A 288358-nucleotide genomic window follows, 5' to 3' on the forward strand; every position below is an offset into this window, starting at 1 on the left:
GCATAACAAAATGAAATACAATAAAGTAAAATGCAAAAAAAAAAAAATAGTTATTAAGAACTAACAATAGATTTTATCACTCGAGAAGTAACTTTGCCTTAACTGTTCGTAATAATAAAAATTGAAGAATCTGAAACTTCACCATTCTTGGGTTTTTTTGTCTTTTATACTTTTCTTCAGAAAATGCTTAATTTTAACTAGTTTTCCAGCTTTTTTTACTCGAAGACAATTTTTGCACTTTGTCCATATACTTATGCTACAATATGCTACAAGTACCCCACATTTTCCGTAAAAAAAGACAAAAGAAAACCCATATTTCTTTTAAAAAACCCAACTTTAGTTGGGTTTTATTTAAAAAAAACCCTGGGTCCATGGGCTTTTTAAAAAAAACCCCGGGTTTTTGCCAACCCTGTTTAAAACGGTTTAAAAGATTGGCTGCTTTAGCTAAAAAACTGTTAAACAGAATTAGAAAATATGCCAGTAGAACTGCAAGAAGCTAAAACAAGACTCTCCCAAATGCAAAATGAGCTTATTTTCAAATTGTTTATGACAGTTGAAGAGAAAAGTAAAAAATAGAGAAGAAGAGTAATTTGCAATCAAACAATTTCAAAAATATTCCTGCTTAGATGGTGTTACAACAAAATTCATTCTGTACTTAAACATCAGAAATATTTTCCTGTGGATGATGATAGCCTCATTCTATAAAATGGGAAAATATAACTTATATCTTGGACTAGGAAAAAGCAAAAATGAAATTTTCTGAAACAAGGTATCAGAAATTTTTGTGTGTCTAAGCGACCGACACAGTTTTAGAAGGAATTTGAAACAAGTGCATATTTTACTGTCTAATTGAAGTGAAAAAAAATAAAAACCCTTGCAGTTGTAGTAACATGATGAAGGTAATATAAAAATTTTAAAATGTCCCCTATAATTGTAGGCAAATAGCACCAATTGTATAAGCCTAGTTAAAAGAACATCAAATTATTTCAATGTTAATGTGCTATTTCTTAAAGAGGTCAATTTTTTTATCATTAAAAATTCTCTGTGAGCTAAGGGAAGTTTAATTTAAAATATTCAATTATTTCTGATGCATATTGCTTTAAAAAAAAAGCGAGATTATCTGTATGTACCCCCATGACTGACATCTGCCTTAATCCTGGCTGTACTCAGTATTTTAAATAAAATAAATGGAAATGCCATTTTTAGTAAAGGGATTATTTAAATGATTTCTCAATTTGTTATAGCTTACTCCATGCACAATTAAATCATTTTATCTTTCATAGTTTAGAAATAATTAAGATGCTTTGTTCTTTGACCCAAAATTCCCTAATCTGACCCTGTGTGAAATAATTTATACAAATATATAAATGTGCTGACCAGCAACAGGCTCTGAGACTAGTCCTAGACAGTTTATTAGGGACTAGTCCTCAATAAAGATCAATGGCTCTCTTAAAGGCTATCTACCCCCTAGCTCATTGCCGCCTCTTCCAGTAAGCTGTTCCAAGTGCCCACAACCCTACAAAAGTAGTAGTTTTTCCTTATTTCCAGTTTAGCCTGAGATTTGAAAAGCTTAAAACAACGACCCCTCGTTCTGCTTTCGGTGCAAAAATTTAATCCATTAACATCATTCATTTTGATAAATTTAATCAACTGAATCATGTCCCCTCTGATCAGGGTTGGCCGGATTGGACCCAATTGGGTTGGACCCAATGGTTTTTTTTTAAAAAACCCATTTAAAAAAACCCATTATTTAGCCCACTTTTGGGTTTTTTAAAATTTTCTGAGAACTTTTTTTAAAAAATAATTAATTTAAATACTTTTACAATTTAAACTTCTTTTTTATTTCTTCTTCACAATAGGCAATGGACATAAAAAATGAATTTTGAACTTTAATAGTATTTCTTAACTCTTAAGGGCATTAAAAAATGCTTCAGAGATTTTAAATAAATATATTTAACTTTTTCCTTCAACTGGTCAATAAGGAACTCAAATTATCTTGACTAAGTCCTGTCACGTCAGATTTTCTCGGTATTTGCAGATTGTACAAAGGATACTACTTTAGCTAAAAGGCTCTCATGTGAATTATTTTCTGCAAACCAACACGTCACAAAACTCGAATAAACAAGGTATATTTTTTAGAAATTAACAGGCTTTACAAATGATCGGACAGAAAACGGAATAGGATGTACAGTATTTTCATTATCTTACGAAAAAGTTTAATATTTCTTACTCTGTACACAGATATAGAAAAACAGGCAACATAAAATTCAAAGAAATGTCTTAATTAAGCTGGAATTCAGTAAAAAGGGATTTAAACTACTTGATGTTCTACAGTAGTTCTGCATAACAAAATGAAATACAACAAAGTAAAATACAAAAAAAAAAAAAAAAATGTCGCAATAAAAAACGAACAAATAAACAATAGATTTTATCACTCAAGAAGTAACTTCGCCTTAACTGTTGGTGATCATGGAAACTAAAAAAATCTGAAACTTCACCATTCTTGAATTTTGTCGTCTTTTATACCCTTCTTCAGAAAACGCTTAATTTTCCAGCTTTTTTTATCAAGAATTTTTGTGCTTTGTCCATATACTTATGCTACAATATGCTACGAGTACCCCACCTTTCCCCTAAAAAAAGACAAAAAACCCCACATTTCTTTTAAAAAACCCAGCTTTAGTTGGGGTTTTTTTGGGTTTTATTTAAAAAAACCCTGGGTCCATGGGCTTTTTTAAAAAAACCCGGGTTTTTGCTTTTGCCAACCCTGCCTCTGATCCTTCTTTGCTCCAGGCTATATCAATTTTAGATCTTTTGCCGAAGAAAGTTCGAACTTGGCAAAATCTTGATTGAAAGTTTTGAAAAATATGCAATTACAAATGATATTTATAAGCTAAATTCAAAAAAAAAAAAAAAAAACTTTGTGCATTTCCTATGGCAGAAGGCAAGGCCTAATACAGGCTGATTTTACTACCGTTTTTTGGTACCTGCACAAAAATCAAGTAATAAAATCAGCAGTTTCATAAAACTAACTTTGAAAACCAGCACAGTCACAAAACAATATTGAAAAATCGAAAGTTTCACAAAAACCCGCATTTTAAAAGATAACTTCTTTTTCTGTTTAAAACACAGTTTACTCACCTAAAATAATATTTAGATTATTATATAGAGATTTATAAGAGCAATTGCTTAGGTAATAAATTTTTCGTAGTTTTTTAACTTTAGTTTTAGCTGTTTTTCACCAAATTGAATTAACGTCAGTTTTGAGGTGTGTTTTTCTGGTGATTTCCTAACTATGCACAGTACAAAGCCTATTGAGCTGAGTTACAATGGTATTTTTCCTACCTCTTAGGTTTTTACCTCCCCCCTCCAAAAAAAAAAAGAAAGAAAGAAAGTGCAAATGTCATTTATTATTATTTCTAACTAATATCTAAGTTGCACTAATTTTCTTTAGCAAAAATTAGAATAGGCTTTTTAAAAGTCACAAGATCAATTTTTACATAAAAAAAAACTTTCACAAACATAGAATATTCATGCAATATAAGTCAACAAAAATAGGGAGTCACAAAAAAAAAAAAAAAAAAAATCTTGGATTGCCCCCTTGAAGGGTCTGGTGCTGCTAAAGTTGGTTCAAAGCAAATCCAGCTGTTTGACAATCAGTGGCGTAGCTAGACCCGACTTTCGGGGGGGGGGGGGTTACTTCTTATATATATATATATATATATATATATATATATATATATATGTATATATATATATAATATATATATACATATATAATATATATATACATATATAATATATATATATATAAATATATATATATATATGTATATATATATATAATATATATATACATATATAATATATATATACATATATAATATATATATATATAAATATATATATATATATATATATACATATATAATATATATATATACATATATAATATATATATATATATATATATATATATATATATATATATATATATATATATATATATATATATATATATATATATATATATATATAATCGCTTGGAATTTTTCCCTTTTCTTTTTTTTTTCTTTCTCTTCTCTCTTCTTTTTCTCTTTTTTTTTTGAGACTAACTTTTCGGGGGGGGGGTTTGTCCCCAAAATCCCCCCCTTAGCTACGCCCCTGTTGACAATGACTCATAGGGATGCCATGATCAGAAATCCCGGGAGGTCACTTGACCTCCAAAAAATTTCTTTATTTGGCCTATTTTGTCTCATGGTTAGGCTACTTTGGGGATGTAGCTGGGACAAAATGTACCTTTAATATCGTATGTTTTATTATTGGGCAAAATTTGGAGTTCCATTTGGCAAATTAGGAATTTCCACCCTCCCAAAAATTAAAGCCTCCCTGATAATTCATATATAATCCTGGGTGTGCATATGAGAGGGAAAGTGGGGGCTCAAGCCCTCCCCCTTAGAAATTAGAACTTGCTTTTAGTACTTTTTTCTTTGAAAAAATGTAACAACATTTCTTCTCTAACCATTAATGAATAAGTTACTGACAATGTCAAATTATAATAACTCTTATCTGTATTAAAATCGGTTTCCAATGGGAAAATATCTGAGCACTCCCCCCCCCCCTAAAATTTTGCATATGGGTGCCCATGTATAGAATTCTAGTTTTCTTATTAGCTTTAATGCTGACATTTTTTGAAATATTCAAGTTTGAACAAATACAGTCGGACCTCCGTATATCGAAGTAAGAAATTGCCGGGAAAAGTTCGATATATAGAAATTTCAATATATAGAAACAATCCTATTTTATCATAAAAATCTTCAAAAACATTAAAACTAAAGCTAATTTTCGTGCATGAAACCCAATTTCTAATTTATACGAGCATGGGATTAAACGAAAGTTAATAACTGAAAAATTAACAGAAATTACATTTTTGTGCCTTCATACATCTTCATTCTTCGGCAGTTTAACTTGATTCGCAACATAAAAGGATTTTACTTTTGACAACGTAATCGAGAAGAAAGTAAAAAAACCAATCTACTTAACCTGAATGATTTTTACTGAAACTAAAAAGACTAGGAATGATAATCAACAGACAAAAAGGATAACTCGAAACTGGTTTTACAGTGTTACTGGTTACAACTAAGATTTGAAATAAACCTGAGGGAATTTAAGAACTCCAGAGAGGAACAACAACCTATCTACACACCCCTCAAACCCAGATTTCTTATGAGTTTCTTAGCAACCTTTAGTAAACATAATTTTCTCCCCTAACCTTCAGTTTTCATGAGACAAACAGTCAAATTGGAAAAAAAAATCTACGAATGTCTGGAATTTTTTTTCGATATATAGAGATTTTTTCGATATATAGAAACAATTTTTCTATGTAATGAACATAGAAATTTGCTGGGATTTTGATATATAGAAAATTTCGATATGTGGAAGTTCGATATATGGAGGCTCGACTGTATTATTAAAATCAAAAAATAAAGCATGAGAGTGTCAAGTCTTGGCACAAAAGTTTGGTTCAAAAAAGACTATCCCCTCAGAAGTTATTAAGCATGATGGGATAATGTAAAAATTTTCTTTTTTCAATACATACTAAAATTGTCAGTTTGCAATGACCACTCGTCTGTGAAATAAAATTTAGAAAAACGTGCGAAAAATGGAATTTTAAAAAAACCTTTAATGCAGTTTTTATTATCCTTAAAAATGCAAGAAACAGTTACCTCAGCTGTCATCGGACAGAAAATTATGAAAAAAAGTTTTAAGACATCTTTTTTGGTTCAAAACGTTGAGTTATCAGGCTTATGCATAATGCCCAATAAAACATAGAGCAACGGAAATCTTTTATTTCATTGTCAATTGTAGAACTGCATTTCAGCTTCAGACAAGGGCGCCCATATGCAAATTTTTAAGGGAAGGGGGGGGGGGAGCTCAAAAATGTTCCCCATGTACATATAAATAATCTCTATGTTCACAAAAATATTTCTGGGAACATGAATTGTTTTGCTGATGATGTCAAAGTTATGGGGACTAGAAAATGAAGAACAAGCAAATCAGCTGCAAGAGGATCTAGATCATATTACGGAGCGAGCTGATAAATGGGGTATGGCTGTTAATGTTGGGAAATGTCAAGTGCTACATTTAGGGCATGGAAATAAGTGTACAAGTTATTATTTGCAAGGTTCAGTCATTAGTCAGGCAGACAAAGTTACTGATCTGGGGGTCTTAGTAAGTCAGGATTTAAAGTTTAGCCATCAGTGCAGCATTGCTAGTAACAAGGCCAATAAGATGCTTGGGTTTATCAATAGATCTATTTCAAACAAATCTAAAGAAGTTCTTCTGCCCTTATATAGAAGTTTGGTAAGACCCCATTTGGAGTATGCTGTTCAGTTTTGGTCTCCTCGTCTTAAGAAAGACATTAATGTATTGGAAAGGGTTCAAAGGCGGGCTACACTACAAGGCTAATGAGTGGACTTTCCCACTTAGATTATGATTCCAGGCTTAGAAGGCTAAAAATGTACAGTCTTGAGCAAAGAAGAGACCGAGGGGACATGATTCAGCTGTTTAAATTTATTAAAACGAAAGATGTTACGGGGCTGAAGTTTGGCACTGAAAACAGGACAAGGGGTCATTGTTTTAAGCTACTTAAATCTCAGGCTAACATGGATATTAGGAAAAATTAATATTTTAGCAGGGTAGTGGAACCTTGGAACAGCTTACCGGAAGAGGTGGTCATGAGCAAGGGGGTGGATAGTTTTAAGAGGGCCATTGATCTTCACTGGGGATTGTAAATGGACTAGGACCAGTCTAGCTGGGCCCAGAGCCTGTTGCTGGTCGTCATTTTTGTATTTGTATCAGATTAGAGACACACACACACTAATTTGACATTTTTAAAATAACTTATTCATGAAAGGTTGGAAAAAGAAATTTTTATAAATTTTTGTAAAGAAAAAAGCACTAAAAGAAAGGAAGTTCTCATTTCTAAGGGGTCTTGAGCCCCCACTTGCCCCCCTATATGGGCGTCCTTGGCTTCAGATGTTTCCTTTCAACGCATTGTTGTGCACATTTATGAGTGTCTTCCGTAATAGTGTGAATCAATTTGTCATTGAAAAATAGTTCAATCGTTCGTGAATATTAGTAGAAGTAAAGTAAGAAAAATAACGTTAAAAAAAAAGTACAAATTTGCCAATTACAGCAGACACGTGTTTCGGCGTTACAGGGAACGCCTTTTTGAATGCAAAAAGTAATGAGCTTATGGATGAAAAGACATCCGACAAAAGCAAACGCTTTTCATCCATAAGCTCATTACTTTTTGCATTGAAAAGGACGTTCCCCGTAATGCCGAAACACGTGTCTGGTGTACTGGAAAATTTGCTTTTTTTAACGTTGTTTTTCTTACTTTACTGTTCGGCACAAATGTATTTATCTTATTGGTAGAAGTGTTGGTTGTTGCTCTCCATTGTATTTGCTTAAATAGGAACAAGGGCACCCATATAGGGGGGCAAGGGGGGAGGCTCAAGCCCACCCCCCTTAGAGAACTTCCTTGCTTTTAGTGCATTTTTCTTTGCAAAAGTGTATAAACATTTCTTTTCCAGCCATTAATGAATTAAGTTATTAAAAATGTTAAATTTAATATATCTAATCTGTACTGAAATCAGTTTCATGAGGAAAATATTCTGCTAAACCATTTGGAAAATTTTTGAGTCCCCCTCTTAAAATTTTGTATATGGGCGCCCTTGAATGGGAAATGGAAATCTTAGTGGGGAGAAGGGTAAATAATGTATTATGCATTAGATGCTCTGAATTAAAGCTTGATGCAATTCAAACTGCGTTTTCTAATGCCCAAACTAGGGTCTAACGTTCCAAAATTTGCGCATTTGCAGCAGGGTTGGCAAAAACCCGGGTTTTTTTTAAAAAGCCCATGGACCCAGGGTTTTTTGGGTTTTTTAAAATAAAACACAAAAAAACCCAACCAAAGTTGGGTTTTTAAAAAGAAATGTGGTTTTTTTTGTCTTTTTTTAGGGAAAATGTGGGGTACTTGTAGCATATTGTAGCGTAAGTATATGGACAAAGTGCAAAGATTATCTTCGGGTAAAAATCTGGAAACCTAGTTAAAATTCAGAGTTTTATGAAGAAAAGTATAAAAGACGAAAAAACCCAAGAATGTTTAAGTTTCAGATTTTTTAATTTTCATGATTACCAACAGTTAAAGCAAAGTTACTTCTCGAGTGATAAAATCTATTGTTCGTTTTTAATTACTACATTTTTTTTTTTTTTGCATTTTACTTTATTGTATTTCATTTTGTTATGCAAAACTACTGTAGAACCTCAAGTAGTTTAAATCCCTTTTGACTGAATTCCAGCTTAATCAAGACATTTCTTTGAATTTTATGTTGCCTGTTTTTCTATTTCTGTGTACACAGTGAGAAATATTAAACTTTTTTGTAAGATAATGAAAATACTGTACATGTTCTGTTTTCTGTCAACTGTTTGAAAAATCTGTTTATTTCTAAAAAATATACCTTGTGTTTATTCGAGATTTGTGATGTGTCAGTTAGCAGAAAATAATTCACATGAAAGTCTTTTAACTGGATTAGTTTCCTCTGTACAATCTACATATATTGAGAAAATCAGACGTGACAGGACTTGGTCAAGATAATTTGAGTTATTTTTTGACCAGTTAAAGAAAAAAGTTAAATACATTTATTTAAAATCTTTGAAGTATTTTTTTAATGCCGTTAAGAGTTAAGAAATACTATTAAAGTTCAAAATTCATTTTTTATATTCATTGTCTGTGGTGAAGAACAAATAAAAAAGAAGTTTAAATTGTGAAAGTATTTAAATTAATTTTTTTAAAAACTTCTCAGAAAATTTAAAAAAACTCAAAAGTGGGCTAAATAATGGGGTTTTTTAAATGGGTTTTTTTCAAAAAAACCCATTGGGTCCAACCCAATTGGGTCCAATTCGGCCAACCCTGATTTGCAGTTCCTGCACAGAGTTTGAGTATTATAAGCAAGGATTTAACTTATGTTTTTCTTATCAATATTTTAAAGAAATATCAAATTTTCTTTCATGCTTTTCAATAGCTTTTACAATTAAAAAAAATCAAATAATAAAAAAATAGTCTTGAATTATTAGAATAAGAAAACAAGTTTACCTCTGTAACTTTGATTGTCCCTTGGCCTAAAGGACTTCATTAGGGCCGTTTCCATGGACCCTTTCGACCCCGGAAGAAACCTGCTTTTCACCGCATTCTAGTTATTAGCGAGTTTTATGTGGAATCTTTCTACTCCTGCTAGCTTCTGGAGTGAAAGCGGTGTTTTTACCCGGAATGCATTACGCGAAACAAGTTCGTCTACCAGCCGCTAAGGATGCTGGGTAAAAACCGCTTTCTGTGCCACAATGGGAAACCTCTTTTTACAAGGAAACGGGGAATTTTTCGATCGTTTTTTTGCGGAGCCAGAGCGGGGATTTACCGGGTCAAAAAGTGCATTATGAACACAGCTTTTGGGAGTGACTCGGAAGCTAGGGGCTTCTTCTTTTTTTTTTTAAACTGATGTTTTGCTTTTATACAAATTGATCAAGTCTAAAAGTAAAAAAAGAACTGTTTTTATAAATGAAAATTTTATGAAAAGTGTAATTTTAATTTAATGAAATTTTGTGAAAGGGCATCTTTTACGATATAGATTTTTGTGATGGGACAAATGCATTTGAATCAACCTCTGGAAGTTGTAACTGAATTGAATATTAAAATTCAAACTATGCAGTTTAATTTATCAGTCATGAAGGAGCAATTATCCTTGTTTGCATGGGAACTGTTTTAACAAAAACAATCTGGTACCATTTTGCAGTAAGTTACCGCCCTAAGCCAGGGCTACAGCAGAAATACATAAAACACACCTCCAGCTCAGTTATTCCATCCAAGGCAAGGACGTCATATGGGGGGGGGGTAAAGAGGGTGCTCAAGGCCCCCCCCCCCCTTTTTTGAGATTAGAACTTCCTTGTTTTACTGCAGCAATTAATGAATAAGTTATTAAATATGTCAAATTTTAATAACCCTAATCTGTACTGAAACAGGTTTCTACGGGGAAAATATCCAGCTAAACAATGGGGGGAAAATCTGAGCAGGGGCGTAGCTAGGGGGGGGGGGGTTTGGGGACAACCCCCCCCCCCCCCCCGAAAAGTTAGTCTCAAAAAAAGAGAAAAAGAAGAGAGAAGAGATAGAAAAAAAAAGAAAAGGAAAAAATTCCAAGCGATTATACATATATTATATATATATATTATATATATATATATTATATATGTATTATATATATATTATATTGTTACAAATTCTGTAAATAGTAATTATTGTAGGAACGTAACCTGTAAATAGTTTCCCGTAATAAATATACAACCCCTTTTTCATATGGCTAAAATATACGACCCCTATTCCCGTTTTGTTTATTGATAAAATTTGATAACGGTCAACGCATTTCGAGAAGCGTGTGGAATATTTGAGAAAATTCTTTTCGGTGTATTTAAGCCGTTAGCGATGGATAAACAGTCAGTTTCGATTGAGATTTTCGAACTGAGTGCATTTTTGCTCTGTTTATAGCGAGGCATTTCGCTGTGTTGTTTTCGTATTTGGAAGTAAATACGTGTGTAAACGGTGAGTTTACGGTGTTGTGTGATAATTGCTTAATTGCTGATGAATAATTTAGCAGTTGTTGAAGATCTTTCCTGTATATAGTGTAAATAAATCTCCTGTGTTTTTATCAAGAACTGTGTCTTCATTTCAAGAAAGTGGAAGTCGCACCGAATCCGTTACAATTTGGCGCCCAACGTGGGGCTACTTCAGGACTTTCTTGCAGTAAGTGTGACTTTGGACATTTTTTCATAAAGACTTTTTAAATTTGGACTTTATTTGTATGGTGATTACTCGCGCAATGGATGAACAATTAAAACAACTGCTTGATGCAATCAACTCTGTGAAGAGTGATATGGCGGCTAATCAAGAACAATTAAAAAGTGACTTGACTGCAAGTTTTACTGCAAATCAAGAACAATTAAAAAATGATATGGCGGCTAATCAAGAACAATTAAAAAGTGATCTGACTGCAAGTATGTTGGCAAATCAAGACCAGTTAAAAAGCGATTTAACGGTGCTGAAAAAGGACTTAACGGTGCTGAAAAAGGACTTAACGTCTAACCAAGAAGAAATTAAAAATGACCTTATTTCGGTAAAGACTGTGATGGAAAATAAATTTAATGACATAGAGCATCGAGTTGATGCAATTGAAGAAAAATTTGATACCGTTGAAAGCCGATTCAATGCTGTAGAAAATAAATTTGAAGATGAAGATAGAAGATTTCATCTACTTAAAGAAGAGATCTTTAAGGACGTGGAAAGGAGATTGGCGACCGCGGAAAGCAGCTCTGTACAGTTTGGCGCTCCCACATCGGTTGCTCGACCGTCCATTAAACTTGCCACATTTGATGGGAAAACTTCGTGGCAGGTTTACAAAACTCAATTCATGATAGTGGCGGAAGCGAACGGATGGGACTCTGCTACCAAGGCCTGTCATCTTGCAGCATCCCTGAGAGGTGACGCAGCGGACATTCTCCAGACCCTTCCGGACAGCCAGCGCCTGGATTTCGCCGCCCTCACATCTGCGTTGGAGCTTCGCTTCGGTGAGAAATGCCAGAAAGCGTTCAGCCGACTCCAGTTGAAGTCCCGTTTCCAGAAAACCGGGGAAACCCTGCAAGAGCTAGCGGCGGACGTCGAGAGACTGTCTCATCTTGCTTTTTGCGACTGTCCTGCGGATGTTCGGGACAACCTGGCACTCAACTACTTCATCGACGGAGTTCGGAATCCTGAGATCCAGAAGGCCCTCCGGATGGCGAATGTAAACGACTTGAAATCCGCTTTGATGTATGCGATGAGATACGAGGCCGCCCAAGAAGCAACCCGTGTGGATCGCCATCTAATCCGGACTCAGGAAGCTGATGAGTCTGATTCCAGGTCGTCCCACCTCGCTGAACTTGAGAGACAACTCGGTGACTTGACAAGACATCTGAGCAGCATAACAGCCCAAAAGAAACAAGAGCAGAAGTGCTGGAAATGCGGTAGTGAAGGACACCTGCGAAGGAGTTGTCCGGCTCGCCAAGCTACGCGAGGGAAGGAAATCACCACCACTAGAGCTCTGCAGATTTCCTCTTCTAGTAGTGGCAGTGATGGACTTTTCATTTACGCACATGTAAATGGGAACCCCTGCAGACTGATTGTCGACACTGGAGCCAATGTGACAATCATTAGGACAGATGTGGCTCGTGAATTTGGATTGAAACTGCTGTGGACCTCGCCACGCGTAAGTCTCCAGACTGTGACAGGTGACAAAATTGAGATTGACGGTAAAGTGGACTTGGAAATAGTGTTTGGGAATGCCACCTACCATCATACGGCATTCGTCGCTAATATCACGGACCCCTTCATTCTCGGATTGGACTTTTTAAAGAAATATGACTTCACTCTCGACTTCAAGACTAATGAGCTGCACTCGATGAGAGAAGACATAGCTGTTTTCCCCGCAGAAAGTGATGTAAAATCCGCTCATCAAATAATAGCCCGAACAGATTTATCGATTCCCTCAAGGTCAGAATCATTAATACCTGGCTCCCTTGAAGAAAGCAATAGTTTTCGATTTGGACTCATTGAATACCCTAACCTAAGCAATAGCCTAAAAGGAGTACTGGTAGCATCTACGCTTGTGGACCTTTCTAAGGATGTAATTCCTGTGAGAGTCGCCAACGTGAGTGAAAGGCCAAGGAATATCCGAAAAGGTGAAGTGTTGGCAACTTGTACTCCAGTAAACTGCATCATTAGAAGAATCAATTCCCCCGAGACTGTGTCTTCTGAGTCCTTGACATCGAAGTTAATTGGGAGTGCGCCATTATCGAAAGATCAAAGAACTGCTGCGGAAGAATTGGTGGACGACTTCAAGCATCTGTTTTCATCTACATCGGAGGATGTTGGCCGTACGAATTTAACGCAGCACAGGATTTACACTGGAGAACACCCCCCTATTAAACAGCATCCGAGACGACTACCGTTCGCCAAGAAGGAAGAGGTTGAGACCCTCCTGAAAGAGATGAAGGAGAATGATGTAATCGAACCCTCATCCAGTCCTTGGGCCTCTCCCATCGTCTTGGTCCGAAAGAAAGATGGCTCCACCAGATTTTGTGTAGATTACCGACGGCTGAATGAAATCACCAAGAAAGACAGTTACCCTCTTCCACGGATAGACGACACCTTGGACACTCTTTCCGGACACAAGTGGTTTTCGACCCTGGACTTGAAGAGCGGCTACTGGCAGGTTGAGATACACCCTGATGACCGGGAGAAGACAGCGTTTACAACTGGACAAGGCTTATGGCAGTTCAAAGTGATGCCCTTCGGCCTCTGCAATGCACCAGCTACGTTCGAGCGTCTTATGGAGACAGTGTTAAGAGGACTCTCTTACGAATCCTGTCTGGTCTACTTAGACGATATCATCATCGTGGGACGCAGCTTCGAAGAACATCTGGCAAATCTTAGGAAGGTGCTGCAAAAGCTTAAGGAAGCCAATCTGAAGTTGAGTCCGTCCAAATGTAATTTGTTCCGCCGGGAAGTGAACTATCTTGGTCACATCATCTCTTCTGAGGGTGTGCAAACCGATCCAGAGAAGGTATCTGCGGTCAAGAGTTGGAGTCGTCCCGAAAACATCCATCAGCTGCGAAGTTTCCTGGGGCTCTGCACGTACTATAGGAAGTTTGTGAAGGGTTTTTCCAACATTGCACGACCTTTGCATAAGCTGACGGAGAGCAAGCAAAAGTTTGAATGGTCCAAAGAATGCGAAGATGCATTTCTACGACTGAAGGAGGCTTTAACATCAACGCCTATCCTCGCCTATCCTCAGCCTGAAAAATCCTTCATCCTGGACACTGATGCGAGCAACGAGGGCATCGGAGCTGTTTTATCCCAAGAAATTGACGGAAATGAACATGTCATCGCTTACTGGAGCAAATGCTTATCAAAGTCGGAGCGAAATTACTGCGTCACCAGAAAGGAGTTACTGGCCATAGTGAAAGCTGTAGAACACTTCCATCATTACCTCTACGGCCGAAAATTTCTGCTACGGACAGATCATGCCTCGTTAACTTGGCTTTTGAACTTCAGGAATCCAGAAGGCCAGATAGCCAGGTGGATACAGCGGCTCCAGGAATATGACATGGAGATCAAGCACCGAAAAGGGTTATCTCACGGGAATGCTGACGCTTTATCAAGGAGACCCTGTCCTGAGAACTGCCACTATTGTTCCCGAATCGAGAAACAGTATGGAACGACTAGCCCTACCGCCTATCAGGTGACAGTGACTCCAACATCATCAGAACCTGATCCATGGAGTGATGACCAAGTTCGAAAAGATCAACTTGAAGACCCCGACATAAAACCAATTTTAGAGTTCATGGAAAGTGACAGTCGACGCCCTAGCTGGCAGGACGTTTCCATCTTCAGTCCTGCAACAAAAAGATACTGGGCTTTATGGAACTCACTCCATTTACGGAACGGCGTGCTACACCGGAAATGGGAATCTGACGACGGCAAGACATCTAGGTGGCAGTTACTACTTCCTCGATCCAGAATTTCAGATGTTCTGAAAGAAATACATAGTAGTGCGACTGGAGGACATTTTGGTGTCTTGAAAACTCTCAATAAAGTTCGGGAGCGCTTCTTCTGGAGCAAGGCGAAGGATGACGTGGAGAAGTGGTGCCATTCTTGTGACGCCTGTGCTGCTCGTAAAGGACCGAAGAAGAGAAGCAGAGGGAAGCTACATCTGTACAACGTTGGAGCTCCTTTCGAACGAATTGGGATCGACATCCTGGGTCCTCTACCAAGAACTGCTGATGGGAACAAATACATTCTTGTTTCCATCGACTACTTCACCAAATGGCCGGAAGCATATCCCATTCCAGATCAAGAGGCTACTACCGTAGCGGAGACTCTAGTTCAACATTGGATCTCGAGATATGGAACACCTTTGCAGATTCATTCCGATCAAGGGAGGAATTTCATCTCTGCTGTGTTTAAGGGCCTATGTCAAATTTTCGGAATTGAGAAAACTAGGACAACACCACTACACCCACAATCGGACGGCATGGTGGAGAGATTTAACCGCACAATCCTGAATAATCTCTCACTTATGGTATCCAGAAATCAACAGGATTGGGACAAGAAGCTACCTTTGTTCCTGCTGGCCTACCGCAGTGCTGTCCACGAGACTACCGGATTTGCCCCATCTCAGATGCTCTTCGGACGAGAGCTTCGGCTACCTTGTGATCTCGTCTTCGGTCGTCCTCCGGATGCGCCTTCATCGCCTGAGGAGTACATCCAGGATCTCCAGGCCCGGTTGGAAGACGTTCATAACTTCGCACGAGAGCGAATCAACATCGCGGCGGAGAAGATGAAGACCCGATACGACACAAGATCTACTGGACATGAATTCAACGAAGGCGACAAGGTTTGGTTATGGAATCCCATCCGACGGAAAGGTCTTTCACCCAAATTGCAGTCGCATTGGGATGGACCCTACAAAGTCGTTAACCGACTGAATGACGTCGTAGTGAGGATCCAAAAATCACCTAATGCAAAACCTAGGGTTGTACATTATGATCGGTTAGCCCCATACTATGGCCATAGTTCATGAGTATTACGTAAACAACCATGGTTGATAACATAAAAGTTGTAGATAATTTTTGCTTTTAATGTTTAGTAATATTTCTTGTTATTATTGTGTTTTCTGTATCTGTTAGTTATTAATTAATGTGTATATTTGTAAACTTGTGATAGAAGTTTGGCACCCTTTCTGGGGATTGTACTGCCCGGGACGTGCAGTCCTTAGGAAGGGGGCAATGTTACAAATTCTGTAAATAGTAATTATTGTAGGAACGTAACCTGTAAATAGTTTCCCGTAATGAATATACAACCCCTTTTTCATATGGCTAAAATATACGACCCCTATTCCCGTTTTGTTTATTGATAAAATTTGATAACGGTCAACGCATTTCGAGAAGCGTGTGGAATATTTGAGAAAATTCTTTTCGGTGTATTTAAGCCGTTAGCGATGGATAAACAGTCAGTTTCGATTGAGATTTTCGAACTGAGTGCATTTTTGCTCTGTTTATAGCGAGGCATTTCGCTGTGTTGTTTTCGTATTTGGAAGTAAATACGTGTGTAAACGGTGAGTTTACGGTGTTGTGTGAAAATTGCTTAATTGCTGATGAATAATTTAGCAGTTGTTGAAGATCTTTCCTGTATATAGTGTAAATAAATCTCCTGTGTTTTTATCAAGAACTGTGTCTTCATTTCAAGAAAGTGGAAGTCGCACCGAATCCGTTACAATATATATACATATATATATTGTATATATATTATATATATATATATATATATAAAAGAAGTAATCCCCCCCCCCCCCCCCGAAAGTCGGGTCTAGCTACGCCACTGAATCTGAGCCTCCCCCCCCCCATAAAAATTTTGTATATGGGCGCCCTTGATCCAAGGACTGCAGTTTCGTGCTTTTTAGCACTCTTCAGCCAGGATTTCTGCCGTCGCCCTGGCTTAGGGTGGTAACTTACTGCAAAATACTTAGCTTTGCCTACAATCTTTAAACTGCACCATTGCTACAGTTGCTCGTCTGGTGTGCCAATTCCACATTAGCTACCAGTTTGGTTCTCTAGGCTTCCTTAAGAAGTATTCCGCCTCCAGCTCAGTTACATCCTATCCCGAACTGACGAGTGCTAAAAAGCACGAAACTGTTGTCCTCGGATGGAATAACTGAGCTGGTGGTGTATTTTATGTGAATCTGGTGCTATTTTTTATTAGGAATTTATTATTTAAAAACTTTTAAATTCGGTGCAAAGATGCGAAGCATTTTCTGAAAATATTCATCAGTTTTGCCGAAGAATGCTGTTGTTATGCTTGCATTGCAGAACGGAGAATGTTTTAACTGCATAACTTGTTTACTTCTGAAATTTTCTACGATTTGCAGATAATTGCAATCTAGAGATCAGTGGTTGATAGGCATTCTACTGCATGTCCCTATCTGCCATTGACTGAGTGCTGAGAATAGTTGAGCAATCACAATTGCTTATTGTTCTCACTTAATTGTTTTGGCGTGCTATCATTTTATTTTCCCATCACCGTCGACTGGCTCCTCACGAGGCTGCTCCTCTAGCAAAAACCATCTCCAGGTTGCATCCATGTCCTACACACATGCGCATACATACACGCACGTACACACACACAAACACATACACGCACATACATACGCCTTCACAATCATGCACAAACACATACACACATACATAAGCCTACACACACATACACACATGCATACATACAGACACCTACACACACCTACCCACATACTCATGCCTGAACACAGACACAAACACATATATTCAGTAAATTACCGCCCATTAGCCAGGGCTAAAGCAGAAATACGTGAATGGCGATGTACTAGCTGCCGGTGTATTTCACAAACACATATGCCTACATGCACATACACATTCCCCTCCCCCTACCACAAACACTCATACACACAACTACCCACACACTCATACCTGCACACAAACACAAACACATATGCCTACACACATACACATTACACATACCCCCTACACATATACACACACTCATACACACAATTACTCACACACTCATTCCTGCACACAGACACAAGCACATATGCCAACACACACATACCCCCCTCCCACACACACACCTACACACATACACATCCCCCCACACACACACCTACACTCATACACACAAATACCTACACACTCATGCCTGCACACAGACACATACACATTACACATACCCCTTACACACATACCCCCCACACACAAAAACACACGCCTACATATACACACACAGTCGTGATTGCGAAAAACATAATTTGAATTGTGCATACATACACACACCTGCACACACACACACACTCATGCCTGCACACAGACGCCAACACACACAAACACATACATACACACACGCATACATACAGACACCTACACATACACACAACTACCCACACACTTATGCCAGCACATACACACAAACACACATGCTTACACACACATACACATACCCCCTGCACACAACCCCCCCCCCCCCCCCCCACACAAACACACACGCCTACACACACACAGTCGTGATTGCGAAAAACATAATTTGAATTCCAGATGTCAAAACTCAAATTAATTTTTTATGTTTTTTCCTTTCATTCAGTTCCCAGAATAAAAGCAGGCTGAAGACGACTCTCTTCCTCCATGTGCTACTCTTTGTTTTCGAGCTGGCGAAGTTGTCCCCCAAGATACTGGCCTACTTCGATGTGTCCCTCAAGCAGTACATCAACATCACCCTCCCTCAGCCAGCCCTGTGGGAGTGGGCGTGGCTAGCGAGCATCGTGTTTGCCCTACCCGCCCTGCATGCAGTCCAGAAGAACAGCATCACCTTCATGAAGGTCAGTAGAACTTATTACGTGCTAACGTTACCCGCACGGCTTTGCCCGTACAGTAGAAGACCGTTATAACGCACACCTTGGGACCAGAGCTTTTGCGTTATACAGGAGTTTGCGTTATATAGATCATTTCACAAATTTTGAAACACATATTCAGAATATATCTATCAGGAGTGATTGTGAGTTCATCAAAAAGTACCTGAAAGTTTCAAAGCGAGAACGGGGGGGGGGGGGGGGTAATCTTTGGCCCCTATTACTTAAGTGCACTTATGCCATTGTATTAAATAGTTCAATATTCAGAGTCAAAATAGTGTGTGTACATTTGATTAAAATTTTAATGGGTTACATACAAAATTATCTTGACATTTGTCCATCTTAAGGGATAGGTGTCCATCTTAAGGCTCTTGCAGGTATATTTGATGAGTATTATATAATTTTTAAAAAATTGCGGAGGTAGGGAGATAAAAGCATGACAAAAAAAACATAATTCCGGTATTTTCGGACATAAAAATACCGGAAATACGTCCGAAAATGCCGGAAATTCGGTAAAATACTGGAACACAATCACCCCTGATCTATACATTACCACTTCAGAATGAGTTTTATCTGCAATGAGTATTAAAGCACCAATACTACAATTTGTTGATCACAAATATGTTTCACAATCAAACGAAAGTGCATTCATTATCCTGCACTTCTGCTAGCTTCATGGTTTGCAAAACAGCTGCATTTTCAAGAGCCTTCTGGTATTTTCTGTTTACTATGAGTACTCATTTTCAATGTTAAAGCTTTGAAATGAGATGGAAAGATGAAAAACTTGTTTCAAAATTTAATTTGCCTTACAATTTTTATGCTTGCAAAGCAAAACAAAAGGAGATTTTTTAAACTTCAAAACCTATTGTTTACTTCTGGAAAGTTGTGCGTTTTATAGAGAATTGCGTTATATAGGTCGGCGTTATAACGGTCTCCTACTGTAGTAGAAAATCAAAAGGTCATTTGGTTTGCCTGTATATTTACAAATGACGTATGATGGAATTTCTCGCCAATTTGCTAAATTCATTTGCTCGCCCATGTTAGGGTTCCACGTTATGATAATTTGGTAATTCACTCGTCCACGTTATGATAATTTGCTCGGTAAAATGATCTTAAAGTTGGAATAGAAAAAGAACAAAATCGAATTTTCAAAAAATCGCTTCTAGGTGCACACACCCATCCTACAAACTAATTCTGTGCCAAATTTCCTGAAAATCGGTCAAACGGTTTAGGGGCTATGCACCTCACAGACATCCAGACAAACTGAGCTTTATTATTAGTCAAAATTGATCAAAAATTTGTCAATGCATTTCAATAACTATTGTAATATTAAACCAAAAGTATTTTTCATACATTTTTTTTTCTACAATTTCATTAGAACTATGCATGCCATAAAAATTCATCATACTCATCATGTATTCTCAAAAAGGAATAAAAGTCATCACAAACTCACTACGGTCGCAGTCTAATGTTCTAACAAACTGTAATAAAATATCTAAGTTTGTTTTGGGAGCACTTGAGGTGTTGCCTCCCACCTCCCTGTCATCTCATTAGTAGGCAAGAGAAATAGCATTGTGTTTGGGCAGATTATACCACAGAAACTTTTGGAGAAATTAATTAAGAAGAATTTAAGTCTCTTTTTAGTGAATGGCAATTCTTGAAGGAAAAGGGAGGCTTGGTAAAATTGAGAGGTGCCATCGCAGTCGGGGGGAATGGGCACCCCTAGTTACATCATCTGCATTAGGGTGTGTCTTTTAATGCACTTTTTAAAAAAGTTTTGAATTTCTTATGGGGCACCCCTTAAATTGCTTCCTTTTGATGAAAAAATACACACATAAAAGTTTCATAGAATTTGATCATAATTTAGGGGGTGCTACCATGACTAAAATTACAGTCATTGTGAAAAAAAGTGTAAAAATAAACTTGTCATATATCTTGTCATATTTTTAACCAACATGAAATTACGTTGGTTGGGTTTAACATAACACAAATACCTATTTCTTATATATACAAGAAAATAATAAGCATTTCATGGTTGTCATTTTATGTAATAATGTCAGAAAACATCTGAAAGTTCGGTAATGCCATTCATATCACTTTCGGTCTTTTACATTCAGCAATATTGTAATTTTTCTCTTTGTTACTTCCATGTGACAATACAAACTTTTCACTGATTGCTACTTACTATCCAGACTAAAAAAAATAAATTTAAAAAAAAAATAAAAAGAGAGAGAGTTGTCAAATTTTGCAGCAGTGGTAGCACCCTCTAAATATTATTCAATTTTTAATTTTCAGGTATGATAATTTTTTTTTCATTCAAAGGAACAAAATGAGAGGGTGCCTCATGAAAAAATAACACTTTTAAAAATAAGACGCACCCTAATCTGCATATTAAGAAATGCAACAGAGAAATGCTATTAGACATCTTGAAAAGAAAATATTAAGGGGGGGAAATATCAAGTAACCCTCCTTCCTCTTCTTATCTAGCCTTTATTCCATCTCCCACCCCAGCTGTTCTTCAATAATTACCATAGATATTGCAATACATGACGGTGGCTTACGCTTCATACCAAACGAAACGTCTTCAATTTGGACTTTCGGCGTTTCATTAAACATCCCCCTAAATTTAACGAAAGTGGGTTTTTCTGAAAATATAGGAGTTCTGGTGTTTTCGAAGATGAAGATACCAGAAATCAAGATGAAAATATCGGAAATCCGGTAAAATACCGGAACACAATCACCATTGTATTATGTACTATTTATTTAAGACTTTTTTTAAATGTTTTATAATGAAATAATTCTTGATTCATATATAAAGTTGTTAAACTAGTTTTTTGTCTGGTTAATGCTATACGACAAATTCAAGATTTTTTATTATAGTACAATAAAAACTGGGCCTAAAACAGGACAAGAAAAATCTTTAAAATTTTACATGCTCTACCTGGCATGTTTGTCTAAAAGATACATGCCCCGTCTTCCTCCAGTATATCAATAACAGCATTTGACTTTGTCGCACAACATTAATCAGACGAATTATTTTTATATAAATCATTTTAAAAAATAGTTTGAATAGTACATAATAAACAGTCGTTAAATTTAACAAAATTTAAATTATATAATGGGAAGAATCGCTTCCACGCAAACCGGAAACGGCAAATCATCTTAGCAGTAGGGCTTGAAATAAATTTTGAGCTCTAAGTAAAGATATGGTAATTTTTCAATAAAATACAAAATAATAAAAAGTTTTAGGAAAAAATATTTGATCAAAAAAAATGACATACCCGGCCGGGCATGTAAGTGTAAAAGATTCATGCCTGATCAGAATTTTTACATGCCTCGGGCATATCGGGCAGTATAATTTTCGAGCCCTGGCCTAAAAATTTTTTTCTGGACATTTTGAGACAAACATGCCGGGCAGGACATGTAAAATTTTAAAGATTTTTCTAGCCCTGCTTCTCATTAGGTTTTAATCTTTCTTTTTCAACAATACAGTCGTCCCTCGCTACTTCGCGCTTCAACTTTCGCGGTTTCACTACATCGCGTTTTTTTTTTTTCAAATATGGTAATAAGCGTAAGCCTTTTTTATGCACTTGTATAAACTTTTTCCCACAAAAGAATAACAAAGTATGTCTTTCAAGTAAGGTAAGCTCTTCTGAGGGGCTGTAGTTGTACTAGTTTGAGGGAGTGGAGGTATAAACTCGCCGAAGAAAGTGTGGCGAATCACTATTTCATTTTAACCGTTAAACACTATAATTGGAAAGTATATATCACTAGAGGATAAATAAATCTGTAAATGGTGCTCAACAGTGTACTAGCTTTTTAAGTTGTATGCACAATACCTTTAATGAGGATAAATGTAGAAGAACGGGGGCACATATGGTCACTAACTGGCAATTAATTCTTCATCGAACAAGTTAAGCTATATTCATAGATTAATAGTAGTGTAAGAAATGCATGTGTGTAAGTAGTTTTATTTCCCAGTAATATAACTATGTGCTATCTATTACGTCTAATATATCTCATTTTCTCATATTTTGTGTAATATATTAAGTAATGCAAATGTAATGGTGGCTAAGGGTGCTGTTTCATGTCCAGAGGGCTCAAACTACGTTAAAAACCTATTCAAATTGTCCTAAGTAAGTTTATGCGCTTTAGTTAGGAAAATATTCGGTTTATAAATACAGAATCCTACTTCGCGGAAATTCAGTTATCGCAGTAAAGCCTGGAACGAATTAACCGCGATAAACGAGGGTTGACAGTATTGCTTTTTGATAACACTATATTTTCCCCAAAGGTGTACCTGGGCGGTATCTTTGCCACCGCCATCTTGCCCCTGGCTTTCGCCATCGCTTACCACTCCGGAGAACTGAGCTCGTACATCAAGTCCGAGGAGTCCAAGGTCGAGAGATTCTTCGGAGTGCCCGTCGTCCTGGTGACGGCTGGATTCGTGGGCTTCGCCTTCCTGGTCCATTCCCTGTCCCTGGTCTTCGCCAAGAACTTGATGGACGCCTGGGCGCCCAAGAAGGGCAAGAAGAAGTCTTAAGGTGGACGAGTCTTTCAAGACAAAATGTACAAATCGTTCCCAATAAAAGTATATTTTTGTTAGTTTCCGGTTGCTGTCGTAAAATAACTTCACACAATTCAAATGAATTATGGGAGGTGATGAAGTCTCTGGCCAATGGCTTTCGATAGAGGTGAAGCAAAGACTAGTCCGATGACACACCTGCCTGTGCAAAACCGAAATGTTGTACCTCTTGGGCTAACTTTTTTAATTCCAAGGTGACATATCCAAGCTCTAGGACTACGAATGGACCTTGCCTCCGTTGTAGCAATAGTTTCCTTCCTTACTTGTATGTTATTAGTTGGCACATTTGCGTTAAAACCGATTGTCAAAAATGGATTTCTGTTGTATGTACCCTAAAAATACTTATAATACGCAATTTTGATGTGGAATAACACCTACAGCTTAGACTTGACTCTAATCTCAAGCATTGGATTTTATAGATGTGTCTAGATTTAAGAAAAAAGATAATCTACATCCATTGTTGTCTGTGTCTCCTTAGAAAGAATTTCCCAATTGGAAACGATTATAGTTGAGGCAAACTTAACCTGGCAGCATGATGAAGGCTACTCAGATCTTAATCACAGCATTAGGATGCTGCCAGATTAGGTTTGCCCCAACTATAGCTTAAAGCATAATCAAACCTTGTATTGTTTATGGTTAAGAGAAGATGAGACAGAGTTCATGTACTCATTCTGGAGTTCTGTTTTACATATTTTATTGTGGTTTCTGGTCAGGGGTCGAGAAAAGTTTTAGCGTACGTTATTGCAATTTGATATATTTCTCAAAGACAAAAAAACGTGTGTCTTGAAGTCTACATGAAAAATCTGTTATTCTACGAAGAGTTAGTTGGCAAGTTATGTTTTTTTCAAAACATTTTTTTGCTTCAAAAATAACAAACACAGTTTCGAAACATTCATAAATTTATTGCATAAACAAAAAAAAAAAAAAAATCACAATCATTTCTCGTGTAAAGATGTCAAAGTAATAAATATCTTAGCAAAAGATGTCAATACCAAAACGTGAATATACAAAGAACATTACAAAATGTACATTCTCGAGTTCTACTCTGAATGTAGTGGCAAGACTAAGAATACTGCTTGAAAAATGAAGGCTCCTAAGTAGTCCAAGCTGACCTGTCAGATATTTTGTCAGTCATACCGTGTTTTCCAATGGTGCGGCTAGTACAAGGTCCTTAATTTTAAACTCGATGCCGGAGGCATATTTAAGTTAGCAGTTTCCAAACAGGAAAATACGCATCCAATGGTAAGAATATAATCCTCCATTGGATTTTACCATCTAACAATTTAGATCTTGGGTTCCAGATTCCCATGTTAACTAACTCTAATGATCCCAGTTACTAGTACCAGTAGTAGTGCTTGCCTCATTGCCTGATGAATGAAAATAATCAACAATTCCCTTTAACATGAGTATTAAGAAGTTAAACAGAACAACCAAAGGAAAAAAAAAAACTTATTTGGAACAGTATATTTTTATATACTGGATCTAAAAGTTAGCTTATTAGCACACTGCTTCTGATTCAGTTTAGAGATCCTATATACGGAGAGATTGGACAATGGCGCACCGCTGTCTGCCATGTTTAGTCCAAGTGTTGTCAGTTCGAAATGCTGCACTGTGAATTTCTAGCTTTCCCACAGAATATAGGAATGAAATCTTTATAGAATAGACTGATTTTTCTTCTCCTCGTATTTTCATTAAACGGATTGAGCGCCAAGTCCGGCAATCCGGCGCCAATCGTTTTGATCGTCATAGCGCTTTGAAATAAAATCTCTTTTTCTCTAAAACTTGCTCCTAATGGTAGAAAACAAACAGATATTTGTGATCTGCAGATTTATTTCAAAAGCCATTACTAGCTTCTAATTTTTTTTGATACGATGTACAGTGAGATTTGAGGTAGAAGATGCATTACGATCTACGGGGAGTGAGCATCTTCGGACATAAGATGGCCGCCGTTCCGAAGTTGTCCGATCTCTCTGTATTTAGGATCTCTAATTCAGTTCTTTTATTTTCAACACTTTTATGTTGTAAGTTAAATCAACCTAGTTTTTTGGGCATTTGTGGTTAGACTTGATTAATACGTGCAGACAAGGTTGAAAAACCCCTATAGTGCTTATCATATTAATACTCAAAGCATAATTTACAATTTAACAGGAACATGAGGTATGTTTCAGTATTGGTTCCATTGAACCAACACTCAAGCAATACTTTCTTCGAAAGGTAAACAGCAGTATCTGCAAATTTTTCTTTTCTTTTGCAGTTTTGTCATCTAATTTACTTAAGGGGTTACAGTACCTCAAAAATGATGAAACCATCAAAAAAATTTTTATTGCTTATTTCAAAACAAAAAACTATTCTGAACACAGGGGAAAAGTTTCAATGCTTTAGTTCAAATATTTAAAAAGTTATGAGTGGTATTAGGCCATGCTCCCTATGTGTTCTTATGCAAAAGAAAAACTTAAAATTGCTTTTTCTCGATGATGGTTTTTTTGTGTTTTCATGTCATTAGAATCCCTAAGGATTTTTTTCTATTAAAGATACAGCTTTAAAGTATAATACTTTTTGCAGTTGGGATAACATATTCGACAAAACTGTGCATTGGATAAGCATTTTATAAATTACTCTTATGTTTAGAGCATGTTAAACCTTTGAAAACCAAATTTTTTTAAAAAAAACTTTGATATTTTACATAATTAATCACAGAAAATTTTCGAATGAACTCATAAGCAAATGAATGCACAGATTTTTAGAGATGATTATAGTGATTGTTTTGCAAAAAGCGTTTTTTAAATTAGTGCAAAAATAAAAAAGCCTTAGAGATTTTAAAAAGTTGAAATTTTCCTCAATTTTTTGAGTTTTCAAAAACAATAACCAAAATTTTATAATTTTGAAAATAAATTATTGATTACGAAATAAGTATGCATGTTATGGTTTCAAAGAAATATAAAATTTATATAAATGAAAAGAAATTGCTTGAAAGGTACTGTTTGTTGTACAAACTTGCGTATTTGGTTTACGCTGAAAATAAAGCATGAAAAGAACATTCAATTCCAACTTTTTAATAGTGCTTGTTGAGGAATCAAAAAATCTTTTCTTCAAACATCTCAAAAACTCATTTTTATAGATACTGTGGTTTACCTACACAGGGCAGAATATATCTTGATCTGTAGGTCACATGGGATAGCACATAAGATATTTTATTGTGTCTTGGATAATGTCTTTTTTTTCTGTTTGAATTCTTGATTGTTAAAAACATTTCCCACGTAATTCAAAATCCGATAAACCTCTCACACGATTCCAGGTTTCTGGATCCAACGACATAGTAGAAAAACAACTGCATCAAACAGAATGGCTGACAAGATCAGTTTGGTTCAAGAGGAGCTCAAGGAAATTTGATTCGCTCGCTGCAATTAACTGCGTAAGCTATGTGCAGGGAAATCCGTCATAAAATGTAGGAAATTGCACTTTGTTCTGAGAAAACAGAAACACAGGTCATGAACAGGAAGCACTTCTTACCAAGACTTGAATCAGTTTAATAGATATAAAGCCTTCGTTTTCAACCTATAATCTGAATTAAGATTTCAAAAGTAGGCTTCTGTTGCTTCAATGGATATTTCTTTCATATAAATTAAGTATTATGTTAAACCCATGAGGACCTAACAGGAACTGGCTACATGGATAAAAGATGGACTTGATGTTTGTTTAAGTAGAACTATGAATGACAGAGGATTTGAATATCTTTTAGCTTATTCATGAAAATAATTTAAATAGCAAATAACAGCCTGGATATGAGAGAGGCTAACATGCTTGATATCTTGGTTCAATAGACAAGAAGTATTTGGGATTCTGCTGTTACAGTCAATTGTTGCCACAGCATGATATTAACAGATAAAAAGTTGTTTTAAAAGCAAAATGACTGAACATTCTGACATAATACTTAGACATAAAAATTTTTGTCAAAAGAATATATTCTCCAAAATATGGATGGTAAGATCCCAGGATTTGTACTAAATTTCAGAAATAAATGAAGGAGTTTTGAAGGAGTAAAATGAAGATTTGAAGGAGTACATACTAATGGGCTGTCCTTAAATGTTGTCGCATTTTTTTTTTTCAACATCTTTGACCCCCTACCCCCTTTGTCACAAGTGTCACACTTCATCTTACTCCTCCTCTTGTCACATGTCATTTTTATAAACATATTGTAATAATAACCGTGTGATGTATCTTCTTGTCACCCTCTCTCTTCCCCTTGTCACAATTTCGTGAACCCGTCTCCCCCTCAAGGCATGACATCCCTTGTGGATGACCCATTTTACAATACTATAACTGCCATTTGCTAAACAATTATGTTTTTAACACAATCACTGAATATAGTACAACTGCTTATGTATCTTTAAGTAATAATTAGAGAAACCGACTTTTGCATCTGAGAGTGTGATGGAAGGAAATGCAATAATAATAAAACTTGGGAAATTAGTCAAGCCCCCATTTAAGCATGATTGACTTCAATTATGAAATGTCTTAGTCATCTAATAATATATTCGCCCCTTCATCACCCTTATAGCTTCGCCCTTGTGACAAAGTTAAGTTGTTGATCAAAGTATGTATTTTAAGTTACTGTCTTAGAGGAAGACTATGTAGTCTTCAACTAAAAAAGAAGGAGTTTGAAGGGCCCTTCAAAATAATTTCCTAAGTGAAGGAGTACTGGAGGAGTTTTGAAGGAGCGTACGAACCCTGGATCCAAAGCTAGAAGTGGAGATGACTAATGAGGCCATCTTTTAGTGTATAAACCAGTTAATCACTTTTTATGTTAGGGAAAACGACGAATGGTCGTCTACTCAGCGTCCCTTCACAAATGGTTATTACTTTTGTGCCAATGAAAAGTGTGCATGCCCAAAAGGCGTCCACTTTTGATAACAAAAAAAAAAAAAAAAAAAAAAAAAACATTTTCATTTATCTTTCACTCTTTATCGATCAAAATTGTTGATCATTGATCGAGCGAAAGCTTTTAAGATGATGGTTACTTGCAACCAAAATGTCAGACAAGTCGGCTCCTCTCTTATTACCTCAGGTCTTAGGCCATTTTATGGAATCACCCCTCCCCCCCCCCCCCACCCATTTAACTACAGTAGAACTTCAATGATCCAGCACCCTCTTATTCATGGCCGATTCACCTAATCGCTTTCAGAATTTCAGAAAAACAAAATTGAGATGAAAACGTTCTGAGATTCTTAAAATAATGATTCTGTGTAATGCTCCCTCTGTGTAGCTAGTCCAACAGTTTACTTTGCCCAAGTTATTTATCAAGCAATAACTTTCATGTAGAGTATATACTGTAATAACGTACAGCACTTGTAAGTAAAGTGTTGCCTTTTTATTTAAAAAAAATATTAAGAGCTCTTTTCTTTAAAAAAAAGTTTTTTTTTCTCTCATTTTCAACATACATACTATGAATGATTAAAATGTACTCTTCCACAAATATCCAAATTTTTGGTTATACAAATGGGGCCTGATCCCAACTGATTTGGAATATTGCAGTTCTACTGTATATGAAACTATTTTGATATACAAATTGCAGATTATAGGTTGAAAATTTCAGCAGCTTAAACTATTAATCTGCCGCTAAGGTACACTTCAAAAAAAAAAAAAAAAAAAAAGATGGTTGCTAAATTTTTGTTTAAATATTTTAAAAACATAACCTTTCGACAGGTCAAAGTAGCAGCAAAAACTAAAGAAATTTCTAAGGAATGATTCAAATTTCCGAAGAAACAAGTCACACGAAGAATTTGCATCAAATCTTTTCACACATCAGTTTCATAATTTATAATATATTAGATCTGTTTTTCCTCCTCAAAATTATATACACATGTATGTACATAGGAATGAGTAAAAAAGGAACATTCAACTGTAAATGGCATATGAGTTAGAAAGAAGCTTTTATATTGATGCGTCCACACATAATTACATTTTGATTTAGGCTTGAAAGATAAATAAATGCATGAGAAAACAAATTGGTTAAAATGCACCCTACATAATTTATTTATACATTTTTAAAAATGTCTCTCACTTCCTGTATCGGTAATTTGCAGGCTTGCTGTTAATTTATGTAAAAAATACATTTGCCAGACATCAATAACCATACTTGCCAACTCTACTGTTTTTAACGGGAGATTCTCGTTTTTTGCTTCCATCTCCCAATTTGCCGTTTCTGCACTTTTTTCAGTCAATCATCAAAAAGTTTCACTCTCTTCCCAATAGATGGCGCCCTTTTCTAGTCGACCAATGTCAGGGAATAAGAATTTTTCCAATTAATACCTCATTTAGTAAAAATTAATATTTTTTAAGCTTTCTACATTGCATGTTCAACAAAGCAGGTGCTTTGCCGAAAATTGCAGCAGATTTCAATCCTTTTGCATCTTGGATATATTTCAATTTTTTTGAAAGTTTGAAGTTATTTTAACATGTGCTACCCTTTACCTACTCATTTTATATTTTATTTTCATTATATATTGATTTTTTTTTTTTTGGATTTTAGTAATTAAAATTTTGTAGGTACTTTTTTGGTAGAGACTGAGGAATGTACAAAACTTAAAGCAATTTCACTCCTTACTATTTATTTTTTCATTTGCAGTATGTTTTTCTTGCTGCTACCTACTAGCTTATCAGCGAAAAATCCCCATTTCACTTTAAATTTAGTATTTATGTTATTTAACAGCATAATTTAATAATTCTGTTGTGAATATATGTCGCTGGTGAATCACCTATATACTTCTAGTGGAATCTCCTGTTTTTTTTCTTCGAAGGTTGGCAAGTATGAATAACAATGCATTAACTCAGGCATTGCCCGTGACAACGCAACCCTGATCACGCGATTCCACAAAATGTCATTAAAATAACGTAAAAATGATATTTTGTGACGCCTGTACCTTTGCATGCTCTATTTCCACTTTAAACACATTCCATACAGTTCTTTGACCTTCGACTTGTTCAGTTAAAGACACCAATATTGGAAACTTTTTTAATTGGTGAAGGAGAATTTGTTTTTTGTACTTCATTTTCAAAACGTATTTTGAATTGATCTGGAAAAAAAAAAAAAATCCATATGTGATCAACTACATGACTAGTATATTTCAGGCATAGAGCCACTGAATTGCTTCTGTGGCTCCATCTATGAAATATCTGACAGAACAGAATGGTATTCTCGTGCAACATCTTTTATCTAATGTTTTATCACGAGACTGGCTAAGTAACAAATATGGCACTAACTGATAATGCACATGGCAATATAAACACATTGATAAACATGATTATATAAACTTAATATAGTATACACCAGTGGTTCTCAACCAGAGAGAAGAATTTCCAGAGAGGCAGGAATGTATTGAACAGTAAAATAAAACAGTAAAACCAGGATAATTTACTCATTCTTTCAGTCACAGGAAATGATTCTAACATTGTTGCTCTTTTTTTAGGTTTTTGGTGTAGTTTTCACCCACATATCGCTCTGAATCTGGATTTTTTAGTACTAGCAAACATAAGGCCAAAATATCAAGCTGGACACTGAAAGTGACCTGTTTGCTTTGTCTACGTTACAACTTGTCAAAGAAAAACAGTGGCAGCCCTGTTACTAACGTTGCAAAAAGCGACTTGTATTACAGGCCGACTTTATCCAGATATCTCTAATTCATTTATGTACTTATTTTATCCTCAGATTTCATGTGTGCAAATAATAAAATGTTCAAAATAAAGTTAAGTGTACCAGATATATTAAATTTTGCAGGCAAAATTATCTATATTTTAACTCAATAACCTGTTTCAACTATCCCCATCAGTTCAGTCTTAAACTCCAATTGTACTACTACTTGTATTGACCACACATGGGGCGGGGGGGGGGGGGCATCAACTAACATCAGTGTTCAAAGGTGGAACAGAGCATGAAAGGTTCAGAGCTTCTGGCATATACAATTTATAACAGCATTTACAGATAAAAACTAAGCTCTATGCATTTTAAGTAATTTTTAAAACTTAAGTGAAACAAAATGCAAACATTTGCAACATAAGCCCACAACACAAATTAGTCATCCTTTAAAATCTCTAGATACATTTTTGCAAGTTTCATATTTTTAAAATGTATTAGAATGGCACAGAAGTGAGTATTTTTATGATTGGCAAACAGGTTTTCACTTTTTATGTCTAAATAATTACAAAAATACAGTGGACAGCAAATTCAAAAATATATAAAGGTAAAAATAGCAGTTAGGGTAATAATATTGCAGGTTATAAACTGTATAAGTTAGTTGGTTATTTTGCAAATGGCTCCAGCGAAACCAATTATCTAACAGCAGTTTAAATCTACACTAATAACAGATGAGGTCTGTAAAGTCAGCAATACATGGGGATTAAAGGCAGGTCATCAAAAAAAGTTAACTTTGCAAGAAATATGAGGCTAATGTTACTTTTAGAACTGAAGGAACAGAGGCAAAATGTCCTTCCAAAGTTAAAGAAATATCTCCTAACAGTTTATAGCTGCTTCACTTCAATAATATAGGAAATATGTATATATACTCTTATGAATTCAGATGCCATAAACTTAATAAAACACAAAGTTAACCCAAGTTGAGCTGCAATATAATAACATGATATTTACAAAGGATAACAACCAGGGTTCGAAAATATCATGATAGTTTCGAAAATATCCAATATTTTGATATATATCGGATATTTTGATATATATTCGATATTTTCAATCAGCACAAACTGAAGTCTTCAAAATAGTAAATAAATCTTTATCCCTCTTTATTTTCTTGTATTGTTTTTGCAACGTGTAGGCTCGAAAGTAATGTTTCTTCCATTATTTATGTTTAATATTTTTTTAAACATTTTTATCCATTTTAAAATGGAGTTAATTTAGTATTAGCTGTTTTACTCACTTTTCCTTACTTATACAGTTATATAATTCAGAACTAAAAAATAAAAATATGCATTAGTCGGTACATAGTCATAAGGCATTTTCTTATTTTGAACAACATTTAATGTTTAACTAGGCACTTTTAATCTGTATTAAAATTGTTGCATTACTAATAATTTTATGAATATCAAATAAAAAAGGAATATTACATTACTTTGTTATGTTAAGGTTGTATTAATACATCATAAAAATATAACTTTTTGGTTATTTTTAATAATAAATGAACACTATTACTACAATTAATACAATTTAAATATTGAAAATACCGTAGCTGAAAAAATAAATATCGAAAATATCAAAATATCATGATATTTTCAAAATAAATATCGGATATATATTGTGATATACATATCATGATATATATCGACTGATATATATCGGCGAACCCTGATAATAACAAGTCAAATAATAACATGACTGAAGTAGAAGACTATATTGTGGCAATATCGATAGAATTTCGACTGATATTGTGACATGTTTTCCGATTTTTCTATCGATATTGCCACAAAAGACGTGCAACGACAGAATAACTGAACATAAATAACAACAACAAACATCCATCCCCGTTCATGTCAAATGCAATAGCACTCGTGAACCATCAGACAGACAACCATTCAAAATGCAAAAGAAAAAAAAAGTTTAAGCCCTGAAAATTTCCCAAAAAGCTCTCATTTGTTAAATAAACTCATTTCACCTACAACGGTTAATGAGAAGCTCAAATAAGAAAATCTTCAAAACGACATGAAATGCACCATCTTACAAACTAAGAATGGAATATTGTGGCCTCATCATAACAATGATGATACAGTAGAAAACCGTTATAACGCACACCTCGGGACCAGAGCTTTTGCATTATACAGGTTTTGGCGTTATATAGGTCATTTCACAAATTTTGAAACTAATATTCAGAATACATCTATATATTAGCACTTCAGAATTAGTTCTATCTGAAATGAGTATTAAAACACTAATTATACAATTAATCATTCAAAAATAAATGCTTTACAATTAAAAGAAAGAGAGTTATCCTGCACTTTTGCCAGCTTCATAGTTTGCACAACAGCTGCATTTTCCAGAGCCATCTGATATTTTCTCTTAACTGTGAATATTAATTTTCATTTAAAAGCTTTGAATTAAGCTGGAAAGATGAAAAACTCTTTCAAAATTTAATTTTCCTAACAATTTTTATGTTAGCAAGGCAAAACAAAAGGATTTTTTAAACTTAAAAACCTATTGTTTACTTCTGGAAAGTTGTGCGTTTTATAGAGAATTGCGTTATATAGGCCGGCGTTATAAAGGTATTCTACTGTAGTAAGCTTGTAAAATATTAGCAATTATTACATCACAGACACATCTTGGAAACTTATTGGACACATCATTGAATATGTTTTGAAATTACACATCATTAAGGAAATTATTTGAAGTTAGTTATTATGTCTCTCAATCCGTACACAAATTCCAACATCAATCTGAAACTTTTTGGTCAGAAAGCAAACTTTATGTTGCATAGCATTTGTGAAAAGTGAAAATTGGTTTCAAAACAAAATCAAAAATAAGTAAATTAAAAAAAAAACTATAATTTATTTCACTGTGAATTGTACCACTGTAGAATTGTAGTTAAAATTTCTTTTCTTTAATTTTGTATTGAAGTCTGTTTTATTTTTCCTCAAAAGTTCAGTTTATATTTTTCAAGTGGGTACAAAAAAAAAAGCTATATGCAATACAATTTAATGAATATATGACATGCACTGTAATGCAATGAGTCACAGTTAATAATCTACTTAATCCTGTGTGGGTCCCTACATGTTTAAATAGAAATGATCGATTTTCTGCCCATAATATTCTTTTGAATGGATGAATACGGTTAACACATTGACTGCTAGTGACGAGATAACTCGTCCTCCAGGATTATGCTGTATGCGCTAGGGACGAGATAACTCTTCCTCCAGCCAACATGTTGCTTTATTTCTTCGGCGGGTTCCATTGGCTTTCCTGACTGTTCTGCTGTGCATAGACGAACATTTAGACAAGGCTCAAAAAGAGAACACAAGATGGCACCACTACTGCATTTGCTGTGAAAACTGATAGACATCGGTAAACAATATTTAACCGCGTTCTCATTCCTAATGTAATGTAATACAAAATTGACTTTATTCAAATTAGATTAACTTCTCAACTCTTTCGGGCACGTGTAAAGTTTCTGTTTTAGGTTGGCATCCTTTGATGCCCAATCATATGCAAACGAGGCAAGTATAAATAGTGAACGATTCCAATCGTTCTCTCTCTTTTGTGTTCATCAGCCTCTTGAGTGTTAGGTCCGGTAGGTGTAGGGGAGTTGTGAACTCCACCTCTGCTTATGGCCAGGGTTTATTTTTATGAACTTATTTTGTTAGTTTATTTATTTTAGTTTCTATGGACCAATAAATTTTTGGTATGACTTTAAACAAGTTTCCAATGTTCATTTCTTCACATTAACATTGATTCTGCATCTTCCACTGTGTGGTACTATCTCTGCTTGTATAAGCAAGTAATATTGTTGATTGACTTACGGAATTTAGCCTTTCGGCTTTTCGTTTAAACATCGTAAGTTATCAAAAACATTTTCTGATGCAAGCAGGCGTGCACGCGATCAAACGAGATAGCACGCGAGTTTTTGTGCTGTAGTCTGTGAGTAAATAAAAACCTAAAATGAGCAAACGTAAGTATATGTCGCTTTAAGTTGCAGTGAAATATGTTACTTTATCGGATGATGAACTTGACGATGATGACAGGGACAGTTGCAACTTGAGCGACAACGAAGAGACGAATTTCACCAATCCTGAGCCTGCTCTTGTAGACCTTCAACCTGCATCTACTGATAATGACCTTTCACACAGTTTCATAGGTGAAACAGAAGGAAACGCCGAAAAAAAATAATTAGCTTAGCGCAGGGGGTCCATATATAGGATGTCGACGACGCAGTCAATGTGCTAAACACAGGTATAAGATCCGTAGACATGACAAAACAAATCGACTCATCTAATGACAATTTATAGATGGACACACACAGAATTAAAAAAAAAAAAACTGACAACCTCTTTTTTCTAAAGAAGATTTTTATAAATGACTATAAAACTTTACTGAACATATCCGTAGAAAGTTGATAAAAATTTAATTTGCATACATCTTATTTTTTATTTTTGAATTTAATACATCATATTCTGAACCCTCATCGATCTCAGCTGAAACTTTTTTGAAAGTGAAAGTATGCCACTGTCACAAGCGCTGACAAAAATACGCTTCAATTTCATTAACATTTTGTCATATCTCTTAATATTTTCATGAAACAGGGGTAAGCAATTTTTTTTTAAATCTTTACATTTGATACAAAGATACTCCTGACACAATTATATTTTAATTAAACTATTTTATTATTTAAAATAAAATTTATTTACATGTGTCACGTACGGGACATCCAAAGTCAACCTCTGGTAACTGGCTTATGATTAGGCTAACATTTTCGCTCCATTAATACAGCAATGACGAAGCAAATTGTAGATTTTGAAAGCTATGGTTCCAACGTAGAGGAAACATATCTCATTGGTTTAGAAATAATTATTTTAACAATTGGTAAAAAAAAAATATGCACATGCCTATTCCATTGAAAATGGTATTTTGTCAATCACGTTACGGTTCATATATGCCATAAAAAATAAATAATTTTTGAAGACAGATTTTGCTTAAGAAGTCACACATATGTTTGTGATTTCTTAAGCAACAAAATTTTGTTCATCTTTTTAAGTTATTATTTTTTATGAAATATATGAAGCGTCACATGCAGGACAAAATTACCGTTTTCAATGGAATTTGCACATAGGACTGATGATTTCAAAAAGTAAAGGTCATTAACAGGTAACTATGTTGCAGTCTGTATTTGTAAAACCACAGATTTTATGTACTAAAGTGACTAAATGAATAGGAAACGAGTTTAAGAGGGACACCTATCAGTGCACCCGAAGGAAAGAACATTGTGCGTTTGATTTGCTCGAGTGGAAGATCTAAAGCACAAATCTAACGACATACTCGCACAAGCATTTGCAAAACACCAAGCATGACACGCATAGCTCCAACACTTATAAGCATACAATGGAAGTTCAAGTGTCGGAAAGTCTCGTGCAAAAGGCATCGAAAGAGAAACATCGTCCAAGCGTTGCGACAAGAAGCCATTTGTGTATAAATCTACGACACTTTCTGTTACGTGCTCAAGTACAACGGAACTCCTACTATCCGAATCGCTTTCTAAATTTCAGAAAACGAGCTGGATGTGTGCATCATATGACTTCCCTTTACTCCAATTTAATGTCATTTTCTCATTATTGGCAGTTTTAATATGATTCAATAGTTTACTCTCTAAATATCACCAACACTGGCTAAATTAAAACCAAATTTAGAATTTAAAAAAAAAAAAAAACATTGCCAAATTTGTCGCCAAGTTGGCGACCAAAAGACTGGCAATATATCGCCAAGTGTCCGACAAATTATAACACCACTTGAGTTTAAATCGAAATTAACAATGATTTCCCCCCCAAAAGGGGCAAAAGACCCCCATAGGAATATCTGAATGCAACCAAAACGGAAGGTGCACAACTAGGCCCCACTAGGAATCTACGTACCAAATTTCAACTTTCTAGGACATTCCGTTCTTGAGTTATGCGACATACATACACACATACGCACATACATACATACAGACGTCACGAGAAATCTCGTTGTAATTAACTCGGGGATCGTCAAAATGGATATTTCGGGTGTCTGTACGTTCCTAGGCATATATCCACGTGTGGTCTGACTGAAAAATAAACTCAACATTCATTCGGGGGTGAGAAAAATGGAAATTAAGGCCGATTTTTGAGTGAAATTTTTTTTTGCGAATACATTACTTCCTTTTTTGTAAAGGGAAGTAAAAAAGTAAGACAGAAATATTGGAATCCAAAAACTAATGATTCTGTCTAAGCGCCTCTGAGAAGCTTGTCAAACAGTTTACTTTGCCCGAGACATTCAGCGAGTAATGACTTTCGTTTAAATTACAGTACACACCTATTTTAAACATTCCTACATTTAACATGTTCAAGTGTTGCCTTTTCATTTGATTAATTAAAACAATCCTTTACTTAAAAATAGTTTTTTCTACCATTTCCAGCATACATTCAATAATTAATTGAAAAATGGACCCTTTTTACTTCTTTTTATAAAAAAGGAAGTATTGTATTCACGAAAAAATTTTCACTCAAAAATCGGCCTTAATTTCTATTTTGCTCACCCCCGAATGAATGTTGGTTTTTTTTTTCGACTCGACTACACGTGGATATATCCCTAGGAACGTACAGACACCCGAAATATCCATTTTGGCGATCTCCGAGTTAATTACAACGATTTTTCTCGCGATGTCTGTATGTACGTATGTATGTATCTCACATAACTCCAAAACGGTATGTCCAAGAAAGTTTAAACTTGGTACATGGACTCCTAGTGGGGTCTAGTTGTGCACCTTCCCTTTTGGTTGCATTCGGATGTTCCTAAGGGGGTCTTTGGCCCCTTTTTGGGGGGAAACCATTGTTTATTTCAATGCAAACTCAAGTGGTGTTATAGTTTGGCGGACACTTGGCGATACATCACCAGTCTTTTGGTCGCCAAGTTTTATCGCCAACTTGGCGACAAATGTGGTGACTTTTTTTTTTAAAATTTGGTTTCGATTTGGCCACTGTTGATGACATTTAGAAAGTAAACTATTGAATCACATTAAAACTGCCAAAAATGGGAAAATGACATTAAATTGGAGTAAAGCTCGTTTAGGAAAAAATCCAACTCTCAGAAATATTTTATCATTCGAATGGGGTCCAGTCTCAGCTAACTTGGATAATTGGAGTTCTATTGTATGTTGAATCTTTTCATGGAAGTATAAAAATCGTCTTTTTTCACGTGTTGCGACCTAGCTAGACACTTGAGAACGAATCACACGATTTGCAAGTACTAAACAGTTGCAAAGTCATCACAGTAAACTCAAAGGTACATTATGAAAGATAGTGAACAATTTAAAATATTATATTGCAAGTTTTGGCATCCTTGGAGCCAATAAACATCTTTCTTATAATGAGTTTTATTTTTGAGACTAGCTCAGACATTTCTAGTTCTGGCAACTTTTATGCTGAAAGTACAATTACAACCAGATTTGGCTCAGTCAGCATGTAACTGTGGAGTTTTCTGATAGCTATAGTCAAGTCTCGTCAACTGTGAAATAAACATTGAAATATTGCAACATCAATCTGTCAACACACTTTTTAAATATAATTTAAGTTTGATAATGCAGTTGGTGCTTGTCAGTTCCTTAATTTGAGAAGATCTCACCCTTGTTATACAAAGTCTCCTAAAGCTGGTTAAATTGAGCCACGTTCATATTTCAATTAATTAAAATTCACACATGAGATAAAATGTGAATAAAACAAGTTAGAGAAGGTGAAACACTGTGGCAATGTATGTAAAGTACAGAAAAATAGAACTGTATTAAGCATTCAAACTTTATGCACTGATAAATATCCTAATTCAGTTTGCGATTTACAGTATTGTTTCCCCCAGAACCAATGTTTGCAAAACGTTGTAGAGAAAGCTTTCAATAAATAATTTTAATGAACATTAAATATTTTTTAGGTTAAAGGCATAACAAAGCAATATATCTCTTTTATGGACTTTGAACATTTCTCACTTGGCACAAGAAGTTTTTCATTCTATTAAGAATTATTCAATTCCTTCGTGCTCTTAAGTATTTCATCAATTTTCTTACTTTAAGGGTCATTTCACAATATTTTGTCCAAATGTAGAGTTTGCACAACATGACACTTTTCTTTCCATAATAATAAAAATAAGAAAAATATAGAAATTGATGGGAAAAAAAAAAAAAAATCATTCTTGTAAAAACTAAAAAACTAATTTTGTGTTTTTGTTCAGCCTGCTTAAAATCTTCATTTACTGTCTGATTAGCACATTGTTTTATTTTGAGTTTGTGTGTTGGTAGGAGTAACTCAAAACAAAATTTTCCGATAATCAAATAGTAAATTAAATAGTTATGGCAAAAAAAAAAAAAAAAAGGTCGTATTGCAGACTCTACATTTGGACAAAATACTGTGAAATGGCCCTTTAAATAATTTTACATAGTTCACTCTTGTGCGAAAGCTCAAAAGGCAAAAGCAAGAATATTACATGATGTACATATAAACAAACTTTAAAAACAAGATCCAAACTACATTTGAGGCAGTGAGAAGCAAAGGGATGTAAGTGGCAAAATTAAAAATTTGGAGATAACCAGTACACACGGTAGGTAAACCTCTCCTCTGTCTTGGGGCAAGACATGGTACTAGGAGCCCTGGTATTTGCTGCTGTACAGCATGATTTAGAAAAAAAATTCAATGGATGCCTACCTATGACCTTATCTTTAAACGCGTTTTACTCAAAACTTGAAAATGTCCACTTACATCCCTTTGCTTCTCACTGCCTCATTTGATCAAATCCTACATTTCTTTCAACAAATGTTTCATCCAATTTTGCATGAGTTTGAATAGTTAAAGACACTTTTTAGTCAGCTCAAAATTAGTTTGTTTGAGGCAAAGGTGGTATGTACAGCACTCATACCAAAACCATTGTGTTCTCAAAAGCCAAGGTTTGGTAACATTTTGGTTATGAAAGCTTTTTTTGACATTTGGAATCTCACCACATTTTTAGTAACCACATTGTTAAATCAAAAGTTTGTAGGAAGCATGAAAGAAAAGGAAGATGGCAGTTTCTGATGGAAAGCCATCTTGTCATTTATGACACCCTCTTCATACATGTGATTGCTCAGAAACAGAAAAAGCTAAATCTGCTGATTCACGAAAAAACTTTAATTTATAATTTTTTCAACTCTAGGAAAAAAACCAATTGTTTTTTATTACCAGATTACTTATGAGAAACTGCTTCTTCTTGGTTATAATTTAGTGTTTAAAAATCGTAAGTTTTTTTTTTTTTTTTTTTTTAAAGACATTTAGTGCCCCCATATTTTCAAATCAAAAATTTAATAAAAAATAAAAAGATGTTTTATTTATTTACTTTATACAATCTTTTAAAATACAGTGAAAACAAAACAAATCCATTTCTTGTGCAGGATGCAAAAAGATTGCACTGTAAACAACATACCTATTTTTGCTTGCTTGTGGAAAAGTGAGATATTATTTTACAGCTTTTCTCTGAAATTGAGTAGCAACCTCTGTGCATCTGCTACTGGACTTCTATTCCCTTAACTGTTGACAATTTTAAGCAGGTTGAGCTTAAAAAAAAAAAAAAAAAAAACATTGCCAAATTTGTCGCCAAGTTGGCGACCAAAAGACTGGCGATATATCGCCAAGTGTCCGACAAATTATAACACCACTTGAGTTTAAATCGAAATTAACAATGATTTCCCCTCCAAAAGGGGCAAAAGACCCCCTTAGGAATATCTGAATGCAACCAAAACGGAAGGTGCACAACTAGGCCCCACTAGGAATCTACGTACCAAGTTTCAACTTTCTAGGACATACCGTTTTTGAGTTATGCGAGATACATACACACATACATACATACATTCAGACGTCACGAGAAAATTCGTTGTAATTGACTCGGGGATCGTCAAAATGGATATTTCAGGTGTCTGTACGTTCCTAGGCACATATCTACTTGTGCTCGGGTTTAAAAAAAAACTCAACATTCATTCGGGGGTGAGCAAAATGGAAATTAAGGCCGATTTTTGAGTGAAAATTTTTTTGCAAATACAATACTTCCTTTTTTGTAAAAGGAAGTAAAAAAGTAAGAAATATTAGAATCCAAAAACTAATGATTCTGTCAAAGCGCTATTTCCTCCGAGAAGCTTGTCAAACAGTTTACTTTGCCCGAGACATTCAGCGAGTAATGACTTTCGTTTAAATTACAGTACGCACCTATTTTAAACATTCCTACATTTAACATGTTCAAGCGTTGCCTTTTCATTTGATTAATTAAAACAATCCTTTACTTAAAAATAGTTTTTTCTACCATTTTCAGCATACATTCAATAATTAATCGAAAAATGGACCCTTTTTACTTCTTTTTATAAAAAAGGAAGTATTGTTTTTACGAAAAAATTTTCACTCAAAAATCGGCCTTAATTTCCATTTTGCTCACTCCCGAATGAATGTTAGTTTTTTTTTTTCGACTCGACTACATGTGGATATATGCCTAGGAACGTACAGACACCCGAAATATCCATTTTGGCGATCCCCGAGTTAATTACAACGATTTTTCTCGTGATGTCTGTATGTACGTATGTATGTATCTCACATAACTCCAAAACGGTATGTCCAAGAAAGTTTAAACTTGGTACATGGACTCCTAGTGGGGTCTAGTTGTGCACCTTCCCTTTTGGTTGCATTCGGATGTTCCTAAGGGGGTCTTTGGCCCCTTTTTGGGGGGAAATCATTGTTTATTTCAATGCAAACTCAAGTGGTGTTATAATTTGGCGGACACTTGCCGATACATCGCCAGTCTTTTGGTCGCCGAGTTTTGTCGCCAACTTGGCGACAAATGTGGTGACTTTTTTTTTTTTTGTTTTTAATTTGGTTTCGATTTAGCCACTGTTGATGACATTTAGAAAGTAAACTACTGAATCACATTAAAACTGCCAAAAATGGGAAAATGACATTAAATTGGAGTAAAGCTCGTTTAGGAAAAAATCCAACTCTCAGAAATATTTTATCATTCGAATGGGGTCCGGTCTCAGCTAACTTGGATAATTGGAGTTTGATTGTACGTTGAATCTTTTCATGGAAGTATAAAAATCGTCTTTTTTCACGTGTTGCGACCTAGCTAGACATTTGAGAACTAATCACACGATTTGCAAGTACTAAACAGTTGCAAAGTCATCACAGTAAACTCAAAGGTACATTATGAAAGATAGTGAACAATTTAAAATATTATATTGCAAGTTTTGGCATCCTTGGAGCCAATAAACATCTTTTTTATAATAAATTTTATGTTTGAGACTAGCTCAGACATTTCTAGTTCTCACAACTTTTATGCTGAAAGTACAATTACAACCAGATTTGGCTCAGTCAGCATGTAACTGTGGAGGTTTCTGATAGCTATAGTCAAGTCTCGTCAACTGTGAAATAAACATTGAAATATTGCAACATCAATCTGTCAACACACTTTTTAAATATAATTTAAGTTTGATAATGCAGTTGGTGCTTGTCAGTTCCTTAATTAGATAAGATCTCACCCTTGTAATACAAAGTCTCCTAAAGCTGGTTAAATTGAGCCACGTTCATATTTCAATTAATTAAACTTCACACATGTGATAAAATGTGAATGAAACAAGTTAGAGAAGGTGAAACACTGTGGCAATGTATGTAAAGTACAGAAAAATAGAACTGTATTAAGCATTCAAACTTTATGCACTGATAAATATCCTAACGCAGTTTGCGATTTACAGTATTGTTTCCCCCAGAACCAATGTTTGCAAAACGTTGTAGAGAAAGCTTTCAATATATAATTTTAATGAACATTAAATATTTTTTAGGTTAAAGGCATAACAAAGCAATATATCTCTTTTATGGACTTTGAACATTTTCAACTTGGCACAAGAAGTTTTTCATTCTATTAAGAATTATTCAATTCCTTCGTGCTCTTAAGTATTTCATCAATTTTCTTACTTTAAGGGTCATTTCACAATATTTTGTCCAAATGTAGAGTTTGCACAACATGACACTTTTCTTGCCATAATAATAAAAATAAGAAAAATATAGAAATTGATCAAAAAAAAAAAAAAAATCATTCTTGTAAAAACTAAAAAAACTAATTTTGTGTTTTTGTTCAGCCTGCTTAAAATCTTCATTTACTGTCTGATTAGCACATTGTTTTATTTTGAGTTTGTGTGTTGGTAGGAGTAACTCAAAACAAAATTTTCCGATAATCAAATAGTAAATTAAATAGTTATGGCAAAAAAAAAAAGTCGTATTGCAGACTCTACATTTGGACAAAATACTGTGAAATGGCCCTTTAAATAATTTTACATAGTTCACTCTTGTGCGAAAGCTCAAAAGGCAAAAGCAAGAATATTACATGATGTACATATAAACAAACTTTAAAAACAAGATCCAAACTACATTTGAGGCAGTGAGAAGCAAAGGGATGTAAGTGGCAAAATTAAAAATTTGGAGATAACCAGTACACACGGTAGGTAAACCTCTCCTCTGTCTTGGGGCAAGACATGGTACTAGGAGCCCTGGTATTTGCTGCTGTACAGCATGATTTAGAAAAAAAATTCAATGGATGCCTACCTATGACCTTATCTTTAAACGCGTTTTACTCAAAACTTGAAAATGTCCACTTACATCCCTTTGCTTCTCACTGCCTCATTTGATCAAATCCTACATTTCTTTCAACAAATGTTTCATCCAATTTTGCATGAGTTTGAATAGTTAAAGACACTTTTTAGTCAGCTCAAAATTAGTTTGTTTGAGGCAAAGGTGGTATGTACAGCACTCATACCAAAACCATTGTGTTCTCAAAAGCCAAGGTTTGGTAACATTTTGGTTATGAAAGCTTTTTTTGACATTTGGAATCTCACCACATTTTTAGTAACCACATTGTTAAATCAAAAGTTTGTAGGAAGCATGAAAGAAAAGGAAGATGGCAGTTTCTGATGGAAAGCCATCTTGTCATTTATGACACCCTCTTCATACATGTGATTGCTCAGAAACAGAAAAAGCTAAATCTGCTGATTCACGAAAAAACTTTAATTTATAATTTTTTCAACTCTAGGAAAAAAACCAATTGTTTTTTATTACCAGATTACTTATGAGAAACTGCTTCTTCTTGGTTATAATTTAGTGTTTAAAAATCGTAAGTTTTTTTTTTTTTTTTTTTTAAAGACATTTAGTGCCCCCATATTTTCAAATCAAAAATTTAATAAAAAATAAAAAGATGTTTTATTTATTTACTTTATACAATCTTTTAAAATACAGTGAAAACAAAACAAATCCATTTCTTGTGCAGGATGCAAAAAGATTGCACTGTAAACAACATACCTATTTTTGCTTGCTTGTGGAAAAGTGAGATATTATTTTACAGCTTTTCTCTGAAATTGAGTAGCAACCTCTGTGCATCTGCTACTGGACTTCTATTCCCTTAACTGTTGACAATTTTAAGCAGGTTGAGCAAAAACACAAAAATTAGTTTTTACAAAAATGATTTTTTTTAAAATCCATTTCTATATATTTCTTCTTAAAACATTTGAAAAGAAAGGGAAATAACATAAAAGGGGGATTCTGTGAATCTGAAGATTGAAATTTGGAATTCCAACAATCAGTAGAAAATCACATGTATGGTGAACAGATGGCAGGCCTCCCATGGAAATCATTCATGGCCACCTATACTAGGAGGGAGTTTTTGTGGATGTCACGAGGATCTCATTCATGATATTAGGCACCTATACTAGGAGGAGTTCTTGTTGACATAACAGGATGTCCTGAAGATCTCCTCATTCGTGACACCAGGATCCAGGAGCGAGTTCTTATCGACTTCCCAGGATTATTTCATTCATGGCCACCTACACCAGGACTGAGTTCTTCTGGACGTCCAGCGGATCCCCTCATTTATGGCACTAGACACCTGCACCTGCTAAAGGGGGAGTCCTTGTTGACACAAAAGGATGACCTGAGGATCTCCTCATTCATGACACCAGGACCCAGGAGCGAGTTCTTATAGACTTTCGAGGATCTTTTCATTCATGGCCATCTACACCATGAGTGAGTTCTTCTGGACGTCCAAAGGATCCCTCGATTCATGGCACCAGACACCTACAAAAGGCGGGAGTACTTGAGGACATCGAGGATTTCCTCATCCGTGGCACCTACACCAGGAGTGAATTCTTCTGGACGTCCAGTGGATCTCCTCATTCATGGCAACAGACACCTACAAAAGGCGGGAGTTCTTGAGGACATCGAGGATTTCCTCATCCGTGGCACCTACACCAGGAGTGAATTCTTCTGGACGTCCAGTGGATCTCCTCATTCATGGCACCAGACACCTACAAAAGGCGGGAGTACTTGAGGACATCGAGGATTTCCTCATCCGTGGCACCTACACCAGGAGCGAATTCTTCTGGACGTCCAGTGGATCTCCTCATTCATGGCACCAGACACCTACAAAAGGCGGGAGTACTTGAGGACATCGAGGATTTCCTCATCCGTGGCACCTACACCAGGAGCGAGTTCTTCTGGACGTCCAGTGGATAGCCTCTTTCATGGCACCAGACACCTACAAAAGGCGGGAGTACTTGAGGACATCGAGGATTTCCTCATCCGTGGCACCTACACCAGGAGTGAATTCTTCTGGACGTCCAGTGGATCTCCTCATTCATGGCACCAGACACCTACAAAAGGCGGGAGTACTTGAGGACATCGAGGATTTCCTCATCCGTGGCACCTACACCAGGAGCGAGTTCTTCTGGACGTCCAGTGGATAGCCTCTTTCATGGCACCAGACACCTACAAAAGGCGGGAGTACTTGAGGACATGGAGGATCTCCTCATCTGAGGCACCTACACCAGGAGTGAGTTCTTCTGGACGTCCAATGGATCTCCCCATTCGTGGCACCAGACACCTGCTAAAGGCGGGAGTTCTCGAGGATCTCCTCATCCGTGGCACCTACACCAGGAGTGAATTCTTCTGGACGTCCAGTGGATCTCCTCATTCATGGCAACAGACACCTACAAAAGGCGGGAGTTCTTGAGGACATCGAGGATTTCCTCATCCGTGGCACCTACACCAGGAGTGAATTCTTCTGGACGTCCAGTGGATCTCCTCATTCATGGCACCAGACACCTACAAAAGGCGGGAGTACTTGAGGACATCGAGGATTTCCTCATCCGTGGCACCTACACCAGGAGTGAATTCTTCTGGACGTCCAGTGGATCTCCTCATTCATGGCACCAGACACCTACAAAAGGCGGGAGTACTTGAGGACATCGAGGATTTCCTCATCCGTGGCACCTACACCAGGAGCGAGTTCTTCTGGACGTCCAGTGGATAGCCTCTTTCATGGCACCAGACACCTACAAAAGGCGGGAGTACTTGAGGACATGGAGGATCTCCTCATCTGAGGCACCTACACCAGGAGTGAGTTCTTCTGGACGTCCAATGGATCTCCCCATTCGTGGCATCAGACACCTGCTAAAGGCGGGAGTTCTCGAGGATCTCCTCATCCGTGGCACCTACACCAGGAGTGAGTTCTTCTGGACGTCCAGTGGATCGCCTCTTTCATGGCACCATACACCTACAAAAGGCGAGAGTTCTTGAGGACGTCCTCATCCGTGGCACCTACACCAGGAGTGAATTCTTGTGCACGTCCTTGGAGGTCCCCAGGATCTCCTCCAGGATCCATCCTGCCACCAGGGCCCCCATCTCCTTGCTGTTCTCCAGGACGAAGGCGTGCTCGAAGTCGTTCTTGCAGAGCCTCACGTCTCCCTGGGGGAAGATCTCCCTCAGGTCCTGGTAGTAGGAGTAGGGGCACCAGTTGTCGTTGGCCCCATAGTAGAACGTGATGCGGCCCAGGTTGTCTCGGATGGTGTCCACATCCAGGGTGGTGACATTCTCCAATTCATCCCTGGAGATAAAAATAAATGTTTTCAATGCAATTCTTATTGTTTGTTGTGCACTAAAGTACTAATTGTTCAGTGAAATATTCTTAAAATGAGTGGAGCGATTTTAATTTCTAAAAAATGATAAAATAAGAGGGAAAATGTAAAAGTTTGTGGTTTCAGGGCACAACCCTTTAAGATAGTTAAAACCACAACAATTGCTGCAGAGTTAGTATTTTGTTCTCTTTAACGATTATAGATGGCAAAATGGCTCCATTTCTTATTCAAATCACTCCAACTTTTAAACTCTAAAACGGTAATTTTTGCAAGATTTAAAGCTTCTTATTTGTGCTTCAAAAATTTTTGATTTTAGGGAAGAAAATTAATTGACTGTTGTAGTGAACTATTTTCCTTCTCCGAGGTATTCAATCATATATATTTTTTTTAATTTAAATTAATTTTTGAATGCATACAAATGCTTTTATCCTGCCCTAGGTGAGCCATGTGAACAAATGAGGACACCACCGTCATCGAAAAAAAATCATACAAAAGAATCAACTGCAAACTCTATGACGCAAACTAACATCTCTCTCTCAAGATGATCACTTAAACCCAGTGATTGTGTTTGTAGCTGTCAGGAAAACCTTCCATCGAGTTAAAACATACAGCGAAGCCTTGCTGTATTTATGTGTTGCAAGAAGAAAAGAAAAATAATAACTTTAACTTTTAATTTTGAATTCTAGAAATAATTTTTAACAAGGATAGCGGAATGAGATTGTGAGTTAAAAAGGCGCTGCATATTCTGGTGATTTACTATTGTAAATTAAATATATGTACAGTCATACCTCGATATAAGGTCAGCCCTCGGGACTTCACAATACTGACCTTATAAGCGGGGTGACTTTATAACTGATTCACATATATTTTTGATAAATACACATGCATGTAGTCCATTAATTCTTTTTAAAATTTAATATGTTCAAAAATGTCAGTAATTAGGTTATAATAGTTTAATAGATTTTAACCAATAAAAATTTTGGAATCAATAAGAAATTTTAGAATGATTTTCTAGAACTTTCATTTAGAGTAAAGCTGCATACAAATATACCTAAGCAGAGAACTGATGTGCAACTTACCAGACTTTAAAACTATCACTAATACAGGACTGATAAGCTTTTTCTTTAATTTAAGCATAATGGTTTCTATTTTTTTCTGAAAATTCTTTGGCTCCTCATGACTGGTAAAAAAGTGCGATATGTACATGCTGAGTGCCCTCGATACTGCTTTATATTTTAGTGTCAACGTGCTAATACCAGGGTTGGGTTTTTTGCCGGCAAAAATACCTTTTTGCCGGGCCAGTGGAAAAAACCATGGCAAAAATGGAAAAAACCGGCAAAAATGGAAAAAACGGCAAAAACCTAATTGCAAATAAAGTAGCATTATAGTGTTAATCAAGAAATAGCGACAGGGTTGGCTTTCTGCCGGCAGAAACTAGTTTTTGCCATGCCAGTGGCAGAAACTGGTTATAACTGGCAGAAACTGGCAAAAACTTAAAAGCGTCTTTAATAACTCCAGTAGTTACTAAATTATATTTGTTTAAATAAAATAAAAAATAAAATTCATTTCATCATTTAAAAAAATAAAATCCTATGCTAGTGCATTAATTTAGTTTGGAAAGGGAACTTTTCAATTGCAGATGCTCGTAATATTTGGATTAATCTAACAAAGGACGAAAATCATATTTGGGGCTTGGGAAAGAGGAGTGACATAGAGAATTAAACATTCATTACTGATTGTAATTTGCTCGCTTATATTATTCATCTAAATTGCTTGTGATTGAAATTATCATGTGCTTCAAGAAGAAAGTGCCAGAATTTTACTTGCCAATACTAAGCTAGATTTGGTACCTATTATCACAGCTTTGCAAAACAAATTGGCCCTATTTCTCGAAACTTATTTTTCCAGTCAAATTTTTACCATTACCCCAACTACTACATGGTGAATCAGTTATAAAATATATGAAAATTTCACGAACATTGCTTGTTCCTTGATGCATTGGCTGCTAGCTCTTCTGTTCGAAGAATATTCTAAAGTTTCTCATTTGTGCATATGGAATTGAGCAACTGGTTAGATTTTAAAAACCACCTTTTCTAAGGAGCAACTGCGGGGTTTAAGCAATGTAACATTTGATTTTGAATTGAGATAATATTGCAATTAAATTGTGGGCTTTGGTTAACAACTAATTATTTTCTCCATGCATTTTCTATTGTATGTCAATAGTTAATTTTTTGCCATTTTGTGAGTTTTTGCCAGTTTCTGCCACAAATGTGGCAGAAAGTGGTTTTTGCCATGCCAGTTTTAACCGGTTTCTACCAGTGGTTTTAACCGCCTCGGCAGAAACTTGCCAACCCTGAATAGTGACAATATAATATAAATAATGCACTTTAATATTTTAGTTATGTCTCTCCATGTTACTTCTAATTTATAAGGTGAAAAATAAATAAAAAACAAATGTTGGGATTGCAAAACTTAAAATTTTAAATGTTTGCTAAAACAATTTTTTCAGAATGAGCCAATTCCTTCAATGCTAAAACAAAGAGTGTTTACTTAAGCTTAGTAAATTAATAAAAAAATTAAATTCTAATTATATATATATACCTATATTTAATTAATCACTTTTTTTATCCCACTAATATTTTTAAGTTATTTAATTAATAACAGAATATTTACTTGAATATAGAAAAATATTAACTTTTCCTCACTAAAGAAATAATGCATTTTTTCTCACTTACTGGGAAAATGGATAGCCAAGAGAAGAATTTACAAAGAAGAAAAAAAAAAGCTGATCAATATGTGCATTCTATATTCACTCTACTTTTTAGTGATACTAGCTCACTCTACAGAAAATGGCAAAGCCTTTTATCAAAATCTTTTCATGCTTTCACTTTTATATAAAAGGAAAAAAAAAAACTGTCTGTAAGTTGTTAACACAAAATCTATTTTTGCCACTTTGGCAAAAACCTATTTTTGCCGGGCGGTAAAAACCGTGGTTTTTTCCATGGTTTCTTCCGCCTCCGGCAAAAACTTGCCAACCCTGGCTAATACTCACTTTCTACTGCATTCTCTGTGCTACACGCTACGTTAACAGGAATACGACTTTTCATTTTTTAAGGATCGTATATTGCGGAAAATTCTTGAAAGTGAATCTATTAAACACTGAAATTATTTAAAGAAATCAGACAGAAGTGACCTTATAAGCGATTGAGGTATTATGACATGAGCATATATCCGATCAGACATAACATAGAATTCCCATTCAGTGGGTGGGGACTTCAGAAAAGTGACCTTACATGCAAGCTGACCTTATAAGCGGGTGACTCTATATTGTTAGAAATCGAATTTCTACAAACATCTCTACACTTACTTTTGCCCAGGCAACTGAACTTCACGATAATCAACCGATGCTCGTTCGGACCGACGATCCGAGCGAATCGGAAGCGAGCGATCGGATCGGAAGTGGGACGTAACGGACTCCCGCCATTGGCTTAGCGGGGAGGCGTCTCTGCCACTTGGTGCATCCTCATTGGTTGCGTGGAGGTGAGGGCATTGATGTGAATAATGATGAGGACAGACTATTTAACAGCGAACGGAGTTGAGATTCGCTCTCACTTTTTTAAGACTCGTTCGGTGATGTCTGTCCTGTAAAAGGTAGCTAGGGTAGAGCTCGTATTGCTCGGCAGATTGCCGACGGTGCTCGGCTGATCGTAGTAACAGATTAGCGAGCCGTATTAGGACGAGCTTAACTAACTTGCTAGTCATATTTGATTAATCTTTTTTTACCTTTGGCTTCAGTTATGCTTATATAATTATATTCACCTTCTTTCACGCGTTAATAAATTTTAGTTATTTTTTAAAGAAGTCTCTCCATCAGTTATTCACAGAAAATAGATCAAATGTTAGTTCTTTCACTAACTCTGCAAGAAGTATTACAGTTAACAGGTGATATCATTCATCAATGGTATCATATATCAAGGTCAGACTGTATTTATGCTTTTTACTTCTGCGGTTCGATTTTATCTAAAACGACCTTCTGATAAATTGATGTTCCGTAATAATATTCCACCACACCAACAGTGTTCTTCGATGGCTCGATGACACGGCTTCCTTGTTGGCCTAGCGCCCCTTATATAATAATTAACGAATTCATCTCACCACTTATCTCACCATAATATCAGTCACTTGCCTAATCATTGAGAAATTTTCAACGATGTTTTTCTTTCTTCTAATGCGGACGCCTGATGACGTATCTCGCATGTGCAGTCGCCGATCTATGACATCACGACCTTCACGTAATCGGTGATGCATCGTAACAGATCGGCACGTGCCTGATGCTCATTGGCCAGGTGCTATGCTGGCGTGTATCAAGTGATTTGGCGTCCGCATGCAAATGAGTTCACTTACGATAAAAGGAAATGTTTCGAGTAGAAAGGAGACTTCTTCGGTGTTTTCTCTCTGGCAGGTTGACTCGAGCTCCCGTTTGCTTTTATGCAACGATGCGGGTTCTTTTTAATAAATAGATAATAGATTGATATAGCTCAGCTCTAGTTCGCGTTGTTTCAAATGTTTTTAATTTTATTTAACTAACTTTACTAAATGACCAAATAAATTTGGTTTTTATTTTTAAGTTGTCTTCAACTATTTTTTAATCATGCATTTCTAGTCATACATTTAATTAGGTTATTGCATTTAGAGATTATTAGTCTTGAGCATTCTCTTGCTCATTATTCCTCACCTGGCCATGAACATGCAGAGCTTGGCGCAGTCTGGCTGGAAGAGGTTGAGGCTGGCGTTGAGCACGCACTCGGGAACGCATCGGCCCTTGAAGTACCACTCCAGCAGGCGGCACTGCATCTGGGGGCTCAGGCAGCTCAGGGCGTAGACGCTGATCAGGGCCGGGAGCCTCAGGTAGGTCAGCATGGGCCACACCCACTGGCCCTGGGGACTGGTGGACATGCGCTCGATGGTGGGGAACAGCAGGAAGCAGCGCGTCACCTGCAGGGGCCGAGATGATAGAATTAGTGTTGCATTGTTAAAAGAATACTCACGTATTGTGAGTGTAATTGTGCCAAAAGTTGCAAGAAAGAATCGATTATGTAAGACATGATTCAGCTGTTTAAATTTATTAAAATGGAAGATGTTACGGGGCTGAAGTTTAGCACTGAAAACAGGACGAGGGGTCATTGTCTTAAGCTATTTAAATCTCAGGCTAACTTGGATATTAGGAAAAATTATTATTTTAGCAGGGTAGTGGAACCTCGGGACAGCTTACCGGAAGAGGTGGTCATGAGCAAGGGAGTAGATAGTTTTAAGAGGGCCATTGATCTTCACTGGGGATTGTAAATGGACTAGGACCAGTCTAGCTGGGCACAGAGCCTGTTGCTGGTCGTCACATTTGTATTTGTATACATACACATACAAACACATACACACACACACACATACAGATGCCTACACAAACACATAACCCCCCCCCATGCACCTACCCCCCCCCCACACAAACACATACACACAACTACCCCCACACACACATGCATACACATACCCCCCACACAAACAAACATACCCCCCCCCCCCACACACAAACACACTTGTGATTGCGAAAAACATAATTTGAATTCAAGACTCAAAATTCAAATTAATTTTACTTTTTTCTTTTTCCTTTTTTTTTTTGAATAAAATTTAAGTGGTTACCTTAGTTCAAAACTTGGAAATGAGGGATATGAATATTACACGTGACTAATCCCTAGACAATAAGGAAAAGCATACCAAGTAGATTTCTAGAAATGGTATCAATATTTCATCCTGAATTAATTAAAAGCACGTCAATCAAATGTCTCCTGTAATCTTATTCATAAAAATCTTTCGGACAAGGACTACACAATCAATTTTAGAACTATAAATCATATTTCCATGCATGAGAAACTGAGCCTTTAAAGAGAACATACCTGCAGATGGGGCAGCCTTTTCAGGAGTTCTAGAACGATGTAGCAGCCGATGGAATGGCCTATGAGGATGAGCCTCCGATCTCTGGGGACGAAGGAGTTGACGAACGCCATTTTGTGGTGAATCTGGCCTTCTAACGAGTAGAGATTTTCATTTCCTGATAGAGAAAAGTCATTGGATAAGGTCAGAAAACATCATTTTTCACTATGATGCATGATCATTTTTTAGTAGCAGGGCATCAGGGTTCGTACTCAATTTCAGAAATAAAATGAAGGAGTTTTGAAGGAATAAAGTGAGATTTTGAAGGAGTACTAATGGAGTGAAGTGTCTTTAAATGATGTCACAAGTTTTTTTCAATATATTTGACCATCAGCACTCTTTATCACAAAGTGTCACACTTCACCACAAACTTCTCCTCTTGTCACATCATATTTCTTACAAACATATTGTTGCTATAACTGTGTGATGTCACTTTTTGTCACCCTCTCTCTTCCCCTTGTCACAATTTCATGAGCCAGTCTCCTCCTCAAAAGCATGACATCACTTGTGGATGACCCTTTTTACAATATCATAACTGTAATTAACTAAACAATTGTTTTTTTATGCAATCACTTAATGTAGTACATTTACTTATGTAGTTTTAAATCTTTAAATAATAATTAGACAACTTGACTTTTGCCGCTCAGAGTGTGGTGGAGGAAAAAACAATTATCACAAAACTTGAAAAAATAGCCAAGCACCATTTCAGCATGTTTTATATCACTTATGAAATGTCTTAGTCTTCTAATAAAATTTTCACCTTCAACTTTTATGAATTTATAAATCACATCTTTATGAAAAGAAAAAGTAAATAAACATACGAAATTGCTGCATTAAAATCGCCCTTGTGACAAAGTCAGTTGTTGATTGAATTATTTTAAGTTACTGCCATAGAGGAAGATTATGTAGACTAGAACTAAAAAAGAAGGAGTTTTGAAGGAGTTAAAACCAAAATGAAGGAGTTTGAAGGGCCCTTCAAAACAATTTCATAAATGAAGAGTATTGGAGGAGTTTTGAAGGAGCGTACGAACCCTGGGCATATTTTAAGGAAATTTGACTGTGTGGGCAACTCCAAATTCCTCGGAAGGGTGGGGGGGGGGGAGGATTGTAAATGTGCAGTTAGTTGAATAATCCTCAAAAAAGAGTTGGGGTGTGAAAATTGGAATTAGGGAAATTATTGCTAATGGTCGTTTTGTTCGATAGGAAAAGAGCGTAAAGAACACAAACGCTGTGACTCAGCGTTCAAAATAGTTCAAACAATCACCGAGTTTTTCAAAGTTTAGAACCAGTTGAATCTAGTTTCTTTTTCTTAGGTTCACCAAAAAACGCATCTTTAATAGAAATTTGCTGCTGTGATTTTCTTTTATCACTCATACTTGCATACTCGATCGAATGCAATTGCAACACACAATATAATAGAGAGTGTACAAGCTTTGTAGAGGACACATGGGGCCGGGTTCACCAAAAAAAATGGCTACCAAAGATTACGTGTTACGTGCTGCCATCTATGAGTTTTGGAGTGTGAGACATTGTTGTTTAATAGTTTTATTTATTTAAAAAACTTTTGCTTGTGGGAACGGTTAGGGGTCACGCTTCCATTTTTTTACAGAAAAATAAAAAATATATAGAAACGCATAAATGATGGAAAAATTTAGGAAAATGTAGGTGGCAAATTTTATTTGACTGTGTGGACAATTGCCCCCAAAACAACCCCATTAAAATATGCCCTGTTTAGTAGTATCATAAATAATGCATTTGCTTCAATGTTATACACTACGCACCAAGCAGATTGATGTAATCAAATGAAAACACATTTATTCTAAAAAATCCATTTGATATTTTATGCAATATATACTCAATATGCTATGATTATGCTCAATACGCTATGTATTGTGTACTATTGAAAAATAATGAGAAAGATCACAAATCAAAAGCAGATGTTAAAAGACAATTGAACGATTAAAGCAAAATGCTAAAATTAACGATGAGATGTGGTATCAAAGAGGCACAAAATACCCAAAAAATTATGAAGAATTCAGCAATAAAGGACCAAATGTGATTAATTTTGAACTTTTAAATTGAAAACAAATTATTAATACAGTTTTTTCCACAATGGTGATACAGTCGAGCCTTCACATATCGAAGTTTTCTATATATTGAAATCCCAAAAAATTTCCATGTCCATTACACAGAAAAATTGTTTCCATATATCGAAAAACTCTCTATATATCGAAAAAATTTTACAGACATTCGTAGATTTTTTCCCCCCGCTTTAGACTGTGTCTCATGAAAAATGAAGGTTAAGGGAGAAAATTATGTTCACAAAAGGTTTTTATGAAACTCACTTGGAATCTGTGGTTGAGAGAAGAGTAGATAGATCGTTGTTTCGTTCTGGAGTTCCTAAATTCCCTCCAGTATATTTCAAATCTTAGTTGCAACCAGTAAAACAGTAAAATCAGTTTCAAGTTATTTCTATTATCTGTTGATTATCATTGCTAATCTTTTTAGCTGCAGTGAAAATCATTCAAGTTAAGTACTAGATTGATTTCTTACTTTTCTCTCGATTACATTGTCAGAAAAAAAAATCCCCTAATATTTGGTAAATTTAGTATTTCCGCAAGCAGGGTTCCTGCTATTGTGAGAAATCGGAAAGTCGTAATAAAAGTACAGAAACTTGCAGAAAACCCACTCAAAAACATGAAACGGCATTACAGTTGGCAAAAATTAGTATCATTTTAATATCTTAAGGAGATTTTTATGATAAACTAAGATTGTTTCTACATATCGAAATTTCTATATATCGAATTTTATTCCCGAAATTTGCCACTTCGATATATGGAGGTCCGACTGTATTTATTACTTTTGTTTCTTTATGGCAATGGTTACTTCCGAAGAATAATTATTACTTTTTGATTGAAATAACTTAAGAAAAAAAGTTTTAATCATAAATTTATAAAAATAATTTTTAAAAGTCAATTTTTTTTAAAAAAGTTGATTGCTTAGTGAAATAGTGCATGAACATTTTGCTATTTTTATTCTTCCACGGTGGCCATACAGTCTACAGTTTATTTTTATTTTTTTTGGTGTGTAATTATATCTGCAATGTCCTAAAACAAGGACAGCCGCTTGTCCAAAGTGGTGCAGATTTTTAACTTTCCAATACTTTTTTTTTTTTGCGTTCTCTTTCTTAGAAGAATAAAAAAATTATATGCCATAACCACTAGCTTGTCTACATTTTTCCAGGAAACCAATAATAAAAACAAGCAAATTTGCTCAACTGTTCCAATTTCGAGTATGAATTGTGAGGGAAGAAACATTCAGAACAATTCAAAATGCCTCGACACTTTTGGATTGCAAATCCCAAAGAACCCCAAAATCTGGACTTTCTTTGGAGCATGATCACCCTCCATCATAGAGGCATGAGGATACGAAAACCCACTACATTGAGACGTATTAGTTCCAAAAATCTATATATATATATAAATGAATGTTGGTAAATTTGTAACCTAAGATCTCAGAAACTACCCGGCAGATTTGGCTGAAACTTTCACCGTTTGTTCTTTTTGGCACTGGGGAGCTTTGTAGACCAGTTCGAAAAAAATCCGATTGATAGTTCCTTTTTTATTTTAATTTGTCCAAATTTTCGCATAAATGCCCCAATATGACGGTGAAAAAATACGTGCACATATTAAAATTATGTGTCCATCGAAAGCGCTTATTTTTCTGCTGAAGATGGCATCTGTTAGAAAGTTCTAAGTTGCATGAAAAACGAGTTATGAGCTTTTTTTGTTTCATGTTCGAAGGCTTTCCTCAACCGAATTCATTATCTTAATATAAAAAAATCTTCTGTGCGGACGTTTGTCACCATAAGGCTTTTAAACGGCTGGACCGATTTCGATCAAATTTTTTGTGTGTAATTAAGTTGTGGCAAGCATGGTTTCGAAGCGCGATGGATCGAATCGGAAACGTTTCTGTTAATTAATTAATTAATTTAAATGCTGGATGGTTATATCTCCCAAATGATTAATATTTATTTTAACCTATTGGTGAGCGAGAATTGAAATAAATATTTAATCCATTGCCAAAGGACAAAAAGAAATTTAGATGCGATTTCTGTTGTGATTTAATTTATTTAAACATTGGATGATCATATCTCCCAAATGATAATATTTATTTTAGCCTTTTGTTAAGCGAGAACTGAAATAATCATTTAACCTGTTGCCAATGGACAATAAGAAAGCCAGCTCTGCTTTTTGTAATGAAAATTTCCTGCTATGATTGTGATATGCTTTTCTGCAGAAATATTTTGGCTCCCTTAAAAGGGACATGTATTGAGCAGGTTGGCAACATAGAGAACTAACCAGGACAAAACAAATCACACAACATGATATGAGATAGTATGATTCAAAATAGCATTAATTTAAGTTGTAGCGAGAGAGCGGGATTTAAAAGTTTTCGTTCATAAGATCGACCACTAATCGGTTGGAGTACGCTTGGCTCACTGATCGGCTGGATCACAGTAACATCGACTTAGCGACTTAGGCCATATTTTAAAGCTACTGTTAATATAATGTATTGTATTTTTGTCTATTTGGCGAAATATTTTAAATTGCAAAGAACTGTTTTTGGTTTTCAAAGAGTGTTTAGACATTTTAGTTGAAGAATATGCTTATTTTTCATCGGAAGGGGGGGGGGGATGAGTTATTTTTGCTTATTCAGCGAACTGTTTTTACCTTTATCATTTATTTAAATGATAGCATTTGATAGTTTTATTCTTTTTCATATTGGGGATGTTACAGCGGGATTTCCCGTTTGTTCTAGGTGGGTAGTTAGTTTTTTACACTTAATATCTGAAACACTTTTTATCCTTTGAGTATGGCTGAAGGAACAAACCATCAAGTACGTGAGAAAAAATAGTTAATAAAACAACTGCTCAGTGGGCATTAGATAAATCAAGTTGTAATAAATACTATACGCATCTGACACCATAGCAGCTTAAAACATTTTTTTTTTACTTATTTTTTTCAACAGAAGGGTTCAATCACTTGATAGTTTATTGAAATTTTTTATTTTTTCAATTTACAAAGCTTGAACAGAACAACGTCTGTCGGGTCCTCTAGTTTAGTATATCATCTCAACTCCCAGTTCATTGCTAGAATTTTTGAATGTTTTTGTGTTTCGTCTGGCTGTTTGAGGCTTTTCTCAAGTCAAATCTTAAAGTAATGTTTTCCCACAAGATTGGCTAAAAATAAATGGATTTGGCCGATCATTTTCCATTTAAACGGAACTTAAATGTAATTAATGGTTTTTTTTTACTATTATTTATGCGGATTGGACACTTACTCACTATCCAATCAATCAGCAGAAATATCGCCAAAATTTTTGCAGAAAGATTCAGTAGCTGATGCATTTGGTAGTTTTTTCAACTGTCGCTGTTTTTGAAGCCAAAGGCTACGTAATAATGTTTCTCAGCTTACACCATGTAAACAAAATATCACGTAATAAAATGTAGTGAGAGTGAAGCCTTCATTTCTTAAAAGCAACGATTTCAGGTCTCGAGATATATTTTAAAGTGAAGTACTGGAAGGTTCACGCAAAACGTGTGTTCTGTCATCGTAGTTGAACCATGTGACCGGATCGGTGCTTTAGGTCTTCCTAACCAAATGATCAGAAAGTACCGTACCTAGCAATAGCAACATTTGTTTCTCGGCTGATATCCATCTAAGTTTTGGCACCAATGTCAATAACAATTTAAGGATTATCTAACTAATCAGTAAATCATTAAAGGAAAGGATGATGGAATTTCAAGACTAAAAAAATTTTATTTTTATCCAGATAAATTACAACAGGGTAGTTCTGTACACACAAGATCAGTGCAGTGGAAGATTTTTTATCTTTGGTGGAAAGAAAAAAATTAGGCAAATATATGAAGTTTTCGTTCCAAAGATGGGAGCGCTAATCGGTCGGACTTAACTTCGCTCACTGATCGGCTGGATTACAGGAACTTGGTGGCTTGGCGACTTTGGTTGCGTGATTATTTGTTTACTACTGTTAATGCAATTTAGTGTATCTTTTGTTCATTTGGTGAAATATTATAAATTGCAAAGAATCATTTTTGGTTTTTAAAGAGTGTTTAGTCTATTTAATTGAAGAAAGCGTTTATTTTACATCGGGAGGGGGGAGGGGAGTGATTTTCACTTATTCAGGGAACTGTTTTTACACTTATCATTTTTTAAATGATATCCGTTCGATTGTCTTTTTTTTTCATATTGGGGACGTTGCAGCAGGATTTCCCGTTTTTACTAGATGGGAAAGTTTTTTTTTTTATACTTAATATCTGAGGATGATTTTTATCCTTTGAGAATGGCTGAAGGAACAAACCATACAACCTATGAAGATCTTTCAAGTACGCAAGAAAAAATAGTTGATAAAACAACTGTTCAGTGGGCACTAGATAAATCAAGTAGTAATAAATACTACACACATTCTGACACCAAGCAGCTTAAAATATTTTCTATTTACTTATTTTTTTCAACAAAACGGTTGAAATACTTGATAGTTTATTGAAATTTTTCAACTTTTCAATTGACAAAATTTGAACAGAACAACGTCTGTCGGGTCCTGTAGTACACAATATAATTTTTGTTTCTGTATATGTTGTGAACTTGTTGTGAGTGAAATGGTGCAATGAGGTAGGTTGGTAATTATCAGGGTTCGTAATGTTTTTAATTTTTTTTTAAATAAAAAAAGTCGGATTTTTTTGATTTAAATTGGATTTTTAAATTTAAATCAGATTTTTAAAAAAATTAAATTTATAATTATTTATTACTTTACATTTATAAACATAATATATTTCAATCATACAGTAGATGAATCTATTCAGCTTACTTTTCAAACTAAGATAAGTTCTCTAACTATACAATACATTTTTAAGATTTATAAATATGTTATAATACTTCGATAAAAAAGTGATTTTGTTTTATGTTTTGCTTAAAAATATGGTTTCCATCATCATGTACCTTTTAGTGTATCCAACTGTATTAACAAGGATTTTGTTTCAGTTGAATAAGCTTTTTTTGTAGTTACTCAAACTCTTTCACAATACAGGGGCGATTGTGAGTTCATCAAAAAATACCTGAAAGTTTCAAAGCGAGAACGGGGGGGGGGGGGTAATCTTTGGCTCCTATTACTTAAGGGCACCTTTGCCATAATATTAAATAGTTATGAGTCAAAATATTGTGTGTAAATTTGATTAAATTTTTAATGGGTTACAAAGTTACTTTTGAGCTGGTGTTATACAAATTATCTTGACATTTGTCCATCTTAAAGGATAGGTGTCCATCTTAAGGCTCTTGCAGGTATATTTGATGAGTATTGTATAATTTAAAAAGATTGCGGAGGTAGGGAGATAAAAGCATAACAAAAAAAAAAAAAAAAAACATAATTCCGGTATTTTCGGACATAAAATACCGGAAATACGTCCGAAAATACTGGAAATTTGGTAAAATACCGAAACACAATCACCCCTGACAATAGGAAGTCACAGATACATACAACAATATAATGTCATTCTTTACATACACATACACAAATTATTTTTTGCTTCTGTATATGTTGTGAACTTCTTGTGAGTAAAATGACGCAATGAGGTAGGTTAGTGCTGGGAAATAGTAATTTATGGCATGAAATGGACACCAGTTATAAAAGTGACAAGAGGTCCATATTAAAAATATGGAAATATATGGGAAAAATATGTCCAATAGAAAAATAGTTTGACCATGAAGTCATGCTTATAAGCATTCTTTTAACAACATTAATCAAATATGAAAGCAAAATACCATTAAAAATGATAACGGTAATAAGTTAAAAGGATTAAAAATGAGTCATCGTCATAAATCACACCAAATGTACCCGAAGGCTTTTATTTAACTTTACAAAATGTTTGTCTAAAAATAGAATCTAATGAGGTTCAAAATGTCAAAAATGTTAAGTTAAGAGAAACAAGTATGATCAAAAAAAAAAAAAAGGATCTAATTTTTCATAGCAAAAATCAGACAGAATATTAATAGGAAAAAAAGAAACATTCTCCACGCTTACGAAATAATCCAAATGAACTGATGTTGGCGAAATAAAACCAAATATAGGATAAGTGATAAGTGTTTTAAAAAAAAGTTCAAATATACTGGGTACCAAATGCAGCATTAAACTAATATTAATGAAGCCAATTAAAAAATAGTTGCCAAGCAGGTGTATTTTAAAGGAAGATTAAGTACTTTTTAACTGGTAATATTTTTTATACAAAAGCTTTAAATTAAGGCGGAAATATAAGAAAGTTTTGTTGGGAGTTTAATTTACGCGAGAATGCTGTTTTATTTGCAATGCAGAATATAGAATTTTTTTTTATCTACACAACTTATTGTTTTCTTACGAAAAAGTTGAGCTGTTAACACAGAATTGTGTATTTTAGATTGACGGTTTGAAGGCATTTTACTATAAGGAGATGTGTGTTGTGTGTGTATCTACAAGTAATGTCCCACATTTTTTTTATTAACTGGTCGTTCCATGTCAAGTAATCCTAAGTTTGCTTATCACATTTTTGTATTTTTTTGAAATTTGGCTCATCGATTGTACCCTTCAAGGTAATCAAAAGTCCAAATTTTTAGATTTTTATCTCTTTTTATTTTTTGATTTATGAGACTTTGATTTTCAGAAAAACCCTCTTTTTTTTCATGGATGCTTGAACATAAAATGGACAATAACTCAGTACCAAATAGAGATAGAAAGATTTGGTAAAAAGCATTTTAAAGTACGTTAGCTGCTGTTTAATATGATATGCAACATAATTAATTTTGTAAAAATTTTCATTTTCAAAAATTTAAATTTTTCAGAAAACATATGAATTTTTTTTTTAAAATTTCCGAAAATGTTTGTGTATTTTATCTTTATTTGAGCAAAATTTCAAGTTGGGATCTCAATGAGATCACATTTTTATGAATTTTTGAATAAAATTCGACTTAAGAAATAATTTAGACACATGGCAGTGTGTCAGCCAAGTTCAGAAATCTTACTTTACATTTATAAACATAATATACTTCATACAATAGATGAATCCATTTAACTTACTTTTAAAATAAAGATAAGTTCTCTAACTATTCAATAATATTTTAAGATTTATAAATATGTTATAATGCTTAGATAAGTTTTTTTTTTTAATTCTTTGCTTAAAGATAAGGTTTGGATCATGATGTATGATCTTTCTTAACTATATTAATCATGGTGCATAAGAAAAACTCCAAATTTTTATTTTGTTCTAAACTGTAATTTTGAAGTAAAAGCAATATAGAGTGAAAATCTGTTACACGCACAGAAAGAGGAGCCTATGTAGTTTTGCCAGTTGAAGTTAAGATAGTATAATGCAGTATACTAAAATTTAGAGCAATACATTCTAAAAATGCAAAATTAATTTATAAAAGTAAAATCAACTGATTTTAATTAATGACTAGCTGCGTCGCCCAGCTTTGCACGGTCCACCTCGAATATAAAAGTTATGTTAAGTGACGCGAGTTCAACACTCAGGCATGAACCAAAAAAAAAAGTCAGTGAAATTTTGCGGCAGATTGCGGAAAACCCCCAAAAAGTAAACATTTTAAATCCCCTGATTACGGGAAAAGCCTCAAAACAAAAACAAGAGTTTTACCTGTGCATATTCGAGAAAAAAATGGCAACAGATCTTTTATCTCAATGATTTTCTTCACGCTCACATACATTTTAATAAAAGCATTGTTGCGGAAAGTTGAGATGAAGCACTGAATAATAATTTGAATGGAGGAAAGCCTTCGAAAAATAGGGATTTGATTTTGAAATCTAAGAGTCATAATTAATAGTTTTTAATTGATATCTCCGCTAATTATTATCGGAGGATTATGTTAAATAGCTAAACATGAAGACGGGAGGATTACAAATCCATCGATACCTGGTTCGATGGTCAGTTCACTGTCGTTCGGGAGAAGAAGCTTGGACATAGATAGATAGATAGATACTCAGATTTTATATGTATAAGATTTTGTTAAAAATATCACTGAATTCAAATCAATCGATTTAAATCAACGATTTTTTTTCCTTCAAAAATCATTTGATTTAAATCAACAAACCCTGCAGCAAAGGCCTCACCTTGTAGCTTGGGCACTTGACATCCAGGGGGGGCCCCCACGTGTCCTGCGTGAGAGATGCCCCAGATGGGAATGGTCCTCTGAAGCCCCTCATACAGGGCTTTGATGAAGTCTATGTAGTACTCCAGGGCACCGGGATTTCCTGAAAAGAGAAAAATAGCTTAATTGATAGATTACTGCGATAAATATGAAATCATCCACATGGAAAGCAAAAAAAAAAAGACAAGACTGAAGAACAGCAATATTTTTTGGGTATTGCCGCATTAATAATAATAATAATAATGTTTAATGTACCCAGGTACAAAGGTCATTGATGTCATAAAGAAAACAAATATGCAGTAATTGGAAACTTAAAAGTTAGTGTCTTAAAAACTGTACAAAGATTAATCTTTACTTTTTTTTTTAGCCATTTATTAGTTATGTAAAAAAATTTCAAAATTTTAACCCATTTAAATTGTTAACACATTTTAATTATTATTCAAGAGCGCAGCATCATTCACAGCTTATTATTATGAACCAGAGAAAGAATTATGCATTTCAGGCATGGGCACCCATATGGAGAGGGGGGGGGGCAAGGGGGGCTGGAGCCCCCCTGGAATTAAAGACCTTTTTGCTTTTAGTACTTGTTTTCTTTGCATAAATGTAAAAACATTTCTTCTCTAGCAATTAATGAATAAGTTATTAAAAATGTCAAACTTTAATAACTCTAATTTGTACTGAAATTGGTATGTATGTGGAAAATATTCTGCTAAACCATGAGAAAATATCTAAGCCCCCCCCCCCCCCCTTAAAATTTTGCATATGGGCACCCTTGATTGCAGATGAATGAAAAGTAAGAATTTTTGTGGAATGAACTCTCTAAAACAAATGACTTGAAACCAGAATAAATTTCTGAACTTCAAAATCTATGACCAATGAATGTAATGTAACTCAATATTTTGTGAAGTGTTGTTCGAGTATCAATGCCCAAGTTTTGATTGCTGCTAATGTTTGCAGGGGCCAATCCAGGATTTTTTTCTCGCTACCTATTTTTGTGAAAGTATTGCAATATTCTATTTTTGGGAATTTTTTTTTTTTTTTTTATCAGCATTGGTTTTTTTTTTTTTTTTAAATTTTAGAGGCATCCTAATTTTTGTAAAAGAGAAGTAGAACAAGTGAAATTTTAATTCGAAAAGTGTAAATGTCATCTAGTATTATTTTTAACAGATTTCGTTTTTTGGGGAGGGGGGGGGGGGGAACTAAAAACCTAAGAAGTACGAAAAATATCATCGTAATTTCAGCTTAATGGGCTATGTACTGTATACAAAGTAGGAAATTATGAGAAAAACGGTTTCCCAAAACAGATGTTGAAAGATTGCAATAATATTGCATAAATACACTTTGGCAAGAACCAGCTAAAAATGAGTTAAAATACTACAAAAAGGTTTCTATTTAAGCGATTGTTCATATAAACCTGCTTATAATTTTATTTTATGAGTACATTTTGTTTTAAATAGAGAAACACATTTTATATTTTAAAATGCGAATTTTTGTGAAACTTTCGATGTTTTTTTTGAAGTTACTGATTTTATTACTTGATTTTTGTGAAAGTACCGATTTCAAAACAAGATTTTTGTGAAGGTACCGAAAATAGGTAGCAAAATCAGCCTGTATTGGGCCCTGGTTTGGCAGCATTCAGATTTCAGAGACGAACCGACAAAAAGTTGTATTGGTTCTTACCTGGGAAAAATTATTAAATACCTAGGGTGTTTACTGTTCAACCAAAATTATAAAAACCTGGTATTGGATACCAAAAGCAAAAACTCATGGGGTCTCCAAGGAAGCTGCAATACAAACCATATCAACTTTTTTTGTTCAACGACAAAGGTTCAAAGATAAAAATCAACAAATCTCCCTACAAAGGTTACCTTCAGTACATAGGATAATTGTTACATTAATGATGAATAAATACATCATAAAAACATAGTACATAATTTTTCGGTTATGTTTAATAATAAATGAACAAAATAACTATGATTTATGTACTTTTCACATTGAAAATACCATAGTTACAAAATAAATATCGAAAATACAGTCTGACCTCGATATAAGGTCACCCCTCGGGACTTCACGAAACTGATCTTGTAAGCTGGGTGACCTTATAACCGATACATGTATATTTATGGATAAATAAACATGTATATACATTAATTATTTTTAAAATTTAATACATTCAAAAATTTCAGTAATTAGGCTATAATAGTTTAATAGATTTGAACCAATTAAAACTTTTGGAAGCAATAAGACATTTTGAAGAGATTTTTTAGATCTTTCATTTAGAGTAAAGCAGCATACAAATATGCTTAAGCAGAGAACTGATGAGCAATTTACCTAACTTAAAATTATCATAAATACAGGACTGATGGGATTTTTCTTTCGTTTAAGCACAATGGTTTCTAATTGATTTCTGAAAATTTTCTTCGGCTTCTCATGACTGGTAAAAAAGTGCGATATGTACACGCTGAGTGCCCTTGTTATTGCTTGATATTTTAGTGTCACTGTCGTAATACTCTCTTTCTACTGCATTTGGTGCACTACATGCTACGTAATAGGTATACGATTTTTCACTTTTTAAGCAGGGTTGGCAAAAACCCAGGTTTTTTTTTAAAAAAGCCCATGGACCCAGGGTTTTTTGGGTTTTTTTAAATAAAACCCAAAAAACCCAACTAAAGCTGGGTTTTTTTAAAAGAAATGTGTTTTTTTTTTGTCTTTTTTTAGGGGAAAGGTGGGGTACTCGTAGCATATTGTAGCATAAGTATATGGACAAAGCACAAAAATTGTCTTGATAAAAAAAAGCTGGAAAATTCAGCGTTTTCTGAAGAAGGGTATAAAAGACGACAAAATTCAAGAATGGTGAAGTTTCAGAATTTTTTAGTTTCCATGATTACCAACAGTTAAGGCAAATTTACTTCTTGAGTGATAAAATCTATTGTTTATTTGTTTGTTTTTTATTGCGACATTTTTTTAAAATATTTTACTTGATTGTATTTCATTTTGTTATGCAAAACTACTGTAGAACCTCAAGTAGTTTAAATCCCTTTTTACTGAATTCCAGCCTAATTAAGACATTTCTTTGAATTTTATGTTGCCTGTTTTTCTATTTCTGTGTACAGAGTAAGAAATATTAAACTTTTTCGTAAGATAATGAAAATACCGTACATCCTATTCCGTTTTCTGTCCGACCATTTGTAAAACCTGTTAATTTCTAAAAAATATACCTCGTTTATTCGAGTTTTGTGACGTGTTGGTTTGCAGAAAATAATTCACATGAGAGCCTTTTAGCTAAAGTAGTATCCTTTGTACAATCTGCAAATACCGAGAAAATCTGACGTGACAGGACTTAGTCAAGATAATTTGAGTTCCTTATTGACCAGTTAAAGGAAAAAGTTAAATATATTTATTTAAAATCTTTGAAGCATTTTTTAATGCCCTTAAGAGTTAAGAAATACTATTAAAGTTCAAAATTCATTTTCTATGTCCATTGCCTATTGTGAAGAAGAAATAAGAAGTTTAAATTGTAAAAGTATTTAAATTATTTTTAAAAAAAACTTCTCAGAAAATTTTAAAAAACCCAAAAGTGGGCTAAATAATTGGTTTTTTTAAATGGGTTTTTTCAAAAAAACCCATTGGGTCCAACCCAATTGGGTCCAATCCGGCCAACCCTGTTTTTAAGAATCGTATATCGCGAAAAATTCTTGGAAGTGAATTTATTAAGCATTGACATTATTTAAAGAAATCAGACAGAAGTGACCTTATAAGCGTTTAATGTATTATGACCATACATATATCCGATAAGACACAACATAGAATTCCTATTCAGTGAGCCGGGACTTAAGAAAAGTGACCTTATATGCGGGGTGACCTTATAAGCGAGTGACCTTATATCGAGGTCTAACTTTATCATGATATTTTCAAAATAAATATTGGATATATATCGACTGATACATGTCCGCGAACATTGTAAATCAGGGTTGGCCAGACTGGACCCAATTGGGTTGGATCCAATGGTTTTTTTTGAAAAAACCCATTTTAAAAAACCCACTATTTAGCCCACTTTTGGGTTTTTTTAAATTTTCCAAGAAGTTTAAAAAAAATTAATTTAAATACTTTTACAATTTAAACTTCTTTTTTATTTGTTCTTCACCACAGCCAATGAACATAAAAATGAATTTTGAACTTTAATAGTATTTCTTCACTTTTAACAGCATTAAAAAAAAATACTTCAAAGATTTTAAATAAATATATTTCACTTTTTTCTTTCACTGGTCTCAATAAATAACTCAAATTATCTTGACTAAGTCCTGTCCCGTCTGATTTTCTCAACATTTGTAGATTGTACAGAGGAAACTACTCTAGTCGAAAGGCTTTCGTGTGAAATATTTTCTGGAAACCAACACATCACAAATCTCGATTAAACAAGGTATATTTTTTAGAAATTTACAGGTTTTACGAAAGGTCGAACAGAATAAGATGTGCAGTATTTTCATTATCTTACAAAAAAGTTCAATATTTGTTACTCTGTACACAGAAATAGAAAAACAGGCAACATAAAATTCAAAGAAATGTCTTGATTAAGCTGGAATTCAGTAAAAAGAGATTTAAACTACTTGAGGTTCTACAGTAGTTTTGCATAACAAAATAAAATACAATAAAGTAAAATGCAAAAAAAAAAAAAATGTAGTAATTAGAAACAAACAGATTTTATCACCCGAGAAGTAACTTTGACTTAACTGTTGGTAATCAAGGAAACTAAAAAATCTGACACTTCACCATTCTTGGGTTTCGTCGTCTTTTTTACTTTTCTTCAGAAAACGCTGAATTTTCCAGCTTTGACAATTTTTTTGCTTTGTCCATATATACTTACGCTACAATATGCTACAAGTACCCCACATTTTCCCTAAGAAAAGACAAAAAAACCCACATTTCTTTTAAAAAACCCAGCTTTAGTTGGTTTTTTTTTTGGGTTTTATTTAAAAAACCCCCAAAAAACCCTGGGTCCATGGGCTTTTTTAAAAAAACCCGGGTTTCTGCCAACCCTGCTGGAAATGTGTACCACTCACCAGGAATAAAGAGTACCAGGTGACCGTTGACGTCGTTGTCTGGCAGTGGTTCGTCCAACCAACGTCCACAAGTGACTATGTGAGTGGGCACCCCATGTACCGGTACAAAATCTTGATGGAGAAACTGCAGATCATTGGCCGGAGTGTACGGGATTTCCGTCATTTTCCAGACTGGAACGAAAATGACACCAGTGAGGGAAGAAGTGTAATGTATTGTTACAAATTCTGTAAATAGTAATTATTTTTGTGATTAATTTGTCGTAATCTAGCTAAATTTGGCTTTTATTAAATTATCTTTCATCTAAAATTATTGTAGTAACGTAACCTGTAAATAGTTTCCCGTCATGAATATACGGCCCCCGTACATTCGGCTGGTTTATACGGTCCCCTCATTTCTGAATGATAAAATTTGTGAATGAAAAGAAAATACGAGAAGCATTTGGAATATCGTGGAAACTTTTCGATGTCCATAAATAGCCGTGCCGCATGATAAAAAGTCAGTCTCGAGTTAGTTTTTGCTTGTGAATCGTTGTACCATCCATACGTAGTTGTGGATGACTCTTTTTAGAATGTCAAAACTGGGATTTACAAGACAATTGCTTTTTTAATGCAATCATTTAATATAGTACATCTACTTATGTACTTTTAAATACTTAAATAATACAAATACAAAAGTGACGACCAGCAACAGGCTCTGGGCCCAGCTAGACTGGTCCTAGTCAATTTACAATCCCCAGTGAAGATCAATGGCCCTCTTAAAACTATCTACTCCCTTGCTCATCACCACCTCTTCTGGTAAGCTGTTAAAAGGTTCCACTACCCTGCTAAAATAATAATTTTTCCTAATATCCATGTTAGCCTGCAATTTAAATAGCTTAAAACAATGACCCCTTGTCCTGTTTTCAGTGCTTAACTTTAGCCAGTAAAATTGCCCGTATATCTTTGTCCTTTGGGCGAAGTTAAGTTGTCGATCGAAGTATTTTAAATTACTGTCACAGAGGAAGATTATGTAGTCTTGATGTAAAAAAGAAGGAGTTTTGAAGGAGTTTGAAATGCCCTTCAAAAAATTTCCTAAATGAAGGAGTATTGGAAGAGTTTTGAAGAAGCGTATAACCCAGAAAAATTCAAAGAGTGGTACATACATTTTAGTGGAAACTCTAAAATTAAAAAAGACGATTTTCAGAATCAAGATTGTATTATGACAGGGATTTTCCCCGAAATTCTGGTCACTGAAAAATATTTTTTTTGGGGGGAAGTTTGCTATTTTGATAAAAATTTGGGAGAAGGCATCGAAGTTCTGGATTCTGGTGCACGTATTTAATTTGCTTGAATATTTTAAAACTTTTTCAGATTGATTAATGGAAACTTTTTTTTTTATGTGGCTGATTTTTTTTTCTTTGAATGGAACTTCTATTTTTGTTACACTAAAATCTAATTAAAATTAACAAATCAACTCAAATAAGTATCGTCTAACAAGTACAGTCGAGTCTTGAAAATCCGAGTCTCAAAAGTACGAGGTTCTGCTTAATTTGAGGTGCGTTGTTGATATTTTTAAGACATACTTTTTATAGACAAAAAAAAAATGTTTTAATCTGAAAATTTAAATATTTTGCTATCTAGAAATTTTCGAATAACCTACAAAAGGTAACAAAAATATATTGAAAGGTATAAGTGGCATGAAATATTCACCGACTGGTTGAGAGATGGATTAAAAGATTTCTTGAAGAAAGTAGGAAGTAGGTTACTACAAAAAATAACATGAAATTAAAAGTTTAGCTTCAAAGAACGAACAAACAGCTATCTAGGAATATCTGATTGCAATAAAAAGGAAAAACTTTTTCAAGGATGGCTAAAGGGCATTTTTTAGTTGCTGGATGTTTACACACAAGTGCAGATATCAAGAAAAAACTAAAATTAAAAATATTTAAAATGAAGCAATTTTTTTTGTAACGCATAAACATGGCAAATTTTACCTTAAATTACATTGAAAACAAAAATAACAAACTGCTTTTGTTGGACATCTTTTGTGAAAAATTATTGTAATGAGGTCATCACTAGTTTTGAAAGAAATTCCTCTCCCCTCAGCCATTCCAAAAGTTCCACTGAAATGCATAAACTCTGCAGAATTAAAACAAGATATTGAGGAACATTAAAAGTTCTATCAAATGTAAAACTTTGAAATTTAATGTACTTCTTTATCACCAATCTCGCCAAACGACCACATTGGCGTAACCCAACCATCTTTTCAGGCATAATTTATTTTTCATCGAAAAAGGGCTCCTTTAAGCTCCGAAACACGTGTCTGCAATTTCTCATTAATAAAATAATAACTTATCGTACAACGGTGAGTGTTTTAATAGTTGAAATATGCCGATTAAAACGCTTTTTCAAGATATTTGGAATACATAAATGAATCATAACAAGAAGAGTAAATCCAGTACTGAGAAAGTATCATTTATATTACGTACAGAGAGTAAATTTAATTACAATTTACTTGTTGAGGAAGGTAGACCAAACGCTTCTATTCAAATTGTTAAAAATTTATAAAAGGAAGAAGGAAGATTTTGCTATTTATTTCAAGGAAAAAAAACCGACTACCACACGAACTGAATTTTGCCGAATACTTTTGTTTTCGCATCGGACGATTGCAGTTAAGAATTAAAAGGCGAACTCGTTAATTCTGAAAAGAGTAGAATTCATTCATCTTGGATATACTGATAAAAAGTCTGCTTCATTTTGGCAAGGAAATGACAGAAAAAGTATGAAATCTTTGAATCTGCATTTTAAAATTAAAAAAAAAAACAACTCAATTAAAACTCAACTCATAAAACCCCTTAAAACCCCTAAATGACGTCAGAAAGTCACGTGATCTTTTAACTGTGACGTCACACAAGGGATTAAAAGATCACGTGACCACTGCTATTTTTCGTTGCTGAGTGGAATAAAGTCATTTTTATATCATTTCTGATCAAAACCAATGGTTACAAAGGCTAAAAAAGTATATGTAAGTAAAAAAAAATGCATGAAACAATCGAAAAAAAGCATTTTCATGGGTAAAAGAAGAACGTTTTTACCTAATAAAACCCTGAAACTAAAACCCCTAAATTTACCCCTAAAAAAATCCCATTCTAAAATTTTCACCCTAAATTTAGGGGGAAAACACCTAAGTTGGCAACTCTGATTTTGACAGTTCGCCTACTTATTTCGGTATTTGGCGATGAATGACCTGTTTATTTCTACTTTTGTCACAACAGAGAAATGTAGAGCCGCATATCTACCATGTTTGGTCATATAACCTAAACTTTTATAAGCGCAAAAGCTGTTCAAACATTTTGACCAAACATGGCGTCTTAGGAATGTCGTACAGGATTTAGATCATTTATAGGTTGCCAGGTTGAAGTTTTATCGCCAATATGTGTCAGCATTGGCGAAAATCTGCCAAATGGTGACGTAATACGAAGACCGCGTGATTGGTGTATGAGTTTTATTTCCGAAAAACTAACGCAATGATGTTGAGTAATGTAGAATATTTGTTCTGGTTGTGCATTGTAATGGCTTCAGTTTATTATACGACTACGAGCTAAATTTCTTTTACAAAACGCAACTTAAAACATAGTATTAGTACTTTATTTATGTGACATAAAATGTCAGTTTTTATCTCCTTCTCGTCTGTGATATTGTTGTGTTTGTTCAGAACAGTTTGCCCTAGTTGCGTTTTTCAGAGTGGAAAATATGATTTGTCTGCCTTAGATTGGTAAGAATTTAAATCTTTTTTTCGGTTCGTTCTTCTCCGCATCATTAATTATTCCATGACTTTCGATAATGTTGTCACTTTGCTTTTGTTGTCGTACGTCTACCTTGTGTTGACATACCTGTTTACGCCATAGCTACCGGCATATGGTGATCATTTAGGAAGTCAAAATATACTTTTTGATGAATATTTTTGATGTAATTTAAGAGGAACAACAAAAAAAGATTGGATCGGCTGAATTTTTTTCCATATTAAGGGGTCGCAATACCTTTCAAACATTTTTTTTAAAAATTTAAGTAAATTTTATATTTCTTTGAACCCATAACATGCATACTTATTTTGTAATTAATAATTTATTTTCAAAATTTAAAAATATTACTTACCTTTTATAAAAATTCAAAAAATTGAGAAAAATTTCAATTTTTTAAAATCCCTACAAGGCTTTTTTTTTTTTTTTTTTTCACTCTAATTCAAAAAAAGATTTTTGCTAAACGATCACTATAATCATCTCTAAAAATCTGTGCACTCATTGGTTTATTAGAAAATTTTCTGTGATTAATTATGTAAAAAATCAAAGTTTTTTTTAAAAAAAAAATTTTGGTTTTTAAAGGTTTAACATGCTCTAAACATTTGAGTCATTTATAAAATGCTTATCCAATGCACAGTTTTGTCAAATATGTTATCCTAATTGCAGAAAGTATTACTTTAAAGCTGTCTCTTTAATAGAAAAAAATCCTTAGGGATTCTAATGACATGAAAACACAAAAAAACCATCATCGAGAAAAAGCAATTTAAAGTTTCTCTTTTGCATAAGAACACATAGCGAGCATGGCCTAAAACTACTCATAACTTTTTAAATATTTGAACTAAAGCAATGAAACTTTTTCCCCTGTGTTCAGAATAGTTTTTAGTTTTGAAATAAGCAATAAAAATTTGTTTGATCGTTTCATCATTTTTGAGGTACTGTAACCCCGTAAATTGCCATGGGTTTTTAATGCGGAACATATGACGTATATTGGTATTGAAGGTATATTGTTAGTTCTATATATAGAGAGAAGAAAGTTCTGTTTTCATTTCTGAGTAGAAAAAAAGTAAAAGCTTCTATGTTTGGCCACTAATAGTAGCCTCATTTTGTCGGTAGTATGACATAAATTCTTTAAATAAACCTGTTGCTAGGTTTCAAGTATTGATTTTATGTTTATCCCCGTAAAAAGTTTCTTTATTCTAGTCAGTGTCACGAAAGCGTACCTAAGAACAGGTTTTAAGAACGTTTATTTTCAAAACTTTCTATAATTTGGGAGGGAAACTGAAGTTTATGATTAAGAAAAAAAGCAGTGTTGCCAGATGGTCAAATCCAGATTTCCCCAATTTCCCTTCCAACTTTTCCCCAAAAAGGGATGTTTTCTATCAAAATTCCCCGAATTCAAAAATTATTTTTCCACTAATATTTTCATTAAATGAATCGACTTCCTCTGATATTTTTGTCTCTTGAAAAAGATTTTTTCTCCCAAATAGCCAAATTTTCTTAGAAAATTCCCCAACTTTTTTTTTTCCCATTTTTGCTTTTTTTTTGTCTTTATCTTTTTTTATCTTTACTAATAATAAAGCTGAAAGTCTATCTGTCTGGATCTCTGTGACGCGCATTGCACCTAGACTGTTTGACTGATTTTCATGAGATGTGGCAAAGAATCAGTTTGTAGCATGGGGGTGTGCACCTTTAGAAGATTTTTCGAGAATTCGATTTTGTTCTTTTTCTATTCCAATTTTAAGAACATTTTCCCGTGCAAAATTATCATAAGATGGACGACTAAATTATCAAGTTATCATAATGTGGAAACGTAACGTGGGCGAGCCAATTGGCGAGAAATTCCTCATGCATTATTTGTAAATATACAGGGGAACCAAAACACCTTTTAATTTTCTGCTACAGGCAAAGCCGTGCGGGTGCCACTAGTCATAAATACAAGCGCCTGACCGAGAGATAAGAAATAGCTAAATATATTTTTTTACTTGCATTTACTACTCTGCTCCTGTATGTACATTTAATCTGTGATTTTTGTATATATTTATCCAAGAACATTCTTCATCACACTTATTTTTGCCTGTTTCACGTATCAACTAGTAACTCGTGCAGAACTATTAATTCGAATTCCATAAAGTTGAGCAAAGCTAAACCAACGCTGTTTGATACAAACAATGTAACTACCAGATGTCAAGACGCAAATTTAATTACAAAAAAAAAAAAGAAATCCCCAGGTTTTCCCCAAGAAAAAAAAATGTTCCCCAAAGAATTCCCCTCAAAAACCATTTCCCCAGAAAGCACCAGATTTCCCCAAAATGGGGAAATTTCCCCCAATCTGGCAACACTGAACCAAAGTAATATATAATCGTCTGCTTGATTCTTTAGTGATTGATTGATTGATTGATTCTTTAGTGGGAACCCTTGTTTTTGAAATTTATAAATGGATTCGATTCTGAGAATGATTACCATGACGTGAAATGGTTGATAAACATGTTCTCCATACAAGTTGAATAAAATAGGTTTCTTCAGATGCCTTTTATTTAATTCTGTTTTGCAATCTGCTGAAGTTTGCGGTCTCAAACCATGCCCACCATTTTAGCGTACTGTATTGCATTCAATATATATTTTTAAAAAGCTGTTTGTAATGTTCCCAAACCTTAAAAGTTGACAATTGTTTACAACAAATTCTAGCAGTAAGTCAAGTCTACCCTCCTCAGCTCAGTTAAAAGCAGGGTTGGCCAGATTGGACCCAATTGTGTTGGACCCAACGGGTTTTTTTTTTTTAAACCCCATTATTTTGCCCACTTTTGGGTTTTTTTTAAAAACTTTTTGAGATTTAAAAAAAAAATTAAATAATTTAAATACTTTTATAATTTAAGCTTCTTTTTTATTTGTTCTTCACCACAGACAATGGACATAAAAATGAATTTTTAACTTTAATAGCATTTCTTAACTCTTAACGGCATTAAAAAAATACTTCAAAGATTTTAAATAAATATATGGGGCATTCTAAGGTATTTCTGACATTTATGTAGAGTCCGTAACGTGACCTTTTTTGCCATAACATTTTAATTTACTGTTTGATTAGCATATTATTTTATTTTGATCTTTTCCTACCAACACACCAGCTCAAATTAAAATAATTTGCAAATCAAACGGTAAATTAAAAAGTTATTGCAAAAAAAGGTCACGTTACAGACTCTACATAATGTCAAAAATACCGTGGAATGCCCCATATATAACTTTTTTCTTTGACTGGGTCAATAAATAACTCAAATTATCTTGACTAAGTCCTGTCACGTCTGATTTTCTCAATATTTGTAGATTGTACAAAGCAAACTACTCTAGCTAAAAGGCTTTCATGTGAATTATTTTCTACAAACTAACATGTCACAAATCTCGAATAGACAAGGTATATTTTTTAGAAATTAACAGGTTTTACAAACGGTCGGACAGAAAACAGAATAGGATGTACAGTATTTTCATTATCTTACGAAAAGGTTACAGAATAGAAAAACGGGCAACATAAAATTCAAAGAAATGTCTTGATTAAGCTGGAATTCGGTAAAAAGAGATTCAAACTATTTCTGGTTCTACAGTAGTTTTGAATAATAAAATGAAATACAATAAAATAAAATGCAAAAAAAAAAAAAAAAAAAATGTAGGAATTAAAAAGGAACAAACGAACAACATAGATTTTATCACTCGAGAAGTAACTTTGCCTTAGCTGTTGTTAATCATGGAAACTAAAAAATCTGAAACTTCCCTATTCTTGGGTTTGGTCGTCTTTTTTACTTTTCTGCAGAAAACGCTGAATTTTCCAACTTTCTTTACCCCAAGACATTTTTGTGCTTTGTCCATATACTTACGCTACAATATGCTACAAGTACCCCACATTTTCCCTAAAAAAAGACAAAAAAATCCACATTTCTTTTTAAAAACCCAACTTTAGTTTGGTTTTTTTTTTTGGGGGGGGGGGGTTATTTAAAAAAACAACCCTGGGTCCATGGGCTTTTTTTAAAAAAATCCCGGGTTTTTGCCAACCCTGGTTAAAAGCCTTCTGCACTTAAAGCCTCACCTTATTTTAATAAACAGGTTGGTAGTTTGAAAGTAAGGGGCCATTTGTTAATTACGTAAGGATGATTTTGCCAATTTTTGACCCCCCCCCCCCCCAGATCTTGAAAGGGTATGTATGATTTTTTAAACCCCTCACTCCTATTCTTACGTAAGATTCCATTTCTTTTTTCAAAATAAAAAATAGCGAATCTTACAGCACTGGAATCGTTATAAAATTTACTATTATTAAATTAAACCTTTTTGTGTAATGAAATATTAACTGTTGGAATCTAGAGTAAGGGTCATTCCACGTCAATTCAACCAAGCCATGACACCCACCGACTCAGATTTTGATGAAACTTGGCGAGTTTAATCCCATAATGTAGAAAAGTATCCACATCAATTTTTTCTTCTCAATTTGCTTTAGTTTTCATTTTGCAGCCAGTCAAAATTTTGAATTTTTCGTATTTTCCAAACTATGACGATTCTGCTCGTTGATTGAAAATAATTTCTATTTCATTTATTTTTTAGCCAATTTTTATGAAAATTTACAGTAATATTAATGAAAGTATGAGGATTCCAGAAAAAAATATAAAAAAGTTCTAAGTAATATTTTAAAAATAGAAAAAAATTATTTTCAGAATTTTTTTTTCTAAAAATATGAAACACGTTAAAGTCAATATCAACCAAAGGGAATATGATAATCAAAAAAATTCTTTTTTCCTGATGATTTTAGATGTGTGTTCTGCCATTAAAAGAAATAAAATTAATGGCTTTTTCAGTTCTTTATATTTTTAGCTTAAAAATATATCTGCTTCATTGGTTTTCTTTTTTTTTTAATTTAATTTTATTTATTTATTTTCCCACACTACTATCAAAAAATGAATGTATTTAAAAATATAAATATCTCAATAATTTGCACATGATTTATGTTTTTGCCCTTAATTTTTATTTTAATCACAAAAATGCTTTTTTTACAAATTTCATTACATAGTACACTAGTGCAGCCAGAAATACCTTCTGGGTGGGTTTTTGAATCAAAAATACCTACTGGAAGGGGTTTTTGGACCAAAAATAACTTCTGAAAGGGTTTTTGATTAACAATACCTTCTGAAGGCGATTTTTTAATCAAAAATATCTTCTGAAAGGGGATTTTTTCATCAAAACAGTCCTTTCATATGCAGAAACTACTGTATTAGAATACACATAATGCCTTTGGGAGAATCTTAAAAGTGTTCTGCCATTAAAAAAAATAAAATTAATGGCTATTCCATTTCTTTTTATGTATGTACCGTAAAATCCCGAAAGTAACCTCCCTATCGATTATAGCCCCCCCTTTTTTTGTGGAAAGTGAAATTATTTTAAAATCCTGAATATCCCCCCCCCCCCTTTTTCACCTGAAAAAAAATCTGATCATCTTCATTTTCCACTCCCTCTAAAAAAAAGGATAACATTTTCTGCTTTACTTGAAAAGCAATTACAGAGGTTTAGTTCTTCCCCCCCCCCTTCGCCCCCATGTGCAGGTTTTCTTTTCTAAAAAAAAAAGAAAGAAAGAAAACAGAATGATTTGAACAAAAAAGAAAAAAAATGGTCTCCACGGTTTATTCCTTCCAAAATGTTTAGACTCCTTTTGATGCAAGGGCGCCTGTTTTTTTTTTTTTTTTGTTGACAGTATTACAGCAGAAATTTATTTGACTGTACTGCTTTTTATTTATTTTAGAAGGAGCGTTTTTGTTCTGACTTGTGAAAATGAACAATCTTCAACACGACGCCATTTTCAAAAGGTGGCGCCATTTTGGAAATGCGTTGCTTAAAAAGTAGCGCGAAACTTAAAAATAACCTTTTTTAAAGGCAGAATAAAATAATTGAACGAGTTAATGATCATCAGAAATGTATATTTCACAAAATCAAATAAGAGATTTGTCTCTGTTTGCGTTCGCGAACTTTGCAAAGCTCAGTTTTCGAAATTACGATCTTCGTAACGATTTGGCGGCCGTGATTGCGATTTTTGCTTTTATTCTGAAACAAGAACGTTAAGATTTTGCTTCTTTTACTGTAACCTTATTACATTCAGTACATGATGAATTTTCAAGCGATAAATTATAGGGATTTCGCCAACTAAGGTACAAAATCCTTTCTTTGAAAAAGATGGCGCCCACATGCAATTTTTTACTACTTGAAAATTAGGACAGGTTTTTATTAATTAATTTCTCACTCTTCATTAATATTAACTCTTATTTACTTATTTCTTTTCTGACTCTAAAATTAATTCTACTAAAAACAATTATTTTGGCTCATTTTTCAAAAAAATCTCGATTATAACCCCCCCCCCCCTTCTGAAATTAACAAGTTTTGTTTTGAAAATAGGGGGGGGGGGTTACTTTCGGGATTTTACGGTATATATTTAAAACAAAATATTTTCTAAAAATTTTCATTACCCAATTTGTTTACATAGCTGTATTATTTGCTAGAATAAAGAGCCTACAAACACAATTTTTTATGTACTATTTTATTAAACATTCAGCATCTATCAAATCAGCTTTTTATTTCCATTATTTACAAGATATTTTTTTATTTACTTTTTCTCTGAAATATTGATTTCACTTAAATGTTTTTCCAACTTCTTTATGTAGTATGATGATTAATATTTTATTACCTTTTTCAGAAATATTTTGTGATGCAGACAAATAGTTTGAATTCTTGTTCTGATTCAGTTCGTAGCTTTAGGAAAATTTGTTCATCTTCAGACAAATCATTAACATTTTCTATAACTTGTGTGCTCCGTGACTAAATTTGACAATGAGTTAATATCAACTCTCCCACACTACACTTATGTTCCATTTTTCTTACTAAAACAGGTAAACATAAGCAGCTCTAAGCACACTGAACATCTGAATGCAACTTACTGCAATAGTTGTGGAATTAAAGTATCTCAAAGTTTGACTCGAATATCTGACAGTTTCAGTCTTACTTTATATGCAGCATTTAATTTGCATCTCTGTGTGTGGGAAAATCCTTTCGCTCCTTGAAACATTGATCAAAAGGGGATATCAAATTTTAAAAAAGAGTTTTTTTCTGAGTCAACAGTATATTTATTTGTAACATTGAATCAGATGGCAATTAAGGAATTGTTTTAGAAAATACCCTTTAGAAACTCTCAGTTTAACAATATGATCCTTTTTCTTGCAATAAAACTAGAACAGTCTTTAAATTTATAACTTCTTGTACAGGATTATGAGTCTAGCTGTTTGGTAGGAATATACGGCATATAATTATCATTTGACTGCAATTTCGAGTTTGAGTGCTTAAGAATTTTCTTTTATTTTTGAAAAACAATAGAACTGCTTTAATAATCAGATATTTAAAAAAAGGGTATTTTTTTTATCAACAAACATACTTTTATACCCACTTGTTAAGAGAAACTCCAACTGAACAAATTTCATGAACTCTTTTTTTACATACACTGCAAAGCAAGTTGCATAGTTTATTCCTTTGATTTTTTTTTTTTAACCGTGTAATTCACACAGTAGCAAGTTTCACTCCAAAAATTTTTCTTAAGAAGTAAAAATATTTTTTCCCATCCCTGCTGTATTTTTGGGTTGCCAATCATTCCTTCTCCTTTTCATCACTAAAAGCTCATAGGAAATTGTTGCTAACAAACACGGCAACTCCTTGTCCCACTTTAGTAGTGAAGCAGGCGTTCGCATATGCTCTTTGTACTGTTTCCAATAAGTTTAATCGAATTTTCCGATCAAAAGCTACTGAGAAAACAAAAGTATTTATGTGCTTTCAACTTTATATACCCTGTATCCATAAGTGTAACTTCTCCAGCACTCTATGGAACTTGGCCTTGCAAGAGACAAATGAATAAATGATGAGTAAACAGCACATGACTTATAAACTTCTGCCATTACAATACTATTTTTGGGAAACCCTTTCTACCCCTCAGCCCTCACGAAGTCCTAGGGGTTCCCAAACCACTGGTTGGGAAACGTGTAGATGACAAAGGATTTGTGTTTCACTTTTGCAGTAGGAGAACGTTTCACAGGCTGGAAGAAAGATGAGAAGAGAACACTTTTAAATAGGCTACAAGGTCAGTGGCGCAGCGAAAGGGGAGGGGGGAGGGGTTGAACCCCCACCCCCAAGGCATTGGTTTTAACATACATGCGTATTCTAATACAATAATTTATGTATACGAAAGGACTGTTTTGATGAAAAAATTCCTATTCAGAAGATATTTTTGATCAAGAAATCCCCTTCAGAAGGTATTGTTAATCAAAAAATCCCTCCAGAAGGTATTACTGATTCAAAAAACCCTTCCAGTAGGGATTTGTGGTCCAAAACCCCCTCCAGAAGGTATTTCTGGCTGCACTAGTGTATTATGTAATGAAATTTGTAAAAAAAATAGCATTTTTGTGATTAAAATAAAAATTAAAAGTATTTCATGTGCAAATTATTGAGATATTTATATTTTTAAATATATTCATTTTTTGATAATAGTGTGGGAAAATAAATAAATAAATAAACAAAATTGAAAAAAAAAAACAATGAAGCAGATATATTTTTTAACTAAAACTATAAAGAACTGAAAAAGCCATTAATTTCATTTTTTTAATGGCAGAACAGACATCTAAGATCATCAGGAAAAAAGAATTTTTTTGATTATCATATTCCCTTTGGTTGATATTGACTTTAACGTATTTCATACTTTTAGAAAAAAAAATTATGAAAATAATTTTTTTCCACTTTTAAAATATTACTTAGAATTTTTTTATATTTTTTTCTGGAATCCTCATACTTTCATTAATTTTACTGTAAATTTTCATAAAAATTGGCTGAAAAATAAATGAAATATAAATTATTTTCAATCAACGAGCAGAATCTTCATAGTTTGGAAAATACTAAACATTCAAAATTTCGACTGGCTGTAAAATGAAAACTAAACCAGATTGAGAAGAAAAAATTGATGGGGATACTTTTCTACATTAAAGGACTAAACTCACCAAGTTTTATCAAAATCCGTGTCAGTGGGTGTCAAAATGCCATTTTTTTGGTTGAATTGACATGGAATGACCCGTAAATGTTTTTTAGACTTTTTTTTGTATATGATGCAATACTAATTAAAAATAAAACATGCCGTAAATAGTACAATTCTTTTATAGTATTTTACACTATTCATTCTTAATAAAACAAATAAAAAACATTTCCTCCTGATGTGTGTTTTCATTCCAGACACAAATGAAATAGATCGTTGCCAAACCACTTGACCACTCGAGTTTTTATATAAAATATCGTCTTGGAAAATATTATATTTGAACCCCCCCGCCCAAAAAAAAAAGGGTATGTAGAGAATTTTCCAACCCTTCCCCTCGGGACCCTTACGTAATTAATAAATGGCCCCCTAATAGTGAAGGCAGTTTAGCTGAATGATCTGCTTTAATTTAACAGCTTTAAAAGTATTTAATTAATTAGTGTTCAGAGAATGTATATTGTCAGATAAACTTCCATTGTATTCTGTACAAAAAGCTGAAGAAAAGGAAATGCTTGATAACTTTAAGAGCAGGAAAAAATTTTTTTGGTCTAATTCTTCCAGCACTGCACAGTAGAAGATATGACCTGAAACAATTTAAACTACTTGAGGGTTTAGCTTTCATCAGAGACGACGATTGGGACTGAAAAGTAGGGGGGGGGGGGGGGGGGGGGGGGGCAAAAAAAATGACAACAACAAAAACCATAGGATTTTTAGCGGCAGCAAAAATATGAGAGAAAAAAGGGTACAAAATTTTGCTAAGGCTGGTTTTGAGAGCATATGAGTGGTAATTAATGGAAATCTAACTGTTTAACTTGTGATTTTCTTAAGATTTTCATAAATTATGTACACAATAACTTTCGACCAAGAAACACTTCAGGGCATATTTTAAGGAAATTTGACTGTGTGGGCAACTCCAACTTCCTCGGAAGGGGAGGGAGATTGTAAATGTGCAGTTTATGTTAGTTGAATAATCATCAAAAAAGTGTTGGGGTGTGAAAATTGGAATTAGGGAAATTATTGCTAATGGTCGTTTTGTTTGATAGGAAAAGAGGGTAAGGAACATTCACGCTGCAACTCCACGTTTAAAATAGTTCAAACAGTCACTGAGTTTTTGAATTTTTTTAATTCCATTCATTATAATACAACCATTCATTTTCATTTTAATACAACCAAATTCAAATAACATTGTCTTTTTCAAAAAAAGATGATAATGTAAAACCTCTCTTTGTAAAGTTAAGCTTCTGGTTTTCCTTCTCTTCGGTTTTTAATTTGCAGAAATTTTATGACGGATGGTCGCAGGTTGAAACAGGCCGTCTCACAGCCATTTAGAGCAGTAACTTGCTGATCGAAAATATCGAATATATACAGTGCGACGCAAAAGTTGAGACAATGAGCAACTTCATACAGATTTCGAAATCTATTTATTCAGTTTTCCTAAGACTACTTTAGTCTAAGGTGCTATGCATACTATATAATATTTATAGCAATGAAAATTTGACTTCCGCATTTTACAAGTTTTTACATTGTAACAAAAAATTGACAGTCTCGAAAGTTTAGACACAAACGAAATAAAAATTAAATAAAACAGTTTTAAAACCTGCTTGTGCATCCATTCTTCTTTATTAGTTCATAAATATGAGTTTCCATCGAAGAAACTAAATCTTACATGGTTTGGGGCTCAGTTTCGTACCATACTTCCTCAATAGAACTCTTAAGTTCCGATACAGAAGTGTATTGTCTACCATTGGTGTAAACTTTGCGACATATGATGCCCCAAAGATTCTCTATAGGTTGAGGTCTGGGCTACACGCTGGCCAATTGAGAACTTCTATATTATTTGAATTTAACCAAGATTTTGTGTTTCCTGCAGTGTGAATCGAAGCATTATCTTGCTGAAATTCCCACTGAGGGCCCCCTATAAGCTCAGAAAATGGTAGGAGATTATCCTCTAATGTCTTAGTATAATGCTGTGATGTTTGGCGACCACTGGTAAAGGTCAAAGACGCTTGTCCATTGTAGCAAAATGCTGCCCCAGCCATCTGGACCATCCAGATTCCACTTTTTTTCGTCTCTAAATATTACTGATATCCATTTCGATCCATATGACATATGATTTCGAGCCCACAACATTCGTTGTGATTTATGATGTGGCTTTAGAGCTGGTTTTGTTTTCATTTTGCAGTGAACCATTGTCCCCGTTTCCAAAATTTGTCTATGAATCGTATCTTTTGATACCGAAAGCCCCAAGGAGCTTTGAACTTCACGAACAGTCATTTGTTGGTATATTATTATTATTATAATTTATAGGGGAGAAAGAACGTAAAATTTGCTGACCCGTGAAAGTTAGGATATTTTGTAAAAATTTTATTGTGGGGCCCTTTTGTTGTGGAGGCCCCGGGGCAGTAGCCTCGCCTGCCCTCCCTTAAATCCTGCCCTGTTAGTTGTCACGCTTCCATATTTTTACAGAAAAATAAAAAATATATAGAAACACATAATCGATGGAAAATTTTAGGAAATGTAGGTGGGCAATTTTGTTTGACTGTGGGGCCAATTTTATTTGACTGTGTGGGCAATTGCCCAAAAAACCCCCGTTAAAATATGCCTTGAAACACTTAGCCATGAATTAGACTTAAATTATTTGTATTTTGAGGCATCACAAACACTTGGAAATTAAAGTCTTCAGTTGAAGACATTCTAGAGTCGTGCGCAGTAAAATTGTTGAGAAAATCTAAGATTGTCGGTCGCTGTTCTCCAGTAGTTTTACATCATTATTGCTGCATATTTGAGGCTACTTTTATTTTGAAAAATCATTTTTCAATTTAAACTTTTTTTCAGCAGTTTTAGTGATTGAAAAATTATTGTGTATCATGTCGGATGTTTTGGGGAGAAAATAATAAATTTGTTTTCAAAAATTTTAGATTTATGTATGTCTTTGGTATCAAAATAATTAAGCTAAATGCAATTATTTCATGTGCATCACTAGTCATTTTTGCATAAATTGTTTTTTAGTTAATAATAGTAGCTGAGCTCGTTAAATTTCCCTTTAATTTGAATTTTCAAAAACATATGTCCAAAGCATAGATTAGATAGTTGATATTTAATTTTTACAGGACACATATTCTTGTGAATCATAAATGTTTTTTTTTTACTGGAAAAATTACTTCCCGTGAGTCATGGAAAGTTTAAGGCAGAAGTCATGGATTTCAAAACTCGAAATGTAGCAGATACGCTGTAAGATACCAGATATACTTTTTTTGGGTATTCATGACTAAAAATAAAATTTGTGAAATGACCTATGTAATGCCAAAACCTGTATAAAGCAAAAGCTCTGTCCCAAGGTGTGCGTCATAATGGTCTTCTACTGGTATATGTTTAGGGAGAGAAAAACAAATGATTTCTTCCTTTTTTTTCTTAATTTTATGTGTGACATTTCATTCATTTTGTGAATGACTTTTGAAGTCTTCATATTTATGACTCACGCCCTATATGTCGTGATATTTACCTTTTACCTCGTAGAAATTGTAAAGAGAATGTTATGAAAAATAGTAAAACAACCTCAAATTTGGAAAAAAAAATCAAAGATTCGAACATGCCAAGGTCCCGTCAACTACAAATTTTGAACTTAGTAGTACCCAGGGCCAGATTTGGAAGTGTGGGGGCCCCGGGGCAACGAAGGAGTGGAGGCCCCTAATCAGGATTCGAAAAGATCATCATACTTTCGAAAATATCCGATACTTTGATATATATATCCGAATATTTTGATATATATGTATATAGCCAATATTTTCAACCCGTGAAAGTTAGGATATTTTGTAAAAACTAGGGGGCTATCGCCCCCTGCTCGCTATCGCTCGCCAACCCCCGGAACTGCTTACGCAGTTCCCTGTGGATCGCTTCGCGATCCATGCTCGCTTCGCTCGCTCGCTGTATGCCAATACATTAGCCTAGCTAAAATTTTCCGTAAAAATTAAAGTTGGTAATTGCATTTAGGTCACCATCCATTTAACCAATATGAAAATTACGTTCATAATGTTAATTTGTCTGCTTCAGCCAGATTTTCGACAGTTTAACTTTGCTGTATGTAAGATGACTGCCTTGGCAATGTGCACAACTTTACCATTATAGATACAAAAGTGTCTGTCATTGCTTTGGAGAGATTGCACTTCTACCTGTTGGTCCGCGGAAGGTATTTTATTTCCCTTCTACCACCCATTGGAAAACCAATGAAGGCATTCCCCTATCCGCCACCTGGGGACGCGCCCTCTAGGGGTTACAGGCTCCCCCGAGGGATGTATTTACATTATTTACACTCTTATATATATTTACATATTTACACTCTTATATATTCTAATCTGAGAAAACTTCCTCATATACACAATTAAAAATGTCCCGTTTGGGAGCCACAACTGACACTGCTTCAAAAGATCTTGTTCTTGATAATGCCACATAGAGCTGGCCATGACTAAAAACAGGCTCAGAGAGCACCAAACATATTTTCTCAAACGTTTGTCCTTCTTGTTGTTATTCTGAATCCTTGCCACGTCACGAACAAAAAATGGTTTAACTAAAAACGCGGGCTACTTTGCTTGCACAATACTAAAACTACTATAACCCTAAACAAATTTGGCGAAACCTTTCAGCTGAGAATAAAAGGAATAAAGTAAATTCTTTCTCGGTTATTCATTTTGAACTGAACTGTCGTACTGAAGCAGAGAATAGACGACGCTCAAAGCGCCTACGCGTTCAAAACAACATTGCCGATGAACATGATTGTGGAGCAATGTGTGAAGAATGCGAATTTTGTATTGGCAGAAAGAGCGTAATACTGCAAATAAATATACTAAATGTTGCCATGACGGAAAGGTGCGGTTACCGGCATTGTGTGACGCACCTGATCTGTTGAAGGAACTGCTGACTGAAAATTCCCCAGCCGCTAAAAATTATCGGCAGCGAATCAGAGAATACAACTCTGGAAATAAATTGGATTCAAGAACGGTTTCCTGCCTTCTTTGAGCTTTTCTTTGCTGATTAAGGTTGAAATGGGCCACAGCCCGACTCAAACTCATCTCAAAAAAAAAAAAAAGTTCGTTGAGTATTCTGTGATTCAAGATTTCAAAACAACGTAGAAGTTTGTTTACATGATTTATCGGCGAAGTGTTGCCAACAGAGGTTTAGAAATTCACCCCTTCATTTGCCGGCACGTAAGAGAATTATATATATAGATTTTATTGTGGGGGCCCCTTTGTTGCGGAGGCCCCGGGGGCAGTAGCCCTGCCTGCCCTCCCCTAAATCTGGCCCTGGTAGTACCTCCTGACTGTACTATTTTGTTTGAGAAGTTCCTATAATTTTGTAAAAATTCCTGCAATTTTTTATAGAATTTCCTATATTTCTTTTGGTTAATGTCACTTCTGGGCTTGTGTCCAATTCGTAACCTCAACTTGACTACTGCAGCTTATGGGATTCTTTGAGCATAACATCTAGAAATCTTGAGTACCTTCCTAGATTTTGCCTTTTGTTTCATTTGATACTAGCTGCGTTGCCCGGCTTTGCCCGGTCTACCTTGAAAATAAAAATTGTGTCAGGTGACGTATATTCAACAATCAGGCGTAAAAAAATAAATAAAAAAAACATCATGATTTCCCTTCCAAACAATGACGAGAGATATTAAAATACTTTTAAGAAATTAAATCCAGAAAGATGGAATTAAAATGCGTAACCATGGAAACACAATATAAAATAAGTTTAAGGAATTAAATGCGAAAGAAAATGGTTCACAATTTGAATGGAATCGATATTTCTAAAACTTGATTTAAAAAGGCTTGTAACTTTTTTTCCTTTCAAGATAAAGGCATTTTTTTTCGACCATAGATCGAGTTAGATCTGGAGTAAAAAAGGTCGCTTTTTCTAATGGCGTCAAAAAGAAAGCTGTGGGACAATTCTATCACTTTTTATTGATTTATTTAATGAAGGAAGTAGTACCTAAATTTCAGCTAAGCCTAAAAAAATTCGAGCTAAGAACACAAATAACTCCCGCCGTAATAAAGTTAGAGCATTGAAACAAATTGCGTAGAATGCGGAAAATTCTACCCATTCTAACGATATATAATGATAATATATGCAAGCGATATATAAGAAGCCCATATTCGGGAATTTATGTGAAAATTGGGTCTAAATTAGAATAAAAAAAGAACTTTTCATCGAATTGTTTTCGAACTGGTCTGCAAACCTTCTCAGGACTTAAAGGAACAAACTGTGAAAATTTCAGACAAATTGGCCGGGCAGTTCTCGAGTTTTGCGAGTTCAAACACACAGACGCTTTTTGGAGACTTCATTTTATACTATGTAGAGATATCTGCATGGTTCACTTTGTTGGATTTATTAGTATTTAGTACCTTTAGTATTCATATCTTTTGAGTGTTTCTGGTGTAATAGAAGGTCTGCTCATTCATTGCCTTCGACATCAACATGTGGTTGAATTGTTTGATTCATGACTTTATGTGGTCCTTTTTGTTACTTGTTACTGAACTTGGTTACAGTGTTGCTAAGTTTTCTTTTTTATTTCTCTTTAGGCCCGAAGCTTGGCAAGCAACGGGGCCGTCCATCAACGGCACGAACTACCGATACCACATCAGCCTGTGCCATCCGGTCAACCTGACCGACGGTTGCTCCAACAGTTCCGTCTGCCAGGTTACCGGGAAAAAGTCCGTGAGCTACGGAAATGCCGTCGCGACCGAGAACGACGCCGCCTTCGCCGACAATCTAGACGGCGGCTTCTCCATCTACCTGCACACCAGAGAGACCTGCGGCAACGGCGGGGTGCATCGCGCCGTCATTAACTTCGCCTGCGGCCCCCACCTGGGTGCACCGGAATTGATCCTGAGGAGCGACTGCCAGGTGAATTTCTACTGGAGGACGTACCTGGCGTGTCCGAAGAAGCCGGCGGCCAGACAGGTGCCGTGTTACGTGATCGACGGAGCGGGAGACAAGCGAGATCTGTCTAGACTCATCTCGAAGGAGGGCGGCCATTCCGTGGACGTACCCAATGCCGGGTACGATCTCGTCATCAACGTCTGCTCCGAGATCGGAACCGAAGTGGGATGTCCGGCCAACTCCGCGGCATGCAGGATGGCCGGAAGCGAGCGTCTGTCCTTCGGAGAGTTGAAAGACCGGGTACGCATCGATCCGGAAGGCCTGGTGCTGACCTACGAGACCGGAGAGTCCGCTCGTCCACCCGCCGGGTGCCTCCTGAGACCGAAGACGCGGGTGCTGTTCAAGTGCCCCCCCAGGGGCAGGGGACGGCCCCCCAGGCTCATCTCCGACTCGAACTGCCAGTACGAGGTGGAGTGGGAGACGGAATACGCCTGCCCGGAGAACCTGCTGAAGGGGAACTTCAAGACGTGCCAGTTTTCGATGGAGGCCCACGGCATCGAGATTGACCTGAGTCCGTTGAAGAAGAAAGTCGTCCACGACATCGCCGGCAACGGCACCGATACCACTTTCTCGTTGAGCGTCTGCGGCGGCTTGGGGGACTATGCTTGTGCCGGCAAGCACTGGAAATCGACGGCCGTCTGCATGACAAACGGCACCTCGAAGATAGTCGGCACCACCGACGGGGCCGATTTGCTGTATGCCGACGGAGAAGTCATTTTGGCATATCCCAAGGGCAGTTCTTGCGAAGACGGTGTGGAAGAGACCTCTGTGATAAATTTTGTCTGTGATCCCGCTGCCATCAACGATGGAGAAGGCGAACCGCATCATATCATTTCTAGTCACTGTGCTCACGTTTTCGAGTGGCGCACCAAGCACGCCTGCCTGAAAAAACCCTTCGACACCCCGTGCTCCGTCACGTTCGGTAAGAAGAAGGTCAGCCTCCGGAAGCTGCTGCTGCCCGACGGAGAATCCTGGGAGGCCGTGGACAGGAGGGATAGCCCTCACGGAGACGGATCGGAGTTCTACTACATCAACGTCTGTGGATTCGTGTCCAACCTGAGCAATCTGTGCGGAGCCGGATCTTCGGCATGCGTGGCTCACAGCAATGGCAATTTCACCAACCTGGGAAATTTCACTTCACCACCTGTGTATGACGTATCATCCAATTCTGTCAGGCTGACGTACACGGGAGGGAGTTCGTGTGGGAACGGAAAATTCTGGCAGTCTGAGATCAATTTCGTGTGTCGACCCGGCCACATCAACTCCGAACCGGTCCTCGTGAGGGTCGACGATCGCAAATGCAAGTACGAATTCGAGTGGCACACCGCCGAAGCGTGTCCCCGGGGCACTATAGAGGGTTCGGATTGCAAAGTGTACGACGCCAACTTGGGCATCAACTACGACCTGACGCCCCTGAGGTCGAAATCCTATCGAGTGGACACGGATTCCAGCTTGTTTTATTTAGGCGTCTGTCAATCTGCCCAAAACTCGCCCTGCAACGGGACAGACTTTGGCGTCTGTCAGGTCGACAAGACGAACAACACTTCCTGGAAGTTGGGGGAACCCTCCTCGGAACTCACGTACTTGGACGGCGTCGTGAACCTGACCTACATGAACGGAGACCCGTATTACGACGCGAATCACACGGCTCGCATGAGCATCATCATATTCATCTGCAGTTACGAAGCGGGAAACGGGAATCCTCAATTTGTAGAGGAAATTAATTTTGCAAGCATTTTCCACTGGTATACCAGCCTGGTCTGCGCTCATTCGGTCGTGACGGAATGCCTGGTGCACGATCCGGCGACGCACCTGCTGTATGATCTAGGCGGCTTATCCCTTTCACAGCAACACTGGGTTACCGTTATCAACGACGATGGCAAAGAGAGACAGGTTTACTTGAACGTGTGCCGTTCCCTCGCCGTGTCGATAGGCTGCGACTCCAACGCCGCCGCTTGTATGGTGGAGCCGACCCCGGAAGGAGATAAAGTGGTCGTCCCGAACCTCGGTCAAGCCGTCAGGCCTCCCGTCCTGGCCAGTCCCGGTCACCTGTCTCTGTCGTACGTCAACGGCAGCCCCTGCCAGGCGTACGGGGCGAACGTCACCTACTCCACGATCATCCACTTCCTGTGTCCGGACGAGGATCACACTAAGAGCGGTCTCAAGTTCTTGAGCAAGCTGGGGACCTGCATCTACACCTTCGTGTGGACCACCAAGGCCGCCTGTCCGACCGGGACCCTGCGGTCGGTGGACGACTGCCGGCTGACCGACCCGGAGTCCGGTTACACCTTCGACCTGACGAGCTTGCGGCAAGAGAAGGAGCCCTACACGGTGTCGTCTGCTTCCGGGACATTCAAGCTCAACATTTGTGGCAGTGTAGTTCAAGGATGCTCGGGGTCGAAGAACGTCAGCGTGTGTAAGGTCGACGGCGACAAGACCGAGGAACTCGCGGTGTCCAATTCCTACGCATTGAGCTATTCCACCATGCAGGATTTGACCCTGACGTACAAATCCGGCGACATCCCGAACAGGGTCGCCATCAAGTTTCCCTGCTCCAACACCTCCGATGGCAGTCCGAAGTTCCTGCGCGAAGAAGATGGGCACTACACCTTCGAGATGAAAACGCCGCTCTCGTGCATTCCCGCCGAGTTCGACTGCAACATCGTGGACGACATGGGGAACGAATACGACCTGAGCCCCCTGGCCCGTTACGCAGATTCGAACTGGGAGGTCAACATTCAGCAACCTGAGTATGCACATTTGAGGTATCACATTAATTTTTGTAGACCACTGAACAGGAGGCAGGACTACCGCTGTCCCGGAGGCTCTTCCATGGCCTGTCAGACGGACCTGACCCATCCGGAGAGGGACGGGGTCGATCTCGGTTCTCAGATGAGCAGGCCGATGGTTAATAAGGAAACCGTGGTGGTCCGTTACGTCAACGGCTCGTACTGTCCCAACGGGCAGTTCAGACGTAGCACCACGATCAACCTGTTCTGTTCCGATGAAGAAAAGCCGCTGAAATTCATCGGGGAGACTGCCGAATGTGAGTATGTGTTTTCTATGGACACTCCTGTCGCATGTTCCATCCAGAGTAGTCGTGGTAAGAACTGCATGGTGAAGGATCCTTTGTTCGGTTACATGTTTGATTTGAGTCCCTTGAAGAGTAAAAATGACAATTACAAGATATCCGTCGGAGAATACAACTACACGTTCAACGTCTGTGACGGTCTGAACGGCTTCCAGAAGTTTCCCCAATGCTCCAATTCCAGCATCTGCCTGACAAAGCCGAGCGATCCCACTTTCGCCAAGAGTCTGGGAAGGCTCAGCGATGTCCTGATGTACAGGAAGGGCATCATAACGTTGAAATACGACTCGGGGTCAGGTGACTGTCACGGTCAACATAACCGTTCGACGATCATCACTTTCATCTGTCATCACGCTCACGAAGCCAAGGACGGTCCGATATTCATCGAAGAGAGCCAGGATTGCAGCTACCTGTTCGAATGGCCGACGGTCCACGCATGTCCCACGTTCGACGTCATAGACTGCTCGGTGACCGACAAGAACGGGCTGACTTACGACCTGAGCCACCTGTCCCTCCCCAATACTAACTATTACATAAAGTATGGAGGCTCGAGCGATAAAATGTTCGTGATCAACGTGTGTAGAAGCATCGTCCATTCGCCGGATTCCCTGTGTCCCTATGCTTCGGCCGCCTGCCTGTTGGACTCCTCCCTGCCGGACCAGCCCCTGGATCTGGGCAGGGTGAGCCGGGGTCCGTACGTAGAGGACGGCAAGGTCAAGCTGACGTACAGTACCGGAGATCTGTGCAAGGACGGGGATTCGAGGTCGGCGAGTTTCATGCAGACGGTGATCGAGTTCTCCTGCGACGAGACCGCCCTCGATTCGGTGCCCGAGTTCGTGGGCAAAGATGGCTGCACATACTATTTCGATTGGTCAACGGCCCGCGCCTGTCCGACGAAGACTCCCCGTGGCAGGGGAGACTGCACCGTGGAGGATCCGGCGACCGGCCACGTCTTCAACTTCACCGCCCTGAGGGATCACGGATCCTTCAAGACCAGGAAGGGGAGCCACGAGTACCACGTCTCCGTCTGCGGCGGAGGGAAGGACACGAGCCCGTGCGGCCTCGGATCGGCCATGTGCCAGGAGGAGCTGTCGGGCGGCAAGCGGCACTGGAGCGGCGGCGCTCCCAACGGCAATCTGACCCTTGACGACGGCATCCTCCTGCTCAACTATACGGGCGGCGACCCGTGCCACCAGGGACGGTTCCAGCGCAACACCCTGATCGAGTTCCGCTGCGGCTCGGGTCTGGGGGAGCCCAAGCTCCTGTACGAGTCCCAGGACTGCACCTACTTCTTCAGCTGGAAGACGGAGCTGGCATGCCGGACGGCGGTGCACTGTGCCGTGAAGAACGGGAGCAGCTACTACGACCTGGGCCAGCTGGCAGAGATGTACCACGAGGCGTCTTCCACCCTGCTGAACGACGGGGCGTCCTACTACGTCAGCCTGTGCAGCTCCTTGCCGAGACTCCCTGACGCCTCCTGTCCCCCTGGCGCATCCATTTGCAGGGTGACCAATCACGCGGCTGCTGCTCCCACGGTGGAGGTGAGTCTTCTTTTTTTTCTACATCGTTATATTCGTTCAGCCAACTTACTCGGATCCTCTAATCTGGTCTTCTAAAATACACGAAGGATCAATGATGCAAAAATGATGCTACTGGTTGAGTATTGAGTAGAAACATGTCAAGGGTGGTGACATGATATATGTTAAATGCTGGTTTCGAAAATACAGTGAAGCCTGTGTAAGTTGACCACTTGCAGTGCACTACTTTAGTGGTCAACTTAAACAGGTGGTCAACTTATAGAGGTCGAATTAAATGATACAGATCTAGTCATGTGCCTGAAAATAGTGGTCAACTTAGACAGGTGGTTAACTTACAAGGGTGGTCAACTTCACAGGTTTTACTGGTGGAACCTGTGTAAGTTGACCACTTGCGGTGCCCTACTTTAGTGGTAAACTTAAACAGGTGGTCAACTTACAGAGGTTGAATTACATGATGTAGATCTAATTATGTGCCTGAAAATAGCGGTCAACTTAGTCAGGTGGTCAACTTACAAGGGTGGTCAACTTTACAGGTTTTACTGTATCATGATATTTTCGAAAATATCCAATATTTTGATATCTATTCGATATTGTCAATCAGTACAAATTCAAAATAGTAAATACATCCTCAAATTGCCCTTTATTTTCTTAAATTATTATTATAATATGTGGGTTCAAAACTTAGGTCTCTTTCATTATTTATACCTATAATATTTCATTTTACATTTTAATCAATTTTAATGGAGTTAATTTAGCATTAGCTGTTTTTCTCGTTTTTCTTATGTTGGCTTCTTTTACACAGTTATATGATTTAAAACTAATAAAAGCTTCTTTCAGTGCAGTCATTAGACATTTTCCTTTTTTTTTTTTTTTTTTTTTTTGACCAACATTTAATATTTAATAATGCATTTTTTGTATGAAATAAAATTGTTGCAATACTCATAATTTTATGTATATAAAATAAAGAGGAATAGTATATTACTTTTTTACACTAATGATGAAAAAATCACAAAAGTATAGTACATAACTTTTTGGTTATTTTTAATAATTAATGAACAATATTACTATGATTATAATTTTTATATTGAAATTTCTGTTGTAAAAAAAAGAAATATCGAAAATATCATGATATTTTTAAAATAAATATTGGATATATATCGGCAAACCCTGGTTCAATGTTAATTTACAGGGATCCTAGCTGAATTATTATTTTTTTTCTAAATGGCCCTTTTTAGTTTCTAGTTCTTAAAAGGCCATTTTTCAAAATCTGTTTTTTTTTTCCTTTAAAATTTTAGTTCCAATTTAAAATTTCCCCAGAACCTCTCATCCATTTGCATTTTTTTTTTTACAGAAAATGGTGTTCATATCCCTACCATGAAAACATATCTTGAGTCAAAATGGGGGTAGGACAGCTGGAGTTTGAATCCTAAGGTTAGGTGTAACACAGTCTTTTTGCATAGTTAAAGCGAATTTAATTAAGGAGTAATTTTTGAGCGAATTAATGGATCGCAATTCGCCTGTTATAAATAACCAGCATTGGCCCTGATGACTGATGCGACTGCCCATAAATCAGTGCATGCCTAATTTTAACCTTTCTAAGTTAAGATGAATGTCCATTTTTGGTTCTTTCTTCAGTATTTAGCTCCCTTTTCTCCAAAAAGGACAAACTGAAACCAAAATTGAATTAAGCCAATGTCATCCCCTGATCTTGGTAAAATTTGGTGCTTCTCTCACAAGGAAATCCACATTTTTAAAGTAATAGTTTCCAAAAAAAAAAAGGTGATAAGAAATTTACCCTGATTTTGTGTCCAGGTCGCATATAAACAACCTTTACTCAGTTAGAGACCTTATAATGGTATTGGTACTCCTGATTGGCCTGTCGACGCAAATGTGTCAGCCATGTTTTTTCCCCATCCATCGTAATGACCAAATTTCGTTCCTCGGAAGTTATAAATTCACCTTTGAATGTTTTAAACTATCGCCCTTTCTTTTCGTAATGTCTAGAAGACATGTTTTGTTTCGAAATGAAACAATATTTCAGCGTGCGAAACAAGCTATACAGAAGACGGATGATGTTTTCACACGGTAGCCAATCAGCAGTCTCTAAATTTTTACATGGTCTCTAGCAGAGTAAAGGTTGTTTATATGCGTCCAGGTCCATGAATCTACAAGGCCTTAAAATTGTTCTGCAAGTACTTCAAGCATTGCATACAGACGTAACCTTTTCTACAAATTGGAGCAATAAATCAAAATTTTTTCACAAAGGAAGTTTTTATTTTTCTTTTCAGTTTTTAAAACTTCACTTTTGCTACTTATTTCTGCGGAACCTAAGTCGAATACGATTCTCCAAAAATATTTTATATGCTTTCTAAAATGCATAGAAAGAGCAAAGATACAAAATTTTATAAAAATCCGAACCTGGGTGTCAAACCATTTTTTTTTGGTTAATTTTGCATGGCATGAAGGAGCAATTAAAATGATGTTAATGAATAAATAAATTGCTAAAATAAATAAATAAAATGAGTCGAGTTAGGGTAGCATATAATAACACACTTCAAAACTTTCTAAATAAATGAAATATTTTCAGGATGCAAAAGGATTGAAATCTCAAACAAGAGATGCAATTTTCGGCGATGAACGTGTTTCAATGTTGGCATGTTTCCAAAACATACGCGTATGGAAGAAATTGTAGTAGACGAAGATTGATTGGGAAAAATAGAAAAGGGTAACCAAAAATGCAAGAAAAATCGAATCTTTTCAGATTTAAAGTATAAAATTTCTGCAGAAAATCTACAAACAAAAACTGCCGGGTACAAATATCTTCCAACTCAAGAGAGAATTTAGCACAAATTCTGCGGATCACTTTAAGTTCCAAGTAAATCAATAGTTCCTGCCGATGACTTATCGAATTCAACATTTCTTGCGAGCTTTCCGTCGAATTTCTGAGAATTTTAGATTTTTTTCTAATTTAAACAAATCTGCAGAATTTGTGCAAAATTCTATCTCAAGTTGGAAGATATTTGCCGAAAATCTGCAGTTTTTGTAGATTTTCTGCAGAAATATCACAGAAATCTATGGAATTTCTGCAGAAAATTTGTTGAATAACCCCTTTTCAAGTTAGTTCACTAAAGTTTTTCTATACATCGGAATAAATTCTTCAGCTCTTTCTTCTTGCCTATATGATGAGCAGCGTTAACTTTGTCATGAGGCGAAAAAAAATTTAATTTACTTTTTCTGAATGTTTTAATTAATTTAATTTCTTCTGTTTTTAATTTTTCCCATTTACAATGACTCTTTAACTATTGGTTATTAAGCTGAATAAAACGCAGAAAATAACAATGATAAAAGCCAATAAAAATCGGCGATTCCAGAGTTTCAGCTTTTGAAAATACAGCTGAAAATAGTTTCAGGTGCATCTTTTATGATTTTTAATTAAGTTTTTGATAACAATAATCAAGAATTTTATTTATTTACTTTGTAATAGTGACTAGTTGAAGTGAAAACAAAATCGATTGGTGCAAGGGATGCAAAAGGATTGCAAAATGTTTTCGGGATCAGTGACGTCTTAAATTGTTACCCAACAAGTGGCGACTGATAATATTCGCCTGTAGGTTAAAATGATTTTTATGGCTAATTAATAAACTAATTCGTTATAGAAAAGTGTTCAGATCTAGCATTTATGTTCAAATCTTTAAATTAAAAAATTAAGTTATTCATACGGTGTTCAATTAGCATGCTTCTGCCAAGCTGCTTTAAAATATATTTTACTTCATTCATCATCTTTCATTGGTGTGCCATTTCTGCTATGCTTAAAAAATTATTATCTACAGGTTCGTAGAATTATAGCTGGTTTGTATGAAAGTAAAAAACACATTATAATTACAGATGTATACTCTCAAATGGATATTTACTAACTCTGATTCTACAAAAAAAAAAAAAAAAAAAAAAAAAAAAAAAAAAAAAACTTATTTAAAAAATCTGATTTAAAAACTAAAAATGATTTAAAAAATTGAAATGTTTAAAAAAATCCGATTTTTGCTGGAAAAAAAATCAATTAAGAAACGAAAATAATACAGTTTGCTGTTACTAACATTTCTGTATATGCATTCAATGAAATGAATTAAATGCTATGTTATCTTCAAAGTTTGAAATCTTTTGCATTCAGATTGTATGTCTGAAATCTGATTTAAAAACTGAAGATGATTTAAAAAATTGAAATGTTTAGAAAAATCTGATTTTTGCTGGAAAAAAAAATCAATTAAGAAATGAAAATAACACAGTTTGCTGTTGCTAACATTTCTGTATGATATACATTCAATGAAATGAATTAAATGCTATGTTATCTTCAAAGTTTGAAATCTTTTGCATTCAGATTGTATGTCTGAAATCTGATTTAAAAACATAATGTGACTTTAAAATTTTTGTAATCTGATTTAAAAACTGAAGATGATTTAAAAAATTGAAATGTTTAAAAAAAATCCGATTTTTGCTGGAAAAAAAAAATTCAATTAAGAAATGAAAATAACACAGTTTGCTGTTGCTAACATTTCTGTATGATATACATTCAATTAAATGAATTCAATGCTATGTTATCTTCAAAGTTTGAAATCTTTTGCATTCAGATTGTATGTCTGAAATCTGATTTAAAAACTGAAGATGATTTAAAAAATTGAAATGTTTAAAAAAATCAGATTTTTGCTGGGAAAAAAAATCAATTAAGAAATGAAAATAATACAGTTTGCTGTTGCTAACATTTCTGTATATACATTCAATTAAATGCTATGTTATCTTCAAAGTTTGAAACCTTTTGCATTCAGATTGTATGTCGCAGTGAGACTTAATTTGTGAGTTGCAATGATTTTTTTTTCTTACTTTTTTCCAGAGCCTTGGTAAAATTGATCGCCCTCCTTTCGTGGACTTCATGGGTCATGCCACGACGATCTATACGAATGGCTCTGCCTGTTCTAAGAACCCCTCACGCACCAACAGTGCCCGGATCATATTCCTCTGTGATCCCCTAGCGGGAGCGGTGAGTTTTTTAATTATATTTTTGCCTGTTTTACTTTAATCTGTGTCTAATATGTAGAAGAAAGTATTGGATTTTTGCTAGAGACGTACCGAGTAGCACTTTGGCCGAGTAGCCGAGTACCGAGTACTCGGCCTTTCACTACTCGGCCGAGTTAACGAGTACCAATTATGTTTTAAGAAGTACCACCGACACACATGTGAATTTTGAACTTATTGGAATAGTTGTATAGACCTCCTTGTCCATATAATAGTTTTTAAAACTAAATTCCTGCTGAAATTTAACTACGCATTATATGAACAATTTTGTTTGAGTCAAAAGTTTTACAAAAAAATTATTTTTAAAATTAAAAATAAATAAATGATTAATCAAGTTGGAATTAAAACAAATTTATACCAATCAATTTTAGTTTTAGTCTGCCAAACACAAATAATTTTAATACAACAAATGTTCAGGAATACTGCAGACACGTGTTTCTGCCCCCCCCCCCCCCGTTACAAGGAACGTCTTTTTCAGTGCATAACATGTGAGCTAAAGAATGTAAAGACATTCGACAAAAAAACCCGACTTTTGTCGGATGCCTTTAAATCTACGAGCTTCCATTTTGTGCATTGAAAAAGGAATTCCCTGTAACGCCAAAACACGTGTCTGCAGAGTAACTGCACTGTGCTTTTAGCGTTGTTTTATTTCCTTTAATTTTTTAAGCAAAGGTATTTTTATGTTTTTTATAACTAATTTTTGTTTGTAGCAAAAATCCATTTTTAATAAAAAAATTCCATATTTTCTATACTTACCTTTTTTGCATAATTTTTAATAAATAAGTTTTATTAACTTTGGGGACCTTAAAATAAAGATTTATTCCATTAAAGCATTACAAGCTTCATTATTCTCAAAATTTAAATTTGACTTATAAATTTTAATTGTAAATGATTGCAGAATATAATGCTTGCTCTTTTTTTTAAAATAAATTTTAGTACTGCCTTGGACAATATTCAGTTTTTTGCAACTACTCGGTATTGGCCGAGTACTGAGTACTCGGCAAATTGGCCGAGTACCGAGTAGTTACCGAGTACTCGGTACGTCTCTACTTGTCACAGTGTGGTTGTCTTGAATAACTTTTTGGATTATATTTTGCTATAATTTTAATGAAAGAGAAATGTGTTTCATACTTCGCCGGTTTCTAATTTGGCATTCTGTACAGTACCAAAATAAATTCTAAATAAACTTGCAATCAAATCATTTGCTCTTTAATTAATTTTTATAAATCCATATTTTACCCCCTACTGTCTAGTACTCCCTCTCCCCAATCTCAAAATTGCAAAAAAAAAATTACGCTGTTTCTGTAGAAATGAGTTTTCGAGAAAATTGAAGAAACAAGTTTTGGGTTCCAGGGCCCAATACAGGCTGATTTTTGCTACCGTTTTTCGGTACCTTTACAAAAATCTTGTTTTGAAATCGGTACTTTCACAAAAATGAAGTAATAAAATCAGTAGCTTCATAAAAACATCAAAAATTCGCATTTTAAAATATAAAATTTATTTCTCTGTTTAAAACAAAATTTACTCATAAAATAAAATTCTAAGCAGGTTTGTATGAACAATCGCTTAAATAGAAACCTTTTTGTAGTATTTTAACTAATTTTTACCTGTTTCTTGCCAAAGTGTATTTATGCAATATTATCGCAATCTTTCAACATCTGTTTTGGGAGACCGTTTTTCTTATAATTTCCTATATTGTACACAGTGCATAGCCCATTAAGCTGAAATTACGATGGTATTTTTTGTTTTTCTTAGGTTTTTAGCCCCCCCCCCCAAAAAAAAAAACGAAACCTGTTAAAAATAATACTAGTTGACATTTACACTTTTTGGAACTAAAATTTCTGTTATTCTACTTCTCTTCTACAAAAATGAGGATGCCTCTTTCTAAAATTTCACAAAAACTGCTAATGATTAAAAAAAAACTTTCACAAAAATAGAATGATGCAATACTTTCACAAAAATAGGTAGCGAGAAAAAAATCCTGGATTGGCCCCTGGGTTCAATGCTAACGATAGAGAAATGTTGGAATTAAACATTTTTTTTGGAAGAAACCAAATAAGACAGTTTTTGAAACATAGCTAACATAAAGCAGACAGCAAATGTGCAAAAAAGAAAAATGAAAAATTTGCAGTGATTGGCATTTACCTGCCCACCGCAGTGTACTTCTATGTTCATTTTCAGTCAAAAAAAAAAAAAAAAATGATCACTTAAAAAAGTGCTCGGGGGATTAAAAATGGCGCCTAAAATGATTCATTTTGGTGTCTAGAAACTTTTCCTACACACCATCGCGCTGCCTGGCAAGTGTTTATGAGGCGTTAAAAATATCTATGCATGCACACTCACATACAGACCAAAACTTGTCGAATCAGAAAAAGAAAAAACGAAAAGAAAATACATAAACGTACCTTGTCTAACAACATCTAGTAGCTCACCAGTTTCACGGGTTTTATCTTCGTCTTCTTTCTTGAAAAATCCTAGTAAATTGATTTGTTTTCTTTTGGACTTATAGTCAACTTTTGGAAGTTAGATGTAACCAGTATTCAAGAGAGACAATGACTGAACATTTCCCCCTGTTTCCTAGAGTGACGCTGTACAGACAGAATGACTGGCGTCATCAAAAAATCGGCGGCTCTGAATGTCTGATTGTAAAGGTTATGTTTCCCCCTTTCCCCTTTATGATTTGCACTTTAGCCCGTTAGACTTTTTCTTTCTCGGTGAAGATCTTGAGGTTTCTGTTTCATCATATTTTCAAGCCAAAATTCAGTCCCAACAAAGAAGAAAAATATGTTATAATTCTTATTCCTATAAAGGCAAGAATGTTCTTTTGCCTCTGAAGAATATTTTGTTTTGCAAATAATTTTTAGTTTTTTTTTTTGGTTAATTTCGGTAGGTGCCCGGTTATTTATCTCTTGGCTCAAGGGGAGGGGGCAATCGCCCCCCCCCCCCTGTATCCGCCCTTGCTGGCTGGACTTATAAATGTTTATTCCAGGGAGAACCTGTCCTGTTGGACGATGACTACGACGAATGCCTGTTCATCTTCCAGTGGAAGACCAGCCTGGTGTGTCCCGAAAAGCCAGAGGTGCCTCCCTCTTTCACCTCCTGCAACTACACAGACAGTGGCCGTGGCATCCATTTCGACCTTTCGCCCTTGAAGAGGTCGGGCTCTCATCCCTACTACGAGGTGAGCATGCTCCCCGAAATATTTCAAAGTTGAAAACCTATTTCAGTGCAGTAGAACATCACCAATCTATGCAATGCTGTTCTCTCTAAACACCACAATTTTTCAGAAGTAAACAATAGTTGTACAGTCAAAGCCCGTTAAACGCAAACTCGCTCATTGCGAAATTTCGCTTAGCGAGAAATAAATGAAATTCCTCGTCAGATAAAGCTACAAATTAGTGTTAAATCAATCTCTTAAGGGGAGTCAGTACCCCCTATACCATCAATGTTAATTTGCAAAGGTTCATGTACCTTTTTCTGAAAATCTATTAAAGATACAAGTATGAAATTTTTTCTGTATCTTAAGTCGACTCTTTTCTCTCTACTGAAGTAAAATTTTACAGAAAGGAAGCTTAGTTTTTATTTAAAAAATTCTAATGCGTAACTCACTGTATTTTGTTCAAAAAATGCCATTTTGCAACACGAAATCAGCTCTATAAAAAAATATTTTTGGAATATGAGAAAAATTTTACTTCAGTATATGCAACTAGATATATGGAATAGGTGATAAAAATTTCAAAGCCTAACACAATTTAGTTTATGAGAAAAAGGAACATTTAGTTTCCAAAATACCATTTCGAGACATTGCAATTTAAAGGGGAAGATCATACCTTATCAACGTATGTTTACCTTTTTTTGAAGCACTTTTTAACTTTCTTCTAATATGAGCACGATCAAGAAATTTGTATCATTAAAAAGGTATTGAAATGGAGTTTCAAAATATATAAAAATCAAACTTTTGAAAGTATTTAGGGCACTGGCTCCCCTTAACGCGAAGAAAATTTAGAAGAAATCCCGCATAAGACGAAGAAAATTTTAAGGTCTTGAAGATAAAAGGGAAAAGAAAATCCCCGTAGTTTTACATGAAATCACTTTTGAAAGTCGAAAGATCTGAACCTGAACGCAAACGACATGGATTGCAGCGAGAAAATTCCTCTCCATGTGTGGGAAAATGGGGGGAAACCATGTTGTTTCAAGGAAGTACGAACTTTAGCTGTAGACTGCTTACAGCAAAAAAGCTTGGCTGAACAGTGAAATCTTCAAGTGGCTGACAAACCTAGATTTCCTTTTGAGATAAAAGCTGGTTTTTTCGACCATAGGTCTAGTTAAGATCTGGAGTAAAAAAGGTCGATTTGTCCAATGGCGTCAGAAAGAAAGCTGTGGGACAATTCCTTCACTTTTTATTGATTTATTTAATGAAGAAAGTAGTGCCTAAATTTCAGCTAAGCTTAAAAAAATTCGAGCTAAAAACGCTAATAACTCCCATCGTAATAAAGTTAGAGCATTGAAAAAAACTGCGTAGAACGCGGAAAATTCTACCCTTTCTAACGATATGTAATATTAATATGTGCAAGTAATTTTTTACCCCATATGTGACAATTTATGTGAAAATTGGGCCTAAATTGGAATAAAAAAGAATCATTCATCGAATTTTATTCGAACTGGTCTGCAAACCTTTTCAGGACTGAAAAGAACAAACTGTGAAAATTTCAGCACAATCGGCCGGGCAGTTCTCGAGCTTTGCGAGTTCAAACACACAGACGCTTTTTGGGGACTTCATTTTATACAGTAGAAGACCGTTATAACGCACACCTTGGGACCAGAGCTTTTGCGTTATACAGGTCACTTCATAAATTTTGAAACTAATATTCAGAGTATATCCTATATAATAGCACTTGAGAATGAGTTTTATCTGCAATGAGTATTAAAGCACCAACATTGCAATTAGTTATTCACAAATAAATATGTTCCACAATCAAAAGAAAGTGCATTATCCTGCACTTCTGCTGCTTCATGGTTTGCATAACAGCTGCATTTTAAAGAGCCATCTGGTATTTTCTGTTTACTATGAGTACTCATTTGGCAATTTAAAAGCTTTGAATTAAGATGGAAATACGAAAAACTGTTTCAAAATTTAATTTTCTTAACACTTTTTATATTTGCAAGACGAAACAGAGGGAGTTTAACTTCAAAACCTTTTGTTTACTTCTGAAAAGTTGTGCAGTTTATAGAGAATTGCGTTATATAGGTCGGTGTTATAACGGTCTTCTACTGTATAGAACATAGTCCCGGCCATCAAACCCGGCTAGTAGTCAAATTGTCCGAGTAGGCCGAGTACCGAGTAGTTACCGAGTACTCGGTACGTCTCTACTTTTGATTATTCAAAAACTTGCTTCATCTTCGGGAATTTGATCGAGCTTCTCTCTCCCAGGTCCCGGACGCGGACAAGAGGAACGCCTCCTTCCTGGTGAACGTGTGCTCTACGCTGGAAGATTCCGGCGTCCCCCACTGCGCCACTTCCGGCGTCTGCGCCAGGGAGGGCGCCGCCTCCCTGGGCTACGGTGTGGCGTCATCGCAGAAGTTCTCCTACGACGGGAGGAGACTCCGACTCACCTTCTACGACGGAGACGACTGCCCCTCCGGACGTGAGTCCTTCGAATTTTTTGTCGAATGAAACTTTCCGGTTTTAACCGAGTCGTTCTCCCGAGCACTCATTTTTACAGTATACTCCCGATTATCCGTGCTGATCACCGTCTCCCGAGCACTCATTTTTACAGTATAGTCCCGATTATCCGTGCTGATCACCGTCTCCCGAGCACTCATTTTTACAGTATACTCCCGATTATCCGTGCTGATCACCGTCTCCCGAGCACTCATTTTTACAGTATACTCCCGATTATCCGTGCTGATCACCGTCTCCCGAGCACTCATTTTTACAGTATACTCCCGATTATCCGTGCTGATCACCGTCTCCCGAGCACTCATTTTTACAGTATACTCCCGATTATCCGTGCTAATCACCGGCCGGCGTAGCACGGATAATCCGAAAAATTATTTAAGGAATATGCAGGGTAACTATTTAAGGGGAAATTGGAAAAAAACTAAATTATATATATATATATGTGAGGCCCCTAGTTTCAAAACCGGATGCTTGTAGGGGCGGACAAACGCTCAACTTGTAAAAAGTCCGGTTTTGAAACTGAGGCAGACCTTCCCGCCCCATTTCAAGGGGGAAAGAAGCGGTTTTTGAACCTTATATTGAGCAGGCAAATAGGCCTTATGATTCTCTACAAGATTAACAAAAAAAAAAGAAAATCGAATTTTTTGCAAGTATCCGGTTTTGAAACTAGGGGCCTCATATATATATTTATACTCACACAAACCCAGAACTTTTCTTCGAAATTTATTGGTTTAAAAAAATCTGTGATACATTTTTGTTTTCTTTGTTTGTTTAAATTGTTGCGTATGTCCGTACGAATTTTTCTCACTGCAATTATTTCTCCGTAATCGTAACTTCTTTCACTCATGTAATCCAATAAATGTTCCACAGATTGTGGAGCAGTAGAATGTGAAATTGTATTCTCTTCATGTTCGTTTTCGGTATCGTCACTTGCGTTTGATTCAGTAACAGGTTCAATGACATTTTCGTCAGTTAGACATTTTCGTCAGTTAGACATTGAAGTCCTGATTCACGTTCGTCGCTTTTGAACCACTCTTCGACATTTTCGGCGTCGACCGATTCGAAACCTTCGATTTCTTTAACTTCCTCCATGATGTCATCGATATTATCGACGACATCATCGAAGCTTTAGAAAAGTGTGATTCCGAAATGATGCACGGATAATCGCAGACCGGATAATCCGCACACCGACAATCGGGAGTATACTGTACTTACTTTTACAAACGAGCTGACGCGTGCATCACATGACTTCCTTTTACTCCAATTTAATTTTCTCATTATTGGCAGTTTTAATGTGATTTGATAGTTTACTCTCTAAATATCACCAATAGTGGCCAAATTGAAACCAGATTAGAAAAAAAAAATGGCAAAATTTGTTGCCAAGTTGGCGACAAACTTGGCGACCAAAAGACTGGCGATATATCGCCAAGTGTCCGCCAAATTATAACACCACTTGAGTTTACATCGAAATTAACAATGATTTCCCTCCAAAAAGGGGTTCAAAAGACCCCCTTTGGAGCATCCGAATGTAACCAAAAAGGGAGGTGCACAACTAGGCCCCACTAGGAGTCTTCGTACCAAATTTCAACTTTCTAGGACATACCGGTCTTGAGTTATGCGACATACATACACAGACGTACGTACATACAGACGTCACGAGAAAACTCGTTGTAATTAATTCGGAGATCGTCAAAATGGATATTTCGGGTATCTGTACGTTCCTAAGCATATATATCCACGTGTGGTCGGGTTGAAAAAATAAACTCAACATTCATTCGGGGGTGAGCAAAATAGAAATTAAGGCCGATTTTGAGTGAAAATTTTTTTTCGCGAATACAATACTTCCTTTTTTGTAAAAGGAAGTAAAAAGGAAACATATTCGCGAAAAAAATTTCACTCGAAAATTGACCTTAATTTCCATTTTACTCACACTCAAATGAATATCGAGTTTTCTTTTCCACTCGACAACACGTGGATAAGTGCCTGAGAACGTATAGACACGCGAAATATCCATAATGACGATTCTCGAGTAAATTACAACGAGTTTTCTCGTGACGTCTGTATGTACGTACGTATGTGTGTGTGTATGTATGTCGCATAACTCAAGAACGGTATGTCCTAGAAAGTTGAAATTTGGTACTTAGACTCCTAGTGGGGCCTAGTTGTGCACCTCCTCTTTTGGTGGCATTCTGGTGTTTCTAAAGGGGCCCCTTTTTTTGGGGGGGGGGGATCATTGTTAATTTCAATGTAAACTCAAGTGGTGTTATGATTTGGCGGACACTTGGCGATAAATCGCCAGTCTTTTGGTCGCCAAGTTTTGTCGCCAACTTGGCGACAAATTTGGCAATTTTAACAAAAAAATATCTGTTTCAATTTGGGCTACTATTGGTGATATTTAGAGAGTAAACTATTGAATTACATTAAAATTGCCAGCGATGGGGGAAATGACATTAAATTGGAGTAAAAGGAAGTCATGTGATGCACACATCAGCTCGTTTATATGGGGGAACATGGGGCAAAGTGAAGTGGTGAAATACTTTCTCTGCTTTTAGCTTCTTCTGCTCTGCTTCGATTTTTTGAAAAAAGAAAAAAACCTCACTGACCCGGAATTTTTTAAACAAAATGTTTTGTCTGTCTGTGGATTGATAAAGGTTGAGAAGAGCTGACCTATAGGTCATTTAACTATATTTATTGAGTATTTAGCTTCCTCTAAACTTGAATGTCCACTCTGGGTTTAAGCTGAGTTGAAAAGATTTTTTGCAAAAGAGTTAAAATGGAAAAAAATAAAGCCTTACTAATTGTTAAAATGTCGAAGGTTAATGTTCACAGCCTTAATGTGTGGCAACAGCCTCCGTGTAGTTCAGCTCACTTGAAAATGAAATTCCAAGTTCAGCCATGACATCTTTAAAGAAATAAATATGCCGTAGCTATTTTCACTTGAAACTAGCTGTACCCAACCTGCGTTGCTACGCCAACAAAGAAATACATCACTATACTGATTTTCATGACAATCGGTTGAACGGGGCAGAAGTTGCTACTCTGCAGTGCCACCTGGTGGCTTCAATGAGCATATTATGCACCTTCTCCGTGGGAAAATACATATATATAGCCATTTTCATAATAATCGGTCCAGGTATCCAGTGAAGCCGAGACTCTACTCAAATTTTGTACTCACGCAGTTTGCAAGATCAATCCATCGCTAAAAATATCAAATAGAAAAAGTTTTAATCCCCCCCGTTGCATGAAAAGCCATAAAACAATAAAGAAAGAATTTATTTGTTCAAACTCAAGAAAAATCGCAACTTCTTACCAATGAGATCTTTCATTTCTGCAGCTGATCATTTTATTCGTATTTATCCAATGGATTGTGACTTAAATTGGAATAAAAAAGGAACGATCGATCGGATTTTTCCCGAACCGGTCTATAAACATTCCCGGTACCAAAAATAACAAACGGTGAAAGTTTCAGCCAAATCTGCCGGGTAGTTTTTGAGTTCATGGATGACATACAGACAAACATTCATTTTTATATATATAGATTTATATTAAAAAAAGAACAAAATAGATTTATAATTTTCTACTGAGAAAACACAAGTTTTGTTTTAAAAAGTGAGCTAGTCCACTCCTCCCAATACATGCAGTACTGAGGGGACATAGTGTTCATTAAGACTAATAGTTGTTGAACTAAAAAGCAATGTTAACATCTTAACTAAGATTTCTTATAAGGTTAAGTTGAATATCACTATACTCTGGGATCGTGTATCGTTTATTTATTTAGTTTTTTTCTAAAGGGGGGCAAAATATTGAAAATGCCTTGCATCTTTTTCGTATTTTAGATAGTTTTTTCGCACTTTGCAAAAAGTGCGATCGTAGCGGAAACCTTGTATCCACAATTTGTTGTCTCGAATGAGAGCCATTATATTTTTTGTTAGTTTGTTGGGAAATTAGGTTAAATACTTAAAATTCAAAATTATTTTGGCTACCAAAGATATTTGGTTTAGCTCTCATTTGGCATGATAAATAGGCAGTGGCAGCTCGTGCCTTGAAAAAGTGAGGGGGCCAGATCATGGGTACACTTGCCCCCGCCCCCTTGGTTTTTGAAAAAAAAAAATTTGAAAAAAATATTTTTTAAATATATATAACTTTCTTGATTATTTTATGTTAAATTAATAAAATTAAATTCATTTTAGGCAACTAAATTAAAATCGTGAAGAAATAATAACTTTTAAGGCACATTCAAAAAACAAATATAAAAATAATCTAAAAGATAATGAATGCTTCACTAAATTGTCGTTGTAGTACGCTAATTACTTGAAGACAAAGAGTCAAGAAATGAGCAAGCAGTACAATCTTGTGCAAATGAAGGCTTCTTCCTCTACTGTATGTTGTTTATTTTACATATCCGGAATCACGTAAGAACATTCAAGCTATGTGAAATTAAGAGCATACAGGTAGGGTAAAGGTCTCTGCGAATCCTGCTGGAAAAAAGAAAAATTCTTATGATATGAGGTTCAATACGTTGGTGTTGTGGTGGGGGGGGGGGCGGGGGGGGGGGGGGGGGGACACACACATATGCACAGATAATCCGCACCTCATTAATTTTATACTTTTTAACAGATAATCTGGATTATATGCAGGAAAATACGGTACAATACGGTTTTTTTTTGTTTTCAGAAACATACGCACAAAAAAATGGGAAAATAAATAAAAGGTTTCAAATTATTGTTTTCTGAAAAAAATGAGGGGCCCCTCCCATGAGCCGCCACTGTAAATAGGCTTTGTAAGAGACAACTGTTACGTGTTTCTGATTTTCATTTTTTTCACTCCACCCCTAGTGTGCATGCAAGCTTTTTATGGATGATATCATGTTCCGGTGTTTATTGATTTGTTTTTAATTGTTCATATCTCTTTCAAAGTGAACGGGAAGCGAACATCTGAGATCTTTTTCACCTGCGATCCCACTGCAGGCAACGGAGAGCCTGTTCTCCACAAGGTACGTTTCATGACTTTTTGCCAGTTTATTTAATAGTTTAAGTTTACTTTCATGTGAAACCATAGACTAATAATAAGAGTAGACCGAGCTTTCACAGACTTGGTGATGAAAGAATTGGCTCATGGATACATCATGTGACTGGTGGGAGGCTTGGCGAAAACTTTGGCAGCATGGTTGCTAGATGGCAACATTATCTATAGTTTGGCACTCGACATGCATTTTAAGGCGTAATGTGTTTTCGTTATAATTTTTTTCCAGGTGCAGAGATTGAACTGTTTTTCTTTTAGTTATGCATTATTTTGACATTAGTAATTAGTTTTGATCACAGTTTTCAGTCACTTTTATTTCATTCGGAACTGCTACGTCAGCGTCGGTGTGAATGTAATGACGTAAACGTTTTGCCTTAACTCTAAAATGTACTAAACGGTATCTTAAATTGAAATTGTAGGTAAGCATCTTACCGTTTGCCGATTCTTTTTGGGCACTTGCTTAGAGAGTTATTGAAATTGAATAAAGAAATTGCACAGTACTATCTAAACGAAAAACTCACTATATTAACAAAATGTTTATGACTTAGAATAACAAATCGGGCTCCATAAAAGATCATTCTTCCGTGTTCCATCAATTGTATTTATTTTATTTCTCTTGGGCGTTGATCGTCTGCTACGATCAACGCCCGCTGTTGCTAAGATATCCACTAGTCACATGGTTTGGTTTATGAGCAGCAAAAGGGTTGCCATAGCTCGATCTATTCTTATTATTAGTCTATGTTTGAAACCTTAGTAATCAAATTCAGATGCGCGAAGAGTTGGAACAAAATGGTAGCCACATCTTTTGGGATTTTTTAGTATCCATTTTTGAGTGGAAGCGATATGAAATATGGATGAAGAGACATCAAGCAAAAGACTCTCCTGTAAGCATACTTGCCAACTCTACTGTTTTTAACGGGAGACTCCCGTTTTTTGCTCCCATCACCCAATTTCCCATTTTTTACGATTTTCTCGCGTTTTTGCAGGTTTTTCATTCAATCATCAAATAGGTTTACTTTCTTCTCAATAGATGGCGCCCTTTTCAAGTCTACCAATGTCGGAGGAATAAGAATTTTTCCAATTAATAACTCATTGAGTAAAAATTAATTTTTTGGAAGCTTTTCACTTTGCATGTTCTATGAAGGACGTGCTCTTCCGAAAATTGCAGCCGATTTCAATCCTTTTGCATCTTGAAAGTATTTCAATTATTCTGAAAGTTAGAAGTTATTTTAAGATGTGCTATCCTATACCTACTTATTTTGTATTTTATTTTCATTATATATTGATTTTTTTTTTTTTTTCCGGATTTTAGTAATTAAATTTTTGTAGCTACTTTTTTGGTAGAGACTGGGGAATGTACGAAACTTTAAGCAAATTCACTCCTAATTATTTGGTTTTTCCTTTGCTGTATATTTTTCTTGCTGCTACCAATTAGCTTAAATCTGCAAAAAATCCCCATTTAACTTTAAATTTAGTATTCATGTTATTTAAAAGCATAATTTAATAGTTTTGTTGTGAAGATATGTCGCTGTTGAATCATCTATGTACCTCTAGTGAAATCTCCTGTTTTTTTCCTCCGACAGTTGACAAGTTTGTGTTAGGTGTCACAACGTCTTTTCACCTATAAGATCGCTTTTTTTTTCATGGAAAAAAAAAAGTGTGATTTGTAAGCCTGAAATTGAAATGCATGTGCAATTTTTGTTTGTTCCCGTATTGCTTGTTTTGAGATAATGTAGATAGATTATGACTCTTTTGGTTATTTTCAGTTGTGAAGCCATGTTTTTGATGTTTTTATGTATCCTTATTCATAATGAGTGGTTTTAAATTTATTCTGGGATTGCCCAGGGCCCCCCGCCCCTTAAATACGCCCTTGCCATCAATAAAGGGATAATTGTGTTTTGTTCCTCGACTACAGTTGTATTGAGGTGCTGTCCATACCAGGGTTCGCCGATATATATCAGTCGATATATATCCTATATTTATTTTGATAATATCATGACATTTTCGATATTTATTTTTTAAATACGATATTTTGTGTAAACTTTATATTAATTTTAGTAATATTGTTTATTTATTATTAAAAATAACCAAAATGTTATGTACTATTTTTATGATGCATTAATACATCATTAATATAACAAAGTAATAGAATATTCCTTTTTTATTTTATATTCATAAAATTATTAATAATTTAACAGTTTTAATTGATGTTAAAAGTGCCTGATTAAACATTGGTCAGTAAAAAAGTCTTATGACTGTGCACCGACAAATGCATATTTTTTATTTCTTAATCATCCAACTAAAAGTAGCTAAGAGATGAAAAAATGAGTAAAACAGCTAATGTTAAATTATTACTATTAAATTTGATAAAAATGTTAAATGAAATATTATATAAATAATGAAAGAAACCTTAATTTTAAGTCTACATAGCAGCGTTGGCTTTCTGCCGGCAGAAACTAGTTTTTGCCGTGCCAGTGGCAGAAACTGGTTATAACCGGTAAAAACCGGCAGGAACTGGCAAAAACTTAAGAGTGTCTTTAATAACTTTAACTTTACTTAACTTTTAAAGTAATTACTAAATGTTATTTGTTTTAAATAAACTGAGATATCAAACATCATTTCATCATTTAAAAAAAAAACAAAATCCAGTGCTAGTGTCCTTGATTTAGTTCAGAAAGGGAACTTTTCAATTGCAGATGCTCGTAATTAAGGACAAAAATCAGATGGGTTCTTAGGCAAGAGGAGGTGACATACAGAACTAAAAACAGGAAATTACTGATTGTAATTTGCTCGCTTTATGTGCTTCATCTAAAGTGCTTGTGGTTGAAATTATCACATGCTTCAAGAAGAAAGTGTCAGAATTTTACTTGCCAATATTAACGTAGATTTTGTATGTATCTATTGTCACAGCTTTGCAAAACAAATTGGCCCCATTTCTCGAAACTTATTTTTCCAGTCAAATTTTTATCGTTTCCCAGTTACTAGATGGTGGACCAGTTTTGAAAAAATATACCACAAATGAAAGTTTCACGAATATTGCTTGTTCTTTGATGCATTGCCTGCTAGCTCTTCTGTTGCAAGAATAGTCCCAAGTTCCTCAGAAAACTGTTTGGATTTTTGAAACCACCTTTTCTAAGAGGCAACTGCAGGGTCCAAATAATAACATTTGTTGCAGAGTAACAATGGATTGTGCTTTAGTTAACAAATTAATTATTTTTTCCATGTATTTTCTACTGTGTGTCAATAATTAATTTTTTGTCATTTTGTGAGTTTTTGCCAGTTTCTGCCGCAAATGTGGAAGAAACTGGTTTTTGCCGTGCCGGTTTTAACCGGTTTCTACCAGTGGTTTTTAACCGCCTTGGCAGAAACTTGCCAACCCTGCTACATAGTGTAGTAAAAATATAAGAAAATAAAGAATGATTTGAGGATGCAATTACTATTTTGAAGACTTTAGTTTGTGTTGCTTGAAAATATCGGATATTTATCAAAATATCGGATATTTTCGATATTTTTGAAAATATCATATTTTTGAACCCTGGTCCGTACATATACATTTTGTTACTGATTTCCGAGCTTGAACTTCTTCCCTTGTTTTCTCCCCTTTGACGATTATGTATTTTTCTTCCCTGATGTACGTTTTTCTTTTTGTCAACAGAAGTACACTTGTCTGGCCGTGTTCATGTGGAAGACATCTCTCGTGTGCCAGAACTTACAGCAGCAGTGTGCGTTCGATGTCGGTGGAGTGCACTACGACTTCAACCTCCTGTCCAGCCTGTCCCACAACTGGAATGCATCGGACGGCAAGAACATGTGAGATTTTTTTATTTTCCAAGTTCATATTTGGGACCAGTGTCAATACTTAAAATACACCGCCAGCTCAGTCATTCCATCCGAGGACTGCAGTTTCGTGCTTTCTGGCACTCATCGGCCCGGAATAGGGATCACATGAGCTGGAGGTGAAAAAAACCTCTTAAGGGAGCCAAGAGAGCCAAACAAACTGGTAGCTAATGCAGAATTAGCAAACCAGATGAGCGACAGCAGCAATGGTGCGGTTCAACTCAAAGATTGATGGCAAAGCTAAGGTATTTTGTAGTAAGTTACCGCCCTAAAGTCAGAGCCAGTGGCGGATCTAGCCGATCATTTTGGGAGGAGCTATCCAAAATTTTTGAACAAAACTCTGGAGAAACATTATTAAAATGAATGATTCTAAAGAGAGAGTGAGGGTGTTTGGAATCCCCCCTTCCTTAATATTTTACCTTAGACGTTCTAAAAATCTAATTTTAAGCTACTTTTGCACGTATTTAGAGAAAGCGATGGAGGATTTGTGAGCTCTCCTTCCGAAAAAAATTTCGAAATTAAAGCCATAAATATGCAAATTTAGGCTCTCTTTGGTCTCGTGAGCTCAACAGCATTTAGAGAACGTCCAAGTGTCTAAAGTTGGAATCTAGATATGATGCAAACGAAGGAGTAAAATTTTGGAAATAATAGTTCTTTTTCGAGGAGAGAGATATAATTTCTCTCCCAATTAAGGCTTAAATTTCTTTTAATGTAAACTACATGTGTTAAATATTATTATTTTCTCATAATATTTTCGATCTTTTTTTTCTTTAAAAAAATATCCTACAATCACAAGGCTTTGGGAGGGGCCATGGCCCCCATGGCCCCCCTCTAGATCCACCCCTGGTCAGAGCCAGTGTTGCCAGATTGGGGGAAATTTCCCCATTTTGGGGAAATCTGGTGCTCTCTGGGGAAATTGTGGGGAGAATGGGTTTTGAGGGGAATTCTTTGGGGAAAAAATGTTTTTCTTCGGGAAAACTTGGGGAAAAAAACCCCTTGGGGGAAAAAAAATTTGTATTTAAATTGGAGTTCTTGACATCTGGTAGTTACATTGTTTGTATCAAACAGCGTTGGTTTAGCTTTGCTCAACTTTATGGAATTGGCATTTCCCATTATGTGGAATATTATGCTACGGAATTCGCATTAATAGTCCTGCGTGAGTAACTAGTTGATACGTGAAACGGGCAAAAAAAAAAGTGTGATGAAGAATGTTCTTGGATATAAATATATACAAAAATCATAGTTTAAATGTGCATACAGAAGCAGAGTAGTAAATGCGAGTAGAAGAAAAAAAATTAGCTATTTCTTATCTCTCGGTCAGACGCTCGTATTTATGACTAGTGGCACCCGCACGGCTTTGCCCGTTGTAGAAAATTAAAAAGGTGTTTTGGTTCCCCTGTATATTTACAAATAATGCATGAGGAATTTCTCGCCAATTGGCTTGCCCACGTTACAGTTCCACGTTATGAGAACTTGGTAATTTATTTGTCCATTTTATGATAATTTTGCGCGGGAAAATGTTCTGAAAATTGGAATAGCAAAAGAACAAAATCGAATTTTCGAAAAATCGCTTTAAAGGTGCACACCCTATACTACAAACTAATTCTCTGCCAAATTTCAGAAAAATCGGTCGAACGGTCTTGGTGCTATGCCCGTCACAGAGATCCTGACAGAGAGAGAGAGATCCGGACAGAGAGACTTTCAGTCTTTATTATTAGTAAAGATAAAAAAAGATAAAGACAAAAAAAAAATGCGAAAATGGGAAGAAAAAAAGGCAATGGGCAATTTTCTACGAATAGGTATACAAAACCCCGTACCACGCTATGACAAATGCTCGGAAAATCACGGGAGCAGTGTCGAAATCGCGTAAGGGTGGTAGATTTTTTTTTGCAAGGAATGCCTTTGTTTTATCTCTTCTCGTTCTTTTTTTATTTCAAAACGGACCTTACTTCAAAAACGTCCGCTCGTATGCTGATTGGCTGTTTGTTTCAGATTCTGGATCAACATGTGTCGTGGCATCCAGCCCACCCGCCTGGCTTCTGGATGTTCTCGTGCAGCTGCAGTCTGCATGGTGGACCCCCAGGGATTCCACACCTCCCTGGGCCTGGTACAATCCATGAAGGTCAAGTCCATCAGTGAGTATTTTTAAAATTTATCCCACCAAAAACATGTGAAAAAACAACAATTAAATAAGTCTAGTATTGCTCAACATTGTTGGGATTCGAATCACTCTTTTGATTTTAACTCTTTTCAGATTATCCAAAAAATGCCCCAATTCATCAGATCTTGACTTTTGGGGATGCTTTCATATTTTGAGGAACAGTTCTAACTTAGTTAACGATCTTAGTGCAGTTCCATATTTTTCTAACATTTGGCTCCCATATCTTTAATACTGTCCTTTCCCCATTCCCCCCCCCCCCTCTTTTTTTCCCCCACTCATTTTTATCTATCTTCCTTTGTTTATTTTTTGCCTTTTTGTCTTGATTGACACCCCCCCCCCCCCCCCCCCCAATTTTCTTCTATTTATCTTTATTTTTCCTTTTTTCGAATATTTTTTGTTTCTGTTTATCTTATTTCATGGTTTTCCATTCTGCTTTTCCTTTCTTGCGGTTCACGGTTACTGACAATTTCTTTTCTTTTTGTTTAAGCTTCGGCTTAATCCTTGTCCAATTGAATTCTTTCTTTCTGGGTTCGTACCTAAGCGAAAGCTCCTGGCCTTTGCTTGCATTCCTATTGGTTCCTGATCGGTTTATAACTTTGTCATTGGGTGTTTGGCTAATCCGCTGTTTTTATCTTTTAAGCTGCTTGCTTATCTGCTCTTGGCTTTTGTCGGATGTCTTTTCATCGATAAGCTCATTATTTTTGCATTGAAAAAAGGCGTTCCCTGTAACGCCGAAACACGTGTCTGCTGTAATTTACAAATTTGTGCTTCTACTTACGTTGTTTGGTCTGACTTTACTATTCTGCACAAAGGTATTTATTTATCTTAAAGTTATGACAAGTCGAAAGTTCCTTACTGCGATTTCTTTATTGTCATACTTAATGTAGTGTGACTTCGCCGTTAAACATTCTTTATACGTCAGTGGGTACAGGTCAATTTTGTTTACACGTTTTCCAAGTGGCAATTTTCCATCGTCAATGGGTAGCGGTTCTGGCGACAGATTGGTGCAATCGTGTCATGCAGCACCTGGTTTTGTACCCTTGTGTACCCTTTAACGGCCAAGTCACACAACATTAACTATGACAATAAAGAAATCGCAGTAAGGAACCTTCGACTTGTCATAACTTTGTTTAGATTTCATTACTTTTTAGAGATAAAACAAACAGCTCCATCGAGACTTGGCTAGTTTTTTACAGAATGTTTTTGGTGGGATTTCACTTCTTTTTGTAGAAACATTTAATTTGTGTAATATTCGAGTAGACTAAAGTTAGGCTAAATTAAATTAGAAGATGTGTCCCACTACGCTGGACTTTTGCAATGACGGTCGATTTTTTTATGCACCAATAGTAGAAGGGGGCATTACCATATCTCTAATACAGCTGAGACCAGCTGAGGGTTCTTCATTAGATACTTCAGACTTTCGATTTTTGACATCAAATGAAGCGGCCTACCAAGTTGAATATTTTTTGTAAAGGCGGTATGTCGATCTCTAATAGTTTGGTCTAATAGCCAGATCTTCGATTATCCTAGTTTTTATAGTTTTCCCTTTATGTGCCCATTAAACCCTAACTCTGTACCAAATTTCACCCTCTCTGAGTTTATGGGAAGTACTAGTTCTATTTTGATGATCATGAGTGAGTGAGTGTCATAAATGCGAAACTTTGCTTTCGCTTAACTTCGGAACTAAATGACCTACAGACTTGAAATTTCGGATTTTAAGTATGTGATTATAGCTTACTGGATGACGAAAGTTTCTGCGTTCTGGTCTCATCAGAAGGTTCTCAAATAGGGGCCTGAAAATGCGGCGAATTGGGTTCCAGTAAAGATGGTACGGCAGTGTTTGCTTCGCGCTCGACTTGGCGTTTTTTTTTGTTGGCCGCAGATCTTTTATTATTCTCTACAAATTAATTGGCCAGAAAGTAAGTAATTTGCCATAGAAAAAGTCCAAATTTACCATTATATGCGATGTTTTAATGTGGCTTCCTTTCTTTACTTCGCAAATATCCTTCGATTAACAGATTTGTATCAACACGTCCATCAAATTAATTGCACTGATTGCAGTGCAGATGCTTGCCTATAGTTCAGGAATGAATGCAGGAAGTGTTGGAGTGTACATTTGATCCTTGTCATAGTAAAACAAGAAGTTCCATCTAGAACTAAACGAGCCTACTTTCCCATATACCCATACTACTTTCTAGTACCTGATCAATATTCTCAAAAATAGCTAAAATCGCTAATTGTTTCAAACAATATTTTTTTTTTATATTTTAAGCTGATTTCTAGGAATAAAATATTCCTCACTCATCTAAAAAATTAGATGAGTAAAAAAAAGAAAATAAATAAATAAACAAACAAATAAAATAGCAGCACCGTTTAATCAGAGCAGCTAATAAACTTTTTTCCATTAATAAGCTCATTAAAACAAATCCGTCATATCAAAAAAAAAATCGTTTCTTTTCCCCCTGGGTGCCAAAAATAATTTTTAAATGAATTAATGCATTTACCAAAATAAATGAAAACAATAAAATGTAAACCTGCGAGAAATGATTTTCACTGTCAAAAAAAAAAAAAAAATCTTCTGCGCATATCTTTATGTAGAAACATAAATGACTTCGAGTTTATCCGCCGAAAAACTGAATACCTACCTAAATTAATGTACTGTAAATTTTTTGCCAAAGCTACGAAGTCGGGGGGTCGGAGTCCGATTAATTGTCGGGCACAAAAGTCGGAGGTCGGAGTCAGGTGCCCCTAAATTCTCGGAGTCTGGAGTTTGGCGTCAAGAGCTATTTCCAACAAAATTTGCTTCAGATAAATCCGCCTTCAAGTACCGAACCTGCATTGACTTTCAGTTCCCCGTAGCCACTAATGTTAAGGGGATTTGAACTGTTCAAAATTGAACAGAAAATAGTTCAAATCAAAAAGATATTTTATACACAAGTTTTTCGTCAAAAGTTTTTTCCTACAAAGTTTGCTTGAAGCTATTTCATCTCACAGTTCGGAATTGCCTTGAATTTCCCCGTAGGCGCTAATGTTAAGTTTTTTTAAACTGTTCAAAATTGAACAAAAAAATAGTTCAAATCAGAAAGTCAAACATGGGAATAAGGTGTCCTCGCCGAGATCTTTCGAACAAAAAAAAGTTTGTTCGAATCGGACTATTCATTCAAAAGTTATTGGGGGGGGGGAGGGGGGGAGACAGACCGACAGACATTTTTTTCCCATCTCAATACCCTACTTTCCAATTTTTAATTTTTCGATATTTATTTAATTATTTTATTTATTTTTGACTTTTTTTTTGTTTTTCCTGATATTTTTAAGATGCATTAAGCCTTCTTTCATGCTTTTTTCTTCTTTTTCTGACTTTTACTGGGAAAGTAGGCTAAAAAATCTGTTTTGACACATTTGATCAACAGAAAGATGTTGACGGAGTAGGGTTGGTTCAAAATATTTTCAGTTACGAACGGATTAAACTTGTACCATGATCCTCCTTAAGGGGCTCGGTAATCCATCGCAAAACATCGATATAGATCTAATGTCATTAAACCGGTTTAGAATTATCCTTTAAAATCAATGCATCAATACCACAGACCAAAGCGTCAATGTAGGGGACACTGGTCCGTTGTCAACGAGCTCAAGCCCCGTTAAGAAAATGTATCTCAAGATTATTTTCCCATACCTCAAATTTTGCTTGATTATAATCAACTTGGACAGTGGAATGGATAATTTCCATTCTCGACAAATTTTAGCCAAAAGTTATCTTTGTTCTCAAACGTTTAAGGTACCTTCAGCTAAAACTGTTTTTGCTCAGATAGAAGCATTATAAGCAAACCAAGGGCTGCTTCCCGAAAATAAGCAGAAATGTAGCTTTTCTTTTTTGGCTCAAACAAAAAATATATTCAGTAAATTACCATCCATTAGCCTAGGCTAAAGCAGAATTACATGAATATACACCGCCAACTCAGTCATTTCCAGCCGAGGACTGCGGTTTTGTGCTTATTAGCACTCATCAGCCTGGCATAGGAAAGGGACTGAGCTGGAGATGGAAAACCTCTTATAAAAGCCAAGAGTGCCAAACAAACTGGTAGCTAATATAGAATTAGTGCAGACCAGACGAGTGACCAAAGCAATGGTTCAATTCGATTCGAAGATTGATGGCAAGGCATGGTATATTCAGTAAATTACCCCCATTAGCCAGGGCTAAAGCAGAATTACATGAAATACACCGCCAACTCAGTCATTTCCAGTCAAAGACTGCAGTTTCGTGCTTACCATGCCTTGCCATCAATCTTAGAGTTGAACCGAACCATTGCTTCGGTCACTTGTCTGGTCTGTGCTAATTCTATATTAGCTACCAGTTTGTTTGGCACTCTTGGCTTCCTTAAGAGGTTTTCCATCTGTAGCTCAGTCACTTTCCTATGCCGGGCTGATGAGTGCTAATAAACACGAAACCGCAGTCCTCGGCTGGAAATGACTGAGTTGGCGGTGTATTTCATGTAAAAAATAGATTGTTTTACAAAGTTTGCCACTAATCACTCTTAAAATAATTTCGTGCAATAAAGCAAATAAAGTGAAGGGGAGGGGTTTGCCATAAAAAGCACAAAAAAAAAGATAAAAGAAAAATGGATGTTGAAAGAGCAAAAGGGTATAAAATTGCATATGTATTTTGGAGTCACAGGAGACCCCTTTTCAATTCAAAAAGATGTAAGCTCATGAAAGCTGTTGCCAAATGTGTAAATTTCAACTAGGTGGCACCACTTTGCAACATTTTAGGAAGCTGATTTTGTTCTTGTAGTTAGTTGTTGTTCAAAATGTGTGTGTCCTATCGCTGTAAGATTGCACGAGTTTTCTGTTTGAATAAAAATTTGGTTCTACTAGTTAAGTAAATGTCTGGTCAATTAGAAGCACAACTTCATCGTAAAATGGATACAAAATGGGTCCAAAAAAAAAAAAAAGCAAAGTTATGCTGCCTATTCACAACCTCAAATATTTTTACACTCAAAAATGAGTCTCTTGTGACTCCAGAATATAGGTTGCCATTGGCGACTAAAAAGGCGACTTTTGCGACTATTTCTTACCTTGGTAGTAGTTCCAGTAAAAAATGTTGAATGATGTTAAAACACATGTTAGATCTGAGAAATTAAGTTTTGATTTTCTTCTTTTTTTTGCATTTACTATAAATAGCTATGTTTTAAGATTTTCTGTTGTGTGATTTTGTTACATTAAGTATTTTTTGAGTTAGTAAATAGTTAAAATATATTGGAAAAATCAACTAAATGGGTGAAAAAAGCAACTTAATCATTGTGCTGAGGAGACTATTCAGGCGACTTTTTTTTACAATTTAGGCTACTAAAGCAACTATTTTGAAGCAAAATTTGGATGGCAACCCTAAGAACACATATCTGCAATTTTTAATGATATTTTTTGTTTTTATGCTCATTTTTTTTCGGTTATTTCTTTCTAGTGTTTTTGCTACTGTACCGTGTGACTTTTCTAAGTGTCATATTGATAAATAAAAATAGTTTTATTTCTTTTATTTTTTAACAATTGATCTGAGTCACATTTGAAACTCTGCATTCATCTTCGTCTCTTTGACCTCCCCCAGATTCCACGGCCATCCTCCTGACCTTCGAGGGGGGCAGCAAGAGGGCATGCTCCCCCATTCGCTCCGAATCGGAGCTTCGGGCCACCACTCGACTCTTCATGAAGTGCGGGACCACCCTGGGGGGCCCCAGGCTCTTCTCGGGCCCCGACTCCGAATGCTTCTACGATTTCGTCTGGGAGTCCAGCCTGGCCTGCGAAGACAAGGCGTGAGTCTGCATTCATTTTGTTAGATTTTTAATTTAAATTTTCACAAAGAGTGAAAGAATCGCTTAATTTGAAAAATAAAAAGAATCATTAAAAATACGTTTTTGCATCATGCAGAATCGATCCTTTTTCGATGTAAACATTGCATCACGTTGTGACATCATTCGTGCGATCGGTCGCGATAACTCAGTCAAATGAATGAACTTTTGGGTGAACCGAGTCACCAGTTCATTGTATCTTATAACCGCGAGAGTTTTTTTTTTAGATTGAGTTACTTTTTGATTGGCAACACATCTTTAACTTTCTTGCATTGGCAACACATCTTGCGTTTTGCATATTCTTAATTCGAAAGCCATGTGAAGACTTTAAATACTTTGAGCGATCTTTTTCGCTCTCTCTCTAGCCGTTATGTGTTGCATGTTGTAATTTGTCGTAGTTTGTGATGTCTGCCAGTGCTCTTTACTCCTGGCAGGTCGTAATACAACGTGATGTCAATTTTAAATATCTAAAATGCCTTTACGCCTATTTTGTGTGTTACGGTAATGCTTTATACTCCTTGGATTCGTAAATTGAACTTTGTTTCGTTGTATCATAGCGGCCGATATATTTATTTCTCAAAATGTTTTTTAAATATTAATTTGTTGTTCTACAACTTAAGCAATCTCTAAAGATAATAAATACAGATTTTCCTTGAGGAAAAATGCTCCACGTGTTTTTTATTTTCTTCAACTTCAGGCTGTGGATATGTTTTGCAGGTTCACTTCTACTAGCGGTGTAGTCAGTCTAATTTCACTACACTTAATGCTCACACATTTTAATCGCTTAATCTTTTCTTTTCTTTCTGTTCCAATGCGTCGATATTACAGCATGGTTGCCACGCCACAGGAAAACCTGAAGAAACGGGATTCAAAAAAAAAAAATAGTATGTTGTGACCATCACGAAACTTTCTTCTATATTTTTCTTTTTTTTTCCCTTCTGATCCCTCCCCATGCTTGATGAGGAAGCAATATTCCCAACAAAAACAAAATGACACATGCCAAAACTTGACGACCATCCTAATTTCTGAATTATTGCAAAAGCAAAGCAAGGAGCGAAAATTGAAAGTTATTTTAAAAGCCTTGCTTGAATTAGTTACAAATATTTTATTTGTTAGCAAACATAAGATGGCAACAGTTAAAAATTTTAAATCATTGAAATAATATTTCTGACATTTATCCATACAATTAAAATCACGAGAAATATTCAGACGACAATCTGTTACGATTTATCTTTCTTATTGTTGCATTAATAAAGCTATTTTTATTCAAAAATTAAATATAAAAAATATAAAATTAAAATAAATAAATAAATAAATAAATAAAAATAAAATAAAAACCAACACCTTGCAGCGATTGGTGTCAAAATTGAACCAAAGCCTGTTTACATAGGGATTCATATATATATTCCAAATTTCAACCAGAACGTAGCATTACTTCTTGAGATAGGGCACTCACAATGGAAAAAAAGAACGGGCGATTGCGCTACCCCCTTTTTAGCTGTTGACACCAAAATAAAATCAGCTCTTATACCCACTAAGGGCTACTTGCCGGTAAATTTTTCTTTCATTCCATTCATTATTTCTTGAGATACAGCAGTCACAATTGACGACAAAAAACGTTCTATAGCTCAACAATCGTTTGAGTTATTGACACCAAAATTGAATCAGCACCTGTTCCTGTTAATACCAACATATGGACCAAATTTTGTTTGATTCCGCCAGTTACTTCCTGAGTAATAGCAAGCACGCGTCACTCGAAAAACGTCCCATTGCTCCACCCCCCTTGGAGGAATTCGCGCCAAAAACTAATGGGCACAAGTTCACATAGGGGCACATATGTGTACTAAATTTCGTTCAATTTCATGCGGTAGTTTTTGCTGTAGAGCGGCCACAAAAAACTGGTCACACACAGATGTGACCCACACACACAGACAGACAGACATTTTCCAAAAATAGTCAAAATGGACTTAGCACACCTCAAAACGTTGGAATCCGTCAAAATTCGAAATTCGAAAATTTGCACGAATCCAATACTTTCTTCTATATATTAGATATAGAAGAAAGTAAAAAGTAGAGAATAGTTATGAAGAAGATGGTGTTATCCATAGGAATAAATTGGCCCTTGTACTACATTTTCTGCCATCACATGGTCAAAAATGTGCTGAATCAAAACTTTAATATAAATTCACATGCTAAGTATTGATAAAGCTCTACTAAAGCAGAAGTCAAGATTTTTTTAAAAAAGTTAGCCGATTTGACAATTGAGGCATCCAATGAATACTTTGATGCACAGTGAAATTATTTTACAGCTTGAATGATCGAAATTAATGTTTTTATGTGGGAAACTGAACATAAAAAAATATTTAAAGAAGAAATTAATTTTAAATTTTAATATAAATATCAAAAGTTTCAAAATCCATTATTTTGTGCAAGAAATGTTAAAATTTTCAATTTTTTTGCGAGTGGAAATAAACACTTCCAAAGGAAAAAAGAAAAATAGTTTTTTTACCCCCAAAGTTTCCACCTTTTTTCCCCGACTATTCTTATCTCTAACTTGTATTCTTTAGTGGTTAGAGGAACCTTGAAAACAAATATTGGATTTGATTCCTTATCTTTCATTCATCAATTTTTTTAAGTTGAATTTTTGTGTTAACTGTATGTGTTTATAGATTATTTTCCATTAATGGTGAGTGTGAATCATTATTTGTTTTGTATCCAATCATTTCAATCCCTATTAATTATATCTTCAATTTCAGTGAAGAAGTAATGTTAGAAGATGATGGCATGATAATCGACAAACGGTTGGGACATGGTTTTGATATTCATGATATATTAAATCAGTTAGTATTACTTCTAATTCTTATTTCTAAATGCATTTTATGTTTTTGTGTTGTTATTTAAGTATGACTAATAGTGTCTGCGGTTTGACGCGTGGATAAGTTAAATGGATAAATAATAAATCTTTTGATAATAATAGTAATACAGAATGCTTGTTTTGTCTTCCATTTTTGATATTTTGGTTTTTATTTGACTTCTGATTATGAGATAAACTGTCTAATTTTCCAACTATAGTTAACAGTCTCTCAATTTATTTATTTTTTATTAAGTTTTTTTAAAAAATATACTAAAATAAGAAAAAATTACTATTATTCTCTACCTCTTTTTATCCTTCTTTTCGAGATGAGAAACATCAGTATGGATCTCAGGTATATAATTATTTTTAAAATAAAATCCAATTTAAAATTTAATTAAATGCCTCCTAAGGATTTTAAACTGAGACATTTATTTCTTCACTGTCGACTTTTGCTGCTTTAGGCATGTGAATGTGAAACTTTGTGTATTTATCTGCATTTAATTACTGATTGGCAATTTTTTTTTAATTTTAAGAATGTAAAAGACGGCAGTTAATCCCCCTTGCAAATAAGCCGCTTGTAGATAATCAGGAGTGTAATGTACAGTAGAGTCTCTAAAATTCGAGGTAATTGGGGCTAGTGCTACCTCGAATTATCCGAAAAACTATTTGGACTACGTCAGGGCTTATGCTGTTTACTTCCTTATGCTATGAAAATGAAATGTTGTCTCCTCGAAAAGTTTATCACTCAAATAGAAACATTAATTTGTTTTAATTAACCCTAAACTATATTTGATTTTTTTTTTCTTGATGTCTGCACGTACTTGTGTGTAAACTAGCAGGCAACCAAAAAATGGCCTTTGATCGTCCTCCAGTATAAATTTTGTACTTCCCTTTTAAATTGCAATCGGATGTTCCTAAAGAGCTGTTTGTTCGTTCTTTGAGGCAAAACAATACAGTAAACTCCCGATTATCCGCGGAATTGGGTGGCACAAGTGCCGCGGATAATAGAAATCGCGGATAACCGCAAAAAGACTAAAATGGGGGACAAATCAGGTAAAAATTGACCTATCTAAAATTTTTAACTGTATCGATGCATAACACTTTCTGCAAACAGTGAAAATATATATAGAGTACAGTACAAATGTTTTGTATTTTTGCACAACCGAACTTAACATCAATAACAAACAAGTGTATGTACGATGAAGAACGCACAATAATAATAATAATAAAATTAAATCAAATCAATCAATCAAGCAAAAACAACTGAGTGTAAATTTACAATTCTTCAAAAAAAAAAAACAGCCACTGGTATTCGCTTTTTACTGCGAAAATACATGTTCGTGATTGTTGATTGATTCGCGGATAATCCGCCCTGCGGATAAACCGCTCGTGGATAATCGGGAGTCTACTGTATTTTAATTTCATGTTTTTTTTTTTTTTTTTTTTGTATCGGCCTACTTTCTTTTTTCTCCAAGAAACCTCTTAATCCATCTCTAACAGTCAATGGATATTTCATGCCACTTTAACCTTTCAATATCTTTTTATTACCTTATTGTAGGCAGGGTTGGCAAAAACCCGGTTTTTTTTTTAAAAAGCCCATGGACCCAGGGTTTTTTTGGGTTTTTTTAAAGAAATGTGTTGTTGTTTTTTGTCTTTTTTTAGGGAAAATGTAAGGTACGTACTAGTAGCATATTGTAGCGTAAGTATATGCAGTAAGCACAAAAATTGTCTTGGGGTAAAAAAAAGCTGGAAAATTCAGCATTTTCTGAAGAAAAGTATAAAAGACGATAAAGATAAAACCCAAGAATGGTGAAGTTTCAGATTTTTTTTGTTTCCATGATTACCAACAGTTAAGGCAAAGTTACTTCTCGGGTGATAAAATCTTTTGTTCGTTTGTTCATTTTTATTTTTTTGCATTTTACTTTATTGTATTTTATTTTATTATGCAAAACTACTGTAGAACCTCAAGTAGTTTAAAAATCCCTTTTTACTGAATTCCAGCTTAAGCAAGACATTTCTTTGAATTTTATGTTGCCTGTTTTTCTATTTCTGTGTACAGAGTAAGAAATATTAAAACTTTTTCCTAAGATAATGAAAATACTGTACATCCTATTCTGTTTACTGTCCGACCGTTTGTAAAACCTTTTTATTTCTAAAAAATATACCTTGTTTATTCGGGGTTTGTGACATGCTGGTTTGTAGAAAACAATTCACATGAAAGCCTTTTAGCTAGAGTAGTTTCCTCTGTACAATCTACAAATATTGAGAAAATCAGACGTGACAGGACTTGGTCCAGATAATTTGAGTTATTTACTGACCAGTTAAAGAAAAAAGTTAAATATATTTATTAAAAATCTTTGAAGTATTTTTTTAATGCCATTAAGAGTTAAGAAATATTATTAAAGTTCAAAATCCATTTTTTATGTCCATTGTCTGTGGTGAAGAACAAATAAAAAAGAAGTTTTAATTGTGAAAGTATTTAAATTAATTAATTTTTTCAAAATCTTCTTAGAAAATTTGAAAAAACCCAAAAGTGGGCTAAATAATGGGTTTTTTTAAATGGGTTTTTTTAAAAAAAACCCATTGGGTCCAATCCAGCCAACCCTGATTGTAGGTACTCAACGAAGTTCTACATAGCAACAAATTTCTCATTTTCGGAATAAAACTTTTTTATTCTTTTAAAAGAATACCATAAAAATATCAACAAAGCTCCTTGAGGGCCTGGCTTTATAGGCCAGTGCCAATAATGTTTGAGACCAAAAAAATTTAGAACAGGATAAAACCAGTTCGAAAGGCAAGAAAATCTAATAACATTAATAGGAAAAATAAATTACGGGCGAGCTGAGTTCGGGAAGGGGGGTGTAGGGGGGTTTAAGGGGGGGAAAACGGTTTATCACGATTTCCGGAAAAACTAAGAGTCCTATCGAAAAAATCTAAATTGTAAAGTTGTTGGTAATAAAAAGATCTACAACTTTTTTATTTGCACTTTTTTTCTATAACCTCAAAATATATGCGAAAAATTCAAAAAACCGACTTTTTGGTTTTTTATTTTTATCTCCCACAAAAAAAAATTTTTTTTCACTAAATTTAATGAAAAGTTACCTTATTATGTCCCAAATACACTGTAATTTTTTGGATTTAAAATATTTATTTTTTCCCCTTATTTTGGTTCAGTAGTAAAAAAGCATCAGAATTTTCAATCAAAAATTCTCACGTCAAAATATCTGATTTTTTTTAAAAATCGGAGCAAGTTTTTTTCGTTGAAATCTCTACTTTTTGATGGTATAAAAAACAACATACAATACTATGGAAACTTTTTGCAAAAAATGAAGAAAATCAAAAAAACTCGAATTTGAAAAAAAAAAAAAAATCATCACTATGTAAAATTTTAAGCTATTTATTAAATTAACAGCAAACACAATAATTAACAGCAAACACAATTGGAAAACTGATTATTTTTCATAATATTCAAGGTTACACAGTTCGAAATTGCGGAAATTACTCATTTATCCCATCCTACAGTGTAGCTTGATATTCGTAACTCCAAAGAACTATAGGGGGCACTGCAGTCACCGTCTAATGATGGATGGGAAGGATATAAAACAAATGCATGCTGTAGATTGATTTTTAATTATTTTAATATATTTTTATTTTCAGTTTGTGACAATGTCACATGGAAAATTTCATTTTTCGAGTAATTAAAGCGTACATTTTAATAAGGAGCTTAAAATTTTTACATAGTTATGACATTTTTTTTTTTTTTTTTCAAAATCGAGTTTTTTGATTTTCTTCATTTTTTGCGAAAAATTTCTGTAGTATTGTATATTGTTTTTTATACCATCAAAAAGTAGAGATTCCAACGAAAAAAACTTGCTCCGATTTTTAAAAAAAATCAGATATTTTGACGTGAGAATTTTTGATTGAAAATTCTGATGCTTTTTTACTACTGAATCAAAATAAGGAGAAAAAATAAATATTTTAAATCCAAAAAATTACAGTGTATTTGGGACATAATAAGGTAACTTTTCATTAAATTTAGTGAAAAAAAAATTTTTTTTGTGGGAGATAAAAATAAAAAACCAAAAAGTCGGTTTTTTGAATTTTTCGCATATATTTTGAGGTTATAGAAAAAAAAGTGCAAACACAAAAGTTGTAGATCTTTTTATTACCAACAACTTTGCAATTTTGTTTTTTTTCGATAGGACTCTTAGTTTTTCCGGAAATTGTGATAAACCGTTTTCCCCCCCCTTAAACCCCCCTACACCCCCCTTCCCGAACTCAGCTCGCCCGTAATTTATTTTTCCTATTAATGTTATTAGATTTTCTTACCTTTCTAAATGGTTTTATCCTGTTCTAAATTTTTTCGACTTTTTACCATTTTCAAAGCTATTGGCACTGGTCTATTAGGGCGGTAACTTACTACAAAATACCTTAGCTTTGCCATCAATCTTTGAGTTGAACTGCACCATTGCTGTGGTCGCTCATCTGGTTTGCTAATTCTGCATTAGCTACCAGTCTGTTTGGCTCTCCTGACTCCCTTAAGAGGTTTATCGCCTCCAGCTCATGTGATTCCTATTCCGGGCCGATGAATGCTTAAAAGCACGAAACTGCAGTCCTCGGATGGAATAACTGAGCTGGCGGTGTATTTTAAGTAGAAATAAACTGATTTTTTTTATATTCCCTTAAAAAATTTTTAATTTTTTTAAAAAATTTATTTGTTTATTTATTTTATTAACATTAGCAGTTTGACAAATTTCTGCAGAGGCAAAAATTTTCTGCAAACTCCATTCACGCGTTCATCTATATTATGCAAGACTGCTCGTGCCACCCAATTTCCGCGGATATTTGGGAGTTTTCTGTATTTTAGTTTTAAGAAGGAAAATACAAGAATTTAACTTAAAATTAAAAAAAAAACACTTGTAAAAAAATAATTTTGTATATTTGTTCAGCATGATTTATACTGTCCATTATTCAGGAAATGATGAGAATTATTAAAAACCAGTAACAGATGTTTAAAGATTGCCACTGAGTTTCAGAAATGCACAAAATAACGAGAGTCTACGGGAGATTTTTTGCCTCCAGCTCATGTGGTTCCTATTCCGGGCTGATGAGTGCTAAAAAGCACAAAACTGCAGTCCTCGGATGGAATAACTGAGCTGGCGGTGTATTTTAAGTAGAAACCCAGATAGCATCAACTCATCGGATTTTGCTCGGCCGATCATCGACTCCTCCTAAACTCATCGCGTATTTCACGCTGATATCGTTGCGATCAGAATCCGAGAACGGTTTTCGATGAGCTGTTTTTTATCGGAAAATTATATCCTTACGATCAAATTTCCCGATGAAAATTTGCCGAGCTGCATTTCATCGGAAAAAGAGATCGTAACGATCAAATTTTCCGATGAAAATTTGCCTAGCTACATTTCATCGGAAAAAGAGATCGTAACGATCAAATTTTCCGATGAAAGTTTGCCTAGCTACATTTCATCGGAAAAAGAGATCGTAACGGTCAAATTTTCCGAGGAAAATTTGCCGAGCTGCATTTCATCGGAAAAAGAGATCGTAACGATCAAATTTTCCGATGAAAATTTGCCGAGCGAAATTTCATCCGAAAAAGAGATCGTAACGATCAAATTTTCCGATGAAAATTTGCCGAGCTACATTTCATCGGAAAAAGAGATCGTAACGATCAAATTTTCCGATGAAAATTTGCCGAGTTACATTTCATCTTAAAAAAAGTAGGTCGTTTAAATTTTCCGATAAAAGTTTTCCCAATCTAAAATTTTTGGAAATCTCCCAACTGTTAAAATAGGATAAGTTTTTTTATTCGAATATCCGACTATTGATCAAACGTATGGCTATACGGATCAACGTTTAGGGTTGAGAATCGGAGGAAAAATGACTGAGACTTTGACTCCGAATCCGACTCCTGGATTTTGGACGGGTTTACTCCGATTTGCTGCAAAATCAATTCAACTTTAACTCCACGATTCCAACCCCGATCACCTCACTGGAATTGCGAACAAAATGAGACTCCGACTCTTGAATGATTTCTCTCTATCTCCAAAACAATTCCATTCTGTTCAGTTTGACTCCCAAAATTACCGACTCCGACTCGGTTTGCGGGCAAAATGATCGACTCCGACTCTTCACTAGCTGGCGCCACAAGTATATTCACTGAATAAAATTCTCACTTTCCGTTCAGAAATCTGTCATGGCCTTGTCCCCCGATAGATGGCGCCACAAATGATTTTCCATTTAATACATTATTTTCCTCCTTGGAGAGAGCGTTGCTTGTCTATTGGTTAGCATATGAATCTCGTATTCCAGAGGTCTAGGGTTCGATTCCCGGCTAAAGCGACTTAGATTGAGCTCATGAATCACGTTCATCAAAAGTTGTTAAATAAGAAATTAACTAATCAAGTTATTAAAAGAAATTAAAGTATATTAAATAATTGTCCCACATGACGTCATCCGAAAATACCCCTTCTGAAAGTTCTAAAGATGGCGGAAGTGTCACGTGATCATCCAAGATGGCGGACCCATATTCCCACTGTTAATTTTTTTTCCTCCTGCTTGTCCCTATATCGCGGTTGTTATTACTTCTCATCGTATTTTCATCCTAAATTCATCGCCTCGGAACAGCACTGCTCGTATATTGCTCCAAATCTTATCGTATTTTCATCCAAAATTCATCGCCTCGGAACAGCACTGCTCGTATATTGCTCCAAATCTCATCGTATTTTCATCCAAAATTCATCGCCTCGGAAAAGCACTGCTCGTATATTGCTCCAAATCTCATCGGTATAGGGAGCAAAATTCATCGGATACCGATGATCGGATTCTACTATTGCCGATGAGACATATTGGAGCAATTTCCGATGAAAACTCATCGGAATCCGATCATCGGCCGATCATCGACCGATCAGAGTTTGATCGGATTTCGATGATCGGCCGATGATCGGCCGATGAGTTGATGCTACTCGGGAATAAACTGTGATTTATTTCATATTCCTTAAATTTTTTTTTTTTTTTTTTTTTAATTTATTTATTTATTTATTTATTTATTTTATTGACATTGGCAGTTTGACAAAAAATTTCTGCGAACTCCCTTCACTTGTTCATCTATATTATGCAAGACTGCTCGTGCCACCCAATTTCCGCGGATATTCGGGAGTTTTCTGTATTTTAGTTTTAAGAAGGAAAATACAAGAATTTAACTTTAAAATTAAAAAAAAAACACTTGTAAAAAATAATTTTGTATATTTGTTCAGCGTGATTTATACTGTCCATTATTTAGGAAATGATGAGAATTATTAAAAACCAGTAACAGATGTTTAAAGATTGCCACTGAGTTTCAGAAATGCACAAAATAACGAGAGTCTACGGGAGATTTTTCGCCTCCAGCTCATGTGATTCCAGGCTGATGAGTGCTAAAAAGCACGAAACTGCAGTCCTCGGATGGAATAACTGAGCTGGCGGTGTATTTTAAGTAGAAATAAACTGTGATTTTTTTTTTATATTCCCTTAAAAATTTTTTTATTATTATTTTTTTAAATTTATTTGTTTATTTATTTATTTATTTTATTGACATTGGCAGTTTGACAAAAAATTTCTGCGAACTACATTCACGCGTTCATCTATATTATGCAAGACTGCTTGTGCCACCCAATTTCCGCGGATATTCGGGAGTTTTCTGTATTTTAGTTTTAAGAAGGAAAATACAAGAATTTAACTTTAAAATAAAAAAAAAACACTTGTAAAAAATAATTTTGTATATTTGTTCAGCGTGATTTATACTGTCCATTATTTAGGAAATGATGAGAAATATCAAAAACCAGTAACAGATGTTTAAAGATTGCCACTGAGTTTCAGAAATGCACAAAATAACGAGAGTCTACGGGAGATTTTTTGCCTCCAGCTCATGTGGTTCCTATTCTGGACTGATGAGTGCTAAAAAGCATGAAACTGCAGTCCTCGGATGGAATAACTGAGCTGGCGGTGTATTTTAAGTAAAGCTCCTCGAATTAAGCGGAACCTCGGTCTTTTGAGACTGGGATTTTCGAGACTCTAATGTACAGTGAAATCCCGTTACAACAAACTTCAAGGGATATCAAGTTTTGTTCGTTGTAACGGAACTAAAACAATGTACAAGAATTTAAATCTGGACTGAAAATGTATTTCGTTGAAATGGAAATTTAGTTGTATTGGTATTCGTTGTAACTTAATTTCACTGTATTAACAAAATTCACATTAGGTAGTAACGTTGTACGGAGCATTCATCCCATCTCAATCTCCATTTCAGCACCTTCAGCGTTCCCGGGACTTCTTCCTCTGACCAGTACCTCTACCAGATCAACTTGAGCGGGGTGAAGGGGGGTGTCTCTGACCCCACAGACCCCTGTGCCCTGGCAGCAGTGTGTCAGACCAAGCCCAACACCACTTTCCTCAGAGACATAGGGAGCGTAGACACCAGGACTTTCGTCATCAGAGGTACGATGTTTTAGCCTCGTCACTATCACCACTCTCTGCTATTCCAATTCAACTTTAAAATAAAGCTTTACAATCTACAGGTTGAATTGCCGAAGAATGAAGACATTTGAAGGCGCAAAAAAAGTAGCTCTGTTAATTTTTTAATGATTAACTTTTATTCAATCCAAAGCTCGTATAAATTAGAAATAATTTTAATTTATACGAGTTATATTATAATATTATAATAATATTATAATATAACATATTATAATATATATTATAATAATTTAAATTGACTTTTATTCAATCTAAAGCTCGTATAAATAAGCTCGTATAACAAAGTAGCAAATTGCGGGGGGAAAAATCGATATAGACAAATTTCTATGTACAGAAACGATCTTATTTTATTATACAATTTTCCTGAAATACTAAAACTAAAGCTAATTTTCGTGTGTGATACCCAATTTCTAATTTATACGAGCATTGGATTGAATAAAAGTTAATCATTTAAAAATTAACAGAGCTACTTTTTTTTGCGCCTTCAAACATCTTCATTCTTCGGCAATTCAACTTGATCCGCAACATAGGGGGATTTTTGTTTTGACAATGTAGTTGAGAGAAAAGTAAAAAATCAATCTCTTTAACTTGAATGATTTTCACTGAAGCTAAAAAGACTAGGAGTGATAATCAATGGTTATAAGGGATAACTTGAAACTGATTTTACAGTGTTACTGGTTGCAACTAAGATTTGAAATAAACTTGAGAGAATTTAAGAACTCCAGAACGAAACAACGACCTATCTACACATCCCTCAACCCCAGATTCCTTATGAGTTTCGTAGCAACCTTTAGTGAACATAATTTTCTCCCGTAATTTTCATTTTTCATCAGACAAACAGTCTAAAGTGGAAAAAAAAAAAAATCTACGAATGTATGGAAAAAAATTTTGATATATAGAGATTTTTTCGATATATAGAAACAATTTTTCTATGTAATCAAGATAGAAATTTGCTGGGATTCCTATATATAGTAAATCTCGATATGTGGAAGCTCAATATATGGAGGTTCGACTGTGTTAACTTTTTTCTGGCATGGTGACAACGAAAAAGGACACCAATTTCTTGTAGTGTTTTGTTCTCTTAAATATTATGGATATAGCAGCAGTACAAAAATGGCTTTTTCTGCTGGATCGATTTAGTGTTCAAGTCGTCCCAATTTTTGAACTCAAAAATGGAAATTTTTGTTAAATTTTAAAATTTTTTAACCAGACTGAAGCAGTTAACCATTTTTCTTCATTTTTCCTGAGGCATTCACTCACATTAAAAAAGAAAAAAAAATCATTTTTGAATGCATTAACATGATTTTTTTTTTCTGTTCTGAGTAACCACCAACTACAAAAAAAAAAAAAAAAAAAATCTTAAACAAATTTTTTTGACTCTAAATCTAGGTCTAGATGATAGATTAAACACTCATAATGGTTTTAATCTACCATTAATTAAAATCACATGTTTCAGTTTTTAAAGACTCATGCTAGAAAAGGGGTAATAACAATAACAGATTTAAAGGCATTGGTAAACTTAATTATGCCTTATGTGACTTATTTTAGCTTATAGACATAAAATGAATTTTCCTTTATTGTTCTCATCAAATTATGATTATATTAAGGATATTTTTTTGTAATCATTACACTACTGTGCCTCAGCAATTAGGTACAATGTCAAACCAGGTATAGATGGATTCGTCATCTTCCCGTCTTTATGTTTGACTATTTAACAAAATCCTCCGATAATAATTGGCGGAGATATCAATTATAAACTGAGTTATAACACTTAGATTTTGACATAAAATCCGTTTTTCGAAGGCTTTCCTCCATTCAAATTATTATTCAGTGCTTCATCTCAACTTTCTGCAACAATGCTTTTATTAAAATTCAAAGCTTTGAATAAAATCATTGAGACGAAAGATGTGTTGCCTTTTTTTTTCTCGAATATGAACAAGTAAAATTCAAGTAAACTTTGTTTTAAAGGCTTTTCCTTTTTAATTGGGATATTTAAAATTCTCACTTTTTGGTTATTTTTCTGCAACCTGCCACAAAATTTTACTGTTTTTTCTTTTTCAAGCTTGAGTGTTGAGCACGCACCACTTGACATAACTTTCATTTCGGAGGTAGACCGTGCAAAGCCGGGAGACTCAACTAGTGGCACTTGTAAAGTTGTATTGGAATGAAAAAATAATAATAAAAGAGAAAAGGATGTATTTAGATCTGATTTTCACTATTATCAGACGTTCAATACATATTTCCGTTTTTTTTTAATTTTTGGATTAATTTATTTTGAAAATGCTTCAATATTGATTCTCAACAAAATTTTTCTGGCATGATTTTTGCATCATCATTTAACTGAGGTTTTTTTTTTTCTCTTCCCAGGCTCTGAGCTCCACATGTCATTTGTGTCCCACACCAGACCCTGCGGGAAGAATAGCTCGAAAAATGTGACCACTCTCATCAATGTCCAGTGCGTGTCTGCAGCTGGAATCGTGAGTAGACCAATGGACTTATTCCCGACATTGCAGGAGTTAATGGATTCTGGAGGTTGTCACAGCTAAGAATGGGCAATGTCATTGATCACCAAAATCACACAATCAATTCTCTTTAAAACTTCTAAACCATCTTCGCATTAGCACTCAACACCACTACCTTTTCACTTGCTTTTATTTCATGATATTTATAGACACTGGCTAGCTGTATATTGTAACGGATCCGGTGCGACTTCCAACTTTCTTGAAAGGACGACACATTTCTTGAGAAAATCACAGGAGGTTTATTTACACTATGTACAGGAGAGATCGTTAACAACTGCTAAATGAATCATCAGAAATTAAGCAAATATCAATCAATACCGTGAACTCAACGGTTACACACGTATTTTCATCCAAATACGCAAAACAACACAGCGAAATGCCTCGCAATAATCAGAGCTAATACACTCTCGGTACAAATTCTCAGTCGAGACTGACTTTTTATCATGCGTAACGGCTTTTTATACACACCAAAAGAGAACTCTCAAATATTCCACAAGATTCCCAAAAAATCGTAGACCGTTATTTTATTTCTTTTCCATTCACAAATTTTATCATTCAGAAATGAGGGGACGCATACTTCGGCCGAATGTACGGGGGCCGTATATTCATTACAAAAAACTATTTACAGGTTACGTTGCTACAATAATTTTAGATGAAAGATAATTTAGTAAACGCCTAATTTAGCTAGATAATGACAAATTAATCACAAAAATAATTACTATTTACGGAATTTGTAACAATATAAAAGTAAAGCAAAAGACAGCTTAAGGCTTTCAAGGCCAGCGTCAATATGAAGAGAGGACATTTCCGGGCTCATCGGCCGTGGTCCAAATGAAAACGACGAAACTCTAAACGTTTCGTCGAGCTCTGCGGCTTACATCATCGGTGGATGGATTCAAAGTGACTAATGGGTTGCTTGAGTCGCTCAGGTATTTGAGTCAAACCGCTGGTGGGTCCCGATTCCTTATTGGATGGCATTCCCAAACTGCTGGTGAATGCTGGTTCCTGATTGGATGGCGTCCTTCTGTTGGATGGCGGGAAAGAAAACTTCAATTTGTGTGTGTGGCAAAAAAATGGCATTCTGCCCTTAGATTTGCTCCCCACGATGACTTAAAACAGGCTGACGTCCACTCCCATTTCGAATCTGAAGCCACTCCCATTTTCCATCAGTTCACCAATTGGTGAAGACCGCCACCCAACAGAAGGATGCCATCCAATCAGGAACCAGCATCCCCCAGCAGTTTGGGAATGCCGTCCAATAAGGAACCGGGACCCACCAGCGGTTTGACTTAAATACTTGAGCAACTCATTAGTCACTTCAAATCCATCCACCAATGATGTCAGCCGCAGAGCTCAATGAAACATTTGGTGTTTCTTCGTTTTCATTTAGACCACGGCCAATAAGCCCGGAAATGTCCTCTCTTTATAAAGTAAAAGAAATTGAGCTGCTTTCTTTCCCGATGATTGGTGATTTCTTTTTTTTTTTCAATGATTGGGTTTGTTCATTAAAAAGAAAACTTTTATATTTTAAAAAAGTTCATTAAAAATTATTAAATTTAAATAAAATTGTAAATGCATTTAATTATAAATAATGAAATAACTAAAACTTAATTTCTTAACTTGACGGTGTAGGCAAGATCGCAACTAAAAACCGAAGAGTGAGTGATGCCGAATGCTTTGCTATAAAATAGAAAACAGAAACGACTGAAAACATTTTTACCTGTGAACTATATCTTAAAGATTAATAGAAGTAAAAGTATACAAATGAATGAACTGAAACTAATACTTTCCGAGCAATGTCCTAAGCATAAGCCATTGACGCTTTTTCTTTGTCGCCCAAGAAGCGCAATATAATAAGGGTTTACTTTACTGTACTTTTCCTCATTAGAAGTTAAAGTCTTCATTTGTTTTGTGAAAAGGTTTATTTTGATTGTCTTTCCAATTTTCTAATCCTCTTTAGGGCTCTCCAACATTTTTATATGAATCTGGAAATTGTGACTACATCTTTGAATGGGAAACAATAGTGATGTGCCCTGATTTTCACAGGTAATTGGTTTTATGTGTGGAGAAATTTACGATTGAGTGTTATGTTTCTTTTATCCAGTATTATGTTTTACGTTGTTATTGTGTCGCTTAAAATTTAATTCTGTATAATTCTCGACAGACTAAAACTCGAACGAGTGCAGTTGCTGAAAATGAGTTCAGAAAGTATTACTTTTGATATTGGTTTTCGAAATGGTTTTCATGGTTATTTATTATTTGTTTAAAGCTGAACAATTGTTTTCTGTAGGTTTCATTTTTATTGCATATTTTATTTTAATGTACCGACTTTGCTAATATGAGGTGGTACTGATGAAAAACAATGAAATTGCCTTGTATTGGACCTTAAATTTAAAATTGAACAAATATAGTTAACATTTAATTTAAAAAAATTAAATTTTTTTCTCCCCAATATTTATTTTCTGGTATTTTTAAAAACTGACCATGTTCCACTTTGGACCTGCATGCTATAGGTTGTATCCTTGGTTTATTCTTATACTGCACACTCTATTTTACCTTTGAAAATAAGGGATGGTTCAAAAGTTTTACTGGTTTATTTTCATACTGATTATTTTCCGCTTTGGGTTTAGTGTTATTATTATTTTTTTTTCTTCCTTTTACAGAAAAGGAAGTACAGTAAAACCTGTAAAGTTGACCACCTTTGTATGTTGACCACCCGTCTATGTTGACCGCTTTTGTCAGGAACGGAATTAGTCCTATCTTATATAATGAAAGAAAACCTCTGTAACTTGACCACCTCTCTATCTTGACCACCTGTCTATCTTGACCACTAATGAACCCCAAATTTGGTTTGGAGTATTGTAAAAAACCCTTTGTAAGTTGACCACTTGGTTTATTTTTTAAAATTTTATTCAACAAATTATTATTTTTATTATTTTTTTATAGCTTTCAAAGAATATTTTTGATGCCAGACCAGCATTTTACCAACTAATGAAACAGCAGCATAACTAAACCTCCTTTTGAGTTTAACCACATAGGAAAACTACTAAGAACCCTTTTATTCTCCAAACTTGTTTTTCTTTTGTTGTTAAACGAAAAAAATTTTTTATTTTTTGATTAACTATAAATATTTAGGAACTATTGATATAAAATGAGTAACTTTTCATAAATAATAAGACTGAAATTTTAAATTTGTATAACATACTATACATCATTCTGGGAAAATAATCTCTAAAAATATTTGAATAACATTTTATATTATTGATTCAAAGTAATGCTAAACAATGAAAGTGAGTTGAACAGAAAGAGTAAGTGTCAATTAGTCAAAAAATGAATGCATGGTGCAAGACTTTCAAAAAAAAAAAAATAATAATAATATAATCATTTCCCCCTTTATAAGTTGACCACCTGTCTAAGTTGACCACCAAAGTATTGCACCGAAAGTGGTCAACTTACACAGGTTTCACTGTATTGTATTCGCGAAAAAATTTTCACTCAAAATTCGGTTTTAATTTCCATTTTACTGACCCCCGAATGAATATTGAGTTTTTTTTCCGACTCGACCAGACTTGGATAAGTGCCTAAGAACGTATAGACCCCCGAAATATCCATTTTGACACTCCATGAGTAAATTACAACAACTTTTCTCATGACGTCTGTATGTATGTATGTGCATATGAGTGTATGTGCATATGTATGTCGCATAACTCAAGAATGGTATGTCCTAGAGAGTTGAGATTTGGTAGGTAGACTCCTAGTTATGTCTATTTGTGCACCTCCCTTTTTGGTTGCATTCGGATGTTCCAAAGGGGGTCTTTTAGACCTTTTTTGGGGGAAATCAGTGTCTATTTCAATGCAATCTCAAGTGGTGTTATAATTCATGGAAAAACTTGGCAATATATCACCAAACTTTTAGTTCCCAACTTGGCGACAATTTGGCGACTTTTTTTTTTAAAATCTGGTTTTAATTTGGCCATTATTAGTGATATTTAGAGGGTTAACTATTGAATCACGTTAAAATTGCCAATAATGGAGGAATAACTTTAAATTGCTGTAAAAGGAAGTCATGTGATCGTTCTAAAAGTTCTTATTTTATTTTTAAGCATAAAAAACATTTTCTCGATGTTCCAAAGGGGGTCTTTTAGACCTTTTTTGGGGGAAATCAGTGTCTATTTCAATGCAATCTCAAGTGGTGTTATAATTTACGCAAAAACTTGGCAATATATCACCAAGCTTTTGGTCGCCAATTTGGCGATTTTTTTTTTAAATCTGGTTTTAATTTGACCATTATTAGTGATATTTAGAGGGCTAACTATTGAATCACGTTAAAATTGCCAATAATGGAGGAATAACTTTAAATTGCTGTAAAAGGAAGTCATGTGATCGTTCTAAAAGTTCTTATTTTATTTTTAAGCATAAAAAACATTTTCTCGATGTTCCAAAGGGGGTCTTTTAGACCTTTTTTGGGGGAAATCAGTGTCTATTTCAATGCAATCTCAAGTGGTGTTATAATTTACGCAAAAACTTGGCAATATATCACCAAGCTTTTGGTCGCCAATTTGGCGATTTTTTTTTTAAATCTGGTTTTAATTTGACCATTATTAGTGATATTTAGAGGGCTAACTATTGAATCACATTAAAATTGCCAATGATGGAGGAATAACTTTAAATTGCTGTAAAAGGAAGTCATGTGATCGTTCTAAAACAGTTCTTATTTTATTTTTAAGCATAAAAAACATTTTCTCGATGTTCCAAAGGGGGTCTTTTAGACCTTTTTTGGGGGAAATCAGTGTCTATTTCAATGCAATCTCAAGTGGTGTTATAATTTATGCAAAAACTTGGCAATATATCACCAAGCTTTTGGTCGCCAACTTGGCGACAATTTGGCGACTTTTTTTTTTAAATCTGGTTTTAATTTGGCCATTGTTAGTGATATTTAGAGGGTTAACTATTGAGTCACGTTAAAATTGCCAATAATGGAGGCATAACTTTAAATTGCTGTAGAAGGAAGTCATGTGATCGTTCTAAAACAGTTCTTATTTTATTTTCAAGCATAAAAAACATTTTCTCGATGTTTTTCAGGAGGAAACCAGATCCCGTGCCTGGGCACAGGACAGATCCCATTCCTCAGGAAGCAGGGTCCAGCCACACTGCAGAGATAGTGGTGGGAGTCCTGTTTGCGATGGTTGCCGTCATGGCGATAGCTTTTGTCCTGCTCAAGGCGGAAAGGAGGTAAGTTGAAGCTTTTATGTATGTACTAGCTGTACCCCACGCGCGTTGCTACGCCAACAAAAAAATACATCACTATACTGATTTTCATGACAATCGGTTGAACGGGGCAGAAGTTGCTACTCTGCAGTGCCACCTGGTGGCGAGTGGCTTCCATGAGCATATGATGCACCTTATTCTCCGTGGAAAAATACATATACAGTCGAGCCTCCATATATCGAACTTCCACTTATCAAAATTTTCTATATATCGAAATCCCAGCAAATTTCAATGTTCATTACATAGAAAAATTGTTTCTACATATCGAAAAAATCTCTACATATCGAAATTTTTTTCGAGACATTCGTAGGTTTTTTTCCCCTACTTTAGACTGTTTGTCTCATGAAAAATGAAGGTTACGGGAGAAAATCATGGTTACCAACGGTTCCTAAGAAACTCATAAGAAATTTGGGTTTGAGGGGTGTGTAGATAAGTCATTGTTCCGTTCTGGAGTTCTTAAATTCCCTCAAGTTTATTTCAAATTTTAGTTGTAACCACTAACACTGTAAAATTAGTTTCAAGTTGTCCTTTTTGTCTGTTGATTATCATTCCTAGTCTTTTTAGCTTCAGTAAAAATAATTCAAGTTAGGTAGATTGATTTTTTACTTTTCTCTCGGATTACATCGTCAAAACGAAAATCCCCCTAATGTTGTGGATCAAGTTAAACTGCCAAGAATGAAGATGTATGAAGGTACAAAAATGTAATTTCTGTTAATTTTTCAATTATTAACTTTCGTTTAATCCGATGCTCGTATAAATTAGAAATTGGGTTTCATGCATGAAAATTAGCTTTAATTTTAATGTTTTAGGAAATTTTTATGAGAAAATTAGATCGTTTCCATGTATCGAAATTTCTATATATCGAATTTTTTCCCGGCAATTTGCTACTTCGATATATGGAGGTCCGACTGTATATAGCAATTTTCATAATGATCTTTCCAGGTATCAAGTGAAGCCGTGACTATACTCAAATTTTGTACTCACGCAGTTTGCAAGATCAATCCATCGCTGAAAATATCAAATAGAAAAAGTTTTAAATCCCCCGTTGCATGAAAAGCCATAAAACAATAAAGAAAGAATTTATCTGTTCAAACTCAAGAAAAATGGCAACAGCTAACTTCTTATCAATGAGATCGAATTAATTTCTGCAGCCGATCATTTTATTCGTATTTATCCAATGGATTGTGACTTAAATTGGAATAAACAAGGAACTAGCGATCGGATTTTTTTCGAACCGGTCCATAAACATTCCCGGTACCAAAAATAACAAACGGTGAAAGTTTCGGCCAAATCTGCTGGGTAGTTTTTGAGTTCATGGATGACATACAGACAAACATTCATTTATATATATATAGATTATGTATGTACTAACAAAAATACCCAGCGTTGCCTGGGTTGTTTCCTTCAGTCAAAAGTACTACTTTTAGTCACTGAAATTGATAGAATGAGTTAAAAAGGTAACATGGACCCAGAAAATACTTTCATTTTCCCAACAGTTAGTTTTAAATTATTTTTTAAAATGTCAATTTTGAAAACAAGGCGTGGTTTTTATGACGTCACAAATGATGCAATTTGGCGCATCTTTCTACCACGGTTCCACGTTATGATAATCGAGAAGCAAATTAAATATTGCGCTCCACGCTTGCTATCAACCCCATCTTTGCCAATATATATGTGAGTAAAGATGCGAATTAAATATTTTGTTCTGTGAAAATGGCAACATTGAAAGGCATTTCATCATTTGTGATGTCACACGACAGAAGGGTAAACAATGAAAGCGCACTGATTTAAGTAATTTTTTAAAAATATTAAACTTAAACGAATTATTTAAAATATGGTCAGATCCTATGCTATTAAGCATGCTCTTTCAGAAAAAAATACTTTTAAAATTTTGGAAACGGCACCATTGTGAGAAACAATCCTTACTTTCTTTCGTTTTCTGTTTTAACTGAAGAAACTCAAACAGGGGCCAATCCAGGATTTTTTTCTCGCTACCTATTTTTGTGAAAGTATTGCATCATTCTATTTTTGTGAAAGTTTTTTTTATCAGCATTGTTTTTTTTTTTTTTTTTGAAATTTTAGAGGCATGCTAATTTTTGTAAACGAGAAGCATAACAAGTGAAATTTTAGTTCAAAATGTGTAAATATCATCTAGTATTATTTTTAACAGGTTTCATTTTTTGGGGAGGGAGAGCTAAAAATCTAAGAAGTACGAAAAATATCATCGTAATTTCATCTTAATGGGCTATGTACTGGGTACAATATACGAAATTATGAGAAAAACGGTTTCCCAAAACAGATGTTGAAAGATTGCGATAATATTGCATAAATACACTTTGGCGAGAAACAGCTAAAAATTAGTTAAAATACTACAAAAAGGTTTTCTATTTAAGCGATTGTTCATATAAACCTGCTTAGAATTTTATTTTATGAGTAAATTTTGTTTTAAATAGAAGCAAATTTTATATTTTAAAGTGCGAATTTTTGTGAAATTTTCGATGTTTTCGTGAAGCCACTGATTTTATAACTTGATTTTTGTGAAAGTACCGATTTTAAAACAAGATTTTTGTGAAGGTACCGAAAAACGGTAGCAAAATCAGCCTGTATTGGGCCCTGTCAAAACACACCGCTTTGACGTGATTAAACATGGAGCATGTTCCTTACCCATAATAGTAGAATAGCAATAAGTATGAATAACTAAAAAGTATTCAGTTAGAAACAAAAGCACTACATTAAGGCATATAAAAATTTGAAGAATTTCCAAAATATGAACGAGCAAAATCAAAGATCGCTAAAAAAAAACCGTGAGTAATATTTATTTAATTAAATAGTACGCACACACACACATGAAAAAAAAAAAGAGCCCTCTAATATGTTTTCCTAAGTGTGCAAAAAGTAAAGTTTCCAAATATTTAAATGACTTTAAATTCATGATCACTATTAATGTTGTTGTTGTAAGGCAACAAATTTTTGTAACAATAGATTTTATATTTAATCATTTAATGGGAAAATGACTTGAAATTTACTGTGTTCTCCATCATAAACTTTTTTGAACTAAGTTTTTAGAAATAAGTTGTAGCCTAAGTTGCTCCCTGATAATGTAGCTATCTGTGGTTAAAAAATTTTTAAAATCGGTCCAGTAGTTTTGAAGTTTACCCCGGCCGTATATACAGAAGTAGCGGTTTATGTATATCAGGGGTGATTGTGTTCCGGTATTTTACCGAATTTCCGGTATTTTCGGACGTATTTCCGGTATTTTTGTGTCCGAAAATACCGGAATTATGTTTTTTTTTTTTGTTATGCTTTTATCTCCCTATCTCCGCATTTTTTTAAATTATATAATACTCATCAAATATGCCTGCAAGAGCCTCAAGATGGACACCTATCCCTTAAGATGGACAAATGTCAAGATAATTTGTATAACACCAGCTCAAAAGTAACTTTGTAACCCATTAAAAATTTAATCAAATGTACACACAATATTTTGACTCAGAACTATTTAATACTATGGCAAAGGTGCGCTTAAGTAATAGGGGCCAAAGATTACTCCCCCCCCCCCCCCCCCCCCCCGTTCTCGCTTTGAAACTTTCAGGTATTTTTTGATGAACTCACAATCACCCCTGTAGAGACGTACCAAGTAGCACTTTGGCCGAGTACCGAGTTACCGAGTACTCGGCCTTTCACTACTCATTCCGAGTTACCGAGTACCAATTATGTTTTAAGAAGAACCACCGACACACACGTGATCAATTTTGAACTTATTGGAATAGTAGTATAGACCTCTTTGTCCATATAAAAGTTTTTAGAACAAAATTCCTGCTGAAATTTAATTTCGCATTATTTTAAAAATTTTGTTTATGTCAAAAATTTTACAAAAAAATTATTTTTAAAATTAAAAATAAATAAATAAATGAAAGGTATGATTAATCAAGTTGGAATTAAAACAAACTATACCAATCTATTATAGTTCTAGTCCGCCGAACATAAATAATTTTTAAAAGCAAATAAAACAAATGTGCAGGAACACGGCACACACGTGTTTCTGCGGTACAAGGAACGTCTTTATTAGTGCATAAAATGTGAGCTGAAGAATGTAAAGACATTCGACTAAAAAATCCGACTTCTGTCGGATGCCTTTAAATCTACAAGCTCACATTTTGTGCATTGAAAAAGGAATTCCCTGTAACGCCAAAACATGTGCAGTGTTCCTACACTGCTTTTAGCGTTGTTTTATTTCCTTTTATTTTTTAAGCAAAGGTATTTTTATATTTCTTATAACTAATTTTTGTTTGTAGCAAAAATCTATTTTTAATATAAAAATCCCATATTTTCTATACTTACCTTTTTTGCCAAATTTTTAATAAATAAGTTTTATTAACTGTAGGGACATTAAAATAAAGATTTATTCCATTGAAGCATTAAAAACTTCATTATTCTCAAAATTTAAATTTGACTTGTAAGTGATTGCAGAATATTAAATATGCTTGTGCTTTTTTATAAATTTTAATATCTGTCTTGGACAATATTCAATTTTTTGCAACTACTCGGTATTGGCCGAGTATCTGATCAAAATTTGGCCGAGACCGAGTACTCGGTAAATTGGCCGAGTATGCCGAGTACCGAGTAGTTATCGAGTACTCGGTACGTCTCTACACCCCTGGTATATATGCAATGTACTATTTCCAATCGAAAACTTGAACTATATCTGCACAAACCTATATGTTGTGCACAGGAACAGATTTAAGAAGGTGTACCTGCTGTTTGAAAAGAAGTCTCCAAATTCAGGGTGTCTGCGCATATGGAAAGTCGGGGAATGTCATGGATTTCGACTAAGATCGAAAATGGTCATGGAAAGTCATGATTTTCAGCAAAAAATGATCAAAAGTCATGGAAACTGACATCTAGTCATGGATTTTGGGTTCAAGATCATGCATACTTATTGAATTCTTCAAAGTAGGGGCAAAATTTACGCATCCTAGCGGTTTCTTACGTTTTTACCCACCAGTCCCGATTTTTCACACATTTCGAAATCTGAATACATCTGCTTCTGTAATACTCACTCATTTTTCTTGACGACGTTATTCTACCGTTTGGATGTTCGTAATCTTGCATCAAGCAGTATTTTTAATCCTCCTTATATGTCTAATTGTGTAGCTGAGGACTTTTAGACTTCTAATTTTTCCGATCTCATTCAACACAAAAACTTTTAAGTAATCCTTGTGGATTCAAGAGACTTATAAAAATTATCGATAACTTTCAGCAGTGTCTTAAGTTAATGAAGATTTTAGAAAATAAATTTGCTCTGAAAAACCAATTAAGGACGTTTAGGACATCGATAAAATAAAGAAGTCAGAGAATTTTGAATTGGGATTTTTTTCAGTACTGTAGCCTATCCTAAAACTTTGGCAGTAGTATAGCTGGCAATGCACATTAACCCATTAATGCCGGTTTCGAAAAAAACGATAAACTGTGATAATTTTATTAGTATTTATTTATGTCTAGTAAGTGCATTATATACAAATTTAATTTTTCCCGTTAAATTTTCTATTTTTATTTTTATGGTAGATTTTTCTACCAACCGGCGTTTGTATGGTGTGAGCACATTTTGTTTGCAAATTTTACATTTATTGTTTGATTGCAATAATTGCATTGATTACCACTTATAATTATTTATAATTGTAGAATATTACTTACACTTACATAAAAGAGTTTTCTAATTACAATTTCATTTATTTCAAAAGAAAAAAGAAATGTGTTCATCTTGTAAAATAAAATTTTATGAAATATGAACTTGAAAAAATCGATACTAAAAATGTAGTAAAATTTCGAATTGAATATATTTTTAACCGAATATTTATGCATCACAATCTTCTCGGAATGAATAGCGAATCTTCTTTTCAAAAAGTCTGGAACATTCGCCATCCTCTCACAAATTTAATCGAATTTCCTCTTATCAGCTTTTTGCGTCCATGACGTCCATAATAAATTAACAACACTACTAAAATACTTAAAAAATCTTTTAAAAATATCACTTATTTGTACAAATTTTAGATTAAACACTTCATTTGCCCGAAGCAAGACAGTGACTACATATTCGCCGGTTGGTACAATTTTCTACCATTGAAAGTAAAACAGAATTCATAACACGAAACAAAGATAAAAACAACGTTTTAAAAGTATATCTGAATCAAGTACACTGTTACAATTATGGTACAATTTTTAAACCTTTTTGAAATTACTAAAATACATGCAAAACTTGCATTTTACTTTTTGACGGAAGACGAATGCTTTTGGAGTTATGATTTATTCAAGTTTTAAGCCTACTGTTACGACCGTTTTTAACAAAGATACAGTAAACATATTTTTTTACCTTTTTGTGATTATTTACTATGTAAAATGTACAGCTATTGGGGAGATAGCATCATGTGAGGACGAATTATAATTTTTTTCCCGGTTGGTATATTTTTGTACCAACCGGCATGAATGGGTTAACTATCAACTACTTTAATTTAATATTTTATTTTTTTCTGAGTAATTATTTATTTTATTTATTGTAAGCAAAATTTTAGTGTTTTCAAAAATTATTGCTTGCCACAAATTTTTTAAAAAACTACTAGCTTTAAAAAATTTATAAGTTTTAGATTCATTATTTGTTTATAAAATGAAATATTTATTTTAAAAAATGTGAGCAAACAAAATCAAGCTTAAATGTTTTGCTGTTCACCAGTAGTTTTAGATCATTATTGCTGCATGTTTGATGCTTCTTTTATTTTGAAAAATTGTTTTGCAACTAAAACTTTTCTTTCAGTATTTTAAGTGATTGAAAAACTAGTGTGTATCACATCAGATTTTTCTGGAAAAAAAAATGATGAATTTGTTATTATGTAAATTCTTAACCTGTGTAAAAATTTTGTATGATTTATTGGAATATAAAAAATATTTCCAGAAGTTTTAGATTTTTATAAATAAATGTATGTACTTGGTAGAGTAAAATAATCAAGTTGAAACTCTTAATTATTTCCTTTGTGTCACTAGTCATTGTTGCACTAATCATTGTTGTATTTTAGTTATAATAGTAGCTGAGCTACTTACAGTTCATTTCAATTTGAATTTTTTTAAACATATGCCCAAAGCATAGATCAGATGGTTGCATTTAATTTTCACAAAATACATATTTAGATATTCTTATGATTTTTTTTTTTTTTTTTTCTGGAAAAATTGCATCCCGTAAGTCATGGAAAGTTACGAGCAGAAGTCATGGAAAGTCAGGGAAAGTCATGGATTTCAAAACTTGAAGTGTAGCAGATACCCCGAAATTGGACAACTTGTAATTAAATTGTCCACACATTAATAATTTTCTAAATTATTTTCAGTACTTTATGATTTCCCTATCAATGTTGAGGTTATGCATTTAACTTGTTCAAAGAGCTTATTTTTCAATAAAATAGAGTGCACTAATAAATGTCTTCTATTACAATGGGGGGGGGGGAATCAGCATTTTAATTTCATTCATTATAAGCTAAAAAAAGGACTAAGCATTTTGTTTTCGCATAAAAGAATGTTAGTATGCCATATTACTTACCATATAATTATCACAACTAAAACTAATACTAATATCTGATCATGCCGATCGACAGGTCATTTTAAACTGAAATGTGTCATTACTGTGTGCATGTAGTTATACAGTTTATTGTTAACCATCACATTTTAAACTGGAAGACACCAGGCCCTCTGGCAGCTTAAAACAAAACGGCATGACTTCAGCAACCTTCGTAAAATGAATATCGAAACCGTTACTTTTCGATAAAATTGTTTGAGAACTTTTTGATAGAGGCCCTTTTGATGTTTGTGTAACCCCACTATATAAAGGACTGAATTTTTTTAGTTGCTGGAGAAAACCAAACTAAAAAAGACAAATGTGGTTAAATGTGCACAACATGTTTTTCTCTGTATTTTGATTTATACATTTATATTTTTTGAGCAATCACGATTGCTTATTGTTCTCATTTGACTGATCTTCAAACACATACACCTACACACACAAACACATGCATACATACAGACACCTACACATACATATACACACACACAAAAACATACACACATACAGACACAGCTGCTCACATATTCATGCATACATACAGACATCTACACATACATACACACACACTAAAACATACATACACACACACATACACACAACTACCCACACATTCATGCCTGCACACAGACCCAAAACATATGCCTACACACTCATACACATATGCCTACCCCCCCCCCCCACATACACACACATTCATACACACTACTCACACACTTATGCCTGCACACAGACACAAACACACATGAGCTCCTACACAACTACACACACACACGCACGCACACAAACACATACACAAATGCATACACAAACACAAACACACATACAAATACATTCACACACGCATACATACAGACACCCACCCACACATACACACACAAAAACATGCACACACATACACAAAACTACCCACACATTCATACTAGCACACAGACACAAACACATATGCCTACACACACATACACCCCCACGCACACATTCATACACACAACTACCCACACACTTAGGCCAGCACACAAACACAAACACACATGCCTACACACACATACACATTCCCTCTACACACATACCCCCCACACACAAACACACGCCTACATACACACACTCGTGATTGCGAAAAACATAATTTGAGTTCAAGATGTCAAAATTCAAATTATTATTTTTTTTTTCAGAGCTATTTTGTCCTCTCGAGTGAGAAGCATGTTTGGGAGAGTCAGTGTTCCTTATTTTAGGTACAAAAGGGTAAGTAAATGGCCTCTTTCGCTATATTCTCTTGTTTTGCATGGAACTGGTTTTTATGTTAAAAAAACATTCATTCATAATAATCTTGTCTCATCTCTCGATTCTGTGACAAATGTTTTAAAAGTAACTCTGTTCTGCGTCAAGTGTTAGTCGGAGAAATAATTTTTTAGGCCTGATATTGTGTTGAACAAAATCAAAAGCATCCCTGTATTAGTGAGATAAATTCCCTTTAATATATTTTCTCAGATAATTCAAAAATTTATAGTTTTGGTGTTCAAATACAGCCTTCCCACCTCTTCCGAAAAAGGTTACGATTGGCCACCACTCATTTTTGTTACAGCTTTATTGACATCATTCCTATTGGTTCCTTTCTGTACTTATGATTTTTTTTTTAAACCTTTGAGATCCATTTTTATTTATTTTTTTTCACCCTCCTGGTAAACACAAAGACACACTATAAAATTTAACTGGAGAGCAATATAAGTCATACGAGTATCCTAAGATCAGGTTTAGAGACGCCAAAAGTACGCAAGAATTAAATAGCAGTGTTGAACACTGCCTTCGGTAAGGCCAGAATGGCAAATTTTTAACGTGAGACCGAGTCTGACGTTTAGGGTTGGTGATGTTTTTACTAATTACATAACTTATTTTATTATACACTAGTGGTACCCGCACGGCTTTGCCCGTAATAGAAAAATTAAAAGGTCTTTTGGTTCGCCTGTATATTTACGAATAATGGTGAATTTTCTCGCCAGTTGACTTGTGCCCATGTTACGATTCCACGTTATGATAATTTCGTAATTTACTCATCCATCTTATGATAATTTTGTTCTTAAAATTAGAAAATTAGAATAGAAAAAGAACAAAATCGAATTTTCAAAAAATTCCTTCAAGGTGCACACCCATGCTACAAATTATTTTTGTGCCAAATTTCATGAAAATCGGCCGAACGGTCTAGGCGCTATGCGTGTCACAGAGATCCTGAGAGACAGAAGGACATTCAGCTTTATTATTAGTAATAATAATAAAGATAAAGATGATGTATATTTAACCACAGTCAAGGGTTTTTTAAGATGCTGTTCTTGTTAATGCTAACAATCAAATTATGAATGAACTATCAAATAATAAATGCCCAAAAGCCACTTCAAGTACAGTAAACTCCCGATTATCCGCGGAATAGGGTGGCATGGTAACCGCGGATAAGAGAAAACCGCGGATAATCCGAATAATACTTAAAAAACGATATTACTGTAGCAATAACTAAAAAAACATGAATAACACTCACACATACATTAAAATTTTTGCTAAAAACATTGCTACATTCCATCTACTAACACTGAATGTAAAAAATATACGTATGTAAAAGCTAAAAACGACCAATAACACAATCATAACGTTTAATGACCGTTAAAAAAAAAGTGAAAAGACCCGCGGATAATCCGAGCCGTGGATAAACCGACCGCAGATAATCGGGAGTTTACTGTAGTTGTTAAAATGAGTGTGTGTGTGTGTGTGTGTTTTTTTTTTTAATTTTTTTTTTCAACAAAAATATAATGCTCAAAAAAAAAAAAAAAAAAAAATAAGCATCCACTTCCTTTAAAGCATTTAACTAACTTTTTTGTGTATGATTAAACTACCTGACAAAAAAAAAAAAAAATCTTCAAATACTTTTGTTGCAATTAGTGGTTGAAACCAACAGACATGATAAAATAAAACTGATTTCTAAAAAAAGAAAAATACAACCTAATGAAAACATACTGTTTCTTGATTCAATAATTTCCTTCTGCCTCCATGGCTGTAAAATCAATGAACTGGCATTTATTTGCTGATAAGAGCAAAAGGAAGACATTTAAACAGCCAGATTATAAAAGTTGAGAATTATCCTGAAAAATGGAAGAAAGGTTGATGCTAATACTGCCTATGTTTTGTTCATCTACCATTTAAGGTCATGATTTTTTTTTTCTTTTTTAATTGTTTTTTTTTTACAGCCATGATTTTTTAAATTATTTTTTTAATGTCATCCTTTTGTCCTGCACATTTGCAGGTTGTTACATAATTCTTCAATTATCTCAATGGTATACAATCGAACCTCCATATATCGAACTTCCACATATCAAAATTTTCTATATAATCGAAATCCCAGCAAATTTCTATGTTCATTACATAGAAAAATTGTTTCTATGTATCGAAAAAAATCTCTATATATCGATTTTTTTTCGAGACATTCGTAGATTTTTTTCCTTTTTGGACTGTTGGTCTCATGAAAAACAAAGGTTAGGGGAGAAAATTATGTTCACTAAAGGTTGCTAGGAAACTCATAAGGGATCTCGGGTTGAGGGGTGTGTAGATAGGTTGTTGTTTCGTTCTGGAGTTCTTAAATTCCCTCGAGTTCATTTCAAATCTTAGTTGTAACCAGTAGCACTGTAAAATCAGTTTCAAGTTATCCTTTTCGTCTGTTGATTATCATTCCTAATCGTTTTAGCTGCAGTAAAAAGCATTCAAGTTAAGTAGATTAATTTTTTACTTTTCTCTCGATTTGTCGAAACGAAAAACCAACTAATGTTGCAGATCAAGTTGAATTGCCGAAGAATGAAGATGTGTGAAAGCGCAAAAGTGTAATTTATGTTAATTTTTGAATTCTTAACTTTCGTTTAATCTGATGCTCGTATAAATTAGAAATTGGGTTTCATGCACGAAAATTAGCTTTAATTTTAATGCTTCGATGTATGGAGGTCCGACTGTATTTTGGTTGAGTTATTCCTTTTCCTTTATTTGTTAAAATTTTTTACAACGTTGTTTGCTGCAAGGAATAAAAATACTGATATGGTTGGGGCAAACCTAAACAGGCAACTTTGTGAAGACTAACACAGATTTTAATCGCAACATTACACGACTGCCAAGTTAGTTTTGCCTGAACTGTAGTATTAATTATTTGCATTTCCAATTAGAAACGGAACTTCCTTTTTTATTTTTTTTTCTTTTCTTTTTTTCTTTGGATTTTTTTTTTTTTTTTTTTTTTTTTTTTGTTATTGCTTTAAATGCTACAAATGCTGTTTTTTTTTTTTTTTGGAAAAAGTAACATAAATGATTGAATAGCTTCGTTCACACATTGTAGTCATAATGTGTAGATTGCACTTCTCTATTATTTTTAAATATATTTTTCATAGTCTAATCTTGTTCTCTCTTGTGAACTCCCTCATCCCCCCCTTTTTCCGTGTCTTCCTTTTATTTTTGTTTTTTTTCTTCACAAGAGGAATTGTTTTTGTTCCGACTTGTTTTGGCGTATTGCTTTCTGTGTTTGACTTGCTGCTTTGATCCTTTCATAAAATTTTATTTTCAGTATGAATGAACTGTGAAAAAAAAAAGTATAAGATGTTTATTGTGTCATTTGATTCTCTTGTTACAATTTTAAATCTACTATGAGCAATTACAATAACCAATTGTGGAAGAGCACTTTTTAATTAATTTTGCATGCCTATATACTTCGGGTAAGCCGTGTACAGTGCCCACAGCCTTACTAGAGTAGTAATTTTTCCTGATTTTGTAGTTAGCCACAGATTTGAATGGATTTAAATAATGACACCTTGTGCCTGTGCAAAATTGAAAGCTATTAGCAAAAATTAGTTTCACTGTCCTAAAAATAGTGGACACCCCCCCCCCCCTTTTTTTTCTTTTTTTTTTACTTTTGCATATAGTTATTAGGTAAGACAGCAATCTTGAACATTTCAATGTATGTTTACTATCTGTTTGCATTGGTCAATGCTTCGGTTACGGATTTACATCCTCTGCAGATTTTCCGGATCAAAATACAGTCGGACCTCCATATATCGAACCTCCACATATCGAAAGTTTCTATATATCGAAATCCCAGCAGATTTCCATGTTTATTACATAGAAAATTTGTTTCTACATATCGAAAAAATCTCTATATATCGAAATTTTTCTCGAGACGTTCGTAGATTTTTTTCCCACTTTAGACTGTTTGTCTCATGAAAAATGAAGGTTAGGGGAGAAAATTATGTTCACTAAAGGTTGCTATGAAATTCACAAGGAATCTGGGGCTGAGGGGTGTGTAGCTAGGTCGTTGTTTCGTTCTGGAGGTCTTAAATTACCTCAAGTTTATTTCAAATCTTAGTTTTAATCAGTAGCACTGTAAAATCAGTTTCAAGTAATCCCTTTTGTTGATTGTCATTTTTAGTCTTTTTAGCTTCAGTAAAAATCATTCAGGTTAAGTAGATTGGTTTTTTACTTTTCTCTCGATTACATTGTCAAAACGAAAATACCCTAATGTTGCGGATCAAGTTGAATTGCCGAAAAATGAAGATTTATGAAGGCGAAAAAGTGTAATTTCTGTTAATTTTTTAATTCTTAACTTTCGTTTAATCCGATGCTCGTATAAATTAGAAATTGGATTTCATGCAAGAAAATTAGCTTTAATTTTAATGTTTTTGGAGATTTTTGTGATAAAAACAGATTGTTTCCATATATCGAAATTTCTATATATCGAATTTTTTTCCGGAAATTTGCTACTTCGATATATGGAGGTCCGACTGTATTTAACATTAGTCTTTAAAATATCAATGTGTTTGATGCTACTTTATTTTTTTGAATGCTATATTATGCGTGCGGAAATGAATCATTTGAAAGGCTACAAAAATTTATAAAGTCGTCTCCCACTACAACGCAACTCAACTTACGCAAAATGGCTATAACACGAATTTTTCACGTGTAACGAATTTCAGAGATATCGCGAATTATTCGACTACAACACGAAATTTTTCGGAAGGAAGTATCAGCTTTATATTGGGTACTAAATATTGATTTTATGAATGTTATTACATCCCTTTAAGCATCACCAACAGCGAAAGTTCCCTCAACAAACTAGTCTAGTGCATCAAATAACCACTCGTCTTTTTTTTTTTTTTTTCATTCTAAATATAAAAGTTTATAAAACATAATCTCACCCAGGGTTGGCAAGTTTTTGCCGGAGGTGGAAAAAACCATGGAAAAAACCACGGTTTTTACCGCCCGGCAAAAATAGGTTTTTGCCAGTTTTTGCCAAAGTGGCAAAAATAGATTTTGTGTCAACAACTTACGGACAGTTTTTTTTCCTTTTATATAAAAGTAAAAGCATGAAAAGATTTTGATAAAAGGCATTGCCATTTTCTGTAGAGTGAGCTAGTATCACTAAAAAGTAGAGTGAATATAGAATGCACATATTGATCAGCTTTTTTTTTCTTTGTAAATTCTTCTCTTGGCTATCCATTTTCCCAGTAAGTGAGAAAAAATGCATTATTTCTTTAGTGAGGAAAAGTTAATATTTTTCTATATTCAAGTAAATATTCTGTTATTAATTAAATAACTTAAAAATCTTACTGGGATAAAAAAAGTGATTAATTAAATATATGTGCATATATATATAATTAGAATTCAATTTTTTTATTAATTTACTAAGCTTAAGTAAACATTCTTTGTTTTAGCAAACATTTAAAATCTTAAGTTTTGCAATCCCAACATTTGTTTTTAATTTATTTTTCACCTTATAAATTAGAAGTAACATGGAGAGACATAACTAAAATATTAAAGTGCATTATTTATATTATATTGTCACTATTTCTTGATTAATCAATATAATGCTACTTTATTTGCAATTAGGTTTTTGCCGTTTTTTCCATTTTTGCGGTGTTTTCCATTTTTGACATGGTTTTTTCCACTGTCCCGGCAAAAAATCCAACCCTGATCTCACCTTCATGTAAAGTTTGTGAAGGTGGGTAGAAAAAGAAAGTTTCTGATAAAAAAAAAATTAAAAAGGCTAAGATTATAAATATGCTTGAACAACTACAAAACGTCGACGGTAGCACGACAATTAGTATGAGTTAATCTTCCATACGTACAACTAAAAGTCAAAAACAAAAAGATATCCGTAAAAGTTCATAACTTAGTTTCAATATTGAAGCTTGGAGAGCAGTTTAACAAAGTAAATATTATGAAAATGGAACTGCTCTTGTAACGTGGATTAATAACCGCAAATTGAAACGTTATAAAAGAAAAGGCGATCTTTAAGTATTTCATGTTGATAACAGTTTTTTAAATACAGTAAATGTTCAATTCTTTATGCAAGAAACTGTAGTGTATGGTTAAGGATTGCTTTAGAGCAGTTTGAGGGGTGTTTATAAGTGTCTGAAAATATTTGGTATGCTTTAAAAAATTTGTATGCATACATTTTTCCACAACGCAAAATTTCGACTTACGCGAGGAGTCTTAGAACGCACCCCTCGCATAAGACGAGACTCGACTGTATTTTTCTTTATACTACTCCCCCCCCCCCTCAATTTTGATTTTAAACGTTTATTGAAAAACATTTGTGCATATTTAGTGCCAATCTTGGAAGATTATTTCGAACGTTAGCCCCTGTGTACTTATTTTTATTCTTGTGGAGGAAGTGTAACCAGGGGTGATTGTGTTTCGGTATTTTACCGAATTTCCGGTATTTTCGGATGTATTTCCGGTATTTTTATGTCCTAAAATACCGGAATTATGTTTTTTTTGTTATGCTTTTATCTCCCTACCTCCGCATTTTTTTTTTTTTAATACTCATCAAATATGCCTGCAAGAGCCTTAAGATGGACAAATGTCAAGATAATTTGTATAACACCAGCTCAAAAGTAACTTTGTATCCCATTAAAAATTTAATCAAATGTACACACTATTTTGACTCTGACTATTGAACTATTTAATACTATGGCATAGGTGCACTTAAGTAATAGGGGACAAAGATCCCCCCCCCTCCCCCGTTCTCGCTTTGCAACTTTCAGGTATTTTTTGATGAACTCATAATCACCCCTGAGTGTAACTGAATGAGCAAATATGTATCATAGATGAATCTATTTACTTTTTTGATGATGTTAATTATGTTTGTGTATCATTAAATCTGAAGAAGCACTCTTCTTTTCATGTGAAATTGGTTCTTGTAATGTTGGAAGAAATTTAATGCTGCAGCTTTTACTGTACATTGAAGAATGTGTTGAACATGATGAATAGCTCATCAACTTTCACGTGGGGGTGTTCAAAAACCGTACGTTCTGCCATTTGCTTTTTGAGATGGTCCTTTTTCATTCTGAATGTCACCCGTGATATTCCGATGATCATCGCTTTTTGTCCCTATTTCCACAGTGAAGGAAAAGAGAATGAAAATAAATTATTGAATATTGCAAAAAAAAAAAAAAAAATCAAAGATCCCAATGTTTGGGAGGGAGGCCTTTTCGGTACTCCCGATATGCTGGTCATTTTGTGGCGGATTCCAGCTGGAAATGGACAAGAGGAAAATAAGGAATTTTTTTTTTCTATTTTATTTACGTAACACTTCTTTTACTGTCCTGTGCTAAACATGATTTAAAGCCGCTTTTCTCAACATTTTTCGTTGATCAAACCAGCGCAACCTATTAAAAAATAGTTTTCTCTCCCCCCTCCCAAAAAAAAAACTTTCACTCACATACCTTAAAAGAATTGTGAAAAATCGTTTTTGGAAAGTGTGTGGGTTTTTTTTTTTAAACAAAAATGAGTGAAAATATGTATAAATAAAATGTACTGTGGCATTCAAGAACTGTCACAAAAAAGAATGTGTGTAAAGAAAAGTAAGTAGCGCAACATTTGTACGTAAACAGGGTTGCCACGCCACATGGAAACCTGAAGAAACAGGGAAAACACAGGGAATTCAAAAATCAACAAAAAAAACAGGGAAAATCCAGGGAATTTCGAAAATTTCCTCAAAAACCTGGAAAATACAGGGAATTTTTTTCTTCTTAAATTAAAGTTACAAAAATCAATTCCCAAATATATGAACTACCAAAAAATAAATGAATTGTAATAATTATAATGAGAATATTAATAAAGTAAAATAAAAAATGGTTAATTTGCTTTAAAGTTTTTTTTGAAGTAAATATTAAAATATTTATCATAAAAATGGAATCTTGAATTTCATGATAATTTAGAGTGTATGAAATGAGTCGTCAAAAATCATTGTTCTGGGTCACTTATACACTTTTAGGTCCATGGCTAAGAAAAGTTTTTTTTTTTTTTGAATAAAAAGTTGAATATATTCAACCACCATGCTATTATTTCAGTTATTATGAATTATTATTTATTTTCCCTTATTTATTTAGAAGTTTGTGTTTCGTTTTTTTTACCCTGTGGTGAAATTATCAAGATATTAATGTTCTTTTCCAAATAATCATTGCTCGCTCGTTTGTAATGTTTAATTTTCATGCAGGGAAAACACAGGGAATTTTTTTTTCCAAAATTGAGTGGCAACCCTGGTAAATAAAAAAGTATTTTAGAAAAACATTGAAAATAATTTTAAAAATAACAAAATTCACGTAAAAAATGTTGCATACAATATTATTATGGCCTTTTTTTCACATATAGGAGCGAAAATCTCTGAGGACTGGTCAATTTTTCTGTGAACTGCTGTGGTCCGCCAGAACACCAGTTCAGAATCAAAATATCTCTATTTTTCAGAGTGAATAATTGTTATCACTCTCTTGTTACCTTTTGCACTTGTAGTTTTGCATTTCTCTTAGATGAGAGTCTCTTCATTATAACAGTGGGTCAAAGAGGTAAAAAACAAATAGATGGTGATCTTTTTTTTTTTCTAGCTACAAAATAGAGCGTATCCCAATGAAACAAATACATTGAAGATTTGAACTCCTACTTGAGACTAAAAACCAATTAAAATGCAGATTTAACTTACTTTTCCATCAATAACTTATGTAATCCCAAAAAATAATACCGTAAAATCCCGAAAGTAACCCCCCCCCCCAATTTTCAAAACAAAACTTGTTGATTTCAGAAAAAGGGGTTATAATCGAGATTTTTCTGAAAAATTAGCCAAAATAATTGTTTTTAGTAGTATTAATTTTAGAGTATAGAAAAGAAATAATAAGTAAATAAGAGTTTATATTAATGAACAGAGAGAAATTAATTAATAAAACCTGTCATAATTTTCTAGTAGTAATAAATTGCATGAGAGCGCCATTTTTTTCGAAAGAAAGGATTTTGCACCTTAAGTTGGCAAAACCCCTATAATTAAGTTTCGCGCTACTTTTTAAGAAACACGTTTCCAAAATGGCGTCACGTTTTCAAAATGGCCCCGTGTTGAAGATCGTTCAGTTTCACAAGTCAGAACAAAAATACTCCTTCCAAAATGAATAAAAAACGGTACGATCCTATAAATTTCTTTTTGTAATACATATGAGCAAAAAAAAGAGGCGCCCTTGCATCAAAAGGAGTCTAGACATTTTGGAAGGAATAAACCATAAAGACCCTTTTTTTTTTCCTTTTTTTTTTTAAATCAGTGTTTTTTTTTATTTTATTTATTTTTTTTTTAGAAAATCAAAACTGCACATGGAGGGAGAAACTAAACCTCTGTAAATGCTTTCTAAGTAAAGCAGAAAATGTTATCCTTTTTTTGAGGGGGGTGGCAAATGAAGATGATCGGAAAATTTTCAGGTGAAGGAAGGGGGGGGGGGTATATTCAGGATTTTGAAGTGTTTTCACTTTCTACAAAAAAAAAAGGGGGGGGGGCTTTCGGGATTTTACGGTAAATGAAATAATTTTATCCTGTTGTTCAATTTTTGTTGTGAAAACTACACGAGAATGACTCGAGAGGAAATCTTCATCTCAATATACTTGAAAACTACTCGTTGAGCACTGAAGTGGCAAGAAAAGACATTACTTTTTTTTTTCCAGCATGGGCAGAATATCGGTTTTTGGACACCCCCTACCCTCCACGTTTTGGGCCCCCGTAACCCTTGTGATTCTTTTTAGGGCGACATTCTCACCGAGCTGCAGTCCGATTTCTGAGGAGAGGTACTCGTTTATCTTTTTTTCGTTTGGTGGCTGGGAATTAATACCATTCGGCACTGCACGATTATTAACCCTCCTCGATGCTTTTGCCTCACTGCACGCCTTTTTGTGTTGCTCATGCATGCGTTGTGTTTATTTCGTTTTATTGTGCTTGTTGTTTATGTGTGTGATGTGTCGTTTTAAATCAGAGCCCGTTTTTAGCTGTTCCATTCTCCCTTGCCTGCGAAATGAATTTAGAACGTCACAGGTATCCCTCATGTAACAGGATTAATTCGTTTCGCGTGGCATCAAAACCGTTTTTAAACTTTTTTTAAAATGACTTTTCAACGTATTTTTGCACTAATTAATCATGTACATAGTAAAAATCATATCAATATATATCGTGTTGTATCGAAACCGTGTTATACGAGACTTTTTTAAAAATAACTTTTTAACTTATTTTTTACACTAATTAATCATGTACATAGTAAAAAACATGTCAATATGTATTTTGTGATAGCGAAACCGTTTTGTACGAGACTTTTTTAAAAATAACTTTTTAACTTAATTTTTTACACTAATTAATCATGTACATAGTAAAAATCATGTCATTATCTATCGTGTTGTATTGAAACCGTGTTATACGAGACTTTTTTGAAAATAACTTTTTAACTTAATTTTTTACACTAATTAATCATGTACATAGTAAAAATCATGCCAATATGTATTATGTTGCATCGAAACCGTATTATACGAGACTTTTTTGAAAATAACTTTTTAACTTAATTTTTTACACTAATTAATCATGTACATAGTAAAAATCATGTCAATATATATCGTGTTGTATCGAAACCGTGCTATACGAGACTTTTTTGAAAATAACTTTTTAACTTAATTTTTTACACTAATTAATCATGTACATAGTAAAAATCATGTCAATATATATCGTGTTGTATCGAAACCGTGCTATACGAGACTTTTTTGAAAATAACTTTTAAACTTATTTTTTACACTAATTGATCATGTACATAGTAAAAATCATGTCAATATGTATTTTGTTGTAGCGAAACCGTTTTGTACGAGACTTTTTCAAAAATAACTTTTTAACTTAATTTTTTACACTAATTAATCATGTACATAGTAAAAAACATGTCAATATGTATTGTGTTGTAGCGAAACCGTTTTGTAGGAGACTTTTTTAAAAATAATTTTTTAACTTAATTTTTTACACTAATTGATCATGTACATAGTAAAAATCATGTCAATATCTATCGTGTTGTATCGAAACCGTTTTGTACGGGACTTTTTTAAAAATATCTTTTTAACTTATTTTTTACACTAATTGATCATGTACATAGTAAAAATCATGCCAATATGTATTGTGTTGTAGCGAAACCGTTTTGTAGGAGACTTTTTCAAAAATAACTTTTTAACTTAATTTTTTACACTAATTGATCATGTACATAGTAAAAATCATGTCAATATCTATTGTGTTGTATCGAAACCGTGTTATACCAGACTTATAAATAATGTCAATCAAGGGATCTGCACGGTGTTATGTAACCAAGTTTCGTAAAAACTTATAAGAGTTATCAAACATTAACAGGATGTATTGAAGAAAAATAAAATTCCATCTTTTTTAAATATAACTTTCGTGTTTCTCAAAACCGTGTAGTATTTATTTCAAGTTTTGAACCGTGTATTATCGAAACCGTGTTATAATAATCGCAAATTTTCGTACCATGTAATATCGAAACAGTGTTGTACAAGTACCATGTTATATGAGGGATGCCTGTAGCACATTCACAAAAGTAATTTAAAAAAACTGTTGCTTTCTAAAAAATCCATTTTTTAATTCAAGAGTATTCTACTCAAAATAATAATAATAATAATGAGATAGAATGTTATGAACATTGAACAGTTCATTGCAAGTAATTGTGTGCAATCTTTTAGCATCTGTTTATGGTTTGCGGTTATTTCTCAAGCCTTTTACAGTACAAAAAGCTGTTTTACAAAAGTATTTTTGTAGCACCATCCCCCAAATTCATGTTTGAAACATACTACTATGACTAATATTTATTAATCTACTCTAAATTAGTGTAAAACTTAGTTTTCCTTTGAGCATTTATTTTATTTTTACATGTTTTTAGAAATTTCTCTTCAATTTACGTAACAAATTTTTCCAACTTCATTAAAGCAGTTCAAAATGTAGTTTAGCGGATGAAATTTTAATTTTTCAACTTAAATTTAGTTTGCACTATATTCTTTCACAAAAAAAATTCAATGTGAACTTTTCACTAAAATAGTGTTCATATTTCTTTTTATTGCAAAAATAAGTAGTTAGATAAATTTATGAATTAGGCTTTGTCAATATAATAACGTAACACGGGGTTACACAAAAGAATGACTAGATTTTGAAAACTTACATTTTCAAAACAGGTACACATACAATGTTCTTAAAATTGGAATAGAAAAATAACAAAATCAAATTTTCGAAACAAAGCTTTGAGGTGCACACCCCCATGCTACAAACTAACTCTGTGCCAAATTTCATGAAAATCAGCCGAACGGTCTAGGCGCTTTGTACATCAGAGTAATCCAGACATCCTCCAGACAGAGGAACTTTCAGCTTTATTATTAGTAAAGAATAGTGAATTTAATAACGACTCCAGTGATGTAAGATGCGTTATTTTATTATTTTGAAAAACGAAATGGAATCTTACGTAAGAACTAGTGGTACCCGCACGGCTTTGCCCGTAATAGAAAAATTAAAAGGTCTTTTGGTTCGCCTGTATATTTACAAATAATGTATGCTGAATTTTTTCGCCAATTGGCTTGTACCGACGTTACAGTTCCACGTTAAGATAATTTCGTATCTCGCCAATTGGTTTCTGCCCATGTTACGGTTCCACGTTATGATAATTTCGTAATTTACTCGTCCATCTTACGATATTTTTGTTCTTAAAATTGAAATAGAAAATAACCTCATCGAATTTTCGAAACATCGCTTCGAGGTGCACACCCCCATGCTACAAACTAACTTTGTGCCAAGTTTCATGAAAATCGGCCGAACGGTCTAGGCGCTATGCGTGTCACAGAGATCCTGACAGACAGAGAGACTTTCAGCTTTATTATTAGTAAAGAAAAGATAAAGATAGGGGGGAGGGGTTTAAAAAATCTTATGTACCCTTACATTTTGGGAGTGGGGTCACAAATTGCCAAAATCATCCTTACATAATTGATGAATGGCCCCATGGCCCCTAACCACTATGCCTCTTTGTCTTGAAAGTTTAAATTTTTAACTTCTGGTCATTCTATCTAGCTGCCCCTGCATTGTTTAACATGCACTTTGTTTTAAGGTGTCTATAATCAGGGCCCAATAGACAGGCTGATTTTGCTACCGTTTTTCGGTACCTTCACAAAAATCTTGTTTTGAAATCGGTACTTTCACAAAAATGAAGTAATGAAATCAGTAGCTTCAAAAAAACATCGAAAGTTTCACAAAAATTCGCGTTTTAAAATATAAAATTTGTTTCTCTATTTAAAACAAAATATACTCATAAAATAAAATTCTAAGCAGGTTTATCTGAACAATCGCTTAAATAGAAACCTTTTTGTAGTATTTTAACTAATTTTTAGCTGTTTCACACCAAAGTGTATTTATGCAATATTATCGCAATCTTTAAACATCTGTTTTGAGGGACCGTTTTTTTCTCTTAATTTCCTATATTATACACAGTACATAGATCATTAAGCTGAAATTACGATGGTATTTTTCGTACTTCTTAGGTTTTTAGCTCCCCCCCCCCCCCCCCAAAAAAAAACGAAACATGTTAAAAATAACACTAGAGATGACATTTGCACTTTTCGAACTAAAATTTCACTTGTTCCACTACTTCTTTTACAAAAATTAAGATGCCTCTAAAATTTCACAAAAACAATGCTGATAAAAAAAACTTTCACAGGGTTGCCATGCCACAGGGAAACCTGAAGAAACAGGAAAAACACAGGAAATTAGAAAATCAACAAAAAAACAGGGAAAATCCAGGGAATTTCGAAACTTTCCTCAAAAACCTGGAAAATACAGGGAATTTTTTTTCCTTCTTAAATTAAAGTTACAAAAATCAATTCCCAAATATATAAACTACCAAAAATTAAATAAATAGTAATAATTATAATGAGAATATTAATAAAGTCAGAAATAAAGTAAAATAAAAAATGGTAATTTTGCTTGAAAGTTTTTTTTTAAAGTAAATATTAAAATATTTATCATAAAAATAGAATCTTGAATTTCATGATAATTTATGGAGTGTATGAAATGAGTCGTCAATAATCATTGTTCTGGGTCACTTATACACTTTTAGGTCCATGGCTAAGAGAAGTTTTTTTTTTTTTTTTTGAATAAAAAGTTGAATATATTCAACCACCATGCTATTATTTCAGTTATTATGAATTCTTATTTATTTTCCCTTATTTATTTAGAAATTTGTGTTTCGTTTTTTTACCCTGTGGTGAAATTATCAAAATATTAATGTTCTTTTCCAAATAATCAGTGCTGGCTCGTTTGTAATGTTTTATTTTCATGCAGGGAAAACACAGGGAATTTTTTTTCCAAAATTGAGTGGCAACCCTGTTTCACAAAAATAGAATGATGCAATACTTTCACAAAAATAGGTAGCGAGAAAAAAATCCTGGATTGGCCCCCTTGATAATGATGTCCTACTGTGTTGGTGTTTGTCCTAATTGAGTTCCTTTAATTTTTCCAGTTCGAAGGAGAGCGAATGGTCCTGGTGGATGCTTCCCAGACCGTCCATTACGACGATGATGTCGAAATCTTAACTTAGCTCCTCCCCCCAGTCGCCGTGGAACAATCTATTTTCCTATACCAAATGGAAGATTTTTAAGAGACTCTAGTGTTACAGGTTGTAGCGAAATGTGATCACTTTCCTAAAAGACGTGTGTGTGCCTCAAGTAAAGTTTTTTTATTTTGTTTTCCCTCGGCGTGTCATATGTAAAGATAAGGGAAGTCTGTTGTATATTGTATTTTAAAGCTCAGACATTTTAATTTATATTATCTTTGTCTTTTTTTTTTACTGTTAAGTTATATCTGTGAAATGTATTAGTTATTCAGTCTATAAACTTATCCGAACTGACAAGATTTAATATGATTCCATCGCATGTGTTTTATGCCTGGGTTGTGTTTTGCATTTAAGGTGCATTTGTTTTTAGAGGAAAACGACCGTTCGACGATTTTGATTTGACGTAAGCATTTTTAAAATGTTTATTCTGAGAGACTTTTTTATTTCTAGATATACTTTACATTCCATTTCATGTCTTGCCGATGATTGGTTGACGTTGGATATGTACTTCGATTTAGTATTGTAAAATTTAATTTTAGGTCCATCAGTGATGAGCCTGTATATTCATTACTTTAAACTGGATTGTTGAAGAAACAACCACCCTATGGTGACTGTGAACAAAATATGTGATATGTAAAAAGAAATTTGGTATTGTTGTAAAAATAGACATGCCTCTCAACTTGATAAAATACTTAGGAAAAAGCAAATAAACAATAATGATAAGAATAAAACATAAGTAAAGGGAGGAGGGTATTGTAGTTTTCTGCTTGAATAAATGAAATTGCTTTCAAATATTCAATACAGTAGAAGACCGTTATAACGCCGACCTATATAACGCAATTCTCTATATACCGCACTACTTTTCAGAAGTAAACAAAAGGTTTTGAAGTTTCACTCCCTCTGTTTCGTCTTGCAAATATAAAAAGTGTTAGGAAAATTAAATTTTGAAACAGTTTTTCGTATTTCCATCTTAATTCAAAGTTTTAAAATTAAAATTAGTGTTTATAGTAAAAAGAAAATACCAGCAGATGGCTCTTGAAAATGCAGCTGTTATGCAAACCATGAAACTAGCAGAAGTAATTCCATTTCTTTTGATTGTGAAACATATTTATTTGTGAATAACTAATTGTAATATTGGTGCTTTAATACTCATTGCAGATAAAACTCATTCTGAAGGGCTAACATATAGATATATTCTGAATATTAGTTTCAAAATTTGTGAAATGATCTATATAACACAAAATCCTGTATAACGCAAAAACTCTGGTCCCAAGGTGTGCGTTATAACAGTCTTCTACTGTATCTCAGTCTCCCACTTCTGATTATTGTTCATACACAATGTTATGTAAATGGTCATCAATACAGTTGATGTCAAAGTTATGCTTTTATATTTTGGTCAAATGTAATTTATTCAGTTGAAAACTTACAAATCTACTGGTGTATATTTTTTTTATATGCAACAAATGTTTGAAAACAATTATGGTTGATATTAAATATTTTTAAATGTATTTCAATATAAAACTGCAGGTATTTGTTAGTGTCTTAAGTAATTCCAGGAAGAAAAAAATCTTGGTTTGAATATTCAGTATGGGATCCCAGCTCTTGAGCACTGGGAACTGTAACCTATTAGGATTTTAGATCCCCACTCAAAAAATAGCGAATTTATCCTATTGTGTGTATTTGGTACTTTTTCTCTGGATTTGCAAACGTTCGGCCCAATTTTTTTTTCCTTCAGCATTCTTAATGAAAATGTACTTTATTATTCTGAATTTAAAAAAAAGGTGGAGATAATTTGCGATGGCAATCTGCGGATCATTGCAAATGTTTATTGCATGTTTAAAAATGTGGCAGTTAATACAATAAATAAATTACATTTGTGCTTAAAATAATTTTGTATTTTTGTTCAATATGCTTTCTATTGTATGCTAACGAGAAAACAAAAAAAAATATTATTAATGAGAAGCGGATGCTAAAAGATTGCTGCACAGTTCTAGCAAAACTTTGAATTACGTATGACCAGTGGCGCTGGAGAAACATAAAAATAGGGTGCTAGTATTGTATTGTCTACAAGTAAGAGCCAAATGTTAACAATTTTGAACATTTATAGTTTACAAAAAAATCATTTTCCAAAAAAAAAATCCGTAGCATTTTTTATTTTTTTAATTTTTTAAGTTTCTGGGAAAAGAAGTTCTCCAGTTTTATGATTTTAAAATTGGGGGCCCATACTGTATTTTCGAATGCTATCAAATACCATGAAGGTTTATTTACTTTGAAAATATACAGAGAAAGGGAAAAAAACAAATAGTGAGAATGATAACTAACTATTGTTGTTTATTAATCCATACTATTTTGGATACTCTCAAAATAGGAACACTCAAAAATGAAAATAACTTTTATAAATAGTCCTTCATTGATTTCTTTGCCTAAACCTAGACATCTTGTAACATACTGCCTTGAATGTTATAATTATGTGAACAGAAAATATCATTGGCATTCAAGCAGAAGCGTTACTCTGGTTCTTAGAGTTAATTGGGGTTGGAGTAAAAAAACTGTAGAAATTACTTTACTCGTCCCTAATTTCAGTAGGCTTGTTATATAATTATACAAATGATTTAAATTGAGAAATATGTTATTGGAAGTTCCAACTGACTACGGAATCTCAAATATGTCGCAATGACACGAGTTTCAATACCGACAGCATATCGCTTGTGCCTTGCTGGGTTTTCCCCCGCATTTTTAAAATTTCCATTCCTGTATTAAATGTTTAATCTGGTTGTCAGATTTTGAGTTATTAAATGTTTTAGGGGTGCATATTTGGTTTTTTCAGATAAGCATTGATAAAAGTAAACTTGCATCGAATCAAAAAAATTATAATAATGATAAATAAAGCTAGCTTATCCAGGGGTTTCCAGACCATTCACAAAAATGGGAAAAAAATTATAATATCTATTTAAAAGATCAACTAAATAGGTAAAAGATTGCTTATGTAAAAGACTTTAAAAGTTGTGCACACCTACAAAAAATTAAGATTCAAATCAGGCCTACAAAATTCAAGAACTTTATAAACATAATATTCTAATAAGTAAGTATTGTTCTGAAAAATAAGCAGACGAGCACATGTTTACAGAAAACTTAAAATGCATGTGTTGACTTTAAAAACCTAACTTTTATTTTGGAGCGAACAATTCGGAATTTTTTTCGGAGCTGAATTGTGGTAGTTTGGACGATAGATTTTCTGATTTGGTTTGTATTTAGAAATTTAATGCAAAAGTTTTTTTTTTTTGTTTTTCATGTTGACAAGAGTTCAAACATATTTACTCTCTTATTTTGCTTCCTTTTTGGATTGTTAAAAATAGAAACTTTTTTTCATGATGAAACTAGTCTTGCATCAATCATGCAAACCACGTCAATAAACAAAGCAAGGGGGGGAAAATAGAAGACAATAATGTTCCTTAAACCAAAGGCTGCCAGTGGCATTATTGTCTACATGGTATTTAAATTATTAATATTTTTTGTGATGTGCTTTATATGCTGTTGGATGTCTAAGAATTCAATCTTTTTCACAACACTTTGAGCAAAACTTTGGAAATGTTTTTAAAGCTTGAATATGTAACTAAATTATTAGTGTATTTTTTCTCCAATTATTTTGGTTATAATTTTTAATCAATGGAATTGTTTCTTTCAGTCAAAAGTAGTACTTTTAGTCACTGAAATTGATAGAATAAGCAAAAAAAAAAAAAAAAAAAAAAAACATGGACCCAGAAAATACTTTCATTTTCCCAACAGTTATTTTTTAATTAATTCTTTTAAATGTCCTATTCTTCAAACAAGGCGTGGTCTTTATGACATCACAAATGATGCATTTTGGCGCATTTTTCTACCACATTTCCACTCTATGATAACCAGGAAGCTAATTACAATTGCGCCAGGGGCGTAGCTAAGGGGGGGGGGGTTTGGGGACAACCCCCCCCCTGAAAAGTTAGTCTCAAAAAAAAAAGAAGAGAGAAGAGAAAGAAAAAAAAAGAAAAGGAAAAAATTCCAAGCGATTATACATATATATATATGTATATATATATATATATGTATATATATATATATATATATATATATATAAATATATATATATATATATATATATATAAATATATATATATATATATATATATATATAAATATATATATATATATATATATATATATATATATATATATATATATATATATATAAAAGAAGTAACCCCCCCCCCCCCCCCGAAAGTCGGGTCTAGCTACGCCACTGAATTGCGCTCTAGGATTGCTATCAACCCTATCGTTGCCAATACACGTGAGTAAAGATGCAAATTAAATATTTTTGTCTGTGAGTGGCAACACTGAATGGCATTTCATCATTTGTGATGTCATCAGCAGAAGCGTTAAACGATGAAAGAGCACCGATTTAAGTAATTTTTAAAAAATATTAAACTTAAACGATTTATTTAAAAAATCGTCAGCTCCTATGTTTTTAAGCATGCTCTTTCAGAAAAAAATACTTTTAAAATTTTGGAAACGGCCCCATTCTGGAGCACAGTATATATTTCATCAATTTCTAGTGAGTTTTTTATGTTTATTTTTCTTGGTGCATAGATCGAACGTGTAAGAAAATCTTTTAACACTAAAAAATAATAATAAAATAAAATGCATACACAGCTTTAGGGGTCTCCTACATCAATGCACCAAGCTGTGAGCTTCAGGAAACGAATCGGTGTATTGTATACCAACTTTTCCTGAATTAATTGATTCCCGAAAGTCATGTTTTAAGAATCGATTCTTTGTTACCTAATACAGTAGAACCTCTCAATAAGGGGGACCGCACATTCTGTCCCTTAAATAAAGGTGTCCCTTCTTAGTTTATACATGCAGTGTGTTTACTCAGTATAATTTTGTTATGAACTTGCAAACCCTATTAACACTTAAGAAGAAATACTTTTCATTTTTCATACACAACTAAATCAAACTCACACTTAATGATTTTTTAAATTTTTTATTATTTTATTAATTATAATTGAGTTAAAAATTTGGTAAGTCCAAAGTTTTTCCACATAAAGCAATCATTTTGAAGTAATTCATTACATGAATTTGCTTCATGTCACGTAATTTACGATGCAAGACAGTGTGAATTACAATTAGTGTTCACATTTCAATTTTTATATAAAAAGCCAGTCAGTTTCTGTGCCCTCTCCTTTGGCCCTGAGTCTAGTTGAATAAATATCTGGATGGGCAAATCGTGCATGTAATTTTCAGATTATTAGATATAATACTTGTTTCTTCAACATATGTTAATGTTCAACTCTTCTCAATTAAGTTTTTAAAGGAAAAGTTAAACTTAAATTGCAGTAAACTCACTCTTTCTCATGCACTTGTACATCATTTTTTATCGTTTTGTTTTCTCTATGACTGTCCCTCAAATAGAGTGTCCCTTATTTGGAGGCAAATACATGGAGGTTCCTATTCAAAGGGACTGGGACCAGAAAAAAATGTCCCTTATTCGGAGATATTTTAGTTTATGCATGCAATGTGTTAAATCAATGTAATTATTTTTTTATGAACTTACTTAGACTATTAACGGTTAGGATTAAATACTATATATTTTTCAGACACAATCAATAAAATTCACACTTAATAATTTTTTAAAGTTTTTATTATTTTACCAATTATATTTGAGTCAAAAATTTGGTAAGTCAAAAATTTTGCAGTATGGAGCAATTATTTTGAAGTAATTCATTGCATGAATTTGCTTCATGTCACGTAATTTACGATGCAAGACATTGTGAATTACAATTAGTGCTCACATTTCAATTTTTATATAAAAAAGTCAGTCAGTTTCTGTGCCCTCTCCTTTGGCCCTGAGCCTACTTGAATAAATATCTGGATGGGCAAATCGTGCATTTATCTTTCAGCAAGACTTTTACAATGTATGCTTGTTTCTATAACATTATGTTAATGCTAAACTCTCCTCAATTAATTTTTACAGGAAAATTGAAACTTGAATTCCAGTAAATTCACTCTTTCTTATGCACTTGTACATAACTTTTTTTTTTTTTTCTGTGACTGTCCCTTAATTAGAGGCAAATACATGGAGGTCCCTATTCAAAGGGACTGGGACCAGAAAAAATGTCCCTTAAATAGAGGTGTCCCTTAAGGGAGGTTCTACTGTATATGTATGCAGTTTAAGTTGGAAATTTTTGTACATTTTTTTTTTCCTTCCTCATTGAATGGCTATAGGTTAAAGTTTAATACTTGCTGTAATTTAGAACTCAATGTGACTAAATATGAATGGATTAAAATGGCATTTTGTTGGTTTTCTCTATTTAATATTCTTAAAAGCAGGTATTTAACTTTTGTTATAAGTTTTTAAAAAACATTATTACAGATTAATATCAATTATAATGCTTCTCTCCCATAGAATTTAATAAGTTTAGAAATTAATGGAATTGAAACAGCATTTTGCTTGTCCTATTAACTGCTAACTTGTGTCATAACTTTTTATTTTAAACCATTGAATGAATAATTTTAGTCCAAATAAAAGTTAAGATTTAACCAAAAAGTGCAGCCATCATTTTAGTTATTTTCCCCACTCCTTTCTGAACATTATGAACATTTTAAATAGTTTTAAAAAGTAATCTTGAAATAAACGGCACAATATTTAGACCTTTTGGGAGCTCACGTTGACTTTTTGCTCAATTGCAAGTGTGAATTTTACTTTAAATAATGTAATATACACATTTGCTAGATTTATGTGACTTGCTTTTCCTGTAAATTTTTTTTCAGAAAATATGAAAGAGAACTAAAATTGTTAAAAATCAGTTTGTTATATTTCTCTACACATACATATCCGTTTATACCTACAATCTCCGAGGATTGAATTCTTAAGGCTGTTAAAAAGGAAACAATTTATATTATTTTGTTTTTGAATTGTATTTCATGATGTTGTAAAATAAAGTGTGTTACACCATTTCTCGTTTCCAGGCTCGTTTCTTCGTTAGATTAAACGATTAACTTGTTTTTCCAAATGGGTTTTCTTGCTTCAAAAATGTGATTTTGTTAAGCAAGATTTGTTATTGAACTCAGGGAAATTTTGCCCTGTAATCTATGGGTGGGTTGTAACATTAATGTGCTTGAAACCAGGGCCGGATTTGGAAGTGTGGAGGCCCCTAATCAGGGTTTGAAAAGATCATATTTTCGAAAATATCCGATACTTTGATACATTATAGGGGTTTCACCAATTTAAAGAGCTAAATCCTTTCTTTGGTTTAATAAAAAAAAGAGCCCCTCTCCGTGCAACTATCTATTGCCAATAGAAAAATGTAACAGATTTTTAATTATTAACTCAGAATTCTTTATTATTAAAAAATCTCAAAAAAGGGGGGGGGGAGCCGGAGAAAATAGGTATTTTTGTTAAAAAATTTCCATTCAAGTCATTTCGTCAAATGTTTAAATTTTTGAGCTCAAAATCGACGTGTTAAATAGGTATTTTCGTTAAATTTCCCTTCAAGTCACTTCGTCAAATAATTTTTAAATTTTTGAGCTCAAAATCGACGCGTTCAATAGGTATTTTTGTTAAAAAATTTCCATTCAAGTCATTTCGTCAAATAATTTTTAAATTTTTGAGCTCAAAATCGACGTGTTCAATAGGTATTTTTGTTAAAAAATTTCCATTCAAGTCATTTCGTCAAATAATTTTTAAATTTTTGAGCTCAAGAAGCGAGAAGTTGTAAGGATGACCCGCAAAGTTAACCATTTTTCGGATATTTTTTTACTTACTTTATTCCTCTTTAACTCATAGGTACAAATTACAAATTAAATGAATTAAAAAAAAATATATTGCCACTGAAATGCTCGATCAAATAAAAAATTGATAGTAAATGGATACTTGCAATCAGGGCTTTCTGATATATCGATAATATTATTTTTGTGCATGCATTCTTTGTAGAAATACAAAAAAAAGAAAGTCTGGGAGAAAAAACGTAAAATTTGCTTACACGTGAAAGTTAGGATATTTTGTAAAAATTTTACTGTGGGGGCCCCTTTGTTTTGGAGGCCCCGGGGCAGTAGCCCCGCCTGCCCTCCCCTAAATCCAGCCCTGCTTGAAATACACGGCCAGCTCAGTTATTCCATCCGAGGACTGCAGTTCCATGCTTTTTAGCACTTATCAGCCCGGAATAGGAATTACCTGAGCTGGAGGTGAAAAACCTCTTAAGGGCTATTCACTTATCGGCCGTCTGTCCCGTCCAACCCGTTTTTTGATGTGACACACTGCCGACAAAAGCAGAGTAGCATTCACATATGGTCGCCGTGCATCAATCACATGACTGAATTCGCCTGCCAGAGAGAAGAGCGAGCTGCTTGGCGTAAACCAATGAAATGCCGTTCTACTTTTGACGGCCGTCAGATATCAAGGTTCTTCTGGTCGAAACCGGCACGGTCCAAGATGGTTTGCTGTCATGGCAACCATCAAAGAAAACCTGTTTGGGGTGGATAAACTCGGTGTTGACATGATGGACGGCCGATATTTAAATAGGCCCTTTTAAAGGAGCCAAAAAGAAAGCCTTGGCTCCCTTAAGAGGTTTTTCACCTCCAGCTCTGTTAATTCCTATTCTGGGCTGATGGGTGCTAAAAAGCACAAAACTGCAGTCCTGGGATGGAATAACCGAGCTGGTGGTGTATTTTAACTATTTCTGCCTTAGGGCGGGAAACTTACTATAAAATTTAATTATGTGCAGTGTTGCCAGATTGGGGGAAATTTCCCCATTTTGGGGAAATCTGGTGCTCTCTGGGGAAATTTTGGGGAAATGGGTTTTGAGGGGAATTCTTTGGGAAAAAGCTGGGGGGGAAAAAAACCTCGAGGAAAATAGAATTTTTTTCGTATTTAAATTCGCGTCAAGAAGTTTTTTGTATTTAACAACTTTGGGTTAGCTTTGCTCAACTTTATGGAATTCGCATTTCACATTATGTGGAATATTATGCTACGGAATTCGCATTAATGTTCTGCGTGAGTAACTAGTTTTGATATTGGAATAAGGTAAAAATAAGTGATGAAGAACGTTCTTGGATAAATGTATACAAAAATCCTAGTTTAAATGTACATACAGAAGCAGAGTAGTAAATGCGAGTAGAAAAAAAACATTTGGCTTTTTCTTATCTCTCGGTCAGGCGCTTGTATTTATGACTAGTGGCACCTGCACGGCTTTGCCCATAGTAGAAAATTAAAAGGTCTTTTGGTTCCGCTGTATACTTACAAATAATGCATGAGGAATATCTCGCCCATTGGCTTGCCCATGTTACGGTTCCACGTTATGATAACTTGGTAATTTACTCGTCCATTTTATCATAATTTTGCTCGGAAAAATGTTCTTAAACTTGGAATAGAAAAGGAACAAAATCGAGTTTTCGAAAAATTGCTTAAAGGTGCACCCCCCCATGCTACAAACTAATTCTTTGCCAAATTTCATGAAAATCGGCCGAGCGGTCTAGGCGCTATGCGTGTCACAGAGATTTTGACAGACAGAGAGACTTTCAGTTTTATTATTAGTAAAGAAAGATAAAGACAAAGACAAAAAAAAAAAAAAAGCGAAAATGTTAAGAAAAAAAAGTTGGGGAATTTTGTAAGAAAATTTGATTATTTGGGGAAAAAAAAAATTTTCAAGAGACAAAAATATTAGAGGAAATCGATTCATTTTATGAAAATATTTGTGGAAAAATAATTTTTGAGTTTGAGGAATTTTGATAGAAAACATCGCTTTTTGGGGAAAAGTTGGAAGGGAATTGGGGAAATCTGGATTTGACCATCTGGTAACACTGATTATGTGGTTGAAAAAAAAGTTATGCGCTGTTAGCGCAAACAATGAACTTTATACGATTACTATTATTTTTCATTGTTCTTGGCAATCATTAAAAAGCAGAATTTTTGTAAAGTTTAGTTTTCTAAATGTTTATAATCTATTTTCTTTATTGAATATTTAGTTTTGTTGTGAATGTGCCTAAGTCAGATGCAGAAAGAACAAGAGCATTGCAAGAGAGAAAATGTGCGGGTGAACTGATAGCTCAACATGCAAAAAGAAAAAAAAAGAAAAAGTTTCATTTCTTTCATGCGTCTTTACGACACTTATTTCTTTTTAAGGTAAATACAGCATGAATTTTAGATATGCAGTTTTGGAAGGCATCTAATTACAGCATTAGCATACTTGCCAACCTTCAAAGAAAAAAAAAACAGGAGATTCACCAATGACATATCTTCACAACATAATTATTAATTGTGCTTTTAAATAACATAAATACTAAATTTAAAGTGAAATGGGGATTTTTCGCAGATGTAAGCTAATTGGTAGCAGCAAGAAAAAACATACTGCAAAGGAAAAACCAAACAATATGTAGTGAACTTGCTTAAAGTTCTGTACATTCCCCAGTCTCTTCCTGAAAAGTAGCTACCAAAATTTAATTCCTAAAATCCGAAAAAAAAAAAATCTATATAATGAAAATAATATATATAATAAGTAGGTATATGGTAGCACATGCTAAAATAACTTCAAACTTTCAAAATAATTGAAATATTTTCAAGAATGCAAAAAGATTGAAATCTGCTGCAATTTTCGGAAGAGCACGTGCTTCATTGCACATGCAATATGGAAAGCTTCCAAAAAATTAATTTTAACAAATTGAGTTATTAATTGGAAAAATTCTTATTCCCTGACATTGGTACACTAGAATGGGGCGCCATCTATTGAGAAGAAAGTGAAAATTTTTCATGATTGACTGAAAAAAACGAGAGAAAATCATAAAAAACGGGAGTAAAGTTGGCAAATATGCATTACGTACAATGTGGCAAGATTGTTTATAAAAATAACTTGTACAGTTTATTTTGCAAAGCTTCAAGTAATTTCAAACCATCTGATGCAATGCTGCTAGTGTGATGCAATGCAGTTAACTGTTTTGTTCAGTACGTAGTAAAAGATTATTACTAAGTATAAAAATAATTTATTCATATTTGCTAGGTTTCAAATTTAATATCATTTTAGAAACTGAAATTATTTTGTACTAAAAATATATTAAGTTTAAATAAAAGATAATAGTGATAGAAATGCATAAATAATTCAAGCATGCGTCATTCTGACTTAAAGTAATATTACTTATTAATTCCATGATTCCAGCTCTGAAATATTTAACAAAATGAGTGATACCAAGCTCGGCAATTTCTTTTTTGTTTGGCTGTATAATTTGTTTCAAATAGAAGTTTCAAACACATAGACAAGATGTTTTCAAAATAGATTTATTTTTAAAATGCTGAAACATTCAGATCTTGTAAACATACAAATTTCTTTTTCTTGTTTCAAAATTTACAGATAACCGATGAAAAATACATTTGAATTCATATGACTAGAATCCTCTGGCTTCGAGTGGTTTTGACGAATTGACGAAGCTTTGTTGCAAGACTGATTAACTTATTTTTGAGCATTTTTGGTGAAACAACTTCATTTGCGAATGTTGAAAAAGAACTGATTTAATCCTTTATTATTTTTAAAAGATTTTAGATAGGAACTAAAATATGGCTCCTTGCAAATATAGATCACTTCAAGGATGCCTTTCCATCATAGATATGTACTTTGCATTTTTAACTTTAGTGATTAATTTTCACTTATTGCTGCCATGTTTTGTTACGAGTTTAATCAAAATTTCTTGTTTGGAAACACTATACATCATTTTGTCTTTTAATAGACTTTCAAACAAAGCAAGCTTTGAAACAAAACTCAAAATTTCATTAATATGAAAAAAAAAAAAAAATCTGCCAAATAAAATAAACCATTTAAAGTAAAATGATCTGCCAAATAAAAACTATTCAATAAAAAAAAATCCTATTGAAACAATTCACTGAATGAACCAAGCTTTAAATGATCTATTAAAATATAAAGTAAACAGCCAAATAAATATCCCCAGTTATATTGAATATATAAACCCCATATATATTGTAAGTTACAATTCAATGTAAAAATAGGAAAAGAGAAGCAAACTTGGCGATGCTTTTGTTGTTGAAAATAAGAATTTTTAAGGCTAGAATAACTCTAAATATAAAAAAAAATCTCTCTAAAAAAGGAAAAGGGGCACTTAAAGCGAAGATTTTATTAAAAGGAATTCGACCATATTTGCAATAAAAGTGACAGACATGCATTACAAATTTATTGATTAATTTATTTCTTTCATTTATAGTTGAAAATATTTTTGCATAGCTCAGAAGGACTTAGAGGATTTTATTCCACTTAGTTTTAAGAGACAAATATGCCTAAAAATTTTTAGAAACTTCATTACTGTAATTCTACTGTAATAACACTAAAATTCCCGTGTAACACCTTAAAATGCACATGATATCACAATTTCCTTGCAATTTTAAAACTTTTTTTTAAATTTTAAAGTCTAAACTTGCATGTAAAATTTAGTACAAATTTCTGCATTCTTGATTCTGTTTGCACAAAAAAAAAAAAAATATATATATATATATATATATATAATTTTATGTTTAAGTTTCAGATAGAAAATCTAGTCATTTTAAATAAATAGGAGCTACTAACATAATATGAGAAAACTACACCCCTCCCCCCAAATAGTTGCATCTCAATAATATAAATGCAGATCACATATGGCCATTAAGGAAATAAATATGCAAGCTCATGAAACTGACTATAAATGCAAGTTGATTTATCAATGAAATAAGTGAACATTTTCATACAAAAACTAGACGTAAAATAAATATTTAATAAATGCTCAAAATTTAGGTGCTGTACAGAACGTAATGAAATTCTTCCAACCACCCAGCCTTGCTGCTTCTGATATGTTGATTCATTCAATTTACATCAATTAACTCTTTTTACAAAACCTTTTGAAGCAGTTTGAAAGAATATTGCTTCTTGCCGAGGCAAGTCATTTGTTTTTTTTTTTGTTTTTTTTAAATAATGAACACTTTGAGTGGGTTTAATTGATCAGCTAGACAGTATAACAAAATTTTAATAAGTTTAGGGGGGAGGGATCCCATTTTTCACACCTAAGGCACAAAAAAAAAAAAATGTTTATGCATTTAAAAATGAATTTGAATCTTTTACCAAAATGTGATTGAATGTCTCAAGTAAAAATGGTGGACTGTTTTTAGAAGAAATTAGAAATTTTAATGTCTTACACAATATCCATTTTTTCAATTAAAAATTGGAATAATTTGAACAAGAAACTGAATCAGCGGAAGAGACTTTTTGTAGCGCTGCCATCTATGATTTTTAAAGAGAACAAAATATTGTTTTTACAGCAAATTTTGTGGTTTTATTGAGAAAATTATTTCAAGATATTTTTTTAATGACCATTTTTTTTTGTGACCACTGTGCTCAAAAGGATTTATAAATGCATGAAATATAGAGTTCACAGTACATTCTCTGAAAATATGCGGAACAATTGTCTCAATATTGAAAATATACATTGTACTTCAATCATTATGAAAATATATTACATCTCTCGTAACTTGCGTTCAATAAAAGCAGTGAGAAGCGAAGGGATATAAGTTTCAAAACTAAAAATTTTGAGATAACAAGCCCTGGTAGGTGTTGCTATCAGGGTTGGCAAGTTTCTGCCAAGGTGGTTAAAACCACTGGTAGAAACCGGTTAAAACCGGCATGGCAAAAACCACTTTCTGCCACATTTTCGGCAGAAACTGGCAAAAACTCACAAAATGAAAAAAAAATTAAATTATTGACATGCAATAGGAAGTGCATGGAAAAAATAATTATTAACCAAAACATAATTTAAAATCAAATGTTACATTGTTTGGACCCCGCAGTTGCTTCTTAGAAAAGGTGGTTTCTAAAATCTAAACAGTTTCTCAATCGAATATGTACAAATGAGAAACTTTAGAATATTCCTGCAACAGAAGAGCCAGCAGGGGCAATTCATAAAGGAACAAGCAATGTTCGTGAAACTTTCATCTATTGTATATATATATATTTTTAACTGGTCCACCATGTAGTAACTGGGGTAGTGGGAGAAATTCAGCTGGAAAAATAAGTTTCGAGAAATAGGACCAATTTGTTTTGCAAAGCTGTGAGATTAGGTACAAAATCTCTGCTAATATTGGCAAGTAAAATTCTGGCACTTTCTTCTTGAAGCACCTGATAATTTCAATCACAAGCAATTTAGATGAAGCATGCAAATTAAAATCAGAAATGCCTTTTAATTTTGTATGTCGGTCCTCTTTCCTGAGCACCTATATGATTTTTCGTCCTTTGTCAAATTAATCCAAACATTGAGAGCATCTGCAATTGAAAAGTTCCCTTCTCGAACTAAATCAAGGGCATTAGCATAGGATTTTATTTTTTTAAATGATGAAATGAAGTTTAATTTTTTAGTTTACCTAAACGAATATCATTCAGCAATCACTTAAGTAATTAAAGATGCTTTTAAGTTTTTGCCAGTTTCTGCCCGTTTTTACCGGTTATAACCAGTTTCTGCCACTGGCACGGCAAAAACTAGTTTCTGCCGGCAGAAAGCCAACCCTGGTTGCTATACAGCATGACTTAGAAAAAAATCCAATAAAAACTTATCTAGGACCTTATCTTTAAACACATTCACTCCAAACCTTAAAATGTCAGGGGCCAATCCATGATTTTTTTCTCTCTACCTATTTTTGTGAAAGTATTGCATCATTCTATTTTTGTGAAAGTTTTTTTTATCAGTATTGTTTTTGTGAATTTTTAGAGGCATCCTAATTTTTGTAAAAAAGAAGTAGAATAAGTGAAATTTTAGTTCCAAAAGTGTAAATGTCGTTTAGTATTATTTTTAACAGGTTTCATTTGGGGGGGGGGGGGCAGAGCTAAAAACCTAAGAAGTACGAAAAATACCATCATAATTCCAGCTTAATGGGCTATGTACTGTACAATATAGGAAATGATGAGAAAAACGGTTTCCCAAAAGAGATGTTTTAAGATTGCGATAATATTGCATAAATACACTTTGGTGAGAAACAGCTAAAAATTAGTTAAAATACTACAAAAAGGTTTCTATTTAAGCAATTGTTCATATAAACCTGCTTATAATTTTATTTTATGAGTATATTTTGTTTTAAACAGAGAAACAAATTTTATATTTTAAAATGCGAATTTTTGAGAAACTTTCGATGTTTTTTTGAAGCTACTGATTTTATTACTTGATTTTTGTGAAAGTACCAATTTCAAAACAAGATTTTTGTGAAGGTACCGAAAAACGGTAGCAAAATCAGCCTGCATTGGGCCCTGAATGTTCACTTATATCCCTTTGCTTCTTTCCTTGATTGAGGCAGTGAGAAGCAAAGGGATGCAAGTAGCAAAATTAAAAATTTGGAGATAACCAGCACACATGGCAGGTGAACCTCTCCTCCGTCTTGGGGCAAGAGATGGTACTAGTGGTCCTGGTAGTTGCTGCTATACAGCATGATTCAGAAAAAAATTTCAATTAAAGCCTACCTAGGATGTTATCTTTAAACAATTTTCACTCAAAACCAAGGGCGCCCATATAGGGCCCTATATGTCTATAGCTCAATGTAAAAAACATTGTAAAATTTTAAAATAGGCTTATTAATTTTCTATCATTCATTGAAAAAAGAAATAAAAGTTACCTTGCTTTTTGTTTTTACTCTTATTTGCTTCTTTTAACAGCTGTTTATTGAAGCATGAGAAAAGCTGCCATTGGTTCAAAATAATATTTACACAAAAAAAAAATGCGCACAAACTAACCTGTGTATAAATTACAATATTTTCCCTCTTGATCATTTAGAACTCAATCTAGTTTCCATTCTGAACCAATCTCCTATTGCACAATTTCTTTGTAAAACCAGATTTCAGTTAAACCCGACTGTCCGCACACAGGTTAGGCTTAACCAACGCCTCCTAAATACTAAATGTCCATCACATTTGCTTCTAAAAGTGATCCTCCGCCGGTACTCTAACCAATGGCGCCCATATAGGGGGCGAGGGGGGCTCGAGCCCATTCCCCCCTTAGAAATTGGAACTTCCTTGCTTTTAGTGCTTTTTTCATTGCGAAAATGTATAAAAATTTCTTCTCCACCCATTAATGAATAAGTTATTAAAAATATCAAATTTTAATGTCTCTAATCTGCACTGAAATCGGTTTCCATGGGGAAAATATTCTGTTAAACCATGCAGAAAATTTTTGAGCCCCCCCCCCCTTAAAATTTTACATATGGGCGCCCTTGCTCAAAACATGAAAATGTCCACTTATACATCCCATTGCTTCTCACTGCCTCAATTATAAACAGGCCAAAAAAAGTATAGAATCCAGAAATTGGTAATTTTAAGTTCTGCTAATCTTGAATGTAATAGCCCAATGTTATTTGGCTTGTTTTTCTTTCTCATGTCAACAATGAAATTTAATATTGGGAGTAAATTTCTTTCAAACTGGTCTTTTTTTGCTTGATACCTGATATATATGCTTTTTTGCTAGTAAAATAAATCAAGCCAGCTCTACATATTGTTAGCTTACTTTTATTAATATGCTATTGCTTTATCACAATACGTCATTTCAAATAATAGGAAAGTATACGTAATGCACTCAATATTTGGTTCACTAGCCGCAATAAAAAATAAATGCAAATCCTGGGAATATCTATCTGACACGACTATTATTTTTACTCTTGCCAAAAATTGACCCCTTATTAAATTCAAAAGAAAAGGCCACGTGGTAACAAAATAAGTACCATTTAGTGAGACTAAATTAAGTGATTTTTGAAACTCATGACAAATAAATGCTTCAATACATAAATGACTGAAAATATTTAAATGTGATTACTGCTCGCAATGACAAAAGCTGCTTCAGTCTTAATCATGGGTACTTTTTACCAAGATAGAAATCAGTTAGTAACCACTCATCCCAACTACTGGTACAAAGACTGGTGGAACAGATGTCTAGGGCCCTGTTTATGTACACTCCGGCTTCACCCCGGGTTGAAGCGGAAGGTGGATGAAAGGGGGATTGCAGCCGGGTTGATGGGAAGAGCCGTTTTTGTCAAATCGTGGATTCTCCTTTACGTTCCCTTACGCTTTCGTTTCGGTGCTATCCCATAGAATGCTGCAGTTGGATTTTTCCATAATTAGAAGAAATTAGTTTCGAAACAAAATCACCAACGCAAAAAGAACACGCACAACAACACCAAAATAAATACACACGAGGAGGAGACACGTGACCACGCAATGCACTGTGGGAAAAATCCGCCAATAATCCTTCAATGTAGGTGGAGGGAATTCGCTCCTGCATTGAACGCGGCTTGAAGCCGGGTTGGATGCATAAAACAGCCTTATTTCGCGATGCCGGGTTGACGCCGGGATGAATCTAGCTGCATAAACAGGGCCTAAGTGTTCATTAGTATTACAGTAGAAGACCGTTATAACGCACACCTTGGGACCAGAGCTTTTGTGTTATACAGGTTTTTGCGTTATATAGATCATTTCACAAATTTTGAAACTAACATTCAGACAGACTTAGATAAAATGAAACGCTTTCTGCGAACACAAATCCTAACTGGAAATTTTCTGCAAATAATTATTTTGCCTAACTCACCCTTGAATAAAAAATTAAATTTATATTCAAATATGACAAAAAAAGTTCTTTCAATCTTTTAATTTTTTTTATAATAACGTACAGTTTGCTGAAGAAAACTGCCAAAACCATTATTTTTTTACACATGTGCTTTAAAAGGCTTCAACAGAAATAAACTCTGGGATTTTCTTAAAAATTCCTTTAAAAAAAAATAAAAAAAAACTTTTTTTTTCTTTTTAATCAACGTTAGCAGTTTTAAAAAAATTTCTGCAGAGCCTAAAATTTTCTGCGAACACCGTTCGCGCGTTCGTCTATATTACGCAAGACTGTATTCAGAATATATCTATATATATTAGCACTTCAGAATGAGTTTTATCTGCAATGAATATTAAAGCACCAATATTACAATTAGTTATTCACAAATAAATATGTTTCACAATCAAAATCCTGCACTTCTGCTAGCTTCATGGTTTGCATAACAGCTGCATTTTCAAGAGCCATCTGGTATTTTCTCTTTACTGTGAATATTAATTTTCATTTAAAAGCTAGCTTTGAATTAAGATGAAAAGATGAAAAACTTTCAAAATTTAATTTGCCTAACCATTTTTATGCTTACAAGGCAAAACAGAAGGATTTTTTAAACTTCAAAACCTATTGTTTACTTCTGAAAAGTAGTGCGGTTCATAGAGAATTCCGTTATACAGGTCGGCGTTATAACGGTCTTCTACTGTATTTGGCAGAAACAGCAACCAACTGGCTGCAAAATCACCATCGAAGGATATCACGCACCATCACAACAGGAAGCTTTTATCGTCCAAAATCTTCTCGCTACGATAGGCCACGGCAGCCAAACAGAAAGCTTCTTTCGGATTGGGTTTGGTACAGACGTACAGGCAAAAGAACACCTGTAAGTAGGGGATGGCCAGGAGGATGACCCACAAAATGAGGGGTACATCCGGCAGGTGGTACCACAGGGAGGTGCCCCCCGATCTGGGGGAGGAGTGGTGAAGTTTGGTGTGCTCCAGGGCCAGAGCATTGTACTGGTCACTCAGTTCGAAACAGTAGTACACCCCGAGCATCGTCAGTACCAAGTACAGGAACAGCAGTACCCAAGCGACTCTCTGGCGAAACTTCATGTTGGCACAAGGCCATCACGAGCCTTACCTGCATTCAAGAGAAACAGAATTAATATTTTTTGCATTACTTTTTCCAAGATTACATTATCAGTATAATACATAGATTAACAATGAAAATGAATTGAGGCATTAGAAGGGGCATTCCAAGGTATTTTTGACATTATGTAGAGTCCGTAACGTTAACTTTTTTTGCCATAACTTTTTAATTTACCGTTTGATTTGCAAATTATTTTAATTTGAGCTGGTGTGTTGGTTGGTAAAGATCAAAATAAAATAATATGCTAATCAAACAGTAAATTAAAAAGTTATGGCAAAAAAGGTCACGTTACGGACTCTACATAAATGTCAAAAATACCTTGGAATGCCCCAGAAGCAAAGTGGCCTTTTAAAGTTTTGGGTATATAATCTAGTGCAAAGTTCAAACCATAAGTAGGTTCTGTAGTTGGGGGAAAAAAATGTTTGTGGGTTACTCAAATAGGGTTTTGGGGGATTCACCAAAAGATAAGGTGTTTTGAAATCTGTTGGTAATCATGGAAACTAAAAAATCCGAAACTTCACCATTCTTGGATTTCGTCGTCTTTTATACATTTCTTCAGAAAACGCTGAATTTTCCAGCTTTTTTTTTTACCCCAAGACAATTTTTGTGCTTTGTCCATATACTTACTCTGCAATATGCTACAAGTAACCCACATTTTCCCTAAAAAAAGATAAAAAAACACATTTCTTTTTTTTAAAAAAAAACAAGCTTTAGTTGGGTTTTATTTCAAAAAACCCTGGGTCCATGGGCTTTTTTAAAAAAAAACCCAGGTTTTTGCCAACAATGTTCAGAATACTTCTTAAATTCAGTTGACAGTCAAATATAGAATTTAGCACTTTTTGAATTTTGACATTTTTGTTGGCGTCAGATATTTAAAATTGGAAGGAAAATCCTTTTGTTGTTCACAATAACTGCAATGAAAATAAGTACTGCAGATTAAGCAGAGTTTGTACAATTATTTAAAACTAATAACTTCCTTTTTTTTAATAAATAAAAAATTAAACAGTAATGTCATAAATAAATGTGTAATTAAAAGCATATTTTGAAACATAATTTTGGAAAATTTCAGAGGAGATTGAATCCTTAAAATCCATCACTTAAATATGGCCATGCTTTTAACAAATACAAAAGTGACGACAGCAACAGGCTCTGGGCCCAGCTAGACTGGTTCCTAGTCCATTTACAATCCCCAGTGAAGATCAATGGCCCTCTTAAAACTATCTACTCCATTGCTCATGACCTCCTCTTCCGGTAAGCTGTTCCACTACCCTGCTAGAATGATAATTTTTCCTATTATCCATGTTAGCCTGAGATTTAAATAGCTTAAAACAATGACCCCTTGTCCTGTTTTCAGTGCTAAACTTCAGCCCCGTAACATCTTTCATTTTAATAAATTTAAACAACCGAATCATGTCCCCTCGGTCTCTTCTTTGCTCAAGACTGTACATTTTTAGCCTTCTAAGCCGGGCATCGTAGTCTAAATGAGAAAGTCCATTTATTAGCCTTGTAGCCCGCCTTTGAACCCTTTCCAATGCATTAATGTCTTTCTTAAGATAAGGAGACCAAAACTGAACAGCATACTCCAAATGAGGTCTTACCAAACTTCTATATAAGGGGAGAAGAACTTCTTTAGATTTGTCTGAAATAGACCTAATAATAACAAGTTAGATAATAAGCTATAAGTTACTACCCCCCCCCCCCCCAAACAGAGAGGCAGAACTACAATTATATTATTTACAGCAGGGTTAGAAAAATCTCTAAAACTTTACATGCCTTGCCGGGCATGTTTGTCTAAGAGATACATGCCCAATTTTTTACATGCCCAGTTTTCCTTATTGTATATCAATGAAAGCATTTGAATTTGTCGTACAGCATTAATCAGGCGAATTATTTTTATATAAATCATAAAAAAAGTAATTTGAATAAATAGTACAAAATTAGCCATCGCTAAATTTAACAAAAATTAAATTATATAATGTGAAGGATCGCTTCCACACAAACCGGAAACAGCAAACAATCTTAGCAGTAGGGCTTGAAATGAATTTTGTGCTCCAAGCAAGGATACAGTAATTTTTCAATAAAATACGAAATAATAAAGTGTTGGGGGAAAATATTTGATCAAAAAATGACATGCCCGGGCCAACCATGTAAGGGTAAAAGATTCATGCCCGATCGGAATTTTTACATGCCTCGGGCATGTCGGGCAGTATAATTCATACCTGCCAACCCTTCCGGATTTCCCGGAAGTTTTACGGATTTTTATGTCCTTTTCCGTTTTTCCGGTTTTGAGCAAAATCTTCCGGATTTTTCACGTTTTGTAGGAAAAATAATTATCTCGCCAATTTTGGCGCTAACGATACTTTTGTGGAACGCGGCACCGCGTTTTAGGCCAAGTAGCCAAGGAAAGGTTGCCGTAAGAAAATGGCACGAGCAGAAGCGAGGCAAGATTATGACGTCACAGCGCATGACTTCATCGGGATCCAATCAAAGCAAGCGTCGCGGCGGTCAACTAGGGGCACAATTTCGGCGCCGATTATCTTCTCATTCTCTCAATTCGAGCTGTTTTTGCTTCGTTCTTTTTTTAAGATGAGTAACAAATGTTATTTCCAAACTTTTAAAGAAAGCAATAAAAGTAATATTTACTAAACGAAAGTAATTTCAATTGATATGAAATTCATAACTAATGTATTGTTAAATGTAAAGAGGGTAGGTGTCCTGTTTGATTTTATTTTGCGCTAAAATCTTGTGGATAAAAATAAAAAAACTTCCGGATTTTTTTTCTTGGAGGTTGGCAGGTATGATAATTTTCGAGCCCTGATCTACAGCCTGAGACATCCAGATGCTGGTTGGTGTGCTAAATTTATTTCAGCTATCAGTGTGATCTAGGTTTCATAGCCACTTTCACACAGGGTTTCTGCTATGGTTGCATTTTTCGCAAAATGCAAAAACACTATCTCAATTGCAAAAATAAAGCAATGCATTTTTGCTTCTTTGCTTGAAAAAAAAACGATCCTAGAGAGGAAGCATTCGTGGCAATGACCAACTTAATCTTTTTTAAATCTTAGCAAAGATGTTTAAACTGCTATTAAGTTCAATAACACTTAGTTTTATCCGGCATTATGTCCGCCCAATAACTGCTTTATAAGGAGGAGGGGATAGCAACCTTCTAAAAACCAATCATGTGTTTTCTTTTCTTTATTTTATGTTTAAATAAAATATGTAGCAGCTGTATTTATTTCTGCAAAGATGTCACAGATGAAATATGAATTCTATTTTCCAACTGGCGATGAAACACTCTGAGGCATACATAATATATGAGAATGTGTCAGGCCCGTGTCCAGGATTTCACAAAGGGAGGGGTTTCAAAGATCTTTTAATCTTATCTTGTACCAAATAATTCATTACTATTTTATGGTTATAATCAAGCAATGGAGTACTTTAGGGGCCAGAGACATTGATTTTAAAGCGCATTACTATTCCTAGGAAGAGATAACAAGTATAGTATTATATACATGTAGGGACGTTTGTGAACCCTCCCCTATTTCCCCAAATTCCGGCTGCGCTAGTGGATAGAATGTTGTTTTACAGCTTCTTCAGAAACAAGCCTTTTTATCTGTTAACTACATTGCATACTGCAAAAGGTATTAAAAATTTCGCACAAATATTTTTTTTTTTTTTACATGCTGTATACCAAAAAATATTCCCATTGGATGTTTTTTATTGTCAGTCTATTCAGTGGTTCTTTTGCAACTGATTTTCTAAAATATAAATTCAGTTGGTGAAGAGTGGGCACTCGTAAATTGCAGAAAAAAAAAATCAAAGAAAATGACTTAAAAAAAGAGCACTGACATAAACATTAACACTATAACTAGGTTAAATATCATTTACTTCATACTGCTTTTATCATTATTTTCCCCCAATAGGAGGGGTTTAACCCCTAAAACCCTCCCCTTGGACACGGCCCTGGAATGTGTAACATTTTAGCATTTTGCTAAAACTATTACCTCAATTTTAGCTTTTATGCTAAAGAACCTTTGAACCCAGCTTAAACCCTGCTTTCACAACACACTTTTGTGAATCGCAAATAACCGCTCCGGCTCCGAAAAAAAAACAGATGAAAAATTCCCCTTTTACGCAGTAAAGCGGTTATCCATTGTACCATAGAAAGCGGTTTTTACCCAACATCTTTAGCAGCTATACCCAGCAAGTAGATGAACTTGTTTTACGTAATGCATTCTGGGTAAAATCTCCAATTACTCCAGAAGGAAAAAAATCCACATTTCCCCGGCAAATAACCAAAAAGCGGTGAAAAACAGGTTTTTTGCGGGGTTGAAACTGTCCATGGAAAACGCGCCTAATGAGCAGTGTTGCCAGATTGGAGGAAATTTCCCCATTTTGGGGAAATCTTGTTAAAATGAGTTTTCAGGGGAATTTTTTGGGGAAAATTTTTTTTCTTGGGGAAAACCTGGGGGAAAAAAAACCTCGAGGGAAAAAAGATTTTTTTTCGTATTTAGATTTGCGTCAAGAAGTAGTAGTTACACTGTTTGTATCAAACAGCGTTGGGTTAGCTTTGCTCAACTTTATGGAATTCGCATTATGTGGAATATTATGCTACGGAATTCACATTAATGTTCTGCGTAAGAAACTAGTTGATACGTGAAACAGGTAAAAATAAGTGTGATGAAGAATGTTCTTGGATAAATAAAAGCAAAAATGGGGGGGGGGGGGAATTTTATAAGAAAATTTGGCTATTTGGGGGGGGGGGGAAATTTTCGTAAAAGAAAAAATTATTGAGGAAGTCGATTCATTTTATTAAAATATTAATGGAAAAATAATTTTTGAATTTGGGGAATTTTGATAGAAAACTTTCGCTTTTTGGGGAAATCTGGATTTGACCATCTGGCAACACTGCTAACGAGAAGACATCAGCCTCTAGCTTGGATACTGCTTATTCCAGGCTGATGATCGCAAATGGCGAAACTGCAGTGTCTGGATGTCATAATTGAGCTGTTATAACAGTGAAGTCATTTTTCTTAATTGCAATATTAGCAAAAGATTTACATAATATAGTTTTAAATGGATACATGCTTGTTGGCTGCTTCGATGAATACTGAAGCTGATTTTTTTTAATAAGTGATTTTTTACGTAGATAGATAAAAAACTGAAAAATATTATAAGTGTTTACAATATTGTCATGTTTTTCTTCAGTAACAAGTTGATGATCGAATTTTGCATTTACTTTACTACAAAAATTAGGGTTGAAAATAACGAAAATAAAATGCCATCAGCCATTCTCGTAGATTGTTTTAGAAACCAAATTAATTTGAAGGAGTACATAACTATGATCGGGGATAGGGTACTAAACGAAACTCCCTAAAATTGGCAAAATTATTTGATAAATAATGAATAAATTACAAAACATACGCGAATTTTTCTTTTACATTTCTGAACTTTCTCATATAAAACAGCTAACATTCACGTGTTATCAAAACAACATCCAGTCATATCATAAACAATTTTCGTCACAGATTACCGACAGTTGATTTCAGTTCACTTCTTGATATTGAAGAATATTTTTGTAATTTTTTACTAGATAAATCGAAGGAAGAGATGTAACTTCTCAAAGAAATACATTTTGAGAAGAAAATTCTGTTTTCATCCGAATTCTTTCTTTTATTTTGTAATTATTAGTTCGATTCCGAGTCACAACTGACTACAACTGTATTTATGTCGAGGACTGCATACTAAGTGCCTTGCCTCCATTATTTTTTTATACTGATAGATGGCAGCACCATCGCCAGATCGAACAGTTAATGAGAATTTAGAACTAGACCGGAAGCTAATAGCTACCTGGTGCTAGCACCCCCAGAGGTATCGTTTCACGTGGAGGACATTGAGACCACGAGCCTATTTAACGTCGCCCACTCCCCTTTAATGACGACGGTGGATCTTCGATCATCGAGGTTCGAGCTCAGGACCCTCCGGCCCCGAATCCGACACTCTACCGATCGGGCTACCACGGCCCCAACTGAAGAATATTTTTGCAATTTTTACTAGATAAATTGATGGAAGGGCCGTGGTAGCCTGATCGGTGGGGCATTGGACTCGGGGCCGGAGGGTCTCGGGTTCGATCCTCGTTGGTCGAAGACCCACCGTCGTCATTAAAGGGGACTGGGCGACGTTAAATAGGCTCGTGGTCTCAATGTCCTCCAAGTGAAACGATACCTCTGGGGGTGCTAGCACCAGGTAGCTATTAGCTCTTGGACTAGTTCTAAATTCTCATGAACTGTTCGATCCGGTGATGGTGCTGTCATCTATCGGTATAAAAAAATAATGGAGGCAAGGCACTTAGTATGCAGTCCTCGATATAAATACAGTTGTAGTCAGTTGTGACTCGGAATCGGAAATCGGAAAATTAGGTTGCGTTCGGCGAGCTCGACCGAGAGCGACTGGTTAGTTAATCACGTGACAGCTAATGATCACGTGCTCCAATCAACCAATCAACTGCTTTGAATGGTAACCGCTGTGGTAACCGGTTGATCACAGAACGCACCGGTTACTAACCAGGTACCTACCGGTAGACCGGTGAGTTTTGTCGAACGCAACCAAAGTTATGCTACAGTTAAAAGTATCATATTAACTGTATCCGTTAGACATACATGTGCAATTTTGTTTAATGTCCTTAGCGGACGAAAATTCCGGCTATTTAATTGGATTCGTATTTTAAAATTAAAATCAGTATGGCTGCTGTATTCGGTAAAAATGTAAAATTACCAAATGCACAAGCACGCTGTATGCTTCTCCTCACTGGTGTGAAAAGCAGTAGTCCCCATTTGAAGAAAACTTTTCCTTTGGTCTACGCGAACCAGAATAAGTGAATATTAATTTTGATGTGAAAATAAAGTCTCATTGTTTTAATTCATTTAATTATATTAGAGTAAACTGTTCTCATCATCACAGATAGAAAAATAGATCTCATCATCCACTATATAGCATATTAATCGTAAATCGATTGTTTATTTTGTTTGTTTTGATTGGTTCCGATAGATCATAGTGATTTTCGCCGCAGAAATATTTATTTTTTGCTGCTGAAACTTACTAGCCTTGTTTTTTCCGAGGAAGAGCACTAAATGATCATCCTTTTACAATCGCTTAAACGTTACATAATGCATGGAAAGTCGAGATGTGTCAGATTTATGAAACGCAGCCATTAGCTGGCTGTAACAAAGTTGTTGTGTGAGGTTTATTTCTTCTAGAACCAGGGTTGGCAAGTTTCTGCCGAGGCGGTTAAAACCACTGGTAGAAACCGGTTAAAACCGGCATGGCAGAAACCACTTTCTGCCACTTTGCGGCAGAAACTGGCAAAAACTCACAAAATAAGAAATTAATTCTTGGTATACGAGTACAACTGAAAATGCATGGAAGAATTGTAATTTTATTACAAAATTATCACAATTAAAAATCAAATGTTACATTGTTTGGACCCTGCAATTGCCTCTTAGAAAAGGTGGTTTCAAAAATCAGGTTCTCAATTTACAACGCACAAATGAGAAATTTTAGAATATTCTTAAAACAGAAGAGGTTCGTGAAACTTTCATCTATTGTATATCTGGTCCACCATGTAGTAACTAGGGTTGTGGTAAAAATTTGACTGGAAAAATAAGTTTTGAGAAATGGGGCCAATTTGTTTTGAAAAGCTGTGACATTAGGTACAAAATTTGGGCAAGTAAAATTCTGCCACTTTCTTCCTGAAGCACGTGACATGATAATTTCAATCACAAACAATTTAGAGGAAGCATATAAGTGAGCAAATTACAGTCAGTAATGCCTGTTTAATTCTGTATGTCACTCCTCTTTCCTAAGCACCCCTGTATGATTTTTTATCCTTTATTAAATTGATCCAAATACTACAAGCCTCTGCAATTGGAAAGTTCCCTTTCTGAACTAAGTCAAGGGCACTAGCATGGGATTTTTTTTAATTAAATGATGAAATGATGTTTAATTTTTTAGTTTACTTAAACAAATATCATTTACTAATTACTTGAGTTATTAAAGACATTTTTAAGTTTTTGCCAGTTTCTGCCGGTTGTTACCGGTTATAACCGGTTTCTGCCACTGGCACGGCAAAAACTAGTTTCTGCCGGCAGAAAGCCAACCCTGTCTAGAACCTCTGGAGTAAAGAAAATCAAAGCGATTTGATAAATCATTGAGCTACTTTGAAAAATTAGTTGATGGAATTTAACCGGTAACAGGATAGGTGCGATCTCACAGACCGCGCAAAAGGCAAAAGTTCATCCAATCACCCCTATTTTATTTTCAGTCCGATTGAATGGTTTTTCCGAATAGCTTTTTGTTTCGTGACCTTGAACACCCCTTTTGCTTATCATCATCTTTTGACGAGTACATCTGGTTTAAATTTCATTGCATTCTTTAGAAGCGGTCAGTGAGACCGCACCTCACCTTCAGTGCAGGGGTAGAAGTAGTCCTATATATCCTATATTTCCTATATTTTCAATAAAAGCATCAAAAGTGTCCTGTATTTCCTATATTTTTGCCAATTGTCCTATATGTTCTATATTCCCATAGTTTGTTACAATGATTTATAGAAAATGACTGTTGAAAAGCCTTTAGGTTTCTTGATTTGCACTTTTTCTCACAAGTTGACAAAAGATAATTCAAGACTGCTTAAAAACGAGATACATAAGTATATATATACAGTGCAGAACCTTTTATCCGGGAACCAAAAAACCGGGAAACCAGAAAACCGGCAACTTTTTCCCGATTTTCCCCCTATTTTGGTAATTTTTGAAAAATTAAGCATTTTTTCTGAAATACCAAAAAGAATATGAACGATTTCTTAATAAACACCATATTACTCATGGAGAACTCTGGAAAATGTTTGCAAATACTAACTTCAAATGGTAGTCCTTTATGAGGGGCAAAACTACCCAAATATTTTCTTGAATTAAAAAGTACATTTGTAAGTCTGAAATTTTATATAGTGTTTAATTCTAACTGAAACCTAAGGAAATGAATATTGTCACATTCTAATGCAGTATTTTATTGAATTGCTTCTAATTAAAGGCGTTTGGCGTAAGTAACGTCGCAAAAGTGTGGGAAACCCTGAAAACCAGATTCGCGAATTTTCCGGATAGTTCGTTGATTGTGAAATCTAGAAATCCATTAAACTCAAGACTAATAAGGCTGCAAGAACTCATAAATCAAATTTCTGTTGATACTAACGAAATGCAAAAGCATTAGTTACATTAGTTATAAATAACTACCGTAATCGCAAACACAAAACCTTCGCAAAATAAAAAAAAAAAAAAAACGCGATCATGAAAGCAAATTTTTTTATACGCTATAATAGAAAAATCGCACATTTAGGTTCAAAAGCTTTTTTTTGTCCTTCCCTTCATTTTCTTTCGTTTTAAAACATCGAAAAGCGGTGGATTTTTTTTTCTTTTCCAAACAGAATGTAAGGGTCTCACACTAAGTTTTTTGGTGTTTAAATTATTCTCTCACATTTATTTTTTAATATTTCGATATTTATAAGCATTTCTGAACTGGTTTCTTCTTATTTTAATAAGCATAACTATTTATTATAATAATTTAAGTTTTACAAATAATTGGCCAATAGCGCTTTTTAGCGATCCAGAAAACTGGAAAATTCAGATATCCGGGATAGCGATGGTCCCGAACTTCCCGGATAATTGGTTCACTACTGTATATATATATATATATATATATATATTTTAAATATCTGCCGGCACCCGCCTGTTTGAATTTTGTTGTAAGTGTCGAGTATTTTTGACAAAATTTAAAAATTGTTTTAAGAGAAAGCTTCAGTTATCCGTATTTGATGACAAGCTCTCCAAACTTTTGGTAAAGCACTTTGTTAATGAATCTTCACTAACAACAAAATGTGGTGAAGATTCAGCCATTATTGATTAAAAAAAAAATCTGTTTGAAATATTTAAATGTAGGTAATTATGAAAAAAAAAGAGAGAGAGATTAATATAAAAATGTTTGAGGAATGGGGATTTGATGTATTTGGCAAAAGATGAAATGCAGAAAAATGTCAGGCAAAAGCTTTTCCAAAGTATAAATAATCAATGATTGTAAATAGTTTTATTAAATGTAAATAGGTTTCAGATTGTTAAAATTTGTTTTCAAATATTTTTGTATATAAGTAAACTTATTTTCTTATTACATTATTCTTTCAGGAACAGGAAACTCATTCCAAGTATCATTTTTATTTGAGTTTTTAAACTATATGAAGTATGATTCATTGAAATCATTGATAATAATTGATGCAAAAATAATTAGAAAAAATAAACTATGCAGGGGTGATTGTGTTCCGGTATTTTACCGGATTTCCGGTATTTTCATCTTGATTTCCGGTATCTTCATCTTCGAAAATACCGGAGCTTCTATATTTTCAGAAAAACCCACTTTTGTAAAACTTAGGGCGATGTTTAATGAAACACCAAAAGTCCAAATTGAAGAAGTTTTGTTTGGTATAAAGCGTAAACTACGGTCATATTTTGTAAACTCTATGGTAATTATCGAAGAACAGCTGGGTTGGGGGATGGAATAAAGGCTAGATAAGAAGAATCTTTGAAAAATTTCAAGAAATGAGAAAAATTAAAAGAATTTAACTCCCACCATGCACATGGACGTATTAAGTCCAATTAAAGCTTCGAGTTTTAGCCCCAACATATAATTATGTATATAAATCATTTATATACATAATATAATGTGTACATACACGTAATATGTATATATATATGCCCATCAAAACACTTTTTCTTCTTGGAAAAAAAAGGTTCAGGTGTTTTTTCATGGAGTCACAATCACCCCTGACTATGTATTGTTTATTTTTTCACATCAAAATCATTCATAAAACATGTCCTATATTTGTCCTATATTTATCGTGGAAAATGTCCCATATACAGTCGACGCTCGATATAACGACCATCTACGTCCCAGAGAAAAAGGTCTTTATAACGAGTGGTCGTTATAAGAGGTATAATTTAAAAAAATGTACTCAGTCATCATGCATGCCCCGTTGTTCCATTAAAAAAAATGGTACTTTTCCAAACATTCCAGTCTAATGCCCAAATTACTTTTATCATAGGAATTTTTAGAAAAATTGTGTGCAAAATACTATGATAGAATATTAAACAAATTTTAAAGTAGAAAATATAGGGAGGAAAATGTTAGACACTTACGAATCTGCTACTACTACTGCTACCACTAAATTTTCTGAAGAAAAAACCAGAAACAGATGTTTGCCTTTTTAGCAGACGTGATTTTTGCAAAACATTATTTTCCGTTTCAGATGTACCCTTTTCTTAGGAATGTGGAAAATTTTCGATTTTTCCTCCCATTATTTTTTCTGTGCTAGCTGTGGTGAATGATAATTCCCCCCCCCCCTCTCAAAGTTGGATTTGACATTGAAAACTTCAGGCAGACCTCCGTAAGCAATAATCAAGGTCATTTCAAGCTATAAATTTGTTTTATTGGAAAGAACACCAGAAATAGCGTCCGCTGAATTCGGTCGTTGTATTGGATTAGACGATACAGAACGGTTGTTATAACGAAGGCAAATTAACGTAGAGTTCATAGGAACAAAGTTGGGACTTTTACCACTGGTCGTTATAATGGGACGGTCTTTATAATGTGTGGTCGTTTTAATGAGCGTTGACTGTATTACAAGTCGACCACTTCTACCCCTGTCAGTGTTACAATTTTTGGCAGTAGTAGACATGGCGAACCGTTTAAATTGGGGTTCCTTTATCTTACCCGCATTATGCAGAAGAAATGCAAACTATTCTACTTGAAGTTGAGAGTCGTTTGATATGTTCACAAAAAATACACAATGATGTTTCGGGACAATAAGGGCAGAATGAAGTCCTGGAAATAAGTCGCGAAATACTTATAGTTAAAGGACTGTCAAAATTTTCTTGTAACGTGGTGTAATCAAGTTTCTGGTATTAAAATGTTCTGTATATATTAAACACTTAGAACAAAATTATTAATAAATAATAGATTAATTTTATTACAAATAGTAAATTAATTACTGAAGAATGAATTTTCTTGAAAAATCTTAAGGCTCTGGTAAAATTTCCTCAGAAAAAGTATATTTTAATTCAGAATTCAAAACTATTTTTTTCCTGTGCTAATAAAAGTACAGAGAGCACTTAAGGGAAGTTGCAGGAATGTATCTTAATTACATGATTTTTTAAAACTGTGAAAGTAGATCGGTCTCTGAGACTTCACGTCCCCTGTTATGTTCTACTTTTTCAACTCCCCTGTTATGGGTGAAATGTTTACAGTAAAATGTTATGTAACAAATTTCACAAAAAAAAGAAATGTTGTGTGCATAACTGGAATACATTCGACTCCCACTACAACGAGATTTAACTTACGCGAAATGGCTATAACTCGAATTTTTCACGAGTATTGAATTTTAAAGCTAATGCGAATTTTTCGCCCACAACTCGAATTTTTTTGGAAGGAAGTATCAGTTCTGTTATTGGCTACTAAATATTGATTTTGTGAATGTTATTACATCAGGTTCAGTCATTAATCAGGCAGACAAAGTTACTGATCTGGGGGTCCTAATAAGTCAGGATTTAAAGTTTAGCCAACAGTGCTGCATTGCTAGCAACAAAGCCAATAAGATGCTTGGGTTTATCAATAGATCTATTTCAAATAAATCTAAAGAAGTTCTTCTGCCCTTATATAGAAGTTTGGTAAGACCCCATTTGGAGTATGCTGTTCAGTTTTGGTCTCTTTATCTTAAAAAAGACATTAATGTATTGGAAAGGGTTCAAAGGCGGGCTACAAGGCTAATAAGTGGACTTTCCCACTTAGATTATGGTTCCAGGCTTAGAAGGCTAAAAATGTGCGGTCTTGAGCAAAGAAGAGACCGAGGGGACATGATTCAGCTGTTTAAATTTATTAAAACGAAAGATGTTACAGGGATAAAGTTTAGCACTGAAAACAGGACAAGGGGTCATTGTTTCAAGCTATTTAAATCTCAGGCTAACATGGATATTAGGAAAAATTATTATTTTAGCAGGGTAGTGGAACCTTGGAACAGCTTACCGGAAGAGGTGGTAATGAGCAAATGAGTCGACAGTTTTAAGAGGGCCATTGATCTTCACTGGGGATTGTAAATGGACTAGGACCAGTCTAGCTGGGCCCAGAGCTTGTTGCTGGTCGTCACTTTTGTATTTGTATCCCTATAAGCAGTCAAAGTTCCCACACCAAACTAGTCTAGTGCATCAAATGAACACTCAGCACCTTTCATTCATTTTTTTCATTCTAAATATAAAAGTTGATGATATATAATGGCACCTTAGTGTCACCTTCATCTTAACTTTGAATATGGGGAAAAAAAAGAAAGTTTTCGATTTAAAAAAAAAAACAAAAAAGCTAAGATTCTCGAGATGCTTGAACAACTGCAAAACGTCGACGGTATAGCACGACAATAAGTATGAGTGAATCTTCCATACGTACAATTAAGAGTCAAAACAAAAAGATATCCGTAAAAGTTCATAACTTAGTTTCAATATTGATACTTGCAGAGAACTCTAGCAATAAATACAGTAAAACCCCTCCTAACGGACACCCCTCAAGTATGGACACCCCTCTTGCACGGAAATTTTTAATTCCCCGATTCCAATGCGAATATCATTATTAAACCCCTGTTCTGCGGACACCCCTCTATTGTGGAGAAAAAAAAATTTCCCGTTAGTATTTGCATTAGAGGGGTTTTACTGTATTATGAAAATGGAAGCTGCTCTTATATTGTGGATTAATAAAGTGATCAGGAAGAGAAGATGATGCCACAAATTGAAACGTTATAGATTTGAAACAAATTTAAAAATGTATTAGATAAGAATAACAATCTGATTATGGAACATAAATCATCACTATCTTCATTTTTTAACTCTTAAATATAATTACTGTATCTACTGTACTATTATTGTGCATCATTTAAATTTTACTACACGCTGTGCATACCGTGTTTTTTACTTTCTTCTATATCAAATATATAGAAGAAAGTATTGGATTCGTGCAAATTTTCGAATTTCGAATTTTGACGGATTCGAACGTTTTGAGGTGTGCTGAGTCCATTTCGACCATTTTTGGAAAATGTCTGTCTGTCTGTGTGTGTGTATGTGTGTGTGTATGTATGTGTGTGTATCACGTCTGTGTGTGACCAGTTTTTTGTGGCCGCTCTACAGCAAAAACTACCGCATGAAATCGAACGAAATTTGGTACACATATGTGCCCCTATGTGAACTTGTGCCCATTGGTTTTTGGCGCGAATTCCTCCAAGGGGGTGGAGCAATGGGGCGTTTTTTGAGTTACGCGTGATTGCTATTCCTCAGGAAGTAACTGGCGGAATCAAACAAAATTTGGTCCATATGTTGCCATTAACAGGAACAGGTGCTGATTCAATTTTGGTGTCAATAACTCAAACGGGGGTTGAGCTATAGAACGTTTTTTGTCGTCAATTGTGACTGCTGTATCTCAAGAAATAATGAACGGAATGAAAAAAAAATTTATCGGCAAGTTTATTTTATGTCTTTCATTCCCTTTGGTCATTAATTTTGTTCATCTTAAAGTATTTTGCTTTGAATAAGTTTTTTATTTTTTAAATACAGTAAATGTTCAATTCTTCATGCAAGAAACTGTAGTGCACGGTTAAGGAATGCTTTAGAGCAGTTTGAGTAAGTTTATAAGTGTCGAAAAGTATTTGGTATGCTTTAAAAAATTTGTATGCATATATTTTTTCATAACGTAAAATTTCGACTTACGTGACAAGTCTTGGAAAGCATCCCTTGCGTAAGTCGGGACTCGACTGTATTGCTGTAATGGAATTTAAGGATTGTAATGGGGCAATTAAAGTGGGACTGAACCTTTATTTGGTTGAAACAAATTTTGTTGTACTCGTATTTGCTGCAGTATACATTTACTGCTGTTAAACCTTATAATTGTGTAAGTAGTTATAATTAAATTTTTTCATGTGATATTACACACAAGTCAAATTTTGATGAACAACTATACTCATAGTTTAGCCATAGGAATCGATGCCTACCATGCCCATCTCTGTTCAGGGGCTGATTTTACTACTGTTTTTTGATACTTTCACAAAAATCATATCTTAAAGCAGTACTTTCACAAGAATCATATTTTAAAATCAGTTCTTTCATAAAAATAAAATAATGAAATCAGCAGCTTCACAAAACGGATTTTGAAAGGGACCATCAGTAAAGCAATATTAAAAAATCGGACATTTCAAAAAAAAAAATCTGCATTTCAAAATAAAAAATTTGTTGCTCTGTTTAAAACAAAATTTACTCATGAATTAAAATGCTAAGCTGATTTATATAAACACTATCTTAAATAACAACTTTTTTATAGTGTTTTAACTGTTTTTGGCCAATTGCATTTATGCAATTTATAGCTTTCTTTCAGCATCTGTTTTTAGGGGGTCGTTTTTCTGATAATTTCCTGAATTGTACACAGTGTAAAGCCAATTGAGCTAAAAAATGATGGCATTTTTCATACCTCTTAGGTTTTTAGCTCTTCCAAACTCAAAAAAAATCTGTTTGAAGTAACTGTATATATTTGGACTTTTCGAGCTAAAATTTAATTTGTTTTAACTTTCTTTCACAAAAATTAGAATTTGCCTTTAAAAAATCTCAAAAACTGAAATACTTTCCCAAAAATAGTTAGTGAGAAATATCCTGGATTGGCCCCTACAGTTTTCTTGACCGAAGGCTCTGGGATGCAAAGTTTAGTCAACAGTGCAGTATTGCTAGTAACAAAGCCTACAAAATGCTTGGGTTTATCAATAGATCTATTTCAAACAAATCTAAGAAAGTTCTTCTGCCTTTATATAGGAGTTTAGTAAGACCTCATTTGGAGTATGCTGTTCAGTTTTGGTCTCCTCATCTTAAGAAAGACATTAATGCATTGGAAAGGGTTCAAAGGCGGGCTACAAGGCTAATGAATGAACTTTCTCATTTAGACTATGATTCCAGGCTTAAAAGGCTAAAAATGTACAGTCTTGAGCAAAGAAGAGACCGAGGGGACATGATTCAGTTTTTTTTGAATTTATTAAAATGAAAGATGTTACGGGGCTGAAGTTTAGCACTGAAAACAGGACGAGGGGTCATTGTTTTAAGCTATTTAAATCTCAGGCTAACATGGATGTTAGGGAAAATTAATATTTTAGCAGGGTAGTGGAACCTTGTGGAATAGCTTAGTAAGGGGACTCTCAGATTTAGATTACGATACCAGACTTAATAGGCTTAGCATGTATAGCCTGGAGCAAAGGAGAGTCAGAGGGGACATGATTCAGTTGTTTAAATTTATCAAAATGAAAGATGTAAATGGATTAAATTTTTGCGGGGAAAGCAGGACGAGGGGTCATTGTTTTAAGCTATTTAAATCTCAGGCTAACTTGGAAATCAGGAAAAACTACTACTTTAGCAGGGTTGTGGGCACTTGCAATAGCTTACCGGAAGAGGCGGTAATGAGCAAGGGGTGGATAGCTTTAAGAGGGCCATTGATCTTCATTAGGGACTAATTAATTGACTAGGACCAGCCTAGCTGGGCCCAGAGCCTGTTGCTGGTTGTCACATTTGAATTTGTAAAGGTAGACGTTCAGGTTGGATGATTGGCCAAACTTGGAACCCCCAGTGTTTAGTGCCCGAGCATGCTTAGCACAGGTGTTGCTTGTATAACGCGGTTATTTCGTGCCATCCGGTATCGGAACCATGTTTTACGAAACTTTTTTTATAAATATTTTTTTTAACAGTATTGAAAATAAAAATAAAATTCAATCTTTCAACATTTATTAAATCAAAACCATGTAGTATGAAATTCCGAGTTATGCCCCTTGTAATATGAAATCTGGAAATTTTCGTTCCGTGTAATATCGAACCTATGTTGTACAAGTATTGTGTTATACATAGGACTCATTTAATCGACCCACTGAAGAAATGGAAGGCTGTGCCCAACTTCGATCTGTGGCTCGGAAGTACATAACGCTAGGGCTTCATTATCTTGAATAATAATACTACTTACGGTTTTTTCCTGTACATTATCTGCGGCGGCGTATAATCCGCAGGTCCTAAAATCGGCCTGAAGAGAAAAATAAACTTTGTATAATCCGGGGATAATACGATGCCAAAAAATGAAGTTTTGATGTGCCATTACAATTTTAGCAACTAAACCAAAAACGTGAAGTAATAACTTTTGAGGTGTATTCAATGTTAAAAAACAAAATAATATAAAAAATAAAGATTTCTTCTCGAAATTGTCATTATAGTACGCTAATTACTTGAAGACAAAGAGTCAAGAAAGGAGCAAACGGTCTAAAACTGTGCAGAAGACAATTTTTACTGTATCATACCTGCCAACCCTTCCGGATTTCCCGGAAGTTTTACGGATTTTTATGTCCTTTTCCGGTTATGAGCAAAATCTTCCGGATTTTTCACGTTTTGTAGGAAAAATAATTATCTCGCCAACTTTGGCGCTAACAATACTTTTGTGGAACGCGGCACCGCGTTTCAGGCCAAGTAGCCAAGGAGAGGTTGCCGTAAGAGAATGGCACGAGAAGCGAGGCAAGATTATGACGTGACTGAGTGATACAGCGCATGACTTCATCGGGATCCAATCAAAGCAAGCGTCGCGGCGGGCAACTAGGGGCACAATTTCGGCGCCGATTATCTTCTCGTTCTCTCAGTTCGAGCTGTTTTTGCTTCGTTCTTTTTTTAAGTTGAGTAACAAATGTTATTTCCAAACTTTTAAAGAAAGCAATAAAAGTAATATTTACTAAACGAAAGTAAGTTCAATTGATATGAAATTCATAACTAATATATTGTTAAATGTAAAGAGGGTAGGTGTCCTGTTTGATTTTATTTTGCGCTAAAATCTTGTGGATAAAAATAAAAAAATCTTCCGGATTTTTTTTCTCGGAGGTTGGCAGGTATGCTGTATGTTGTTTATTTTACGTAGCCTGAATTGCGTAAGAAGAACATTCAAGCTATGTAAAATAACCAACATACAGGCAGGGTTTACGATAGAGATGAGTTCAGGCTCATTTTTGAGAGCCCGAGCCCGAAAATTTGTAACCAAGCCCGAGTGATATTGTCTCAATCCAAAATCCGAGCCCGAAGGAAACTTTCTTGTATCAAAAACAGAGAAGTTTCTAAATTTTCTTAAAATGCTTCACTTCAAATGCATTATTGTATGACATATTGCAATAGTAATCGTAAAAAAACACTATAAATAAGCATTAATTAATTTATTTTTTTAGGGGGGGGGTAAATTTTCATGTTGATTGAACTGATTTAAATGCTCCTTTCATTTTCTCACAGTACGAAAATGTTTATTTGCTTTGAGTTTGTATGGAGATTGAATATCTGTGCTTGAGCCCGAGCCCAAAACCTATTTTCGGTTCTAGAGCTCGAACCTGTTTCAGGCCCGGGCTGAGCCCGTCTCATCTCTAGTTTACGAGCGCTAAGAAGAAACATTCAAGCTATGTAAAATAACCAACATGCAGGCAGGGTTCACGATCTCTAACGGCGAATCCTGCTGAAAATATTGAGGTTCAATGCGTTGGTGTTGAGAAAAAAAATGCACAGATATTCCGCACCTCACCAATTTTACTTTTTAAACAGATAATCCGTGAATTATATACAGGAAAATACAGTAATTTTCCCTATTTGTCCAATAGGGAAGTTGCAACCTATTAAATGTTTATATTTTGGCTATTGGATATTGTTAATTGACCCTCAAAACTAAAAAACTCACCATCGCCGAATTTTAAAGCACCGTGATTGATTTTTAATGAATTTTTTAAAATCCATGCGCAAAAGTGCGCTCTTCTGAAATGTCATGAGCTTACGTCACAGGGCGCGAATGGGCAGCCTTCCGCCGAAGATCCCTTGTTTTCGCTAGGGACATTTTGAGCGCGCTGATATTTTTATTTTTTAGAAATTCAATAATCCTTTTGAACACACTATGGGGGCCGGATTCGTTAAAGCTCAATCTAAATAATCTTCCTCATGTAACATCAATGATGATATTCGAATATTTCCGAGAGAATGAGAGGTTTCATGTTCCAGAAACGCGAGGAGTTAAATGCGAGGAGGTAATCCTTTTACGTTTCGTCTTCGAAGTCCAATGCACGTCCTTCGACTTCTCCCCTATCGGAAGAGCGCGTGACGTCACTTCCTATGCCATTTGACGTCACAAGCGCTGGAACTTTTAAAATTAATTTTAAAAAAAATTACTTATCGTATCGCAAAATTTTTTTCACCTATGATGTTCATACATGTGACTCTATCATATAAAAATAAAATTCAAAAATCGAAAACTTCCCTATTAACAACAATATCTCCTTTTCACAACACTATATTTGTTTTCCAAGTGTGCCATCAACTTTTTTTTACCTTACAGATTTCTTTCCACTGCTGCCCAGAAACTCGTAGTCAACGATGATTTGGTCCAAAAGAAAAGCCTGTTTCCCGAGCCATCGAAACTGGACGGCAAACTGTCCGACAACATAGACAAGGCCTTGGCAGACATAGACACCTACGTGAGACGCACAGGACGCGTCTTCAAACAGAATGTCGAAGGAGTATTCTGCATGGTCAAAGACGCAGGTGAGACACCCTGTTACAGGGTTGTAAGAGTTTTGGCCAGTGGTGGTTTTAGCCATGGGTAAAACCGGTTTGGATGAAATCAGTTTTGTTCAGTTTTGGCCATTGGATGTGAATATAGGAATTACAGTACAACCTTGATATCTCGAATCTCTCGGGACGGGAAAAAATTTTGAGATATTGAGTTTTCGAGTTAACAAGGTTTTTAAAAAATTACACTACTAACTCTCACATTTACACAAACAACGCTATATGCATTTATATATGTACTACTGGACCACATCGAATTACGATCAACAAAGTAGTCTTCAATATTTCACTAGATTTGAAATTTTCTAATTGTCGAAAGTGCACAGGATGAGATTCTGAAATGTACAAAAATTTCAACTTGGTTTTTTTCACCTAAAAGTTTAAAAATTCTAATTTTATCTTCAACCAGTAACCTCGCATTCAAAAAGTTCTCAGCAGCCATTTTGTAGGAGTTAAAAAAACTGAATGATGAAAATGAGGAACGCATTTTCCGTTTTCGCTTGAAAACTGACGGACGAAAAATCGAACCCCTTTCCTCAAAGTGGACAACAAGTTCGAGAGAAATGCACAAAGATTCAAAATTCTGGGGAAAACTCTGCCTCCCCTTCATGCCAACACTCCTATTATCTTGCCCCAATCCCCTATTCACAAATTTCCAAGAAAAGGGATGAAAAACGTTAAGCAATTGTCCCTGGAACAGGTTTTACTACAAAAATTGCTAAAGCAAAATGACAATTGAAACTTGCTTCTGTGCAAAACATTTCGACATATCAAGGGTTTCGAAAAATAAATTTCGAGATAACTATGGAAAATACAAAGGGGTTTTTATAGAAAATGCTGGGGAAAATTTTTGTTTCGAGACATCAAGGGTTTCGAGATAAGGAGGTTCGAGATATCAAGGTTTTGACTGTAATAAAATTTAAAATCAAAATAAATCAGTACATAGTTAAAAGACCTATAAAACATCAATCCCACGAGAAGTCACTATTCATTATTTAAGTAAGCAGTTAATTTTGTACCATAGGCATGTAATAAATGCTGGGATGTTTAAGAAGGTTAGGCACGTTAGTCCGGAAGGTTAATCACAAATTATGACACATTTCTTTTATAATATACTAGCTGTACCCAACGCGCGTTGCTACGCCAACAAAAAAATACATCATTATACTGATTTTCATGACAATCGGTTGAACGGGGCAGAAGTTGCTACTCTGCAGTGCCACCTGCTGGCGAGTGGCTTCAGTGAGCATATTGTGCACCTTCTCCGTGGAAAAATGCATATATATAGCAATTTTCATAATAATCGGTCCAGGTATCCAGTGAAGCCGTGACTCTACTCAAATTTTGTACTCACGCAGTTTGCAAGATCAATCCGTCGCTAAAAATTTACAAATAGAAAAAGTTTTAAATCCCCCCGTTGCATGAAAAGCCATAAAACAATAAAGAAAGAATTTATTTGTTCAAACTCAAGAAAAATGTCTTCTTATCAATGAGATCTTTCACGCGAATTAATTTCTGCAGCCGATCATTTTATTCGTATTTATCCAATGGATTGTGACTTAAAAGGAATAAGAAAGGAACTATCGATCGAATTTTTTTCGAATTGGTCTATAAACATTCCAGGTACCAAAAATAACAAACAGTGAAAGTTTCAGCCAAATCTGCCGGGTAGTTTTTGAGTTCATGTATGACATACAGACAAACATTCATTTTTTATAATATATGTAGGAAATAAGCTGGCAACTGAATTATGTTCATTCCGTGCAACTCTGCCCTCTAGCGGGGAGTTCGATAGAGAAGGAGACGCCTGTTTGTATTCCGCGATGGCGGACGTCTTTTTTCCCGCATGTGTTTTGTCTTGTGCCTTGTGTTGTAAGTAATAAATATTATGTGTCGTCACCTGGTTGTAGTTCTTTGGAATGAATCCTACATCCTACTAAAATGAAGAATGCCATTATCGTTCAAAATACCCCTAGACTGTGCCACAAATACTACATATATAGGAGAAATGTGTCATAATTCTTTAAAAATATGTTTCGTACAGTGTAAATAGCACAATATGTACTTGTTTTTACAGTTATATGCACACAAAATTAATTTCAAATTAAATCAAAGTATATTACATATTTTTTAATTCATTGAATACATGTTACAAGTTTTGTGAAGAATAGCTATTAGTTTATACTGAAGGCTGTTTTGTATATAAGTGTCCTTTCTCTTTGTTGTGAATAATTTTTAATATTAATAAGAAAAGTTGCATTTAAATCAGTTAAAAAAAATATTTTAAATATGATAAATAGACAGCCTATTTATTTTAATTATAAATTAAAATGTGCAACATTATGCACATACAAACTGTATGCGTATTTGTGTATACATATTAGTGTGCATTTAAACAATACAGTTTTGGCCAGCTTTATGGTGATTAAATCCAGTTTTGGCCGGTTTTTGCCAGTGGCATGGCCAAAATAGGTTTTGTCTGGCTAAAACAACAACCCTGCACTGTTACCTCTTTTCTTGCTTATTCATAGCTGCCAACTTGTACGGCTTAGCCGTACATTGTAAGATTTTCGGACGTTTTGTACGATTGTGTGCTTTTATAGCAGATTTTTACGAGAACTGCCAGGGCCGGATTAAGGGGAGGGCAGGCGGGGCTACTGTCCTGGGGCCTCCACAACAAGGGGACCCCCACAATAAAATTTTCACAAAATATACTAATTTTTACGGGTCAGCAAATTTTATGTTTTTTTCTCCCCTATAAATAATAATAATAATGATATAAAAAAATAAATAGCAGTAACTTCAGGATGTATTTACTATTAAAGTGCTGATCGAAAATTTTGGATATATACATATAGATCAAAATATTCGGATACATATCAAAGCATCGGATATTTTCGAAAGTATGATGATCTTTTCGAACCCTGATTAGGGGCCTCCACTCCTTCGTTGCCCCGGGGCCTCCACACTTCCAAATCCGGCCCTGAGAACTGCACACTTCTTTTTCGGGTACAGTAAAAACTGTAAAGTTGACCACCTGTCTTTGTTGACCGCTATTTTCCGGAAGATTTAGTTCTATATCATATACAGGGCTATCATCTATATCATATATATTTGAATTCAAGTGGTCAAAATTCAAATTATTATTTTTTTCTTTCTTTTTTTTTTCTTTTTTTTATATTGGGCTTAGAAATATTTATTTTTGCAACTGCTCAGTCCAAGTATGGCCAAGTACTCAATATTTGCTGACAAACTTGTTTCTTTGCATGAACGTAGAGAAAGCCATGGATGCTCATAATATTTTTGTTTTATCCGTGTGTAGGAAGTATTTCCAGTACTCAAGGTCTTTACCTGTTGCGCTGTTGTGAGCGGATGATCGACGAACTTCCAGAACAAAGGATCCGATTGGCCGACGAGGTTTGGCAGATGCTGCAAAGCTATGGTAAGAAATTATTTTGTGTATTTGCTTTTTTATTTATTTTATTTATTTATTTATTGTATGTCTTTTTTGGATTAAAAAAAATCCTGTGGTAAGATAGGTAGATTTTTTTTTTTTTTTTTTAATAAAAAGTGGTTACACGTTAGGCAATATTTGGGTATAAGCATTTCAATATGGTAATCCTAACCCATTTCCTTATTTACTCAATTACAACTTTCCCAGTTTAATCAAGCAAAATTTTTTTTAAGTTACTGAAATCTTTTTGTATGTTTTATTGAAATTCTGTGTTAATATTTTTAAAGTAGAATAATTTGAAAGTTACAAAATGAAAATTTTATAAATGAGGCATTGAATATCCAAACCAGATCAATCCAATTTAAAAAGCCTCTTTTTTAAATTACCAGTATTATTTAATTGTTTAGATAAAAATAATTTAGACTGAGCTAGCTTTGAAGTAAATCAGACTTATTTTAAATTTTCCATTCAAATTTCAAGTACCAAACACTCAATGCAGAATGATTTTACCACTGTATTTTGGTAACTTCCCAAAAATTGTATTTCAGGGTGGCGACAGATCAGGGAAATCAGGGAGATCAGGGAAAAGTCAGGGAACTTTATTAATCAGGGAAAAGTCAGGGAAATATCAGGGAATTCTGAAAAAATAGCAAAAAATCAGGGAAAATTGATTTTATGAAGAAAAAAATTTTTTTTTGCTTTACAAAATTAAGTACACTAATTCCCTATGCATTTTCCGCCAATTATCTGTTTAAAAAGAAAAAAGTAAAATAAATGAGGTTCCGATTATACACTGCCGCATATTTGTGCATCTTTTTTACTCAACGTCAAAGCATTGAATCTTACTTATTAACCACAGGATGAACTTCCTAAGATTGCTTCTGTGTCTGTTAGGTTATTTATTTTACCTAGCTTGAAATTTCCCTTTACGCTTTCAATGCTACTTAAAATAAACAACCATACAGTCAAAGAGGAAGCCTTCATTAATGCCTTAGTTCCTTTGCCTTTATTCTGTTGTCTAGAAGTAATGAGCGTACTGTAATCACGATTTCAAGAAGAAATCTTTGGTTTTTGAATTAAGACCTTAAAAGCTTAAAAGTTATTACTTCTTCGAATTTAATTGCTAGAATTGAACTTTCAATAAAAAAAAAAAACTTTGTTTTTTGCTGTTATACTATTTGTTGTCACCGCAGATTATACAAATTTTCTTTTCTTCAGACTTATGGAATTTTATTTAATTTTTTAACCAAGTTGTATTCTTCTTTTATATATTTTGAAATTAAATAATTGATTTTTTTTCCTTGCATTTCAAAGTTGTTTGTTACAAAAGCAATCTAAGATTTTTTTTCGTTACATACTGAAATCATTTGAAATAGAGTTAACTTGTGAACTTAAGTAAATATTTTTATTTTTTTATTGCTAAAATGCTGTATTCATTCATTAAAACCTATGTTCTTGATTAGAGAAAAGCTCCCTATGAATGAATGTCAAATGGTTTCACCTGTTTTGCATAAATATGTCAATTAGTTATATAAGAACAACTACATTACTTCAATTCTTTCACTATTACTTGTTATTCTTGTAACAATTATTATACTGCTTGAAAACTTAGTTCAAAATAATTTCAATTACTTTTTAGTTCTATCATAAATACACATGTTTTTAAGAGTAATTTTAATAGTTTCTTAAAATTCTTATGCTAAGTGGTTTCTGTAAGTAAAGTTTTTTTTTTTTTTTTAATTTTCTATAATCTTTCCATGTAGGAAAATTCAATATACTGTTTTGTAAAGATTTCTTTCCCAAAAAATTGACTTGATATGTTTTTTAAAACCATTTTATTAAAAAAGTAGCATCTTTATAAAATATCTTTAGTTCAACAACTTTACGCAACTTAAAACGTTTAAAATACTGCATTTTATACAAACGTACAATGGATTTCAAGCAGAGCAAAGAAAGAAACCATTATCATTGGTAACATAAATCAGGGAAATTTGGTGAACCTAATCAGGGAAATCAGGGAAAAGTCAGGGAACTTTTTTTTACAGTGCCTGTCGCCACCCTGTATTTGTAAAAAAAGTACTAAATGAAAATGTGATAAAAGCGCTGTTTTCACAAAAAGTATTTTGAATATTTAGTTATTCACAAAAACAATTTTAAAAAATCAGCGCTTTCACAACAGTCCACATTTTAGACTTGAAAATTTATTTACTCATAAAGTATAATGTTAAAATGTGTGAATACGCATTCTAGTAATGACTATTTCATTGTATTTTGAGTCATTTTTGTCTGTTTTTCACCAAATTGCACTTACGAGCTATTAAAGCAATCTTTTAGCATCTGTTTTGAGAGTGCCATTGTTCAAATAATTTCCACAATAATTGTTGCATTCTCATGCCTTATTGAAATTATACTAAAAACCTGTAGCTATACTTAAGATACTTGCAAAAGACTGAACTCCATAGTTATATAATTAACAGGTTAATAATTTTATTTGCTCTTTCCACATTGCGAACTCTGCTCTCCAAATCATCCAAACAAGCCCTTTTAAGCCAAAGCTATTGTTGCCTTGACAACAGTGATGCCGACATGCGCGACTCAAACATAACTTTATATAAACTATTTGCAAGGCTTAATATCCTCCCACCTTAAGTTGGCGAGAGATAATTTAACTATCAAAAGTTATAAAGTTCAAAATTTGAGACGAATTTCAAAAGTTCAGAAATAATTACGTTATTATAAATTAAGTCAGTCAGGAGGTTTTATCATTCTTCCGAAACTTGAAAATTCGGCATCATCCTTCATCAAACAGTTGCCCTTTCTAAACTCATCACAATTTGGTGAAATTTCCAACAGAAAAATCCTCTGAATCGGTCTAAGCAACTGTCCTTTGCTTGTTTGTTGACGCACTATTCTTGATATGCCATCCTTTCCCGGTATTAGCTCTTGTACACGACCTAAAAGCCAATCAATACATTTTGTACTATCACCCACAGGGGCGTAGCTAAGGGGGGGGGGGTTTGGGGGACAACCCCCCCCCCCCCGAAAAGTTAGTCTCAAAAAAAAAAAAGAGAGAAAGAAGAGAGAAGAGAAAGAAAAAAAAAGAAGAAAAGGAAAAAATTCCAAGCGATTACACACACATATATATATATATACATATATATATATATATATATATATATATATATATATATTATATATATATATATATATATATATATATATATATATATATATATATTTATATATATATAGAGAGAGAGAGAGAGACGGAGATATATATAAAAGAAGTACCCCCCCCCCCCCGAAAGTCGGGTCTAGCTACGCCACTGATCACCCACACATTCATGCCTGCTCACAGACACAAACACTCATGCCTACACACATACACATACCCCCTACACACAAACGCATATACCCCCCACACACAAGCACACATGCCTACATATACACACACACTCGTGATTGCGAAAAACATAATTTGAATTCAAGATGCCAAAAATTCAAACTATTATTTTTTTTTTTTTTTACGTTCTTTTGCTTTGTGACATTGAATACAGTTTTTGTTTCTTTTTAGGAGTTCAATTTGAAGTAGCACATTACAATAGTCGGTTGAGGCTGTACGTGGAAAACGGGCACGACTTTTCTCCGGGAGAGATTTTGGCAGCCATGGAAAACCAGGGGATTGAGCCAAACAAGGTACTTACTTTCTGCAAAGAACCCCCAATCATCTATTGATATTAAATCTGTCAATAATACCGTAAGAAATAGTTTGGTGTAGTTTCATATGTACATTGGTTAATTTCATTCCTTAATTTAGATTACATGTTAGGAGTGCGACATTGATGTCGATGTTTTGGAAAAATCGATGTTTTTGTTAAAACATCGATGTTTTGCTTTCAATGTTTTTGGACTATCGATGTTTGGTTTTGATGTTTTTGCATTTTAATTGGAAATTATCATAAAATTCGCTCCTATTTTCTCACTAGGTGCTTAAGGGGGGTCCGGGACACATTTTGAAATTTTTTTTATTATATACTTTAGAGTTTTGAAATTTTTTGCACTGATTCACCATTTATTCAATAAGCAAAATCATAACATAAATATGAAAAAAAAAGTTTTTTTTTATTTAAATTTAATTAGTTTTTTTTAAAAATAATGGGATTGCTTTAAATTGCTATAACTCAAACTATTCTTGATGAATTTTCATTTTTTTAAAAATAAATTACGCACAAATATCTAAGCTTTCATTTTTATTCGGCGATTTTAAAAATATTGATTCAATAAAAAATAAAAAATATTTGAATAAAAATTTCGAAAAATTCGAAGATACTTTTTTTTAAAAAAATCCTAACTTTTGCAGTAAACGTTTTTTTCAAATTCGTCGAATAAAAATTAAAGTAAACTGTTTGGAAAAGATATGCTCCAAGTTTCATTACTTTATCTCTATCGGTTCCTGACTTATAAGAGTTTGAATGCAAGAAATCGGGAAAAATTGCATCTTGGAGAAAAACGCGTTTAAAGTTTTAAAGTTACGTACACATTAGTTAGGTGCATGCAACAAAAATAATTATATCTTTCGTTCTAAATAAGATAGAAACAAGATTCAAACGTCCTTTTAAGCAGAAAAAAACGGAGTACTTTTTGACATGATAAAAAAAAAATTGCAAAATTTGACGTTGTGTCCCGGACCCCCTTAAGTTAACTTATGGAGTTGCCAGAAAAAAAAATCTTTTTTTTTTTTTTTTTTGCACCCATTTTATAAGATCAGTTTTTCTGTGTAGAGGATGATTTTTGGGAAGATCACTACAAGATGGTAGAAGATAAATGGAGTGTGAGGAAGAGGTCAAAGCTATTGGAAGAACCTGACACGGGTAGTCTGGTGCCAGAACTTGCGATCTATTTCAAGACTCCAGTTCTTAACCTAAAGGAAAATCCTATAGGTTACTGCGGTGAAAACTATAACTTTAAAAATTCAGAGCTGGTAAAAGTTGCTTTAAAGTATTTGATAGTGATGGCAACTTCCGTTCCATCGGAAAGAGATGTTTCTCTGATTGGTGGGATAGTCTGCGAAAAAAGATGCGCTTCTGGGGAACAACGCAAACAAACTTCGTTTTCTCCAAACTGTCAACACCAATATTCGGGGTTACTTATCGATTTCCCCCACCAAGACGTCCGTCTATTACCTTAAATTTGTGTTTAATTATTAACTAACAGTACAACACATATTTCTTGCTCTTAAAAATAATTGTTAGAATTAGTTTTGTATTTTTAAAATAATTAGCACAACTTTTTTGCATCATTCAACTGACGGTAAGTGCTATGATACATTTTTTTCTTAGATTCTTTGTTGATTTAAATTTACTTTTAGTTTCATTCAGTTTGAAAATATTTCTTTATTACTATAACTAGTTTGTATTAATCGTTGCTTGTCTTATTATCAATTTTTGTCCTACTATATATAATACCAAGATGTTGCGAAATTATTCTTATTAAATTATATTCATGATTTGAGATTCAGTATTTTCAATATATTTGTCGGAGACGTTTTCTTTTGGATTGCTTAAATTAGTGCAGTATTCTCAAAAATGTGTGTTATACATTGATAAAAAGATCGATGTTTTAAAACATCGATGTTTTTTGGTCGATGTATCAATACCACCGATGTTTCAATTTCTAACATCTATGTTTTGCCCTCGATGTTGCACCTCTACTACATGTTGTAATTTAGTTAGTGCTCAGTGTTGTATTTCCGCCTCATTTCATTCAAATTCTTTAATATTGCTCACTTTTATTTCATTATATTTGCACAAATATTATTTTACGTAATAAGACTTAACATTAGAATAATGGGGGTCATTGTATACCTAGAAATCTGCATAGTTCCTTACATTATGTTAAATATTTGTAAAAATTAGTTAAAAATAAAGATGTTCGTAATTAATATAGTTTATTTAAAGGTTGCAGAGATTTTAAGGATGTATAATGAAGTAGTTTTAAAATGTTTAAAATATAATATATAAAATTATAAATATTTTTTTGATAGAGATATGTTCTATCTTTACTAATAATAAAGCTCAAAGTCTCTCTGTCTGGATATCTGTCAGGATCTCTGTGTCCATGCATAGCACCTAGATCGTTCGGCCGATTTTTATGAAATTTGACACAAAATTAGTTTGTAGCATGGGGGTGTGCACCTTGAAGCGATTTTTCGAAAATTCGATTTTGTTCTTTTTCTATTCAAATTTTAAGAACATTTTCCCGAGCAAAATTATCATAAGATGGACGAGTAAATTACCGAAATATCATAACGTGGAACTGTAACATGGGCAAGCCAAAAGGCGAGGTAATTCACCATCCATTATTTGTAAATATACAGGCGAACCATAAGATGTTTTAATTTTCTACTACGGGCAACGCCGTGCGGGTACCACTAGTAATTAAATAAAGTAATTGAACTGGAAAAAGAAAAGATTTTGATACTTAAGATGCAAGTATGTCACATGCTGTTAGCAGAATTTATAAGATTTGATATACATATTTATTATCAACTAGTGGTACCCGCACAGCTTTGCCCGTAGTAGAAAAATGAAAAAGTCATTTTGTTCACCTGTATATTTACAAATAATGAATGATGAATTTCTCGCCAATTTGCTGTGTTTATTTGATCGCCCTTGTTACGATTCCAGGTTATGACAATTTAGTAATTTACTCGTCCACGGTTATGATAATTTGCTCGGTAAAATGTTCTTAAAATTTTAATAGAAAAAGAACAAAATCGAATTTTTGAAAAATTTTCTTCGAGGTGCTCCCCCCTATGCTACAAACTAACTTTGTGTCAGGGTTGGGTTTTTTGCCGGCAAAAAGGTATTTTTGCCGGGACAGTGAAAAAAACCATGGCAAAAATGGAAAAAACGGCAAAAACCTAATTGCAAATAAAGTAGCATTATAGTGTTAATCAAGAAATAGTGACAATATACTATAAATAATGCACTTTAATATTTTAGTTATGTCGCTCCAAGTTACTTCCAATTTATAAGGTGAAAAATAAATAAAAAACAGATGTTGGGATTGCAAAACTTAAGATTTTCAATGTTTGCTAAAACAATTTTTTCAGAATGAGCCAATTCCTTCGATGCTAAAACAAAGAATGTTTACTGAAGCCTAGTAAATTAATAAAAAAATTGAATTCTAATTATATATATATATATATATATATATATATATATATATATATATATATATATTTAATTAATCACTTTTTTTAATTCCCCCCCCCCCCAAGATTTTTAAGTTATTTAATTAATAACAGAATATTTACTTGAATATAGAAAAATATTAACTTTTCCTCACTAAAGAAATAATGCATTTTTTCTCACTTACTGGGAAAATGGATACCCAAGAGAAGAATTTAAAAAGAAGAAAAAAAAAGCTGATCAATATGTGCATTCTATATTCTTTCTACTTTTTAGTGATACTAGCTCACTCTACAGAAAATGGCAAAGCCTTTTATCAAAATCTTTTCATGCTTTTACTTTTATATAAAAGGGAAAAAAACTGTCCGTAAGTTGTTAACACAAATTTTTGCCACTTTGGCAAAAACCTATTTTTGCCGGGCGATAAAAACCATGGTTTTTTCCGCCTCCGGCAAAAACTTGCCAACCCTGCTTTGTGCCAAATTTCATGAAAATCGGCTGAACGTTCTAGGCACCAATGTGCGTAACAGACACACAGAGATCTAGACACAGACTTTCAGCTGTATTATTAGTAAGGAAGCAGAATACGTTTCTTACACATTTGATATTTTCCTTAGTTGAACGCCATGCTATGGATATTTAATGACTTTGATTTCTTGGGCTTTTGTTGTGTTTCAGGTGACTTATCGATATTTGATGGAAAAATGTTGTGCGGACGGGAATCTTACTGCAGCCAGGTTTGTTCTCTATCTTTTCCTCCCTTCCGTTTTCAGGGTGGTAACACAGCCTGGAAATCGGAAAATTCTGAGGGAAATGTTGATTTCTGGAAAAAATCAGTGAATTATCGGGGTTTAATCTACCTTTTCCCTCATATTTTTCAAGCAAAATACTTCTGCTTGCAAACATTTGTAAAATCAGGGAAATTTTCGGAGCTAAATCGGGGAATATCGTGGAATTTTCGGGGAACTTTTTTTCCAGGATTTTGTTACCACCATATTTTTTTCTTTTTTTATTTCTTCAAATGTTCAACAAATTACCGAGTATCATTCATTCACGACTAAAAAGTATGTTTTGTGGTTGTTTTTGATAGTCTTGAAACTTTCATTAAACACTTGATGATACTGCTGTTTCATTAACTTTGACATTATTTGTAGATTTTAATTTTATTTATTTGTTTATTTTTTAATAATCTGGATTACTCTGCTTTACTTTCAAAAATGTTGTAGTTAATGGTACACAAACAAATGGTTCAAAGGAATATATTTAACAGCAAAGGAAATGTTTACAAAAAAATATATACAGTTGGCTCTCTGTTTAACGACTTTCAAGGGACCACAAAAAATCGTAAGTGGAAATCGTCCTTAAGTAGAATGCTTTTAACACTATAGTGGACCATCTGGGACTGTGAAAAGCCGTCGTTAAATAGAGAAAGTCGTTAAATAGAGCATCGTTAAACAGAGAGCCAACTGTATATACCAATTTTTATAGACATTTTAATTTTTAAATGATAAGATATATAGTTGCCGTGGGCGGATACAATGGAGGGGCAATGTGGACGATCGCCCCACACTCTACAGACTATTTTTCAACATTGAAGTTCCAAAAGTATTTTAAGTCAACAAAGTGCAAAGAATTTCAGGGTACTCTCAACCAGAAAATTTTTGGAATTCAGTATACTCCCGATTATCCGTGCTAATCACCGGGTGGCATAGCACGGATAATCAAAAAACACGGGTAATCCAAAAATTCATTTAAGGAATATGCAGGGTAACTATTTAAGGGGAAATTAGAAAAAACTAAATAATATATATATATATATACTCACACAAACCAGGAACTTTTCTTCAAAATTTATTGCTTAAAAAAATCGGTGATACATTTTTGTTTTCTTTGTTTGTTTGAATTGTTGCGTATGTCCGTACGAATTTTTCTCACAGCAATTATTTCTCCGTAATCGTAACTTCTTTCACTCGGGTAATCCAATAAATGTTCCACAGATTGTAGAGCAGTAGAATGTGAAATTGTACTTTCTTCATGTTCTTCATCTTCGTTTTCGGTATCATCACTTGCGTTTGATTCAGTAACAAGTTCAATGACATTTTCGTCAGTTAGACATTGAAATCCTGATTCACGTTCGTCGCTTTTAAACCACCCTTCGACATTTTCAGCATCAACCGATTCGAAACCTTCGATTTCTTTAACTTCCTCAATCATGTTATCGATATTATCGATAACATCATCGAAGCTTTAGAAAAGTGTGATTCCGAAATGATGCACAGATAATCCACAACCCGGATAATCGGGAGTTTACTGTATTTCAAACTTGAGATCTTAAAAATGCAATTTTAAACCAGTCTTTGGTGACGTTAGAGGAAGGAATGGGGTTCAAGCTCTTTCCTCTGCAAATTTTTCTAAACTGCACTTCCAAAAATACGATTTTAAACGATATTGGATTATATTAGGGGGGAGGGTTCGAAAACTTCGTAATTTTTGTTTGCTTTGTTTGTAAATGCAGTTTCGCCCCTCCCTTGAAGAGTTCCTGGATCTGGCCTTGATCAGGGCCTGATTACCGCACAGGCCGCATGGGCCTGGGGCCCCATCTTCCTCAGGGGCCCCGAATTTTCTGAAAACTTATACATAGCATTAAAAAATCATGCATTTCTGTGAAAATAATGAAAATTAATGATTTATTAATTGAAAACATACCTTTAAAATATTGTTAAACATTATTTTGCATTGACCTTATGTGATAGAATAGAGAGGGGGGCCTCCAAAGCATTGTGGGCCTTGGGCCTCACATTTAGTTAGTCGGGCCCTGGCCTTGATAGTTGCTCATCCTTATTTATTTAATTGTTTTGTTGTTACAATTTAGTTATTTTTATTCAGATGCTTTAACTAAAAAATAAAATCCAATTGCTGTATTCGCAGTTGCGTTTAAGATTCTTTCGTATTTTGCCTTCCAGTGAAATACTGGAGTTTCTCAAGACGAAAGACATTCCTGTCGATGAAAACATATTCAATGCTCTCATCAAAGGCTACATAAATTCTGGGTAAGTGACTGGTATCCCCTTGTGTTGTGAAACTTTAGATTCTTAGGATTCAATTCAACTGATTTTTTTTTTCTTTTTTAGTGACTTTGAGGGTGCAGAGAACATTTTGGAAGTCATGAAGTATGATTCTGTTTTTCTTTTTATTCTATTTCTATCCCATTGATAAACGTTATTTTCTCCCTTGAAAATTTAAAAATGTTCATTAAAAAATTAAGTATATCTTTAATTTTCGAGAAAAAAAATATCTTTAACCCCTTCAGACCTGGTGTCCGGTATACAGGCATACACTTTAAACATCTGCTAATAATTTAATAATTGATTTAATTAGTTGATTTTTTTGTAGTTGACCCTTTACATTCTGCTTGTTATAATCTGTCAAATAATTTTTCGTTTTGGGATTGACAACACTGACATATAAGGATTGAGAGATAGAGAGTGGCTCATTTTTCCAACCATGGAGTTTCATCTGAAAAGCGAGATTTTTTTCTGATTATTTTAAAAATATATAATTTTTAATGAATCGTTTCAAACGCTTATATTATGTATATTATGTTTTATAATTGTTTGTAGAACATTTTATAATGAAGTTTGTTCGGTATTTTATCGTTTTTGTACATGAAATATTGATTTCAAAAATATAAGTCTGGAATATTGGATGTGCCAAAACGCTTTTAATTTTTTTCCTACAAACTCAAAATTTTGTCTATAATCCTTTACCATAGTACACTGTATACCAAATATCAACATTTTTGGTCCAATATTTCATAATTCCGACTGAAGGGGTTAACCCTTGTTAACAATCAAGACTTATATGTCCTGGGCATAACAAACTGGTTTTGCTTTGTGCCCTCTGGATAAAAAATCCTGCAGATATTCTGGTAGTTCCGAAAATAACTAGAATGTGGTCAAAAGCAGGTTTTTTCTGGGGTAGAAGTGCTCCATGTGAATGGGACTTTTGAGTTTGCAGGCTAACATTTGGCAAACAAGTGGAATTTAATCTTTGAATTCCAAGAAGATCTTCTGCCCTTATATAGAAGTTTGGTAAGACCTCATTTGGAGTATGCTGTTCAGTTTTGGTCTCCTTATCTTAAGAAAGATATTAATGCATTGGAAAGGGTTCAAAGGCGAGCTACAAGGCTAATAAGTGGACTTTCCCACTTAGATTATGATTCCAGGCTTTGTACAGTCTTGAGCAAAGAAGAGACCGAGGGGACATGATTCAGTTGTTCAAATTTATTAAAATGAAAGATGTTACGGGGCTGAAGTTTAGCACTGAAAACAGGACGAGGGGTCATTGTCTTAAGCTATTTAAATCTCAGGCTAACATGGATATTAGGAAAAATGATTATTTTAGCAGGGTAGTGGAACCTTGGAACAGCTTACCGGAAGAGGTGGTAACGAACAAGGGGGTGGATAGTTCTAAGAGGGCCATTGATCTTCACTGGGGATTGTAAACTGACTAGGACCAGTCTAGCTGGGCCCAGAGCCTGTTGCTGGTCGTCACATTTGTATTTGTATTTTGGAGGTAATCTGGATTCTGAATGTTCAGAATTTAGGACTAATGTTTTTCAAATTGTTCAAGATTTCAGGTATTTTGTCATGAATCTGGCATTGCTAAGTTCCCTATATGTCCAGTTTTGAATACAACAATCCGATTTTCAAGTAGCCTGTGCAGTTGTCTTGACTTAGTTGCTGGAGGCTAAAATGTAGTGTTTTCTAACATGATAGAATGAAAAACCGGAAATGTTCAACCAAAAGTTGTCGGATGGAATTGCTTAATCATTTTCATTCAAATAATTTAAATCAAATGAACTTTTGCATAACTATTTTTTTTAAATTTATTTATTTACTTATAATGCATCAGTAGAAAGGGTATTTTTGCTTATGAATGTGAAATAAATAACTAGTGACAAAGCATAAATGTAAATTGCAGTTCTTGAAAAAAAAAAATTGTTAAAGCATACTGTATGAAATTCTGCCTAGAATTTCTTTCTTATTTCGAAGCAGCATCAAATGTCCTCGAGCAAATTTGCGCATTAAAAAATGCAATAGTACATCAATTATTCTTTCCAGTCTTCAGTTCTTTTTTGTAATAAGCACAAACTGTTATAAAATGTCACTTTTTTAATACACATGGACGTGTCTAAAATTGTTAAATCCCCTGTGTTTTAACTTTTAGCACAACATGTATAAAGCATTGTGCATACTCTGTTCAGAATTAACTGTATAAATATGGCTCAATTGGATGATGTGCTTCAATATGATAACTTACGATGTTTAAATGGAAAGTCGAAAGGCTAAGTTCCATAAGTCAGTCAACAGTATTACTTGCTTATACAAGCAGAGATGATACCACGCAGTGGAAGATGCAGAATTATTGTCAATGTGAAGAAATGAACATTGGAAACTTGTTTAAAAGCTTACCAAAAATTTATTGGTCCATCGTAGCTAAAATAAATAAACTGCACAAAATCTCTTATATAATTGAAAACTGAGTGTATCTATGTATGTCCAAGCTTCTTCTCCCTAACAACAGTGAACTGACCATCGAAGCAGGTATCGATGGATTCGTCATCTTCCCGTCTTCATGTTTGGCTATTTAACATAATCCTCCTATAATAATTAGCGGAGATATCAATTAAAAACTCAATTATGACTCTTAGATTTTGACATAAAATCCCTATTTTTCAAAGGCTTTCCTCCATTCAAATTATTATTCAGTGCTTCATCTCCACTTTCCCCAACAACGCTTTTATTAAACTGTATAGCGGTGAAGAAAATCATGGAGATGAAAGATCTGTTGCCATTTTTTTCTCTCGAATATGAACAGGTAAAATTCTTGTTTTTGTTTTGAGGCTTTTCCTGTAATCGGGGGATTTAAAATGTTTACTTTTTGGAGGTTTTCTGCAATCTGCCGCAAAATTTCAGACTTTTTTTTTTGGTTCAAGCCTGAGTGTTGAACTCGCGTCACTTGACATAACTTTTATTTTCGAGGTGAACCATGCAAAGCCGGGTGATGCAGCTAGTAAATTAATAAAAATGAACCCTGGCCATAAGCGGAGGCAGAGTTCACAACTCACCAACATCTGCTGGACCTAACACACAAGAGGCTGATGAACCCAAAAGAGAAAGAATGATTGGAATCGTTCACTATTTATACTTGCATTCCTCGTTTGCATATGATTGGGCGTCAGAGGATGCCAAACTGAAACTTTACACTTGCCGAAAGAGTTGAAAAGTTAATCTCATTTGAATAAAGACTATTTTACATTACATTAGGAATGAGAACGCACTTGAATATCGTTTACCAATGCAACAACAAGTTTGTTTCTGTGCAGGTCTTCCAACCTGGCTCCCAATGCCGACTCGTACACTGCTCTGGCTTGTGGCTATGCCAAGAAAGGAGACCTGCAGCGCATGAAGGACCACATGAGAGGACAAAACCGAGTCAACCTCACGAACAAACACCTGTTGGAGATAATAGATGCCCTCGCCGTCTCGGGACATCTGGAAGCCATCGACGAGGTATAGTTTCATAAAATTTTCATATTGTGTGCCCTTCTCTCTTTTTGAAAGATTCGTGTATGTATGGCTGATTCTCCAAAAACCTAGCAATATCATCTCTTGGAAGAATAAAAATGAGTTGCTTAACCCAGAAAGTGTTTAATTTTTACTTCCTTTTACAAAAAAGAAAGTATTGCATTCGCGAAAAAAATTTCACTCAAAAATCTGTTGGGGATTCCAAATAATATTATCAATAATTCACATTTATTTTGATATATTTGGCTTTAATCAAATCCCTATTTTCTTTTATCTTGCACAAGTGCTAATTTCAATGTTTGTAACGTATTTCCAGATCTTAGACACGTGCGTGCCTTACGTCATGAAGTGACGAAGTTCCATCTGATTGGCCGCCGTTCTAACATCGGGAAATGCGCATCTCAAATGCATGTCTTGTAATTCATGCAAATGAGTCTGGCTGACTATGTATCTGTTGCTTCTGTAGCTCAGTTGCTCTCTCTTATTTTTAAGGCGCCGTATTTTAGTTTCTTAGTCAGCCGAGTCGGCTACTTGCTGTCATGCTCTCGAATAGGCATTTTATAACTGTAAACTTTATCTGCAAACCTTAAGTTTAAATAACTGTAACTTCGATTGCACAAATGATTCTTCATTTGTCATAATGCAAATTTATAAATAATGGTTTTGCCTGTCTTACAAATCTATCTATGCTTCGAGAGAACTTCCTTTCCAATATCATATTTCATATGTAAATAGCTCGCCCAGGATACCACTGTATCATATCACCAAGGAGGAAATAAATTCATAATTTCAAATACAGGTATTGTTTTCTGAAAAAGACTCCAGTTACACTCTGCAACTAAAAATGCACTAATTAAATTAGACATCGGTGCGATAACTTCATTGATAAAACCTCATCGCACAATAAAATCGGCCTTAATTTCCATTTTGCTCACCCCCGAATGAATGTTGAGTTTTTTTTTTCGACTCGACCACACGTACATATGTACCTAAGAACATAGAGACGCCCGAAATATCCATTTTGACGTGTCCCGAGTTAATTTCAACGAGTTTTCTCGTGGCATCTGTATGTATGTATGTATGTATGTCGCATAACTCAAGAACGGTATGTCTGAAATTTGGTACGTAGACTCCTAGTGGGATCTAGTTGTGCACCTTCCTTTTCAATTGCATTCGGATGTTTCTAAAGGGGTCTTTTGTCCTTTTTTGGGGAGAAATCATTGTTAATTTCGATGTAAACTCAAGTGGTGTTATAATTTGTCGGACACTTGGCGATAGATTGCCAGTCTTTTGGTTGCCAAGTTTTGTCGCCAACTTGGCGACTTTGGCGAATTTTTTTTTTATCTGGTTTTGATTTGGCTACTGTTGGTGATATTTAGAGAGTAAACTATTGAATCACATTAAAACTGCCAATAATGGGAAAATGACATTAAATTGGAGTAAAAGGAAGTCATGTGATGCACACATCAGATCTTTAATTGTAAGAAATGTGTCCATTCATGTAAAAAAGAAAGCTCATTTATTTTTTTCTGAGAAAATTTTTAAATGACCAGGAAGTCACTCTCCTGGCCTGTCCAAATCTTTTTCACAAATGAGGCAGTGAGAAGCAAAGGGTTGCAAGTGGCAAAATTAAAAATTTGGAGATAACCAGTACACATGGTAGGGGAACCCCTCCTCTGTCTTGGGGCAAGAGATGCTACTAGTAGCCCTGTAGTTGCTGCTGTAATTCACCATTTAGAAAAAATTTTCAATGAAAACCTGCCTAGGACCGTATCTTTAAACATGTTTTACTCAAAACTTGAAAATGCTCACTTACATCCCTTCTTTTCAGGGGTGCCCATCCCCCCCAAGTTCAATGGCGCAAATTCCCCCCCCCCCCAAATTTTCCTCAACTCTCCCCCCCACCCCCTTTTTTGTTTTTAGCTCTTTTTATTTTATTTATTTATTTATTTTTAAATAATTTTTATTTATTTTTTCTTTTTAATACATTTTTTCTTTATTTATTCTTTTAAATATTTTTTATTTATTTATGTGTTTAATTATTCTTAATAATTATTATTATTTTATTAGAAAATTTCTGTGCTACGCCAATGACACGCAGAAACAAACTAAATAAATGAAATAAAAAATAAACAGAATAAAATAAAACAAATTTTAATTTAAATTAAAAATAAATCAATAAATACATAAATAAAAAGCAATTTAAAAATTCCCCCCTAAAAATTTTGATGGCGCAACTTGCGCCATAACCCCCCCTTGTGGGCACCCCTGCTTCTTTTCTCACTGCCTCAAATCTGCAGGTAAATTACGTGTACTTGAAGGGATTGTTTTAATCAAGGCACATCATTTTCAAAATTTCCCCAGTGTTTTCATGTTACTTTCCAGACTCGGGAATGTGTTCAGTAATTATGGGTAAAAAAGAAATTTTGAACTGCTGTTTTATTGTTGTTATATTTTTTAAGTTGGCAACGGAGGTATGTAGCATTTTTGCCATCAATCTCCTGCGCAACATTTCTGATTTACATTGAAAGTTTTTTTTTCCTTAAATCATACCTGTTATGTGCAATTTAATTAAGATATAATAAATTAAAAAAAAAAAACCTAAAATATAGCTCTGGGCTTTGGTAACAGTAACTATTGTTGGTGAAATGTCACTTTCCTGTAAATTTTATATCCCTGGCATTTTATATACCAGGAGAGCTTAGTTAAAATGTTTTTTAGTTGAAGTGAGTTCTATTTATTTTTCTCTTATTAAGCTCCTCATAAAGACTCAGTATATATATTTAACTTTGAAATGTTTCTATTTTCAAAGAGTTTGATTACAAAATGTTAGATTTTTTTTTTCAAAATAACCCATATGCAGGGTTAATACAGGGTTAAAATTTTCTGTGTTTTTTTTTTTTTGGTTTTCTTCTTGAAGAAAAAAAACACACATACACAATTACATACACACACACACAAACACGTACACACACACAAACATGTACACACTCAAACCCATACATACACACACAAGCATACATACAGACACCTACACATACATACAGACACCTACACATGCACACACACACCTACTCACAACTACCCACACACTCATCACACACATGCCTACACACAACTACCCACACACTCATCACACTCATGCCTGCACACAGACACAAACACATATGCCTACACACACATACACATTCCCCACCACACACAAACACCCATACACACAACTACCCACACACTCATCACACTCATACCTGCACACAGACACAAACACACATGCCTACACACATACACAAACACGCATGCCTACACACATACACAAACACGCATGCCTACACACATACACAAACACACATGCCTACACACATACACAAACACACATGCCTACACACATACGCAAACACACATGCCTACATACACACACACACATGATTGCGAAAAACATAATTTGAATTCAAGAGGTCAAAATTCAAATTAATTTTTTTATTTTATTATTATTTTTTCTGCATGTTTGTTGCAATGACAAATGTAATGTTGCCGCCTTATTATCCAGATCATGTCTTCGATGGGCGATGGTAATGTCTACAGACAAGATTTCATCAATGCTGCCGTCAACCTGGTGCACAAAAATCTGGATGATGTTGCTTACAAGCTGGTGCTGGCTGCCTCTGGTCCTAACTTCAACACTGGCACAAACATCTTCCTCAAACAGATGCTGAAAAGTCGAAGGGTGAGTAGCAAAAGTAGAGTTTGGCCGAAGAGCCCAATAACGAAGCTTCGGTTGCCTAATATATGGAGTTTTAGCATTCAATCTATATATATAAAAATGAATGTTTGTCTGTATGTCATCCATGAACTCAAAAACTACCCGGCAGATTTGGCTGAAACTTTCACCGTTTGTTATTTTTGGTACCGGGAATGTTTATGGACCGGTTCGGAAAAAATCCGATCGATAGTTCCTTTTTTATTCCAATTTAAGTCACGATCCATTGGATAAATACGAATAAAATGCAGAAATGAATTCGCGTGAAAGATCTCATTGATAAGAAGTTAGCATTTTTCTTGAGTTTGAACAAATAAATTCTTTCTTTATTGTTTTATGGCTTTTCATGCAACGGGGGGATTTAAAACTTTTTCTATTTGATATTTTTAGCGATGGATTGATCTTGGAAACTGCGTGAGTACAAAATTTGAGTGTAGTCACTTGATACCTGGACCGATTATTATGAAAATTGCTATATATATGTATTTTTCCACGGAGAAGGTGCATCATATGCTCATTGAAGCCACTCGCCACCAGGTGGCACTGCAGAGTAGCAACTTCTGCCCCGTTCAACCGATTGTCATGAAAATCAGTATAATGATGTATTTTTTTGTTGGCGTAGCAACGCGTGTCGGGTACAACTAGTCCACTATAAATACTATTACAAATTTTGTAAATAGCCATTATTTTTGGTTTATATATGCTTAATTTGCTTTAATCTGCTTATTTGGTGTGATTTTCATTAATTTTAATTTTGCATCAAAAAAACTTAGATAATTATTAAATAACATAAAACTATAAATAGATTCTTTAAGGGTGCCTATAGCTGACACATTTGCCATGGTAAAAAATAAAAATAATGACACCGTTGTTTTCATAAGTTTCAAAGCTGGAAATGTTTGAAGAATGTTTTATGCAGTATTTTAACAGCTTCATTTTAAATCTGCTAAAACTGTTTTTATCATGTTAATATCATGTTACATAACTTATTTATTTCTCATTCACTTCCAAGTTAAGTCAAATTTATTATTATGTACTGAATGGTTTCTGGTTTAATGCACTCAAATGCTTAAATATAAATTTATTACAAGAGCCGGTTGTTCATAACTTTAAAAATAATATTTTGTATAATAATAATCCTGAAAAGAAGATAGACAATATTAAATCAGGGTGATAACACAACCTGGAAATCAGGAAATTCTCAGGAAAATTTTAATTTCTGGAAAAAATCCGAGAATAAAAAAAAATTAGGAGATTTAAAAAAATTCTTCCAATTAAGGATAATTATTGTTTGCAGTCTCCAAATCAAGAAATCATGGTAGTTTTCTTCACTGAAATTTTCTTTCATTGATCAAAATGGAAAAAAAAAAAAAAGTTTTTCCTTACAAAACTTATTAAGGGAAAAACAAAATTTGGAAAAATTGCATTGTATTTTACAATAACAAATGTTGAAAGATAGCCACTCAATTACAGGATGAAGAATCATTAAAGTGCAGTACAAAACTTGCAAAAAATAATTCTGACATGTTTCAGGGTTACAAGGATTCACACCTTTTTTGTGCAAAGGTTTAGTACAGACCAGTAAAACATTGCTTTTTACCATTAGTCAAATGTTTATTATCAAATACTTCTCTTTTATGCGTTGATAAAAAAGGGTTCTTTGTACAGTATACCCCCGATTATCCGTGCTAATCACCGGGCGGCGTATTACGGATAATCGAAAAACACGGATAATCCGAAAAATCATTTAAGGAATATGCAGGGTAACTATTTAAGGGGAAATTAGAAAAACTAAATAATATATATATATATATATATATATATATATATATACTCACACAAACCAGGAACTTTTCTTTGAAATGTATTGCTTAAAAAGAACGGTGATACATTTTTGTTTTCTTTGTTTGTTTAAATTGTTGCGTATGTCCGTATGAATTTTTCTCGCTGCAATTATTTCTCCGTAATCGTAACCTCTTTCACTCATGTAATCCAATAAATGTTCTGCAGATTGCAGAGCAGTAGAATGTGAAATAGTATAATCTTCATATTCTTCATCTTCGTTATCATCACTTGCGTTTGATTCAGTAACAAGTTCAATGATATTTTCGTCAGTTAGACATTGAAGTCCTGATCCACATTCGTCGCTTTTAAACCACTCTTCGACATTTTCAGCGTCAACCGATTCGAAACCTTCGATTTCTTTAACTTCCTCAATGATGTCATCGATATTATCGATATTATCTTTGATGATGTTATCGATATTATCAATAACATCATCAAAGCTTTAGAAAAGTGTGATTCCGAAATGATGCACGGATAATCCGCAAACGGATAATCGGGAGTATACTGTATTACAAAAACATCTCCTTATTTTTACAAGTTTTGTGTGTTGTTATCCTTTACATTTCTAAAATCAAAGCGGTTTTTGAAGCTTGATCACGGAATATCACGGAACTTTATTTGTTGGATTTTGTAACAACCATGTTAATTGTTATACTAGGCCAAATCACAGTTCGTGATTCGGCGAAATGGGCAAAGCTTCGTTCCATCTCTAGTGAGTAGTTCTCGTCATCAGAATCTACTCGTAGCAGAATGATTGCACACTGGACTTTGTTATTTTACTTCTGGTGATTTCGTTCAAAAGCATGTTTGTGTCACTCATGAGTACCATTTTCTTTCAGCCCATTGAGTCGATCATCAAGTACAGTGACGAGATTTTCAAGAGAGGTCTGAATGACATCATCCTCTTGAATGTAGCCAAAGCTGCCATCGATTATGAAATGATGGGTAAGCCCTATTCACTTGTTTCGGTTCCGTTCGCCACTTCTCGTGACATTCATAAGTTTTGAATGTCTGACTATTTTGACCATACTCTGAAATAAAATTGCATAGTACAGTAGAATATCATTATAACACACACCTTGGGACCAAAGCTTTTGCGTTATACAGGTTTTTACGTTATACAAATACAAATACAAAAGTGACGACCAGCAACAGGCTCTGGGCCCAGCTAGACTGGTCCTAGTCCATTTACAATCCCCAGTGAAGATCAATGGCCCTCTTAAAACTATCCACCCCCTTGCCCATGACCACCTCTTCCGATAAGCTGTCCCGAGGTTCCACTACCCTGCTAAGATAATAATTTTTCATAACGTCCGTGTTAGCCTGAGATTTAAATAGCTTAAAACAATGACCCCTCGTCCTGTTTTCAGTGCTAAACTTCAGCCCCGTAACATCTTTCATTTTAATAAATTTAAATAGCCGAATCATGTCCCCTCGGTCTCTTCTTTGCTCAAGACTGTACATTTTTAGCCTTCTAAGCCTGGAATCATAGTCTAAGTGAGAAAGTCCATTTATTAGCCTTGTAGCTCGCCTTTGAACCCTTTCCAATACATTAATGTCTTTCTTAAGATAAGGAGACCAAAACTGAACAGCATACTCCAAATGGGGTCTTACCAAACTTCTATATAAGGGCAGAAGAACTTCTTTAGATTTGTTTGAAATAGATCTATTGATAATCCCAAGCATCTTATTGGCTTTGTTACTAGCAATGCTGCACTGTTAGCTAAACTTGAAATCCTGACTTATTAAGACGCCCAGATCAGTAACTTTTTCTGCCTGACTAATGACTGAACATTTACATTTGAACTAATGTAAAATGACTAATGAATGAACTGATACATTTATCCACTGATCAGTATTTCCAAAAAAAATGTAGATGTCAAGTCAATGGTCTTGCAAGGTTTTACAGTAGTTTTATTAATTAGCTTCTTCTTGATGTACATATATTTGTGGTATATATAAATTCGTTCAATTAAAATTTCTGTTTATATGTAAGAGCAAACATTCTAAGCTTAATTTGTTCTTGTTTTGCTTGACAGACCTAAGAAAAGGAATAAATTGTACAGTGAAACCTGTCTACATTGATACTGTTGGGACCTGAAAAAATACTGTTATAGACAGTTTTATTATTTATGCTCAGAATGGGGTTGTTTCCAAAATTTTAAAAGTATTTTTTTTTCTGAAAGAGCATGCTTAAAAACATAGGATCTGACCATTTTTTAAATATTTTTTTAAAAGTTTAATATTTAAAAAAACAATACGTAAATCAGAGCGCTTTCATTGTTTACAGCTTCTGCCGATGACATCACAAATGATGAAATGCCATTCCGTGTTGCCATTCACAGTGCAAAATATTTAATTCGCATCTTTACTCACGTGTATTGGCAACGATAGGGTTGATAGCAAGCGAAGAGCGCAATTTCGATTCGCTTCTCGATTGTCATAATGTGGAAACGTGGGTAGTAAGATGCGACATACAAAGTGCATCATTTGTGATGTTACGAAGACCACGCCTTGTTTGAAGAATAGGACATTTAAAAGAATTAATTTTTAAAAAAACTGTTGGGAAAATGAAAGAATTTTCTGGATCCATGTTTTTTTTTTTTTTTTGCTCATTCTATCCATTTCAGTGACTAAAAGTGGTATTTTTGACTGAAGGAAACAACCCCATTAGCTGGGACCATGGAAAATATTGTTATTGACAGGCTTATTGTTACAGACAGTATTGTTATACACAGGTTTCACTGTATTTGTTTTATGGTATTTGTTAGGCATGAGTTTTGCAGTACAGTAGAAGACCGTTATTACGCACACCTTGGGACCAGAGCTTTTGCGTTATACAGGTTTTTGCGTTATATAGATCATTTCACACATTTTGAAACTAATATTCAGAATATATCTATATATTGGCGCTTCAGAATGAGTTTTATCTGCAATGAGCATTAAAGCACCAATATTACAATGAGTCGTTCACAAATAAATATGTTTCACAATCAAAATCCTGCACTTCTGCTAGCTTCATGGTTTGCATAACAACTGCATTTTCAAGAGCCAGCTGGTATTTCCTATTTACTGTAAGTACTAATTTTTCTTTAAAAGCTAGCTTTGATATAAGATGAAAAGATAAAAAACTTTCAAAATTTAATTTGCCTAACTATTTTTATGTTTGCAAGGCAAAACAGAGGGATTTTTTAAACTTCAAAACTTATTGTTTACTTCTGAAAAGTTGTGCGTTTTATAGAGAATTGCGTTATATAGGTCGGTGTTATAACGGTCTTCTACTGTACTACATTTTGCAGTTTTTAAATCCATCTCATGCCTGACAGGATTGGAGACATGAATGCATATTATCCTGTGAACAAAAAATTCCTCCCCTATAATTAATCTTTAATTAATTAATGTTTTGTCTTTTAGATTATGCGATTCGTTTGTTCGAAGAAATGCACAAAAAGGTATGTTTTTACATCCTTTTACAAAAAAGGAAGTATTGTATTTGCGAAAAAAATTTCACTCTAAAATTGGCCTTAATTTCCATTTTACTCACCCCCAAATGAATATTGAGTTTTTTTTCAACCCGACCACACGTGGATATGTGCCTAGGAACGTACAGACACCCGAAATACCCATTTTGATGATCCCCGAGTCAATTAAAATGAGTTTTCTCGTGACGTCTGTATGTACATATGTATGTGTGTATATACATATGTGCGTATGTATCTCGCATAACTCAAAAACGTTATGTCCTAGAAAGTTGAAATTTGATATATAGACTCCTAGTAGGGTCTAGTTGTTCACCTTTTTCCTTTTTGGTTGCGTTCGTATGCTCCAAAGACACACTTTTACACTTTTTTGGGAAGAAATCATTGTTAGTTTCAATGCTAACTCAAGTGAGGTGTAATTTTTCAAACACTTGACAATATATGGCCAAGTTTTTGGCTGCCAAGTTTTGTCGCCAACTTGGCGAAAATTTGGCGATTTTTTTATTTTTTTTAAAGCTGGTTTCAATTTGGCAAATGTTGGTAATATTTAAAGTGTTAACCACTGAATCACGTTAAAATTGCCAATAATGGGGAAATAAACCAGGGTTGGCAAAAACCCGGGTTTTTTTAAAAAAGCCCATGGACCCAGGGTTTTTTGGTTTTTTTTAAATAAAACCCAACTAAAGTTGGGTTTTTTAAAAGAAATGTGGGTTTTTTTTGTCTTTTTTTAGGGAAAATGTGGGGGTACTTGTAGTATATTGTAGCGTAAGTGTATAGACAAAGTGCAAAAATTGTCTTCGGGTAAAAAAAGCTGGAAAACTAGTTAAAATTCAGCATACTCTGAAGAAAAGTATAAAAGACTACAAAACCCAAGAATGGTGAAGTTTCAGATTTTTTTTAGTTTTCATTACTACCAACAGTTAAGGCAAAGTTACTTCTCGAGTGATAATAACTGTACATCCTGTTTTGTTTTCTGTTGACCATTTGAAAAACCTGTTAATTTCTAAAAATATACCTTGTGTTTATTCGAGATTTGAGACTTGTTGGTTTGCAGAAAATAATTCACCTGAAAGCCTTTTAGCTAGAGTAGTTTCCTCTGTACAATCTACAAATATTGAGAAAATCAGACATGACAGGACTCGGTCAAGATAATTTGAGTTATTTATTGACCAGTTAAAGAAAAAAATTAAATATATTTATTTAAAATCTTTGAAGTATTTTTTTAATGCTGTTAAGTGTTAAGAAATACTATTAAAGTTCAAAATTCATTTTTTGTGTTCATTGTCTGTGATGAAGAACAAATAAAAAAGAAATTTAAATTATTAAAGTATTTAAATTAATTTTTTTTTAAACTTCTCAGAAAATTTTAAAAAACCCAAAAGTGGGCTAAATAATGGGTTTTTTTAAATGGGTTTTTTCAAAAAAACCCATTGGGTCCAATTCGGCCAACCCTGAAATAAACCTGTGTAAAACGTTTTTTTTTCTTTGCTTGGGTTCTCAAGAAACTAGGGATGAAAATATTTGTTTCCTTGCTTACTCCAAGGCGCTATTATCCTTAAATTGGCATAAAAGGAAGTCATGTGATCCACACATCAGCTCCTTTAGTTAAGGCTAAAAATATTTGTTTCTTTTAGATTGTTTTAAATGCTTTTAGTTGGTCAAGTTTGCATTGTTTCTGCACTTAATTGTTTCATTGATTGTACTTAATTATTGAGGGTATAATTAGAAAGTTCATTCATATGATAATTAATTTCATCTTAAAGTGGGGAACAACTCAGAATAATTTTTCATAAAAATGTTGTCTGATACAAACGACGTAAAACTGCAGTTTAAGAGGGTTTACTTGAATATAGCTCCAGCACATACCTCACAGTCAATCAGGGTTCGTACGCTCCTTCAAAACTCCTCCAATACTCCTTTATTTTGGAAAAATTTTTGAAGGGCCCTTCATACTCCTTCATTTTGGTTTTAACTCCTTCAAAACTCCTTCTTTTTTTTGTTCAACACTACATAATCTTCCTCTATGACAGTAACTTTAAACACTTTGATCGACAACTTAACTTCGTCACAAAGGTGAAGGTATAAGGGCAATTTTAATGTGATTTGGTATATTTATTTGTTTCATAAAGATGTGATTTGTAAATTGATCATCTTATACATATAAAATCTGAGTATCTATCTATCTATCTATGTCCAAGCTTCTTCTCCCGAACGACAGTGAACTGACCATCGAACCAGGTATCGATGGATTCGTAATCCTCCCGTCTTCATGTTTGGCTATTTAACATAATCCTCCGATAATAATTAGCGGAGATATCAATTAAAAATTATTAATTATGACTCTTAGATTTCAAAATAAAATCCATATTTTTCGAAGGCTTTCCTCCATTCAAATTATTATTCAGTGCTTCATCTCAACTTTCCGCAACAATGCTTTTATTAAAATGTATGTGAGCGTGAAGAAAATCATTGAGATGAAAGATCTGTTGCCATTTTTTTTGCTCAGGTAAAATTCTTGTTTTTGTTTTGAGGCTTTTCCTGTAATCAGGGGATTTAAAATGTTTACTTTTCGATTATTTTGCCGTAATCTGCAGCAAAATTTTGCTGTTTTTTTTTTTGTTCAAGCCTGATTGTTAAATACGCGTCACATGACATAACTTTCATTTTCGAGGAGGACCGTGCACGTCGTAAAGTAAATGAGTGATTTACAAGTTATTTGAGTTCTTTGAGGGTTTGTACCTGGAAAACGGATTGATGTAATTCTTGTACGACCATGTGGATAGAATCCATCCAAATATTTATCTGAGTGGTATGTTGCATTAATAAACACCCGGGCAACGCCGGGTAGTAGACTATTTTATGTAAAAAGCGGATTGTTATTGTGCATAAATATTTCCGATATAGTCTATCAGATGTAATTCAGTTTAACGTGAGTAAAGATTATAGTTGATAATGCATATATTTTCCCCTTTTGTGCTGACTGAAAATGTACTCATAACTTGTATCATTGATAACGATTATTAACGTTGATGAGGTGTTTTGGCAAAAATATGTTTTACTGGTGTTTTGCAAACCTTGCTTTACGCGCATTTATTTATTCCTTAACGCGTTAGAAACTAGTGTCAGTGTACTACAAAAGCATCAACTGGACTGCTCTTACATTTTTTAGGTAGCCCGTGCAATGCCGGGCACGCAGCTAGTAGAAGTCATAGAAGTTGAAGGTGGAATTATTATTAGATAACTAAGACGTTTCACAAGTGAAGTTTTTCCCTCCACCTCGCTCTCAGCAGCAGAAGTCAGGTTGTCTAATTATTTAAATATTTTCAGGGCTCGTACGCTCCTTCAAAACTCCTCCAATACTCCTTCATTCAGGAAATTTTCCTAAAGGACCCTTCAAACTCCTTCATTTTGGTTTCAATTCCTGCAAAACTCCTTCTTTTTAGTTCAAGTCTACATAATTTTTCTCTATGACAGTGACTTAAAATACTTCAATCTACAACTTAAAATCGTCACTAGGGCTAATATATATTTATTTTTCTCTTAAAGATGTGATTTACAAATTGAGCATAGGAGTCAGAAAAGTTGAAGGTGAAAATATTATTAGATGACTAAGACATTTCATAAGTGAAGTAAAACATGCTTAAAGGGTACTTAGCTATTTTTTCAAGTTTTATAACTATTGCTTTTCCCTCCACCACACTCTCAGCAACAAAAGTCAGTTTGTCTAATTATTATTTAAATATTTAAAAATACGTAAGTGGATGAACTATATTAAACGATTGTGTTGAAGAAAACAATTGTTTTGTAAATGGCAGTTCTGACAATGTAAAAAGGGTCATCCATGTTTGATGTCATAACTTGAGGGGGAGCCAGGTTCATGAAATTGTGACGAGGGTAAGAGAAAGAGTGATAAAAAGTGACATCACGCAGTTGTTACAACACTATGTTATGACATGTGACAAGGAGTAGTAAGGTGAAGTGTGACATTTTGTGACAAAGGGGAAGGGGGTCAAATACGATGAATAAAAGTGCAACACCATTTAAGGACAGCTCATTAGTACTCCTTCAAAATCTCATTTTACTCCTTCAAAACTCCTCCAAAACTCCTTCATTTTATTTCTGAAACTGAGTACGAACCCTGATTTTTAAATACATACTTTGATGTACTACAGTAGAAGACCGTTATAATGCACACTTTGGGACCAGAGCTTTTGCGTGATACAGGTTTTTGCGTTATATAGATCATTTCACAAATTTTGAAACTAATATTCAGAATATATCTATATATTAGCACTTCAGAATGAGTTTTATCTGCAATGAGTATTAAAGCCCCAATATTACAATTAGTTATTCACAAATATGTTTCACAATCAAAATCTTTCACTTCTGCTAGCATCATGGCTTGCATAACAGCTGCATTTTCAAGAGCCATCTAATATTTTCTGTTTACTATGAGCACTCATTTTCAATTTGAAAGCTTCGAAATAAGATGGAAAGATGAAAAACTGTTTCAAAATTTAATTTTCATAACAATTTTTATGTTTCAAGGCAAAATAGGAGGATTTTTTCAACTTCAAAACTTATTGTTTACTTCTGAAATGTAGTGCGGTTTATAGAGAATTGCGTTATACAGGTCGGCGTTATAACGGTCTTCTACTGTATATTAAGTGAATGTGTTAAAAAAACAACTGTTTAGTAAATCGCAGATATGATATTGTAAAATGGGTCATCCACAAGGGATGTCATGCCTTGAGGGGGAGACGAGCTCATGAAATTGTGATAAGGGGAAGAGAGAGGGTGACATCACACAGTTATTGTAACAATATATTTAAAAAACATGACATGTGACAAGAGGAGGAGTTAGGTGAAGTGTGACGCTTTGTGACAAGGGGAAAGGATGTAAAATATGTTGAAGAAAAGTGCAACATCTTTAAATGACAGCCCATTAGTACTCCTTCAAAATCTCATTTTACTCCTCCAAAACTCCTTCATTTTATTTCGGAAATTGAGTACGAACCCTGTCAATGTGTGGCACTGTATTTGCCTCTTGGGCATAATACGCAACAGTGGAGATGAAATTATGGTAGTTTGCTGGTTACTTGTGATTAGAGTATACTCTTGGTATCTCAAACTTGGATATCTTGAAAACCTTGACATGACGAAAAATCATTTTCCCCCTCGATTTTGCGCATGTATCTAATGTTGTTTTTCATTCTTTTGTCGAAGAGTTTTTAATAAAAACCTTGTTATGTCGAATATTTTTCGAAGTCAAATATAATTTTTCTGGAAAAATCAAGTTTATTGTCCCGAAGCAACTCGAGGAATGTTTCCAAAAATTTCTCACACCCCTCATTATTTCTCTGAGGGGTTAGGAATGATCCGAAGAAGCTTATCTACTCTGACTTTCATCCTAAAGCCCGGTGGTGTCAGAAAGTTTGTGTCCTATCAGTGGTACCTGCACGGCTTTGCCCGTGATAGAAAAAATAAAAACACTTTTGATTCGCCTGTATATTTACAAATAGCGTATGGTGAATTTTCTCGCCATTTGGCTTGTACCCATGTTACGGTTTCACGTTATGATCATTTCGTATCTCGCCATTTGGCTTGTGCCCATATTACGGTTCCACGTTATGATAATTTCGCCATTTACTCATCCATCTCATGATAGTTTTGTTCTTAAAATTGGAATAGAAAAAGAACCACATCGAATTTTCGAAACATTGCTTCGAGGTGCACACCCCCATGCTACAAACTAATTTTGTGCCAAATTTCATGAAAATCGGCCAAACGGTCTAGGCGCTATGCGCGTCACAGACATCCTACAGACATCCTCCAGACAGAATTTCAGCTTTATAGTAAAGAAGAAGCCCAAAAAACCTACCTAAAATTTTACGACCCTTTCTCACGCCATTTCGTTGGACCTTTTGTGACTCTATTTCCATCTCCGTAAAAATGGGAGATGAACAGAAAACCCCTTTAGAGTCCAACTTCTTTTGTTCCGGGGCGCTTGAAACTCGTTTAAAACCGTTCTGCAACTTATTTGTAAATCCAAATCTTTGATAAGTTTAGTCGTGGTAAAGCACTACATTTTGCTACATCACTAGCGCGTTCTTTTTTCTCTATTGTTTATTGCTCTTTTTAAAAATTAAAATTTAATTATTGTATTAAGACTTTTTTCAACTTTCATAACATGTTTATTTATTTATTTAACTTTTCCCAGGGTATACCAGTGAGAGAATACTACCTGACTCCCATCTTCTCGCATTACAAACAGAAACAATCACCAGAAGGTAAGCTTAGTTTTAAGTTCATTCTTTTATTTATTCTCTTAACTTTTTTTAAAGAAAATATACTGGAAAAAAATGAGCAACTAGTATCACTGTCTGGTTTTTGTGCACAGCTCTGTGATGGGGACATACGACTTAATCTCAAAAATTTTCAATTTTTGGAAAAAAAATACATACAGTAGAAGACCGTTATAACGCACACCTTGGGACCAGAGCTTTTGGGTTATATAGATCATTTCACAAATTTTGAAATTAACATTCAGAATATATCTGTATATTAGCACTTCAGAATGAGTTTTATTTGAAATGAGTATCAAAGCCCCAATATTACAATTAGTTATTCACAAATAAATATGTTTCTTTATTACAAGAAAGTGAAATATCCCGCCCTTCTGCTATCTTTATGGTAAGTATTAAGGTGGAAAGATGAAAAACTTGCAAAATTTAATTCGCCTAATCATTTCTATGTTTGCGAAGCAAAACAGGGGAACAGAGAACCCTTCCACCCCCTGAAAATTTACATGGCGCAGTCTGCGCCATGACCGTTCTAGGTGGGCCTTCCTGGAAATAGAAACTACAGTCGGACCTCCATACATCGAAGTAGCAAATTGCCGGAAACAAATTCGATATATAGAAATTTCGATGTATACCAACGATCTTATTTTGTCCTAAAAATATCCTAAAACATTTAAATTAAAGCTAATTTTTGTGCAGGAAATCCAAATTATAATTTATACGAGCATCGGATTAAGTGAAAGTTAATGACTGAAAAATTAACAGAAATTGCATTTTTGCGCCTTCATATATCTTCATTCTTCGGGAATTCAACTTGATCTGCGACATTAAGGGATTTTTGTTTTGACAATGAGATCGAGAGAAAAGTAAAATATCATTCTACCTAACTTGAATGATTTTTACTGAAGCTAAAAAGACTAGGAACGATAATCAACAGAGAAAAGGGATAACTTGAAACTGATTTTACAGTGTTACTTGTTACAACTTAGATTTGAAATAAACTTGAGGGAATTTAAGAACTCCAGAACGAAACAACGACTTATCTACACACCCCTCAACCCCAGATTCCTTATGACCTAAAGTGAACATAATTTTCTCCCCTAACCTTCATTTTTCATGAGACAAATAGTCTAAAGTGGAAAAAAAATCTACGAATGTCTCGGAAAAATATTCGATATATAGAGATTTTTTTCGATATATAGAAACAATTTTTCTATGTAATGAACATAGAAATTTGCTGGGATTTCAATATATAGAAAATTTCGATATGTAGAAGTTCGATATATGTAGGTTCGACTGTATTCTCTTTACACTGTAAGAGTAGCTCTTTTTTAACAGACTTTATACTAAATTGGCATGTCAGTCAAGTGTTTTTCCGTATTTGTCTCGAATAACTTTTGCCCAAAATTTGTGTGTCACAAATTCTGTCTACATAGTTATTTTCAGATTTGAGCCCCAACAATCTTTATCAACAACAACAGTTACGAACACAAAACATCTCTCTTATATCAACAGTCTGGTTGTTCTGCTCAGTAAAAATGAGCAAATTCCACTCTCTTAGAAAATGGGGGTGGGGACACTGACACATTGGTGAACGTTAATTTTATTTTTGAATCATGCAAAAAAGTTATTTTGTTGTGTTCCCTTGGAATGCCATTCTATTGTTTAAACTATTTGTAGTGAAGAAAAAGTAAAGATCTAACTTTTTTAAATACTTGTTATCATTGATGCTATGCATAAACTTGTGATTGATGTAATTACAGTAAAAGACCGTTATAACGCACACCTTGGGACCAGAGCTTTTGCGTTATACAGATTTTTGCATTATATAGATCATTTCACAAATATTGAAACTAATATTCAGAATATGTCTATATATTAGCACTTCAGAATGAGTTTTATCTGCAATGAGTATTAAAGCACCAATATTACAATTAGTTATTCATAAATAAATATGTTTCACGATCAAAATCCTGCACTTCTGCTAGCTTCATGGTTTGCATACAGCTGCATTTTCAAGAGCCATCTGGTATTTTCTATTTACTGTGAATAATAATTTTCATTTAAAAGCTTTGAATTAAGATGGAAAGATGAAAAACTTTCAAAATTTAATTTGCCTAACCATTTTTATGTTTCCAAAGCAAAACAGAGGGATTTTTTAAACTTTGAAACATATTGTTTATAGAAAATTGCGTTATATAGGTCGGCGTTATAACGGTCCTCTACTGTACTTTGATATTGCAACTATTGTAAACTGAAGAATACGTTCAGCAGTACAAAATAGTTTTAATCTAACAATATGTTAAATTTATGACTTGTTATTGTTTGATTAATGGTAGGTTTTTTTTTAATTTTATCAGAAGAATACTTTCTCAAAAGATTCAAGAAAGAAAGGTTCTGATAGGTTCCGTGACATGTCAATTTCATTGAAAATGTTGCCAACATGTATCTATATATATATTAACATGTTTGTATACAATATGTTCAAAAATGACTGATGTGTTTAACAAACAGGATAAAAGATGATTTTTTAAATGTTGATGAATTCGGAACGCTAGTAAATTTTTAACTTTTGAAAATTATGTTTGGAATTCCAAATAATATTATCAATTATTTATATTTATTTTGATATATTTGGCTTTAATCAAATCCTTATTTTCTTTTATTTTGCACAAATGCTAATTTCAATGTTTGTAACGTATTTCCCGATCTTAGACACGTGCGTGCCTTACGTCATGAAATGACGAAGTTCCATTTGATTGGCCGCCGTTCTGACATCGGGAAATGCACATCTCAAATGCATGTCTTGTAATTCATGCAAATGACTCTGGCTGACTATGTATCTGTTGCTTCTGTAGCTCAGTTGCTCTCTCTCTCTATTTTAAGGTGCCGTATTTTAGTTTCATAGTCAGCCCAGTCGGCTCTTTGTCGTCATGCTCTCGATTATGCATTTCATAATTGTAAACTTTGCCTACAAACCTTAAGTTCAAATTACTGAAACCTGGATTGCATAAATGACTCTTCATTAGTCATATTACAAATTTACAAATAATGGTTTTGCATGTTTTACTAAATTATCTATGCTTTGAGAGAACTTATTGTTATGTACAGAATATCAAACGCCATTAGCGAAGATATCTGACATATTCTAATACTGTCTAACACTAAGCAGAGTGAATATTACACATTACAAGGAAAGATACTTCTGCTATAAAAAGCTTTTATTTAAAAGTCTAAAATAGTTGGTAAGTTAAAGAAATTACAATGTACGTTGCGAAACAGGATGGATGAACATTTAACTTCATACCTGTAAGGTGAATATTCTAAATAACACACACTATTCGGACATGAGGAAAAAAGAGCAACATGTTACAAGAAAGCCACACACCAAATACCACACAAACCCTCTGTGGTCTCACTTCTTATATCCCACAGAAAAAAACACAGTTGATGCCCACTCATGGCGCCATCTACCGGACAGTGAGACAAACAATGAGAAAATTGATACGTATATATTTATGATGACAATAGAGGGTTGTTTAAATGGCAAGACCAATTATGTCTGAATATATTATACAACACTTATTTTGCAATTTCATATGCAAATAGCTCGCCAAGGATATCACTGTATTATATCACCAATGAGGAAATAAAAAGACATCATTTCAACCACAGGTATTGTTTTCTGAAAAGAGCTCCAATTGCACTCTGCATCTCAAAAGGGCTCTAATTAAATTAGTCATCGGTGCGATTACTTCGTTGATTTAATCTCATCGCACAATAAATTAAAGACATCAAACTGCTTATTTTCTCCTTTTTTGTACAAATGCATTAGTTATTTTTGTGGATTTTTCACTCAGGTAATTTAATAAAAAATCTCTTTTTTAAATGCTCACAGGTGTGTTGATGACCTTGAAGAAGATGGCAGAGTTCGGCATTCTTCCCGATTTCACTGTCTATCGTCATCGCGTCTTGCCTGCCCTGGGCATCTTCAATGCTCAGGATTTCATCGCCAAGCTAGAGGTGAGTTGTTGCTCTGCTGATGCTGTTGTTTTGTTAGTGTGCCTTTCAATACAATACTACGTAAAACTCTTTTGCAAGGTTCGTTGATTTAAATCACGGTTAAAATCATGATTTAAATCAAGTGATTTTTTTTTAAAATCATTAATTTAAATCAATTGATTTGAATCAAGTATTTTTTTTAAATCTTTAATTTGGGCTGATAAATGGGGTATGGCTGTTAATGTTGGGAAATGTCAAGTGCTACATTTAGGGCATGGAAATAAGTGTACAAGTTATTATTTGCAAGGTTGTCATTAGTCAGGCAGACAAAGTTACTGATCTGGGGGTCCTAATAAGTCAGGATTTCAAGTTTAGCCAACAGTGCAGCATTGCTAGTAACAAGGCCAATAAGATGCTTGGGTTTATCAATAGATCTATTTCAAACAAATCTAAAGAAGTTCTTCTGCCCTTATATAGAAGTTTGGTAAGACCCCATTTGGAGTATGCTGTTCAGTTTTGGTCTCCTTATCTTAAGAAAGATATTAATGTATTGGAAAGGGTTCAAAGGCAAGCTACAAGGCTAATGAATGGACTTTGCCACTTAGACTATGATTCCAGGCTTTGTACAGTCTTGAGCAAAGAAGAGACCGAGGGGACATGATTCAGTTGTTTAATTTTATTAAAATGAAAGATGTTACGGGGCTGAAGTTTAGCACTGAAAACAGGACGAGGGGTCATTGTTTTAAGCTATTTAAATCTCAGGATAACATGGATGTTAGGAAAAATTATTATTTTCGCAGGGTAGTGGAATAGCTTACCGGAAGAGGTGGTCATGAGCAAGGGAGTAGACAGTTTTAAGAGGGCCATTGATCTTCACTGGGGATTGTAAATTGACTAGGACCAGTCTAGCTGGGCCCAGGGCCTGTTGCTGGTCGTCACTTTTATTTTTATAAATTAAATATTAATTAATTATTTTTATAAATTAGAATGTATTGCTCTGCATTTTAGTATACTGCATTATACTATCTTAACTTCCACGGGCAAAACTACATAGATCCCTCTTTCTGTGTGTGAAACAGATTTTCACTCTTGCAATATTGTTTTTACTCCGAAATTAGTTAAGAACAAAATAAAAATTTGCTGGTTTTCTTATACACCATGACTAATATAGTTAAGAAAAGTAATTGTTCAACATATTATTTTATACTAAAATGTACATCATGATCCAAACCTTATCTTTAAGCAAAGCACAAAACAAAATCACATTTTATCTAAGCATTATAACGTATTTATAAATATTAAAAATGTATTGAATAGTTAGAGAACTTATTAATTTTAAAAGTAAGCTGATTGGATTCATCTGTTGTAAAGTAATATTAATATCTACAAATTTTTGAACACTTAAAAGAAAATCAAAAATGTCTGATTTAAATTTTAAAAAATCAGATTTAAATTTTAAAAAATCTGTCTTTTTTGATTAAAAAAATCACGAACCCTGCTCTTTTCAGACTTTTCCACAGAGATTTCAGCTGTGTTTCTAACCGCTGCTAGTTTTCTGCACCATCATAAAAGCAAATAGTTAATTTTTCTACTACCTTTTTATTCTTACCACACTGGAGGGGGGGGGGGAGGAATATTGATTAATTTCTGACAAAAATATGACTTTTAGAAAGTGAATGTCCCTTTTGTGTGCTTTTAATGTAAACAACACAATTTTACACGAATATTGTACTTTGGGCAAATGAGGCTTCATAAATATGTAAACAAACCAAGGTAAAGATTATATTCAGTAAATTACTGCCCATTAGCCAGGGCTTAAGCAGAAATACGTGCAATACACCACCAGCTCAGTCATTTCCAGCCGAGGACTGCAGTTTCGTGCTTATTAGCACTCATCAGCCCGGCAGAGGAAAGTGACTGAGCTGGAGATGGAAAACCTCTTAAGGAAGCCAAGAGTGCGAAACAAACTGGTACCTAATATTAGCTACCAGTTACTGCGATTTGTTCATATTTCCTTAAAATAAATTATTTTAGGTTCCTTTTAAAGGTATGTTTATTTTTTATTTATTGAATAACTATGGTAAATTCTTTAGCACTGGTTTAGGGATGGTCACTTGCTGCTTAAATGTTTGCCTACTTAGTTTTAATTTAGTTTTTATAAAATTACTAGCTGCGTTGCCCGGCTTTGCCCGGTCTATTTTGAAAACAAAACTTGTGTCAAGTGACGTATATTCAACAATCAGGCATAAATAAAAGAAAAAAAAATCATCATGGAAAATTTCCCCTCCAAACAATGACGACAGATATTAAAATACTAATTAGAAAAATTAGAAATTAAAATAAAATGAGAAAGATGGATTTAAAAAGCGTAACCATGGAAACACAAAATAAAATAAGTTTCAGAATTGAAAATGAGAAAGATGGAAACAATGGATTCAAAAAGCGTTACCGTGGAAACGCAAAATAAAATGGTTAAAAACTTCAATAGAGAACAGATTTTGTAACTTCATTTAATTCGCTTATAACTTTTTTTCTAATGGAGATAGAGGGTTCAACTTTCGACCATGGGTCGAGTTAGATCTGGAGTAAAAAAGGTAGCTCTTTTCAATGGTGTCAAAGAGAAAATTGTAGGGCGATTCCTTCACTTTTTATTGATGGATTTAAGGAAGAAAGTAGTGCCTAAATTTCAGCTAAGCCTAAAAAAATTCGAGCTAAAAACGTAAATAACTCCCGCCGCAATTAAGTTAGAGCGTTGGAACAAATTGCGTAGAACGCGGAAAATTCTTCCTTTTCCAACGATATATGATATTACTAACTGAGAGTAATTTTCACTCCCATATTCGGGAATTTATGTGAAAATTGGGCCTAAATTGGAATAAAAAATGAACTATTCATCGAATTGTTTTCGAACTGGTCTGCAAACCTTCTCAGGACTTAAAGGAACAAATTGTGAAAATTTCAGTGCAATCGGCCGGGTAGTTCTCGAGCTTTGCGAGTTCAAACAAACAGACGCTTTTTGGACACTTCATTTTATACTATGTAGAGATTTGTTATTAAACATTTTTTTTCTTGTTAAAATGACAAATGACATTGGTAGTAAATATATTTACAAAGTTAAACTGTTTGTTAGTACTAATAAGGTATGTATAGAGCTTATATTTGTTTTTAAGCTTAACATACATTTTTTAATAGCAAGTGTTATTGAAAATCTGGTGACCCCCGAATTTTCCGACATGCCGCATAATACGGGGTAATACGGTATTAAAAATCATGAATGTTCAGGGATTACTCTACTGCTGTTTGTGGAAGACATAACCTAATTATTTCTCTCTTTCAGCAAGAAAAATTGCCCACCGCAGCCGCCCTCGATGCATTGTTTGATTTTTACTGTTCTTTGGGCAGATCGGATCTGGCCTCCAATCTCTGTGAGTATTTCTCACTTTTTTTTTTCACTTTTTGGTTTGAATCCTATTTACTTTCTTTCATGGTTTTCCCATTCACTATTTTTAAAGAATAATGCACAGAATCAGGGTTGCCACGCCACAGGGAAACCTGAAGAAACGGCGAAAACACGGGGAATTCAAAAATCAACAAAAAAACGGGGAAAATCCAGGGAATTTCGAAAATTTCCTCAAAAACCTGGAAAATACAGGGAATTTTTTTTTCCTTCTTAAATTAAAAGTTACAAAAATCAATTCCCAAATATATAAACTACCAAAAATTAAATAAATAGTAATAATTATAATGAGAATATTAATAAAGTTCAGAAATAAAGTAAAATAAAAAATGGTAATTTTGCTTGAAAGTTTTTTTTTAAAGTGAATATTAAAATATTTATCATAAAAATAGAATCTTGAATTTCATGATAATTTAGAGTGTATGAAATGAGTCGTCAATAATCATTGTTCTGGGTCACTTATACACTTTTAGGTCCATGGCTAAGAGAAGGTTTTTTTTTGAATAAAAAGTTGAATATATTCAACCACCATGCTATTATTTCAGTTATTATGAATTCTTATTTATTTTCCCTTATTTATTTAGAAATTTGTGTTTCGTTTTTTTACCCTGTGGTGAAATTATCGAGATATTAATGTTCTTTCCCAAATAATCAGTGCTCGCTCGTTTGTAATGTTTTATTTTCATACAGGGAAAACACAGGGAATTTTTTTTCCAAAAATGAGTGGCAACCCTGAGAATGTCAAAACTAAATAAGCAAGGTTAGAGCTCTACGATATTATGATGCATCACACTTCGAGAAATCGAGGACTGTTTGAATCCCCCTATAATACAATATAATCACTCATTAATAAGAATGATGAGTTCAGGGTTTGTACGGGTCATGGAAATCCTGGAAAGTCACAGAAAAAAAAATAAGCACATTTCAGACCTGGAAAAGTCATGGAAACTTGAAATTTTCATTCAAAGTCACGGAAATTTATATGAATTCATGGAGAAATGTCCTGGGCAAAGAGAAAATAACTGTAGCGAAAAGAGCGTTAAAAATCTTTAGTCATTTTACAGTATTGCGCATAAAAGCATTTGAAACTTAAAAATTGAATGATCTCAAAAACCGATCTGAATTTCGAAATCTCATTGCATCCACTTCTGTAGCAGCCGCCCGTCTTTTTTTGCAATGTGATTTTACTGCTTGGACATCCCTCATTTTGAACTTACCATTATTTTCAACTCTTCTTTTATTTTATATTCTCTGGGTTCGTACGGGTCATGGAAATCCTGGAAAGTCATGGAAAAAAGATTAACGAATTTCAGACCTGGAAAAGTCATGGAAAATTGATATTTTCATCAAAAGTCATGGAAATTAATTTAAAGTCATGGGAAAATGTCTTAGTAATAAGGTAACTGTAGCTAAAAACAGGCTTAGAAATCTTGAGGTATTTAATAGTATTGCTAGTTCGTTGCGTGTGCCACACTAGTAAAAGTTATTAATACTCGAAAATTTAACAATCCCAAAAACAAATCTGAGTTTGGGAATCCTATTACATCCGCTTCTGTAATAGCCACCCACCTTTTTTTGTAATGAAATTTTACCGCTGGACATTCACTAATTTTGAATTCACCATTATTTTCAGCACTTCTTGTTTGTCATATTGCGTAGTAGTGGAGTTGCAATTTTTTGATTTTACCACACCCACTTAAAAAGTGTAATTCAGTTGCATCTGAGTTTATTTCAACCATTCGTTAAAAAAAAGCATTAAATTTATAAGAGTTTATTTTAATTTGTTGAAGACTTTAGAAAATAAAGACTTCAGTCAGGCAATACAAAGAAATAATTGGCAAATTTGGCATTAAATAGTACTATTCTCTTTGTATAACAAGGTCATGAAAATTTTTATTAAGTCATGAAAAAGTCTTTGAAAAGTCATGGAATTTTTTTATCCGAAGTGAGTATGAACCCTGTATTCTGTAGCAGTGAACTTGTAACGTTCTTCATTTTGCCACCCCTACTCAAAAAACTCGATTCAATTGCATCCAAGTTCGTATCCATCAGTCTTAAAAACTTCGTTATTAAATTTATCAGAATTGACCTTAACTGTTGAAGGTTTTAGAAAACAAAGGTCTTTGGTCAGGTGAAATAATAGAGGAATAGGGGTGTTCTATACTCTAAAGCAATAGTGCCCAACATTTATTTATTTATTTATTTATTTTAAGACTGTGGCATTACTTTAAAGAACCAAAATACTGTCAAGTTATGTGGATGATTAAATAATCTGTTGACAATAAAAGTCATTTTTTGAAGCAAATTTATTGAAACTTAGTAATGGCTCATTCCATCTTTGTCCCATTCATTATCATTCTGCCTGTTAATACAGGGGTCGAAGTAGTCCTATATATCCTATATTTCCTACATTTTCAAGAAAAGCATCAAAATCGTCCTATATTTCCTATATTTTAGAAAAATGTCTTATATTTCCTATATTTCTATTTTTTGTTGTTGTTGAACCAGGAGGACATTAATTCTACAAACTTTGGTGCATGGTGCACTAAAGGAAAAGATGATTTTACCGCTTTTTGCCATTTTTGCAACTGTTCAGTGCCCATATGCAATAGTGGATTTTTGCAATTGAGGCAGCATGCTGAAACATTCAAGCATAAAGAAGACTCTGAAAAAACGTCTGAAGGATCCTTCCCAAGCTCTGTTTGTTCTTAATACAAGTGTTAAAGGGTTCAGTTTAGATATAAAATCAAAGAACAGTGGAATTAGTACTTGGGTCATGAGTGAGGAAGAAAAAATATAAATTATCTTTGTTCAAATTTTGTTTAGTTATTTAGTCTATAAAGTACACTTTTTTCAAAAATTATTCTTTCAACGACAGGAAAGTCATTATAGATGTAAGGTATTTTGTTTGAGGTTTTTTTTTAAACAAAATCATTGATAGGAATAAATAAATAATATATGATATGTATTATTTCTTTTTTCATAGCAAAATTATTCATATAATGTGTCCTATATTTGTCCTATATTTTTTGCGGAAAATGTCCTATATGTGACAAGTCGGTCACTTCTACCCCTGGTTAATAGAAAAAATATTAGATATTTTTTAAGCATAATTATGTTCCATTCACTGTAGTTTCACTTTACTTAAATTTGTATGATGGAGACAAAGAAGAAGGGTTTAGTTTTTGGTGTACAGGGATTATTTTATTTATTTTTTTTTTTTCAATTACAAGTAAGTGCTTCAATGGGGTAGTAACATGTAAAAGCTTTGCTAACGCTCATTTTCAGAAGTTGACAAGTTTGATATGAAATATTACTGTACTCTTCATGTAACAGGGTCATGAAAATTTTTATGAAGTCATGAAAAAGTTTTGGAAAAGTCATGGAATTGATTTATCCAAATAGAGTGTGAACACTGTGAGTTACTAATTTAATTAATTCAATTAATGACTATTTTTCGACACACATGTAGAAAACAGGCTTTAAACCTCAATTTTGCTTTTTTTCTTTGAGGGGCTAGTAAGCTGCTTTAAGGGGGGATTGGCCTTCTTAAGCCCCCCCCCCTTTTAACTCCACCCATGCTTCAGATCCCTGTTTATATTTGAAACATCAGATAACTAGCCTAATACTTTTTTATTCTTGACTTCTAGATTTGGGTATTTGCTATTGTTTAATTGACCCTTGTTTTGCGTGGGGGTTTCGTTCCACGGAAATGCCACGTAAAACGAAAAGAAAATCTTTCTTCCTTTGTTTATTTTTACCTTTTTTGTCTTGTTGACATCCCCCCCCCCCCCAAATTTCTATTTATCTTTTTTTCCTTTTTTCGAATATTTTTTGTTTCTGTTTATTTTATTTCATGGTTTTCCATTCAGCTTTTCCTTTCTTGCAGTTCACGATTACTTTCATTTTCTTTTCTTTTTGTTTAAGCTTCGGCTTAATCTCTGTCCAATTGAATTCTTTCTTTCTGGGTTTCGTACCTAAGAGAAAGTTCTTGGCCTTTGCTTGCATTCCTATTGGTTCCTGATCGGTTTATAACTTCGTCATTGGTGTTTGGCTAATCCGCTGTTTTTATCTTTTAAGCTGCATGCTTATCTGCTCTTGGCTTTTGTCGGATGTCTTTTCATCCATAAGCTCATTATTTTTTGCATTGAAAAAGGCGTTCCCTGTAACGCCGAAACATGTGTCTGCTGTAACTGGCAAATTTGTGCTTTTTCTAACGTTGTTTGTCTTACTTTACTGTTCAGCACAAAGGTATTTATTTATCTTATGAACAGCACTTACTTCTTGCAAGATAAAAGGCAACTGAATAAATACATGGTGAAAATCAAAACATGTTGCTGAAAAGCAACAGTTGGAAATGCAGTTACTTGTGTGCCAACACCTGATTGGTCAACAGCCAGAAGCTAATTTAAATATCAATGGACCAATCACATGTTGGCTACAGTTAAGATACTGAAAAATTAATTTAAGAAATACTTAATCTAATTTTATATTAATTTTAATAGGTAATTAAATATATTTTTTATTTTATTTATTTATTTATTTTTAACATGAAAGAATACTCTACATTAAAAAGAGCTGTTTATGTAATTATTTTGGCATACAATAAAAAAAATTCTGTGTAATTCTTTGTGGGGCATTAACGCTTCCGAGATCACCGCTTTATTTCCATGACCGGGATCTTCCTTCACTAATAAACCAGATCGTTTGCCATTTCCCTGGAACTGCTGAAAGTTTTCAGTGTGAAAGCTTTTGGTTGTGTGTCATTGATGTCCTCATTGGTTTTGTTCTCCCTTTGTCACTTCTCAAAGGTCTTACTCTAAATTGTGCGAGTTTAATAACTTTTATTTCTGGAAAGAGTGCTGGAACCAATCGCAAAAAAATTCTCCAGTTGCAAAAGCTCGCTCGTTAGCATGCCAAAATGCAGTTCATTACTTGTAAATCTGCATTCTTTGGGAGTTTGGATTTTGAAAGAGAGAAAAATTTTATCTCTGTTTGCATTGTGGCATCCACGTGAAACTGAAACTCATCCACGTAAAACAAAAAAAAGGTGTCAAATCTTAAACCGCCTATAATCGAAACTGCGTAAAATAAACTCGCATAAAACGAGGGTCTACTGTATTGATTAGTGAGTTTCAAACAGATTTTAAAATGTTGAGTGTACCCAAATGTTTATTAATGTACAGTACAACATCATTTTATCCAAACTGACTGGATCAAAGGCCATCCGGATGATCTGGGCAATATGGGAATAAGCAAAGCTGATGCTTAAACAAAATTAATCCTTATATATGTTGGCCTAGAGCCATTATTTTTTGTTCTTGGAGAAATTCCTAAAGTTTTAGAAGGTTTATAAAAGTTTCCAAAACTTACTTCCTTTTTTTTTCAAACTTAGAATGTCAATCCCGTTATTTTACCTAGGCTCGAATCGTTCTCCAGAGCCAATATTCCCTGCATGCGTAGCATGTGTTTGTTGACCCGTCACGATGATGTGACGTCATAGTAAAGGTGTTGAGTAGATTCTTGCTGTATGCATGTGGGAAACAATGTTAAAGATTTTAGTTTTAAATTATAAACTGTGTGTTGAGTTGTTTCATCAATGTAATTTATGCATGCTTTTTGATATGCGTCACACCATCGCGTATTGAGGTAGGGAATGCTATTTAAGTGTAAACTCTCAATCAATCAATCTCTTATTGTTTTACCATGTTGTGACTGCAGTCTGATGTTTTTCTGAGGTGCTGAGATTGTGCCTGGGAGCTGAGTGCTCCAGAGTTCCACGCTGTAGAGTGGATTCTTTTTGAAAGATGTAGGATGTTTTTGTTGAGCCCAGACAGAAATGCGGGCATGTCATGGGTGCAAGACCTTCCGTCTCAGGATGGATTTCCGTCCTGGACAAAATTTCCGAGACGGAGGTCGGGACGGAAAGAAATTCAATGACTTTCTTCAGTTTTTACTTAAAAAAGAAAAATTGAGTGATTAAAAAATATGCTTTAATTACATTGCCGAAGGAGAGTTCCTGAACTCCATCCTTTCGATAATGCATTCAAAAAACGTATAAACCTTATGAAAGATTTTGGATAATTTCGTTTTTAAAGCTTCAATTTTGGGGAGAGTCTAGAGCGCCCCCCCCCTTTCTCAAATTTTTTTGAAGGTTGCCTAATATTGTGATTTTGGGGCAATCAGTTTGAAAAAATTGATGTTAGAGGATCCCTGAACCATTTCTGTCCCTGAACTTTATCAAAATGGCCTACCATTGCGTTTTTTGGACTTCAATTTAAAAACATTTTAGGGGGAAAACTCCCACAGTCCCCGTTATTGGCGGTTTTTAGGTTTTTGGAATTATGATATCAAAGCGCTTAAATATTACAATCTAAACTAAGTTCGTGTTGTTAGAAAAGTCAAAAGCTTAAAATTGAAATCAGATTCCAAAACTGGCATTGTTAAAATCTACAACATTTACACACGTAAATTTTTCCTTAAGCATGCATGCTTGGGGCGAGAGAGGGGGGGGGCTGAAAATATTTTCCGTCTTGAACACATCACCAAACTTGCACCCATGGGGCATGTTCCAGTTGTTGCCTTGAGATGATTTTTTTAAGTGAGGGATTTTCTCTCTAAAGTTGAGAGTTTAAATCAAGTCGTTTTTGCTGAGAAAAGGCCTAGTAAACAGGGCCATTGAAGGTTCACGCTCGAGAGCTGGATTGGATGTCCGTTAGCTGGATGGATGGTTCCTGTTGTCCGGGAGGACAGGTTTCTTTTTTAAATTCAGCAAGGTGGCATGAACTGGCCACAGACGATTTTGATATTGGATCCAAATTAGTGGATCGCGCCCTCACATGTTTCCCAATCTTTTAAGGAAGGAATAGCTTGTTTGGTATGAACTTTTAACTCGTTCGTCTGAACTATTCTGTTTTTGGCCTAGGACTCAAGGTTGTACTTGTATTAAACTAGTCATGTGAATTTTACTGGAACTTTAATATTTTAAGAAATGTTTCCTACTGATATTTTTGGGGGGGTTTTTTTATTCATCTGTTGGGGAATGTGAATTTTTATTTATACTTGTTAATATTTCCGTGTTTCGACATATTTATTGTTCAATAAAATGTTTGTTTAATTGTTAAATATGTCTGTATGTCCTTTTTTCCCAAGCAGATCATTCCACAAATTTTCAGTTGGGTTTGCTTGTTTCGAACCTGTTTTTAGTTCTTTGAACTTCGGGTTTTGATTGGGCTATCAGATTGATTTCCCAACAATATATATAATAGCCGATGATCGAGTAACACGCATGTTTCAAGAATGAAACTCATGCCACGGCTTGATAATTTGATAATATGCTTTGGTGATGTTTAACATGCAGGGAAAGGCTTTATTGTGACGAGGCTGAACTCGATCCGGTCACTTGACTGCTTTACTGGTAAGGCTGTCATTTCAGGAGAATGAAGGAACGAAAAAACGGTCAACAATGAACACTACCTACTGGAGTTTAGATTTAATCCACCGGAGTTAGGGTTACCATTTCAAATATCAAAATTTTGCCGAGCAGGCAATGGTTTCGTTCAAATGTAGAAGCAATTTTTAACCGTCATACCTTGACGGGCGACTTTCTAGTAATTAAATTGAATCTCATAACTTCTCAACAAAGGAATGGTCCACTGCTATTTGGTTCAAACATGTGTGTGCGTTAGAAAATTGCTTAATGATTCTAATGCTTTATCGTTATAGTTCAGCTGCAGTGATATTAGATAGATTATCATAATTTATTGTACAATCTATGCAAGAGCTGTACATTTAATCAAAATGAAAGGCGAATGTTTGCCCTACGTATAGTTACTGTTTTTGCTTAATTAAAAATGGTTTATGTGAACATACAGTTGGCTCTCTCTTTAACGACTTTCAAGGGACCACAAAAAACGTCCTTAAATAGAATACTTCTAAAACTACAGTCAGTGGTGATTGTGTACCGATATTTTACCGAATTTTCGGTATTTTCGGATGTATTTCTGGTATTTTGATGTCCGAAATTATGTTTTTTTTTGTTATGCTTTTATCTCCCTGCCTCCGCAATTTTTTAAAATTATATAATACTCATCAAATATACCTGCAAAAGCCTTAAGATGGACACCTATCCCTTAAGATGGACTAATGTCAAGATAATTTGTATAACACCAACTCAAAAGTAACTTTGTAACTCATTAAAAATTTAATCAAATGTACACACAATATTTTGACTCAGAACTATTTAATACTATGGCAAAGGTACACTTAAGTAATAGGGGCCAAAGATTACACCCCCCCCCCCCTCATTCTCGCTTTGAAACTTTCAGGTATTTTTTGATGAACTCACAATCACCCCTGTACAGTGGAGCATCCTAGACCGTGGAAAGTCGTCTTTAAATAGAGGAAGTCGTTGAATAGAGTGTCGTTAAACAGAGAGCCAACTGTATTTATTTTTACTCCAGATTTGTCTGCATTTTTTATAACATGTGAACTATTCATGTTTATGCGTTAAAAATAATCTTTTACCTTATTGTTTTCCAGTGGAGTCGAATTCTATTCAAGTCAATCCTAATTTTGACCTGAAAGGCTATGTATCTGCATTCAGGAAGTCTGATGTCGATCCTATGGCATATTTCAAGGTTTGTTGCAAGTTTTGTAATTACTTAATACTTGCATTTTTGACAGGATACTGCATCAGTTATGCTTTTGAATCAGTTCTCCTTTTTAAGTCATCAAATTGTTTATACATCTCTTTCTATGCATCAGAGCAGTGGCGCAGCTATGGATGGGGTTTTGGGGTTGAAACCCCTCCCTAAACTACAGCTCATTCCTTTTCCCTTGAAAAATCAAGGGGAAGAAACAGTACAGGCCTCCCTCGTATAACATGGTACTTATACATCACGGTTTCAATATAACATGGTACCAAATTTGCGATTATTATAACACGGTTTTAATATTACAAGGTACAAAACTTGAATTTAATACTTCATGGTTTAGATATAACATGAATGTTATCTTTAAAAAAGATGAAATTTCATTTTTGTTTAATACATGCTGTTAATGTTTGATAAAACTCTAATAAGTTTTTACTTTGTTTTTATGAAACTCGGTTTCGATATAACACGGTACGCATTCCCTTGATTTGCATTATTTCTAAGTCTCGTATAGCACGGTTTCGATATAACAAGAAACATGGTTTCGATACAACATGGTACACATTGACATGATTTTTACTGTGTACATGATCAATTAGCGTAAAAAACGAGTTAAAAAGTTATTTTCAGAAAAGTCTCGTATAACACGGTTTTGATACTACACGGAACGAATTAACCATGTTCTACAAGGGACGCTTGTATTTGAACTTTTACGAGTGAGATAGTCATACTTGCCAACTCTCCTGTTTTTAACGGGAGACTCCCGTTTTTTGCTTCCATCTCCCAATTTCCCATTTTTGCAGTTTTTTCAGTCAGTTATCCAAAAGTTTCACTTTCTTCTCAGTAGATGGCGCCCCTTTCTAGTTATCTACCAACATCAGGGAATAAGAATTTTTCCAATTGATAACTCATTTAGTACAAATTTATTTTTTAGAAGCTTTCCACTTTGCATGTGCAACAAAGCACATGCTTTGCCGAAAACTGCACCAGATTTCAATCTTTTTGCATCTTGAAAATATTTCAATTATTTTGAAACTTTGAGGTTGTTTTTACATGTGCTACCCTATACCTATTTATTTTATTTTTTATTTTCATGATATAGTGATTTCTTTTTTTTTTTTTTTTGGATTTTAGATGGTAAGATATTGTGTTTTCAACACAATATCTTACTGCTCATTGATCGGGAAGCAATCACAAATTACTTTAAAAATTCTTAAACATACAAGTAATGTTTTGTGATGAGTACTCTTTCTAGTATAAGATGGCTAAATTGATCTTAATTAGAGGATCTTGTTCCTTGAGCACTTCCAGTGCTGCACAAATCATACTTAGAAAAATGTAAACAAAGGACGCTCACCACACCAGATTTTTTGTAACGCCCTCCTAATTCTCATCAAAAGATCAAAGCAGTTATTAGCTAGCATTTGACATTCATACTGTCAGAAGAGGAGTTTTTATATGATCTCACGAACAAGTAATCGTCTTAAATTTAAAATTAAAAAAAAAAAAAAAAAAACAACTGAGTCACAAATGTAGAATCAAGAAGGAAATAAGAAAATCCGTTCAAAAGCCGTATACTATTGAATCAATTACAAGTATTTCATTTGTTAACAAATAAAAACTGGCAACAGATAAAATTTTTTAAATCATTGCTTTTAATTTCCTTGTCGGCCAACAATGAATTCGGTTACCAATTGCTTAAGTAAAGGCTTGGCCGTATTTAAAATCTGCTTTAAAAAAGCGTTGTATTTCAAATTGTATATAGAATGGAAGTTCCAAGTGCATTCTATCAGATGCCAAAAAAAATACTCTTTATTTTGGTACAAATTTTTTTAATTTTTAAAATCTGCTTTAAAAAAGCGTCGTAATTCAAATTGTATATAGAATGGAAGTTCCAAGTGCATTCTATCAGATGCCAAAAAAAAATACTCTTGATTTTGGTACTAATTTTTTTAACTTTTAAATACGTTTTCACTGCAAAAATCGCTAAAAACCTTTTGTTTTTAATTAATATCTTCGTTAATTAATGTCATCTAAAGATGTAGCCTAGCTAAGAACACTCTCAATCAAGTCTCCTTTCGAACAATTTTTTTTTAATTTTTTTTTGAAATCAGTCCATCTGTTTAGGCGCTACAGTGCCACAGACAGATACACAGACACATCAAACTTATCCCCCTTCGTTTGTGTAGCGGGGATTAAAAATGAAATATAACAAAATTAATGTAATGATAACTGAATGGTGCTTGTTTAGCCACTTTCCTTTTTATTTGTTTCAAAGTTGTAGTATTAATACGAATTATTAATTATCGTTAAGCAAGGGATTTAAATGAATAAATTCCAAGTCACAGAAACTGTTTGATTAAATGTATTGAAAAATAATTTGGCATTTTAATGAAAGGGAAAGAAAGCAAAAATTTTCGATTTTGAAAACCCTTCCCAGAACACTTTTTCTGGCTGCTCCACTGCATCAGGGTTGTGGGTCATCCTCACAAATATGGTACAAATCATGACTGAGACTCAGGGCTGCAAAAAAGCCGGCCTTTTCAAAAAAAAAAAAAGGCCAGGCTGGCCGGCTTTTATTAAAAAAGCCATTCTTTTGGCTTTTATAAATCACTAGCTGTACCAGACGCGCGTTGCTAGGCCAACAAAAAAAATACATCATTCTACTGATTTTCATGACAATCGGTTGAACGGGGCAGAAGTTGCTACTCTGCAGTGCCACCTGGTGGCGAGTGGCTTCAATGAGCACCTTCTCCGTGGAAAAATACATATATATAGCAATTTTCATAATAATCGGTCCAGGTATCGAGTGAAGCCGTGACTATACTCAAATTTTGTACTCACGCAGTTTGCGAGATCAATCCATCGCTAAAAATATCAAAGAGAAAAAGTTTTAAATCCCCCCATTGCATGAAAAGCCATAAAACAATAAAGAAAGAATTTATTTGTTCAAACTCAAGAAAAATGGCTTCTTATCAATGAGATCTTTCACGCGAATTAATTTCTGCAGCCGATCAAAAGAAAGTGATGAACTTTCAAATGGCATCCTTTCTTCCTTCTCTACCTATTTTAAGGAATGGACTTGTTTTCTCAAATCGTTGACAAATGTCATTTGTTTACGGTCGGACTATTCCTTAATTGTAAATATGAGCATTTTTATGAACAATCCTCCCCCATGCCCTTGTTTCTGTTTTCAGTAGTGTTTTGGTGTCAACTATAAAAAGTTTAAAGATTTTCGCACTAAGTTTTAAACATTAGCTTATGAAGTAAAATGGAATAAATTGAAAAGTTGACAAAAATATGCAAATCATAAGCCAAATTCATTTTGTCTTTCCATGGAAGCTTTTTTTTTCTGAGTTTTTCACTTTTGAGAAGTAACTTTTCGGGCTTAGGCTTAACCTTGCAATGCATACTTATTTGATATTACAAAAAGTATGAATGATATGTATGCATGTTTCCGTGAGAGTTCAAAATCTGGTAAATTTTGTTCAGTTTTGGTCTCCTTATCTTAAGAAAGACATCAATGTATTGGAAAGGGTTCAAAGGTGGGCTACAAGGCTAATAAATCAACTTTCTCACTTAGACTACGACTCCAGACTTATAAGGCTGAAAATGTACAGTCTTGAGCAAAGAAGAGACTGAGGGGACATGATTCAGTTGTTTGAATTTATTAAAATCAAAGATGTTATGGGGCTGAAGTTTAGCACTGAAAATAGGACAAGGGGTCATTGTTTTAAGCTAAAATGTCGAATTAGCCGGCGAATATCGGCATTCACTTACCAAAGCCAGCAGTAAAAGACCGAAATACATTCAGTGACTCACCAGTAAAAATCGGCATTCTCCAATTTTGTTCCTTCATGGTAACATATGCAATAAATCGCTGCATACCTGTTGATATTTTGTAATGTTCTAATTATTTTCTTGCAATCTTTTCAGGTTTTGAAATTTGTCATCGAAAATGTTGGCTCTTACTTGCTGGAAAAGGACCAAGAAGGTACGTTTTTCCCCCAGAAGTTTTTGATTCATAATTTTTTAATCCCTCTTCTGGGCCTGATTAGCATATGGGGGTGCCTTGGGCCAACTGTTTTCCTGAGTTTGCCGTGGCCAAGGACGGATGCAAGGGAGAGGCGATGGGGGCAATCGCCCCCTCCTTGAGCAATGTTCAGGAACTTTCTTCGGGATATATTTTTAAAATTAAAGTTCTAAAAACTTCAATTTTATACAATCTTCGATGATGCTAATAGAAAAGGGAGATCTTTCCCGGAATTCCTCCGGAACCGAAGTCTTGAAAACGCAATCGTAGCCAATCTCTTTTTACTCTTGGGGACCGAATCGAAACTTTCTGCAGGATTGTTTTCAAAATTGAAGTTCCAAAACCTCAGTTTAGACCTTAGATGATATTAAGAGATAGGTTCAAGGGCTTACCCTGGATATTTTTCAGAAGAAATACAACGAGTATTTTGAAAAAAAACACAATTATAGGACAATTTTGACGTCGTAAAGAAAAGCGATTACAGTCCCCCGAAAGTTTTTAGAAATTAAAATTTCAAAGAGTAAAAATCGCCCCCTCCTTGAACATTTTCTGGATCCTCCCTTGGCCGTAGCAAACATTATGAACACAAAAAGTGACATGGAACTAGAGATGCCAACTTCAGAGATAGTATAGGGCTCAACTACTATTTCAAAATGGTTTGGTGGGGTGCAGAGCACTTTGCATTTTAAGTAAGCGGAAGAAAAGGGAGCAAATGAAGGGGAACATTTTATCCCCCCTCCCCCCAAAATAATAGACTAGAAAAGGTTCAGTCATGTGGAGGCACCTAAAAGCCAGGGGTCCTAGGCCACGTCCTATTTGGTAATCAGGCCCTGAAATTTTCCAATAATAATCTTCTGTCATTGTAGTAGTCTTGCATCTTGTTCAAGTTAATTCAGTTTAACGAAATGAAACATAAAATGACTCATTGCAGCATTCCAAGGAAGGTTCCTGGCGGAATTGATTCGGCTGGACCCGGCCCTCTTCGACATGTTCCAGAAGAAAATGGTAATGTTAGAATTATTTACTTGAATAATCTCAGTACTTGTCTTTTTATCTGGCAGTAACCACTCATGTTGCACTGCAGTCAGTTCTTCTCAGGGTTCGAAAATATTACGATATTTTCAAAAATATTGAAATATATTGTAATAATATATGTATCGGATATTTTGGTACGTATCCGATGTTGTCAATCATCACATTGTCTTCAAAATAGTAAATGCATCCTCAAATCACTCTTTATTTTTTTTTAAATTAAGGTTTCTTTCATTAGATAGATTTCTTTCATTAAGGTTTCTTTGGTTAGCCAAGATTCATTTTCTTTCATAGAAGTTTGGTAAGCCCTCATTTGAAGTATGCTGTTCAGCTTTGGTTTCCTTATCTTAAGAAAGACATTAATGTATTGGAAAGGGTTCAAAGGCGGGCTACAAGGCTAATGAATGGACTTTCTCATTTAGACTACGATTCCAGGCTCAGAAGGCTAAAAATGTACAGTCTCGAGCAAAGAAGAGACCGAGGGGACATGATTCAGTTGTTTAAGTTTATTAAAATGAAAGATGTTACGGGGCTGAAGTTTAGCACCGAAAACAGGACGAGGGGTCATTGTTTTAAGCTATATTTAAATCTCAGGCTAACATGGATGTTAGGAAAAATTATCATTTTAGCAGGGTAGTGGAACCTTGGAACAGCTTACCGGAAGAGGTGGTCATGAGCAAGGGGGTGGATAGTTTTAAGAGGGCCATTGATCTTCACTGGGGATTGTAAATGGACTAGGACCGGTCTAGCTGGGCCCAGAGCCTGTTGCTGGTCCTCACTTTTGTACTTGTATTTTTTATATCTAATTTCATTTTACATTTTTGCCAATTTCAATGAAGTTAATTTAGCATAGCTGTTTATGATATGAGCATTTATGATAGCTGTTTTACTCATTTTTTTTTTTTCTGATTTACACAGAAATAAAAAAAAATATGCATTAGTTGGTGGTGCACAGTCATAAGACATTTTCTTTTTTTCTGACCTAGGTTTAATATTTAATTATGCACTTTTAATATGATTTAAAATTGTTATATTACTAATAATAAAAATAAAAAATAAATATTATATTACTTTGCTGTATTAATACATTTAAAAAATATAGTGCATAACTTTTTGGTTGTTTTCAATAATAAAGGAACAATTACTATGATTAATATAATTTTTGCATTGAAAATACCATAGCTGAAAAAATAAATATAGAAAACTAGCTGCGTTGCCCGGCTTTGCCCGGTCTACCTTGAAAAAAAACCATTGTGTCAAGTGAAGTATCTTCAATAACTGGAATCAAATGAAAGAAAAAAAAACCATCATGTAAAATTTTCTCTCCAAACAATGACGACAGATACTAAAATACTTTTAAGAAATTAAAATAAAATGAGAAAGATGGATTTAAAAGGCGTAACCATGAAAACTTAAAATAAGTTTAAAAATTGAAAATGAGAAAGATGGAAATAAACAATTGATTAAAAAAACGTTACCGTGGAAATGCAAAATAAAATGATCAAAAGCTTGAATAGAGAGCAGATTTTTGAACTTCATTTCATTCGCTTTTAACTTTTTTTCTATTGGAGATAGAGGGTTAAACTTTCAACCTTTGGTCGATTTAGATCTGGCGTAAAAATAGCAGATCTTTCCAATGCTATCAAAAAGAAAACTGTGTGACAATTCCTTCACTTTTTATTGATGGATTTAATGTAGAAAGTTGTGCCTAAATTTCGGTTAAGCCTAAACAAATTCGAGCTAAAAACGTAAAAAACTCCCGCGGCAATTAAGTTAGAGCATTGGAACAAATTGCGTAGAACGCGGAAAATTCTTCCCTTTCCAAAGATATATGATATTACTATTTGAGAGTAATTTTTCACCCCCATATTCGGGAATTTATGTGAAAATTGGGCCGAAATTGAAATAAAGAAAAGATCTATTCATCGAATTGTTTTCGAACTGGTCTGCAAACCTTCTCAGGACTTAAAGGAACAAACTGAAAATTTCAGCAAAATCGTCCATGTATTTCTCTAGTTTTGCGAGTTCAAACACACAGATGCTTTTTGGAAACTTCATTTTATACTATGTAAAGATATCAAAATACCATGATATTTTCAAAATAAATATGGGATATATATCGTGATACATATCATGATATATATTGGTTGATATGTGTCGGCGAACCCTCATTTTACTAATGTTAGCATTTAGCTTATTAAGATCTGAACATGTCTTAGTGCTGTACTCTGAAATTTAGTATTTGAATGTGAATGAATAAATTTTTCAAGTGCTTGAAAACGTTGAAAAACGTCAAAAGTGTCTGTAGTGCTTGAATTTTGTGATTTATTTTGAAACGTTTCATTAGAAAACGTGTCAAAAGTTATTTTGGTGCCGGTGTTATTTGAATACTACGAAAATTAGATTTTTTTTAAGAAAATCCAACTATTTTGAGCTTTTTTTTTAATCCAGTGTTAAATTCAGTCTATTGGGAGAATTGACTCATTAATTCTTCCACTAACTGAATTTTCAAAATTAATAACTAATTTTACAAAAATCTTTTTTAGAAACTTGCCAACATCAAGCATTTGCTTCGCCGAAAATTGCAGTCAGTGTTTGAGATTTCAATCCTTTTGCATCTTATAAACTTTTCAATTTTGATTCAAAATTAAGCGCTATTTTAGCTTAAGCTACCTTAAATCTGCTTTTATTTTGGTAGTTAATTAATTTATTAAGTAATTGACCACAGCAATTGGTACTCACATATTACTGATTGTACTATTAATCTTGGATTTTTACATATTACTTTTTTATTGTTATTTTTATGAAAACTGGAAGAAAATCAAAACTTAGTTTTATTATTGTAGAAAAGCTCATGGTATCCAATAATCCTAACTAGTAATTGAAAAGCTCATTTTATCCTTGAAAAGTCTTTAAATCCCCCCATTTTGTATACAGATACATGACTAGCAATATTTGTCGCAACTCTAGGAAAATTTTATTATGCTAATGACTCTTTTTAATTAGTTGACCATTTTTCATTATTACAGTAGAGTTTCGAAAATCTGTGTCTTGAAAGTTTGAGCTTCCCCTTAATCTGACGTGCTTCATTTATATTTTAAGTTACATATTTTAGTAGCTAAAAATTTTATTTCCATTAAAATCTGAAAATATGAATACAGTAAACTCCCGATTATCGGCGGTCGCATTATCCGCGGCTCGGCTTATCCGCGGGTCTTCCCACAATTTATTTTATTAATTTTTTTAACGGTCGTTGAATATTTTTCAAACTTATGATTGTGTTACTGTTCGTTTTTAGCTTTAAATGCGTATATATTTTTTTTTTCATTCAACATTAGTAGATGCAATGTAGCAATGTTTTTAGCTATAACTTTAAATGTATGTTTGAGTTTTATTCATATTTTTTAGCTATTGTACGCAGTAGTATTGTTTTTTAACCATTCGAATTATCAGCGGTTTTTGCTTATCCGCGGGTCTTTTCACAATTTATTTTATTAATTATTTTAACGGTTGTTAAATATTTTTTAAACTTATGATTGTGTTACTGTTTGTTTTTTATCTTTAAATGCGTTTTTTTTTTTTAACATTCAATGTTAGTAGATGCAATGTAGCAATGTTTTTAGATATAACTTAAATGTATGTTTGAGTTTTATTTATATTTTTTAGCTGTTGTATACGGTAGTAGCGTTTTCTAGCCATTGTTTGGATTATCCGCGGTTTTCGCTAATCCGCGGTTACCGTGCCACCCTATTCCGCGGATAATCAGGGTTTTACTGTATTTTGCAGCAGTAAAACTTATTGATTACATTCAATAAATAATACAAATACAATGAGAAGTTGATTATGATGTCAAGGGCACCCATATAGGGGAGCAAGGGGGGGCTCGAGCCCCCCTTTGAAATTAGAATGTCCCTGCTTTTAGTACTTTTTTCTTTGCGAAAAGGTAAAAACATTTCTTCTCCAGTCATTAATGAATAAGTTATTAAAAATGTCAAATTTTAATGACTCTAATCTGCCCTGAAATCGGTTTCCACATGGAAAATATCCAGCTATACCATGGGGAAAACATTTGAGCCCCCCTTTCAACTTTGCATATGGGCGCCCATGTATGATGTTTCGGTTGTTTTGCACATTTAAATGCGAAACAGAGAAAAAATTAGGTTAAAATTCGTCTAAAAGCAATTAAAAGAAAATTTATGATGATGTTTGAGTGATTTTTTTTTTTTTTTTTTTTGTGAAAACAGTTTGTTCTTTAAAGGAAGTAAAAGGTGCTCTTCCTTATGTCTTCAATGTTGCGTAAATTTTAAATGTGGAAAAATTTTCAAGATAACCTGAAGAGAAGTGAGCCCCAATTACCTCGGAATTTTGATACTCCACTGTATTTAAATTTTAATGGAGTTATTGTTTTTTTTTAGTTGACAGATCATTTGAATAGATCTTTTCACATTGTTTAATGACTTTTTTTTAATTATTAGAGAGTTTTTTTTCTTTTAAGAACTTAATTTTATTTGGTGTATTATTATTATTATTGAATGAAATTTTTTGTCTTGTTTTGGTTAAAAGATAAAATAAAAGCAATGGGGTTGTTTCCTTCAGTCAAAAGTAGTACTTCTAGTCACTGAAATTGATAGAATAAGCAAATAAAATAATAGTTTAAAAAACTAAAAAACACGCTTTCGTAGCAAAATGAACTAAAAAGTGAAAAATAATCTTTGGATGATAGTAGTTGACCAATCACTTCATTTTAATGTAATACAAAAAAGCGTGGGGTGCTGTCTATTTACATTTTTGCTTGGACAACAAATGGAAGAAATTCAAGACAACTGATAAGAAGCACCCCACGCTTTTTTGTATTACATTAAAATGAAGTGATTGGTCAACTACTATCATCCAAAGATTATTTTTCACTTTTTAGTTCATTTTGCTACGAAAGCGTGTTTTTTAGTTTTTTAAACTATTATTTTATTTTTCTGCTTTTTAGTCTTATGTTGGAGAATGATCAAGCGACGAAATTATTTATAAGACGAGTGCGAGGTAATATAAAGTTAAGACAAGGGCACCCCGATGGGAAGCTACTGTGAGTCATCGATGTATGTTTGCAGAAATCATATTTATATTACTTTGAAAATTTGAGATGCATTTGAATAAAAGTTTTGTTCAACAATGGTCTGAGCAGCAATGAATTTCCAATTGAAGGCTCACCTAAATTTTGGCATGAAATGAGTTAAAAACAATTATATTTCATGTTCTAATTACCATGGAACATTGGAACGAATTTTGTCTGATGCAGAAAAATGAAAGGTTTTTGTAGATATTTTTAAATAATTTTTGCGAGCATTTTTTGATGTATTTTTTAAAATTTTCCCTTTTTCACATTGTTGGATTTATGCCAAAATATTGATTAAAATTGGAGGAAACTAACAATTAAAAGGGTTAATTAATTAATTTGATTATAGAATATTGCATTGTCATCGGGTCTGAGATCGCGTGCCAAATTTCGAAAGAATCCGATCGCAGGAAGTTGGCGAAATTTGAGCTGCAAGATTCCGTTACAAGATACATACATACATACATACATACAGGTGAAGCTAATAAAAGCGTGTTAAAAATAATAATAACATGGACCCAGAAAATTCTTTCATTTTCCCAACAGTTATTTTGTAATTAATTTTTTAAAACGTCCGATTTTGAAAACAAGGTGTGAACTTGATGACGTCACAAAAGATGCTCTTTGGCGCGTTTTTCTATCGCGTTTCCATTTTATGATAATTAAGAAGCGAATTACAGTTCTGCCGTGCTAAGCACAAACGTGGTATCTGCACTTTTTGTTAAAATTGAGTTATTGTCACCAGGTGCTTCTTTGTCACATATTTTACCCAAATACAATGTTTTACGGTCATTTGTTGATGGAAAATATTTTTAAAGAAATTCTGAAAAAGTTTCGTCTGAATCAAATACATTGAAGCACATAACTTTAAACGAGGATTTCTCGTTTTGAACTCGGCTGTAGATACCACTTTTGCGCTTGGCACGGCAAAATTGCTTTCTACGCTTGCCAATACACTAGAGGTCGTAGAGGTCAGTCATTCCTTTTGTTTCTGTGACTCCGAAAAAATGGCACACTCGGCTGTGTCGCTGACTGCTATCTGGACAAATGACAAATTCAAAAGTTATGACTAGCCGCATTCAGTGTGCCCAATTAGGCTGGTCTAAGTCCAATTATCAATCCCAAATAACTAACAAAATTCTTCTTAAAACTAGAGCGGAATACCAAAAAACCACCAGCCTGAAATTTGGCGATGAGGTCTGAATTCCACCACACAAAAATGTATTTTATTCATCAATTTTTTTTAGCGTGGGTAAATAAATGCTATCATTTTTAGAGAATCAAAAGTTGTATTATTGAAACAATTTAGTGAATAATTATAATTTAAAAAGAAAAAAAAACTTTATTAGTGTAAACTAACAGATTACAATGGGGTTGTATCCTTCAGTCAAATGTAGTACTTTTTTGTCACTGAAATTGATAGAATAAGCAAAAAAAAAAAAAAAACATGGACCCAGAAAATACTTTTATTTTCCCAACAGTTATTTTTTAATTTTTTTTAACTGTCCAATCTTTCAAACAAGGCGTGGTCTTGATGACGTCACAAATGATGCTCTTTGCCGCATCTTTCTACCGTGTTTCCACGTTATGATAATCAAGAAGCGAATTGAAATTGCGCTCTACGCTTGCTATCAACCATATCGTTGCCAATACACGTGAGTAAAGACGCGAATTAAATATTTTGCTCTGTGATTGGCAACACGGAATGGCATTTCATCATTTGTGATGTCATCGGCAAGAAATGTAAACAATGAAAGCGCAACGATTTAAGTAATTTTTTAAAAATATTAAACTTAAACGAATTATTTAAAAAATGGTTAGATCCTATGTTTTTAAGCATGTTCTTTCAGAAAAAAAATTCTTTTAAAATTTTGGAAACGACTCCATTGCATGTGCAACTTTGACCAAATGTGATGGGAATGAATTAAATAAATATTAGGGTTCGTACGCTCCTTCAAAACTCCTCCAATACTCCTCCATTTCAGAAATTTTTCCGAAGGGCCCTTCAGACTCCTTCATTTTGGTTTTGACTCCTTCAAAACTCCTTCTTTTTTAGTTTAAGACTACATAATCTTCCTCTATGACAGTAACATAAAATACTTCGATCGATAACTTAACTTCGTCACAAGAGCGAAGGTATAAGGGCGAATTTAATGTAGTAATTTCGTGTATTTATTTTTTTCATAAAGATGTGATTAACAAATTGATCATAGAAGTTATAAAAGTTTAAGGTGAAAATATTGTTATATGACAAAGACATTTCAAATGTGAAATAAAACATGCTTAATGGTGCTTGGCTATTTTTCCAAGTTTTATGATTATATTGTTTTTTCTCCACCACACTTTGAGCAGCATAAGTCAGGTTCTCTAATCATTATTTAACTATTCAAAAATACATAAGATGTACTACATTAAGTGATTGTGTTTAAAAAAAAAAAACAATTGTTTAGTAAATGGCAGTTATGATATTGTAAAAAGGGCAATGCGTTGAAGGGGAGACGGGTTCATGAAATTGTGACAAGGGGAAGAGAGAGGGTGACAATAAGTGACACCATACAGTTATTATATCAGTATGATTATAAAAAATATAACATGTGACAAGAGGAGGAGTAAGGTGACTAAAAGGGGTGTGACTAAAGGGGAAGGGGGTCAAACATGTTGAAAAAAAAGTGCAACATCGTTTAAGGACAGCCCATTAGTACTCCTTCAAATCCTCATTTTACTCCTTCAAAACTCCTCCAATACTCCTTCATTTTGGAAATTTTTTTAAAGGGCCCTTCAAACTCCTTCATTTTGGTGTTAACTCCTTCAAAACTCCTTCTTTTTTTGTTCAAGACTACATAATCTTCCTCTATGACAGTAACTTAAAATACTTCGATCGACAACTAATTTTTGTCACAAAGGCGATTTTAACAGAGTAATTTCGTGCATGTATTTTTTTCGATTTGCAAATTGATCATAGTTAATTCATAAAAGTTGAAGGTGAGAATTTTATTAGAAGACTAAGACATTTCATAAGTGAAGTAAAACATGCTTAAAGGGTGCTAGGCTTTTTTTTCTCTCAAGTTTTATGATTATTGTTTTTCTCTGTACCAAAAGTCGGCAGCAAAAGTCAGTTTGTCTAATTATTTAAATATTTAAAAAGTACATAAGTAGATGTACTATGTTAAGTGAGTGTTAAAAAAACATTTTTTTAGTAAATTGCAGTTATGATATTTTAAAAAGGATCATCTACATTCTACAAGTGATGTCATGTCTTGAGGTGGAGACGGGCTCATGAGATTGTGACAAGGGGAAGAGAGAGGGTGACGAGAAGTGACATCACACAGTTATTGTAACAATGTGTTTGTAAAAAATATGACATGTGACAAGAGGAGGAGTAAGGTAAAATGTGACAAAAGGGGAAGGGGGTCAAACATGTTGAAAAAAAAGTGCAACATCATTTAAGAACAGCCCATTAGTACTCCTTCAACACTGTTAAAAAAATGTATTCAAAAATGAAACTCTGAATGTATTCATTTTTTTTGAATACAATTGATTCAAAAATGAGTAAATGTGGCATCAAATACAAACATACGAGAAATACGAGTCATGAAATGAGTACATGTGTTTCTCAAAATTGAACCTTATTGATTCGGAGCTATATTGAGTAATGAAAGTATTCAAAAATGAGTAAATTTTCATTATTTTTGAATACCCATTTTTAACAGTGAATACTCCTTCATTTTATTTCTGAAATTGAGTACGAGCCCTGAATACTAATTGCCAAAATTTAAAATGTGCATATTGCTTGGGGATGACAGTGTTTGTGAAGTTTAACTTACTCTTCATGCATTTCATAGGACTGCAGTTTAAGCCAAAAGAGCTTGCAAATTTGCCAAGAAGATCTCAGGAAAAAAGCGCCTCAGTTACTGGTATGCATTAGTTTTTGATTCATCTATTACTGTTTAGTGGTTATGTTAAAGAAATGCATTTGTATTAATTGTCAACCCTATAAAAACACAAGTTGAAAAATTATTTCTTCTGTAGATAGTAAAGTCCCCTCCTTGAAAAAAGTCTATCATTTCTTATTTTTCATAGTTTCATACCTATAAGCATGGACTAGCATAACTACTTGTTCAAAACAATAATAATTGGTAGTATAATATAAATACAGTAGGCGCCGCTTAAATGTGATCACGATTAATGTTATCATCCGCTTAATGTTATTAGAATCACGAAGTCCCGGAACACTTGTATGTTAACACACCAGGGTTTGTACGGGTTATGGAAATCCTGGAAAGTCATGGAAAAAAGATAAACAAATTTCAGACCTGGAAAAGTCATGGAAAATTGATATTTTTATTAAAAGTCATGGAAATTTATTTAAAGTCATGGAAAAATGTCATGGGTAGTAAGAAAGTAACAATAGCTAAAAGAGCGCTAGAAATATTGAGTGATTTCGTAATATTGCATATAAATTGAACGATCTTAAAAACAAATTCGAGTTTTGGAATCCAATTTCATCTGTTTCTGAAACAGCTGCTTGCCTTTTTTTGTGATGTGATTTTACTACTGGGGCATCTATAATTTTGAGCTCACCATTATTTTCAGTACTTCCTATATTTTATATTCTGTAGTAGTCGACTTGCACGTTCTTGATTTTGCTACGCCCCCTTAAAAAAGTAATTCGATTGCATCCGAATTAATTTCAACTACTTGTGAAAAGTTCATTATTAAATTTATCAGAGTTCATCTTAATATGTTGAAGGCTTTAAAATGAAGAGTTTAGTAAGGCAATAGAACATAGAAATAGGGGAATTCTAATACTCTAAAACAGTAGTGCCCACCATACAGCTTGCAAAACTGATCCTTTTGGCCAGCTGAAATATCTGGTTTCGAAAAATGAATTTACTGAAAAAAAGTGGCTTTACTTTAATGAATGAATATGCTGTCCAGTTACATGGGTAATTAGATGCACTATTGACATCAAAAGGCAATGTTTTTATGAAGTAAATTTATTATTTTAAACTTAGTGATGACTCATTAAATTTTTGTCCCATTCATTACTATTCTGCCCTATTTATTAAATATGTATTAGACATTTAAACATGAGTTGTGTTGCATTCACTATATTTTTATTTTACTTGAATTTATGTGATGAAGACAAATAAGAATAAGTTATTACTTTCAGCAGTATGCACCAATATTTTTTCAGTCACAAGTAAGTGCTCCGTAAGTGGCACTCACGTAAAAGTTTTTCTAATGCCCATTTCCGAAAAAATTGGCAAGTTTGACATTAAATAGTTCTATTCTCTTCGTGTAACATGGTCATGAAAATTTTTATGAAGTCATGAAAAAGTCTTGGAAAAGTCATGGAATTTTTTTCCTCCAAATAGAGTATGAACCCTGACACACGTTAAAAAAGTCGGATATTGTGATCAGCGTCTTCGTTTATTGTCATCACTTTTTTATAAACTTTGAAATTTTCCCCCGTTTTTATTCCTCAATTAACAGAAATACATAGGCAAACCCTGACGAGACTAACTTTCTGTGTAGCATTTTGTAGTTTTCAATAGCAGTTCAAAATTTTTCTAGGAATGAAGCTATAGAAAGTTCGCCCCCAGTGACCACAGACTTCCCCTAAGTAAACTTTCTTTTGCATCTAAAAAAATTCAGTTGCTGGACATGGCATTGATGTAGGACCTCCATTGTTGCCATTGCTTTGTAAACTGTTAAAGAATTGTGTCGAGATTGAAAACGAAGCGAAATTAAATTAAAATTTAAACGACAAGGAAAACCGTGCTGGAAAAGGTAAAAAAAAGCTAAATGTGCTTTGAAACTGGTTTACGAATGTCAGGGAAAACGGTCATACTTTAATTCACCTATTACTATGTGATTAAAAATTGCATTATTTAGCTTTAACTTTTCGTAATTCAGATATTATTTCCATTCTGTTAATTTACGAATTTATAATATAAAACTGCATTCAGTTGAGTCATTGTGATTTTAATTTGAGGCTGCCAAAATAAATGCACCTTAATTGAAAAAAATTCATCATTTTGTGTCTCCTGGAATTCTTGTCGGTTATTGTTTTCAAATTGTATTTGTCCCAAAGTGATCATATTAAGTGGCGCCTACTGTAATTGGTAAAGTGACAAATTACAGCCAATTAATCTGTGCATCCCTCATTTTTACTTCCTTTTAGAAACTAGTATGTTGTGGCCATCACGAAACTTTCTTCTATATATATATTTTTCTGATCCCTCCCCATGCTTCACGAGGAAGCAATATTCCCAACAAAAACAAAATTACACATGCAAAAACTTGATGACCATCCCAATGTCTGAATTATTGCAAAAGCAAAGCAAAGAGCGAAAATTGAAAGTTATTTTAAAAGCCTTGCTTGAATTAATTACAAATATTTTATTCGTTAACAAACGCAAGATAGCAACAGTTAAAAATTTTAAATCATCACGATTTTCTGGTTATTTTCTAACAGTTAAAATCACGCAAAATACTTAGACGACAGTCTATTACAATTTATCTTTCTTATTGTTGCATTTATAAAGCTATTTTTATTCACACAAAAAAAGCCCCCCATTGGAGCAATTGGTGCCAAAATTGAACCAACGCCTGTTTACATATGGATTGACATTTATTCCAAATTTCATCCAGAAGGTAGCACTACTTCTTGAGATACGGAACTCACAATCAAAAAAAGAGAACGTTTGATTGCCCCACCCCCTTTACAGCTATTGACACCAAAATAGAGTCAGCACTTATAGCCTCTAGGGGCTACTTGCCGATAAATTTTTCTTTGATTCCGATCATTATTTCTTGAGATACAGCAGTCACAATTGACGACAAAAAACGTTCTATAGCTCAACCCCCGTTTGAGTCATATGCACCAAAATTGAATCAGCACCCGTTCCTGTTAATGGCAACATATGGACCAAATTTTGTTTGATTCCGCCAGTTACTTTCTGAGGAATAGCAAGCACGCGTAACTCAAAAAACGTCCCATTGCTCTACACCCCTTGGAGGAATTCGCGCCAAAAACCAATGGGCACAAGTTCACATAGCGGCACATATGTATACTAAATTTCATTCAATTTCATGTGGTAGTTTTTGCGGTAGAGCGGCCACAAAAAACTGGTCACACACAGACGTGACACACACACACACACACAGACAGACATTTTCCAAAAATAGTCGAAATGGACTCGGCACACCTCAAAACGTTCGAATCCGTCAAAATTCGAAATTCAAAAATTTGCACAAATCCAATACTTTCTTCTATATATTAGATATAGAAGAAAGTAAAAAAGAAGTATTGTTTCCGCAAAAAAAAAATCATTCAAAAATTGGCCTTAATTTTTATTTTGCTCACCCCCGAATGAATGTTGAGGTTTTTTTTTTCGACTCGACCACACGTAGATATATGCCTAGGAACGTGCAGACACCCGAAATATCCATTTCGAAGTTTCCCGAGTTAATTACAAAGAGTTTTCTCGTGACGTCTGTATGTACGTATGTATGTATATGTGTATGTATGTTGCATAACTCAAAAACGGCATATCCTAGAAACGTGAAATTGAATACGTCGACTTGTAGTGGGGTCTAGTTGTGCACCTTCCTTTTAGGTTGCATTTGGATGTTCCAAAGGGGGTCTTTTACACCTTTTTGTGGGGAAATCATTGTTAATTTCAATGCTAACTCAAGTGGTGTTATAATTTGTCAAACACTTGGTGATATATCACCAAACTTTTGGCCGCCAAGTTTAGTCGCCAACTTGGCGAAATTTGGCGATTCTTTTTTTTTTTTTTTAAAGTCTGGTTTTAATTTGGCCAATGTTGGTGATATTTAAGAGTTAACTCTTGAATCACTTTAAAATTGCCAATAACGCAGAAATAAATCTGCGTAAAACTTTTTTTTTGCTTCGGTTCGCAAGAAACTAGAAGTAAAAATATTTAGTGTTTCCTTGCTTACTCCAAGGCGCTATCTTATATCTTTAAACGAGCAATTCTTGTGGGTATGTATATATTTCTTATCTCGGAAACGGCTCTAACGATTTCGGTGAAATTTTGGATTTAATTGTAGTTTAGCATTCTAAGTTCATCTACATCAGTGTTTTTTCTGTAAAAACGCGATTTTTTACAAAAAACAGTTTTTAATATAAAGTCAAATTAAGTTAAGCCTTGAAGTAAACTGTGAGTTGACACGTCAGGCAGACGATTTGCAACCACAACAATGAAAATTTGTCTCTTCTCGCTTTAAAATTTTAAACTTGCTTAGGGTTGCCAGGCTTGGCTGATATTGGCCACTTTGGCTCATTTCAAACACACTTGGCTGAAAACAAATTCAAAAGCATTATGTAAGTCGATGTAAGGCTTTTTTCTTTTTTTTTTTTTAAGCAAAACTATTGCTTGACTGTCTTATTTTATTTACTTATATCCTTTTTTACACAACAAATAGTTTTATATGTTTTTTTTTTAAATCACGCATCTAAATTTTATTTCGAAGAAACGTATGTCTTGAGATTGTTTATGTTTTGTTAAGTCAGTTGTTATCATTTGTTGGAATGGTTTGTGGATCATCAGTTTTGATGGATATCATGCTGTTTGTAGCATTTTCTGGCGTAAAGTGACCAACTACACTAAAAGTACTTATTCAAAAAGAAAATCTCGATTGGGATAAAATCGTGAAACGCATCATAGTATGTAAGGAAGTATTCGGTTAAAAACCGATTTCACCATAGCAAAACTAAGGTCAAAATATTTTAATTACCGACAAGAAAATTGTATAGTTTAAACAAATGTAACAGATAGTTTATAGAAAAATGTTGATTTTATTACATTCAGAATATTCTTTGCTTGTTACTTTAGTGTTATAAGAAGGTCGAGTGCTTAATATTTCGTTAACGTGAAGCTTTTCAAGTATATTTGGAAAAGTATTGAACCTTAAAAAAACACGAGTTGACAAAAAAATAATTCTTTTAAAGCCGTCCAGGTGCTTATCATTAAATTGGCGTAAAAGGAAGTCATGTGATGCTCACATCAGCGCGTTACTTTTAAAAGTTAAGATTAGGTCTGTTTTCAGGGGTGCCCATCTCCCCAAGTTCAATGGCGCAAATTCCCCCCCCCCCCCCAAATTTTTCTCAATCCTCTTTCTCTTTTTTATTTTTAGCTTTCTTTTTTTATTTGATTTATTTAAAAAATGTATTATTTTACTTTTCATTTTTTTAAATTTATTTATTTATTTTTAAATTTATTTATTTATTTATTTTTAATTGTTATTTTATTAGAAAGTTCTGTACTACATCAATAGCATACACACACACAGCAACTAATAAATGAATTAAATAAAATATGAACAGAATAAAATAAAGTAAAAAAAATAATAATTTGAATTTTGGCATCTGGAATTCAAATTATGTTTTTCGCAATCGCGAGTGTGTATATGTAGGCGTGTGTGTTTGTGTGTGAGGGCATGTGTTTGTGTGTACGGGTTATGTGTATGTGTGTGTATGAATGTGTGTGGGGGTGTATGTTTGTGCATGCATGAATGTGTGGGTTGTTGTGTATGTGTGTGTGTGTGTATGTTTTTGTGTGTGTGGGTGTCTGTATGTATGCGTGTGTATAAGTGTATGTATGTGTTTGTGTGAGTCAAGTGAGAACAATAAGCAATCGTGATTGCTCAATAAATAATTCAATTTAAAAATAAATCAATAAATGAATTTAAATAAATAAATTTAAAAAAAATTTAAATCCTCCCAAAAATTTTGATGGCGCAACTTGCACCATAATCCCCCCCCCCCCCCTGTGGGCACCCCTGTCTGTTTTTTCTCTCCACGTTTTTTGGATTTAGATTTCTTTTCTTCCTAAAGAGCAACTAAAAATCTGTTGGAGGCCCTGTTCTTGTTGCATAAAGCATGTTTGAATGCAAATTTGTTAGTGCAGTTATTGATGATGAGTGTTTCTAATGCATTTTCTTATTTTTAGACACATCTCAGAAAACTTGAAAAAACTGAAACTGTAAGTATTTTTCATAGCCTTGCTTCAAAACACATTTTAAAGACACTTGTTACTGTTCCAACATTTTTTCTTTTCCTTTCTTCCTTTAATTGTTTTAAGATTTTTACTTTTCTCCAAATGGGGATTATTTCATCAAAATATTCACTTTTAGAAAAAAAAATATAAAAAAATTTTGCATTTTATGGGCCATTCTCCAGAAAACGTAACTTTTGAACGCAAATATGTTTCAATTTCCAAACCTTTTGTTTTCTTTTTTTTTTCATTCTTACATGAAAGTGTTTTGTACTAAAATTAACCATAAACAATGGCCCAGCTAAGTTCGAATTATTTTACTCATAAATAAAAAAATAAATAAAAATGCATTGTTCATAGAAATAAAAAAAAGATAACTTTTAATATTTAAAAATTGAGGTCAATTTAATATCAAAGTAGTAATTTTTTTCATTGTGCAAACAATCGGGTATTTTAATGATTAGTGGGAATATAATGTTACGGATCCGGTGCGACTTCCACTTTCTTGAAATGAAGAGACAGTTCTTGAGAAAACACAGGAGATTTATTTACACTATGTACAGGAAAGATCGTTAACAACTGCTAAATTAATCATCAGCAATTAAGCAAGTATCAATCAACACCGTAAACTCAACGGTTACACACGTATTTACATCGAAATACGAAAAACAACACAGTGAAATGCCTCGCCATAAACAGAGCTAATACACTCTCAGTACAAATTCTCAATCGAAACTGACTTTTTATCCTGCGTAACGGCTTTTTATACACACCCAAAGAGAACTCTCAAATATTCCACAAGATTCCCGAAAATCGTAGAACGTTACCTTATTTCTTTCCATTCACAAATTTTATCATTCAGAAGTGAGGGGACGTATACTCCAGCCGAATGTACGGGGGCTGTATATTTATTACAAGAAACTATTTACAGGTTAAGTTACTTCAATTATTTTAGATGAAAGATAATTTGATAAACGCGGAATTTAGCTAGATTACGACAAATTAATCACAAAAATAATTACTATTTACAGAATTTGTAACTATAATACATTAAGCTCTCTTAATTTAAGTACGGCTTAATAAGTAGTTCCAAATGTATGTTAAAAAATAGTATTTAGTAAATTTGAGGACATACTGGCAATTTATAATTTTGGTAGAATGCCTATTATTGATGTATTTCCAATCCATCATTTATTTTCACCTCAGAAATAATGACGTTGGTGAGGTCCAGTGTTGCCAGATTCGGGGAAATTTCCCCATTTTGGGGAAATCTGGTGATCTCTGGGGAAATGGGTTTTGAGGGGAATTCTTTGGGGAAAAATTTTTTCCTTGGGAAAAACCTGGGGAAAAAACCCTCGGGATTTTTTTTTTTTTTCGTATTTAAATTCGCGTCTTGACATCTGGTAGTTACATTGTTTGTATCAAACAGCGTTGGTTTAGCTTTGCTCAACTTAGTGGAATTTGCATTTCGCATTATGTGGAATATTATGCTACGGAATTCGCATTAATAGTTCTGTGTGAATAACTAGTTGATACGTGAAACAGGCAAAAATAAGTCTGATGAAGAATGTTCTTGAATAAATATATACAAAAGTCATAGTTTAAATGTACATACAGAAGCAGAGTAGTAAATGCGAGTAGAAAAAAAATATTTGGCTATTTCTTATCTCTCGATCAGGCGCTTGTATTATGTGACTAGTGGCACCCGCACGGCTTTGCCCGTAGTAGAAAATTAAAAGGTATTTTGGTTCCCCTGTATAGTTACAAATAATGAATGGTGAATTTCTCGCCAATTGGCTCGCCCACGTTACGGTTCCACATTATGATAACTTGGTAATTTAGTCGTCCATCTTATGATAATTTTGCTCGGGAAAATGTCCTTAAAATTGGAATAGGAAAAGAACGAAATCTAATTTTCGAAAAATCGCTTAAAGATGCACACCCCCGTGCTACAAACTAATTCTTTGCCAAATTTTATGAAAATTGGTTGAACGGTCTAGGTGCTATGCGCGTTACAGAGATCCTGACAGAGAGACTTTCAGCTTTATTATTAAAAAAGATAAAAAAAGATAAAGATAAATAAGACCAAAAAAAAAGCGAAAATGGGAAGAAAAAAAAAGTTGGGGAATTTTCTAAGAAAATTTGGCTATTTGGGGGAAAAAAATTTTTTTCAAGAGACAAAAATATCAGAGGAAGTCGATTCATTTTATAAAAATATCAGTGGAAAAATAATTTTTTGAATTTGGGGAATTTTGGTAGAAAACATCGCTTTTTGGGGAAAAGTTGGAAGGGAATTGGGGAAATCTGGATTTGACCATCTGGCAACACTGGTGAGGTCTGTCATAGAGGTGATGATCTTTCCATTAATATAAGCCTAATAGATACAATTTTCAGGGAGAAAATTGTTTTCTTCGTTGCTACAATCTGCGCATGTTAAGCATATGAAAACATGTTCTTTTTTTTTTTACATTAATTTACATCCCTGAAATTCAAGTTCACAGAGGTGAGAAATCAGAATAACCACACTAAGTTTTGAAGCAAAATCTATCTTTTTGTTTTTCGACAAAAATCTCACAACTTCAACTATGGCTGAAAATAAACAAGGGGGCTACCTTTTACCATGAATAAAATAATAGTTTAAAAAACTAAAAAAACACGCTTTCGTTGCAAAATGAACTAAAAAGTGAAAAATAATCTTTGGATGATAGTAGTTGACCAATCACTTAATTTTACTGTAATACAAAAAAGCGTGGGGTGCTTTCTATTTACATTTTTGCTTGGACATTAAATGGAAGAAATTCAAGACAACTGATAAGAAGCCCCCCACGCTTTTTTGTATTCCATTAAAATTAAGTGATTGGTCAACTACTATCATCCAAAGATTATTTTTCACTTTTTTGTTCATTTTGCAACGAAAGCGTGTTTTTTTAGTTTTTTAAACTATTATTTTGTTTTTCTGTTTTTTAGTCTTATGTTGGAGAATTATCAGGCAAAGTTTTTTTTTTTTTTTTTTTGTGCGGTATATGAAAATTTGAATCTGATTGGGACTTAATTGACGAAATTATTTATGAAACGAGTGAGAGGTAATATCTCAAAGTTAAGACAAGGGCATCCCGATGGGAAGCTACTGTGAGTCCACGATGTATGTTTGCGGAAATCATATTTATATTACTTTGAAAATTTGAGATGCATTTGAATAAAAGTTTTGTTCAACAATGGTCTCATCAGCAATGAATTTCCAATTGAAGGCTCACCTCAATTTTGGCATGAACTTAGTTAAAAACAGTTATATTTCATGTTCTAATTACCTTGGAACATTGGAACAAATTTTGTCTGATGCAGAAAAATGAAAGGTTTTTGTAGATATTTTTAAATAATTTTTGCGAGTATTTTTTAATGTATTTTTTTTTAATTTTTCCTTTTTCATTGTTGGATTTATGCCAAAATATTGATTAAAATTGGAGGAAACTCACAATTAAAAGAGTTAATTAATTAATTTGATTATAGAATATTGCATTGTCATCGGGTCTGAGGTCGCGTGCCAAATTTCAAAAGAATCCGATCGCAGGAAGTGGGCGAAATTTGAGCTGCAAGATTTCATTACAAGATACATACATACATACATACATACAGGTGAAGCTAATAAAAGCGTGTTAAAAATAAAATTTGATGTCATTACTGCTATGTGTTAATGAGGAATGGCATTTTGTGTTTAGGTAATGGAGGTGAGCATTTATTGCGTGACATCACTCCTTGTCCTTCTAAAACGAACTAAAACACAAGATTAAAAAATTAAATATACTTAAACAATTAGTATTTGAGACACTTGTGAAAGGAATAATAAATAAATAAGTATATACTTTTAATTAAACGAGTTATTAAGCAATATAAACAGTCACACAAGTTGTGTGCCATGCCTCGGAGGTGAGAATTCACATGTTGTGAACCAAAAATACACCAAAATAAAAATTATTATTAAAAAATTGTTTGCAGGTTTGAATAGATATATTTTTTAGGAAATTAAAAATCATTGTTAAATGAATTGTTCCTTAAATTCTTTACTTTAAAAAAAGCCTGTGACAGAAAAGTTAAAATTTTTGAAGAATAACCCTTATAAAAAAAATTTGTTCACCAAAACATTAAAATAAAGTTCTTTTATTATTATGTTATGAACTTTTTGCTCTTTATATACTACGATTTTGTAAAAAAAAAAAGTTCAAACTGAGAAAACACAGTACAAAGCTAATTTTGTCGTTATTTCTCTAGGATATGTCTGAAGAAGATGAAGAAAAACATTTGGCAGCCTTGAAAGTAAGTTGCATGTTTCACCCTTTTGAGTTTTACTTAGAGTCAGGGCTTTGCCAATATATATTGTGATATGTACAGGGGTGGTTGTGGTCCGGTATTTTACCGAATTTCCGGTATTTTCGGACGTATTTCCGGTATTTTCATGTCTGTAAATACCGGAATTATGTTCTTTTTTCGTTATGCTTTTATCTCCCTACCTCCGCAATTTATTTTAAATTATATAATACTCATCAACTATACCTGCAAGAGCTTTAAGATGGACAACTATCCCTTAAGATGGACAAATGTCAAGATAATTTGTATAACACCAGCTCAAAAGTAACTTTGTAAGCCATTAAAAATTTAATTAAATGTGCACGCAATATTTTGACTCAGAATTATTTAAAACTATGGCAAAGGTGCACTTAAGTAATAGGGGCCAAAGCTTACCCCCCCCCCCCCCCGTTCTCGCTTTGAAACTTTCAGGTATTTTTTGATGAACTCACAATCACCCCTGGATATATATTACATGTGTTTTGATATATATCAGCATGGGCGCCCATATGCAAAATTCTAAGGAGGGGGGGGGCTCAAGAATTTTCCTAGTGGTTTAGCAGATCATTTTCCCCATAGAAACTGGTTTCAGTACAAATTTAAGATATTAAAATTTGGCATTTTTAGTAACTAATTCATTGATGGATTGAAAAGAATTTTTTTTAAAAACATTTTCACAAAGAAAAAAGCATTTAAGGGGAGTCAGTACCCTAAATACTTTCAAAAATTCGATTTTTTGATTTTTATATATTTTGAAACTCCATTTCAATACCTTTTTAATGATACAAACATCTTGAACGTGCTCATATTAGAAGTAAGTTAAAATAAGCTTTAAAAAATGTAAAACCTATTTTGCTGAGGCATTATTTTTCCCTTTAAATTGCAATATCTCGAAATGGTATACAGTAGAATACCTTTATAACGCCGACCTGTATAACGCAATTCTCTATAAAACGCACAACTTTTCAGAAGTGAACAATAGGTTTTGAAGTTAAAAAAACTCCCTCTGTCTTGCTTTGCAAAAATGAAAATTGTTAGGCAAATTAAATTTTGAAAGTTTTTTCATCTTTCCATCTTATTTAAAAGCTTTTAAATTAAAAATGAGTACTCATAGTAAATAGAAAATACCAGATGGCTCTTAAAACTGCAGCTGTTATGCAAACCATGAAGCTAGCAGAAGTGCAGGATTTCGATTGTGAAACATTTATTTGTGAATAACTCATTGTAATATTGGTGCTTTAATACTCATTGCAGATAAAACTCATTCTGAAGTGCTAATATATAGATATATTCTGAGTGTTAATTTCAAAATTTGTGAAATGATCTATATAACGCAAAAACCTGTATAACGCAAAAGCTCTGGTCCCAAGGTGTGCGTTATAACGGTCTTCTACTGTATTTGAAAGTAAATGTTCCTTTTTCTCAGAAACTAAATTGTGTTACGGTTTGAAATTTTTACCACCTATTCCATACATCTAACTGCATATACTGAAGTAAACTTTTTCTCATATTCGAAAATTATTTTTTAATAGATCTGATTTTGTGTGGCAAAATGGTATTTTTTGAAACAAATACAGTGACTTACACATTAGAATTTTTTACAAAAAAACTAAGCTTTCTTTCTGTAAAATTTTACTTCAGTATAGAGAACAGAGTGTACTTAAGGTACAGAAAAAAATTCATACTTGTATCTTTAATAGATTTTCAGAAAAAGGTACATGAACATGTGCAAATTAACACTGACGGTATAGGGGGGGTACTGACTCCCCTTAAAGCAAGGAAGTTCTCATCTCAAGGGGGGAGGGGGGGGTTCCGAAATTTTTCCAATGGTTTAGCAGAATATTTTCCTCATGGAAATTGATTTCAGTACAGATTAAAGATATTAAAATTTGACATTTTTAAAAACTTATTCATTGATGGATAGAATTTTTTTTTTTTTTTTTACATTTTTGCAAAGAAAAAAGCACTAAAAGCAAGGAAGTTCTCATCTCAAGGGGGGGGGCTTGAGCCCCCACTTACCCCCCTATAAGGGCGCCCTTTTATATCCTCAGTTCTCAACCTGGAAGGTGAGTTGTGTGCCAGACAGAAAAGCACTTTTGTCGCCTCAATCAATACAGCAAAGCCTTACAGACATGAATGCTTTTAAGTCTTGCAAGAAGAAAAGAAAAATAATAACTTCAACTTTCAATTTAGAACTGCATAAATAATAATAATAATAAAAAAAAGATATTGTGGCAAAAAGGTGCTTTCATATTTTGGTTATTTATTAATGTAAATGAATGTATATATTTATGTATTTTATATCTGCGGCTTAATGATTTTATAAAATACAACCTTCTGATAAATTGTTTGATGATCAAAATAATACTTTCAACATCATCAATAAGCTGCTTGAGATTCATGTGGTGTAGAATTTCAAATACAAATACAAAAGTGACGACCAGCAACAGGCTCTGGGCCCAGCTAGACTGGTCCTAGTCCATTTACAATCCCCAGTGAAGATCAATGGCCCTCTTAAAACAATCTACTCCCTTGCTCATCACCACCCCTTCCAGTAAGCTGTTCCAAGGTGCCACTACCCTGCTAAAATAATAATTTCTCCTAATATCCAAGTTAGCCTGAGATTTAAATAGCTTAAAACAATGACCCCTTGTCCTGTTTTCAGTGCTAAACTTCAGCCCCTTAACATCTTTCGTTTTAATAAATTTAAACAGCTGAATCATGTCCCCTCGGTCTCTTCTTTGCTCAAGACTGTACATTTTTAGCCTTCTAAGCCTGGAATCATAATCTAAGTGGGAAAGTCCATTCATTAGCCTTGTAGCCCGCCTTTGAACCCTTTCCAATACATTAATGTCTTTCTTAAGATAAGGAGACCAAAACTGAACAGCATACTCCAAATGGGGCCTTACCAAACTTCTATATAAGGGCAGAAGAACTTCTTTAGATTTGTTTGAAATAGATCTATTGATAAACCCAAGCATCTTATTGGCCTTGTTACTAGCAATGCTGCACTGTTGGCTAAACTTTAAATCCTGACCTATTAAGACCCCCAGATCAGTAACTTTGTCTGCCTGACTAATGACTGAACCTTGCAAATAATAACTTGAACACTTACTTCCAAAAAATATTTTGCACAATTTTGTGATCAGATATGAATATTAAATGACAGTATCAGCAAGCCTGTCATTTCAAAATTTTCCTGGGTAGAGACGATTAAGTGTATACACTATACGCAGGGTATATTGTATCGATAAGCAAATGAAAGCCCAAAATCCATACCCACCTGTTTGGAAGTGCGTTGATGTCTCAAAGTTAATTGCCTTCTAATAGAATTCTAGCAAAGGACAACACATTTTTCTAGGGTCAACTGCTGTCCCAATGCAATTGTATTACTGCTAATTACATTATTTTTTCTTGAATGACATGATTGAAATACGTGAGATACACCGCCAGCTCAGTCAATTCCAGCCTAGGACTGCACTTTCGTGCTTATTAGCACTCATCAGCCCGTCATAGGAAAGTGACTGAGCTGGAGGTGGAAAACCTCTTAAGGAAGCCAAGAGGGCCAAACAAACTGGTAGCTAATATAGAATTAGCACAGACTACTCGCTACACAGACATTTCACTTGTCTGCACTCAAAACTGCAGTCCTTGGCTGGAAATGGCTGAGCTGGCGGTGTATTTCATGTATTTCTGCTTTAGCCCTGGCTAATGGGAGGTAATTTACTGAATATACCATGCCGATATTGCAAAGCACCGATATTGCAATTAGTTGTTCACAAATAAATATGTTTCACAATCAAAATCCTGCACTTCTGCAATGGTTTGGTTCAACTCATTCCACCTACAGCTCAGTCACTTTCCTATGCCAGGCTGACGAGTGCTAATAAGCACGAAACTGCAGTCCTCGGCTGGAAATGACTGAGCTGGTGGTGTATTTCATGTATTTCTGCTTTAGCCCTGGCTAATGGGCGGTAATTTACTTCAAAATACCATGCCTTGCCATCAATATTCGAGTTGAACCAAACCATTGTTTCGGTCACTCGTCTGGTCAGTGCTAATTCTGTATTAGCTACCAGTTTGTTTGGCACTCTTGGCTTCCTTAAGAGGCTTTCCATCTCCAGCTCAGTCACTTTGCTATGCCGGGCCGATGAGTGCTAATAAGCACGAAACTGCAGTCCTCGGCTGGAAATGACTGAGCTGGCGGTGTATTTCATGTATTTCTGCCTCAGCCTTGGCTATAGGGCGGTAACTTACTGAATGATTGAAATATTTTGTTTCTGTTTAGGATCAAGGTTTACCAACCAAGTTCTTTCTGGCAGACCGTTTGATGTACTACATTAAAAAACGGGTAAGTAATTTTGTGTTTTCGTTATAGCAGTGAAAATATGTCATTGAAACAATGAAAAGGGCTACTTTGATGTAATGAAGGTTTTTGAACTATGTATCGATTGAAAATTTCATCTTTGCTTTTAACTTGGCTTTTATTGACTTGTGCTCATTCTCGTAATTGTCTCTGGAAAAGATCATAATACACAATTGATAAATAAAAACCTATTTTTTTCTACTTTTTATGAAGATATTAATAATCTGTGGTACCACAAAAGGGTTTTGTTTGTTCAACATTCTGTTAATATTTTAAAGTAATACAGACCTCAAATTTGGCATTCCATGGGGCATTCGCATCTGTGTTTGGAATTGTATTTTTCTTTTCTGTTTTTTTTTTAATTTAAATTTCGGTTTATTACTAAACTTTGTTATTATAAGGCTTGTAAATAAAATTAGTTTATTTGCATTGAAGCCTTAATTCAGAAATGTTGAATTGAAATTCTCTATTCATTTTGAGTGCGAGTTTTCAAATGTCACAAGTGAAATATTGATCCAGACAAAATTTAATTAAAAAAGCTTAATCTTCAAGTATATTGAATGTTAATCTAACTTTTTTCTTTCTTTTTTCCTGATATGGAAATCAATTGTTTTTCCTCATATTTTTCAAACCAAAATCTATTACTTGTCACAATTGTAAAACCAGGGAAATTTTTGCTGCAAAGTTAGGGAATTATCAGGGTACTTTTTTTCCAGGATTTTGTTACCACTAGAGATGAAAACAGTTGTGAAAAAAAACGGAAAATTTCCGAAAAAACCGAAAAAAAAAACGTTTTTTTAGAAGGAATTAATTTCCACTCCGGAAAAATTGAAAAAAATGAATTTTTTCAACTTTTCTGGAAGTTTTAATTGAAATTTTGAGCAAAAAGTTATTAGAAATTTCTCACACTCAAATTCTGATGCAATTTCCTCCTCCCCCCCCCTCCCCCTTGTATGTGAAAATACTGTCTAACTGTAATGCAAGTTGTTGTATGATAATCTAATTTGCATATAGATCAAAAAACGTTTAATAATAATTTTTGAAAAAAAGCCTAAACCAATATCCTTAGTAAATTAGTATCCTTAGTATTTATTTTCCTTCTTCATAAAACAAACAAGCATAACTTTAATCACAAAATTTTGTTTCTGCTGACTGTGCGAACCAAATGTACTGAATGCGGGTGTGGCAAAAAAAAAAAAAAACTGGGCAAGCAGTTTTCTATCAAACTTTATTAAAAATAAATAAATTAACAAAACACAAAAAATAATAATATGAGAAGACCTTTAGGAATCAATAAATTTAATTGGCTTCAAACAGAAGCCATTTGCAGTAATACAGAGATACAAATACAAATACAAAAGTGACGACCAGCAACAGGCTCTGGGCCCAGCTAGACTGGTCCTAGTCCATTTACAATCCTCAGTGAAGATCAATGGCCCTCTTAAAACTATCGACTCCTTTGCTCATGACCACCTCTTCCGGTAAACTGTTCCAAGGTTCCACTACCCTGCTATAATAATAATTTTTCCTAATATCCATGTTAGCCTGAGATTTAAATAGCTTAAAACAATGACCCCTCGTCCTGTTTTCAGTGCTAAACTTCAGCCCCGTAACATCTTTCATTTTAATTAATTTAAAAAAACTGAATCATGTCCCCTCGGTCTCTTCTTTGCTCAAGACTGTACATTTTTAGCCTTCTGAGCCTGGAATCATAGTCTAAGTGGGAAAGTCCACTCATTAGCCTTGTAGCTCGCCTTTGAACCCTTTCCAATACATTAATGTCTTTCTTAAGATAAGGAGACCAAAACTGAACAGCATTCTCCAAATGGGGTCTTACCAAACTTCTATATAAGGGCAGAAGAACTTCTTTAGATTTGTTTGAAATAGATCTATTGATAAACCCTAGCACTTCATTGGCCTTGTTACTAGCAAAGCCAATAAGATGCTTGGGCCAATATGAAGCCTTCATTCAAGGGCCGCAAGTTCATTAATCAATCCTATTCCCTATAAAGCATTAGGTTTTTAGAATTCAAACTTATGTGTAGTGTAGGGTAGACCTTTGACTCTAAAATAGGCCATACAGTGTAATAAATGGAATTGAGGTTTAACGAGTAAAGCGTCCACTCAAAAGATGATATCATGTCAAAAACAATGCACCTTACTCCACTCTTGTCTTTTTGGCAATATGAATCGATGTGGAGTTTAAGGAAAATGTTCAGTCTACATTGCTGAAGTGCTTCTAGGCCCACAGAAGTACAATAACTTTTAAAATGTCCACTTTTTTATTCATTTTACGGCCCTCAACCACAAAAACTAGAAATGTTTTGTCTCTTGTGCTGATTCCATCACAGACCAAGCCGGACTTTGAACTTTGGTGATATTTAACATTTTCTAAGGTGCTTGGCGTGTCTACAGACCAAATCCTATTTTTCTGGGGGATATGAGCTGGTTGAGCGGTAAATCAGTGAAACGTATCTCTTCCAATGTGGACTTGTGGTCCGTCTCAAACGTTTCTGGCATCTTTGGAGTCATACGAATTCCTAAACTTTTTGGATCTCGTAAAACTTTTGTTTGAGCTGTTTTTTCCCTTAGTTGCACTTATCGGTGACAAATTCCCATCTTACGAACAACTTTTCTCATGGAAACCCAAGGATTTCATTGAACTCGCTTTTCGATGACCTAACGATTAACTGAAATGTTCACTGTTCGTTTTTGTACACTTTCCGGACATCGACTATCATTTCCAAGCCACTTGAAGCGGCATACCGCATCAAATACTGTTTTCTGAGGCACAACAAGCAAACGAACTGTCGTTCTACTTGGTTAAACAACTTTAAAATAGCAGGTTTTTTGCTTAAAATTGTAAGAAAACCGAAACACAAAACATGAAGTAGGAGATGCATTGTAAATTATTTTCTAACTAGCTGCGTCCACCGGCTCTGCACGGTGTACCTCGAAAATAAAAGATGTATCAAGCGACGCCTGTTCAAAATTCAGGCTTAGAAAAAAAAATAATAAAAACAGTGAAATTTTGTGGCAGATTGCGGAAAAAAAAACCCCAAAAAGGAAAACATTTTAAGTCTTCCGATTCCAGGAAAGTCTCAAAACAAAAGCCATAACTTTATTTCTTCATATTCGAGGGCAAAAAAGGCAACACATCTTTCTTCTCGATGATTTTCTTCACGCCACAAATTTTAATAAAAGAACTGTTGAGATGAAACATTGAATAATAATTTGAATGGAGGAAAGAGTTCGAAAAATAGGGATTTTATGTCGAATTTTAAGTATCCTTAATAATACATGAAATACACCGCCAGCTCAGTCATTTCCAGCCGAGGACTGCACTTTCGTGCTTATTAGCACTCATCAGCTCGGCATAGAAAAGTGACTGAGCTGGAGATGGAAAACCTCTTATGGAAGCCAAGAGTGCCAAACAAACTGGTAGCTAATATTAGCTACCAGTTACCATTAGCCCACCTATCATTTCCAAGCCACTTGAAAGGGCACGGCATACTGTTTCAAATACTGTTTGCCGAGGCACAACAAATCGTTCTATTTGGCTAAACAACTTAAAATAGCAGGTTCTTTGCTTAAAACTGTAAGAAAACCGAAAAACAATGCATAAACTAGGAAATATATTGTGATTTTCTAAAAAAGTGAGGGAGAAAAATAAATAAGGCACTCATTAAAATGAAATTACCTTTCTTCCATTCGATAATACAATTTTTGTTCGATATTTATTTATTTATTTATTTTTTACTGCACCCTGTATACTGCCATGCTAAGCAAAAAAAAGTGGAATCTGCAGTTTGGCTCTTCCACATATCTGTACCTCAGAGCCAGAGGAACGTATGTCACATTATGATAATTTTACAGTAGAGAGGAAAAACTTTTTTCTAACCCATGCTTTGGACGTGCGCTCTTTTGACTCTGGTAAAAAATTGAAAAGGGTTTTATTTTAAGGATTACGTTTACATGGCTCGATGTGGAATGGGCTTCTACATGCAATGCACTAATAAACAGAAAATTGCAATTTTTACGTCACTCTGGCTCTGAGGTACAGATATTTGATTCACATGTCTTTTTCTTTCTTTCTTTTTTTTTTTTTTTTTTCTAGAATTTTTTTAAAAAATAATTCTTGATCAAATGGCCCGAAAACATTTTATTTTTTAAGTAAAATACGAAACAGAGAACAACTTGCTTATAACTCAGTTTTGTTCAAAAGTGCTGGTATGACTACTTTTACTACTGTGCTTAGCACAGCCGTATGAATAAACTGAAACTTCAGTTTTTAAGTTTTGGTTCAGCTTAAGAAAAACCAGATTAGTTTTGATTTGGACTTTGACTGGATTGGAAAAAACCAAAACTCAATAGCTTTCATTTTCAGTTACATTGTATTATTTTTCTTTCAAAAAAAGAAAAAAGTCAATCATGTTTGAAAGTCGAAAATTTCAATTAATATTTCAAGTCTCAAAGGCAGTCTAAAATAGAAAATGTTATTGTTATGATTAAACACACATTACCCAATATCATTGGTTGAATGACGACTTGACTTATTTCTGGTGTTTGACCATGAAAGCTCTCAGTTATAAAACAAACAGTTATTTTTTTTGTTTCTAATTAATCTTATCTTTATGTGTATTTCTGACAAGCAGAAAAAGATGTGTGGATAGCGGTATTAAGAAACCCTAATTTTATTCATCAAGAAATAGAATTTTTCCTTTTTTTCCCCACCAATTCAAAATTTCTGGAAATTTTACATCTCTAGTTACTACCATGTCTGAATTCCACCTGTTTTTGTAATCAATCTTGTCGGATCTTCAAAGTTTTTTCCCTTTTCCTTCAGAACATCGACAAAGTGGATGAAATCAGGACTCGCTTGGAAGGGGAAGGGTTCGAGTTCTCGAACGCTCAGTGCGCTCAGCTGATCGGCGTGTACTCGGAAGCCAAGAACTTTGACGTCGTCCAAGATTTGATGCAGAAGATGTGAGTAAAAAAAAAAGACATTCTGATTTTGGCCACCCCTCTTGGATTCTCTCTGAGCTCTGATTCTTTTCTTCAAGTTGAATTGTTTTCATTGGAGTTCTATGCCACTTTTCTACTATATTCAGGGTTGATTGTGGTCCGGTATTTTACCGAATTTCCGGTATTTTTGGACGTATTTCCAGTATTTTCATGTCCGAAAATACCGGAATTATGTTCTTTTTTTCATTATGCTTTTATCTCCCTACCTCCGCAATTTATTTTAAATTATAAAATACTCATCAAATATACCTGCAAGAGCCTTAAGATGGACAAATGTCAAGATAATTTGTATAGCACCAGCTCAAAAGTAACTTTGTAATCCATTAAAAATTTAATTAAATGTGCACGCAATATTTTGACTCGGAACTATTTAAAACTATGGCAAAGGTGCACTTAAGTAATAGGGGCCAAAGATTACCCCCCCCCCCCCGTTCTCGCTTTGAAACTTTCAGGTATTTTTTGATGAACTCACAATCACACCTTTATATTGTAAGGTATGTCATGATTTTATGTGCTACTATGTGTCATGCTACACTTGCAACCATCCAATCTTACTACTATTATATATGCGAAAGTTTGTCTGTATGGATGGATGTTTGTTACTCTTTCACGCGAAAACTACTGAATGGATTTTGATGAAATTTTACAATAACATAGCTTATGCATCAGAATAACACATAGGGTAGTTTTCATCCCATTATGGGGGGCGAAAACCCCCCATAGGGGGCGATAAAACGCAATTTTGGTATAAATTCTCTAATATGGGGATGAAAAATACTTACACATATTAACATTATATGTCCATCGAAAGCTCTGATTTTTCTGCTGAAGATGGCACCTGTTCGAAATTTCTAAGTAGAATAAAAAACAAGTTATGCGCTTTTTAGTTCCATGTTCGAAGGCTTTCCTCGACTCAATACAGTATTTAGTGTATCATCTCAACTCCCTGTCGATAGCGACAATTGATGTATTATTGATGACTACTGTTCAAGGCTTTTCTCTAGTTAAATCATAAAGTAAGATTTTTGCACAAGATTGGCAAATAAAAACATGGATTTGTCTGATTATTTCCCTGATATCATTATATTTAAATATCGTATCTTATGAATATAGTAGATTAAGCAAACATTTTATAAACTTGTCAAGTCTCTGGGGAATGTATGGTACTGTGGTCCTTTGGCGATAAAAACAAACTGGGGACAAACCATTTTTTTGGTAACTATTTGACCTCTGTCTGTGTTGACCATTAACTTGAATTGCTTAAATAAAAAAAAAAAAACTACATCAACGTGAGTGATGCCGCGGGTAAAAGCTAGTTTATAATCTTTACTAATAATAAAGCTGAAAGTCTCTCTGTCCGGAGGATGTCTGGATGTCTGTAGGATGTCTGTGATGCTCATAGCGCCTAGACCGTTCGGCCCGATTTTCATGAAATTTGGCACAAAGTTAGTATGTAGCATGGGGGTGTGCACCTCGAAGCGATGTTTCGAAAATTCGATGTGGTTCTTTTTCTATTCCAATTTTAAGAAAAAAAAATATAAGATGGACGAGTCAGTTACGAAATTATCATAACATGGAACAGTAACAGGGTCACAAGCTAATTGGCGAGATATTAAATTATCATAACGTTGAACCGTAAGATGGGTACAAGCCAATTGGCGAGAAAATTCACCATACATTATTTGTAAATATGCAGGCGAACCAAAAGACCTTTTGATTTTTCTATTACGGGCAAAGCCGTGCGGGTATCACTAGTATTTAATGAAAGCATTTTTAGAGAAAAATAATTAAAAAAAACAACTACAGTAGAGTCTTGAATCTCTGAACTAATTGGGGATCATGCCACCTCTGATTACTGAAAACTTGGATTATCCGGAAAATTCTTCCAGATTTAGTTTTTACACTTTTTCGATACCTAAGGAGTAGCCCATTTTATTTCCTTGTACAAAGAAAAGCAGTATTGTAGTCGTGAACAATTATCACTGAAATTTCAACATAAATTTCGTTTTTAACTACCTCTAAACGATTTTGGACTTTTTCCCACGAAGTCTGTATGTACGTATTTACCCGAGCAAATTTCAAGGCAACCAAACATATTTTGACCGACTCATTGCCCGAATTTATTTCAATGAGTTTTTTCATAACGTTGTATCAGTGTGCTTCCGAGCATATGTATTTCGTATACAACAAACAAGGTTGTGCCCATATGCAATTTGTGCCCATGCAATGCCATTGCGCCCATGGGCCTCACCCCTTTATAATGATTACAAATTAAAGAAAACAAAATTTGATTAATTAATACATAACTTATTTGATATCTTACTGTATTATAAAAATATAGTGATGGTAAAATAACAGCCAATGAAATCACTGAAAGGTTGTTACATAGGAATCTCAAGGTGAATTTCATAATCAACATTTAAAACTTCATGCAAAGGCTGGAATGGATCAACTGCTACCATTTGCTATAGGTTAAAATTGAACTGGAGTAGAACTTTTATTGTTGCATAATAATTTTGTACTTCATCAGTAAAATCATTTGAAGTTCAATTAGGTTCCCATATTTTGATGCTACTCTTAAACTATTTTATTCCTATTTTAAAATATATAAATATTGATACATGATTGCTTTTTACTTCCTTTTACAAAAAAGGAAGTATTGTATTCGCGAAAAAAATTTCACTCAAAAATCAGCCTTAATTTCAGTTTTTCTCACCCCCGAATGAATGTTGAGTTTATTTTTCAGCCCGACCACACGTGGATATATGCCTAGGAATGTACAGACACCCGAAATATCCATTTTGACATTCCTCGAGTTAATTACAACGACTTTTCTCGTGACGACTGCATGTACGTACGTATGTGTGTGTGTATGTCGCATAACTCAAGAATGGTATGTCCTAGAAAGTTGAAATTTGGTTCTTAGACTCCTAGTGGGGTCTAGTTGTGCATCTCCCCTTTTGGTTGTATTCAGGTGACTCTAAAGGGGTCTTTTGCCCCTTTTTAGGGGGAAATCATTGTTAAATTCGATGTAAACTCAAGTGGTACAGTAGAAGACCGTTATAACGCCGACCTATATAACGCAATTCTCTATAAACCGCACTACTTTTCAGAAGTAAACAATAGGTTTTGAAGTTTAAAAAATCCCTCTGTTTTGCTTTGCAAAAATAAAAATTGTTAGAAAAATTAAATTTTGAAAGTTTTTCATCTTTCCATCTTATTTCAAAGCATTTAAATTGAAAATGAGTACTCATAGTAAACAGAAAATACCAGATGGCTCTTAAAAATGCAGCTGTTATGCAAACCATGAAGCTAGCAGAACTACAGGATTTTGATTGTGAAACATATTTATTTGTGAATAACTAATTGTAATACTCATTTGCAGATAAAACTCATTCTGAAGTGCTGATATATAGATATATTCCGAATATTAGTTTCAAAATGTGTGAAATGCTCTATATAATGCAAAATCCTGTATAACGCAAAAGCTCTGGTCCCAAGGTGTGCGTTATAACGGTCTTCTACTGTATTATAATTTGGTTGACACTTGGCGATATATCGCCAGTATTTTGTTGCCAACTTGGCGACAAATTTGGCGATTTTTTTTTAAAATCAGGTTTCAATTCGGCCACTGTTGGTGATATTTAGAGAGTAAACTATTGAATCAAATTAAAAATATCAATAATGAGAAAATGGCATTAAATTGGAGAAAAAGGAAGTCATGTGATGCACACATCAGCTCGTTTTTTTGTTTTAAATCATTCCTTGGATGTACAGTAGAGAACCAATTATCCAGGAAGTTCGGGACCATCGCTATCCCGGATATCTGAATTTCCCGGTTTTCTGGATCGGTAAAAAGTGCCATTGGCCGATCGTTTATAAAGCTTAAATTACTATAATAAATAATAACACATATTCGAATAAGAAGAAAAGAGTTCAGAAATGCTTATAAATATCGAAATATTAAAAACTACTTGTGAGGGAAAAATTTAAGCACCAAAAGGCATGAGACCCTTCACAATAAGTTTGAAAAAGAAAAAAAAACTTTTTGATATTTTAAAATATTTAAAAAAAGAAAATGAACGGAAGGGCAGGAAACAAGTTTTTGAAGGTAAATGTGCGATTTTCTAGTGTATAAAAGAATTTGTTTTCATGAATGCATTGCATTTTTAAAATTTTTTGTAAAGATTTTGTGTTTGCGATCACGATAGTTAATGATAACTATTGCTTTTGCATTAAGTTAATATCAATAGAAATTTGATTTATGAGTTCTTGCAGCCTTATTACAGTCTTGCGTTTAACGATTTCTCGATTCCACGATCAACTATCTGTAAAATTCGCCAATCTGGTTTTCGGAGTTTCCTGCACTTTCTCG

The 288358-nt window shown here is 34.1% G+C and overlaps 4 protein-coding genes across 6 annotated transcripts in view; 3 read left to right on the plus strand and 1 right to left on the minus strand.

The window, feature by feature from the left end:
* Positions 1-23180, plus strand: part of LOC129232779 (protein jagunal-like) — a 36289-nt gene extending 13109 nt beyond the window's left edge. For both annotated transcript variants that reach the window (XM_054866882.1, XM_054866881.1), the window contains exons 2-3: positions 18311-18545; positions 22870-23180. In XM_054866882.1, coding sequence (XP_054722857.1) covers positions 18311-18545; positions 22870-23118 — 484 coding nt within the window. In that variant the 3' untranslated portion in view covers positions 23119-23180. The remainder of the gene's footprint in view (positions 1-18310; positions 18546-22869) is intronic.
* A 23219-nt stretch (positions 23181-46399) lies between these two features.
* On the minus strand, positions 46400-70688 carry LOC129232813 (lipid droplet-associated hydrolase-like). The gene is made up of 6 exons (XM_054866911.1): positions 70583-70688; positions 68089-68259; positions 62991-63131; positions 52784-52938; positions 51571-51830; positions 46400-46804 (listed from the first exon to the last, which is right to left on the minus strand). Exons 2-6 carry the CDS (start codon positions 68249-68251, stop codon positions 46519-46521), a joined length of 1005 nt encoding a protein of 334 aa, XP_054722886.1. The 5' UTR covers positions 68252-68259; positions 70583-70688; the 3' UTR covers positions 46400-46518.
* Positions 70689-71639: 951 nt separating this feature from the next.
* Positions 71640-164958, plus strand: LOC129232794 (cation-independent mannose-6-phosphate receptor-like). 2 transcript variants are annotated; one of them, XM_054866895.1, is made up of 17 exons: positions 71640-71842; positions 87519-92508; positions 97388-97534; positions 100559-100750; positions 103001-103214; positions 108166-108242; positions 111927-112081; positions 114101-114243; positions 119869-120073; positions 122866-122949; positions 131269-131456; positions 133860-133969; positions 135975-136060; positions 139097-139246; positions 148055-148124; positions 157950-157991; positions 162734-164958. In XM_054866895.1, the coding sequence occupies exons 1-16, from the start codon at positions 71733-71735 to the stop codon at positions 157983-157985; spliced, it is 6957 nt and encodes a 2318-aa protein (XP_054722870.1). In that variant the 5' UTR covers positions 71640-71732; the 3' UTR covers positions 157986-157991; positions 162734-164958. The 2 variants fall into 2 exon arrangements, with proteins under 2 accessions (XP_054722870.1, XP_054722869.1); XM_054866894.1 differs by lacking the exon at positions 157950-157991.
* Positions 164959-188265: 23307 nt separating this feature from the next.
* LOC129232838 (leucine-rich PPR motif-containing protein, mitochondrial-like) overlaps positions 188266-288358 on the plus strand; it is a 101190-nt gene continuing 1097 nt past the window's right edge. The window contains exons 1-20 of the mRNA XM_054866938.1: positions 188266-188465; positions 201086-201291; positions 204641-204760; positions 208347-208468; positions 212644-212702; positions 214929-215015; positions 215097-215135; positions 218354-218540; positions 222103-222279; positions 224997-225102; positions 237837-237961; positions 241278-241365; positions 249939-250036; positions 253988-254045; positions 255016-255089; positions 264066-264137; positions 270207-270239; positions 274518-274562; positions 278881-278943; positions 283805-283944. Coding sequence (XP_054722913.1) covers positions 188332-188465; positions 201086-201291; positions 204641-204760; positions 208347-208468; positions 212644-212702; positions 214929-215015; positions 215097-215135; positions 218354-218540; positions 222103-222279; positions 224997-225102; positions 237837-237961; positions 241278-241365; positions 249939-250036; positions 253988-254045; positions 255016-255089; positions 264066-264137; positions 270207-270239; positions 274518-274562; positions 278881-278943; positions 283805-283944 — 2033 coding nt within the window. The 5' untranslated portion in view covers positions 188266-188331. The remainder of the gene's footprint in view (positions 188466-201085; positions 201292-204640; positions 204761-208346; positions 208469-212643; positions 212703-214928; positions 215016-215096; positions 215136-218353; positions 218541-222102; positions 222280-224996; positions 225103-237836; positions 237962-241277; positions 241366-249938; positions 250037-253987; positions 254046-255015; positions 255090-264065; positions 264138-270206; positions 270240-274517; positions 274563-278880; positions 278944-283804; positions 283945-288358) is intronic.

Source organism: Uloborus diversus, unplaced genomic scaffold (assembly GCF_026930045.1).
Source record: "Uloborus diversus isolate 005 unplaced genomic scaffold, Udiv.v.3.1 scaffold_14, whole genome shotgun sequence".
NCBI classification, from domain to species: domain Eukaryota; kingdom Metazoa; phylum Arthropoda; class Arachnida; order Araneae; family Uloboridae; genus Uloborus; species Uloborus diversus.

Coding starts and splice junctions, on each gene's coding strand:
- LOC129232794 (XM_054866894.1), top strand. CDS start 71,733: ATGTCAGTTTTTATCTCCTTCTCGTCTGTGATATTGTTGTGTTTGTTC. Junction 112,082..114,100: donor GCATCGGACGGCAAGAACAT/GTGAGATTTTTT, acceptor TGTTTGTTTCAG/ATTCTGGATCAACATGTGTC. Junction 148,125..162,733: donor CTTATTTTAGGTACAAAAGG/GTAAGTAAATGG, acceptor TAATTTTTCCAG/TTCGAAGGAGAGCGAATGGT.
- LOC129232813 (XM_054866911.1), bottom strand. CDS start 68,251: ATGACGGAAATCCCGTACACTCCGGCCAATGATCTGCAGTTTCTCCAT. Junction 63,132..68,088: donor CCTGGTACTCTTTATTCCTG/GTGAGTGGTACA, acceptor TTCTCTTTTCAG/GAAATCCCGGTGCCCTGGAG. Junction 51,831..52,783: donor AAAGGCTGCCCCATCTGCAG/GTATGTTCTCTT, acceptor CGGCCCCTGCAG/GTGACGCGCTGCTTCCTGCT.